Source organism: Tiliqua scincoides, chromosome 6, assembly GCF_035046505.1.
Source record: "Tiliqua scincoides isolate rTilSci1 chromosome 6, rTilSci1.hap2, whole genome shotgun sequence".
Classification (NCBI taxonomy): Eukaryota; Metazoa; Chordata; class Lepidosauria; order Squamata; family Scincidae; genus Tiliqua; species Tiliqua scincoides.
Window position 1 is genome coordinate 61,478,367 of NC_089826.1, and position 288,358 is coordinate 61,766,724.

General features: G+C 42.6%; 1 protein-coding gene across 8 annotated transcripts; it reads right to left on the minus strand.

Moving 5' to 3' along the window:
- Nucleotides 1-20,834: 20,834 nt before the first annotated feature.
- Nucleotides 20,835-165,929, minus strand: FAT1 (FAT atypical cadherin 1). 8 transcript variants are annotated; one of them, XM_066632965.1, is made up of 29 exons: nucleotides 165,589-165,914; nucleotides 150,585-153,877; nucleotides 113,084-113,398; nucleotides 97,998-98,059; nucleotides 90,631-90,960; nucleotides 88,767-88,977; nucleotides 82,478-82,617; nucleotides 72,433-72,708; nucleotides 71,440-71,650; nucleotides 63,139-67,206; nucleotides 62,072-62,268; nucleotides 59,645-59,798; nucleotides 57,381-57,614; nucleotides 54,644-55,033; nucleotides 51,350-51,564; nucleotides 50,332-50,469; nucleotides 48,452-48,595; nucleotides 42,634-42,831; nucleotides 40,035-40,836; nucleotides 39,060-39,191; nucleotides 38,786-38,949; nucleotides 37,145-37,607; nucleotides 35,120-35,273; nucleotides 34,301-34,411; nucleotides 32,447-33,075; nucleotides 30,971-31,108; nucleotides 28,170-28,229; nucleotides 24,064-24,099; nucleotides 20,835-22,319 (listed from the first exon to the last, which is right to left on the minus strand). In XM_066632965.1, the coding sequence occupies exons 1-29, from the start codon at nucleotides 165,687-165,689 to the stop codon at nucleotides 21,694-21,696; spliced, it is 13,992 nt and encodes a 4,663-aa protein (XP_066489062.1). In that variant the 5' UTR covers nucleotides 165,690-165,914; the 3' UTR covers nucleotides 20,835-21,693. The 8 variants fall into 8 exon arrangements, 7 of the variants coding, with proteins under 7 accessions (XP_066489062.1, XP_066489065.1, XP_066489064.1 ...); XM_066632968.1 differs by lacking the exon at nucleotides 165,589-165,914 and adding an exon at nucleotides 162,658-162,704; XM_066632967.1 differs by lacking the exon at nucleotides 165,589-165,914 and adding an exon at nucleotides 160,472-160,551.
- Between the last annotated feature and the right edge of the window lie 122,429 nt (nucleotides 165,930-288,358).

The following is a 288,358-nucleotide window of genomic DNA, read 5'->3' on the forward strand; positions in this document are numbered from 1 at the left end:
TACACTGATCTGACCTAAAGCCCCTTGGTTGACTGAGCTGATGTATTCCAATTGTTAATTAACTGAATATAAATTGAAGGTATGCTGAACTGTTGCCACCAAACCTTTCCAGCAAATGTGCTTCAGAATATCTAACAATAAAACCCCGCTCTCCAGTTGCATGAACTGTGGGAGAAACAGGGTGGACACGTGATAAACATCCCTGATTTTTCCCTCCTTTTTGCCTTTCCCTATCCTATTCTAACTCCTACATTCTTCTATGATGTTACAGCAGTCTAAGAGCAGCTGAGGCACCTTCCTGGATGAAGACTTGTTCTTTTCAGAATGCAGTGCCATTGCCAAAGAGCTGCATGTCAGAATGTGAATTTGCTATTTTCATATCTGAATTCCCCAGAGACACAGGATTCTGCCAGCCCTCCTGCTCAGATTGGCACATGCCCACTGATTGGATAGCCAAGCCCACCTGATTAGGTCAAAGTGGTAGTTGGGAAGCCAAGGTGGTCCTCATTCATCCAAGTGGAGGTCCCTATGACATAATCAAACCCTGGTTTTTAAGCCCCCACACCAAGATGCTCTGTTATTCTGATTTGTCAGTTGATGATCCGAGTCCATGCAAAACAAAAAAGTTCACCTTCCCCTCTTGGGGCACAAGATCTGGTCGCTGCCCTGGCCCGTGTGAGTAAGGAAGATATCCAGCCAGTTCACATTCAGGGACACATCTTGTCTCCTTGTCTTTTAAGCTCTATGTCCATTTTTTGTGTACGTGTGAATCTTCCATTTTGATCAGTCTTGTTTTATTTTGACATGTCTTTTTTTTATTCTTCTGGCTCTCTTCCCTATTTCTTTTGTTTGTTTATCCACACCTTTAATAAACTCCTTTTTCTTTTGTACTGATTATTAGTCTGGCCTCAGTTGATGAGGAAGAGCGTGTGTTAGCCACAGTGTCCCAGTACACCAGTTCTCACTGCTGTTTGTTTCAGTGTGTAAGTGGGGATTTCCCTTGATTTTGGGAAGTCATTTTCAGACCAGGGTGGGAAGTCTTCCAAAGTGGCTTCTACTCCATCTAGTTTCCTCACCTATCTCAGACCAACCAGTGGACAGAGCTGAAGAGAGAACAAGGGGAGACAGGGCCAATGCTAACCTCTAAGTATTGTACCTATTTGGCCCACTATGTCCTTTCCCACCACAGCACTATATAATGGCCTTGCTGGATCCGGCTGAAGGCCAATCTCATCCAGCGCTCTGGTTCACAGTGGACAGAAGGATCTCTCTAGAAAGCCCATAAGCAAGGCGTGAAGGCAATAGTCCTTCACTGTTTCCTCCAGCAACTGGTATTTAGTAGCAAACTGCCTCTGAAGCTGAAAGTTCTATGTAACCATCAGGTTAATATATTGATAGACCTATCCCCCATGGAACACTATGATCCCCTTTGAAAATCATCTAAACCTGTGGCTAGTAAAACTTGTAGCAGTGAATTCCACACAAATTATATGCTGTGTCAACTACTTTCCCTTTTTCTTCGGACTCTGATAAGTAGAATAATGTCTTTTATGTGAAAGAGTACCCATGGCGCCTTTCCGAAAGAGTATTTATAACTGCACTTATTGAATATGTGAGAACTACAGCATAAACGAGACTCTTTTTGTAGGTGTACTGCTTACAACGTACTAGAAATGCCTGCCTAAAGGCCCTAGAGATCATACAAACCCAACCACACCCACAGGCTTCTGTGTTGCCCGATCCAGGATCCACATGTGCTTAAAGAACTTAACCACAGCTAGGTCTAGCAGGCTGCAAAAACTACCACTGTACCCCAGCACCAGCAGGAAGAAGACTAGCAGGTGGCTCGCTTGCCTGTAAGTCTGCAGTGCCCCTCCTTCAAGCAGCAGTCCTTTGGGGTACAGCAGCAGCTCTCCAACACTCGGCAGTCTTTGTTGGATTAGTCCGTTAGTCAGTGCGCCAGTTCATGGGTCTTCTTCCAGTTCGTCAGTCAGGGTGTCAGTTAGTTGTTTGTTTGCCAGTCTGTGAATTAGTTTGCCAGAAAGTCAGTTAGCCAGAGAGTCAGTCTGATAAGTAGAGTCATGAGTCAATCCATGAGTGATCAAGCTAGTAGGTCAGTTTAGCCAAAAAGTCTCCGTTCCCGCCTCCACTCCAGCTACAACCCACACAACTCTCCCTGCATCAGGTGCTCCTTCTATTGCTGAACATTGCTTCTAGTGGCTGCAGCTGTGCAGCACACCCTCTGTTGAAAGCCTCGACTTAACCCTGTGTTACCCAGGTTCACCAGATTAAAGGACCACTGCTGACATCACATCCTACCTCCTCAACATATCTTTGGCAATTCCCATACAGGAGGCAGAAGCTTGTGAGCTTACAGATCAATTCCTTAATTGCAGTTAATGGATGGATGGCATTACATCTGCCCTAGGTCACAACCAGCACCAAAGCATCTTTCTTCTTAGTCCCCAGTTTAAGGGAACCAAATTCAAAGAAGGACTGGAATCCTGTGCTTTCAGTCACGTTTGTGTTCTATTGTGCATGGCCAATGGTGCAAAAGGCTGAAACAGAGCTACCTGCCCATCTGGTTCCTCCCCCCAGCCTGATGCAGCCTCCCTCCTCCCCTCCACCCCCCCACTTCCTGGAGGCAACCTACCCTCCTCCCACCATCTGCTGCTTGTGCTGGTGTGGGTGATGGCTTCTGGATCACCTACGGGGTCTTTCAGGATGATGCGGAAGCAGTGAAAAAAAATTGTAAGCAGGCATGTACACTAACAAAGCTGAGTTGTTGAGTCTTGGGCCCAAAAGTCTTTGTGACTTGTACATCTACGAGTTATGACTCTTTTTGGGTAAAAACCTCAAGTCGCAAGTCAGTCTCTGAGTCATCGACATGCATAACTTGAGTTCCCACAAGTTTTGAAACACTTGTGTTTTTGCAACTCGAGTTGAGTCACAAGTTCCCATCCCCATGACTCAATCCCTTCCATTTGTACAGAATTCTTCACCCTCGCTTTCCTTCTACCTAAAAATCACTGATGTTTAGGGTCTAGTTGTATGAATGATTGCTGTGTACATTGCACTCCATTTTATGTGTTGATTCCCCCTCCCAGTTATTGTGTTTTTATCCCTACAATAAAAGCTACATGTTATTACACCTGGAACCTTGCCTCCCTCTTCGTTTCAATGCCACTTAATTGTGCCGTGAGCTTCTGCACTTGGTGCCTGCACCTGGAACAGGCTCCCCCCATGCATGCATGTTATGCACATCTACAGCATGCTCCCATAACACAACTCTTCTGCGTGTCATGTCTTTACTGGCAGAAGAATGAAATTGACAGTCCCCATGTCTTGATGCTTGCTCTGAGTTACAATATATTCCTCTCTCTGAATAGTTGTAAAGTGACATAAAGTACAGCCAGGGCAGATCTGTATATAAAACTGAGAACATTTTGGGTTTGAGTATGAACAGTTCTCAGACTGGGAAGGAAGTGAAATCCTTTGAGCTTCACAAGTCGAGGCAAAACAACTCATTCAATATCTCCCTGTGGTTTTATTTCTGGCACTTATACCAGAGGGAGGGATTATAATTCACAATTATAGACTGGATTAAGGAAGAGAGCTTCAGCCCTTAACTCTGGCTTCTATGAAAATTTATAATTTTATTCACCATTGGATAAAGAATTGTTTGGAGGGTGGATGTCAAATAACAAGATGGTGATGGATAGCAGACTTTCCAAAACCGATGAGAGAAAGTGAGGCGGATTTCAAAGTGAAATGTATGGCAGATATCCTTCAACATCAAAGGCTTGTAAGAGTTATTAACGCACATCTACCTGGGGCAGCTGCTGGAAAGGAAACTTTTGTTTAGTTAAGGTTGTGACTTGAGTTATTTTAAAAGGGGGTGGAGAGATGAGGTCATGTTTCCCAGGTTATCAAGCACTATACAATTCTCAAATGTGCCCTTTTAAAAGGGGGCTTAATTTAGTTTGATAATCAGCCAGCTATTTTCTCCTCCATGTGATCATCCTCCAAGGGGTTCAGATTTGCATGAATTAGTGACGGCGCATGTGCCTGTGCTATTTACTTACATTGAGCAGGCTATGCGTGTTTTAGTTACATGATTAACGCTATATCTGAAATGATTTGAGAGCAGCAGGTCAGAAAAGATGGTTTCACTGAAGCGCAAGTCAAATCTAAATACAGTGGAATCAGAACTTATAATGAAGATGATAATAAAATGTGAATATTTCCCAGTTTGATCATGGGAAGGGGGAAATCAAGAAAATACCTAATTTGATTTCTGTGCAAGATATGAAAGAGCTGCTCTGGGGAATACAAAATAAAAGTTTTCAGCAGAAATGGTATTAAATGCAGGCTAAGTGGAAGATAGCTGACCAGTTTTCAGACACACACCATGACAAACAGAGAGATCAAAAAATTCTCCATAGCCTTATTTTCCCTCTCCTAGATGTCTCCCTTCTCTGTAGAAAAATCAAGTTGACTTCAAATTCATTTTCTTCCTTAAACCAGGGAAATAACATAACATGTGAATCAGTATCTTTTTAGATTTTAGATCTTTTTAGATTGTGAGCCCTTTTGGGACAGGGAGCCATTTAGTTATTTGATTTTTCTCTATAAACCACTTTGTGAACTCTTAGTTGAAAAGCGGTATATAAATACTGTTAATAATAATAATAATAATAATAATAATAATAATAATAATAATAATAATAATATCTTCTGCTATCTTCAAGGAAATGTAAATAAGGATTCACAGGGGTAGAATCTGGCTCTCATTTTTGACTTCTGTTTGAATTTGCACCATCTGGTGGTCAGAGTGTCAGGGGAAAAAAGATAATACAGGTTGAACATCCCTTATCTGAAATGCTTGGGACCAGAAGTGTGATGATGTGTTGTTTTTTGGGGTGGTGGGGATGGGGGGGATGTGTGTGTGTGTAATATATGCATCATGAGATATCTGGAGGGATGGGACCCAAGTTTAAACACAAAATTTATTTATATCTCACTTATACCTTATACCTAGCCTGAAGGTAACTTTATACAATATATTTAATAATTTTGTGCATGAAACAAAGTTTCTGTAGATTGAACCATCAGAAAGCAAAGATAGTACAATCTCAGCCACCAATTGTAATCCCGGTCCCTGTGTCCTCTGGGGCCAGGACTACAAAGTGCTACCCCCCCCATGCCGTCCCCACCTTTCACCATAAAGAGGAACAAAATAGTCTCAGAAATTTGGTGGGTAGATGGATAAGGATTAGGAGAGGAGGTGGGTAGTCTGAGCTCTCTTAGAATAGGTGAAGCTTGCTCAGGCGTCACCTACGTAAACTGGTCCGTACTCAGTCACCTTTGGCGCTGGACAACTTCATTATAGGCTTTGTAGAGATAAAAGAAGTTTCAGAAACACATGAAAAGCAGGGACCAAAAATAGTATTAAGATAATAAAATGGAACCAGGAACATATTTCAGAATTCAGCTAGTTGGTTCCACTCTACCCCACCCCACCTCTTTGCCTGCTATTTGACCTGGGAGAAAAGCTCCCAAAGGTGCCAACTCTCAAACGTACTATGCAAGTGCAAGGCATTGGTTTTTAGTAATTATTATTATATGGTGTTACATTCTACCAGATGTTTGGACTGGGATCTTTGGGTGCTCACCAGTTCAAACTCTATTGCTGAGTTTGAATTTAAGAACTGGTGAGTTACTGTCATATAGTGTTCAGTGTTCCTATGATGATGATGATGCACAGCCCTCCAGATGTTGGTGGCTGGATTTGGCCTGTTGAATTATTAAGCTAAGCAAAACAAAAATGGAAAGACCATTTTAGGTATGTCTCCCTCCCTTTGTTTTGCACATTATACCATGCTAATGGGTACTTTTCAGTTGGTGCTCCTCTTATATTGAGCAGAGAAAGCGTAACTGTCCCTTTTCACCCCAGCACAGTGTCTTTTCTAGTGGCTGTTTGCTGAAGTTTCTTCTGCATCATTTTAGAATGTGAGCCCTTCTGAGAGAGGAAACTGTTTTAGTTACTTGGTTTTTTTCTGCAAACTTCTTTATAAACTTGTTTGGTTGAAAACTGATATATAATTATTCTTCATAAAATAAAATATTAAAACAATAGCCTGCATGAAGAAGTGTTCTGTAGAACTAAAAAGTCTCCTACTATTTTAAGATATTGTAGGGTCAAACTAGAGGTAACCCAGAACAGGCAATTTGGCCAGGTTTTTTGTTTTTTTTAAAAATTAAATAGAGAGAAAACCAAACCAGGGGGTAGGGAGAGGAATTTGCCCTGCTAAAAGAATAATCTCAATCACGCTTTTCTACAGTGGCGTCACTAGGATTCGTGTCACCCTGTGCGGGTGGCCTGTGCGTCACTCCATGCAGTGGGCGGGGCAATGCCCCAGGTGGTGGGCGTGGTGATGTACCATCACCCTGCCCCCACTGGTTTTTTGGTTGTACCTTTTGCTAGAACACAGATATTTCAATGTAGTTTGTTTCATTGCATTCTGCATGAAATTATGCATTGATTGATATATAACATGATGGTATTATTCCTCCAAATTCTGATTTTAGTGATTTTGAAAACTTGTAGAGTCTCACACATACACCCCGTAACAACCTATTGCAGCAGTTCTCAAACTTTTAGCACTGGGACCCACTTTTTAGAATGACAATCTGTCCAAGACCCATTGGAAATGATGTCATGGCCAGAAGTGACATCATCAAGCAAATTAAAATAAATAATTATAAATAATTAAATTAAAATAAAAGAAATAATTAAATAAGGGGGAGCTAGTCCTGTTCCACCAAGTGAATCTACTGTGAAGTAAGTCCTATTGTGGTCAATGGGGCTTACTCTCAGGAAAGTGTGGGTAGGATTGCAGCCTGTGAGCCCAATCCTATGCATGTCTACTCTGAAGTAAGTCCCATAGTGGTCAATGGGGCTTACTCTCAGGAAAGTGTGGGTAGAATTGCAGCCTGTGAGCTCAAGCCTATGCATGTCTACTCAGAAGTAAGTCCCGTAGTGGTCAATGGAGCTTACTCTGTAGTCTGCCTGCAACAACAACCCCCCAAAAAGAATCAGTGAGATTTCCAGTCCTCCCCAGTGTCCAGTTTGAAGTTCTTCTGTTTCAAGCATATCAAGATAAAGACCCACCTGGCTTTGCAAGTGCAAAATAGAAAACTTTCCCCTTACCAGTTCAAGCCTCTTTTTTTTGTCCTTTTTAGTGGGGTGGGGGAAGAGGCTGCCTTCTGGAGCATTTCTTGCACTCCAGCTCCATCAGATGGGGATCGGGACCATTCTGGTGTCCTCACATTCCCCTTTGCCTGGCCTGACCACCAGCCATGGCATGTCTGCCTACTTGTGAGTAAATGCAACCATGAGGCTGCTTTGCTTTCCATAGGTCTCAATAGATTGCAATTGGGAGGGACGGACCTCCTTCTCCCTTTTGTTTTTGGGGGCTGCATTCATTGGATCAGGACCATTCCAACGTCCTTGGAGTCCTCACAGCCTGCCCTTCCCAACGGACTATGGCAAGTACACCTACTCGCGAGTAAACGCATGATACGGCTCAATTTCACTTTCCATAGGGCTCCATGCATTTTTTCTTTCCAGTTTTTTGGCCATAACTTTTGAAGGAAAGGAACAATTTCAATTCTGAGTTTTGCATTGCATTCCGCTGGATGTTCTGCATCCAATGGTGTATTGCACGATGGGGTAGCTCCTAATGCCGTGATTTTAGTGCATCTGCCCCAAGGGCAAGTCACCCCCCCATGTGTCATCCAGTGCGGTCCATGCCCCCCGCACCCCCCTAGCGACGCCACTGCTTTTCCACATAACATTTTAATTGCAAAAAATTCTGTTGAAAGCCAACTGTTGCACTAAGATGGGGGTGGGTTGGGGTGGATGATAAGGATTGGAACCACAGCAGGGTCAAGATTTTGGGCCCCCAGTGCATTATTTCATAATAAAGTCCCAAGGCCCACATGCACACGCAAGGGATGCCTTTGTGCTCCAAGGCATTATATTTTACTTTTAATGGGATTTATGATGTGCTAGATCACAGCCTTGCTCTGCTCAGAACACAGAGTTCAGGCCAAAGCTATAATGTATCTGTCCTGTAAGGGAAGATAAAGACAACATTATGGTCCATAAAATACAATTTGTGGTATGAAAACAGAGAAAACAAGTGAAGGGCTATAGCGCAATGGCCAAGCCCATGCTTTCAATGCAGAAGGTTATAGGTTCAATCTCCAGCATCTCTAATTAGGCTAAAGAAAAATTTCCACCCAAAACCTTCTGCCAGTAAGCTGTTGACAGAACTGAGCTTGATGGCCCAAGGGCCTGACTCACTGTAAAGCAGCTTCTGCATTCCTATGACCAACAAAAGAAAAGCTTGCTTCACACAGCAAATAATTAACCTCTGAAATTCACTACTTCAAGGTGTGGGGATGGACTGAGAGACTGAGCTGTGAATCAGGATTTTCCCTGTTCAAACTGTGCCTATGAATTCATTAGTACCGTGTTTTTCAGGTCATAACCTGTTTGTTGGTGGGTTTCGAAACTGAGACTGACAAGCTGATAGTTAGCAAGAAAAATGCACTGAGCCCTGCAGAAAGAGAAAATGAACTGCAATGCACAGTTACTCATGAGTAGGTGGGTGTGACTCAGTACACTGATAGCAGGCTGAGAGGAACGCAACACCACCAGAATGGTCCAAATCCGATGCATGCAGGTTCCAAAAACACTTGAGAAAAGAATCCCCCCCTCTCCAAGAAGACAAGGAAAAATATATTGACAGCCCTATGGAAATAGAAACCGGTTCACACGTGCATGTTTACTCATGAGTAGGCAAGTGTACCTTGCCTCTTATTGAAGGCCAGGCAACTGCAAGGCCACCAGAATGGTCTTGATCCGATGTATTTGGAACTCAACAATGCTCCAGAAGGGGGTTACCCCCCACCACAGTAAAAAGGATAAAAACAGAGACTTGAGTGACTGGTAAAGGAAAAATTCCATGGGTGGCAGCACCTTGCTTGCACAGCACATTTGGCCCTGACAAAAGCCACATCCTGGAGCTTCCTGTGTTGGACCAAACAAGTTGTGAACACCACAAAAACTGGGTCCCCAACCCTAACTGTCTTCGCCAACTCAAGCAAAGACCCATGCTAATGAAGCAACTGGCCTCTTGAGCTAACCGCCATAGTTACCAAAAGGGCTGTTTTGTTTAGGGGAATTATTACACTGCCCTTATTGGAACCTCAGGATCGCAGGCTGGATAACAAGACGGCGTAATGCAGAGAAATTCACTTTTGCTTAAAGAGGAGACTGAGAAAAAGATAACTTAATAAAAGATTAAAATTTTATTACAAAAGCACAAAGGTAAACATAATGCACATGGAGAAATGATAAATGTATGTTTCTTGGTCCTAATACTTGAATCTAGTGTACCTAGCTTTCACACTAGACGCTGTGCCAGAACCACCATCCAGAGCGCGATACCATAGTCTTCCGAGACTGAAGGTTGCCAACCTAGCTTTCATGGTGGTTGCGTGTGAAAGAGTATTTGGTCCATCCGAGGAAATAAGAAAAAGGAACGGTTGTAGGGAAGGATTTTAGGGGTCCCTGATCTACCAATCCCAGCTGCTAACTAAAGATGGGGAGAGAAGGGGAGAAAAAGGGGGGGGAGAAGGGAAAGAGTTCCAGTCGGAAGGTAGTTACCTGTCCTGTAGAGCAGTTGGAGGGGTGGGGGAGAGTCCTGTGAAGAGGACCCTCTGACACAACACAGGTGTGTTGGTCCTTGGAGGGAGAGCCAGAGCGCATGTGAGAGGAAGCCCTCTCTTAAAAAGGGGTTTTCAGACAGAGCTGAGCTGGATTGTAGTTTGCTTACTACCACCCAGCAGGGTGTTTGGAGTGTGTAAAACATTGAAAGGGTCAGGCTGTCCCTTATCAGCAAAATTCAATGGGGTCTAATGGCTGGCTTCCTAGATGGGGGAACTTTGGATTAGGAGACACTTTTGCATACAGTTCTTGAACAGTGATTGGGTTAAAACAATACAATGAATACAGTAATGTAGGAGACACTTAAACAATGATTTAAGATGCCAGACTTCCTCCCATAATGTGTGACCACAGGGAGGTGGAGGTTGTGTAACCATGAGCCTTGCGACTTGACTTGAGTTTTGGAAATGTGGCCTGTGTGAGGTTTAGCCTGCATGATATTTTAGTCCATAACCAGATAGAGAGAAAATCACAACTAAAAGGCAAAAGGGGATTTTCACCTAACACCATGCCCTCAGCGACAACCATAGAAAGACTGAGATAAAGCAGCTTCCGATCAAGGACCATCAAACCACAAAAGAAGGTTCCTGTTGAGCTCATCCTAAAAAGATTCCATTGAACCCCCTGGGAGAAAAAAATATAAAAAGCTGGGTCACTACACCCATGTGTCCTTTAGGTCACTAGACCTATATTTTATCCCTTGCTCATCTGCCTGTTTTGCTGTTGCTGCGTTTGTTCGTTTGACCTGCATTGTCTCCTATTCTGTCTGCAACCCAAGGGCCAGCATGCCAAGCTGACACCCAGGATCGGTGACACCCTCTGCACTCTCTTTTCCATCCCTTTCCCCTGCTTGTCCCACTGAATGCAGCTGAAGCTGCTGTATCAGAATGGGCTGGATAGCCATCTTTGTGAGACACGTTGCAAAGCATCTAATGGGACAGCAGCTCCGACTCTCTTGCCTGGCTGCATGGTGGCTTACAGTGAGATAAAACAATCAAAACATAAATCACACAGAACCACCAAATAACCACAAACACGGCACCAGACCAAACCAAACCAACCAAACTCTGCAACTGAACAGCAACAAGTTACTATCTCCATGGCCACTACCAAATATCACTTCCCTCTAACACAGTGATTTTCAGCTGGTGTGCGGTGGCACACTGGTGTGCTGCAAAAGATCCACAGGTGTTTTGGAACACAGCAGTTGAAAATTGCTGAAAAATTCTTCTAAAGCTTTGTCTGTCCCTCCCCCAGCTCAGACCAGAGGAGTCTCCCAGAAGCTGGAAGTGACATCGCAAGAGGCAAAGACCACAGAGATCAGTGTGCCATGAAAAGAAAAACCTGGAAAATTGCTGCTGTAACTGCTGAAAAGAAAAGCAAGGTCATAGTACACCTCCTGAAGGAGTGCAGGGTAGGGCTTCCATGTGGAATGTCTTCCACCTGGTCAGTCTCACCATTGAGAAGGCCTTGCTTCTAATGGATACCTGATGTGCCTCTTATAGCAAAGGCACCCACACAAAGCCTGAACGGTCTTATGTTCTCTTTCTGTTGCTTTCTTCATTGCAAACATCTGGGACAGCAGAGCTGGCTGGACAGATACCTTCCCCCAAAATGAGTGAAGTCAGTCTCCTGGGCAGGTGTAAACTGCCATTACAGACTTGATGCTAATATTTTTCCTTGTATCATGAAAGGTACTGGAGAAGGCAGGCTCATTGAGGGAAGTAGGGACTTGTGCATGTGTGCCCTTTCCTGCTCCACGCATTTCCTTTTACTGCGTATTGGGAGAAAATCAGTAGTTTTGGGAGAAAATCAGTAGTTTTATCCACTTCCACCATCCCAGGCTAAAGAGACCAGGCAGAGGGAGGGAGACCATTTGAGAAAATTCCCTTTCGAGAAAAGTGGCTGAAATAGGTCTAGGCATCTTTTTAACCCATTTCTGCCCCGGCCCACAAGTGTACACATTTGATCCCTGTTGTGTATATGCAACGATAAAAGAGGGACAAAATAAAGGTTCAAAAGATGTGGCCTCTGAATCATCTTCCTCCTGGACAATGCACTGTCCTGTTGCACCTACATTCCAACAGAAAGCACAGAACCCCAGGGATTCTTATTGAAAATCAATTTGCAGTAGCATCAGTGAGTGATCAGATGTGACAGCCCACTGGATTACACATGAACTAGGTAAGCAAAGAATCAACATGTAACTAGTTTATTAAAAATACAAGAGAGACAGAACGTGGAAGGTGATGGGGTAGAAAAAAGTCCAAGCCGCCTGATGAAAAAGGCTGAATTTGGCATGATGGATACAAGGAAATATCTTAACCAAACTGGATACAATAACTAGTAATGCCCAGCAGAGGGCGCCCAGAAGCTACTTGAAAACAAAACACACAAACCCCCCCAGTGTGCAGCCTGACTTGGAGTGAAAAGAGAAGACAAAACAAACTTAATTCTCTGAATGTGTCTAGCTAAAAACGCAGTCTTTTTGCTAGTTTACTTACTTTGTCCCAGGAATCCCAGCCCTTGCTAGAGAGTTAGTGGGTGTGTCTTCTGTAGACCAATACTATAGCAGATTTCATGGCAGACCTGGCGGAAATAGTCAGAAGCATTCCAATCCACATTCAGCACATGGTCTTCTAGCAATGCCATTTCAAACAAAAGACCAAGATTGCAGCAGGTTCATTTCTCAGCAGCTTTTAGGCTACTGAAACTGCACAGGAGCTTCTGTCAATCTAGAACAGGGGTGTCCAAACTTTTTGGCAGGAGGGCCACATCATCAATCTGGCATGAAGAGGTGCTGATGGAGATTAAGAAAGTTAAGATGGACAGAGTAACAGGAGTGCACAAATCACAAAATTTGTTGGAACAAGAAGGAGAAAATATATTCCAGTTAATTGGAAGAATGAACACACCCTATATAAGAAAGTGTGGATTTATCAGATTCTGTTATAGAGATAAATTAAAGATATTACAGGAGAAAAAATGGAAAGTAAGGAAGAAAAAGAACCCTGAGGGGTACTCTGAGGGTTAAAGAAAATTGGAGGATTTATTCAGCTAATAACAATGGTCCAAATTTATTTGAAGAAAAAAAAAAAGAATACGTATGAAATTGATAAATATGAATTAGAATGTATTAAAAATTAGCTAGAAATGTAAATGTGTGAAAGCATTGTTTTATATGTGGTTATTATGTCAAAGAAAAAAAGTATAATTAGATTGGAGAATTAGATTGGAGTTGAATTGGCTGAGGTGATAATTTTGGTAATTTGATTATTTTGTTTTAATATTAATGAGCAATTGAAGTTAGTTTACGATAGGTAGAAAGTGAATATTTAGAAAATATAGTATAGGGCATTAGGGAAAATTTATTGTATATTATATAAATAAATGGATAAATCAATAAGAGGTAGAAATAGATAAGTAGATTAGGAGATATAGTATGATTAATTAGTAATGGTATATGGTATTTAGCACTCCTAAATGTATGTTATGTTTGTGTGTGTTAATAAAAAAATAAAATAAATAAAATAAAAAGGCTATGCTGCGACATTCATCCACTTTTATTTTCATCCCTGCTCTGGTCCTTAACCAGACAAAAGTGCCAGGTATTGCTGATAGCTGCTCGCTTTTGCAGTTACCTTGAGCAATAAGTAATATATACGAGTATTAGCTGTTCAGTTAATCAAGATGACTATCTGCCAATGTTTAATACAGTGCTTCCTCTTTCTCCATGGATCCAGAACCCATGGATTTGACCCACAGTGGGTTCCGAACCCACATCTGGAGGATCTAGAGAAGACATCCCAGATGGGACCAGAGGTCACATCCGGGAGGTCTTCTGAGTCATGGGAAGGCTGTGCACAGCCTTTTAGCAGGCACTTTCAGTTTTTGAAGGGAGAAAATAAGCTCTGGCAGGCATTCTGAGGCATGGGGAGGTCACACACTACCTTGCCACAAATCAGAAAACAGGTGACTGTGGATTAGATTACATTACATGCTGATTTTGAATGGAACCCCCATGGATGCCAAGGGCTGACCTGTACTTATGATCATCTGTACCATTTACAAAGGATCTTACCTTTACTTCTACACCTTTCTTTCAGGCAAAGGTAAGTTGGATGTAAATCCTTCTCTGTTATGAGGGTGAAATTGATTCCTTAGTTGTAGTTCCCGATTGCTAATTCACAATAAAAATGTGTTTAAAGACCACAACAGAATGATCTAGAATTTTATCAGTTATGCACTCCCTGAACAAGTTGGATACCCCCAATGCACATGTCAAAACCACAGAGAATCTGTCACCTATGAGCTGCTCTAGCATGTCTCTTGATCCAGAAACCTGCTTTGGTGAAATCCACTTGTGTTTTGAGGATGCACAATGGCACCATTGGCCTCATTGGCACCATTGGCCTTTAAAATCTTGCATTGAAGCTAAAAGACAAGATGTATCTTGTACCACTACCTTTTTGTTTCCCTTTCCATTCAGTCCTTTGAAGAGGTTAGGGGATACATTGGTTAGTTCTGCACAGCAGTTTTTTGAAGACTTCCTATTTATAGCTGTGCCAGCCTTTGGGGCTGCATCCATACACTCACCTACTCTCACCAATGTACTGCTGAATAAAATCAAAAAGTAGCTGCTTAGCTTTGCTACAAGTCAAACTCGCCGCTATGTTGCCTTTGCCTGCCATTAGAAGTCACCACCTCTTGGCTTATTCTCACTATTTACCGATGTCAAACAAAAACTCCATAAGAATGCAAGACCTTGTATATAGCTGGCTTAAACAAACTTACAGGAAACAAGGCTTTAACAAGCATATGATCAGTAACTTGTCTGATTGCCTGAACAAAGAATCATATTTAAGCGACCAGACAGAGGACCTCTTGCAAGCTGGAAGTAAGACTGTCCTTTTTTCATTCCAATCTGCCAACACAGCAGGGTTAATTTCCAAATCAATACGTATAGGGCCAGGCTGCAGCACAGGTAATGTGGGGGCATGCAGATTAGTAAAAATGTTTGTAACTTAGTTTAATTATGTTAAAAAAAGAATAAAACTGTCTGCCTGTAAAACAAAACGGGCGGCTTACAATAAAATAATGTAAAATCATATCATGATATACAGTACAGAAAATGATAGCAATATTTGAACAAAAACCAGTCACAGCAACCAAAACTAAATTCTTTAAAGCACCTTATACAAACACATACACTTCCAAAGTTTTAGCATTTGGGATGTAATATGTAATTAGATTTAATAAGATGCTAATTAAAAAAAAAACTCCACTTTGCCTCTTGTAGACATTTGACACAGTGGTTCCTGACATGGGGTAAGTCAAGATACAGGTAGCAAGAGCAGCCATTTTCAACCACTGTGCCATGGCACACTGGGGTGCTGCGAATGGTCCCCCATTGTGCCGTGGGAATTTGGGAGAGGGTCATTTATTAATAGGGCCATTGGGGTATGTGAACCCCCTATTAACAGCACAGTGTGCCTTGTCAATGGTCAAAAACCTGATGGTGTGCCTTGATCATTTTAGTGCCTTGCCAGTGTGCCATGAGATGAAAAAGGTTGAAAATCGCTGAGCTAGAGTATCACACAAATGGTAGTGACCACACCCTGGCCCTCTTCTCCTTTTGAATGAATTCAGTTTTGTTCTCCAATAGTGACACAATGTGAAGACAGAGATTGAAAAGCAGAGGAGAAATTGTATCAATTCTATACTGCAAGTAAATATGAAGATTTGTATATAATGATAATACACCAAATTTGCCCATTGATTATACCTGAAATTTCTTCAAAAAACATTCAGTTCCACATATACTTTGAATTAAATATTTATTTATACAGGCATTTATCTACCGCCTTTCTTTGGTCGTCAGATTTCTCCTTGAACTTTAATCCAAGGCGGTTTACACAGGCAGGCTGTTCTAAACACTGTAGGGATTTTTACAATTGAATAGCTCTAGTCTTTCATAGAACTCCTCCTTCCAGCTGTATTCCTTCCCAGTCTGGCCTCTCTCTGGCCCTTCGCCTCCCACGCTCCACTTGATGGCAACTCCTCTCTGCCACCTAGGGTCAGCTCATCAGTATATCAGCGTGTGGTCAGTTCTTGGGAACTTCTGGTTGTTTTGAACTGGCAGCTTCAGATCTTCAGGCATATAAGGCGGCAGCTCTACCAACTGAGCCAGACCTCCTGCCCTTTTAGAAAACTTTTATTAGGTATAGTGTATGCCATGATTGATTGCAACATACAGCACAGTAACACTAAACTACTACAATTATTTCCTTAGTGGAAGTAAATTGCTGAATCCACTTGGAAGCTCTGCTTCTTCACAGGTTACAATTAAATCAGTTTATTACAAAGAGGCTTGCATGGGAAAAGTCCCCATCCAATTGTGCCCAGAGGGTTCAAGGAGAGAAAAAATGGACAGGATATATATCAATTAAAATTCTGAAAAAACAATCCTAAGTGTGATAAATATATTTAATGTAAACTTCTGATTGTCAAGGGCAATGGCGTGCACATTTGCAGAAACAATCCTCTAAGTTCACGCTACAGCATAGGGCTCATCACAATTAAGCCCATTGATTTTAATGGGCTTAAGCACACTCAATGCTGTGTTGGGATGTGGCCCGGTAATGCATTTTCAAGACGCCAAATCCGCTCATAGATTTCAACCTTGCTGAGCAGACCACCATGTCATGTCAATACTGCTGTTTCAGAAAGAGCTTGCCACGCACCATGAGGTGGGGTTGCTGTTTAAGAAACACAAGCACAAAGCTCCTTTTTTAAAATTTATTTTTTATTATTTTCCAAAATAAAAACAACAAATATAAACGAACACATAACTAACACAAACTGAATACACAACACACACACATACACCCAAAACACAAAACCACACCATTGGAGGGTGCAGGCAATCATATATCAATATATCTAATCAATCAATACATATCTTCTAATCTTCTTCTAGTTTAGCCTCTTAATATCATTTATCTATCATATCAAATCTTGTATAATATATCATGTATACAATATATTCATCTAAATGCCCTAACTTATACATCTAAAACTTCATTTTCAACCAAGCATAAAATGATCTCCCATTGCTCTATCTGTGTCGGTTTACGCTGTTGATCCAAAGTCGCTGTAAGCCTATCCATTTCCGCCACATTCATTATTTTCTCTATTAATTCATATTTCATTGGAATTTTAATAACTTTCCAGTATCTAGCATATAAAATCTTTATAGCAATTAATATCATAACTAAATACACATCATTTTCTTTATCTATATCTTTATTATATATTTCTTTATCTATAATATCTAAGATAAAATTAAACAAATAACTTTTGCAATTGAAGGAAGACTTTCTTTCGTTTTTGAAGTTAATTTAAGCCATTTATGTCTTGTTGCTATCCGTGAGAGCCTCCTTGCCCTAGTTTCTTCCTCCTCTGATTCCACAATTGTCTCTGAATCATCTGTTCTTTTCTTCCAGCTCCATTTCTACACTTTCTAGTTCTTTTCTTCTCAATTCCTCTTCCTCATTTTCTTCATTTTTGTCTCACCTTTCATCACTGTTCTCAAAAAATTTTCTGCTTTCATTGTTGAATTTATATTATATCTCTGTGACTGGAATTGAAAAAAACACCTTCTGGGAGAAGCCAACTATATGGTATTTGCTTTCCTCTTAAAAATTTTACTAGCTCTTCATATTCTTTTCTCTTCTTTCTCACTCTCCATGGGACATGTCTCAGAATTTTCACTTTGCTACCCTCCACCATCCATTCCTTTTCCTATGAGATCTTCAATATTTCATCTCTGTAAAAAGTTCTGATGAATTTCACATGGATTTCTCTTGGTAGTTCATGTTTTCTTCGATAGAAAGTGCTCACTCTTCTCACTGAATTCAGATCCATGAGTATCTCCTCTGTTGGCATGTTGATCCACTCTGATATTAAATCACCAATCAGACGTCGCATATCTTCCTTTCTGTTCTGGTACATTTTGTATTCTCAGCACTCGAGCTGCACCCTCCATCTGAATTTCCATTAAAGTTGCCTCTCCATCATATTGGTTTTGTTCTATCTCCAGTATTCTAGATTGATCTTTTGTTGTCTTTCTTTTCTAATTTTCTAATCTTTTGTGTATTCTCATCTGCTTGATCTTTAATGGCTTTCAGTTGCACACTAAGATCATTTAGTTGTGTAGTTAAAACATCCAGACTAGCTTGAACCAGCAAAAATTGATTTGTGTGCTGCTGTCCCATCATCACTAATTTTTCTATATTGTCTTGTAATGTCTGCTTCCAATCTTTCCCTTTCGGTTTCTCTTGTGTTAGTTTTCCCAAGCTTGACTCCAGGGTGGGAGAGCCCCTAACTTTCGCTCCTTTTCCTATCATCCTTTTTCTTCCTTAGCAGTGGAGAGACAAACGGGATGCAGGGGGAGGGGCAAGAGAGGGGTTTGTGGGTATCAGGAAATTGAAGACGGAGCAGTGGTGAGACAAACGGGTAGATGAGCCTCGTCAGCCTGGAGAGGCAGCTCATCTAAGAGAAGGAAAACTCTGATCCCAAACCTCCACTGCCTTGTGGCTACATCCAGTTGTGGAAAAGGCTTCAGGAGTCAACCTCGAGGCAAAATCAGGAACTGGAGTCCCTGAGGCAGTTCGTGGCTGAACACAGTCACGGTCTGGCAACTCCTGCGACGCCGCTGGAACCAACCGTATTGGCTTCTGCCTTTCCATTGGATCATTCCAGCGACGTGGAGAGGGGGGATTTGCTGCATGGGTAACAGCCTATCCTCCATACCTTCTTTACCCAGGCTTCGCGTATACCATAGTCTTTCGAGACTGAAGGTTGCCAACACACACATATCTTCTTTCCTGTAAAACTCAAATATCTGTTATCACATATATCACTATCAGTTACCCATACATCACATCACCAAAAAAAAATTCATTCACCCATAAAAACCAACACAGGGAAATTTTAAATCAAATAAACCTTTGCCTTGCAATGTTTTTTTAACGCCACTAGATATCAGTCCTGTTCTTATCCTTGCAATGTCTTTTTAAATCCACTAGATGTCCCTGATGTTCTGTTGCTATCTATCTTGGTTCTATTGCTTACATTTGTTGCTATATCAACCACATTCTGTTCCAAGAGATAGTCCAAGAGATAGGAATTCAAAACAATGAAACCGCTTTTGCAAAACAAAGAAATGCAGATCTCCAGCCCCCTCCATAGGCACTCCAAGATCTCCACAGGAAAATGAAGTTTCAAAGCAAAGTTTATATTCCAAAATGATTAATTTGTAATCCAACGAGTTTTAGATTTGTAAAGTTAGAGTTTTGCTCTCAGATTTCCATAACAAGCTCAGCAGGTCTCCTCCAAAGCTTCTTCTCACACAAGCAAACAAATGAGCGAAGAAAGCCTCCCCCCTCTTCCTCTTCCCAGAAGGGGAGAACCTGCCCCTCCTCCTCCTTCCCTCGGGCAAAAGCTTAATCAGGCAGTCAATTAATCAATCAATGCCAGACACACACAGCAGAACAACACTCACTTAGTTCTTCCAAGGTCCTTCCCTGCTTGGGGCCTTCAGCTTAGATTCAACATGAATCCTCACCAACACTGACACTGATCTCTGGGTTCCCTTGGAGAAAAAACAGCCCCTGGCTGGACCCTTCCTCTCTGAAACCGCACACCATCTGCAGGATCAAATCTCTCCTGATCACAGATCCTCGGATCTCATCAGACCCACAGGTTTTTTTGGTAGGAAATAGCAGGCTTTCCCAAGAGCTTTCAAGAGCTCAGAAAAGCATGGCCATTTAGTTGCCTCTGGCCCTGCCCGCTCCTCACAAGCACAAAGCTCCTGTGGACAAGTGGGTCAAATTGCAAGGCTCTTTCAACCTCAGCCGAAGAACCCAGCCAGAGTCAAACATAGATGAGGCAGTTGAATCTCATACCTACATAAGAACATAAGAAAGATAAGAACAGCCCCACTGGATCAGGCCATAGGCCTATCTAGTCCAGCTTCCTGTATCTCACAGCAGCCCACCAAATGCCCCAGGGAGCACACCAGATAACAAGAGACCTGCATCCTGGTGCCCTCCCTTGCATCTGACATTCTGACATAGCCCATTTCTAAAATCAGGAGGTTGCACATACACATCATGGCTTGTAACCGTAATGGATTTTTCCTCCAGAAACTTGTCCAATCCCCTTTTAAAGGCGTCCAGGCTAGACGCCATCACCACATCCTGTGGCAAGGAGTTCCACAGACCAACCACATGCTGAGTAAAGAAATATTTTCTTTTGTCTGTTCTAACTCTCCCAACACTCAATTTTAGCAGATGTCCTCTGGTTCTGGTGTTATGTGAGAGTGTAAAGAGCATCTCTCTATCCCAGCTAACACTTATCTTGTCTCTTGGGGAATATTGTCGTCTCATACTCCCAGATAATTTTATTATGAAAATAATAAATAATTTATATAGTATTTTGGGGGTGGTGGTGTTCAGTCTTGGTAAATGATTGTTCTTGGTTTTCACCCACCCCTCTTTTTTTTTTTAAAGTGAAAAAAGGATGCTGCAGTACAAAAATTTTAAAAGGAACAGGAGCAACAAACATTTGTGATGAAGCTGTGAAGATGTACAAGATGACCATAAGTCACTGGCACTAATTGAAAGGAAAGATCACAATTACAAAATAACTTTTGTGATTTCCTAAATAACTGCAGGGGTAAAATTATACTGCAAAAAAGAAAACATAAAGCAATTCATTAGAATGACACAGTCATTGTATTAAAAAAATAATAATCTGAAACATTATGCTCATTCTTAAATCTAGTGCCCATTCATCCAATTTTTGCTAGCCAGACGGCTGTGCTTGATTTTAAACAAGTAGGCTCATACCGCCACCTAGTGGCCATATGGCAGAAATATTTAAAGAACATTTGTTTTGGCAGTGCAAACACACTGTTTGCAGTGTTAAACCTGTATAACACATGTGAGAGATACAGTAAACAAAGCTAAAGTATTTTATTAATAATTTATTGTCAGTAAGAAAGACTGGCTAATGGTAGATTTCAGTAAAAACCTTTACAAGACCATTGCATCACAAATATACAGACACTATAAAAACTGTGCCAGGGTGGTTTTGGTTCTATGCAGTGGGCCCCCAACATACTTTTCAAGAAAGGAAAAAAAGGTATAGCGTTGTAAAGTACAGAAATCCATGTAAGACCTTTCCATGTTTCTTACCCAGAAAATATCACGGTATCTTTTACAACTGGAATTATGTACACTTGGAAATGCACAATTACATTAAAATCTATAAATGAAATGTCAAATTCCTGTGTGAACAAACAAAACAAAAATACAGTGAATTCCTGAATGTATTAAAACCCAGAGTGTGCTGATTTAATGGCACACTAAAACACCACTAGAGCCAGTGGAAATCAAATTTGCAAAGTATCTACAAAACTCTAGTTAAAATTATTGAAATCAAAACTGTACATAAAATTTACAAAAAGATAAGAAAAAAATGATTTGCTTTGAACTATATAAATACATTTATCATGCTAAAATGATGAAGTGGTATGTGTTTTGCTTTATTTCTTTAACATAGACAATGCAATTACAAAAAACACTTTCAGGAATGGCACAGCCAATGGGAGACCTGTGATTAGCCAGATTGCAGGAGGTCAAGAAATGGGAAATCGGTTAATATGCTGAAATGAGCTGCATGATCCAGTGCAGCCATGCCAGTCTTAGCTCACTGAAAAGCACTCAAGCACTGCTGATGAGAAAAATAAGCTCTCCAAGATTGCTCTAGTATCCTTTTTTTTGTTCATTAACATCCAGGCACTTTTTATTTTTTTTTGAGGAAGAGTGTCAGACTTCTGTGTGCTGCTGAGGATCAAGAGGAGGAATGATCACTTCTTCAAAATGTCCATAATCTCCACTCTCATAGTCACTTATCATTACCTCAGACTCCATTTCACAGCATGCCGACACATCAGAGCATGAAGCCGTGGAAGCGTACACAGACATGGACATGTTGTCTACAGGGGGTGCTTCAAAGTCTCTATTGTACCCTACAGTGTAAGGAGCATAGGGTTCTCTGAAATTACTGGAGATTCCACTGGTTGGTTTCTGAAGTTCCGACATGTCTGAAGGATAGTGATGGGGAAGGTATTGGTTAAGATTGAACCTTTGCCTGCCCCTTGTAGAGGACCCCAAGCTATCTACAGCAGACATGTCCCTGGGTTGCTGTATTGAGTCAAACTGATCACTGTATTCTGGCGGCAATGGTGGAAGATCATCAGGCACTGGGAAGTCTTCTGGTGGAGGTGGAAAGTCACTTTCAATGTCATAGCCTCCAGGGTAATAGTCTGCATCAATGGAGTTTGGATCTGCGTACAGGGGTGCTGGCTTTTCAATCACCTCGTAAGTTGGAAACTCCTGTATGCCAGGCAGCTGGACACTTGGCATCCAGTCAGAGGTATCCCAGTGATAGCCTGCAGCACACACATTAAAATAAAGAAAAGACGTTTCAAGATCTGGTCTGTAACACATCAAGAACACTGAAAAACCAATGCACTGCACTCAGGACAACACAACCACCAGCGATTAGCGCATAAGCATTCTATGGAGCAATGTGCTCTCAAGGTTAACAAAGACATTCAAGGTTACAACCACAAGTTCACAGTGTGCCATGCAGTAGAGAGTTCATTATATTATTCAAGTCTGGACTAGCTGTAATTTCAACATACCTCACCCTAAAGTGAGAGGAGCTGTGGTTCACCTAAGAAATGAGCTGATACACAATGGCAGAAATATCATTCCTTGTTTAAAATAAAAATGGCTAATAGCCTCTCTGGTCCCACTACAGCTAGTGTGTGGTAGCTGAATAACCACTTGGCCATTTTATCGGAATTCAACAACAGGCGGGCTTTTTTCTTCCCAATGGCTCCCATATTAATAAAAGCATATTTTGAGCCTATGCCGGTTCAGTCAGTTCAACTGTACCTACTCCCAAGTAGGACTGCCCAGAATTATAGGTTAACAGCCCAATCCTAACGGGCAGCCCAGTCCTGAGCTGCCCGGGGCGCCCTTGCTCCGCAGCACCATGAGGGCTACCGCCGAATCCAGTGCCTCCCGCGCTACCACGGGAGGCACCTCGGGTTCGTCCCCTTCCCCTGGGTAAGGGAGGCAGCCCTGCAATGGGGCTACTCTCTTTAGTGACCCCCAAGGGGGGCCGCTAAAGAAAAGGTGCTTGTGTAAGGCACGCAGCCTCCACGAGCGCCTAGGATCCTGCGGAGTGGAGCTCTGTGGATCCTCCTCCCGCCTGCCCCAGACCCGCCTCTGGCATGCCCCCTCCCCGCGTCATGCTGGCCTGCCCCCTCCCTGGAACGCCCCCGTCCCCACCCCATTTGCTGTTCCGCAGCCTGGCCGTTGCAGGCACCACCGAGCTGCGGAACGTGGGTGCCCGCCGGGCGGTGTTTCAGTGCCGGCCGGAGCTGAGCCACCTCTGGTGAGAGCCTGGTGGTAAGCCCCACAAACATGCCTTACGGCACCTCTGTGACTGTGGTCCGTGCCGCGGAGGCGCGGTGTGGACCATAGGATTGGGCCCTTAGTCCAACGAAGTGAACAGGATTTAAGGTATTTGTGGTTAACTTCCAACTTACATCAATGGCCTTATGCACAACTCACTTTCTCTGCATCAGGATTAATAAATTTAGGGTTTTCTAATTAGTAAAGCATCCATAACATTTACCATTTTATCATCAATGCCATTAACTAATTACTAACTACTAATTACTTCCCACTTAACAACAGTAAGTTTTATGACAGAATCCTGCAAAAAGATGGTTGAATCTTGGGGTTTTTTGTTTGTTTTAAAAAGAGACTATTAGTAAAGACATTCCAGCATTCAGATGTGAAAACAAAACCTCGGAAAGTATTAAGCTAATCATGCACAGATTGTGGAAATGCTTTATGCTGTAGAACATCAGACTGCACTGGAAACAAAAAAGAACTCTGGTTGGATGGATAGAAACATCACCACGTTACAAGCATCTTAATTTTGTGATAGCTTCAAAAAAAGGAAAATTGTACAGGACTAAAACAAGGTGTGATGTCTAGTTCGTGGAGGAAAAATAATGCATAAACACATTGAGTAAACAACCAAGGGCAAGTTAGTGTTGAGGGCAAATATTAATGGAAACATTTAAGTGAACATCAACTACATGCAGAAGTCACCTCTTGAATTGCTCAGGTCAGGAACAGCAAAAGACTCTTTAGATGGCAAAGTGAAAAGAAAAGGAAGAAAACATGTAGTTAAGAATCAGATGGTTCAAATGAACACAATGGCCAACAGCAAAACCTTATGGACTGGCAGTGGTAACGACACCCACAGGCACCTCTGCTTTTGTCCCTTTACAATGAGGAGAAACCTGACGTGAACACACCTGTGCAACTACATTCAATGAGTAATACAAATGGTGACAGGGGAGACTATTACTTTCCATGTCTATTGCATTAAAAGGCTTTATAGCTTTAAGATTAGATCCCAAGAGCTATTTTAGATATGCCCGAGAGCCTGTTTATACCCACTAAGACTTTTGACTTATTTTCTTTGAAAAGCCATTCCACAAACCACTTGGAATGTTTCCTGCATTTCAAGAGGGGTTTGTCACATGAGATAGAGGGAAGGGCAGGCACTGCTCTCTTAGGCACACTCTCTGGATCCTGTTCCAAGAAAGTGCCTGGAGGGTGAAAAAAATGGATGGAGAAACCACAGAATAACTTCTGAAGAAGTCCCACATTTAAAACGTTGGGCACAGATAAAAAAAATTAATAAAAGATGCTTGAGTGCATGGTTTGTTCATATATATCTGTATTTTATAAGATTATTACCAACCCTAGAATTACATATCTATTGCTTCGGGTTTTTTTTGCCAGAATAAAAGTATCAGTGGGCAGCCCAATCCAAATGATAACTTGGGGCTTCCCTACATTCCCAAATGATAACTTGGGGCTTCCCAAGTGTTGCAAACATGCCATACACTTTTGCGCCAATTTGGGAGTAGACCACGCCACCCTGCTGGTGGCAGATCCTATCCCTGCACCAGCCAAGGAAGGTACACTTGTGCTGGGCAACGCAGGGGGTGGGAGAGGGCATTCCAGGTATGGGGAGGGCTTTTCTGGGCAGGGGGAAGTAAGAACGGGGATGGATCAGCTCTGGAGGGGGCAGGATCAGCAGTGGCAGCACATGCTGTATCCTAACCCCTGTCCCCGGCCTAGACAGCCTTACAGAGGCTGCTCAGATTTGCGCCAGCTAAATACCTGACAGAGATCCAAGAAGCCCCATAGGGCAGGCTGGGGTATTACATGGTATAAGGGGGAAAATATCCCCTTACCCTGAGGTGACCTCCAGCAGCCTCCCAACCTGTGCTGGATACAGCACAGGCCATGCAGCCTAGTTGTGCCAGCGCAGGTTAGGACTGAGCTCTAGACAGATTATAAAAATAGTGCATTTTGGAGACAGGGTAGAATTGCTGTTCTATTGTATTAATTGTACTTCTTGTACTAATGACTTCAAAGATTAAGAGCTCAATAACATCGATTCTTTAATCAGTTATTAACAGATTTAAAGAAGACTTTTAAGTAAGTACTGAGCCCTAATTGTCAGCTCAAGTCACTGGTGCCCAAACACCTTATGGACCGATAGCTTTGTTGTAAGAGATTATATTCAATTCTTGATAGTGCTAAAATACAAATTTTCCAAAATAGATGCATGGGGACAATGCATTTAGATATTCTCACTGGGTAAACTCTTTATGAATTTAACCATTCTCTTACATCTTAGGGCCCAATCCTATCCAACTTTCCAGTGCCAGTACATCTGCAAACTTTCCCTTATGCATCTTCTTCCTTCTTTACTATACAGAATCTTGCAATACATGAAATTGCAAATATCTTGCAATACACAATATAAGATTTCAGAACTATGGTACTGGGAAATATTTATCAATTATAGCGCAGCACAGGATAACATTATGGCATACTGCAGTATCATATTATAGAACAATCTACTCATTTAAGTAATGAGTAGATAGTTAGGTATGGGCTACAACCAAGTGTAGTTGGTCTATCAGTGATCTATTGGGCTCAGTCGCATGGGAAGCGAAACAGTACCACCCTCTTGCAATCACCTACAATATCCTGAGAAATCGAGTGGTCTGAACTGTTAGCTTTCCACATGGGTGAACTGATTTTAAGCACCTAATAGCACACTTAGTAGGTGTCAGTTTCAACCCTGACATACTGTCAAATTGCTACATGCCCAGAAACTGATTCAAGGCAGTCATTTCACTGACTGGATCTTGTATTGCATAGGGAGTACATAAAGATAAATATTTAACTCTTTAACAGACACTTTCTGAAGTCTATGCATTGTATAACATAGGAAACATGGAAAGATGGATTCTATACTAAGAAGAGGTTAAATCCACTTGTCTTTTAGCAGGGGGACTAAATTTAACTGGTGAACAATTTAGCATACTTTGCAGACTGTCCATTTTATAGCACTTTTCCTGTGTGTTAAAAGTGCTTCACATACATTCAGTAATGCTTACTGATTCACTAAAGTACGCAATGCTATTATCATCACTATTGCAGGTGAAAGCTAGGAATTGAGGGAGAGTGATTTCCTACTGAATCACTGGTTGAACTAAAATAGGAGACAGGAAAACTCTTACCCGTTTCTTCACACCAGTTCTTTACCTGCATGCAATTACTTTGATACAATAGCCTTACACAAACGTATAATTTAAACAGCTAAGGGCGCAATCCTAACCCCTTATGTCAGTGCTTTCCTGCACTGACATAAGTGCAATGCAGCTCTGAGGTAAGGGAACAAACATTCCCTTACTTTGAGGAGGCCTCCATGAGTGACACTCAACTGCAGGATGCAGCATATGTCCCATTGGCACCCCTATGTCAGTGCTGGAAAGCACCGACATAAGGGGTTAGGACTGCACCCTGAGTTGCATTGGCTTACTACAACCAGCATTCTCAACTGTCCACTTTTACTTCCTGACTTACGCAGAATGAAACAGACAACATTGTTGAGATAATTGTTTTCTTTCTATCCTAGTTATGTGAGATTCTCAAGGTTCTTGTAATCTCAGTCTAAAGCTACTATCCTAAACACACCTACCTGGGATTAAGCCTCATTTCACGTCACAGGACTTATTTCTGAGTAAGCACATATGGGATTGTACTCTAAGAGGTATTAAACAAATAGTACTGTACACAGCACTTCTCAGTGTCAGTGGTGTAGCTGAGGAGAGGCCAGGGGCCACACTGCCCCCCCCCTCATGGCGGAGTGGCAGTTTCCTGCTATCACTTTTGAGATGGGGTGACCACATTTACCTTGCTCATGCAGCAAACTCCAAAATTAGCCCTGCTGCCCGCCGTAATCTTTGTACAGCTCCAAATGGAACTGTTTTCTGAGAAGAGGGCTGCGCATGGGCTGGGGAGGGGGTGACAGCGCAGGTGTGTGTGGGGTGTGCCACACTGCTCCATGATGTCACCCAGCTCCAGGAGCCATCGGGCCTGACAATGCAACTGCTCAGTGTGAAGTGTGCTTTTCAATTTTACCTTATTCATCTTCATGACATTATAGAGGATTAATTCATATTTGTGGTGAATGGTGCGGGAACTGGGTGGGGTGAGCAACCACAATTATGAATTGGACCTATAAAGTACTGTTCACTGAGTGTCACTGTGTTTACTGGTGATTACTGTTCACTTGTAAAAAAAAAAAACTGAGTACACATCTAATGCATTCCAGATGCATATCTAATCTGGAATAGCCATCAGAATCTCTCATGATCCTCTCCTGCAGTTCTAATTCTGATTGTACAATGGCTCTCATTCACAGACTTACACAGAGATGGCCTTTTTGGAAAGCAAGCCAAAACAATATGAGAATACAGTGGGCCCCTCTTTATCCACAGGTTTGGCATCTGCAGATCTGAACAACCACAGATGCCTCCCCATGCCTCAGAAGGCCTCCAGGGTGCGGGGGTGGGGGTGGGGGAGCGGAGGGCTGCAGAAATAGAATCCGTCTTTATCCACGATTTCCTGTATCTGTAGAGGTCAGGAACGATACTCCACAGATACCAGGGGATGACTATACAACTATACTCAGTATACTAAGCTATATAAACACATACACAGTAATAAAGCAAATTATGTATATACACTAATCCAATTTATTCACATTTATCTACCGTTAATAATTACATGCAATGCTCTGCCAAGACAACAAATAAATGTGAAAACATATTAATATATACCTTCTTTTCCCACCGAGTCAACAACAGCATTGACAAGGTGTATTACAGTCACTAGGGAAGCTTGTAAAAATATGGGGAGGAGCAAATTAAAAAAGAAAACCTATGATTAGCAGCAGTTTCAAACAGCATATAAAGACATGCCACAAAAAAGAACACAAGGCTTAGAAATTCTCTACAAATAACACATGCTGTAATATTAGACATGTCTACTGTTGTCTTAGTAGTCACAACCAGACTGGCACCACTGACATGCTGTTCTGACTAGATAGAAATATTCAACTTCTTTTCTCCCTCCTATGCTTATACATTTGAGCAATGATCAGGGCCCATTCACACATTGCCATTATTACCTGGAAATGGATATTCGAGCACAAAAATACATGCCACTGAGTGGCAATTGTGAATGGCTCATAACTATTTAAATAATGATTTAACAATATACATAGAAGCCCAATCATTGCTGTCCTCTTACAGAGAAAGTATCAATTTAAATGGATAAGGATATTCACAAATGATGTACTGTGTATTTACTTTTCTTAACAAAAGTTAAAGAATCAGTCATGTTGCATATTCATGACTACTGATACAAGCAATGGATTTGAAAAGATTGCAGATGGCAGTTTGAAGTACATTAAACTCTGAGGTCCCTTCTGAATAACTGAAACAAATTATGTTTTGTGAAATATTCATCTAAACAAATGTTTTCTACCACTGCTTGTCTGTGATCATCAGTCATTGGATGACCTGCTGTAAAGCAGAGAATGTTCACAAACATTTCAACTTCCAAAAGGAATAGGAGAAATAAGCATAATGCTAATGGATACTGCAGCTTGTATGAGGGAAATAAAGGTCCACTTGACTGTAGAAAACCTCACATAAGACCTAGGACAAGGAGAGGCTGCAAACTCTTGGTAGGAGAACTAGGCAGTTTTTATGGGAGGCGTGTACAGAGAGTCAGCAAGCTAAGAGGGAACAGACTCCAGAATTGAGGTTGACTGAAGGAAGGATTCAGAATAAGCAAAGAGATGCAGGGATCTAAGAGAAGGATAGAAGGGTTGGTGGGAAGAGAAACTTGAAGAAAACAAAGAGGGACAAGACTGGTTTCAGTTCAGCTTTCAAGGGGTGGAGCAGCAGCAGGGATGCCAGTCAGAAAGAATGACAGAAACACAGGAAAAGAGCAGACATGAGAAGTAGATTGAGAAACAGTGGCCTGGGGGAAAACTAGATAAGAGTAGCAGTGGTTGGGTGGGGCATGGTTCCAATGGAAGCATTTTTATTCGTGGAAACTGTGAGTGCATGCTTCATGAGGGCATGCATGTATGTGCATGATCTGGATTGTACCCATGGAGAAGGCAAAGTATTAAAGTTCCCTCCCCCCAAGTGGCCCACCACGGTTTTGCTCTAGATCACCACTATTCCACTCCAGCACACTGCTATTAAGACAAACAAAACTAAGGGGCAACTCGCACATTTATCATCATGTGTAGCTTGACCCTTAATGGAGGAAGCAGGAGGTATAAGAAAAGGGAAAACAGACGACACAGTTGGAGAGGCAGGGAGAGTGTGAGCAGGAAAGCCAAGGAGACTGGCAGAGGGAACAATTTCAGCTTGTTGGCTACAGTTCTCAAGTCATATTTCATTATTTACCTAAGCAGAGAACTGGCAAGCTACGTTTGATGTTTATAACTGAATAATTTTTCAGCTGTGACCTTCTGTTATGATATTCACCATTTGCATTCCTTTCTTATCCCATGGTATCTTAATAAGTTATTTCACACTTGTAATCAACCACAGGGAGAGGTTGCCACAACGTCAAGAGTAAACACGGTTGAAAACACTTCTACAGTTTTCTATATAAAGTATTTTTTTTTTAACCATGGATTTTCACCGTTAAAAACCACTTCACACACACACACACATACAAACTTCACTAATAGTGCTGGTGATCAGTAAAACTTACTTTTGGTTAAGTAATAAAAGGAAGTTAGTCTACAAACAAAACATCAGTAGACAGGCCTTTTGAATGACGCTGAATAAATTACTATGCATTTGGAAATTGTGGCCAATTAATCTGGATTTTAGCTGCTCCCAACACTTTATAAACACATCAGAGAAAGGGCTTTGCACTACTTTAAATGGAACAATAATCTAAGGAAGGTCAAATCGGAAAAGATAAAGAGCAAATTCGCTGAGGATTATGATAGGACAGACCCACGCCCCTCTGACTGGTTATAAAACAGGACTCTGGTTCTATGACGTGGAATGTTTTTTTTTTTCATGCACAGAGATCTGGCACGCATTTGCTCCTTATCATGGCACAAGCCAGATAGTTACAAAACTACAAGAGAAGCCCTGTTGGAGAACTTCCTTCCATTACTAATATAATCAGACTTACAAGCAAGTCCCTCATACTCTGCTTTCACTCAGTACTGCTCTGATCCATATGGGAGCTGAGGCAGCAGCAAAGGAAAAAAGGAAACAAATGAAGCTGTAAACCAATTTTAAACATGTTTAAACCTTATTGTATTCCAAACCTCCAATATTTATAACCCAGTTACTTCTATTTTACAAAGAAGTATTTTATTTGAATGCAATTAACTCCACATGAAATGTTAAAAGTTAGCAACTACTGGTTTAAATGATTTACAAAAGCAGCCTGCGTTCTCTGCAACTTAAAATGTACATTCATAGAGGAATACAACGTGATTCTTTGATATTAGCAATTCAGTGTGGGGCATCTACATGGAGACCACAGGCAGGGAGATAAGGCAATAACAAACAGAAACATGAGTTTCACCTACCATTATCATCACATGATTCTGACTGGAACGAGCTAAGAGACTGGATCTCAGACATGCTCTCTCTAGCACTGTAAGGCTGAGAGATCTTCTCTTCCAAAGGCTTCTTTGACAGGCAGGAATCAAGGTCCACAACTTTGGCTAAAGAAAGAGTTCTAAAGTTAAATTATCAATGTGATATTCAGAACAAACATTTCCTATAAAAATCATACTAGAAATAAGAATGCTAGATAAAATTTGCTTATTAGTCAAATGAAGAGCCCAATCCCATGCATGCCTACTCAGGAGTAAGTTCCATTATAGTCAGAGGAGCTTATTCCCAAGCGCACAGGACTGCAGCCTAAGAGCCCATTCCTGAACAGCGCGCGCTGGCTTACCACTGGTGTGCACTGTTGCAAATGTGCCATAAGGCACGTTTGCAAGCCTTACCGCCGGGCCAGCGCCTGTGCTAGCCCAGCGCTGGCTGGTCGCATGGACCACCGAGCCACAGCACAATAAGCGGGGGTGGGGCGGTGGGGAGGAGGCGTTCTAGGGAGGCAGGAGGCAGATGGAGGGCAGAGAGGAAGCGTGACGGAGAGACAGGGAGAGGACGGGTGGGAGGGGTGCTGGGGGGAGGCGGATCAGGCGGAGCTCTGCTCCACTGGACCCTTCGCGTTCATGTGGGGCTCGGCGCCCTACACAAATGCCTTTACCCAGGCTTTCCATGCACGCCTTTTCGTGGGACTTTACCCACGAAAGTCCCCGTCTCCCAAGGTGCCATCCGCAGTAGCCGATGGCGCACAGGATCCAGCGACAGTCGTTTTTGGTGCCACCAAAGCTGCGTGCCACGGGACCTCAGAATTGGGCTGCCCGGCTGCAATCCTAACCACACTTTCCTGGGAGTATGCCCCATTGAACAAAATAGGACTTACTTCTGAGTAGACCTGGGTAGGATTGTGCCCTAAGTGGCTTAAATTCTAGAGTTCTCTAGTTACTTGGTGTTAAGTTCTAGAGGTGTCTCTCCTGATATAGGCGCCACCCTGGATGGCACTTACCTGAAAGAGTTTTGGGGTGAGGTAATGATGTCATCACATTGCTTCCAACCTTCTGAGTTATTGTGCTGCATTAAATGTGATAGCTCACTTCTGAACCACCTCTATTCGGTGATCTTCAGACCCTGTAGCTTCACGTTCTCGTTGGCAAGCAGCGAAAACATGACTGCCGGTGGGTGCAGAAGGCGGCTGGGCCCAGAATGGGCCAGACATCACCAAAGGGTGGTGTGGTGTGTCGCTCTCCTCAGAGGATGTCACCAGGACCCGCCCATTTCCCTTGCCCCCCCTTTATGACGCCACTGGTTCTAATTCAAAATCACTAGTGATGCCACTCTTATTTCACATCTAAAAATCCACATCATCTGTTTCAATCTGAAAACAACTCAGCATTTGGTCATCAAAACATTTTTAATCCAAAACCAACAAAGAAAATAAGGTGGTTGCTTACTGTCATAATCAAAGTCCCAGCTGGGCTTCTGTATAGAATCACTGTCTGATGGAGAGTTAGATGGAGGTGGGGGAGGCAAATTTGGGGCCACACTGCACACAGCCACTGCTTTCCTATGGCCATGCACAGAATCTGGATTAAAAGTACTAAACTCTGGATGCTCTGGAATAGTGGATCCCTCAAAAGAATTCCTATCCAGATTGTTCCTTGAGTCGCTTGGAATGCTTGGAGTATACGAAATGGGACGAACAGGCACCTGGGGTGGAATGTCAGAATAAATGCTCTTATTCAGTTTTGAATCAAAGTATGGTCTTTGCAAAAATGCTGTTGTTGTTCCCAGATGTTTGTCTTCAGGGGTTGGTTGACTTTTCTTCTTCTTCCTGATTACTTGGCGACAGAAAACAAAAATCCCAACCAGCACAAAGACTCCTGCTATGAAAATGATAATTCCAATTACTTCTGCTAAACTAATGTTCCAAGAAGTTGAAACGTATTTATTAAGCACATCAGCACAATGTTTTCCTCCAAATCCACGGCTACAGTTACAGTTATATGCACCATAAGTATTTTCACACAGGGCGCCATTCTGACATGGGTTTTCCACACACTCATCCACATCGGTCATGCACCTGTAAGGAATATAAGAAATAAGAAAGACTGAGTATTGATGCCATGTCATTCAGATCATAAAATCACAAGATTGTATATACTGCTGCTTTTTGTTCTTTCATGCGTTATTTTTGGCTTTTGACATTGTTTTGATTGTTCTATTTTGCTGATATATTATTTCATTTTTCTGTTGTGAACTACCTTAGGAATCCTCTGTTCAGGCCAAAAAGTGAGACAAAAATCTGTAAATACATACAATTTCTAAATATATACAAAAATCTGGAAATACACACATACACAGGATGGCATTCATAATGTCATGAAACGAGTTTTAGCAGCTGTGTGTTGCACAATGTTGCACATCCAGAGGGTAACGTTTTAGCCTGCAGAAGTTGTGCAATGAACTTGTGGAAGAGGTTGTGCAAAAGGGAATGTACCAGTGTGTGCAATGTGTTGTGCAACATCACCCAAGAACTGGAAGAGAGGTAACTTTTCCTACTAAAGAAAGCAGAACGTCCTTCCACTCACTTAAGACTCTTTCTGCTAGTGCAAGACACTACAAAGAAGGCCCTGTCCCTTGTGTTTGCCAATTTGGAATTTTGCAAGTCTGAGAGCATCTTTTGAACCATTCCTTGGATAATACGTTTTGAATACATTTTGAAGAAGAAGAAGAAAAAAGGAAAGACAAGATAAAAAAATAGAACAGAAAGAAGCCAAATCTACAAAACACCTTCAAATAATCTGTACAAACTTTTCTTTAGGTAAAAAATCATCTAGTCAGAATTACTCCTCTGGTTCCTTTTTCAAAATGCCAGTATTTTTCTGTTTACAAATGTGCACAAAAGGATTGAAAGTTCAATGAGTTTTACATTCTTTCCCCTCAAGTACAGACTGATCAGTACAAATCCCCTACCTGATGAGAGACTTTAAAGAAGAGCTAATCCCAGTTTGTTTGTTCAACATTGTGTTCTATCCTAACAATATTTCTGAAGACTTAATATCTGGTATAGTGCAATGAAGAAAAATCCATAAACATACACACTTCCTTTGTAACTAAATGCAGGCTATATCCAAGGGAGTTAATCTGCTTAATGCAGAAGTGCTACAAAAACTGAGCATATTATATTTTTACAAGATACAGGTAGTATTCCATGCCAAACTTTTTCTCACAGACCTATTTTATTTTGTTCAAATGCTTTGATGCTAAACCGATGCTCTGATACTTTTAAACATATAGCTACCAACCTTTCTCCATGAAAACCTGCCTCACATTCACAAACAGGTCCGTCCAAGCTATCAATACACTTGCCGCTGTTTTTGCATGGGTTGTCTTTGCAATATGGACCAATCTGACACCTAAAAAAGAAAAAAAATCTTATAAATTAAGTTCTAAGTGCCAAATGGTATAAGATTGATTATGACCTTGGTTACCATCAATGTCTGGTTTACTCCAGTATTTGGAAAGATTGTCTAAAGAATGCTTAAAGGATTCCCAAGACCAGGGCTTTAAGTAGACACAGTAGCACAAAATAATTTCATATAATATACAGGGAAGAACTGGTTTGCCCGTAAAAGGTACACTCAGTTCAGAAACGTGCGGTATGAGGGGTGGCAGGTGAGGCAGAAATGCCCCATTGTATTCCGTGGAAAAGCACTACAGCTGCCCTGCCTGCTTACACCCGAGGAGGTTCTCCTTACACCTGAGAAAGCATTGTAAGGAGAGCCTCCTCAGGTGTAGGCAGGCAGGGCCGCGGTGGTTCTTTTCCATGGAGAACAGTTCAGCCTCACCTGCTACCCTTGCATCTCAAGTCCCTGACTCATCTAGATGCTACGGGTTATCCTGGTTTCCTGTGCATATGAGACACTCCTGTACCCATTCACTGTTTACATTTTCCAAGAATACACATAAAACATTTCAGCTGTACACTTTAAAAATATGTAATCTGTAAAACCGACTAAAAGAATACGTGGACAAAGGCAACCATCGCAGACAAAATAATATTTGGAAGACAAAGCATACACAAGAAATTGATGCATATCCTAACAGCAAGAAAAAAGTTATACCTTTGACCTGTGTACAGTCCTCTGCACTGACAGATGAAATCATCATTGACAGGAATGCAAGTTCCACCATAAAGGCAAGGATTAGAAGCACATGGATTGATGCTTACATCACAGTGGGTACCTATAAATAAAGCTGGACATGTGCAGTAATAACCTGCAATGAAAAACATAGGATGAAAACCATGCCACTGCCATTTTAAAGCAAAGCAGAACACTCATTTCTGTCATGCTTGGAAAGGAGAATTTGAGGTGGTTTTTTTTTGTTTTTTTTAAAAAGCCATTTCTGCCCAACATTGCATATATGAAACAGGGACCAAATGTGTACACCTGTGGGCTAGGCAGAAATGGGTTAACTAAACTTAAAGAAAGCAGAAAGTAGGTATGTTCAAGCTCCTGGTTTTAGAGGTAGGCTACCTCAGATTGCCAGATGCATGGGAGGGCAGCAGGACATAGGTTGTGTCTTGTTGTCTTATGTGCTCCCTGAAGCATTTGGTGGACCACTGTGACATATAGGAAGCTGGATTAGATGGGCCTTTGGCCTGATCCAGCAGGGTTCTTCTTATGTTCTTATAACGCATTCTTGCATTCTTCTGTTGCTTTTTTGCTTGGTTATTTTTTTTTTTTTGCTGTGTTTTTGTTTAATCAAAAGTAGCTTTTTTTGATTAAACAGGAGCTCAGCAAGAAAACAAAAGTGAACAAGGAGTATTTGGGAAAAACTTGATAAACATCTTTTGATCTTAGGAAATATAATGAGATACGTCATGGCTGTAACCAAAAAATAACATTTACAGAATCAGCTAACATAATCCAATTAATGCAATGAGTCTATCCAAAGCAAGTTAGTCATGATTAACTTGACTGTTAGTCCCGCACTCTGATCCAGTGGGACCCATGCAAAATCTACTGCATCCAGCGGAAGACTAGCGCCTGCTAGAGATCTCCTTGGGATAAGGGAACATTTGTCCTCCTCTGCCATTCATGTCTCTTGTCTGGGCCTGATTCGCCCTCCCTGCCCCATTACAGCCCCTCCCGCTCCATTCCATTCTCCCCCTGCTGACCAGTGAGCGCCTACCTGCTTTAGCAGGTGCTGGCCTCTGACCAGCATTGGCAGGTTAGTGCAGGCCTTTCTACTGGTGCCAGGGTCCTCTGCGCTGCTACAAAGGACCTTACACTATATTTTTGACAGTGCACACACCCATCCCGTCAGTGGAGGAAAGCCGGCAAAGGATTGGACAAAGGATAAAGTTGCATTTCTAAACACATTTGCTTGAGAGAAAGTCCCATTGAGACTGACTGAGCTTACACCTGAGTAAACATGCATAAGTAAACATGCTCTGTAAGTTCAACTGAAATTAATGGGACTAAAGCTAGTATAATGACTATCTTTTCTTACTGATTTCAATGATGCTGTTAGTCATGACTAGCGTTCTTATAATATAGCTCAATACATTCTGTCCAGCTTTAAAAAAAGAATCCAAGGGATTTACAGGATTTAAAACTACTACACTATGTCAAAAAAAAAATCATCATTAAACACTGTACAATTCTAATATATAAGATCAGACACCAATCAACTAAATAGTTGTTAAAATAAAGTAGCTCAGAGGTACTGACAACATCACCATCTTATAAGAAGGAGTTTAAATGAGCATGAGTTTAACCAGAGTATCCTAATTCAGCGGTTCCCAAACTTACCTAGGAAATTTCTTGATATCCAAGATGGCAGTGCCTAGGGTAACAGGTAGGAAGAACCACTGGGGACATCCCATAGTGCCCTGTAAGTATGCTGTGATGCCTTATACATCACAGCGTATATTTTGGGAACCTCTATCCTAACTTGTTTTCTTCTGTTGGTGGGAGCCAAGAATCAATCTATCTGTTATGGGTCATTAGGGAAAAAAAAGGGGGAAAGGAAAATTCTCCTTGTTTAGATCAAGCATCTTGAGATTTCAACCTGTCCAGAATTCCTTGCACTAGGCTGAACTGAGGACATAAAAGCCATTTTACCACAATCAAAAAGCTCACCTCCACTGGATAACAGATTGCAAATGCCACCATTTTGGCATGGATTGCTTGAACAATCCTCTGTAGTACTCAGTAAACATCCAGGTGATACATCCACAGACTCTTCCATGTGAGCGTAGCTCCGTGGTTTGCTGTTAAGGGGCAATTCTTGACCATTAAGTACAATGGAATCCATACAGCCTCTGAAGCCATTGCTAACCTGTGGGCTTCTCCCATGCCTTGTGCCCTGCTGCCGAATGTGACCACCAAAAAATACAAAGTTGTCTAAGTTTAGTGTCCTTAGAGTACCAGGGGCAATTCCAGATGCGGTGTGTACCCTGTCTAAGATCAGCTTGGCATAGTTTCCATCCACTTCAAGAGACACCGAATGCCACTGGCCATCATTGATTTGAATGCTCTGCACAGACACAATTCCAGGACCACTTCCACAGTCAAATTTATATTGCAGTCTCCCATGATGTATCTAAGGAGTTAAAGGACAATATGCAGAAACATTGTTGATTTTATTAGCAGTAGTGCAAGAATGTGAGGCGGTAGCTTTGTTAGCTACCACCATTGTTGCTGTATGTACAACATGCAAACGGAAACCATTTTGTCTACCTACCTGTCACCTGGTGATACCAAGTGGGTGCGTGTGTGCATGAATACCTCTTAGCGGTGGCTGGAGGGAATGAGAAAGCAGGATGCACTGCTGCACAGGCCACAATACTATATTAGCACATTATGCTATGACTAAATACCAGAAATATACAAAGCAGTGTTTCTCAAGTGTGCCAGTAGGAGCCCTGGAGCTCCCTGAGATCCCTTCAGGGGCTCAATGAGCACACCATCAATGGCCACCATCTACCTCATGCCCAGTCCCTGAAACTCCATGCATATGGCAGCAGGGCTCCCCAATACTCCTTTCTGGAGTATAAAGGGCCCTGGAGTATAAAGTTCATGAATCATTGATACAAAGCAAATCATCTATTACCCACATGTTAGTAAAAGATCCCAGTCATATTAAACCAGGCTTAGATTTTGTTGAGGGTTCCTTCATGCATTTCAAACATACCTATGGTGATAATCTTTCGGTATAAGCAAGTTTTTTAGCTTAATTATAGTGCTTTTCTTTATTTCTTCCTCCAATAAGGTAGAATAAATGATTGTGATGACCCTTAAGCACAACATTTTATAAATGCTTGAAGGTTTAGGATTTTGCCTGAATAGAAATGACTGATGCTTTAAATATACTTTTGCAATGCCCAGTTATGCCCAGGCATGCTTCCCTTCCTGTACCTTTTATTCATTTCTCCCTCTCAATTACATGGGAATCTTTTCATAGTGTTTCTTATTGTAGAGACACTAATTTAACAACAGCAGCAACAACAACAGTCCGGCTATAAACAGTCAGCCATTGCAAGGCTAAGTACAGATTTCAATTTTCTGAAAGGCAAATATTTGCTATATTTGTATGTTCACCTGCTTAATGTGCAAGATGTGTTCCTTATGTTTCAATTATAATTGCTATATAATTGACTGGAATTCAACAAGTCATTCTAAGCTTGTACTGATTTAGATGAAAACTGAATTTACTGAAAACAAAAAACTAGATATAGCTTTCTGTGCAATTAAAGATGTCGAGTATTAGCAGCTGCGTACCTCTAAAATGCTATAGTCTGTTCCTCGTGCATACATGACAACCGCATGGGTTGAATATGTTCTGAGTCTCATAGTGAGCTTCATTTCTTCCTTGTTTTCATTTTCCATGAGACGATACTTAACATAGCTGCTTCCAGTAAAAGTCATTGATGGTCCAACTGATGCTTTTAAAAAAAAAAATGAAGACAGACAAGAAAGACATGATACAAGACTGCATTTCTCTGTGAGAAGGCTACATTCTTAGCCAATGGGTATTAAGGGTTAAAAATCTCACCAGGGCACTGAGCAGAACTGCTTCCATGGCAAACACAAGTGTATTTTCCTTCTCTATGATCAGCGATACACTCAGTTCCTTCAGGACATGGGCTTCCTTCACATGCACTGTTTATGAGAGGGCATCTTCCTTCTGCAAAATACAGAGCAAGGTTTTATTTTTACTTTCTTCTTCCCAAACATGGCACTTTTTAAAGCAGGGGCATCTAAATCCTATTCTCTTCAGGAATGTAATGGAAATGACAGCTGTATCAAAGAGCGTGACAAAAAAATAGGTCAGGCAACAAGAATGGCAGAGATGGAATTTCTAAACTACTATAATACCAGCTCCTGCTAGGAGAATTGCTCACTTGATACTGTGCTCTTTTTTTTGTCCCATTATAGTACTATTATTTTATCTTACCTAGCCAAATCCACATGCACACTTTTACTGTTTTCATGTCTCTTAAGGTCAGTAATCTGACTTCTCAAGGAAATGAAACTTTCAAATGAAGCTAGAATATTACAGTATTCGCCACTAAACATCATACTGAAAATTTCTTGTGGCAGAATCGTTGGCCATGAAATCCGTCAAAAGTGTTATATTGGGAGAAAAGTAGAATTCTAAGTTGTTAAGAACCCCTTTGCTGGTGCAGCCATGCCAAAAATAAGCACTGTATCGGGGGGGGGGGGAGGAATCAGGACGCTTCAGAGGTAAAAGGCAAATCCCCTTATACCTCTGTATGCCTCCTGCTCTTCAATGGGTCTCCTCAGACCTGCCCTTGAGATTTTGCTAGCACAAGTCCAAGAAGAAAAAGGGGGCAGGGAAGCTGCAGGTTCTCCTTAACAGGACTGTATTAAGCACAGAGGGCTGTAGGATTAAGGGAAAATTGGCAACAATTCCCTTCACTGCTCGCAAATGCAAATACTTCACATTGGCAGAAGTGAAAGTTAGGATACAACCCATTTTCCACCACAATGCACACATTTTCTTTACCTTTGCAAAGACAAACCGCAGTTCTCTGGTGATGTGGGGTGACAAAACTCAATCTAGCTGTGCTGTGGGTTGACATGATATTTTTATCCACAGTCACTTTTTCTTCACAGAATTTCCATGGGCAATCCAGGCCCAAACACAGCTTGTGGAAAACGTTAAGTATCCGGACACCTAAGATCTCTTCAAGGTCAGCTACAGAGGAGTTTATCTTGTGGAGCAGGGCTCTGGTTGGATGCTGAGCATGCCCAGACCTTTCGACAAACAGGAGAACATCAAGGTTTGATGGAGAATCAGAGGGTTGCAGACTAATGATCTGTATGTCATTCCTTCTGACTCCCAAGATATTCCTTAAAGCTCTTTGGAAATTGCGCCAATAGTCTCCAATGAATTCCTCTGGGGCAAGGTTGGCAAACTGGATAGCTATACTGTGGTTCAGTAATTCCTGTGTGATTTGTCTGATATGTACTGTAATGACTGCTGAAGTAGTAAACTTTCCATCAGTAACAGTAACATTCAGGAAGTATTGCCCTATATCTAGTCTTTTGTGAGCTATTAGCTTGCCACCTGTACTAGAGACAGAGAACTGGGATTCCACGCTAGGATCCAGACTGTACGTTAAAGTGTCGTAAACATCTTGGTCAGTTGCATGCACTTTTCCAATGACACCGCCAGAATATTCTTCCCCAAAGGCTGTGATGAAGATCTCTAGGGGTAGAATTGCTGGAGGGTGGATGCTTTCCTCAATAACTCTAATGTCAACATAAGTTAAAGATGATAACTGAGGCCTCCCATTATCAGCCACCTAGTAGAAAATGATAAACAAAAAATAAATGAATTTTTGCTCAATTTCATCGGCTTTTAATTAGAGGTATTACATATCAACAATCAGAGAAGCAAAGGTCTAAGAAAAGACTTGTACATCAGAATAGAACTTGACAGAAAGATTGTAAATGAACAGAAAGAGCTGCCATTTTAAAATATTGCTACAATTTGGTTCCAGCTTCTAGAAGGCAACAACCAGCCACACATACATGTGTGGCACAATTTCCAAAGGGCTGTCGATGGCACATAAGAGCCTGGAAAGCATATAAGGCAGTTTCTGCAGCTGAAAATGGGAGAGATTCACATCAATGGATTGCAGCCCTATGTCCACTCCAAACACTGTATGAGTCTGGGGCGTATCAGATGTGGAATTCCTCTGACTGAAAAAGTTTCCTCATTCATTTCAGCGGAGCCCAACTATCACACACACTGTCCTTGTGCACTTGGATTAGTTCCCTCCACTAAAATTAATAGGACTCTACATAAACACAGGAATTTGGTACATGTAACTGGGACTACACTGTCATTAGTTTTTCAAGTCAACTGCAATTCAAATAGTTATTCTCTAAGACCATTCATTTTAATGACATTAAATTGCAATTAAACTTGAAGTAAACCATTATTAAAGAGATGCCCTTTAGAATTCTGGAACTTGACTACAATTTCAGAAGACTGTTTTGCACCTACATTTTTGTCTTGGATTCCCAGTAATTCAGAAAGTTCTGGAGTGAAATGAAAAATATCAACAGTGCAGTAACCAATTTCAAGCAGCAGATGGCACTTAGGATTACCTTTTCTTCTTCAAAATTCAAATAAAGCTATTTTTTCCCCCACAGGGCTCTTAACGAACCACATACAAAACTATACAATTAATATATCTTTTGATATACTCAAACTGTCCAGTAAAAATTTCCTACTCATTTTACTAAGCATTCTATCAAAATCTGTCATCATCTATTTTGGAATCAGACAGGAATGTTCCTCACTCCCTTCTCCACAGTTCAGCTTAAAGAGGGTGAAACGTCTGAATTTGTTTTTGTGTCTGGAATGCTTCACAGCTATGCCTTAGAGCCAATTCCCACAAATAACCGTGGGTTTTGATCAAGCAATTGCTCATGTGACTGGTGTATTTACACAAGAATGTCAGGAAAGTGGCTAGAATCTTGTGTGTAAGGTCACTGTTTCAATGTAACACTGCTTGTGACAGAAGACTATGCAAAAGTGGGCTACTTCAGAATGCCAGATGCAAGAGAGAGTATGAAGGACTCATTTTGTCTTGTGAGCTCCTTGAGGCACTTGGTGGACCACTGTGAGATACAGGAAGCTGGACTAGATAGGCCTATGGCCTGATCCAGCTGGGCTCCTCTTATGTTCTTATGTAGACTATGCCCTGAACAGTTCACATGCAAAGTGAGCTGGCTGCTGAGCATGGGTAAGTCTTCCAGGGCAATCCTATGCATTTCCACTCAGAACAAAGCCTGGCTGATTTCAATATGAGTTACTCCCAAGTGTGTATATAGGACTGAAGCCTCAGTTAATGTTTGTTTCATCATAATATTAGCCCCAAGTTGTAGCTGTGCTGGAATAATGCTAAGTTTCAGTAAGACCACCCTGTGAAGCTACTCCAAAATAGTGACTGGTTTGTGCAATATAAACTGAATCAGCACTTGAAACATGGGGCAGCATTCAAAAGAATCAGAAAGTACCGACAGCAACAACAACAAAACCCCCACGGAAATCTAAAAGATTTCTAGCACAATTACATAGTACTTTGTACCTTAACATGAAGAAAATAATGATCCTTCACTTTGCGATTTAGTTGAAGAGCAGTAGTAAGGACTCCTTGCTGGTTAATCTCAAAAGCATTATCTTCATTTCCACTTACAAAAGTGTAAAGGAAAGGTGGCCCATTGTGGGAAGAATCCTTGTCTGTAACCAGCAGCTGCTGGACATGAAACCCAATAGGCTTGTTCTCCTATAAGGATGTTGTGGAAATAGATACAGTGAAAGAAGAAAGATACTTTGTTTAGTCATAGAGTTCAAAACTGGCTGAGTGGTGAAAATCTCAAAGCATGGTGACTATTATCACTTGGAAACCTGTTCATTGCTTGTCCATATGAATGAGGCAATTTCATCCACAGTACAAAGCTTTCTTTCTCCAGTGTTGCATAAGCATCCCATGAATCTTCACTAGCACCTTCACACAATTGGTCTACCATGTAACAGAACCATACAGAACTACTGTATAACAAACTTTAATGCAGTGCTTCCCAAACTGTGGGTCGCTACCTGATTGTTGGTGCGTCATGAAACTGACAAGCTGATAGCTAAGGAAAAATGCATTGATCCCTATGGAAAGAGAAACTGAGCCACACTTGTGTACTCATGAGTAGATGATAGTGCCTCAATCTATTTTGAAGGGCAGGCTGAGAAGAATACAACAACACCAGTACAGTCCCAATCTGATGAATGCAGGCCTCCAGAAATACTAGAGAAGGAAGTTCCCCCGCACTGAACGGACTAGAAAAAAAATGTATCAAGTCCTACAGAAAGCAAAATCCAGCTGCACATGCATGTTTTCTCAAATGAGTAGGCAAATAGGCCTCAGCTCTTATTGACGGTCAAGTGAAAGGGAATGCAAGGCCACCAGGGAGGTCCAGATCTGACATATGTGAAACTCAACAAATGCTCCAGAAGGCAGTTCCCCCTACCATTGTAAAAAGGATAAAAACAGAGGACTGAGTGGCTAGAAATGTGAAACTGCTTTGTTTTTGTTTTCAAGTAAAACTAGGTGGGTCCCAATTCAGGGTCATTTTAAATAGTGGGTCCTGGTGCTAAAAAGTTTGGGATTCAGGGCTTTACTGTTTCAAGAACTAATGCTCAGACTGATACGGATTTGTTACAATTACTATCAAAAAAATTTGATTCAGAATATAACTGTTCTTAAATGAAATGACATTTTCTTAGAATGGTCATGTTTCACACAGATGCATATATATATATATATATATATATATATATATATATATATATATATATATATATATATATATATATGCCGAGGATGCGTCGGAGGCAGCGCATGTGGAAAGCGCTCAGTTTCCTCTCCTGTTGTGAGCGAAGAGTCCATGACTCGCTGCAGTACAGAAGTGTACTCAGGACGCAAGCTCTGTAGACCTGGATCTTGGTATGTTCCGTCAGCTTCTTGTTGGACCAGACTCTCTTTGTGAGTCTGGAAAACGTGGTAGCTGCTTTACCGATGCGCTTGTTTAGCTCGGTATCGAGAGAATGTGTGTCGGAGATCGTTGAGCCAAGGTACACAAAGTCATGGACAACCTCCAGTTCATGCTCAGAGATTGTAATGCAGGGAGGTGAGTCCACATCCTGAACCATGACCTGTGTTTTCTTCAGGCTGATTGTCAGTCCAAAATCTTGGCAGGCCTTGCTAAAACAATCCATGAGCTGCTGGAGATCTTTGGCAGAGTGGGTAGTGACAGCTGCATCGTCGGCAAAGAGGAAGTCACGCAGACATTTCAGCTGGACTTTGGATTTTGCTCTCAGTCTGGAGAGGTTGAAGAGCTTTCCGTCTGATCTGGTCCGGAGATAGATGCCTTCTGTTGCAGTTCCAAAGGCCTACTTCAGCAGGACAGCGAAGAAAAGTTCCAAACAACACAGTCCTGGAACGTGCTGGAATCCCTAGCATGTATGCACTGCTGAAACAGAGACGCCTGCGTTGGCTTGGTCATGTCGTGAGAATGGATGATGGCCGGATCCCAAAGGATCTCCTCTATGGAGAACTCGTGCAAGGAAAGCGCCCTACAGGTAGACCACAGCTGCGATACAAGGACATCTGCAAGAGGGATCTGAAGGCCTTAGGGATGGACCTCAACAAGTGGGAAACCCTGGCCTCTGAGCGGCCCGCTTGGAGGCAGGCTGTGCAGCATGGCCTTTCCCAGTTTGAAGAGACACTTTGCCAACAGTCTGAGGCTAAGAGGCAAAGAAGGAGGGCCCATGGCCAGGGAGACAGACCAGGGACAGACTGCACTTGCTCCCGGTGTGGAAGGGATTGTCACTCCCGGATTGGCCTTTTCAGCCACACTAGGCGCTGTGCCAGAACCACCTTTCAGAGCGCGATACCATAGTCTTTCGAGACTGAAGGTTGCCAATACAATATACAATATATATATATATTCTAACCTCAATATATTCTGAAAACTTGCACTGGAGTTTGACTAGAGACCTTTATGAATGGAGAAATGTTGCAGGGTAGGAAAATACACTGACAATACCTACTCTTTCAAAAGCTCTTATTTCAAATTCACAGTGCGTTATTTGGAATCAAGAGAACTGAAAAAGTAATTGGGGATTATGAATTGAAACTTCTCAGAGAAGTTTTTGGATCATGATCAATGCCTTTAGAACTGTTTAAAAAAAATTAAAACATTGAACAACTCTTCTCTTCCATAATAGCCTTCAAAATGGCCAGATTTTGTTTAATTGCACTGAGGATCAGGATCTGTGAAGATATAGAACAAACCTATGCATGTCTACTCAGAAGTAAATTCCACTGTGTTCAATAGGGTTCACTTTCAGAAAAGTATGCATAGAATTACAGCCTTAATTAACTCAATGAATGTTACAGAACCCCTAAAATATGCTGAGAAAAAATGGATATACACTGTTTTCAAGTCCAGACTTGTTCATTAAAAAAAAATAAAAACCTTTATACAGAAGATTATGCAAGCAAATGAATGTATGGCAAGGAGAAAACACTGTTTGCCAATATCAGCACAACACAATTAAGCGTAACATTGATTCAAACCCGGGGATTGGTTTCTTAGGCACAGGTCTTCTTCCCCAAGAATAACACTTGGTCTGTGATTTGCTACTACAAAACTCTAGCAATTGGAAGAAAGCTTAGAGAAATTACTATTTAGTATGATTTCTCTTGAGACAGCCACTGCTGAAGTAGGGTGCAGAGCTACATGGTTCACTGAGCTCACCCATTAGCACAATCCCTATGTACACAAAAGACAGATATCCAAAAGATCCAGGATTACATCCTGTCTCCGCGTCACAACCTTCTTGTGAAGTAAATCTTTTAATCTCTCTGTCATTCCACTTCCCATCTGATTAAAGAAGAACAAAGCTTACTGTCTCCCACCCTCTGCCTGGCTCATACATTTATGCTGTAACCTTAACATGCCCAACTCATTTGTCACACAAATGAAACCAACTTTGACTTGAATGCCTCTTTCTATCAATAATTTTTTGCAGTGGTGACATCAACGTTTCAGATGCCAAGCACAAAATTCAAAACAGTGACCATCAAAAAGTAAGTCAAAAAGTTAGATAAATATTGTTTGATTAAAAAGCTACAATGCCATCAAAGTAAACTAGCATCCCAAAGTCAGATTTCTGTACATAAATTAAGTTCAATCAAAGCACTTTGCATCTCTTAACTAGCTTCTGTATAATAAATACCTTCTACTTTCCCATCCCCTTTCAAGTTATCCTCTCTATTTTTAAAACAACTGTATTAAAATGACACATTTGCCAACTCAACTCTGCCATTTCAGCTCAATCTTTTTCTTAACAAAATAGATTTCAGCGGTGAGAATTTCTTCATCATTATTGCTTTCAGATGACACTATACAAAACCTACCTCTTGCCATGTCAGTTCTTGATGTGGAAGCACACACAGAGCTTTCAACAAACTCAGGGAACACTGATATTTATAGGCAGACTACAAACTGTTTTAACAAGTACTAAATCTATCTGTGCAGGCAAAACGTTGCAGAGATCCTGCAAAAAGATAACTGGTAACATCTTACCATTGTTTATTACTTGGTCAATATAGCTTTCCAGTGAACTAGTAGTACTGCTGAATCCGTTCCTAATGTAGTTCACTCAGGCCGAGGTCCTAACCAACTTTCCAGCACTGACATAAGGGCAATGGAACTCCAAGGTAAGGGAACAAATATTGCCTTACCTTGAGGAGGCCTCCATGACTGCCCCCCAACTCCAGGATGCAGCACATGCCCTAATGCCACAGCTATGCCAGTGCTGGAAAGTTGGTTAGGATTGCACCCTCAGTTAGATAAAGTTTCAGTTTCTCCATTTATCACCAGCACAGTTTGAGAGTATTCCTGGACCAGCTCAACTCTTAGGAGAGAAGAGGCAGCCATGACCCAGAGAATCTTTGCCCAACATATTTGGGTCCTCAACACACTAAAGACCACCTTCCTCCATATGAAGCTGTTGCATCAGCTGCAGCCTTTCCTAAAGAAATCAGATCTCGCCATAGTCACCAATTACTGCAATGTGCTTGATGTGGGACTGCCCTTGAAAAGTATTTGGAAACTGCAACTGGTTCAGAATGCTGCAGGTGGGAGAGATGGAGGGAGAGCATATCACTTCCATTAATGCAAGGATCACACAGATGCCTACCAGTTTCCAAGTTCAATTCAAGAGGCCAGATATTATTTTTAAGGCCCTACATAGTTTGTATCCTCAGCACACTAAGGACCACCTTCTACCATATGAATCTACTCATTTGTTACGATTATTGGGGAAGATTCTATCCCACACGTCACCACTGAATGAGGCCAGACTGGTGAGAGTGCTTTTAAGATGCACCTGTTCTGCAAGTTTTGGCATTGAGAAGCTGGGCTTCCTCATAACCGCTGTTGCTAGAATATAATATTTTAGTCAGTCTCTGATTTCTTTTAAAATTGTTGAATTTGTTTTTTTTATTGAACATTGTTTCATGCTTTTACAGTTTAAAAAAAAATCACCCTGCAACTGACCAGTGAAAGGCAGGAGAGAAATGATCAGGCAAACAATATCAACTCCTCCCAAAATAGACAAAAATTAAAATATTAATAAATGTTACCATTGTCAGCAACAATTGTACTGTCAGGTCTCATGGAGAACTGATTGAAACATTTATTGATTGTGAGCCCGATCCTGTGGTCCGCGCCGCAGACCACAGTTGCAAACGTGCCATAAGGCACGTTTGCAGGGCTTACCGCTGGGTTCCCGCCGGAGCTAGCCCAGCTCCGGCCGGTTCTGAGCCAGTGTGCAGTGGGTGCCCAGGTTCCGCGGCTCGGTGGTCCCTTGGACTGCCGGGTTGCAGAACGGGAGATGGGGGCATGAGGGAGGCGTTCTGAGGAGGGGGAGGCGTGGCTTGGGGTGTGGCTGGAAGCGTGTCAGGGGAGGAGGAGAGGCAGATCCGCGGAGTCAAGCTCCACAGGATCCAAGGCGCTCAGGCAGGGCCGCTCGCCCTACACAAGTGCCTTTACTTTAGCAGCGACCAAAAGGTTGCTGCTAAAGTGAGCAGCCCTATTGCAGGGCTGCTTCCCTTACTCGGGGGAAGGGGATGAATGTCCCCTTCTTCCAAGGAGCCTCCCACAGTACCACGGGAGGCATACGATCTCGCGGGAACCCTCTGAGGAGTCGCCAGGTCTTGGAGCTCCAGACAGTTCAGGATTGGGCTGTGAGATAGTACATTTCCAGGCTCCTGTGACCTGTATGACAGTTTGCTCATAATATTTATGCATTTATATTCTGCTACAGTGTGATATGTAAATTACCTGTATAATAATACTATAATTCCCCTTTGAGAACTGTGGTGGGTTGTCATTCACATCAGATACATCAATGTTGACTGTAGTCGTGTTGACTCTTGGCGGGTTCCCATTGTCTGATGCTTGAACTCTCAGAGTGTAACCTGAAATCTTAAGAGTAAAATATACAAATGCACAGACTTAAGAAGAGAAATAGGCAGTTTTCTTTTGAAATAAGAAAATAAATGTATAATAACCCACATATTCTGAGGCTGCTGCCTTAAAACATTTTAAATGGAGCACTCGTAAAACACAACATCTGGACACTTTTATAAAGGTTACTTTTACATAGCAAAAGTCTCTTTATACATATGCTGTTCAGACCTGACCACCTATCTATTAAAACAGTGGTTCCCAAACTTGTGACCATAGTCCAACAAGATTTGGTCACCATTCAGAGCAGAGTTTACCATTCCACTCTGCGCTGCTTGCAGTTTGAGTAGATCTGGGCTCCGGGACGCTCTGGGCAGTCGCGTCTGTTGCCCAAAGTCCCAGAAGGTTGTGCAATAGGACATCCAGGCAGACACAATTGCCCAGAGCGTTTCAGTGCTCAGATCAACTCAGACTACAAGCAGTGCAGAGGTGGAATGGTAAGCTCCGCTCACAGAGCAGAGGGCTTTCCCCAAACTCCAGATCTGACTCCCAGACTGGGGTTTGGAGGAGCCTGTATTAAAACACTCAGTATAGATGTGTTTAATTTTTATATAGTATTTAATTTTATTTATTTATTTATTTAAGAGATTTATACTCCACCTTTCCATTCTACTTAAGGGCCCTCAAGGTGGTTTACAAACAATATTTCAATACAATAGAAACAGTGCTAAAAACATTCATATAAAACAATTAAAACCATAAAAACAATAAAATATAATTGGACTGTGAATTAATAGATGTTTCATATAAAGCGCCAGCTTACAGAACATGCCACAACATTAACTCTGTTGCTTCACCCAAAAGTAATTACTCTTATTGACCCAGTTAAGACATTATAAAATTCAGGACCCAATTCTAGCTGGATTGGGCCACCCTTCTCTAAAACAACGAACCAGAGGCTTGGGAACATGCCGTGGGCCTGCATGACCTCTCCAGTCCAATTGCATATTGGTTCACCCCCACTTCCTTAGCTTGTCTAACCATTGTTTGTCAATATATGTGAATCAGCAAGCCATAGTGCAGGGACAACGCTAGGAAGAAGAGAGCAAGTTATGGTTAGTACCTTGCCTCCAAACCATGATTTGAAATAGAAGAAAGGATGTTACTGAGTCTTAAAACCATGACTGGGAAGACTAGGTTCATTATGTCTGAAATGGACCACTGTTTTTACCTACATGTCTAACAAAGCCCCTCAAACATATATGCCTACAAAAGGTCTTAGTTGCCTTCTTGATGGGGAACACTTGCTTTTGGCAGCAACAGCAGTCATGAGGCTTTCCTCTCTTTTTAATAAAACTTTGTTTATTAAAAGTTTTATAAAACTTTGTTTCATCACATGGATACTAGTACCTTCTAAAGCAGTTTAACAGCGCAATCCTAAACTTCCCAGTGTCCGGAGGAACAGCAGTGCCAAAATGGCAACTGCTATATCCTGTAGGGACTGGGAAGCCACTGTTGTAAAGGTGCAGGCCCCGCAACAGGGCTTCTCAAGCTTGCTCAGACTTGAGAAGTACTGTGTCAGGTTTTTCAGACTGACACGGAGAATAGGATCTAGTGAAAAAGGCCCCCAACAGTCCCTGCCCCTCCTGCCCTGACCCCTTCCCCGTTCCACCCTTCCCCACCCCAGAACGCCTCCCCCTTGCCCCAAACACCCACACTCATTTGTGCCACCAGGTTTAGATGGAAGATCTTACCTTTTCTCTGTCAAGAAGTTTAGCCACTTTTACTTCACCCAATGTAGGATCAATTGTGAATGGGCTTCCTTGATTACCGTCAATAATTGAGTAGCGAATGTGGTTGTTTGAAGGCCCATCAGCATCAGCTGCCATCACCTAGAGGACATCCAGTTTTCATGTAAAACAGGCTGAGTAGACACCGGTGTATTTTCAAGAAACCACATTTTAGATATAGTATATTAAAGATTTCTCAAGGTTAAAAGTCCATTGGGTTGTATCCTAAGCTCTGTGACTTTAACAGCACTCACACAAATGATCATCCCTGCCCTATGGCAGCAACTTGAGTTCAAACCATAGCATTACAGCTTCTCAAGAACAGCATGGAATACAGAACACAGGGCTGCAATAAGAGAGAGGAATTCCCAGAAACAGGCTCAAGCACTTTCTACTAGCTGAAGTCCCACTTGTTGTTTCTGGGGAAAATACCCACCCACTGCAGCCCTGTGTGCAGGATCCCATGCTGTTCCTGAGAACCTCCAGACTTCATGGGAAAGGAAACTCAGGGAGCTGCCACAAAGGTAAAGACAATCACTAGCATGAATTCTGTTGAAGTCAAAGCACTTAAGATACAACCTGGCAGTGCATCCCACTTTCTTTCCAAGGATTGTCCAACACTAGGAGCAGTTTTTCAGTGGGCTCCAGAAGCTACTCTAGCAAAGAATTGAAAAAGATCAATTGTGTGAGTCCTGTTGCACTCACACTACTGTACAACTCAATATTCAGAAGACATGAAAATCAGATAAATTGCCTTTAATCTCTCTGAAATGCATTAAAAATAGATTAGAGTTGCCATTCAGATATTTTAGTTTTCTCCGTTCTCTTGTCTACAGTTTTAGATAGTTTTTAAAAGCTACAAGCCTAGCGGAGCAAAACACATTTCCCATTATCACACCCCTTAAATATAATTTTTATTGTTTCAAAATAAAAAATACCATAAAAGAAAAAGGGGGGAAAGGGGGAACTCAGGTATACATACTGTGATAACTGACTGTTCAACATCAGCATCTTCACTGATTACTGCTGTGTAAGTGTCTTGACTGAATACTGGAGTGTTGTCATTGATATCTGTTACATTTATATTCACGGTTACAACATCACTCAGGGATGGTGTTCCTCCGTCTGTGGCTTCCACTGTCAAATAATACTCAGGGGAGCTCTCATAATCAAGGCTGCCAATAATAAAAATAGCACCTGCAAGAAAAAGAAGATTCCAAATGCTGTTCTGCTAAGGAAAACATGGTACACCATGGCAACTGGAATGTTTGCAGCTTATTTCAGGGCCAATGGTTTCATCAACACTTTCAAACATATTTTGTGCTTATCATAATACACCATTGCAATTCTTTGCTTTAGGATTTAGGTTTTCGTGCTTACAAAATAACTGAAAATTCTGCACATAATAACAGAGACATGCTTCTAAAAGCTAAATTCAGGCTCATATACTCTCCCTAAAGAATTTATGTATCTTAGCATGAAAGGAATCTAAATGTATTTGATTTTTCTTAGTGTTCTTTCTGGAGGGTTTCATTAAAAAACCTTTTACGCTGCCTTTTGTCCCACTGAAGCGACCACCAAAGTGTTTACAGCATTTCAATAAATATTAAAAATCAGCTTTTAAATCAACAGTAATCAAACTATCTATTTAAATAACTATACTCACGAAGCTCCCAGAGCAACTTAAACACAATCAAACAAGGGGAAATAATTACAGTAGAAAAGAGGGAGGAGGGCAATGCCTCACTGCTCCTCTTCCTCCTCACAGCGCAGTTGCTGATTCTGTGGTCTCTATGATCACAACAGAGCAGTGAACAAAAACACACAACAGACCAAGGAACAAGAGAACTAAAAAGAACTCAAGAAAAAGCTAGAGAAACATGAAGGTTGACTGTATTATGACTCTTAATATAGAATAAAATGACTGTTCATTCAAAACATAACACAAATGACTTCTGGCCTCTGCAAAAACCTCAAATGTTCAAGTTGGCTGTAATCCAAAAACAGATAGCTGTGTTCGTTCCACAGCAACTGAAAGGACTGGGGATGTGACTAACTTATCCTATTTGCTTAAACAGAACAAATTTGCTTAAGATCAACAATTTTCGAACTTTTTCATATCACGGCACACACTGACAAGGTGCTACAATGGTCAAGGCACACCATCAAGTTTCTGAAAAATTGCAAGGCACACAGTGCAGCTGGTAGGGGGCTCACATACGCCAATGACCTTCCACCCATACTCCCACAGCATATCTGTGGACCATTTGCAGCATACCAATGTGCCACGGCACACTAGATGAAAATCACTGCTCTAGATCAGTTTTTCTCAATATTTGTCCCCCACTGTACCACTTTGCATGGTCCAGTTATTGGAAATTGTTAGCTCTTTGCTCCGACGTAGCCAGAGCTGGTTGCAAACAATTGGTTCAGGGCAAGTTGCAAGTGGCTGAGTTAACTGGAGTGCACGAACACCTGTGCAGCCACGCCCTAATTAACTGGGCAGACTCAGATTGGGTGCTGAAGTCCACTTAAGCCTCACAATGCAGCTCCACCAGTGCAGTGGGTGAACTGTAAACCTGCTGCTGGAGACACTGTCAAACAAATACTGTATATGACCTTGAACTGACTTGACTTTGCTTAGTGGATACTGAACAAGAACAAGGTAACTCTGGACTGCTATATTCTATGCTTATGACTGTGTATGACCTGGACTACTTTGATTATTCTGTGTATGACTCCATGCTCAAAATACAACAGCAAATTCAAGACTCTGCTGTGTCTGGCAAATTTGTATGCACCCTGCTCTCAAACAGGACATACCCAGGTTCCTACCTAACAGAAATACCACCAATAGTGATGATATCATCACAAGTTACTTCCAGATTGGGAGGTCAGACATGACACAACAAAAACTGGTAACAGGCTCAAGGTGGGTGGGAGGGCTTTATCAAGTGCTCAAAAATTGCAAGCTGGAGCTCTGCCTGCCAAGCCGAACCAAACCTCCTACCACTGTTTGTGTTGCACTGTTGGTCTCACTGCAGGGGTCTGGAGATCCGAGTACCACTGGCTGAGAAACACTGCTCTAGATTAATAGTGAAATCCTATGGATGTATACTCAGAAGTAAGTTCTATTTATTACAGTAGGATTTGCTCTTAGGTAAGTGTTTATAAGTAGAGGTGTTTTTTTCTGGTGAGTAAGATAGGTTTATAGCATAAGTCTTACTGAACACAATGGGCTTACTTCTAAGTAAACAACACTTTTTCAAAAACCTCTACAGAACTGCAGTCTAAGAGCACTATGTTATGATAAACACTTCAACAGTAGTTTTTATATGTTTAACGGTCACATGACATGGCTGCTCTAAGAAAACTGCTGAAAGACTGGATACAGCAGAATCCGGGCAGGCTCTGAGAAAATAAAACAAGTCCATAAAGACTGTTTCATGCACACCGAGCCTGCCCCTAATGCAGGTATTAGGAACCTGCATTCCTTATACATGGAAATACCACAATTCAGCATAAGGCAAAGCTGAACCCAAATAAATTCACTGGAAACTATAGAATTAAAAGAGCAGTAAACATTTCAAAATCTTAGGGTCCAATCCTATGCTTCCCTAGCGCTCTGTGCTACAGCGGTGCCAAAATTGCTACCGCTGTATCCTATGGGAAGCAGCTACATGTCTCCTTAAGGTAAGAGAACAAACGTTCCATTACCCCATGTCAGCCTATCAGAGCCCTAATGGGTCTACTCAGATCTGTGCCTTCCTTTAAGCGGGCACAGAACTGAGGACATCCATGTTGATTTCCTGGTTTGGGAGGGAGCAATGGGTTCAGTGGCAGAGTCTGCTGTCACCTCCACCCCCCTCCTGGGCCTGGTCCATCCCAAGGTCTGCCCTCCCTCTGTACCCTTCCCGCCTCCCTCCTGCCCCAAATTGTTGCCATCCGGTCATCTTCACGGTGCTGAGATCCAGCACCAACTGGTGCTGGCCTCAGCGCCAGTCCCATGCTTTCACCACCTGAGTGCCTTGCGGCAATCTTTGCAACACCTGGAGTAGGCGGTGGGTATATAGCATGCGGGGGTAACTCAATAGAATCAGGTTGTCCGCTATTTTTATCATTCCAGGATTAACTGAATAAATAAAATTGAATTCTATGTAATCTAAGTATATTAAGTGAACCTGTTTTCTAAAAGTATCCCAGAGGGATGAATGCAAAAATAAAATCTAGATTTAGATTGCTAAATTCACTCATTAGTAGTTATAGTATGTTTTACCTGTTTTTGAATCAATACTGAATTTTCCATGTTCATTTCCACTGACAATAGAATAGGTAATTTCAGCATTGGCTTCAATGTCCCGGCTAGCAGCATAGACCTGAAGAACCTCCAGTCCAATCATGGTGTCCTCTGATACAGTTGCACTGTACTCTTTATACTCAAAAACAGGTGGATTATCATTTATGTCCAGAACTGAAACTACAAGAGTTCCGGTAGAGGACATTCTTCTAGGGGAACCTTCATCTTCCACTTTTAAAGTTAAAGTATATACTGCTTGTAACTCTCGATCCAAAGGCTTTTCCAGTCGAACTATTCCAGAGAATTCATCAATAGAAAACTGCCCATCTGCAGAGTCTACCAGGGAATAGTGTATCTTTTGATTTAAGCCTATGATTAAAAACGAGACGAACATAAGGTTAAAATGTATTTCTTCAACAACTATTTTGAACAGCTACATACAGGAACCATATACAGTGGATGACAAAAAAACGTATACAGATTTCTGCCAAGTTGAGAAGTGGACACATACAATACACAAAAAAGAGTAAAACCCTAAATTCTAAAAATGACTTCCCCAAAGACTTACATACAACATTTGCAGAAAGAATTGGCTCTATTTTCTTAAAAGTGCAAGATGCACACATGTTCAGGGTATACCTACTGTTCCAGAGTTAGCAGAATTTATTGCCCTGATGCACAACTCATATCACATGCCATCACTTAAAACAACTTTACCCTTAAAGTTGGTTTGCCCTCAAGGTCTCATAAGATGCATCTTCAAAGGTGCATCTTCCATTTTACTTCTAAATTCTCTCTCCTTAAAGCTGAAGCCCCCCCCCCCCACAACCTTATACCTTGAAGACTGATATAATGAGAATATTTTTTTCTGAAAACAGAATAAAGCATGATAATACATCAAACATTCATACCCACAGAGTTGACTACAAGGAATTCTGACATTCTCTGGAATACAAAAAGCAAGCCACTATTTTTCAAGAATCAGTCATGAACATAAACAGGAAATAACAAAAAATTATTGCAATATACCGTAACTATCAGAAGACTTGCACCACCTTTTTGATTTCAGGAGGAACAAATTGTCTTCCTGATACGCAACTTCCTGACATGCTAACATGGACTTTTCCTTAAATTAAGTGTTGCTAGTCATTTACCCTGAATTCCTTTTATCACAGTTATTATAGGCAACAGTTTTATGCCATATGGAAAATACCATATAGCAAATCACTCTCACCAAGGGAACACAATAATTTTTCAATTGACTATTATCATATCGTTGAGCCAAGGTACACAAAGTCATGGACAACCTCCAGTTCATGCTCAGAGATTGTAATGCAGGGAGGTGAGTCCACATCCTGAACCATGACCTGTGTTTTCTTCAGGTTGATTGTCAGTCCAAAATCTTGGCAGGCTTTGCTAAAACGATCCATGAGCTGCTGGAGATCTTTGGCAGAGTGGGTAGTGACAGCTACATCGTCGGCAAAGAGGAAGTCACGCAGACATTTCAGCTGGACTTTGGATTTTGCTCTCAACCTGGAGAGGTTGAAGAGCTTTCCGTCTGATCTGGTCCGGAGATAGATGCCTTCTGTTGCAGTTCCAAAGGCCTACTTCAGCAGGACAGCGAAGAAAATCCCAAACAAGGTTGGTGCAAGAACACAGCCCTGCTTCACTCCGCTTCGGATGTCAAAAGGCAGTTTGAAGAGACACTTTGCCAACAGTCTGAGGCAAAGAGGCAAAGAAGGAAGGCCCATAGCCAGGGAGACAGACCAGGGACAGACTGCACTTGCTCCCGGTGTGGAAGGGATTGTCACTCCCGGATTGGCCTTTTCAGCCACACTAGACGCTGTGTCAGAACCACCTTTCAGAGCGCGATACCATAGTCTTTCGAGACTGAAGGTTGCCAAGGTTGTTATTATCATATCCTACTGAAAAAAAATCTGACCTCTATGTCCTCAAATCAGAACTTAACAGCCCCTTGCCACTTTTTCCTTAAACATGAATTTGCTGAAGTCAGACATATATCAGAAACGTTTCCAGTACAGTACAATCATGTTAATGAATCTGAGCTACTTTGTAGAAGTAAGAACTGCACCAATGGGACTATTCTCACATCTGCATATCTTATGGCCCAATCCTATCAGTACATAGTGGCAGTGCTGAGCTCCTGTGCCAACACTAGATGTTGTAAACGTGCTGTAAAGTGCATTTACGGCACCATGGGAGGGGCCCAGAGCCAGAAGGACACCATCTGGTAGTAACACCACTATAGTGTAGCTGTTTGGGGTGGGGGGGGTGTTCCGGGGCAGGGGGAGGGTAGAATGAAGCAGCTGGGGCAGGAGGGGGTGGGACTGGTGGAGGCCTCCCCTGCTGGATGCTTTACTCAGAACACCATCTGAAAACAAACCATGATCCACAGTAGCAATTAAGGAACTTTTCACCAGTGAAAAGACAAGGAAGTCAAAAGGGCAAGGACACATTCTCAGCTGTATCAAAATTATGGAATTTCCTTTGCCTGAAAATGTGACACCTTTTAATTGCTGTGATTATTTTACTTGGACAGGTGTCTGATGGCTGGGATTAAGCTGTTACAGAGTTGCTCTAATTTAATATGCTTTACAATTGTGCACTTGTTAAACATATTATGAGGACAGACAGAAAAAACAACAAAGCAAATAATGTTCAGGTTGTATTACAAATGCTCCTCAATTAATTATACCTGCATCTGCATCTGTAGCCTGTACCCTTGTCAGCAGAGTCTTTGGTTCTGTGTTTTCAAACACTGTGATGGAGTATGGATCAGCTGTAAACTCTGGTGCGTTATCATTCATATCCTCTATATTCAAAATAATATTAGCCTGGCAAAATCTTCCTCCACCATCCGAAGCCTTAATCATTAGAGTGTAAGCTGATTTCTTTTCATAGTCAAGTGTTGCAAAGGTTTTTAGCTCACCTACAAACAAAATGAAACAACAAAAGCAAAGCAAACACTTGGCTTTAATAACAAGAACGGAGTGTCCCGGACAGAACTACAATTCATTTTAAAGAAAAACTTTTGAGTTCTATTTTCTTTTTGCAAAACCTAAACACATATAGCAAGCAGCAGTCTTACAGAGCAAATTTTCCCTAGTGTCATAATCAGCTATAACTGTTGTCTCTAACAGTGGTGCCACACTAAAAGGCCAATGCAAGGGAAAAAAGGTGCAAAAGAGAGCGACTAAGATGATTACGGGGCTGGGGCACCTTCCTTATGAGGAAAGGCTACGGCGTTTGGGCCTCTTCAGCCTAGAAAAGAGACGCCTGAGGGGGGACATGATTGAGACATACAAAATTATGCAGGGGATGGACAGAGTGGATAGGGAGATGCTCTTTACACTCTCACATAATACCAGAACCAGGGGAAATCCACTAAAATTGAGTGTTGGGCGGGTTAGGACAGACAAAAGAAAATATTTACTCAGCGTGTGGTCGGTCTGTGGAACTCCTTACCACAGGATGTGGTGCTGGCGTTTAGCCTGGACGCCTTTAAAAGGGGATTGGACAAGTTTCTGGAGGAAAAATCCATTACGGGGTACAAGCCATGATGTGTATGCGCAACCTCCTGATTTTAGAAATGGGATATGTCAGAATGTCAGATGCAAGGGAGGGCACCAGGATGAGGTCTCTTGTTATCTGGTGTGCTCCCTGGGGCATTTGGTGGGCCGCTGTGAGATACAGGAAGCTGGACTAGATGAGCGATGGCCTGATCCAGTGGGGCTGTTCTTATGTTCTTATGTAAATGTCAGCTGCTGCCTGTTCAGCACTTAAAGAGCAGACATAGTTGTCTAAGACACAAGTCTATGAAACATATCCAGAACAAAAGGGCCATTCTGTCAGGCTTCTCACAGAAAATTCAAGCTGACTGCTCTTGGAAATGCCTGGATCAACAGTGTAAGTAGGAATGGCTTAAGGAACTGCAGTGCATGATGACAAAACAGAGGAAATATTGAGGAATAGGAATACAGGGAAGGGTGTACAGGGAGGGAAAAGGTGTCAGATGGAAGAGGAGCTGTTAGTGGCAAGCAAAGATTCTGTAAAGTGTCTGACTACTTGAGCCCGTTCTGTGAGTTCTGACAGTGCAGCAACAATCAACTCTCTAGATGCAGTAATAATAATAATAATAATACAGGTATTTCTATACCGCCTTTCTTGGTCCTCAGATTTCTCCTCGGACTTTATTCAAGGTGGTTTACATAGGCAGGCAAATTAAATATAGCTCACTGGCAGTGCAATCCTATGCATGTTTGAAACTAAACCATTATATTCAGCAGGGCTTATTCCAGGGTAACTGTGTATAGGATTGCAGCCAAAGTGAATAGGAGCAAGACAATATCTCACAGTCAACCTAATATCATTGGGAGCTCCTTAGGGAAAGGGTAACAAATAATGGTTAAATATATAATACATCCACCAAACACATATAGTAGGGCTCTTGGTGACTGCTCCATAATGAATTTCTTTCCCCTAAAGATTCAGAAGTCTAAGTCTTTTTCCAAAAGAGTTGCAGAATCAGTCAAAAACATTAGTCAATTTTTATTATTAAATTTTATAATGATTCTATTCAAAAGGAGTTTAAAAATCAGCCAGTATGCAACTTAATAAATTGATACAGTCTGGAGGAGAAAAGTACAGCAGGCCCTCCTTATTGCAGGTTCAGCACCCATGGATTTGACTCAATGTGGGTACCAGACCCACAAGAAGGGTTTAAATTCAAGTTAACATAGTTAAACAAGAGGAACAGCATCACTTAAACCACAAGATAGTGATTACTAAAATAAAATACCTCAGGTCATCCACCCACCTAAACCCCTCCTTAAAAAGCTGCGAAGAGATAGGCAAATAGCATTTTAATTCACCGTTTTCTCTTTTAGTTGTACCTTAGAACTGATAAAACTTTCAGAAGAATAATAAGTACTATAAGCTTTGATGTTAACTGAATACTACCTGTATCTGGACTGAGTCTGAAATCTTCTGCTCCAGCACCATGCAGTGTATAAGTTATTTCTGCATTGGAACGAATATCTGCGTCTGTGGCCAAGACCTGCAAGATGAGTTTGCCAGGAGAAGAATCCTCTGGAACAGCTTCAGTGTACAATGCCTACAAGATGTTAAGAATAATATTGAAAAGAGAAAAAAAAAAACATATTAAGGAGCAGCATAAGGAACTCGGATCTGAACATAGTGAGATGGAATAAATGACATTTAAAAACATTCTGAAATGTGAGATGTGTCAAATAGGTTGTATATTTTCATGCATTGTAATGCATGAAAATATACAGCATTTTACACAGCATTTTAATGTTTCAAAATTATTATCTCAATTCAGTATACAGGTGGGACCTCGGTATCCACTGATTTGACTTACCACTGATACCGAGGTCTACCTTTATATGCCTTGTAACAAGGGAAAAAAGCACCAAAATCCAATTTCCTACCTTCGCACTGTTAAATAATTATAATTTCACTCCATTAATTTCATTATTCACCCCATCTAGTGGCTGAATGTGGTATAGTATCTATACCAATGCATTCTGGGAAGACTATGAAGGAGTAAGAAACCTGAAGTGGGTCTTCATAGCTATTTTTCCACTGATATGGTATCCACTGCAGGTTTTACACACTTTTTTTATATACTGGGGGTTCCGGAATGGAGCCCCAGTGGATAATAAGGCACAACCTGTAAACTGTTGCCAGAGCTTTGGCTCTTTTGAACTTCTAAAGCAGGGGTGCTCAAACATATTGGTAGGAGGGCCACATTATCTCTTCGACACTGTGTCGGGCGCCGGGAAGAAAAAAAAAAGAATTAATTTGCATTTTAAATTTGCATAATTTACATAAATGAATATATTAGAGGCGGAACTTATATGAATGAATGAATTTGAACCAGTTCTTAAGCACTTTCACACACAGAAAGGGGGGCATCCCCCAGCCAATTCTTAAGCACTTTCACAAACAGAAAGGGGGTGATCTTCCAGCCAGTTCTTAAGCACTTTCAAAGTCAGGTGGGGGGGCAACCCCCAGCCATTTCTTAAGGACTCTCACACACAGAAAGGGGGGGCCATCCCCCGGCCAGTTCTTAAGCACTCTCACACACACCCGCCAGCTCACCTGCCTCTTCGTCCTCTCTTCCTCCCATGTGCTTTTGCCTGGCCACTCACCAGGTCGGCTGCCTGCCCACCCTCTCTCCCTCCCTTGTGTGGCTTGTGCTGCAGCCTGGTCGGCCACCCACCCGGCTGCCTCGCCATCCTCCCTCCCACGGCTTGTGCTGCAGCCGGCCGGCTGGCTGGCTGGCCAGCCAGTCGCCCGCCTGCTCACTCGGCTGCCCCCCACCTGCTTGCTCAGGCAGCTTGTGATGCAGGTACCTGCCCGGTTGCTCACTTGGTTGCCTGCCCATCCACCCGCCCTCCCCCCTGCCCGCTTGCTCAGGCGGCTTGTGCTGCAGGCGCCTGCCCGCTCGCTTGCTCGGCTGCCTGCCTGCTCATCCAGCTGCCCCCCCACCTGCTTGCTCAGGCGGCTTGTGCTGCAGGAGCCTGCCCGCTTGCTTGCTCAGCTGCCTGCCTGCACACCCAGCTGCCCTCCCAGCCTGCCCGCTCACTCAAGTGGCTTGTGCTGTCGTTCGCCCACCCCCCCCGGCCAGCCACCTGCCTGTCCTCAAACGGCCAGGCAGGGAATGACGGACCCAGTGTGCACGCAGGGCTTTGATAGTGGGAAGTAACGTGACACTTGCAAGGCTTGAACTAATGCGAGACTTGCAAGTCTTGCGTTACATTCCCACTATAAAAGGTCCTGCGTGTGCAGTTGGCTGGTCTCTTGGGCATTCAGTACTTTGATGATTCAGGAGAGCCATGATCAAGATCTAAATAACATAATATGTACTATTTATGTTTCCATTATTCCTTCTGTTTTATGTACATTGTTTTCTTTCCCTGCCATCTTACAGATGTTTTTAACACTGACTCAATGAATAAAAAGAATTGAGCTAGACTCTATAGCATTTAATTTACACACAACATGTGGAAAGGTACAAATTAATTTGGAAAAAAAACAAAATTAATTTTCTTGAGTTCCTTTAACACATACCAGGCTATTACTGTAAGAGTCACCTGTGGTGAATTAAGGCAACCAGGCAGCAAAGCTTTTAAATGCCTAGAGGCAGTTCTTTCTTTCAGATGTTTGCATACTTCAAACAGTTAACACAGACATATATTAGCAGGGAGTTTCCTAAATGTTTGTGAGCTAGCCATTTTGGTTGACCTCAAAGATGATCTAAGAAATAATAATTATCGCTTGGTTTATTATTTTATATATGTAAGAAGACTGTATAGTTTCTCATGTTAAAAGTAAATGAATTTTCAAAATTTATGCTAGTACCTTTTCACAAACAGGGCTATTGTCATTTGAGTCAAGTACTTTAACCTCCACCACAGCTTTTGTTGCAAACATCCCATCAGTAGCTGTGATATTTAGAAGATAATTATCCTTCACTTCTCTGTCCAATGGCTTCCTGACATACACTTTCCATTCATTCTGTATATTTCCTATGGCAAATTGTCCCAATGGATCACCTCCTAAACAATTAGAAATAAAATGGTTAATAAACCAAAAAAAAAAAACATAATGTTATTAGATTGTGAAGATATGAATTCTGTAATAATATAATACCCATTTTAGGAGAGTTTAAAAATATTACTGGCTCCTTTGATAATACAAATATTTTAAAAGCTGTCACTTCAGTTTAGCAAGAATTGCATTCTCAAATGATACTCTTTGCAGGCAGAAACAGATGCCTATGGGGGAATTCGCATGCAATAGCTCAGTATGCATCAACTCTGTCAGAACCAACCAGACAGATCACATGTCTAGTGACTTGGGAATGAGAGAGTCACATACGCAACAGTAGGTGAACACTGTGTGGTGACACAAGAGCCATACTTATAGTGGGGTCTTAGAATTTTTTCATGATCATTCATTTTAAGTGGTCAGTTACTTGTAATTAAGGGAGCATCATAAGTACAATAAAATATTTAAACACTAAATAACTGGAAACGTCATTTTAAAACTTCACTGATTATTTACCACCTTTTCTCACATGGCTCGGCAAAGCCAGGGACTATGGTTTAACTCTGGTTTCCAAATCGGAGTGCCAAACCAGAGTTTGAAGTTGGCTTCACATCCTGGTCTGGAAGCCAGGATAATAAACATGGTTTCACCTGGTTGAAAGAAAACCAGAACTGAAACATCACTGTTACACAATGGAGCTAAGCAGGTGAGGGAATAAGAAAATTAATGAGTTTGAATAGTTTCCTGTTCATCTGAACTGGCCCAGCATCTCATGAATAAGTGAAGAGGAGATAATACAGAGGAATAATATTATGTAGCAGTCGTATAAAGAGTCTGGGACCAAATATACATGGCTGTGTTGTATTTTAAGCATTTACCTGTAATGAAATAGTTGACTTGTCTGTTAGTGTCTTCTGAATCAGCATCTGTTGTGCTTAAAATAGCAACTACTCCTCCAGTTGGATCATCTTCACTAACTGTTCCTTTGTAAATCTCTGCAGTGAAGCGAGGAGGGTTGTCATTCACATCAGTCACAGAAACCTGAATGGTGGCAGTAGAGGACAACAGAAATTTCTCACCACGATCAGATGCAATCACAGCAATTGTGTATTTGTCCTGTTTCTCATGGTCAAGTTCTTTCAGGGTAGTAATCCAGCCTGTTTCGGTATTTATGGCAAAGGACTCTATGATTTCAAAATCTTGTGTTGGGTCCAACTTGTAAGTAACTTGTCCATTGATTCCAGAATCCTGGTCAATTGCTTTTACTTCTATGACTTTTGTTCCAGCAGGCATGTTTTCTACAATATATGCTTCATATGGATTGGATTCTAAAATTGGTTTATTATCATTTGCATCTTTTATTTGAATGCTTACGTCTACTGAAGAAACAACTTTGTAATCTTCATTCATATAGTAAGCTAGCACTGAAAACTGGTACCACTTCGTAGTCTCATGATCAAGACTCTTCTCAAGTTTCAGCTTTCCATTCTGCTTGTCTATCACAAAATATTCATCTCTGTTGCTTTCAGGTGTATTCCCTTTAACTAACTTGTACAGCAAGTTCTGCGCATGATCTGCCTGCAGAATATCAATTTCCGTTCCAATAGGAATATCTTCAGAAAGAGTGTAAGAATAAAAGGGCTCTGAAAATTTTGGAAGAGACATGTCAGGGGGGAGTATTCGAACATAAAGAGGAACAAAGGATTCCTTTTGTGGGGATCCACCATCCAGTGCACGAACAAAGAAAGTGAGGAACTCATTTTCTAAACCAATTAAACTTTCTTTTGTGGTTATTACTCCAGTCAAATTATCAATTTCTAAGTTCTCTCGAACATTTTCATTATCTGTTTCAATAATATAAGTAATATCCGCATTGCTGCCCTCATCGGCATCGGATGCTAGAACTTTAACGATGGACATGCCTTTTGGAATATCAGATCCAATACTGACTTCATACTCAGTTGCTCGAAACAAAGGGGCATTATCATTAATGTCAGTAAGTATGACATTAACACTGCAGAAAGCCACTTTTCCTCCAGAATCTTTGGCCATTAACCTGATGAAGATTACTTTTTCAGCTTGTGTTTCACGATCAAGCTTTTCAGAGGTAAATATTTGCCCTCTCTCATTAGTATAAAACCTATCTTTTGCGAAATCATTCACAATATGGTATGTGATGTGGCCGTAGCTCCCAGCGTCTTTGTCTGTTGCTTTTACTTCTGTCACCAGGGTATGTAGCGGAGAATTCTCAGCTAATTCCACCTCGTATTCATTCTGACTGAAAATGGGGCTATGCAAATTGGCTCCGATCACAGTTACAAGAACACGAGCTGAACTTCTAAAGACTCCATCAGAAACAGACACGTTAAGACTATAAACAGGCTTCATAGTTTGTCTGAATAGGCTTGAGAGGGTGATGACTCCAGTTTTGCTGTTGATTACAAAATTCATGTGATCGTTGCCAGTTAATATGGAATACTCCAGCTTGACTGCATCTGAACTGTCTGCATCCGAGGCCTTGATACAAGTAACAAAGTGCCCACGGGGAGCCAGTTCACTAATGTTAGCTTCATAAAGCAGCTGGTTAAATACTGGTGGGTTATCATTGAGATCTGTTACATCGACAGCTACAAAAACATCACTGCTCAGTGGAGGCATTCCACTGTCTATAGCTCTTACTAGCAATATATGTTTCTGAATGCTTTCATAATCCAAACTCCTTGCTGTCAGAATAAGCCCAGTGCTACTATCTATGTGGAAATAATCAAGGTCCTCGCTGCTGTTTTCTACCAAGTGATAAGAAATCCCTCTGTTTACTCCAGAATCAGCATCTGTAGCACTGACATGTACAACAGATGTTCCAATTACAGATGCTTCAGAAAGAGTGACAGCATAAAATTGCTCTGTAAAGAGAGGAGGATTATCATTGATGTCTTCAATTACTATGTCAACGAATACCTCAGCATGGGCTCCGGTCAGAGAATCAGTTGCACGTATGCTTAATTTGTAGGCAGGGTGGACTTCAAAATCCAGAGAAGCAAAAATATTGATGACTCCTGTATTAAAGTTGATTGTAAACTGATTGAAAGGATCGCCATCTGTGATGCTATAAAACACTTTCATCCCTTCTGGGCTGTTTGCTTGTACATGGACAACAGGACTATGAACCTGGATGTTTTCTGGTATCTCTGCACTGTAGAAAGGTTTTTCAAACACTGGCATGGCTTTATTCACAACAGTAATTGGGACTGTCACTTCAGCAGATAAACTTGGTTCTCCTTCATCTTGTGCCACCACAGTGAGAAGGTACTCTTTATTCAGTGTGCCCAGTTCAAACTCCTTCTTGAGTGAGATTTCACCAGCAGCTCCTATTTGAAAGTGGTCATAATGTTCTTTGAGATAATAACGCACTTCTCCATTTCGACCAATATCTTTGTCTATAGCAGTGACACGGTGAATAACATGACCTACCTCAGTGTCTATTTTAACTGTAGCATAATATGGAAGATTGACAAAAATAGGGGCATTATCATTTATGTCTTCTACAGTGACTTTTACCACAACATAGGCAGTGAGTGATGGCTTATGCTCAGCTGTCACTTCTACCACAATATCAAAAGATTCCTGCTGTTCACGATCAAATGGTATTCCAGTGGTCGAAAGGACTCCTGAAGTGTGGCTCATTTTAAATCTACTGTCTGGGTTTAGTATATGATAAAACAAAGGCTCATTTATTTGACTTCCTACAGCAGCGATAACAGCTATTGTTTTTGCCTCTGTGGAATTCTCTTGAACTATAGCTTTGTAGGAGCTATGCATGAACTTCAGTTGACTTGCTTTGTTTTCTTTTACATTAATTTTTACAGATGTCGTACTTGCAAACCTGCCATCAGATGCTCTGACTGTCAATTCATATCTGCTTCTCAACTGAGTTGTATTTTGCATGGTTATCCACCCAGTTTGGGTATCTATTGAAAATTTTTCCCCAATGTTGCCTTCAGTGATCGAATACATCAGTTGTGAAAAAGGCCCTGAATCAGCATCCGTAGCATTTACCAAGACAACTTTTACTCCTTTATAGACTGGCACCAAAAGAGTTGCTTCATATACATCCTTAGAAAACACAGGAGGGCAATCGTTGATATCAATTACATAAATAGTAACATTAGCTGTGTATTCTGCAAATAAATGTGGCACTCCCATATCATGCACTTGCACACAAAAATGAAATATATTTGTCTCTTCATAGTCCAAGCTCATTACTGTACGGATGGCACCAGTACTAGAATCAATGGCAAAATACTTGTGGACAGATGGCTCAACAATCTGATAGACAAGCAAAGCGTTTGTTTCTTTGTCAGCATCTGTGGCTCGGATCACTAATGGGACATTCCTGTCTGTTAGAACCACACTGTTAACTGAAGCAGATTCACTGATGAGTCCTGTGTATTGGGCTTGCGTAAAAGTTGGTGAATTATCATTTTCATCTTGAAGGTGCACCAATACAGTAGTGTTAGCGGACTGACCGGCCATGTTGGTTCCCTGAACTGTTAGAGTATAAAAAGGCAACATTTCAAAATCAAGCATCTTCTGAGTGGTAATGACACCGGAATTAGGGTTGACGGTGAAGACATCACCTATATTACCATCTTTAATCTCATAAACTACAGAAGACTGGCTGTATGCAGTAACCATTCCAATGAAACTCCCAATGCTGCTGCCTTCACTGATTTCTGTAGAGTATTCTTTCATTGTGAATCTTGGTGGTGCATTATCAGAGATTGTGACTGAAATATGCACAGATGTTACTTCGCTCATTGGAGGGGTCCCCTTATCTGTTGCCTTCACCATCAAAGTGTACTCATCCTGATTGCTGCGGTCTAATTCCTTTGCAGTTGTAATGCTACCTAAGACAGGATGAATATTAAAAGAATTTCCAATGTTCCCTGTTAAAAAAACAAAACAAAAACAGAAAAGCAAGCAAAATTAATGATAAGATACAGGTATTAACAGCTATAAAACTTTTAAAATGCATGCAAGATGATAAAATATATCTATGCTTAAAATTTTGAATGAAAAAATACATTGTATCCAGCCTGCATGCAAGATGTTTTTGAAATTCTCCTTGTAGTAAATAAAATATATTTCCCCTTATTTCTCATATACCTGATATGGTATAAAGCCAAGAACACCCTATATAAGTTAAATTTTATTTGGAAATCTGATTGTTTTAACATGCTGCAGTCAGTTCTCATTTAACCGCTAGGGTTAGGTTCTAGGAAACCCTCTCAGAAGCAGAATTTACAGATAATAAACCACTGATCCTATGGAATCAATGAGATTAGGTACAAGGGGTATTGTGGGGGAGGGGTGCCTTTCTGCTCTCAGAAGAATCCAGCAAAGACCCTCAGGAAGCCAGTAGAGTGCAGCAGGAAGTGCCAAAATCTCTGAATGTGGCAGAGACTACAGGGACCTTCAAAATAGCACCCTCAAGGCAGCACAGACCCCTTTAAAATGACCGCAGAAACTTCCACTGGTCGTTTTAAAGGGTTCTGTGCTGGTTGCAGGTGCCATTCTAAATGTTCCTGCAGCATCCCAATGGTCTATGCCAGAGTTTTTCAACCGCTGTGCCGCAGCACGCTAGTGTGCCAGAAGGCAGCCTCAGGCAGGGCCAGAGGAGGCAGGCAGCGGCTGCTTTGACCCTCATGCGGCAGGCAGAAAAAGTAGCAGCCTCGGCTGAGCAAGAGGAAGGCTGCAACCCGATCCTCATTTACCTGGGAGTAAGCCCAGTAGACTATTATGGGGCTTACTTCTGAGTAGACATGCCTAGGATTGGGTATCAAATCCATTGTTTGCCCTGCATGCTGATTGGGCAGTGAGAGAAGACTGGACGTGGTCGGAGTGAGTGAGAATGAGAGAGCCAGGGGCGTGCAAGCAGGTATGAAGCCAGTGAGTCCCTTCTCCTTGCCACAGTTGCCTGCAGCTCCCCAATGCGACCCTCCCTGCCTTGCCTTTGTCTTTCAGAGGAAGGGTGCTGGGCCACAATCCTATCCACACTTTCCTGGGAGTAAGCCCCATTGACTATAATGGGACTTACTTCTGAGTAGACATGCCTGAGCTGGGCTGGGCTCTCAGGTTCCTCTCCAACTCCACTTTCCTGGGAGTAAGCCCCATTGACTATAATGGGACTTACTTTTGAGTAGACATGCCTAGGATTGGGCTTTTTTCTGAAATACAGGAGCAGGCAATGGGGGGGAGAATGTGAGGCAAGTGATTCTGGACCTTTGGAAGGTGCAGACAAATGAGGGGAGGGACAGTAGGAGAGGTGCTAACTGCAATTATGAGATGGGGGAATGTGCCTGTGGGAGGGAGTGGGGTGGGGAAGAGGAGGAGAGAAAAGTGCCAATTGCCTGCTCTTGTATTTGAGAAAAAAGAGTGCAACCAAAAGCCCAATCCTAGGCATGTCTACTTAGAAGTAAGTCCCACAGGCACATTCCCCCCCAGTCTTTGGCTCCAATCCTAACCACACTTTCCTGAGAGTAAACCCCACTGAACAAAATAGAACTTACTTCTGAGTAGACCTGGTTAGGATTGTGCCCTTTGTCATGTAATGATTTAATTACTGTATTTTTCGTTCCATAAGAGGCACCTGACCATAAGACGCACCTAGTTTTTAGAGAAGGAAAACTTACTTTTAAAGTAAGCCTGCCCTCCCCCTGTGGCGCCTGCGCAAATGAGGACCTTGCCCCCGGTGCGGACCTTGCCCCCTTTGCCGCACATACTTTTCCCCCCACTTTTTTTAGGGGGAAAAGTGTGTCTTATGGAGCGAAAAATACGGTATATTAATTAAAAATTAACTGTAATGAAGTAACTTAATGTAAGTAAAAAACTGGGAGTGTGCCTTGACAATTTTAGTGCCTTGACAGTGTGCCATGAGCTGAAAAAGATTGAAAATGGCTGGTCTATGTATATGGATAACCAGAACAGAGGCCTGGATAATGAAAGAAGGTAGCAACTCTGCCCTTTGCAGATAAGCTAGTTCACTTATAAAGATAACTGACTGTATGTACTAAATTGGCAGCCATTTGATTGAATGCTTTTAAACTTTACTGCATTGTAACCTGATTACAGAAAACTCAGAAAAACAGTTTTTCTTTTCATACTTTGTGGGCAGGAGGAGGGCTGATGGGTGGACAAGGCCTGGGAGGAGGGGGTGGGACCAGCCTCCCACACTTAGGCCAGATTCTAACCCCTTTCGCAAGCAGCCCAGGCTGCTCGAATCTGTGCCAGCGATTTAGCTGGTGCAGATCCGAGTAGACACACTGAGGTGGTTGGATAAGGCGACATAAGTCCCCTACTCCACGTTGCATTCCTTCCACCTCCTAACCTGCGTTGGATATGGCTCAGGCCTGTTGGCCTGCCTATTACTACACAGGTTAGGATTGGGCTGCCCATTTCTGAAAAACACTGCCTTAAAATGGTCTTAAGTGAATCTCAATTAAGAAGTTATGACAGTACACTTTATAATATTATTTCTAAATTAGAAATTTTTTAGTGAATTAGTTTAAAATGTTTTCCAAATTACAGTCAATTAACATGTACAGAGTATGTGCCCTGTATTAAATATCAACTGCAATTTGGCCACTTAACAAAAGGGGCCATAAACAAGCCTTTCAAAATTAAGGCAACAATGTTATTTATATTCCTTGCAATTCCCATGAAATTAGATGGTAAATTAATAGTAGCTTTATTTCCTTATATGTTAATTATAAAGCATAGCAAACATCAGTCATTGCTAAAGCAATAACTTCATCATGAAAATATTTTATTTAAAGCATTTCAGTTATGTGTTTGGGTAGGCAGTTGATATTATCTTGTTGCTTACTGAATGCCATACACAGAGTGCCATTCTTAGAATACCCCATTACTAATATTATAAGCCATTACAAGCATTTAAGGAATGTTCATTTCATATGCTTAGAACTTCAATTCTAATGCTTTAACTGTACAGAAGTTTAAATAGTAGAAAAAACAAAGCTGAGAAAGTTTTAACATTTCCTCCCACAAAGTGCTCTGACTAAAGGAGGAAGAGGGGGTTTCTCTGTGTGTGTGTTTGAGAGAGAGAGAGAGAGAGAGAGAGAGAGAATATACATGGACAAATTCTTCACTGATAAAACACAACTCCCAATAAAATGTGCACTCATTTTTCATAAGTTACACTTGTTGTTTGTTTTCAGTTGAATCCAAGCATTAAGAGCTAAGAAATATATTGCGTAGTGCTCGGACAATTCCATCTCCTATTCTCTGCTGATCTGTGAAGTTAGATAGCAGAAGAGACGTGATCTGCTCACTGAAATATACTTAGCATATTGCAGACAAGGTTGATCAACAGAGAGATGCACAAAAAGAAATACTTTTCACACTGCACATAATCAGTCTATGGAAACTGCTACCACCAAGATGGTAGTGACAGCAGCCACTAGCTTAGATGGTTTTAAAATGGGATTAGGCCCATTCACGGAAGACAAGTTACATGGCTACTAGTCGTAGTGGCCCTATGCTATCTCCAGGTTCAGGAGCACCATGCCTTTGAAAACCAGCTGAAGGGGAGTAATGACAGGAGAGGGCTACTGTCTTCATGCTCTGCTTGTGGGCTTTTCAGAGCGAACAGTGGGGAACGGGATGCTAGATGGACCACTGGCCAGACTGAACAAGGTTCTTCATATGTTCACATGTGCTCCAGTTACATTTCCAACAATTGTCACAACTTTGTACAGAACATATATATACAAAGAATGGAATATCAATCTCATGAAATTAACATGGGATTTTTTTTCAGTAACTTTTCAAATTACATCTTTGAGGAAGGATGCATTCCAAGATGGAGCACACTGATGCAAAGGACAATAAACAAACATCGACATGATTTTAAGCACGCCTAAATTGGTGTTTGATTGTGTGCGGCCTTGAGTTTTTTGCTGCAATCAAAATTTAGCGTCATGAGTGTCGTAAGCAATAGAAATATAAACACACACCAAAAGATCAGAGTAACTTTGCAGTGATTATATAGCAACTTGGGTTGGACATAACTGGTAATTAAGTTGTATGACCAAATAAACTATCTTAACCAAACATTCTTTTTTAACAGTAACATGAAACTGAAAGCTTGGGAAGCATACCTGATTCCATAGAATACACAATCTCTGCATTTCTCCCTTTGTCCTTGTCCAGTGCTGTAACTTGGAGAACTACTGATCCAATAGCTGCCGACTCATAAACTCTTCCTTCATAGGAAGAACTGGTGAACCATGGTGCGTGATCATTTGTGTCACTAACATTAACGATGACTCTAGCAAAGTTCCGTTTGACAGGAACGTCTTGATCCCGTACCTAAAATAATTAGTACATTACTCATAGCTGATGACAAACAATAACTGTAACAAAGAGTAGTAAGAACTATTGATCATTTAGAGAGAAATTCTATACTGAAAATACTCTGCATACTGTCCACATGACATCAGCAATGGAAAGAGTAACCAGCAAGAAGGCTCAAACCCTCATCTACCAGAATTAGAAGTTAGGCCGAAGAGACCAAATGGAAATAAAGAACATCTGCTTTTGAACGTACATCTGACCACTCCACAATTCCTGATTCAGCAAGTGATACCTATGTATAGATCACCTTAGTTAGGTCAGGCAGGAAAGCAGGTGGGGGGGGAGGTGAGTGAAGAAGGGAAGAAAATATTTCCTCTTTCTGCTGTATCTCTCCTCTATATCCTTGAGGGTAGAAAACAAAAAGCGGAAAAAAAAACTTCCCATAAAGCTGGAAGGAAAAGACACATACCACAAAGCTTTTGTCATTGAGCCTCCTCAATGCTAATGCTCAGCATTTATATAGCACTTTAGAAAGTTTGAAATCCTTCATGTGCATCATCTCAGTAATTCTTAAAGTCAAAGTGCACAGTATGATTATCTCCCAAACTGCAGATAAGACGCTGAGGCTGAGAGAGTGGTTTGCCTAAGTCCACCTTAAGTGGGATTGTGGCAGAAGTGAAATTTGAACATGGGTTCTTGGATCACCCCACTTAAGTAGCTTTCAAAAGTCTCTTCTTATGACTAGCACTCTGTGAATATTTTGCATAAACAAAGGATAAACAGAACACTTAATTTACCATCACTGTTAGAATGTGCTGATTCATGACTTCATGATCCAATTTTTCAGAGGTATAAAGAGAGCCAGTGGCAGGATCCAGGCGAAATTTCTTCAGGCTGATGGGATCAACACTACTCTGCATTGTATATATTAGCTTATTCTTCTCATCCCGGTCCGAGGCACTGACTTGCAAAATTTCTGTTTCTGGCTCTGTGTCTTCTGGTATAATGACTTGGTACTCTGATGTAGAAAACTCAGGCCTGTGATCATTTGTGTCTATTACCTTAATGTATACCTGCAGTGACACAAAGATATAATGTGACAGTGATAAAATAAAGACGAAAATGCAAAAGCCTAAACAGAAAGCAATGACGATATGGTTCGGCGGAATACATCCTAATACACAGGATTTTGAATGGCACCTAGAAAACAAGACAAAACATACAGAAGAAGAACAAACACACACTGAAGTTTTCATTTCTTAAAGGCTTATCAACTTTATCAATTAAAATGCGCAGAGGTCTTCAGAAAGAGAGCTGATGTTTTCTCTCATTTAGAATGCTGTGATACGGGAATATGGAGAAGGGAAAGAAAAGGGAGCTTAGAAGGGACTCTGCTATTCCTTACCTTTTGAAGAATGGCAGTGGAAACAAAACCTGGAGAGGGGATCTGTGAGGTGCCGACCCTTGGTGAGTATAAGAATGATATCAGATAACAGCTACAGCTGTTTTTTCACAATTTTAAATACATCACTACCTGCACAATCCTAACCCCGTTAGGCCAGCACAAGTCCCTTGTACTGGCCCAAGGGTGTAGAAAAAGTACTATAAGGAGTAGGGAGGTCAAATCCAGCCTCTGCTGCACCAGCAGTAGGTAAGTCCGAGCCAGTTGAGTAAGGATGACTGCTACATTACTCGGGGTAAGGGGATTCATTCCTGTTACTCTTGAGTTGTGCTGCAACATAGCTCAACCCTGCCCTGGATACAGCGCAGGCCTCTGTGGTCTGCCTGTTCCAGTGTAGGTTAGGACTGGGCTTTAAAGCTTCAATCCTACGCAATTACCTGTGTCAAGTCCCATTGAACAGAATGGGACTTACATCTGAGTAAACACTCAGTAAAAAACACTTTTTACTGAGTAAAAAGTAAGCAGTTAGTCAAAAGAAAACTAAAAAGCAAAATTTAAAAACAACACATTAGAAGACAATTTAATTGCACTCTGGATCAGCGATCATCACTTAAGATGTTTGGCCTTTATGTTTAAATGGACATAATAAATGAGATTGGGGGGGGGGGAGAGATTTCCTTTATTAATCAGGAAGTCAGATTAAGTAGTATGAATGTTCTGAACATAATGTACTATGATAGAATACAATTCAAGAAATAGGAAAAAGGCAGATATCATTTAGAAGGCTTACTGCCCAAAGTAAGCTTCCCAGGACTGGGGCGGTGCTCACTTGGATTTCAGAAAAGTGATATATGGCACTTTCCTGCCAGCGGAAAACACCCAATGCTGGCACAGAAGACAGTGTCAGTCAGCAGTGGCCTTCAGTGCCAGATGGACACCGGTGAAGAGCTTCCTGTGGTAAGTATCCCCATCAAGTAGCAGGGAGGCTTTTTGAGGTGGGGAAAGACAGCAGGAGGGAAGGGGTGGGTCACCAGGTGAATTGGGCCCAGCAGAGGGATAGTGACAGGACCTTCAGCTAAATCCTATGCCCCCCCCCCCGAGCTACACAGCCCAACACAGGTCTCCTTGGTCAGCTCAGGAGCTAGCACAGATCCAACGAGATCCATTGGGGTCAGACGAGTTCTTCACGGTGTAAGGGAACCAATGCTCCCTTACCGAGGAGACTCCAGCGACTGCTCTGGTACTGGGAAATACAGTGTCAGCCATTTAAGTGCTGCTGTATCATGGCGGTAAGATGGAAATAAGGAAAACCAGATCCAGTCAAAAAGTAAGGTAAAGAAACCTACATACCGATGAACAGAGCCCTCTCATCTTTTAATGAAGAATAAAAGTAGCAACCAAGCAGAGCTATGACAATGTAGACAGACTGTATTACATTTCTGCTTCAATTTTTCACTGAATGGTACAATATGAACTCCAGAACTATTCTTGGCAAGATCTCCAAATGAGATAAAAAAAAGCAGCACTGTAACTGAGCAAAATAATGTCAAACTAGCCAGGAAATAAATTATGAAATAAAGACAAACAAAATTATGCATCGGAAGGATAAAGTGGATAGAGAGATGCTCTGTACACTCTCACATAACACCAGAACCAGGGGACATCCACTAAAATTGAGTGTTGGGAGGATTAGGACAGACAAAAGAAAATATTTCTTTACTCAGCGTGTAGTCAGTCTGTGGAACTCATTGCTGCAGGATGTGGTGACGACATCTGGCCTGAATGCCTTTAAAAGGGGATTGGACAAGTTTCTGGAGGAAAAATCCATTATAGGTTACAAGCCATGATGTGTACGTGCAACCTCCTGATTTTAGAAATGGGTTATGTCAGAATGCCAGATGCAAGGGAGGGCACCAGGATGCAGGTCTCTTGTTATCTGGTGTGCTCCCTGGGGCATTTGGTGGGCCACTGTGAGATACAGGAAGGTGGACTAGATGGGCCTATGGCTTGATCCAGTGGGGCTGTTCTTATGATCTCCTGAAACCAAGTAAAATAATAATAAATGTGGATTCCTGGCCTCAGGATATTCTACCTGTATGGGAGGTCAGGTCTTCTCAATCTTTTAGACATGTCCGACAGGCCTTCTGAAGTGTTCCCATACCCCAGAATACCTCCTGGACGTGACTAGATGGTATTTCCTGGGGACCATCCTACATGGGCTTGGCATCCATGGATATTCAAATCCGCTGGTGCCAAGCCGGCAGATAAGGAAGTCCCAATGCACACATATTTAGGCTTTCATAAGAAATACTGCACTATAATTTAAGAGCCTGAAATTAATAATCTTATTTTGTTTGCAATAAAGGCGTATGTTTAGAATTGAGATAAAATTTGCAATATAATTAATGAACAACTTATTTTTCATCCCCATTGATTCCAAAGAGCAATGTACTGCATTATATAACATAAGTAATGCATTCATTAAATTAAGTATGTATGCATCTCAAAAGGGTAATATATGCATTTATCTTGAGTGCAAGATTCCACCATGCGAAAAAAACAACACATAAGTGGCAACAGTTTAGACTGAAATACATATTACTTCTTATTGAAAAGCTGACAACCATATCAATAACTATAACATGGATGGGGCGGTAAATTCCATAAATATCTACTAAATTACTCAAGCACTTAGTTTCATTACCCATGAATAATAATCTTCATTTAAGTTCAGAAGGAAAAAGGATTAGGACCCAATCCTATTCAACTTTCCAGCACTGATGCAGCCATAATGCAGCTCCAAGGTAAGGGAACAAATGCCTTGCCTTGCCTTGCCTTAAGAAGGCCTCATCAGCACTGGAAACTCAGATAAGATTGAGCCCTTAGTGTTTTGAATGTCTTTAATTATTTTTCCATTGCTCAGTTACCTTTAACACAGCCAAGATTACTACTGAAAGTCCCTGATGTATTTATAATTTCGGAACAGTGATTCTCACACATTTAGCACTGAGACCCACTTTTTAGAATGAGAATCTGTCAGGACCCACCAAAAGTGATGTCATGACTGGAAGTGTCATCATCAAGCAGGAAAATTTTTAACTATCCTAGGCTACAATCCTACCCACACTTACCGAGGAGTAAGTCCCATTGACTATCATTGTTAAAAGAATATACATAGTAGCCTGATAAAAGTACAGATATGTAACATTTCCCCCAATGCAGTCACATGCCTTGGTAGCATCGTCTAATATATTTTTAAAAAAACCCTAAAATGAATGGGGACCCACCTGAATTTAGCTTGCGATCCAGCTAGTGGGTCCTGACCCACAGTTTGAGAAACACTGTTTTAGAACATTTTGTGTTCAACATTGTACTTTGTTTGAGATTCTAACAGCAATCTTGCTTACTGCCTCAATACGTTTTTCAAACAAAGCTATTTAAATAATTTCACTACAGAGTCAAATGTTCCACAGATGCTCATGGCCTGCAGCCAATCACAGTCTTCTCATTTAGTAGTCATACTCAATAGGTTACTTTTTCATAATGAGGCCATATATTTAGTTTACTATTTTTATACAAACAATTTGATGTTGCTGACTAAACTGACAGAATGGAGGGAAAGGGAGAAATGGTTGTTAATCAAGGCTTGTTAAACTATTGTATTTCAACTGTTGAGTCAAGTAATTCATGACATGGACAATATAAGACAACTTGCTGTACTTAAAACAAATTTTAGCACATCCCCTGCACACAACTGTGTAATTTAGTTCATTTGTGATTATCACATTTTTCTAACAATTACTGTATCTGTTCTTACAGACATTCAACATGACTTTGATGGATAAACCAAGTCTTATTTAAAAGGCTGCTATTTGAGTAGGGTATGGTTCACTTTACATTTTGGTACTTAAAAAAACACATTTATTTCAATGGAAACTAAGGCTGCAATTCTATCCAAAGTTACCTGAGAGTAGGCCCCATTTACCATAAGGGAACTTACTTCTCAGTAGACATGTATAACATTGGACTCAAAATGTTCTCAGTGAGATGAAAACAGAAGAATTCGAGTGTAATTAGATTTTTCTTAAACTTTCTAATAGGGTGGAAATTAGGGAACTTAGGCCAGAGAGGAGACATGTCTAGATTAACATCCAAAGTGTGTCCTGTTCATGTGTCAGAAATTTTGTTGCTTGGGCTAATGGATATAGTTATATTGCAGTTAGCACAGAAATGTGAAATTCTAAGAGCCGGGCTAATCCCTCCAAGAAGGGATCAAGTTAAATCCAATTAAAAATGAGCCTTGGTGCTATCTTACAAAAGCTGCCTCTCCAGTCTCTGCCTCTTCTACAAAAAGACATGAAACAAGAGAAGGCACAGAAAACCAGTCTGTCAATTCTGAAACTGAGAAAACAAAGGTGGATAAATCCATGCTGACTGCCCCTAAAAAGGAATGTAAACTCACCTTAATTTGGGAAATGCAGATTTAAATATCCATTCTGATATTAACAAAAAGCATTTTTTTTCCAATTTCTAGGCAACATACAGACTATTTCATAAACATCCCCAGTGATACAATTTGGTTTGAAGTTAACAGTCTTGAGAAAGAAGTTAACTTCTGGGCTAGTTCACATGGTCAACAAATCATGATTTTTTTGGGAACAGTGAATGAAGTTTCTAATCCTCCTGAACCTGTGTCACCCTCCTCCCCCTTACAGCTTAAGCTCTAGCACAGAACTCTAATAAGGACATCATAGTTCACTGAGCCACAATTCCATTGCTCATCTGACTCTGGAGCCACTGTTGCTAAACTTCAATTTACAAATTAAACCAGAGTTGAATCTTCATTTCACATGCTGGTTTAATTGTGGTTTGTAAACCACAGTTAAACAACAGCTTAGAGCGTAGTTGTTTAACAAATCATAATTCTCCCAGTGCCCAAGCAAAAGCGGTGAGGTAAGGGAAAGAGTGCCTGGATTTGTAAGGGTTAGAAGTCATGTTCTAATACCTGAACCAGAGCATTGTCAACTTATTCTCCAATTCAGATCTCAACCCTCAAAATTTGTAATACAATGCTTAAACATTGGGTGAAAAGAGCCATAAAATAAACAGTTGGCTATTTCGACTTCTCTATGATATTTGGGAAGGTAGGGCTGCCTTTCCATAGTGGGGGCAGTGGAAGATTCTATGAAAAGAAATATACAATGGCAATAAGAAAGAAAGAAAGAAAGAAAGAAAGAAAGAAAGAAAGAAAGAAAGAAAGAAAGAAAGAAAGAAAGAAAGAAAGAAAGAAAGAAAGAAAGAAAGAAAGAAAGAAAGAAAGAAAGAAAGAAAGAAAGAAAGAAAGAAAGAAAGAAAGAAGAGATATATAGCTTCAAAACTTCAAATGCATCAGTGTATGCAGATGTAGGACAGATACCTCTGTCTGAACTGACTTTCTCAAGAACTGGATTCTAAAGAACCTAGTCAACCAGATGCAACAAGAGATGAGGTTCTAAAAGTATTGACAAATAAAATATGTAAATTGGCATTTCAATCAGTCTTTGTGACACTGGAATGTAACACTGTTAAGGTAACACTGGTAGTTAGAAAAGGATCCAGGAAATTACAGTTTGATCTGCTTAAGTTCTCCTCTGGGTAAACTGGTGAAAAGCATAATGAAAGATATAATGACTAAGCAGATCATCTGCTACAGTTCTTGAAGCATCAACAGGGATGTGGATTGAGGTGATCCACTTCATACTGTATTCTTGGACTTTCAAAAACCATTTGACAAATACCATCACTAAAGGTTATTAAGTAAATTGGAGCCATGGAATAAAGGCCCAATCCTATCCAATCTTCCAGTGCCAGTGCATCCGTGCCAATGAGACGTGCACAGCATCCTGTGTTGAGGAGGCACTCACGGAGGTCTCCTCAAGGAATGCGAACATTTGTTCCCTTACCTCCGGGCTGCATTGCAGCTGTACCGGAGCTGGAGAGTTGGATAGGATTGGGTCCTAAGAAGGTTAGTCCTTTTATAGATTGGTAACCAATAAAAAACAGGAATTAGAAAATATATGGGCAATTTTCACAGTGGAGAGAAGAAAGAAGTGGAGTCCCTCAAGAGCTGTATTGGGACTGGTGCTTTCTAATTTGTTAGTTGGTGGTAAAAACTGAAACAGATTGTGAAGTGCTCTAAAATGGACTTCTCCAACCTAGGTGAATGCATAACCAAAAGGCAAATGCAGTTCACTGTCAATAAGTACTTACTTATTGTAAGTAATGGACATTGAGGCAAAAAAAATTCTAACTTGATTCTGAGCTGCTGTGTGATAAACCAGGAAAGAGATCTTGGGGACATCTTGGCTCAATGAAAACATGTGTGGTGTGTTGTAGCTGTGAAGAAAACAATACTCTGTAGAAGTCTGCTCCACCACAAGAAGGGTATCACAGAGCTGGAAAAAGTGCAAGAGGATCCCCAAACTTATCAGAGGGCTTGCACATTACTATAACCAAAACTGATCAACAGGAGATTTAGAATAGGAAAAAGGATGAACTTCTTCACATAGTACATATCGCTAATTAGTATGTAGAATTCATAGCCACAACTGTGATGATGGCCATTACTTTCAAGCCACTGTATGGCTTTAAAGAAGATTTAATGCATTCATGGAGGTCTATTAATGGCTCAAGATGCTAGACCAGTAATTTTAAATCGGCATGCTATGGCATATTTGTGTGCCACAAATGGTCTGAAGGAATTTGGTATTTATTAGTAGCCATTTATTAGTAGCCATTGGAGGATGTTACCTCACTGGCATAATGGAGTCTTGCCAAATAGGTGAGTGTGTGCCCTGAAAATTTTAGTGCCTTGTCAGTGTGCCACCAGGTGAAAAGGGTTGGAAATTGTTGTGGTACACTCTAGGAACCTTTGGTCTGATCCTGCAGGGCTTTTATTATGTAGTTAAGGCATTATGTGCTTTCTCAACCATTCATGCAAAAAAAAACAAAAAACCCAGCAGGAATAGTTTCCTACTTTGATCGTATTACTCAGTTAAAGCTGCAAATGGTAGGAAATTATACATGCATTCATGTTCATTCTGGAAGAGCACACCAGCCTAGAGAGTATAACCTCACTGTAGGAGCAAACTGTGCCATTACAGTAACTCATGTCTTCAAGAACAAGAGATACTATTAAAATGCTCTCATGACTCCTCAAACCCCACACAAACTTCAACATCCTCCTCCCTGAAAGGATACAGCACACGAAGTTTTTCAATGTGACAATCACAAGAAGCTTAGAGGGTTGGTCTACATGTTAAAATCCCCATATAGAAACCATCTGAAGCTACAGAATGGCTCACCAAGGAGTTTACTATTATTCCACAGGGCTCTCCAAACAGTGGAGGCTGTTTCAAGTGGTTTCCATGCGGTAGATGTAAAATACATAAGAACATAAGAACAGCCCCACTGGATCAGGCCATAGGCCCATCTAGTTCAGCTTCCTGTATCTCACAGCAGCTCACCAAATGCCCCAGGAATCACACCAGATAACAAGAAACCTGTATCCTGGTGCCCTCCCTTGCACTGACATTCTGACATAGCCCATTTCTAAAATCAGGAGGTTGCACATACACATCATGGCTTGTAACCCGTAATTGATTTTTCCTCCAGAAACTTGTCCAATCCCCTTTTTAAAGACACCCAGGACAGATGCCGTTACCACATCCTGTGGCAGAGTTCCACAGACCAACCACACGCTGAGTAAAGAAATATTTTCTTTTGTCTGTCCTAACTCTCCCAACACTCAATTTTAGTGGTTGTCCCCTGGCCCTGGTGTCATGTGAAAGTGTAAAGAGCATCTCACTATCCACTTTATACTTCTCATGCATAATTTTGTATGTCTAAATCATGTCCCCCCTCAGGCATCTCTTTTCTAGGCTAAAGAGGCCCAAACACTGTAGCCTTTTCTCATGAGGAAGGTGCCCCAGCCCAGTAATCATCTTAGTCTTTGCACCTTTTCCATTTCCACTACGTCCTTTTTGAGATGTGGTGACCAGAACTGGACACAATACTCCAGGTGTGGCCTTACCATCGATTTGTACAATGGCATTATAATATTAGCCATTTTATTCTCAATAACTTTTCTAATGACCCCAAGCATAGAATTGGCCTTCTTTACTGCCACCGCACGTTGGGTCGACACTTTCATCGACCTGTCTACCACCACCCCAAGATCTCTCTCCTGATCTATCACAGACAGCTCAGAACCCATTAACCTATATGTGAAGTTTTGATTTTTTGCCCCAATGTGCATGACTTTACACTTACTGACATTGAAACGCATCTGCCATTTTGCTGCCCATTCTGCCAGTTTGGAGAGATCCTTCTGGAGCTCCTCACAATCACTTCTGGTCTTCACCACTTGGAAAAGTTTGGTGTCGTCTACAAACTTAGCCACCTCACTGCTCACCCCTGTCTCCAGGTCATTTAAGAAGAGGTTGAAGAGCACGGGTCCTAGGACAGATCCTTGGGGCACACCGCTTTTCACCTCTCTCCACTGTGAAAATTGCCCATTGACACCCACTCTCTGTTTCCTGGTCTTCAACCAGTTCTCAATACAGATCAAGTATTTTTTTTTTTAACCAAAAAGACACTCTTAGGGGTCATTCTATCACATGGGATTCAAAGACCAAATTACACTATGGTAAAAAAGCCAATTTGAATTTACCCCAAGGTTCATCCTAGACTAGCTAGAAGCTGACTGATTTCTGTGAATGTTGATATCACTAACCCAATACACTCAAAATATCAAAGGAAAGGTTCAAATTACACTTAAAACACCAAGTACCAATGGGCAAATACGTATGCTAACACCTGCATCCTACTGGTAAGTCAGTGAGAGTGAAGTGATTGACTACAGCTCAGTGCTGGACAAACACTTGGAGGTAAACCCAGCTGTGCTGCTACATAAGGCCACATTACTGTTTTCAAGAACAATTCTGCATTCTTTTAAGTGAGACAGCATCACTAAACCAATTTTAAAAGTCTGAACAAAAACCAATTTCATTCGTTCATCATGGCCAGGGTGTTGATGGTGGGGTTTTATTATTATTATTATTATTTTTAATTATTTTTTAAAATTTAATTAATCCTTTTCTTTCTATGTGAAATGCAATTTGCAAAGGCTGGCTTCCATTTCTCATTTACTCTACTAACACCAGAACATGATATGACTTTAAAGCTGTCAATTCAAAGCACACTTATCTACTTACACAAAACCTTTCCCCTTTGGCCATTTAACATTAGGACCATTGTACTTTCTGGGTATTGGAAACCACTTCTTTTTCAAATAAAGTCCTTCTAATTTATACATGATGTAATTCTGCCAAGGGGAGAAAAAATAAAGAAACGGTTTCAAATTCCTCTTTCAATAAACACTTCATTAGAAATTCCATTACCTGAGTGCCAATAGTTCTAGTTCCATCTGTTGCTTCTACTGTCAAGTTGTAATTTGATTTTTGTTCTGCATCAAGAGGTCTAGCGACAACAATGGTTCCAGTGCCCTTGTCCACATCAAAGCGACTGTCATAGTTGCCACCTGTCCAAGAAATTATCCAAGAGAGAAGTTCATAAAATAATGCTCTGCATTTTCATGCAGAATATATTTTTTCTTGATGCTTAACACAAGCTTAAAACAAAATAATCTCTAAAATAGTTGGAGTGTTATGCTGGAGCTGTAGTCTAGTGGCAGGAAATAATCAAACAGCCAGTAGGGACAAAAAATTTCCTCTCTCTCAATATTTATTTAGCTCTGCTCAGAATTAACTTGAGTGCATAAGGAACTCACGTGATGGGAGAAGGGAGAGCATGCCAGCAAGACCCACCCCACGTTGGTTTGTTCCCAGAGCCCTACCCACCCTTCCGCCATCATGTTAGCATTTGTTCCTGCAAACTGAACATTTGGGAGTAGGGCTTGCTGGTGCTCCATCCCTGCCTCCCCAACCATGTGTTCCTTATACACATGACTCAACTTCTCAATCTGGCAAAGCGAAGACATAGGGCTGCTCTCTAAGAATGTCTTCTGTATGAAAGAAGTTCCATTTACACAAAGAGAGCGATTTTTACACACACCCCCTTTGCCTCTTCATTTCCTTGCGCCTCTCAAAACCTGCTCCTGAGGAGTCCTTCAGGAGATAATTGGGGGAGGGGGAGACGGTTGCAAGGGGAATTGTGAAAATTGTTCTTCCCCCTTTGCATAAATGGAAGAAGTTCTTAGAAAAAAAAGACGCCAGTGTCTTGCACATTTTGATATATTTTGTTTTAAAAGCTGATTGTCCTTCTCAAACAGCCTTGCATGTAATTACATAAATGTTACTAACCCACACAATTTTTATCAGCATATTAGCCCACACATGCCTGATGGTCATCTATGCCTCAAAACTTTTTTCTTTTTTTTTTGTAATGAAGAGCTAAGTTTTGAAAGGCTTCCTTGCATGGTCACCTGGAGGATATTCCTTCTTACTACAGGGGACCAGACATGGAACTACTTATTAGTTTGTTCCAAACATGTTCAAAACAGAAGAACCTATTAATTCACTTAAGAGAAGGGTCACTGATGTTGCTCTATGACATCTTTATTATGGTGCTTTCTTGCTTAAATCAAAGCACTTTGGTTGAATATCAAAATATTAGGCATGCTTACCATGGGTGCAATCCACTGAGCACTGCTGCCACTGAAGTGCTATTGAACTTATGTGGCTTTCACAAGAGCAGTGCTTGGTGGATTGTGCCCCCAAAGACCGGCATGTTCTGGGGCACTGGGAGAGAAGCTTTAGGAAAAGACTGAATTAAAGGCTGAAAGAGAAAAGGAAAAAGAGCGCGAAGGCTTAAAAAGACTAAATACTTATGTGATGAATTTATTTTTTTCCTTTACAAAACTTCTAAATGTCCTTTGATATATAGTTCAATAATGAAACTCAAATAATAGTTCAATAAAACACAGCCAATCACCTAAGCATTTAACTGATCACACTAATAATACTTGCAACATTCTGAACAGATTTCCCAAACAGCACAATAGCCATTAAAACCAAATGTTATTAGCCATGATAAATACTGCTATTGGTTCTGACTTTTAGACAAACTATTTGAAAACGAAGAAATTAGTTTCCATTATTGTCAACCCCACACTATGGCAAAGCCATTTGTCCTAATTATGTAGTTCATATGCCCTGTTCTGTTCCTTTAGAAGTATGCCCAAAGCGCAAAGTCATTGTTTGATGAATTAAAAATGCTTATCCTTTCTTAATGACACACTGCAATTATTTTTTTGTCTTGAATCATATGCTTGACACAATAAAACCATACATAGCCTCTAATCATAAATGTTTTACTCGGAATTGGAAGTCTCAAAATGTTTAGAGTTATATCTTATTCTAACACATCAGAAAACATCGTTTAGAGGTTGTTTCTGCCTTTCAGACAAATCAGTCTGGACTGATGGGCTGGATGCTGCCTCACTGCATGCTTTTCAGCACTGTCGAGTTTCTGGCACTGATTGCAGGAATTCTTCAACGGTCCCAGAGGATGCTTCCCTAACATGAAACAACTCCACACATCTTATCTGCATTGCTTGTGCAACACATTTTATTTGGAATGCTTCCACAACAAACAATACCACCCACTGGCATTTACCTAGAATCCTAGACTACCTAGAATCTTTAGGCTGCATCTACTGTAGACGTCAGCTTCCCCACAGCTGATTTAGTGGCATGGTGGCAACACGAAGGGGAGATGTCAAGTAGCACTGGAGCTGAGTTCTAGAGTCTCTGTGCCACAACGGATCCTTAGAACACAAAAAGAGCCCCACTGGATCAGGCCAAAGGCCCGTCTAGTCCGGCTTCCTGTATCTGATAACAGCCCACCAGATGCCTCAGGGGGCACACATGACAACAAGAGACCTGCATACTGGTGCCCTCCCTCACATCAGGGATTCTGAGGTAGCCTGCTTTTAAAATCAGGAGGTTGCACATACACATCATGGCTTGAAACCTGTGATGGACTTTTCCTCCAGAAATTTGTGCAGTTCCCTTTTAAAGGCATCCAGGCCAGGTGCCATCATCATGTCCTGTGGCAAGGAGTTCCACAGACTAATCACAAACTGGGTAAAGAAATATTTTCTTTTGTCTGTTCTAACTCTCCCAATACTCAATTTTAGTGGGTGTCCCCTGCGTTTGGGGTTGTGTGAGAGGAAAAAGAACAACCCTCTATCCACTATTCATTCCCTGTATAATTTTGTAAGTCTCAATCAAGGACCTTTTTTCTAGATTGAAGTGCCCCCAATGCTGTAGCCTTTCCTCATAAGGGAGGTGCTCCAGTCCAGTAATAATTCTAGTTGCTCTCTTCTGTACCTTTTCCATTTTCACTAGAGGCTGAGACTAATTCGCGTGGGTTTCGTTCCAAGTGCTCATGTGGATGGCAAAAAACGCACTATAGCAAATCAATTTAAAAAACAAAGTTTCTTTGCTCCAGTGATTTAAAAACAGCCTTGCTATCGTTTTGACTCTAAGATAAGAGTAATTAAGAAGACAATCCATCAATCAGTCCTCCTCCAACTGCTTCACTCAGCCCTTCCCTTCACCAATGCAAATGTGCTCAGGGGGAAGGGAGGGGCGGCTGGAGAGAGAAGTGTTGATGGATTGTCAGCCAGCTGTCCCCCCCCCCCTCATTAAGGAGGCTATTGTTAAAGGATTGTTCAGTTTTTTTAACTGATTTTAAAGGGGTGCATTTTCCCCTTCTCCAGGGATCAGAACATTCCTTCTCATTTGCAGGGACCATTCGTGCTGAGTCAAATCCGTGTATAAAAAATCCAATAGGCTGGACCTGTATATCCTTTTTGAGATGTGGCGACCAGAACTGGACGCAATACTCTAGGTGTGGCCTTACCATCAATTTGTACAATGGCATTATAATATTAGCAGTTTTATTCTTGATACCTTTTAACTGTTTCTGTTAACAGTCCTGTTAAAAAGTTTCCAATCTGGACTAACAGTGACTATACAGGGATCTTCACAGGAATGGCTTGCACCATGCCAAATCAGCACACTGACACTTGATTATCCATTCATCTAAACGTGCCTCAAGAATCTGGTATCACCAAAATATTTTTTGCAATAACAGTTCTGAAGGTAGCATACAAAAGCTAATCAGTCTGAGTGAACTGAAAGGCCAGAAGAAACCATTTTGAACCAACCCAAGAACAGCATTTCTAAGTGGTGCTTTGGTTCAAATGTATGATAAGCAACAGTAACAAAAAGCAAATAGCTACAGGAAAGAAAGAAAAAGTTCTGACGAGAAACAAAACAAAATCTATTTTTAAAGAGTTATTAGAATATTCTAGAAGTTTCGGTTTAGATCTCATAATTAATTATGTGATCTCAGCAGATACCTTCTGCTGTACAGTTCAGGTCACAAGCCATCTGAAAGATGTAAAAAACGTCACTAGCAAGCTTGTCTCCTGGCACAGCCAAAAAGAAAGACAGCATGAAAAGCAAGCACAGAAGAAAGAAAGGGAGTCAATCAAATTGATTCATGCTATTAGTAACAGTAAAAAGGTGCAGTAAGATAAGTTAAAACAGCAGTAATATGGTTAACTTGATGTATTATCATTTATAGAGGTGTGCATATGTTCACAAGCATTTCCCTGAGAAAACACTAACATTCATGCCTCAAAGGGATTTTTAACTATTCCTTACAGCATTTGTCAATCAGTCTCCCAATGGAATTGTCCCTTAAGTGGAATTTACCACCCATTTTTAGCTGCCACCCAAGTCTGAGAGAGATTGAGGTTTTGAGTCTTTGGACATCTACTGGTCTCACAACATTCGCAGGCTGTTCCTTGATCAGGAGGCCCTGGACCACCAAAGATAGAAAAGTTGGGGGTTGCTGTGGATTCCAGACCCACCACAATGTTTCCCCACCTAAAATGCACAATACAATCAGGGTGCCCTGAGGAAAGTACACCCAGGTTGACATATTGGAAGGAAGTGGGAAGACACCCCGTTGCAGAACCTCCTATGCCACAGTGGACAGAGGTGGGTAAAAGCAGTTACATTTTTTCATGGATTGGTGCTTTCCAAAGTTAGAAATGCAGAAAGAGGTATAATTGTGTTTTTATTCCAAAGGCTGCATATAGAGGTGCATAGAGAAGGGTCTTAGTTTTTGCAGATTTGTGCATTTATTTATTTATTTTTCTACAAAAATAAGAAGCGCAGAAAGAGGTGTTATGTGTTTTTGTTTTGTTATCACTTTAAAGACCCACCTCTAGTAATGGGCAGAACATGTTAGGAAATGGTCAGCCAGTTTTAGAGCCCGATCCTATGGTTGAGCAGCGCTGGAGCTAGGTATTGTAAAAGCACCATAAAGCATTTTTGGACACCCGATGAGTAAGTGGTGCTGGTGGAAAGGCATGTGTCATCCTGTGAGTGAGGCATCCCCCCAACAGCCACTGGGACAGGTAAGTATGATGCCGGGCAGAGAGAAGGGAAGCAGGCGGAGGTTCTGGAGGTAGGAAGGGGTTGTTTTCGGGCAGGGATGGCAGAGCAAGCCTCTACTGCATCCTAACCCCTCCCTAGCCTGAAAGCCTTACATGAAACTAAACAGTTCTGTACCAGTTAAATAGCAGGCGCAGATCTGAGTAGTCCCATTGAACAAGTGGAAGTGCTACACAGGGTAAGGGAACAAACATGGGGAACAAGTGTGGACCTCCCAGCCCCGCTACAGCAGTGTTGGATAGGATTGGGCTATTATTAGTAATTTGTCAATGGTACTTTTTTTTTTTTTTTTAAAGAAATACAAGTCAGCCCTTTGTATCTGCAGATTTGGGACCCATGGATTTCATGATGCATGGCTTGTGAACCTGCAGGGTCATCTGGACCTGGACCATCCAGCAGTGACCAGCACTATGCTCTGCTAGCTTCCAGAGGGTGTTCTGAGACCTGTGCACAGCCTCTATGGGTATCAGAAGATTTTCTAAGGAAGCCTTAGATGGTCATTTAGATCACTTTGACACTTTACTGTTAAAATTGGACATTTAAAGGCCTTTGGAGGGCTAAGGAGGGCTAACTTGGCCCTTCAAAGGTCTTTTAATGCCTTTAGATGTCACTTCCAGTTGACCTTCTAAGATCTGCTGAAGGTCTTAAAAGAACTTCTGAAGGCTAGAGGATGTTCTGAAGGCTGGGAAGGCTACGCACGGCTTTCCCAGCCTTCAGAACATCCTCTGAAGCTGAAGGAAGCACAACTCCCACTGCATCCAGAGGGGCCAAGACCCGCTAATTCCATTATCCATGGCTTTTGGTATCTGTGTGTGGGGGGGAGGTTTTCTGGAACAGATTCCCCACGGATACTGAGTACATGCACTGTACTCTTTATGACATATAGGAGATGTTCTTAATTAATGGAATTGCCCCTAAAAGTTGCTTTCATCAACTTTTATAAAGAAAATGATGGTCAGACATTCCTTACAGTTACAAAAGACTTGGAACAATTATGCAAAATTATTTATAAATTCCTCAATAATTGGGAGAGGACTAAAATTTTACAGCCCAATCCTATGCATGTCTACTCAGAAGTAAGTCCCATTAGAGTCAATGGGGCTTACTCCCAGAAAAGTGTAGATAGGATTGGGCTGTGAGTCTGTAACAGCAGCCCGGATAATCAACACATAATTCCCAGTGAACATATTCTTACCAGTAATATCAAACCAGAGTGGAATGCCAAGTGGCTCAACAGCAATTACACCAATCATGTGAGATACTGGATCACTCTCCATAACGGTAAAAGAAAAAAATGATTCCTCAAAACTAAATGGTTCAGGAGATGGATTGGGTTTGGGAATCCACTCTATATGAAGTCGAGTTGTTGATGATTTTTGTGGGCGACCATTATCCACAGCTTTGATCTGAGAAATGTAGCATAAGATATTTAATAAATTTTTAATTATGTCAATAATAGCACAGGCCATACAAAATGTACACATACTGAAATTTAAGTTGACAGCACGCACACAACAGATATCAGAAGACTATATCACTATCAACAGCGGTTCAAATACCATGACACTCGTTCTATAAACTCAAGAGAGCTTTACATTCATTTCTGGCAAAAGACAACTCTCCATGCAACATAGCAAACTCCTTTTCAAACTCTTAAAAACAAAAAAAGGAAAAATTTCACAGTGCTAGCAAAAGCACTTGCAAGAAGTTCTGTGAATTTTGGCCAATGTTTGCTCATTTTTAATTTCTGAATAACATTTACAAAGATCATTATCATACTATGGATAGTATTGCATTTATTTATTATACAGTTATTTAGAAAGATCTACGAGATCGTATAACACAATCACAATCAACCTTTATTAGGCATAAAACTTAACAGTTGAGCGGCTTACAAGAGAAGTTGCATTCAAGCAGGTCATCAGAACAGAAATAGGTGTAGATTAAATAGGATTTCCCTCCATTTTACGTTTGGTTAAAATCTCATATAAAAAATCCGCCATTGGTTTTACCATTTTTCCATTTGTACATAGTATATGTAGTTTCAAATCAACATGACAGTCGGAATGATTGGCAAAAAAACAGGTCCAAATGCATAGATCTGGACTTCTTGTAAAGCAGGCAATAGAGTACTGTGTGGGTCAGAGACTCCCTGTATCCCAGCTCACAGGGACAAGTCAATCGCTGTTGCGTGGTTTTATTAAATTTCAGATCCAGTTCCCGAGAAGGGAACATATTACAAGAAAGATCTATATAGGAATTAAGCTTATTAATTCATATTTTCACCAGATGAGGAACACCTGCATTCTTTTTTTCTTTCTTTTCTTAAAAGAAGGCCATTTGTTTATATTGCCATCTCTGTACTTGATGCTTTACACTGAATGAAAAAACCATGTCCCTGCCTGGAAAGTTGACAATCCACAAAAGGCAGAGAGTTCAGAAAGGGAAAGAAAGAGAATGAAGGAAAGACTGGGGGAAAATATGCAATTATTTATAATTTACACTTACCACTTGTGTAGATAAGGGGGGGTCACAGGACCCGGGGCAGCACTCTATGGGGGGCAGCAATGCCGCCCTTGCCATGGTCCTGCCCCCCTCACTTGCAGCGGTGCAGTCGGCTTGAAGTCAGAAGGAGTGACTGTGCTAAGCATGGCTGAGGTGGTAGCAGCCAGTCTCAGCATGGGTGAGCACATCTTTTGGAGCAAGGTTGCCGACCTCAAGAAGTGGGTGGCATCAGTTCAGCTATGAGCCAGTGTGCTGAGACTGGCTGTGGTGGCCGCAGCCAGTCTTGTCATGGTTGCTCAGAACGATGTGCCTGCTTTAGAAAAGGCAGCATTGCTCTGACTGTGCTGAAAGTAACTGATGTGACATCATCATAACCACTTCCAAGTCGGGGGAGCGGAGGGGGCAGCAGCATAGTATGGAGTTATTTAACTCAATATCAGCTTGATGTTTATTAACTTACAAGTATTCCAAGACTTAAATATCACATCTTAAATTTAAAATGAGTGTTCAATAGATGTTTTAAAAAACTGATGTACAATGAAATCTAGACTTACTGTAAGAATGTCATATTCTCCAGCTCCAGAATACTTCCTAGAAGAGACTACTCCAGTTTTGGGTTCAATAAAGAAAAGGCCTTGCTCATCTCTATCTTCAATGCTGTAAGAGATTTCCGCATTGGGCCCTTCATCTTTATCAGCAGCCACAACACGGTAGACAGGCTCCCTTCTGGCATTCCTCTCCCTTTCTGGTCTTCCACGTTCTGGCAATTTGATTTGATAGAACTTTTGCAAGAATTGAGGTCTATTGTCATTTTCATCTAAGATCTTCACAATGACCCGGGCAAGGGTTGATTTTGGTGGCATTCCACTGTCGGTAACCATTACCTTTAGATAGTAATTAAAAGTTTACAAAAATGTTACTATTTGATTCGAGTGCTGCCCTTTCAAGACTTTCATCCCAATAATAGTTCACCCCCATTTCCCCAATTATAATATTTATTCATTACATAGCACTTAACATTTTACAAACTATAAAATATGAGAGGGAGGGTCATCAAGATGTGTCTCAGTAATGACACATTAACCATAGCAGGCAACTATTAAAGCCACTATTATAGAACTCCTGTTGAGTTTCTTCAATCTTGGAAGATCCTAGAAGTTTAAAGCATTTCATTTTAAGTACAGCCAGTTCTCTTTGTATGCAAATTTGCTATATGCGAGTTTGCTTATCTGCAAGGGGCAGAACTGCTATTTTCTTTCATTATCTATGCCTCTGTTCTCATTATCTGCTATGAAAGAGACCTTCAGGAGGCTACAGGAACCTTCAGAATGCACCTGTGACCAGTGCAGACCCCTTGAAAATGGCCAGCGGAAGCTTCCATCAGTCATTTTAAAGGGGTCTGAGCTGGAAGTAGGAGCCATTCTGAAGATCCCTGCAGCCTTTGGAAGGTTTCTACAGCATTCAGAGACTTCCTTCTGCACTCTGCTGGCTTCCAAAGGGTTTTTGCAGGGTTTTTCTGATGTCAGGGAGGGTACCCCTTCCCCTCTGGGTACCTTTGTACCTAATCCGATTGATCACATAGGATTATCCGTTCGTTATCTGCAATTTGCTATCTGCTAGAGTTTTGAGGAGGAACCTAACCCTAGTGGATAATGAGAACTAACTGTATACTGGCAATAGTTATATTTCCCCTAAACATGGTTATATGCTTTTGTTTCTCAAAAGATATAACCCATCCAAGGCCAAGACTAGTTCAGATTTTCAAATTTGACAGGGTTATACATTAAAGCAAATGCATTTTAAGAATATCATTAATGCAAAACAGAAAACAAAAACCAGTTATGTGACACTTTAAATTATTTTTGATGTTTAAATATGAAAGAACTGCAAGTCTTCACTCAGCAAAAACCCATTTTGGCACACCTTTGTTAAAAGTTGCTTTTGAAACTCAGAAGAATTACCAATCCTAGCAGAAACTGTTTCATTTTTGGAGCAGAAACCTGCATGTGTGGTTGATGCAGATTGATTTTTTCAGGAGCCTGAACAGGGCCAGCATTTCTCAAACTGTTGGTAAGGACACACTAAGTGGGTCACAAGCCAATTTCAGGTGGGTCACATGGCACCTAGCTCAACTACTATTGAAAATAAAGACCTGAAAATACAGGGTACAGAGCTACTGGGCTGGGAGGGCTCCCAGTGGGAGAGAGGCATGGTGCTTTGCCACGAATAGGTGGAAAGAGGGGAGGACTGGAAAGGGGGGAGGGGTGTGTGGTTGGAAAAGAATCAGTGTTCTGCTCTGACTTTTGAGCTGGAATGTTTCAATTCTAAGTTACACAAAATAACACAAGAATACTGTGTAATGGAACCTTTGGCTAATCGTAGCTTAGCTCTGAAGCCTAAATTGATTATGTCACTTCTGGCCTGATATCACTACCAGGTTACTGACATCACTTCCAGTGTATTTCAACAAACTGACATTCTAAAAAGAGGGTCCCAGTGCTAAAAAATTTGTGAATCATTAGTATAGGCCAGAGTTCTCCAAACCCCGGCCTGGGGGCCAGATGCGGCCCACAGCGAGCCTCTATCCAGCCCTCAGCCAGCCTCTGATCCCCTGAGAGCCTCTGGCCCAGCTGACCAAACACAACCAGAGTTGCACTTGTGGGGTGGGGGAATGGGAGTCCATTTAAGTGTGTGCTTTATTTTTGGGGCTGTGTTCGTGCCTGGAGAAGTCCTGGACATTTGAGCCCATTCATTTATTCATTCATCTAAGTTCCATCTCCACTGTATCAACAGGCCTTACTCAACTTCTAACCTTGTGCAAATAAGCACGCTCACACTTTACTAAGTCTAAAAAACCCATCACATATAACTATTTGCATTCTCAAGCCCTGCATGTAGATAGCATTACATGTTGAATCAATTCAAGCCCCCTTGGTGATTGGTGTTTGCCTTATCCTTAGAAAGGAAAGTTGAATTGCCACTATTCTGAGAACATGCTTGGTCCCACCTAGGCAATTCCAGGGCAAAAGTGGCTTACAGTGGTATTACCTACTATTCCTTGCCTTCATGGCAGACGCTTATAAAAGGTACCACTGCTGATCTAATCCTATTCATTCTAGGGAGATCTCAGACTGAATAGTATAGCAGGACTGGTCTCTCTCTGTGTGACATGCAACCAGTACATGGCAAAACCTGTTGGTAAAGGAACAGGAGTGGAAGTGACAAAGAGAAGAACTGCATTTCCTCCCTCTTTCTGACCTCCTACATTGACCCAGCAAAAATTTAAACAGCTTTCTGCTTACTTTTCCTGCTCGCTGTTGCTTGCCTGCCTCCCTGCGCCTCTCTCTCTCTCTCTCTCTCTCTCTCTCTCTCTCTCTCAAGTGTTCAGACATTATTTTTATCCTCCATTTCATTCCCTTTCTCTTATGATTTTGCTTTCTAATGTGCTTTCTTTGTCAATCTGTGAAACTGCAGTAAAATAGCTGACAAGTCATTATTGCTTGTCCTGCTGCAATCAGAGTGAGTGGATAGAAGAAGAGCCATTCAGCTATTTTAAAGAAATATTTTGCCCAACCTACTAGGAGAATTCAAACAAACAGTCCAATCAACTAGCAATGGACACTGCTGAAATGTTCTCAAAACACAAAGTGCTTAATTTTCTATGTGACATTGGCAATGAGATAGTATGCAAGCAAAAGAGAATGTCTTTGGCAGAAATTCCTAATGGGAGGGTTACTGCTGTTTTAAAAAAAATATTTTTCTAGGGCAAGTAATTCCTGAGACATTTCCATTAATAATACACACCCTAAATATTTGAGCCTGTGTATTTTGCTGTAAGACTAAGGGCGCAGTCCTAACATGGAGTTAGGCCATCCCAAGACCCTTGGGTCAGCCTGGGTCAGTAAGGCATGTTTGCGCCTCTTCGGAAGGAAGCCAGGCCAGCGCTCCCAGAAGTGCCGGCCTATGGAGGCTGATGGAAGCCTCTGCACTGGCTTCCGTTGCCTTGCGTCAGTCCAATAAAGGGGGGTCCCCCTTAAACAAAGGCCCAGAAGGTGAAGTTATGGAACTTGCTGCACCCCATGGTTATGGTCCTTGAAAAGATCTCTCCCCGTGCCCCCCCATAAGAATGTTCAGGATTGTGCTGGTAGCTTCTGAAATTATGACTAATAAGCTTATATTAAATTGTTCTGAAAAAAAATTCAATCTGATATTGTTTTTCATACTTAAGGGGGAAAACCTGATAAGAAATAAGTGTCCTACATGAATAAGATGCAAATAAAATGTATTTAAAGCCACGACTTCATTTAACAGTTTCATATAAAACCAAAGTAAATGTTAGCATGACAAAGAATCGCACATATTTATGTTTGTTACCATGCAAACAAGAGTGAAATGCAGGATTAATTTTAATAGCAAACAAAGAACAAACTTGCCAGTCCATCTGGTCAACACTTTAATGCTCAATTACACAGATACACAGCATTTTGGCTCACACTGCTTATAGTATTGCCACAATTTTGTGAATTTTTTGGATTAGATCCCAACACCTTTTTTTTTTAATTTATAAATATCAAACAATGGGGAAGGGAGATGTTTGAAACATTTCATAATCTCTCTCTCTCTCTCTCTCTCATACACACACACACACACACACACACACTATTTTCCCTGTTTAATACACTGCAGTGCCCGATTCTCAAGTTAATAAAGAAAAAAGAAGCAAAGGGAGGAGAGGAGAAGGGGACAGCAGCAGAACACTGGTCAATATACAGGTGTAGCCTATTTATCCATGGATTTTTTATCTGCCAATTTGTCTCAACCTGAATGGGGTTTGGGTACTGAAAGTTACACACACCTTTGCCTCCTTTGCCCTGCACCTCATCTCATCTCCACCTGCCCTGCACCTGCATCTCACTCCATTTCCAGGCAGCCCAAAACACTGCAAAAAGGCTCCGCCTCGCCCAGGCAGGGAAATAGCCCTGGAGCCATGGAAGAGGCTCCCCTTGCAAAGGAACAGTAACATTCCTGGAGCCCCTGAGCCAGCCAACGCTGAAGAGGGGAAGGGGGGCCCAAAAACCTCTGTAGCCAGAACAATGTAGCTGCCAAGGTTGAGCTCTCTCTCTCTCTCTCACTCACACACACACGGACAGGTGCAGTAGCAACAGAGGGGATTGATTTAAAAAACCCAGGAGCGTTTGCCAAATTCCTCCTCCCCCCCCCCAGATGGTGCAGGCTCTCCTGCTCCAGCAAACCTTCCCAAGCAAGCCTTGGGAAGCCTTGGAAAGACAGGTGAGGGTGAGCAGAGAGCCGGACTACAAGTCCCAGAATGCTCCGGGGCAGAGGAGCTTCCAGGATGGCGGTGGCCAGGGAGGGCTGCAGGGGTGGCAGCAGCGAAGAGGAGGAGGAGAACCTGCAGTGCTGGAGGCTGCCTGGGACACAGAAGACAAAGCTTCCCAAGCAAGCTCAGCATTCCACCTATGAAAGGGGAAGGAGGGGGAGGGGATTGATAACAGCTGCCTTAGTTTCCTTCCATCCGGAAGTGTCAGGCTGCAGTGTATTTATGTAACTCTATGGGATTTAGCACAACGCGTTTTTTGTTAATTGCGCCAAGTCACGGAACAGAACTCACGTGCATAAATAGGCTCCACCTGTAAATCACTTGTTCTTCTCTCCATTTGCATGTTGCTTGACTAGAAATGAATATAATATCTTCTTATCCAAAAAAAAAGAAAGGATACCTACCATTCAATCTACAATCTACTTCAAGATTCAGTGGTAACATTTGTTTTTATTCGTTTGTTTTGGTTATTTTGTTTTTGCTCATATGCCTTGTCAGGAACATAATATGTAGGTCATATTACATAAAACACCTCATATGAAATCTCATTATGTGGTGTCCAGAAAATCCACTTTTGGATGCACTGCGCCGAAGTATGTTGGTGAGCTTAAGAGTCATCTAAGTAAATAGCCGCAGTGGAGCGGCACAGAGTCCCCTGCAGCTGTGATGGTACAACTAATCATATAGCTACAGGACAATTTGCACGGCTAGGCTTGGTTCTCACAAGTTCCTCTATTTGTTGGCTGGATTACGTCAATGTAGCTGGGTTATCCCAAAAGATGGTGGTGGAATATGCTTGCACCAAATCCTTCTAGAAAAAGCTTCAAAGGAGGAAAAATAATATCTTGGGAAAACTGTATCACTGAGAACCCTTCAAAAGAGCTCATTTGTCTGCTTATCCTGTAAGACTTAGGGCGCAATCCTAACCCTTTATGTCATTGCTTTCCAGAATTGGCATAGCGGTGCCAATGGAACATGTGCTGCATCCTGCAGTTGGGTGTCACTCATGGAAGCCTCCTTAAAGTAAGGGAATGTTTGTTCCCTTACCTCAGAGCTGCATTGCCCTTATGTCAGTGCTGGAAAGCACTGACATAAGGGGTTAGGATCGAGTCCTTAGAGAAATAGAATTACAAACTTAAATTCTTTCTTAAGACCACCCTGGGCTGAGTGGACATACCTTTTTAGGGCTATGGCCTGGATGACTTCAGATCCAGCTCATAGGCCGTAGGTTGCCTACCCTGAAATCAGAGGATAGGATAGTGGATTTCCACACCTACCCATCAAGAAAGAGTTGAAAGTTTAGACATCCATCCATTTGAAGTTGGTACATTTAATACAGATGTAGTACTGTAGACAGTATTTTCTCTAAGGGATTGATAATTAAATGTGCTGGGACTTTGTGTAATTCACAAGTGGGTGGAGGTTATCTGCGGGGAACATAGTGGGGACGAAGGGAGGCTCAGTCCCCTTCCCCTTCAAATTGATTGGAGGGGAGGTTGTATTTTTGAACATAGCTGTGAAGCTTCTAGCAGAGTCACAAGACTGAAAAAAACTTTTTTGGGGAGGGGGGGTCCAGATGGCAATCAAGCTCTATGTAGTCACCTGAAGTATATGTACCAGATACCTTGTGCACAATGTTGTATCATCCATTCCCTTTTTTTAATATAAAAGAGTAAAAAAATGTATATAAGGAGAGTATTTGGCAACCATTCTCTTTTTCCTGCCTGCCTTTTGTCTCCTGAAATGCTGATTTTCTGTCTCTGCACTGCAGGATATAGGCCTAGAAGAAGGAGCATGTATTTTCTGAACTCTGCATTGATTTAGCCTACAAAGCTCACTGTAAAAGTCCTGTTAGCAGTTAAGTAGATAGTCAGAACATTTATTTTTATTGCTATGTGATATGTCATTTTGAGAGCATTCGTTATCCTTATGTTCTCCCCTGTTATTCTAAATAAACTGTTTTAAAATGAGATTTGATTTGTTAGGGTGAATCTAAAAATACAGTAAGCTACAATCCTTATACAATTCAATAGGACTCAACTAATTTGGGAAACAAAAGTAATTACAGCATATATGAATGATATAGGGTTTGAGAGAAATCTGCAGGAGACAGTTCTGAAATAGAGTTTCTGAGATCCAGCAAACTGGGCTACTGTACTGTTAGTGCTAAAGCTGGGAGTACTGTAGTAGCTTTGTCTCTGCTCCTAAATTTGGTTTATCTGAAAATAAGAGAGGCTGTCCCAACACAGTTACCACAACACCTAATGAGATTATTGTAAGGAAGTTTTTTTTTTTTTTGCACAGGTCAACCCATCATGTGCAATTCTTCCCACCTTCTATCACTCTGAAGGGAAAGCTCAGGCCAGCCTCTTTTTGCCCTTGAGATGCCTGTTGTGGGAAGTGATTTGTGACTGCAAATATTGAATGAGGAACAACATGCTGAATTACAAGTGCCAGTTATAGAAAGTATGCCATCCATAGGCAGGCACAGTTTTTGGAGATACGAGTTCCTCCTACTATAGAGATGACAAAGACATAAAGAAGACTAACATCCAAATGCAGAAATTCAACTGCAACATGTACCTCTAGTATGTGCTCTGCTTGCTGTTCTCTGTCAAGTTTTCTTGATGTTGTTGTAATAAGACCTGCAAATGTAAACAAGTTATTAGTCAGTATTTGGGCTGGAGGAGGGGAAGGAATATATTAGGTGGTTCAATGTGACTGAATAACCAGTGACAAAAGGCTTTGGTGGCAATACTCAAATTCAAAAACCTTTATTGGCAATAGCAATAAAACCAGGATGTTCAACAGAAATTTAAACACTCCAATTACATTTACATTACATTACTTTTCTAATCTACTGTGGATAGATTACCATCTACCATCCTGGAATTTATAGAGGAGTCTATAGACCAGAGTTAGGCAGAAGGCAGTTTAGAATCTACTGGAAGACTTCTGGATGATTTGCAATAGATCTGCAAGAGTTTCTAACTCTCATTACATACAATGGGTAGCCAGACTGAACCATTAAAAAAAAAAGATAGCTTTATTAAGATCAACTAAAATAATCACAAAGTACTAAGCAAGTTCTTAGTTCTCCAGAATTCCCCCGCTGGCTATATGTCGAGCAAAACAAAGGCAGGAGGAGAGAAATTTGGGCTCAAATGTCTCAACATTTGCAACAACAAAACATGGTTTTTCCTCCTGCTGAAAAATTAAATTTTCCTCCTGCTGAAAATGTCTATAACTTGTAATGCAAGTTATAGACATTACAACTTAGTAGTAGCCTTTTTTGTGGCCAAATACAGTAAAACTGTTTTCAGTTGGTTATAATTGGGCACAATAGTACAACTGATGAACTGAACACAAAACTTTTGACCAGCTTGACCAATCCATTCATTTTCAAACACATCTACATACTGCAAAATAGGCATCACGCATGACAATGTATATTTGCATCCTGCAATTTTCCTTCTATATCCATGTGAGAAGAGATAAGAGACTAGACCTCAAAAAAGATACTGCTAAGTTCTGCTTGTGTCATACAACTATTTTACTCTGCTAAATGCCATTTCAGAAGATTAGGCAGAGTAGCATGTCAAGCAATGAAGGAGGGGTACAACAGAAGGAGAAACTGGCAACTCTCTCTCTCTCTCTCTCTCTCTCTCTCTCTCTCTCTCTCTCTCACTCACTCACTCACACACAGACACAGACACAGACACAGAGAGAGAGAGAGAGAGAGAGAGAGAGAGAGAGAGAGATGCTTTCTATGCACTAGTGCACTTTCTATGCACTATCTAGATACTGGCCAATGTGTGAAGTAGTCCTTAGAATAATTGCATCAATTGGTTAGCTACCCTAAATTACTGAATACCTGAAACCAATGCTGTACTCTTATATTTTGGTCCTTCTGCTTTGGACAATAATAATTTACAAATTATTTAAAGATGGTCATTGCACTGCAACAGCAGACTATGAAATAAGAATGCTGGTTCCAAAACAAACAAACAAACAAACACTTAACATATTCACCCTAAACAATCACAACCGGGGGGAAATGCTTTCAGTTGCTGACTTTCATGGAGTCTGGAAAAATGAGATATACTTTCAATCCATCTCTTTTCATCTCTAATCTTCTAGTGCAGTGGTTCTCAAACCTTTTAGCACTGGGACCCACTTTTTAGAATGTTGGGACTCACTGGAAGTGATGTCATTAACCTGGAAGTGATATCATGGCCAGAGTGACATAATCAATTTAGACTTCAAACCTAAGGTTTGATCAGCCAAAGATTCCATTACGCAGCATGCTCATGCTGTTATTAGGCATAGCTCGGAATTGAAACTTATATTCCAGCTCAGAAGCCAAAGCAGAAGGCAGACTGGGATCCTTCTCCAAACACACAGCCCTCCCCACTTCCAGTGCCCCATATTATCACTTAATTAGGGCAAAGCACCATACCTCTCTCCCACAAAGAAACTACCCTGCCCAGTAGTTCTGTAACCTATATTTTCAGCTCTGTATTTTCAATGACAGCTGAGCTAGATGCTGTGTGACCCACTTATTGAGTCCCAACCCACAGTTTGAGAAACACTGTTAGTAGGTTTTCAACAGATCAAAGACCCACATATGTTTTGTCCTTTGTGCCAGCATGCATACGAACACATATCCTTCAAGGCTTTCTGTCCTAAAAGACTTCCAAGGGCATGCATGTTAGGACCCTCCAGAGAAGGGATGTCAAACTCATTTCAAACAGAGGGCTGAAGTTAGCATTCATGGTGCCTGCTAAAGGCTGAAAGTGATGTCATTAAGCAGGAAGTGACATCATTAAGCAAATGATGGCCAGAAATAAGTACTTTGTTCTCACATAGAAACTAATTAGCTGCAAATGACCAAAGAGAAAATGTGCAAATCCTGTTCATATTTTTAAGATATGAGAGAGCCCAATGATTATGCTGGGAGAGCCCGATTATAACAAGAGTCAGATAAATTGCTTCTGGGGGCCGCATTTGGCCCACAGGCATTATGTTTGACACCCCTGATCCAGAGCATCTCACCTGCACATCTTCACCTTTGATTCCTGTGGTTGCCATTCAACAGAGATGAATCACTCATGAAAAGGGTACAACTGTGGCAACAGTAAAAGCAGCCTGATCTTACTTATGTGCTCTCTAAAACTGTGATACTTCCATCAAACACATGCACAAAACACAAAAGGTGCCATTTTAGAAAATCTGTCTTGCTCTGGAATTCACATGCATGTTCCAAGACCAGTTTGGGGATTCCATTCATCATGTCTCAGTCATCAATGCATTGACAGATATCTTCATTCGGTAAAATGTTATTGAATGTTTTTCATTTTAAGCACGAAAGGATCTGTTGGAGTGTTGGTTTAACTGGGACTTAAGTTCTTTTGTAGCACTCTTATCCACTAAGATCCATAAAGAGAATTATTATGATCATTAGGTCAAGTCAATGCTGTTGGGATTGGGATGCCTTTCTCTTTAGTATTAGCCTTCTAGGTAATTTATTCTTCAAAAGAATTTGTATTCATATGAACAGAAGTAGTGATAACAGGCAATACCTGAGCATATAAGTAACAATATAACACTTGGCAAGCTATCAAAGTACACAGTTGCATCATTGTATGAGTACCCTGTTTATGTGTGTTGCTAAGGAAGACTGTAGGATTTAATGTACTGGATCAAATGCATGGATCAAAGGTTATTACTTTATCTCATACCTGATACTTCACAGGAACACTCACTGCGTTATCAGCAGCCAGGAAATAACAAGTTTCAATAAAACTACTGCAAGCATGAGACTGTATGAACTTGCAAGTCAGACTGTTCCCTCACCCTTCTAAACAGTATTGAGAAGCAAAGGTCAAGAATCCGCAAAAACTAGTCTCTGAAGAGGCAGAATCTGGGGTGTGCAGAAAGATGGCCAGAACTAACAGCATATATAGGTTAGAAAAGTGCACTGAGAGACTCAAGTCACCAACAGAGCAATCCTATGCATGCTTACTTAGAAATATGTTTCATGGGTTCAGCTTCTATTTTAAAATACCTCAGGGATCAGTTTATAGATTATACCTGCCACACCGATACAATTTCACACAGTAGCTGGTCTATGTAAGTGGAGAAACAGAAGGGAATGCAGAATAACCATCAATGCAACACATTTCTGGAACTGTGAATTACTAAAGTTAAATGATCCAACAGCTAAAGCATATATTCACTTTCTGTGAGCAAATTTCATCAGGTGGAATCCAGCCTGTAGCAGAGTGTCGTCTCATCACGTGGAGTTTCTTCCACAAAGATCTTTGGACATGGCATGTTGCTCTCCCAAAGAACTGGATGCCACCCATCAAAAATATTTTTCCTATAAGGGTGCAATCCTAACCAATTTTCCTGCACTGACTGCATTTCCACAATGCAGCCCCAAGGTAAGGTAACAAACATGCCAATACCTTGAGGAGACCCCCTTGACTGCCTCCCCACTGCAGGAGGCAGTGCTCACCACATTGGTAAAGCGATGTAAGTGCTGGAAAGTTGGTTAGACTTGCGCCCTAAGTATGTTTAGAATTGTTGATCCTAACTGCAAAACATTCTTGCAGTCCAATCCTATACTTCAGAAACACTCTACTGAGCCATAGAATATGGTGTATGTCCTCAAATGCTGGTGCCCCAGATATCGGAACCACTGTGCCTGCATATCCTCACTGCCAGCGAAACTCCAGGAAGCACAAGTTCTAAAATGAATGGAGACATGAGTAAGACAGAGAGGAGTCAGTAGCCACTATTTCCTAAAAACTCTAGTCTAGAGTCCAGTGTTTCCCACCAGTGAGTCACGACCTGATTGTTGGTAGGTCACGTTAGCAGCTAACAAGGAAAATGTATTCAGCCCTACGGAAAGTGAAACTGAGCCACATGTGTGTGTTTACTCAAAAGTAGGTGAACATGCCTCAGTCCACTTTGAAGAACAGTCTGACAGGAAAGTAACAGCACCAGAATGGTTCCAATCTGATGAACATGGACCCCAAAAAACAGTGGGGAGTATGTTATTGACAGTGTGTGTCTGGGTGACTCAAACCCTGGGTGCCGGGAATCCTGGTTGCTCTTTGTATTTGCCCCACTGTTATTGTGCTACAGTAGTTCCTGTAATAGTAAAAAGCATAGCATCCTTATATGAGGCAGACTGTATGTGTGGATTGTGCTGCTGTCAGTGGTAGTGGCCTCCAGTAGCTCCTCCAATTGAGGGGCACCAACCCAACAATGGCCACTCACTGAACCTGCATCTGCCACTGCCCCAGTTGGTTCACCTTGGTTTCACTTCTCCAGCTGCCAGCTTAGAGTTCCGTGGGTTGTGGTGAATGGTTCTTTGAATAACTGACCAACTTGGGGCCATTGCCAGGCTACTACCCTGTAAGTGATAGGACGAATTAGTGTTTCCATGGTTGCGGGCAGAGTTACTGGGAGGGCAGCACCTGCATGGAGTTGTTCAAGGCCCTGGTCTTCCCCACTCCCTTAGTGTTTGACAAGTTCAGGATATAACAGACATTGCTCAAACGTGCTGCCAACATACTAGGGATGCCAGCACCACATAGGATGCCACATTTATTTTTGTACCCCAACTAATAAGCAAGTATGTCCAATGATGAGTGAGTGAAATTAACTGCGAATGTACTCTTAGACGTTCTAATCTTAAAGAAATATCACTCACCTAAAATGAACTCTCTTAAAAAATCAGGTTGATAGTTTCATAAAGGTTTCTGAATAGTACCTAGCAATCTACTGGCAACCAAGCAATAAGAACTAAGATAAATGTGTACCACACAGAGGCTCACAGGAATTAAAGCCAGAAGTAATCCCAAACGTTTGAGCATTTAAATCCTATTATCTCCTTTAAGACTCATTAAACTCCTTATTAAGACTGTCTCAAATATATATCACTTGTTATGCTATCTAAAAACACCAAAACAATCAAACAGGGAATATTAATTCTGAATTATTTAAAAAATGTTTCCTAAATGTTTTCTAATATTTAGCTTTTTAACATCAAATATGTATACTTCTTGCTCATATCTTTCATAATTGTAACAAGACAATTCCAAGCTGCCATCAAACACTGTAATAGCTACTAAAAACTGCTACTGTGATACATTTTTGCTCTGCCTATGAAAATGCCAGCTAAGGTACAGCTGATGGAAAATAAAACTTAGAATTAGACCACTTCTAGTTTGCAAACACAACCAGAAGGTGGTTTGCGCTCACTGTTTCTAAACATTCTGAGCATCCAGGAGCCCTGAGGAGGGCTCCCCGCACCACCTGCTGCTTGCAGAAGTCTTAAGTACAAGCATCCCTCCTTTGCCTTCCTTAGCGACGTGATCCTGGGGATCACTTCGCTGTCCTCGCCCCCTCCCCTGCAAAGATTTACCTCAGGAGTAAATCTCTCAAAATGCTTGAGAACCACTGTTCTATAACATTCTGCACTACCATGAAATTTAAGGACAAGTTCCACAAATTTTGCAATCTTTACATGCAAGACAGCATCATGTACTGTTCTGTATGTCTTGATAAGAACTTGAACAACCAAAGTTTCACTTCTAATATACTATAACAGTGGTTCTCAAACTTTTTAGTACCGGGACCCACTTTTTAGAATGACAATCAGTTGATAGCCACCAGAAGTGATGTAATTAACCTGAAAGTGACATCATGCCAAAGTGACATCAATTTAGGTTTCAAACCTAAGCCACAATCAGTCAAAGATCCCATTACACAGTGGGACTAGAGCTGTTATTTTGCATAGCTTAGAATTCAAACATTCCAGCGCAGAAGTCAAAGCACAACATAGACTTGGATCCTTCTCCAACCACACAGTCATCCCCCCTTTCCAGTATCCCATCTTCCCACCTATTCAGGGTAAAGCATCATGCTGTCTCCCAGCAGAAGCCCGCCCTGCCCAACAGCTCTGTACCCTGTATTTTCAGCTCTGTATTTTCAATGGTGGCTGAATTATGTGCTATGCAACACACCTGAAACTGGCTCGTGACCCACAGTGTGAGAAACGCTGTGCTATAATTCTGTGCATGAAGTAGCTGTGACAAATGCACACACTATAAGGGGAACCTGAGTTACAGCTACAGTGGCATCCTAGATTAGGTGTGTCAAGCAGATTTGTTCTGTGATTCTATATGTCAGGAGAAATCACAGTCTGCTACTACCACATGGCAGGCTTTTACAGAAACACAGTAGACTCAGTAGTAGCCAGAAGACCTTTATATTGGCATGTAAGTGAGTCATCCTTTCCTCCCTGCGTCATGTTATCACCTATACTTTTAGCTCAGCAAAGGCACTGTAGCTGGTAAATAGCTTTAAACTGCTGCTGTTTCAGTGTAATGATCTGTTGTAATGCCATCTTGCGAGCACAGAAGACTTTGCAGCCAGTCCAAAAACTTGACTGCAGTGGTTCTCAAACTGGTGGGTCGCAACCCACCAGCCCAAGAAACACAGGGCCTTGGTTTTTTTTCCTGAATCTGTGCTGGCCTTGGAAGGGTGCAGGGATTCCCGCAGGCCCTGCACCTCAGAAAACTGAAAATACATATAATAAACTTCCAGGCCCCAACAAAGACTTATCTCAATTATCAAACTCCCTATGAGTATTAGAACCGCTTGCTACCTTATTTAACAGTTCCCATATGATCAGGTCATCAAGTAACCCAGCAGAGAAAATTAGGGGCCTGTAAATTTTTTTATAAGACAAATTAAATTGTGGCCCATTTTGCAATTGAACGGCTCTAAAAGCAAGCAAAGAAAATACGTCAGATTATAAAACTTTGTACCTTTGGACAGGCACCCAATAGCAGGTCTGGAAGGGCTGTACCAGTACTGCAGGAGCTGCATTATACAGGGTTTGTTTATTTTTTAATGTGCTATTCCACTACTCCACTCCATTATATTTAAAGTAAACATGAGAAGGGGACACGAAAGCACAATGATAACGATCAGAATGCAGTTTGACAGCTAAATTACCAGTTCTGATGGCTTCTATTGTTTTACATTAGGTTCACTAGACTGGTTTTCTTTTTCCCTAGAAAAGCTAATATTTGAACAAAATGTGTCTACAGGTCTCCGTGAGAAAGCTTTTCTAGATGTCTTTCTTTCACTGACAACAGCAGCTTTCAAACAGGTTCAAAAAATGCTAATTTTGAAAAACAAGAACAAGAACAACAACAAGAAGAAAAGAGTACAGCAAAAAAACAAACTAAAAAGGCAGTTTTTTATGCCTCTTCTTTTTATAACAAAAGGCTTTATTTTATTTCCAGATGTGCAGTCTGACCACATTCCTCTTTACTCAGAAGAAACTCCCACTGTAATCAGTGGGGCTCAATCACAGATAAGCACTGCAGCCAAAGTTTTAATTACTAGACACATCAAGAAAAAAAATTGTATTATTTTGCCTTCTTAGCATGTGGCAAGCACTGACTCCACAAGCCCAGGGCTACGCAGAAGCTAAGCAGGACTAGGTATGATAAGTGACTACACAGGGAACCATGAAACCAAAACTGGATATCAAATTATATATTTATGAGGGTGAGGAGCTACAGATTTTGAAACTAATTTCAAATAATTCTTGAGTGAAACAATGCAAAACCTTCCAACAAGAGAACTTTCAAAACCAGAGAAGTAGATGCTACAATATCACCTGTAGGCAACCTTCAGTCTCAGTTATTTTGAAGTGGTTCATTGATTACTCTGTTAGAAGCCTCATTTAGCTCTCTTCTTTCTTGCTTATATTGAGAATCATGAACAAAAAGAACAACAATAAAAAGCAGTACTTCTCCCCCTCTGTGCAAACAAGCAGATTTATAAAGCACAGCTCTGACTATCTTGATAGTTTTTCTGACAACAAATGCTTTTTGTAATTGTATGTGTACATGAACATACACTTGAAATACTTACCATTCACTGGCATTTAAAATGACAGCACAACCTTTTGTGCTCTATTATCAAATACTACTAAGAAATTAGATGACTACTGACATAAAGCTTCACCAGATGTTCACTGCCTTTACGACAGAGTGATAATATAAATGATGTACCTGAGAATGGTACAGGAAATCTATTCCTAGCACAGAGTGAATCACTGAAAACAGCAGACAAATGAAAATTCAGGTTTTCCTGCTGATTTAGTATGTGACTTAGCAAAACTCACTGCAGGAAATATAAAACCTCAAGTCGTTAAACAATGGAGGCTTCCTCTATGATAGCCTATTGTGCAACCACGGGTCATTTATTTCCTCACTAAGTAGTTTTCCAATGTTATCGGAAGTCCTTGGAAGTTATTTGCAGCTGTAGCCATTTCCTATTTTGCTTTACTCAATCTTCAAATTACTCACAATAATTGCTCTGAAGGGTCAAAAAGGTTGTAAGTTTATAGCAGAAGTAATATGGACTTTATGCCCTTGATTCTCTTCATTTTATGATTTTATAGTGCTTAAAGGATAGACACTAGTAAATTGGGGTGAAATTCTTCTACTTTCATAACAATTCAACTCCTCTATCTAAAATATACTGAACTCATTCAGTTGTACTCAGTACAACTGAATTAAGTATTGAATACACTTTTGATAATACAAGTAGATTACCCCTTATCCAGATATCCAAACCTGAACTATTCCAAAATCCAGACATTTTTGTTTAAGATTTTTCAAAAACTTCCTGTAGTGTGAACACTAGTGCTCATTTACACATACAGTGCAGACTCAGACTGTACGTTCTCTGCTCTGTGGTGCATACCTGTACAGACAATGTTGAAAAATGTCAAAGAGGCCAACAGACAAACACCTATAAAGGTGACAGAGAAAGAAGCAAGAGGAAAAATTTCTCATTATATTTATTCTGAAATCCAGACACCTTCCCATTCCAAGCAATTCAGATAAGGGATACTCAATCTATATTATTAGCAAGAATAAAGAGATCAGAAAATTTCCTTCTGAATAAAAAGACAACCCTACTTGACAGGATCACACACAATTCTGAAATTAAGTTCACATCTAAAGTTTTTGAAATTGCATAGATGGAAAAAAAAAAGCAAATAGATATTGTAGAAATGCAGTTACAGATATAATTCAGACTTACTAAACATTAATTCTGCACATGTTCCCACAAAGGTATCATGCCTCTGAGCAGCATTCAAAGGTGCCTTCCACAAGCAAAACTGCTCTTGCACAAGCAGAAGGACTTTATGTAAGATTATTACACTGAGAAAGTTATCTCTGTCCCATAGCACATCTTCTGATAGCAGAAAAATGTTTCACAACAAGTTGCAGTACCTCTTCCCCACACTCGTTCTACTACCTCTTCCACAAGTTCCCTACACAATCTCCACCACAATCCACAGCTCTTCGCTTACTAGTGTTTGTGCAACATATTGGAGAACTACCACAGCTAAAAATTCTTCCACAAGCATCAGTGTGGATTCCACCCTAGATTTTTGGATTTTTCAACGAAGGCTTGCAATCTCAAGCAAGCACATATTTTGACTTTTCACTGAAAATCATAAATCTCATCACAGGTGTGTGCCACTTAACGACAGGGATATGTTCTCCAATCCCTGTTGTAATGTGATTAGGTCATTAAGTGAACATTCAGTCCAATCTATTGCCTTTGTTGTGTAAACAGACACTCCCTGCTAGACACTAGCTGGCTGCACAGGCTACTGGAGATAGATTGCCTCCTCTTTGCATTAAGAGCCTCACTGTTGTGCTGTAAGCTATGGGAGACGTGATTGCCTGATTAAGAGCATCTTTATTGTGCTTTGACACCGTCATCTATGTGGTGTCCATTGTTAAACAAATAAGAGGTGCATGCCTATACCTAGAAAGAAGAAACTATACTGACCAACTCTCTAATAACCAACAGCACAGGAAGGAAGCTTGTTGTCAATTACCAAGCTAACTAGAAGCCTTACCTTCATCATGGGTTAACAGCACAATTCTATGCTCAGGAGTAAATCTCACTGAATTCAGTGGAATTTACTCCCAGGAAAGTGTAAACAAGGTTGGATTGTGACCTAAGTGAATTTCACCTGCTTGCTCCACTTCCTTGCCTTAAAGTTCTCAGTAGGAGTTGCTACCTAGCAGCACTGCCAAAATTCTACAGCAGGGAAGATCAATAAAAAGGCAGCATGAATTATAAATATGAATAACAACTTTAGCACCATGTGGACGTTGTGTTATTTCTGACCCTACCTTACTGTGCTTTTTTAAAAGGAAAATATTTGTAAAACACCATGAGAGCTTCTGGAGGTGATATAAAGTGGGATATAAGGATTTTGAATGTATTACATCCATTTTATTTTTTTATTTCTAGTTAATTTTTTTTTCCATTTCGGTCCTAACTTTTGCCCATGGCAGTCTACAAAGGCTGCAACTTACAAAGGTACACCCGCTTCCTGAGAGTAAGCCCCACTGAATATAAAGGGACATTTCTGAGTAACCATGTATAGGACTGCACTGAAACCAGGTTTAAACATGACTGAGACACAATAAAACAACATATTACACAAATAAATGAACCCTATTTGCATCTTCACTACACAGAAAATTGGCACTTAAAATTCAGTTTGACGCTTGCCAACCAGGCTGAGTAGTTAATACAGGCTATCATGTCAACTTAACTGAGCCTGTGTTCTGAGCCTGTGTTCTGCTTGTGTTCTGATAGGCAGCCCAAATGCCTATTTAAGAGACATCAACTATTTCATGTGGGCTACCACTGCTAAAATCACACCTTTCATAGAGCAGCTAGTTCCTATGTATGATAGGCTCCTTTCTAAACACCTCTTTCCAACACAGTTTAGGTCCAAGTCTCTCTCTTTTATTGTAGTTTCACATAAGTAACCTTTAAGTAGTGCTGGGTTAACTTATCTACATTTAAAGCAGATTCAGAGCCAGCTCTGCAGTGAGCCTATCAACCCTTTTGCTTGTGAGTTGCAATTGAATGGGTACAGTCCCCAGGTAATTAACAGGGCTCTCCTTCTCTCCACTTGAATTCAAGTGGCTCATGTGGCTGAGCCACTACTATTTAGTAGGCTTAAATCACAGTCATTGTCCTCAAATTTCATGTGGTGCTTTCATTCAAACAATAAAATAAAGTTGAATGCTTTCCTTCTTCAAAGCGTAAGGAGACAGAGAGGTGCAATTTGTTCAAAATACAAAAGCCACTCTGCCCAAAGGGACTCACAGAAACAACTTCATAAAAATTGACAGCTAGTGGGAGACAACCACATCCAAAAAGAAAGGATCAAAATACTGCAAACAGTAGTAAATTTTTCTTGTGTTTGTAAGCTTCATATTATTATTATTAACTATATTTATATTCCATTTTTAAACTAAAAGTTCACAAAGCAGTTTACAGAGAAAAATCAAATAACTAATGGCATATTCTCATTTATAAATTATGTACTGTACTAGATGCCATCATTCTGTTTGCAGCCCTACCCACAACTCATTTAATTCTATTTAAATTCCTCTCTTGACTTCTGGGGATTCCCCTCTCCCTCTGCAACCCACTTTATGTTAGATATACCTATGCTAAAGGTGCCCCAACCCTTGCTAGCAGCTTTTTAGAGGGCTTGGGAATACAGATAGGGGGAGGGGCGAAACTTAGTTTGAGTTGAGTAGGGTAGGGTAGTCTGGATGCTACCCACTGATAAGTAAATTGGAAAAAGATCAGAGAGGCTGCCTTACTGTTGATGTGCATCCTGATTTTTGTTAATGAAATGCTTAGATCTTTGTTACTCAGACTAAGCAATCTCAAAACTAGCTTGTAACCCAAATAATAGAGGGTGGAAACCAGCAGGAATGTTTAGTGCATATGGCTCAAGACTTTTGAAAGATTTATTCCCCTTGCTACCAATGCTATTAAAAGGAAGATTTAGACAACAAATATACTCCAAGGGGAGAGGCAGGAAGAATGTACAGGGATGGAAGAGAGCTGTGATTGAGGTACCAACATTAACTGAACAGATTGTGTGCACTGAGAGAGATCAAAGACACAAAATTCATAGCATATTTAGCCTTAATCCACTGCTTCAATAAAGAAGGGCAGAGAGGTGAAGGAAAATGTCTGAAAAGCTAATGAATGAGATAAATCGTCCTTTCAGACAGATGGATCCAAGGATCAAAACTATGAATATACAAATAGCTAGCTACTTTTGAGACTAGATAACCACTGAAGTTTTGTAGTCAATCTCAGCTTGAGTTTCCCCCATACCCTGTACACTACAGTTTTACTCGCCATTGACAAGATTAAATCCAGGATGGAAAAAATGTAGGTCCATATTAATGAAACAGTACATGTTGCTAAACAGGCACAGATTAGTATGGTCTGTGTGTTGCTGCTTGGAAACACTGGCATGATTGTCAACATCTGGCCTTATGTAATTTTCATATCAATACAAACTTCACATGCAAGATACTACAGCGGTTCTTGGTGAAACAAGTTTATAGCAGTGGTTCCCAAACTGTGAGTCATGGCTCCCTGGGAAGCTGCTGAAAGCAGCCAGGGGAGCCACAGAATCTTTCCTTGAACCCCCCCCCCCCCTTTCCACAAAGCCAGCATTCTCAGATAGAGCCAAAGAAAGGCAGAGCCCTCAGCATTGCGGTCTCCTTCATGACTGGCTGCTCTGCCTGATCCTGGCTGGGTTTTACACTCCTGTTATTTTATATTCACCTTTTTGGTGCAATGGTTAGCAATAAAGGTGTTCTCACAATGGTGAATCACAGAAAAGAAGTGGGGAGGAAGATGACAGATTGACACTCTGAATGGCTTCCCTGACCTCTCTTCCAGGAGGTGAGAGCAAGGGGAGAATAACCATCCCTCTTAACCCCAGTACAGTGTCTCAAACCAATCAGGGGCACACTTTTTCTTTATTTACTTCATTAAATTTAATTTTGTCTGAGGGGTGGGCTACAAATCATCTTTGCCCCCCAGGTAGCAGATAGATGCCAAGCAGCCCAATCCTGAGCTGCCTGGGGCGCGTGGCTGCAGTGGCGCTGAGAATGGCTGCTGCTGCATCCTGCACGCCTCAGCCTGCCACGGGTGTTGCCTTGGGAGAAGGGGACTTTGGTAGCCTTGCAATGGGGCTACTCACTTTACCGCCGACCTTTTGGTCACTAAGCCCTGCACGAACGGACAGAATCTGCTTGGCTCCACTGGACCCGCCTCCTACTTCCCTGTTCCCTCGGCCGGCACGCCTCCAGCCCGCCCCCTCTCTGCCTCCCGCCTCCCAGTTACGCCTCCTGTCCACCCTCTCTCCGCCCTACCCACGCTTCTCCCTGGAACACCTCCTCCCCACCCCTGCTTACCGTGCCGCGGCTCGGCGGTCCATGAGACCATCGAGCAGTGAAGGACAGGCGCCTGCCCGGTGCCAGCCAGCGCTGGGCTAGCACAGGCACTGGCCCGGCAGTAAGCCTCACAGATGTGCATTATGGCATGTTTGCGACAGTGCACTCTGGCGGAAAGCCGGAGCGCCGAGCCCAGGATTGGGAGCTATGCCACTGACTGGGGGAGGCAGCAGAGCAAGTGGGTGGTAAGCTGCTGGGAGGAGGAAGTGGGTTCCTCCTAAGTTTCATTTTTTAAAAGCCCGGGCATTATGTCACTTCTGGTTATAACATTTTAAGCTTGGCACCAGGCTACACGATCATTAGCTATGCCACTGCTGTGCAGTCCTCTTTGAACACATCTCTTGAGAAGTGCCACCTATCTAAATGTGAACTATCTTTAAAAAGCTCCCACAAAACATTAGAATGCCAGGAAAAAGTGGTTGTAGCCCTGTCATAATTTTCAACTTTCAGGATTATATGAGGAGAGCATTTAGACAAGATACTTCACTAAAACAGTTGGGACCTTGGTATCCACAGGACTTCCATTCCAGAACCCCACCCCCACCCTTCACATGCAAATACCAGGATCCCAGTTTAAATGTCCTTTTAAATACTTCTGGGCCTCCCAACTTTGTGCCAGAATGCATCCATACAGCTATAGCACACTCAGGGCCCAATCTTATCCAATTTTCCAATGTAGGAGCAGCTGTGCCAGTGGGGTGTGTGCTGCACCCGGTAGTGGAGAGGCTACACTGGTGTTGGGAAGTTGAATAGGATTGGGCCCTCAGTCACTAAATGGGGCTGAATGGAATTATTCCATCTCATTTAGCCCATCCAGAGGCTAAATGTGATATAGCTCGATACCTTTGCATTCTAAGGTGACATCAGGAGACCAGAAGAAGGTCTTTGGAGTTATTTTTAACCCATGAGGCTTAGATAAGGTGCAGTGTTGCAACGCGAAGGTAGAAAACTTGATTTCCACAAACTTTTTTTGTATTTGAAAGGGCATTTACACTGGGACCCCAGCATCTGGTGAGTCAAATTCACAGATGCCAGAGTCCCACTGTATTGCAAAGTAGTATAGTCCAGGACAACTGTACCAATGTATAGATAGGCTCTTAACAACCACCACATTGATGACATTCCGGTTTCTTATGCATGCACAAAATCACAGGTGGTTTTTCACCCCAATTTTGTCTCCTCATTTCTATTTAAAAATTGGAAAATCAATTCATTAGTGCAAACTTTCTGCCCAAAAAAGTGTCTGGTTTTACTTACCAGTTTTTGGATTCATGAAAAAAAATCCCTGTGGGTTTCCACTAGTAATCTTGTAGCTCAGCTTATCGTTACCACTCAAGTCTGCATCAAATGCCTCAATCTGAATAACTGACACATCCTTGGGTGAATTTTCCATGATTTCAGGATAGTAAACAGGTTGAGTAGGCTGCGGAGCATTGTCGTTAACATCCCCAACTTGTATGTAGATTTCAGTGAAGGAAGACAGAGGTACCACTCCCTGGTCCGTTGCATAAACTGTTAGCCAGTAATGGGAAGTAGTTTCACGGTCAAGAGAATCCACTGTCTCTATGGTACCTGTTTAAACATAGAAGGAGAAGACACATTAGATCTACATAATTAGTTATATCAAACAATGAAGCTTAAAAAAAAAAACACATTGCTACAAATCACAAAAAAGTATTACTACTTCATAAGCTTCTAATCCAGTGTTTCCCAAACTGTGTGTCAGGACCCCCCCCCCCCAGTGGGTCAAGAGCCAATTCTTGGTGGGTTGAGAAAAGTTTTTGAAACATTAAAAAAAAAAAAAAACTTTGCAAGTACTCTTGTCCAATTTGTGGAAGAAAACTGTTATCTGGTACGAGGTAATCTTCATAACCCCGAATTAAAATGTCACATTTTCCCATGTTTCCTAGTAACTGGTGCACTATAGATCACGTGCAAATCCAGTTTCAGCCTTTTGTCTGTCCTGGATGTCCCTAACTGCACATCTTGCTCCCCAGTTCAACTTTCTGTGTACCCTGGAATGACTGTAAAGGTTTGGGGGAAACAGTCCTTACACTTCATTTCTAGAGAGAGTCTAGCAAACATCTACACACACGATATATAGGGTCTCCAGCAGCCCACCAATTATTTAATTATTAAATATTATTAATTAATAAAATATTTCTTCCTTATTATTATTTATAGAATTTATATGCTGCCTTTCTATCTCAATAAAGGGTACTCAAGGTGGCTCGCAGATAAAACCATAGCAAAAATATCAAAATATGTATATATGCATAAAAATAGGACATTTAAAAAAAACAAGTTATTTTAAAGATATCATTAAAGATACATTTAAGATCATTTTTTTCCTAGTGGTTCATGACAGATTGCCATTTTTAAAAGTGGGTCCCAGTACTAAAATATTTGGGAAGCACTGTTTTAATATGTTCAAATCAAATTAAGCATCCTACATAGTGCAAGCTTCAATACAGGCATTTAAGTAAACACAAATTATAATTAAAATAGAGGATGATGCAAGGGAAAGCAGTAGTCTGCTCAATTCATCATTTTGGCACAGGAAGTTTAGAAGAGGGAGGAAAAGAAACAACATTCCAGTTGCAATCCTAAACACTTACTTGGGAGTAAGCTAAACCAAACCCAATGAAACTTACTTCAGAGTCAAAATATGTATGATTGCACTGTAAAATATATCCAAGTGCTAAACAGTCGCAATGTCTGTTCACATACAAGTTTGCACTTAGTAACCTGCAGAAAGTAAGAATGCAAAGGGTGAACTCAGAGATCCCCCCCCCGACTTACGTCAATGTAGGAGCTCCCTTCCCCATGAGACAGAGCATGCCCAAAGAACATCATCTTGATGGGAAACACCCACATACTCATGGAACTAAGCTCCAAAGTGATCACTGGTTTATCTGAGCACTTTCAAAGCCGCTTTGTAAAATTTACATTAATTCATAAAGGGTACTCAACCCCTTAGATCAGTTATTTTCAACCTTTTTCATCTCGCGGCGCACTGGCAAGGTGACCAGAATGGTCAAGGCAAACCTTCAGCCTTTTGATAACTGACAAGGCACACCAGGCTGTCAGTGGGGGCTGACATCCACCAATGGTCCTATTGATAAAAGACCCTCTCCCAAATTCCCACGGCACACCTGGGGACCATTCGCAGCACACCAGTGTTCAGCAGCACACCATTCGCAGCAACCACGGCACAGTGATTGAAAATGGCTGCCTTCGATTGTAAGTGACCAAGGAACATGGATAGTTTCTGAGTGGAGAATAGGCACACTAACCAGGTGATGTGATAAATAATTGATAATCAGATGTTCTGCACATTTGGAGATTCTGCCCACTGACTGAGCAAAATCCTCTGTCAGTGAAAGTTCTTAGTGTGTATTTTCTACAATGTTTCTCAAACTATGGGTCAGTGGGCCGTGGGCCTATTTCAAGGGGGTCTCATTATTTTCCATTTGTATTTTATGTTTAAAATATTAGACTTGATGCTACCATGGGATGCTTGAGGATTTTTTTTAAACAGATCAGCAACTGCTTGGGAGGATTAGGAGGGTTCTTTATTTTAAATAATTTTTTAAACTTATATCTATTGCAAACTTATACTTACTTACTTGATTTGATTTGGTCATACGGGGGTGTTAAAAAAATTTCCTGCTTGATTTTCTGCAGCTGAGCAGTCCAATTTTATCCAACACTGGCACAGCAGAGTCACTAGGTCCTCAGGGTATCCAGTGTTGAATTAGAGCAGGACAGAGGTCTCCATGGGGTAAGGGAACATTTGCTGGCGCTGAATCGAGTAACTTTATTTAGGGCTTTCAGGCCTAGGACAGGTTAGGATGTGTTGGAGGTCATTTTTAAATGTAGCCATTCCAACAATTGTTCCCTATACCTACTTAAAGCCTATCTTACATGCAGCTTCAAATATACAGGTAAATGAAATTTCTGACTACCACTAGATGTCACTGCAGAAGCTCTAGCAAAGCTGAGATAATATGATTTGAAAGGAGAAATTCATATCCTGAAAACATTCCCATCCAACCACATCACCTGCCCCTCAAACAAAAAATGGTTGTGCAGTTCTGTTTTGTTGCACAGAATCAAATAATGTCTATAAAGCACAACAAACCATGTTATTATATTTAAAACAAATTGTTATTTTATACTTTCCAACCTCTTCAACTCATTAGCTATACATTATTCCACTGCAATTTTCTATATACACACCTACTGTAATCGCATACCATTACTGTATCACAGATATTGTGCAGCTGGATTTTATTTCTGCTTTTAGTGCTAGTGTAGAAACACAATAATTATACACTTATTGTAAAAGAGTAAAACTAAGAGTTCTCAGGACTCTGTCAAAAACCAGCAGGTTTTGACTAAAAAGAAATATCAAAAAGCTATGTTAAAGCTGTGACTTCCTGCAGACCCTAAGAGGCTGCAGTGATAGTTTTCTAATATAGTAGGGAAGTCAGTCTATGCTATTGCTGCCATTTCTTTAAGCCACAGACACTTTCCAGACAGTCAACTTATAATTCAATCAATATACAGTACATTTGCTACTAATTTATTAAAGGAGATAAAGACATCTTCAAGGTTACAAGTCTGTCATAGAAACCAGGATTTTGACTAAAAAAATGTATGTTTCCCACAGACAGTGCATCATGTGACCCTGTGTGCTATGTAGACTGATTACATAAGTGTCAGTGGTATCTACTGAACGTGCCTAGGATACTAATGTTAACACAATTCTGTTCCTCCAACCCATCCCTATTTTGCCTATGCCATGTTGTAACCCACTATTCAGTCAACCCAGAGGGTTCTTGCACAGGAAACGAAGCCGACTCGTCTCAAGTAGTCTGGAAAAGCCCTTTGGGAAATTTACACCACCCATGATGTTATCTCATGTGATCAGCCCAAATGTTTGCAGCATTCATACACATACCACAGCTGGGTGGGATAGTACCACACATAAGGTGCTCCCAAGTGGTTTTGGGTGTGCGAGAACTATTGTGTATGGCTGGATGCTTTCACTGGTAAAACTGAGTAAGATCTTTCCCACACACTGCATTTAGACATCATATCCCCAGTTCTCCAAACCATTACCTGGAAAGCTGGGAACAAGACCTGTGCTTGTGCGTTCTGTCCTTCCTTCCCATTCCCTAACAGCAGTGGTTCTCCAACTGTGAGCCACGGCTCCCTTAGAAGCCTTGGGAAACCAGCCAGGAGAGCTGCAGAATCCTCACAAAAAACCTATCGCCCTAAACAATGTATAGGATTGTAGCTCTAATGGCGACCTGCAGCCAATGGCCCAGTAGGTCAAGGGAAACACCAGTCAAAAACGATTGGGAACCACTGCCCTACAGCCAAAATAGTGCATGTCCCCAAACAAGGATTTCAGGACTTCTGGTTAACTGTCATTTATTTACCTTACCATTTCAATCCCATCTTTCGGCTTTAAAAAGTCAATGAATATGACTGCCCCACTCACAGTAGCTCCTTGCTCCTTTTCTTATGGCTGCTTCTACCAATTTTACATGGTAAACAGAAATTACAATATAATATGCCAAAGATCAGCACCGCACTTGAAGTTCTGAACTGATTTTGCTGCACAAAAAATTTCATTTTCTGTTTAAGGCAAATGAGGTATTTGGGTAAGTTTACCACAAGCAAAGAACACCAAATAAAGCCACCACTGTGAGAAGGATGGTTGTTTGAATTTGTCCTCAGGAACAATTATCCTATCACACCTCTTCCACATTCAAACAAATGGTCATCTCAAAAATGTTAAATGGTTCAAATTTTCCAGGCCTTTTTGGTGGGTAATTAAAATCTTTTCCTGTTACATTTTACAATATTCCATTACTGCAGTTAAAGGGGGGATGCTGGAATCTGTTAAAACAATATCTTAGTGAAAAGGAAAGTGTGGGGCTTCCGCTAACTTTTTATACTTGGCCGAGTCAGCAAAACTTACACATAAACGTCGGGTCATCACCCTACATTGCTTGAGACATCACCCTACACTAATGAGAATGCAATCCTATATACACTTTCCTGGGAGTAAACACTAATGAACACAATGGGACTTACTTCTGAGTAGACATGCACAGGGTTGCACTGTGAAAAGCCTAGATGAAAAATTGTGAAAAGCCTAAATGAAAAACAAACATTCAGGTAGCAACACAAAATCAAATGAAGGCCCTGATTTCTTGAGAAATATGTGATGTTCTGAAAAGATTTAACATATTTACATGTTCCATTTACAATAAAGACCAGACCCAAGACAGAAGTACAGACAGCCTTTCAAAATAGTAAAACCTGTAAAAAGGTAAGTTGCAGTCCATGGCTACAAACATATTCAATCCCTAAAGACTACTCCTAATTAGCATCAATATTTGTTGCAAAAGGGTGACCTTCAGGGACAGCCTCAGAAAATGTGAGGCCCAATGCAAAACATTTTTACGGAGGAGGCACCCCACATACACACCCCCACTTACCAGGATAAGCAGCCACGGTGAGGCACCCAGCAGTGCATCACCACCAGTCGCTTCGGGGGGGGGCAATTTCAAGCTATCAGACCCAGGGGCAGGAGGAAGGGCCGCCCAGGGGCAATGCTCAGCTCACTGTGCTCTGCTGGTAATGCCTCAGAAGATTCCATGCTGGAGCATTAGCTACAGAGAGCAACTGTTACCCTGCACATGCCGGATCTCATCTGATCTTGGAAGCAAAGCAGGGTCAGGCCTGGTTAGTACTTGGATGGGAGACTGCTTGGGAATACCGGGTGCTGTAGGCTTATACCATAGTCTTTCGAGACTGAAGGTTGCCAACCAAAAGCTACAGAGCGAAGAGCTAGCTGGGGCTGCAGGCTGCGATGACTGCCTCAGTGCAGGACCCCTCTAGGCGTGGAGCTCAATTTGGCCAAATTGGCCTAAAGCTGGCCCTGGTGGCCTTGGACCAGGTTTCAGGCACAGCGTTCCCTCTAATTCCTCCCTGAGGTACACAGACACCTACCATGGCTGCACAAGGGTGGCTGTGATGTGCTCAGCGATGACATCATTTTCATGGTCAAACTCCAAAGTGCCAAGAGGGAAGCTGCACAGGACTTCCACTATAGGTACATGGTTTGTGCAGCTTAGAAGGAAAGCTAGCTACGTGGTGGCAATTTTAAACCAAACACCATGAAAGTTCCAACCATATGACAACTCTAATTTTCAACAAGCTACTACCACACATCCTATAAAATAAGAGCATATAGCAAAAAGTAGGAATCTTGCAAGGAAGTACTGCTTAATGGATGACAGTCCAAGTAGAGCAGGATGGACTGGCTGGCTAGGGTTGCAGGTGTTGTCAACACACAGTCAAGTTGCCTTGATCTTTAAGGGTTGGGCATGACAGGTATGTTCTGAGTCTGACAAAACGTATCCTGGAGCCAGGTGATAAGCCCATATATGCAATAAACATTTCAGGGGAAGTAGACGGCTAGAGCTGTTTCCCCCATCTTAGATATCCGTGCGCTTGCAGGTTGTGGGTTAATACAGTGGCCCATTATATCCCAAGCCTGTGTCCTGTGTGCTCATTTGCAGGTTTGGGGGTAAATGACTTTTATGCTTAGACTTGGGCCCATCCCCAAGCTATCTCATTAGGTTTATGCAAGTTTTCCAAAATACGGAAAAATCCAATATGCAAGACGCTTCTGGTCCTAAGCACTTTGGATAAGGGATGCCTAAGCTGTATACAGATTTCACACTCTGTCCCCCCAAACCACCTAAGCATAGTCCTGAATGAAGTTCTTTATTCTCATAATTGCCTTACTTATTTTTGAATTGTTTCATTATTTAATTTGGGAATTACTAAATATGTCGTCAATTTACAGTCACTTTTATGAACCTCATCTTCCCTTCTGCAAACAACTCTTTGCGCTGCTGTGTTCTCCTGCCTTTTCACCTAATGATACCCTTCCAACCTCCTTTTTAACTAAGTTCAACACAACTTCCTTGACCCTCTTCTTTTAAGTAGAAAAATAAACGGTTTTATTTTTTCACAGATTTCAGTGTTTTCCAGTGTTAGAAGTCCAGAAAGCAGTGTTATGTGTTTTTATTTCAAGGGTGCAATTTTATACTCATAATTATAATCACTTTAGAAGTGTACTAGGTAGGTGATATAGGTGATATATAGTGTCAGCAGATGCAGCCACATGCATGTGAAAGTGTTAGAGAATACTAGAGACTTTAGTGAATGGTTGTATTTGTTTTTTTGCAGATTCCAGGTATGGTTGATCTTGCAAAAATGAGAAGTGCAGAAAGCAGTGCTATGTGTTTTTATTTCATTGTCAGTGAAAAAACCCACCTCTACTCTTAGAGCAGGTGCACCATTCCTGTGATCATGCTTTTTGCGCTTTGCACTTGTTCCAGCTTGACTGCATTAATTGACTGACTATTACATTAATGATTACCATGAAGAAGCCTGAACTGGCTAGCTAAGCTTTAACAAACTGAAATGATTCATTTGTCCATTGTCACACTCACACACACAAAAAAAATCACAAAATGTTAAGCAAATATTTCTTTTGTGCATGATGCTGTTTAGAAATCTGATTTGGAATCAGTCAAGCCACTGAGGATCATCATGTAACAGAACGTTTTAGTCATAATAATTTTTATAGTCTTCAATTACTTCAAAAGAGCCATATAAAACAAATGCATTCACCAAATGGAGACTAAAATTATTTTGTCCAATTTAAAACAAACATTGCAGGGGGAATTTTAATCAAGAAAACCTCTTGGGGGGAAAAATTAACCTTCCACTATGGTCCCAATTCAAATCCCCCAATTGGGGGATTAATAGCCCCCAAGGCTATTTATCCTTTCAAAGCAGCAGATTATATCCATGAATTTGTTGTGTCACATCTACTTTGGCCCAAATGCAAGGGGAAATTTGAAGCGGACTTAATCCTCCCCTAGCTCCATTTGCAAGGAGGAATAAATGGTCTCAGGAAGTATTAAACACTCTTCTTTTTCATTCATCTTCCCCTGTAAGTGGGAAATCCAAAGCACTGAATTCAATTTTTAAAATATTGTTGGTATTCAATAGTTATATCTCTTTTCTAACAAAACAGGCCTCCAGGCTAACCATGGCAAAAGAAAGTGGTAAAAGTCATATCTTGATCTTGAAGCTTGTGTACTTACTTGCTCTCATTCTAGATCAGGGTTTCCCAAACCAGTGGCGAGTCAATTTTTGATGGGTTACAAAGTTTCAGAAGCTTTAAAAAATTTTTTTGAAAGCACTTTCCCCAGTATGCCCAAAAAAATTGTTAGCTGATATGAGGTACCCCCAAATTAAAATGTCAATTTTCTGATTTTCTCTACTAATTGGCATGTTGCAAATCGTGCGTGAACCCAGTTTCAGCCTTTTGTCTGGTCTGGAATTCCCTAACTGCATATTTTGCTCTCCAGTTCAGCCTCCTGGGTACCCTGGAATGACCGGACCCTGGAGTTCTTGAACTCTATTTCTAAAGAAAGTCTAGCAAATGTCTATGCATGCGTAAGTTCTATAGCAGCTTTGAGAGAATAGGACTCTGATTATTATTAATTAATGATTAATAAAGTTCTCTCTCTCTGGTCTAGTGGGTCGCAATGGATTGTCATTTTTAAAAGTGGGTCCCGGAGCGAAAAAGTAATGAAGAGGAGATCTACAAATTTAAAGTTTGTGATGCAATTAATAAAAGACAGGGTATGACAACCATAGGCAAAATCATCCATAACAATCTATGTCTATGGTTTGCAAAATATGAAAGCTGTTTGGTTTGTCAAGAAGTTAGCAAGAATTGACTCATCTCCTCCCATTTCAGGAAGAAGAATATTAAAATCAGAGCTACCATAAGGACAATAATTTATAGTCCAACTGCAGTATGACAGAATGAACCTAACAGTCTTCATTCAAGAACCTGAAAAATGTTTGTTATGCATGACAGAATCAAAGAACGTATTTCAGTTCTACTCAGATAGAGCATATGAGCTTGTATATATACACAATGAATAAATTAATGAAAGGCTCAAATTCTCTCTTAACATGCACTTGTGATTAGGGTAGGAACATGGATGTTTTATGAAAGGTACCAAAAGCATGAGCCTTTAATATACAGCAACATTTCAGAAAGAGATTAATTAGTCCAGAATACTGCAGTTTATTGAAGACAAATTATACTTCCCTTTACAATATGACAAATCAATACTGACCAAAAAAATGAATTGTTACAGTAGGAAGAGGGTTGATTCACCTAAGTTAAGTATACCATTCAAAAGTAATTATTAAAACAAAAAATAGGTTTATTAATTTGCTAAAAGCTGACACAGCTTTTTGTATGCCAATTTTATCCCATTAACAAACTGTAATACTCCCAATTCCCATGGATTATCCTCCTTAATTGTGCTTCTCAATGAGAACTCTCATTAACTGTATTAATGACTCTGTTAAGGAAATCAAAACCTGCAATCATTTTTCAGCAATGCATGGGAATGCAGTTTAGCAAAGCATGTCCTGTGAGTGACATATGAAATAAAGCAAAACAGTATTCAGATCTGGAACATGGATGCTCAAAATTTGATTTCAATTCTAATTAATCTGAATGCTAAGAAGCTAGGTAATTGAAGAAAGAATAAAAGTACAGCCATCTTCAGTCACTCTTTGCACTGTTACTGCAATGTAGCATATTATACCAAAGAATGAATAAAGGTATTTTATTCAAACATAAAGGTATTTCACTCCTGAACACAGGTGTGTGTTGCTCAACAACAGGGATGCATTCCCACACTCCCATCATCAAATGACGCCGGACGATAAATAATGCAATCTATTTTAAGTCTCCGAAGCCAAGGGGAGCTGTACTCCCCTCACTTCTGGAGACTTAATGATGTTCCGACTAGCGACAGGTCACATATGCAACGGTCCATGTGGCCTGTTGCTGATCACTGACCCCTGCCCCCAAGCCTCCAGAACAGGAGCGCTGTCCAGGGCGCTTTCCCAGGCCTCAGAATGCCTTATAAGGCGAAACCACGTCACTTCCAGTTTCCACTTCTGGCTTTTTGGCCAAAAAGGCAAATCTGAGTCTTGCGCAGTGCTCGGACATGTGCTGCCTCTGTGGGGCTCAGAAAAGCTCCTGGAGGCGAGCAGAGGTCCCCTCAGCTCCAGAGGCTTGGGGGGGGCAGTAATCGGCGACGGGCCATATGGATCATCGCACATGTGGCTCATCGCTGGTCAGAAAAAAAATGTCAGAAAGAAACATTCACCTGTATATTTTAAAAGATTGATTTACAGTGTGCAAAACTGAAGGTTTCATTTTTCCCCCTTCACTTTGTCTTAGAAATTATGTGAAGAAATGTGAGTAAACAGAAATGGCAGCCAGGATCAGCTCTTGCATCTCTGGCCCAATGAAGGAGAAGCTGTGTCCCCTGCAACTGACAACTGCTGACGTTTTTTCCTGGGGAGTTATTTACATTAGGCCTGCCTCAGAAGTCAGCAGCCATCAGAACATCTTGGGTAAAAGCTGCTGCATCTTGTCCAAACTTTTTCTACAGTTTAGCTACTGTATGATGAAGAAGAGGTGGCAGCCTGAAGTCACTCTAACATCTACAGCATCCATTTTCAACCACCGGGCCGTGGCACATTGATGTGCCACAGGAATTTGAGGGAAGTTCATTTATTAGTAGGGCCAAAGGGGGATGTGAGCCTCCACTGGCAGCGTGGTGTGCCTTGTCAATTGTCAAAAACCTGTCGCCTTTAATGACTTGTCAATGTGCCGTGAGATGAAAAAGGTTGAAAATCACTTGATCTACAGCCTTCAATAAGAGAAATTCTGATTTTTTTTTTCTATTGTATGTAAACCACTTTGAAAAGCTTTGGTCTGAGTACGAATAAATCAATATGCAGTCCCTTGCCAGGAGCTTCTAATTTGTAGGCCTGTGCACTCTTGATACCAAGCAACATCCAAGCAGCCTGAAAACCAACATTAGGCAGCACAGATAGGGTTTTCTGTACATGTAGTCAGTTATATGCGAACTTGCTATCTGCAAATGAGGAGATAGGGAGCATGAATTGCTACCTCTCTCTCATTATCTGCACCTCTGTTTTCGCTATCCACTATGCAGAGATCTTCCAGAGGCTGCAGGGACCTTCAAAATGGCACTTGTGACCAGCACTGACCGATTTTAAATGGCTGGCAGAAGTTTCTGCTAGCCATTTTAAAGGGGTCCACAGTGGTCAGGGGTGCCATTCAGAGATTTTTGGCACTTCCTGCTGTACCCTGCTAGCTTCCTGCGGGTTCCAGTTGGGTTCTTATGATGGCAGGTAAGGCACCCCTTCCCTCCTAGGATACATCTTGCACCTAACCCCATGAATCACATAGAATCAATGGTTCATTATCTATGAATTCACTATCCACTAGTGTTTCCAGGACCCTAAGTCTACCAGATAACGAGAACTGCCTGTATTTATGTAACAAAACCTGTCTACACCATGAGCAGGATTTGTTACCAAAGGTAACAGAGGGACTACAAATAAGGAACTCCTAGGCCAGAAGGATATATGGAACAAGGAAGAAGAACCAACTAATTCATAGGGCACATTTTCGCTCAAGGCAAGTTGGTCTTGTGAGGGCTGTCTATTTGTTGCCCTGATTATACTCCCACTCAGAAAAAGCTCCCAGTACCAGTAAATTTAAGAAATGTTAAAGAAATTTCCCCATCACCTACATCTGTTCAGAGCTACTGAATCACATTAACTCAATTAAGATACAATTAAGATATGTGAGGTGAGCTTACATACTCTCCTGTCTCCCCCTTCTCAGTTTGTTCTAACCACACAGTTGGCTACAATATCAGAATCAAGCAACTATGGTTGGGATCAATCTCCAAACCATGGTTTACAAACTCACTTCAAAACCCAGTTTCAAATGATTGCTTGGAAGTTGATGCTACTCATAGTTCCTCTGATTTGACAAACCATGGTCAAAATAAATAAGACAACAGAGGATGGAATTGGCATGTAAAAGAAGAGGATGTTACATGCCTGTGGCACATTCCTGGCCCTTTGAACTGTAGCTTACAGCATCAGAACATGATCAGTACATGAACCAGGCCAATGAATTCACTCTGTTAGCATGTGCATGTTAACTCAAGCTCTAAAAACTCGTCTTTTGAACTACCAATTCAATTTCATTAGAAAGCTTCTGCCTTCAAGATCTAAGAAGCAATTAATATTTTAAGTACAGAGACAAACAGAATTGCCATAGGCACCTAAAGCTCCAGGCTGCAAAGCATAAACTGAAATGGCAAGCTGCAATACAGTCTCAGAAGCAAAATAACGAATTGCTCCCCGTGCCATAAATTTATTTTTAACAAAGAAGAGACAGTACAGTGCAGAGGTGTCATTGAAAGCATGAGCTAAGAGCTGAATGCAAGCTCATAGCCTTATGCAAGCTACAATATTTCAGTTTCTGCCCACTACTTCTGCCCATTAAACACAGTGGGATTTTCTTCCAAGTAAACATATATAGGAATGGGGATGTAAGTCAGCTAGCATGATTAGTACAGTCTGACTTGGATCAAGGAGACCTTGACATCTGAGTTCAAGTTCCCACATCCAGTGTGAAAGCCACAGGTTGACCTTGGGCCACCAGTTACTCTCCCACACCCAAACTTCCCCAGAGAGGTATGTTGCAAGGATAAAATATACTAACACCACAACCACCCTCCTATGCCCTCAGGAGCTCATGGGAGGAAAAACACAGAAATGAATGACTAACAACAGATAAACTAGGTGCAGGATTACAACCTTGAGCCATTTGTTCTTTTATAGTCCAGTTCATGCAGAAACACAATGGACAGATTCTCCTTACTCTAAGAGAAAACCATTTTGACTATAAAAGTGCATTTCCAGAAAGAGAAGTGTTACACAGATTTTGGAAACAGAGGTCTAAAAGCCATCATAAATACAGTAAGGTTTCTCTATGTGTCTATTGGGCCAGTTTATGCTTAGCTTTTCCAGCAGCGAATTACAGAAAGTAAGCAACTCCAAGTCACAGCTAGTTACTTAAAGAACTGTTGCTGCAACAGTGCTGCTTTTAGTAGGCAAAACCTCAGAACTATTTCAACCTGTAGAATTCCCAAGGGCAAAATTCCTCCCTTCTCTCATTCTGAAACAGCCAGATTTTGCATACCTTCTCAGTCTAGGCCCCTGAGAGCACAACCAAGGCCTTTGTTTGCAGTTTTGCTAACAGTATCCAATCGTGATATCAACAAAACAGAATATTACTGAGCTGCCTCTATTAAAAATGCTAACCAAACAGCACTGTGTGGCTTTACTGGTTTTTCAAGTAAGCAAAATAAGTTGCCCCTAAGCATACAAGCTGTAGAGTGCATCCTGTTATGGAGACAAGGAACTATTCAGCACTTAAAATGTCCATTGAGAAAACCAAATTTCAATCCAGTAAAAAAAATAAAAAATAAAAAAATAAAATAAAATAATAAATAAAAACCCTGAAGGTGAAATGAGCCTCTTGGGGAAAAAAAAAATCCAAACTGGAATGTCAGCATATACACCGTATAAATAGACCAGTATATCAAGTGCAAAACTACAATAAAATGATTTTAAGTTGGAAAACCTGTTGTAAACAATGGGATGCATCTTAAGCAGCACACACTGCTTAAATAAGGTGGCATTTTGCTCTGTTCCATATGTGGTTGTGGAAACACACGCGGAAAAAAAAATGCTCAACTATGCTATACTAACAACTGTATGCATGTCATCTTGTGCAATGTTTTGCACAAAGTCATCAGGATTCCATGCAGATTTCTGTGCAGAACAACCCTATGATAACACTTTCATATGAACTTAGCACAACTGGAAGGATAATTTAGGATACAACCTACTGTAATTTTATTTTCAAAGTCGTTAGGGGTGGCTTTTCTTTTTAACTGAGTAAAACATTGTTCTTATTCTCATTTACTTAGTGGACACTTCTGTTCAGGAAGAAATGAAAAGTTTACTTGTATTTGCTCAGGAACAAAGTGCAGTGAGGCAGCATTATTTGCATATTACTGTGACGTTTTAAGTGTGCGTCACTGAGAAGACTGGCTTACCCAAGTAACTTGCTCATTTATTGACACAAATTAACCAACAGAGTTAAATTGCTATCTTATTATAACTTTGCCATTTTTTATACAGGAGAAAATGGATCTACAAGATTTGAATTAACTGCTAATGGATTTTCTAAATTTAATATTATTCACTGCCTTCTTTCAGCTGAAATTTCTAAACTGATGGAAACGTGGGTTGAAAAACTGCCCAGTTTGATGCATGTAATCTCCTAGATTTCAACAGTACAAAACGCATGGAACCGGGAACAGTAATGCACCACTAGTAACCAAGCAACAACATTATTCCCTTCTGTGTTAATGATACATGTTCAAAACAACCATTTATTCATTTACCTGAAGAAAAATACTAAGAAAGGACTTGGTTTTGTTAAGTTTTTTTAAAAGCTCATACAGGGGGGCCCCATATCCATGGATCCCATAACTGCGGTTTCAGTTAACCATGGATTGGATTCATGGGGCCCTCCTGTGACCCCGCACATGCCCCTTCCATTTGGGCCCCAAAAAAGTGACTTCCATTGCCCTTATAAGGCAAGACATTCTAAGGCCCGGGGTCATTCTTATAAGGTGGAAGCATGTGGTCTCTGCAGGCCTCAGAAAACCCTCTGGACCTACTGAAGCTATGGTCGGGTTTGGAGGGCTGGGGGGGGAGAGTCCCCAGGTATCTGCAGTTTCAGTTAACTGCAGATCCTGGGGCATGCCTGCACTTATCAAGTACAATGGAAGCTGTGCTCTACTGAGTCAGATAAGCAGCTCTATCAAGCTGTTCTCATCATTAATTGGCAGCTGCTCTCCCCATTTTCAGGCAGGGGTTGCACCTACCCCAGCCTGAAGAAGTCAGGGACTGAACTAAGACCTTCTGCATGCAAAGCCACCACTACAAAACAGCCCCTTCCCTAGGCCTCCCACTTTATCAGAGCACAATGGGACCTCAATATTCACTGATTTCACATCCACTGATCTGACTCACAACTGATACTGAGCTCCAACTTTAAATGCCCTGTAACAAGGGAAAAAGCACCAAAATCCAATTCACTACCTTCGCACTGTTTAATAATTATAATTTCACTCCATTGGATTCCATTATTCATCCCATCTAGGGGCTGAATGCGGTATAGCCTCTATACCAATGCATTCTGGGGTGACAATGGAGGAGCAAGAAACCTGAGAGTGGGTCTTCAAAGCTATTTTTCCATTGATTTGGTATCCACTGATTTTTTTTTTTTAATCCACTGGGGGTTTAGGAACAACCTTAACTGGATAATGAGGCACAGCCCGTATTGCTGTTTAATATCATCCATAAAAACAAACCTTTATTAGAAGTAAATGAACACCAAACAAAACGGCATCAGCCTTTTAAGATTTATTTTTCCCATTTTTATATCACCCTTCCTCCAAGGAGCTCGGAGTGGTTTACACAGTCCCTCTTCTCTTTCTGTTCTCACAACAACCTTGTGAGGTAGGTGAGGCTGAGAGATAGTGACCAAGCTGAGGTCACCAAGGAAGCTTTATGGCTGAGCAGGGATTACGAACCTGGATCTTCCAAGTCTTAAGTCCAAATCCCAAACCACTACACCACCCCTGGCTCCTTCAAGATTTTAATAGTCATGCTCAGGTCTACCTTCACCAATGCCTAAATCACGAGTCTCCAAACCCCAGCCCAGGGGCCAGCTGAGGCCCACGTCAAGCCTCAATCCGGCCCACAGCCAGCCTCTTGTCCCCTGAAAGCCTCTGGCCGACTTGGCCAAACATGACTGGAACTGTGCTCTGGTTGCATCTGGAGGGTGTTCTAAGGGCCAGAGAGTTTGAATGAATGAGCCCATTTATTCACTCATCTAAGTTCCATCTCTAATTTATTTATATAAATTTTATATTTAAATTTTTTTCCAGCCCTCAACACCATGCCAGATATTTGATGCAGCCCTCTGGCCAAAATGTTTGGAGACCCCTGGCCCATATGATCTCATTTTAACTGGATAGAATTAGCAAATGAGGATACACCTAATGGTTCCAATTGCCCTTGAGTATCTTAAGCATTCTCTGTCACATAATTCTTCTTTCATTCCAAAGAATGTGAGAAATTCTTCCCTGGCACTTTCTAACAGCTGACACAAATATGCTACACATTTCTTTGCAGACAAATAACACTTATCTGCAAAGGTTTCACAGCATTCTTAGTCTGAAAACAAAATGCCCTTTCCAAGTGGAAAAGCTGATTAAGCTGCATTGGTGTTAGTACAGTACATAAGCAATGTGTTTGGGTGCAATACACAGTCTCTCTACTACATGTCCTAGAGCCAAAAATAGCTCTGAATTCTTTTTTAAAAACATATACCTGCTGGCTGAAGAACAGGGTTGGTTGTTCCTTTGCAGGTATGCACTCAAAAAAGATTAAGGCCCAAATCCTAACCAACTTGCCAGCACTGGTAGTTGTGCCAATGGGATGCGTGCTGCATCTTACAGTTGGGAGGCACTCAAGGGGTCTCCTCAAAGTAAGGGAATATTTGTTTCCTTCCCCCAAAGCTGCATTGCCCTTACCTCGGTGCCGGAAAGTGGGTTTGGATTGCACCCTAAGTGCTCTACTCACTTGGTAGTCTTTGGGTAATACAAGATTAGCCAATTGAAAGACAACACAAAAGAACAAAAGAAAAGCACACTTTGGAACCTTTGAAGTGTTAATAAATGATATGGCCTTCTCCACATATACAGGTCCAGCCTATTTATAGAAGGACTTTTTATACAGGTCTTTGACTCAGTATGAATGTTCCCTGCAAATGAGAAAGAATGTGCTGATCCCTGGAGAAGGGAAAAAATGCACCCCTTTAAAACCAGTTTAAAAAACTGAACAGTCCTTTAACAATAGCCTCCTTAATGAGAGAGAGAGAGGGTAGCTGGCTGACAATCCATCAATCCTTCTCTATCCAGGTGACCCCTCCCTTCCCCCTGAGCACATGAAAGAAAGGTGATTACTTTGCATTGGTGAAGGGAGGGGCTGAGGGAAGCAGACAACTGATTGATGGATTGTCTTCTTAATGACTCTTATCTTGCATCACAAAGGTCAGCAAGGCTGTTTTTAAATCACCTGAGCAAAGAAATTGTTTTTTAAATTGATTTGCTATTGTGCGTTTTTTTGCCATCCACGTGAGTGCTTGGAACTCACTCTAAAAATGAGACTCAACCTGTATATGTTCATGCCTTCATGACCCAAACATCAAGCAGTGACTTGTTTGTGTAAATGAGCCATCACAGATCATCTGATGCATACCGAAACTTTAAGTTTTGGTATTAATTAAACTCTTTGGTGGATTCACAGTTCATAGGTTCAGTTGACATTTATCAGGTGATGAGTAAACAAGCAGAGCTGAATCAAGTGAAACACACAGATAGGTGAGCCAGACTGCCAGATTTCCAGCATGCCTGTATCTAAAGAACAGGTCTAGTGGTAGGCTGAATACATAAGGACTAATGACATACACACAAATCACAGTGATGACTGTGGCAGTCTTGATAATGTCTATTGTCCTTATATGTCTCATCAAACTGATGGCCATGTTGTCAACAATTTATTTATTCTGTGCTAGAGCCTTTACTAATAACTGCATCTTATTTCCCAATGTAATGAACAAGACAAGAAACACCACATGTCATTTCAGTTATATTAGAAAGAACCAATTTGACTCAGAGCGCAATACAATACTTACTTTACACTGGTGCAGCAGGTTTCAAGTGTTGCAAATGTACCATAAAGCAGATTTGCAGTGACTTGGGAGCAGGTCATGCTGACAGAAGTGTGCCAGCCTGCTCCTGCCATATCCTGTCCCTGTTCCTTGAACAAGGTAGGTTTGCGCTCGCCCAGGGAAGCCAGCATAGAGGTGGGAGAGGGTAACAGGAGGGTAGAATGGGGGCGTTTGGGGGCAGGAGGAGGGCATGCTAGTGGGTAGACAGGATTGGGGGTAGGAGTAGCCTCCAGCACTTAGGTTGGATCCTAGCCCTCCTTCCTCCTAGCTAAATCTGCGCCAGCAATTTAGTTGGTGCAGTCCAAGTAGCCCTTTTGAGGTTGCTGCCTCGTGACACAGGGCAAGGAGAAATAAATCCCTTTACTCTGAGTTGGGCAGGTAACCTTCTACCCTGTGCTGGATACAGTGCAGGTTAGCCAGCCAACCTGTTCCAACACAGGATAGGACTGGACGACTCAGCACTTAGATTAAGGAATTTATGCAACAAAAGCATTACCATTCACACCTACCTAACTTTTGCATTGCAAACAGATGACAGACAAGGCGAGTTGAGTTCAAATGGAAGGCCACTATGGACTTTGGCCATGCAGCTGCTGTTTGTTTTTTACCAGTCTTGTACATTTGCTTTAACAAGTGTTTCGTGCATCAACAGGAGAAATTTTTCCAATAATTTCTCTCCCATTACAGAAATAACTTAAATTGCTTAATTTTTGAGTCAGGGTGCTGCTAAAGGCTTAGGAGTAGGACCAGTAAAAAGAGGAAAGACAGTTCTGCAACAAATCTGCAGCACCCTGGTACACGGGAGAACATTTCACATCAAACAATGGCAACAACAACAAACATAGACTAATCCATATATTTGTTCTTTTTAACAAACCAACCAAGTATTGTTTACAAGAATCAGAGAGCTTTAAGAAAATCAGAATTTTTAAGTGACTTTTTATATCTTTGACAAAAAGGGAAGCTTTACATATGCAAAATTTGGGGACCAAATAAACCAACCTTACAAGAACACACTTCAATATTAATTGCAGGTAGCATTTGAATTACACCATATTGCTTTGTGAAGCAAATATTTTCATAAAAATAAATCTGACAGAATTCAATGTTTGCAGTTTGCTCAGCAAAATACATTCAGAAAAGAATATTTTCAAAACTAAATTGTTAGGGCATTCTACGGAAAAGTAATTCAGATTCAATACAAGGGGGAAGTAAGGGCAGTTAGGAAAAGTCTGTTCAATCACAAAGTGAAAGCACACTTCAAGACAATGAACAAAAACAAGGAAGCAATTACAGCCCCTGATGAGGCTGCCTTCGAACTCAACATATTACTTCCAGTTCAGGAAATCTATTGGAACCAAAGCAGACAGCACCTATTGTTATCTCAGTTATTGTACCACCCTTGGCTTTTATTTTTTCCAATCAACTAGACTGCTTGTACATCAAATTTTGAGACTACTAATACATTTGTTATATACAGAAACAGTTCTATGTTTATCAACCTTTGATGGAGGATAACAAGGAAAGTTTCATGAGGAAAACTTCACAGAGAAATCAAGAGTTAACTATTCTGTTGCCAGGAAAGTTTTCCTGAAGTGCAAACAAAAGTGCAACCATCATTTCTTAAAGGCAGCACAAATAAAAATGTATATCAAGGGTGATATGGAATAATCAACCAGAGCTTGGATGAAAACCGTAGAACATAGTTTAGATTCATGTACCACAACAGAATTAGAAGGCTTTTTAAAAAGTTAAATTTTTAGTAAAAATATACAACCACCACCAAACTCCAAGAGCAGTGAAAAACATCCCTTATTTAACAAAATAAATAATATTAGAAATATATCTTGCCATTAACACCACATTCAGATTCCGATACAAAATCAGCTAGCAAAATACATGCTAGCAAAGCCATATTTTTACAAAATTCATTTTTGAACATTTATTCAGTAAATCATTAATGAAACTAGCATTAGTTAAAACATCACAGTAAATTACCAAACCTTGCTTACATAATTACCCATTCTTTTCACAAAGCAATCAACATTCCTAACCCAAGTGGCATGGCATTTGTTGATCATTAACTGTCCAAGTCATTATAAAAAGTGCATTACCTCCCCATCCCCATCCCTATTCCTTCCATCTGACAATGAACTTTAATTTCATGACAGCTGAGAAAGTAGTAATGCATAAGGAGAATGACTTCCATTTACCAGGGAACAATCTGGAAGTAATGCTCTTCTTCCAAGGAGCTCAAGGTGACATACAAGGTACTTGCCAATATCATTCACATTGGGGATGGGGCAGGTTAGGCTGAGAGACAGTTCAAGGTCGCCCAGTCATTGATGACTGGGAATTGAGCCTGGTTTTTTTCATTCCCAGTCTGACACACTAACCGTTGCACTACGATGGTTAAGCCCTTGCGCTACAAAGCTAGAGTGACAATGAAAATGACATGCTTCTGATAGATACAAGAGATGAGAAGTGATCCATTGCCATTACTAATCTTTTGCGCAAGTACAGTATAGTATAAAGATACAGCTGTTGTACCAACAAATTGTAAAGGCATAATCACTGCATGCATTCCACTCTTATCAACTATCACTTTGATGCAGTATCTCTCTCTCTCTCTCTCTCTCTCTCTCTCTCTCTTCTTTTTACAACATATGACAGGCACTACAAGGACACTGCTACTGGATCAAGCAGAAAACTCCAAACAGAATTTTTCACATTCCATCAAATTGGCAACAAAAGGAGGAAAGAAAGCAAACTGAAATTCATGAACACTGTTTAGTCTGCATTGCTAAAGCAGGTTGGGAAAATGAGATAGAGTGGGCCCTCAGCATCCACTGGGGATCTGTTCCAGGACCCTTTCTCCCACGGATATTGAAACCTGTGGATGATGAAATCATGGGTCTTGGGCCCTCTAATCCTCCAAAGTCATCTGTGCTCCTGTCACCTCCAAAGAACATTCTAAGGACCAGGGAGACCACACACGGCGTCCCCAGCCCTCACAAGGCCTTAGAAAGTAACTTTTGGTTTATTCTAAAATTGGAAAGTGACATTTAAAGGTCTTAAAAGGCCTTTGGAGGGCCAGAGACAGTTTTTGTTTTTTGTTTTTTTACAATAAACCAGTTTTTACAATAACTGGAAGTTAACTTCTTAGGTTTCCTGAAGGCCTCATAATACCTCCAGAGGTGACTGGAGCACAACTCCGGTTGCCTCTGGAGGGTCTATGTCAGGACGACCCCATGGGTTCAGAACCCGAAGATTGTGATCTGTGAGTCCCAAATCCACAAATACAGCAGGCCCACTATATATACAAAGATCTTTCAACACCAAATTATAGTTGCCTGATCACCTCTTTCTGTATGCTGGAAAAGACTGCACAGTTCTGGTGACATCCTGCAACCCAGAATTTGCTTTCAAAAAAAGCGACTGAAACAAGAATGGCTTTAGATTTACAAATCCAACAATCACAAACACCAACATAAAAATCTAGTAGAAAAAACAATCCACTGAAAACTACAGACATTCATCAGATGTAATGCCAAACCATGGTTTTAAATAATGCCTGAACCCACACTGTCTGCCAAACCAGTTTGCAAGTGCAAATTGATTTATTTCATGGTTTGAAGCTAGTTTGCAAACCACAAACTGTGATTTAATGTAACATCAGAACCAACAAATTGTGACTGAAATACTGCTGCATTGTCAGAGATCACTGTTTGGAATATCATCCTAGGATTTTCAAGAAAGAGAAACACTGCACAAAATGATTTGCCTGTATAACTGGAACACATAACTGTTTGGGGTCTAAACTGTGTTTAGTGCAACCTATGGTTTGGTACCATGTTTTAACAAATGTAGTATGCAATTTCAGCCAAGTCACGCATGACTAAACTACACATTACACTGTTTCTTAACTTCTTTGTCTTCACAACTCTCCACCATAAACTTCCTGCTGTAATCTCTAGCATAAGTTACCACATGCCTTCTCCCTATTTAATGAAGAGCTTTTACACCAGAAATAGATGCTTTCCTTGGGTCTGAGGCTGGTGGAAAGGAAACCTTCCACGAGGTTGTGACTAGTCAGGTAGTCACCCACTAAATTATATAGATGGGTGTGGATAACACATAACAGGAAACTATCTTATAATGAGTCACTGGTCCATCTTAGTTCAATATTGTCTATACTTGATTCTGGAGTTGTAGATGGGAGTCTTGTCTGAAGAAAGCAATGCTGGTAATGCTAGACACGGAACCCAAGATCTCCCGTATGGAAGCAGGTATTCTACCACTAAGCTGTGGCCCCTTCCTCTCCCCCATATATCAGGCCCAAGACAGAAGAAACTGTGAAGCTGTACAGAGTGGTTCAAGTATAAGAATTTCACAACTGAATGCTGAACATCAGGCAATATCTATTCTTCTGTGCTGCGTGTTAAGCCTATTTCTCACAAAAAACAGATGAATAAACCTATTTCTAGCTGTACCACCTTACATCACAAGGGGTGTGCAGGAAATGGGTTGTGGGACCATTTGGATGTTCTATAGGATGCATGAGGGTCTTTGGAAAGTAACTTAGGCTACAATCCTAACCTCACTTTCCTGGGAGTAAGTCCCATTGAACACACTAGAACTTACTTCTGAGTAAACCTGGTCAGGATTGTGCCCTTAAATATCTAGTGCCTTGAAGTAGAAAGAATTCTATATGCTTGGAAAGCGAAATGCTGGGTCTGGAACAAATGTTAATGTGGAAATGTGAAAACTTTGAGTCTTTGCAGGACTGGAGCCCTATAAACTGAGAGAATAAAACTGTCATTTAATTGAGAGAGATTTTGGACACCTGGAGGAGGAGTAAAAAGAATAAAGTGGGCCAGGTGTGCTCAGGAAGGGAGGCCCTGAGCTACAGTACAGCTGGGAGGTCTCTGCTTCCAGTTCATCTGGTAGGTTCTGCTGACTGGAATAGGAATTTTACTCTATTACTATGCAAACCTTGTAAGTTTAAGTTTGTAGTTAAATAGTCAACATTATTATTTTCCTTGTTGCCTTCAAATTTGTCTATTTTTTGGACTTCTTCCTATTCTGGCACAGTTCAGGTGAAAGAAATCTCTTGTTTTACTACTAACATGTTTTAAATAAAGCTCTCTATTTTCACATGTTTCATTACTCAGCTAGAAGTGCACCTACAAAGAACTTGAAGGAATTGAGTGGAGAAGTGAGTTACTCTTCTCCTCCTTTCCTGGCATCCACCTCCTGAGGAATTCTGCCTACACTGGAGAATTTGTGAAGATGGTGGAGGGGAGTACTTGGTGGTTTGTTGGGCAGACAACAGGTTTAGGGAAAAACAGGGATTTGTGCGTTTTGGGAGTTGGGAAATTGCACCTCTCATATTGCCAGTACCCCAAACCCTTAGGTAGAAGGGCCAAGCTTGTTGGGGGGGAGGGGGTCACACAATTGAATTTTTAAAAAATCCCTACACACATTAAACTAGGTATCGGAGACAGTCTTTCCTATCCTGTATGTACATGTTGGATCTTGTCATCCACAGATTTGACTCAAGACGGGTCCCCTGATCACATTAAGGCCTGAACTGTATGCTCGAAAAGCAACTGACGCTGTATGTTTGGAGGGTGTTCTGATACCTGGGGAGTCCACAGGCGGTTTCTGCAGTCCTAAGAAGGTCCTTTAAGGGTTCCTGAAGGCCTTAGAATGGTGCTTCATTTTTAAACAACATAAGGCTACAATCATATGTGCACTTTCCTGGGAGTAAGTTCTATCAAATATTATAGGACTTACTTCTGAGTAGACATGTATAGAATGGTGCCTCAAACCACTTAATCCTAACCCCTATGTCAGTACTTTCTAGCACTGACTTAAGGGCAATGCAGCTCCAATATAAGGGAACAAACATTCCCTTACTTTGAGGAGGCCTCTGTGACACTCAACTGCAGGATGCAGCACACGTTCCATTGGCACCCCTATGCCAGTGCTGGAAAGCATTGACATAAGGGGTTAGGATTGTGCCCTTAGTGAACTACTCTTGGTGATAAGCGCTCAATACTTAACAGGCCTGGAGCAGACATGGAGTTAGGGCTACCACCAGCCTTCTACCATCTGTGCTTCTTTATATATACAGTCAAAGATGGCATCTAAACAATGACTATAAAGAGCATACTTTCAATAAGAGCAGTCTTGATTAGTATGCAGCCACCACTAAATGAGGGTTTGGTTTAAACTTCTTAAGCTTAGGTTTGAGACTTGGGCTTTATTCTTTATTCACATGACGCAAATCCCTATTACTGTAGTCACTCATTTCCAAGTTCTTCCTCCCACCATTGTGGCCAGAATCAAATGTGCAAATTCATTTCAACCCCAGGACTTTGGATCTATAGTATTTAATACGCAATTTCAACAAGCTTCAGATGTAAGTGTGATAACCACATTCACATTTTCTTTGCAGTGCTCAAGTTGAAGGAAAGGGTGAAGAGGTGAGTAAGAAAAAAAAAAAGTTTCAAATTCCTCACCACCTCAGCAAGCTGAAGAAATGGTCCCCAAGGCTATGAACATGCCCAATTAGTTAAACTGTTGCTAAATTCCTGTCTGCAACAGTAAGTTTGACAAAGCATGCCAATTTCAATGTCTAAAAGAAAATTGGAAGCAAGGCAGGCAAAAGTCCTGAATGGAAATGCCTGCTATTGTAGCATTTGGAAAGTGATTTCACCAAAGATAAAGGATTCTGCTTCTTTGAAAAGAAACTTTTCTTGTCTTCATAAAGCAATGTTGACCAATATTTGATCCTAGGGTTTAAATCCTATCCTTTGTGGGAATTATTGCCCACTTTGTAACTTTCATTGCCCCTTAATATAGAATACAGTGGTGCCTGCATAACGAAATTAATTCGTTCCATTAACATCGTTAATTAACGAGTCCTTTCCTTATGCAAATTTTTTTGTTTTGCGAAGGTGTTTTCCCATAGGAATGCATTGAAATTTAATTAATGCGTTCCTATGGGCAAGAAAAGTCAGAACAAAGTCAAATTTGGTTTACAAAGTGTTAAGTGCTCTTTAAAGGCATACATACTGTACTGAGGATTTCAAAAACGGGGGGGGATGCTGAGTGGGGAGCTTGAAGGCTGTAATCCTGTGCACACTTTCCTGGGAGCAAGCACAATGGGACTTACTTCTGAGGAGACAGGCACAGGATTGTGCTCTAAGCTGGGGAGGACAGAGCAGCTGCACTCAATTGCTTGCTTTTGCAATTGATCATGCAGGGAAACGTGAAGGAAATGGGGCAGTGAGAGGGTGAATGAGCGATGGGGGGGATGCTGAGTGGGGAGTTTGAAGGCTGTAATCCTGTGCACATTTTCCTGGGAGCAAGCACAATGGGACTTACATAAACTGACATGAAGATCCCCCCTTATTAGGGTGAATGGGATCAGGCTTGGGGGGTTGGGAGGCTGCGATGGCAGGTTGCTGGGGAGGGCTTACATTCAGATGCTGGATGAGGTGAGTGAAGGCACCCCTCCCCTGCTGTGTGTGTAAGAGAAGGGGGCAGCCTGTGTGTGTGAGAGAGGGGGAAAAGTGTTTGTGTTGCAGAGAAGTTGTGATGCTCCAGGCTTGGGGTGGGGGGAAAGAGAGGCTGGGATGCTCCAGGCTTGCTGGGGGGGGCACAAAAACGGGCAACCCCTGACAGGCACACAGGAGCCTGGCCCTGTGAGTGAGTGAGTGAGGGGTGGTGAAGAGAGCGTAAGTGTGTGTGTGAGAGGGAGGGAGGGATGCTGAGTGACCCGCTGCTGCGCGAAGAAACCCCAAGGACTCATCATCCTTCCTTAGGGTGAATGTGAGCATAAACTGGCATGAAGATCCCCCCCTTAAAACAAACCAAAACAAAATTCATCTTGCGAAGCACGGGTCATAAAAATTTGTTGTGCGAGTCACCAAAAATCGCAAAACGCTTTCGTTCTGTGAGTTTTTTGGTGCGCGAGGCATTCTTTATGCGAGGCACCACTGTACTTCTGTGTAGGAAAAACCATGCACACTATCGCTTGTGTAATATGGTAGAACTTTTTATGTAAATACCATATATGAGCTATGTAGATACACAGAGCAGGAAGCTGCTCCCAAACTATATACCTCTAGTAAAATAGACATCCATCCATTTAATTGACACTGCTCACAAGTTGATGTTACTTCCTACTTATGAGCCTGTACACCTCTTTAAAAATGTGTTCCCTCAATACATGAAGGGAGTGCAGGGTTGCACTCCCTTGGGTTTTGCCTTCAACAGCTACCTATTCAGTTGAAGGTATGAGCAGTGCTCTATGCCCATACAATTGCACATGCAAAGGTTATGTTCCCACAACATGCTTCTCCAACAATTCAGACCCTAACAGTACACGTAATGAGTTCTTCAAAACGCAAGCATGTTGGCAATACTTCAAACATTTGCAGTAATAGTCTCATGAATACATGGCTAATGACCTGCGAGATCAGGAGCACCTGGGAGCCGGACACTGGGTTCAGATGAACCTGTCTGCCCAGTGAGTGGATCTTACCATTCTGCTGGGTTGCTATGTGTAGTCCTCCTTGATCAGGGGACAGGGACACACTGGGCAGTTGCATCTACCCAGATGTCCTGTTGCGCAGCCTTCTGGGATGCCGCGCAGCAGATGCAACTGCCCAGAGTGTCCCTGTCCCCAATTGAGGACTACACAGGGCAACCTGGTGGAACAGGAGGTGAGTTTGGCGACTGCTGCGCTAGATCTTACATTACAATCAAATTCACAAATGTTAGTAGCAGCCAGGAGCACAGAGAGAACCTAACTCAGACTATGACCAGGCATCTTCTTCCTCATGCACTGGGAACCTCTGGCTTCAATTACTGTCTTGCACTTAACATCTGGCTTCCTCAAAAAATGGTTTGGAAGCTTCCATTGGTGCAAATGTACGTTATCTATTGCCCAGAATCTGAAATCATATAAAGTCCAGTTTTTTATTACAGAGCTTCCTCCTGCATCCAGACTCAATTTAAAAAGGTGTTGGTTCTTACCTTTAAAGCCCTCACTTTGATGCTGCTTAACTTCCAGATGTCTCACTGCTCATTGAAGCAATCTAGAAATGCCTTGCTCAATATTTACTAGTGTATACTCTCTGCACTCCGAAGTGCAGACCTCAGAAAGGGTGTGTTCTCTTGCTGCACCCGTCCTAAGGAACTTTTTTACTTATATAGCTTCTAATATCAAGTGGAAACATTTTTATTTGCAAAACATGCCTAGCAAATTCTGTTAATATGCAAGGGTAATTTATGATTTTACTGGTATGTTTCTGCTTTGCTTTTTAAGAGGTTTTTAGTAAGGTTGTTGTCAGAAGCACCATATAGAAAGGAATCCAAGAAATATTAATAGCAAAAAGTCTCCAGTGCTTCTCCATTAAGGAAATCAAAGTTTATTCCTGTTCTTCTCTTATTCAAAAACATTCTCTATCAGAGTCTTTTTGCCTAACTGTTCAACTGAGCAGTAAACAACCTCTGCACACGTACGCCGACCACATATTTGAATGAAATATCATTCCTTTGAATGAATAATTCATCTGCTGTTTCTTTCCAGAAGTTACTGCTGCCACTGTGATAGTAATGAACTTTATTTGTACATGAATGCATTTGACAAGACCTCAGATACTAGACTATTAACTGTCAATAACACAGATTGAATTATACATTCAATACACAGGACTACATAAAAATTAATTTCAAAATCTAGCTGCCGTAACCAGCTATACAGGCATTCCCCTATATTTGCAGATTCAGTTATCTGTGGATCAGAGGGGAGGGGAGGGAATGTAGGGACATGCAGTGGCGTAGCTAATGATCGTGCAGCCAAGTGCCAAGCTCAAAATGTTGCCCCGGAAGTGACGTCACAACCAGAAGTGACATCACACCCTGGCTTTTTAAAAAATGAAAACTGAGAGGAACCCACCTCCTCACCCTAGCTGCTCACCACCCACTTGGTCCGCTGCCTTACCCCAGTCAGTGGCATAGCTAATGCATCTATCTGCTACCTGGGTTCAAAGAAGATTTTTCAGGCCCCTCCCCCGCATGATAAAATCTAATTTAATTGAGGAAATAAACAAAAAGTTATTGGTTCCATGCTGTATCATAATAACATCTCATTGGCACTCAGAACAATCAGTCTCATAGATCAGTTTGGAGTTAAGCAAATCCACTTTTTGTTCCACAAGGCAGTCGTGTTTTCATTTTCTGGTTAATTGGCCATAACTTTTGATAGAAATATTCCAGTGCCGAATATCCACAGATATTCCAGTGCCGTTTGTTGCATAGCTTTCTGCATTAAATTACCTTTCCAATGATATATAGCATGATGGTATTATTCATACAAACCAAGGTTTTCACAATTTTGGTCACTAGTGTGGAGCTCAGCTTGTTGCCCCCTCCCTAAAGCTGGATGCCAGGTGCAACTGCTACCCCTGAGCTACACCACTGGGGATATGCCCATTATAGTACCCTCATTTTTCGTTAGTAGTAAGAATAGTAGGAACTGTCCTGCTTCCTGTTAACATTCTGTTGGTCTCATCCCTGTAGCATGAAGGTTGGTTGCCTGCATATCACATTCTTCAGTTAACCCACTTTTGCCCAACCCACGGGTGTACACATTTGGTCCCCGTTATGTATATCCTTGGATAGAAATGGCTTAAGCAAGAATGTTCCTTGTTAAGCACCAGTGCTTCAATCACTACTAACAAAAAAACAAAGATAATGGGCATGGGGGACCACAGGAATGCTAATTATACATGGTTCCCCCATATCCATGGGGGGCGGTACAGTACCTCTGCAAATATGGGGGGACTCCTGTATAAAGCACAAGTGTGCCAAGTATCTTATCCCTTTTCAAAAGGCTTCCAAATGGTACATGATTAGCTTCAAGAGAAAGCACACATTATAGCATGTCTACCTATACTTGCTGACCTTAATATATTCTTCAGAAGCTAAGTAGATGCTTCAGTAGGAAATTAATCTGAAATATGACAGCAGTATCAGCAGCAACGAGAACGTCTATAGCTTTAGACAATTATTTCATTTCTTTGCTTGTCAAAAGGTTTTCTAGAGGGAAGAAAAGGCCTGGAAAAACATTAATTCACCTCCATGTGTATTATACTGGATCAATCGATTCCTACTTATAAGAAATTCTCATTCCAAATGGGATTGTTTGTTTCAAGTTCAGCAAGTCTCAGTAATTCTCTGGGCAAGTCTGCTTTCATCAGAGACAACACAAGTCATTGCACAACAATGCTTACTTCCAACAGGAGAAAAAGGGAAAGAAAGAAAACCTAAAACTTTCATGTTGAGCCCCCACTTACCAATCACTATGAAGTTCTATCCAGCTAACTATTTAAAGGAAGAGCTTCCCATGATCAGCAGACGCTCTCTGCACAATGTTTATTTAAGAGCAGCTTCCTCTGAAGTAGTGGTTCCCAACCTTAAGAGTCCACAAACCACTGAGAGAAAAATTGGAATTGTCGTGGACCACGTGTAACCCCCCCCCCAACACCTGCATACAAAAAATGCAATCTATTATTTATAGAGAGGATTTGTGGATTGCTGCTTTGGTTGCAGGCCGTGGGTGGCCCTCTCTGTAGGTCCATAGGGGAGCACTCCTCCAGTAAGATGGTGGAAATTATCAAAAGCAACCTTTTTTTTTGTCCTGAGACCTTGTGGATCACTTCTCCAGGTCTCACAAAGCAGGGGCTGGGAACCATGGGCTCTAAAGGTATCCTTTCAGAATTTAAACACACACACACACACAAAGAATTTTGTAGTCTTGCAAATTTTTTAGACTATCAACTGCTTAGTTTTAGGGTTTTAAAAAAATGTTTCTTTGCAGTACTATATTAAAACATGCTTAACACATACCCTGCATCCAATATAATAATTCTAGGTCAGTAGGCCAGAACAACATTTGGAGCCTTTGTCTATTAATATAACTAACTTTATTGCAAGCTTGGAGATAATTCACAGCTGATGCTAGAAATACTTTTCTCCATGGGCCATTTCAGATATGCCCAAATACTGTTAATGTAGGACAATTTTAAAAGTTCTAGTAAATGTAAATCTTTACATTCAAACCTAGATTATCTAAACCTATGGAATCTCCAGCCCAGACAACAGTATCTTGTTTCATCTGCTGCATTTCATTATCCAGCTGAATCTTTTCTTTCTTTTTAAACAGTCACTGAAACTGCCTGCAGTGTAATAGGCTTGTTTTGTTGGGTGAAGTTGATTTTTGGAGATTCAGTTATATGGTGACTTTGAGGAATACAGGATACAGGAGAGATATAGGAAGCTGGACTAGATGGGCCTTTGGCCTGATCCAGCAGGGCTCTTCTTATGAATACCCCCTGCTAATTGGGTAAGAGGCACTTTTTCAAGTGGGTGCTCCTTTTTTTAACAGGGGGAGAGTAACTGGCCCACCTCACCCCAGCGCTGTCTGTTCTAGTGGCTGTCTGCTGGTATTCATTTGCATCTTTTTAGATTGTGAGCCCTTTTGGGACAGGGAGCCATTTAGTTATTTGATTTTCTCTGTAAACTGCTTTGTGAACTTTTAGTTGAAAAGCGGTATATAAATACTGTTAATAATTAATAATAATGCAGTTTGGTTTTTACATTCCAAATGCTTTATTCCATTTTGATTGCACTGCTTTGGGCTATTTTTTTCTGTACAGGCATGCCCCAGTATCCACGAGGGTTCTGTTCCAAAACACCACACAGATACTTTAAACCGCAGATACCAGAGACACCCTCCTTGCCTCTGGAAGCTAATCTGAGCCCTGCAGTGGCCATGTGCCCCACACTGTACTCGGGACAGCCCTGGGGAGGGGCCCTTGTAGTACCACAAGTTTATAACGTGCATGGAACCAAATTATGTACTCTTCTAGATTATGACTGTGAGCTCTTTCCTTAAATGCGAATAATGGGGTTCACAAACAGAAAAAAATGTTGGAAAAATGTGCTGACTAGCTTTCGTATTCCATGGTTATCTCCTTGCATTGCCTCTCCAATTTCCAATAACTATTCTTCCAACATCTGTAAGCATCAGTGAGCTTTATGACCAAGTTCATGCTATGAGTCCAGGTCTCCAGAGTCTGAACCACTATCCACTATACTACCCTGTCATTAAGATTATAGAAGAGAGTGAAGTGATTCTGCTTCAGTTAGGTTTGGGGGCTCCTTTTTAGTCATTTCTAATACATCACTATCTCATCTGTTTTTCTAGTGGCCCATGGGGGGAAAAAATGAGTACTAGGTCATAATAGACATCACCACAATACACTATTTCAAAAGCAAGAGAAACAAGGTTAGTCATACACTATCAACATTACAATAGCCCTTCGGTCAAATAATTGTTACTATACATAATGCACTTCTGGGAACACATTCTAGGGTAAATGTTTATTTTCATTGGCTATGAGGAGACAGCAGTGGAGTACAGCAGTCATTCCCAAACCTTTCAGTTTGGTGATTGGGCAGCAGTGCAACCCCATACAGCAAGTTGTTTAACCTCTGATGCACATAGCCTACCTGATGTACATAGTCAGTTTTGCAATCCACCAAAATTGGGTCATGATCCACTGGTGGGTCCTGGACCCACAGTTTGGAAATTGCTGGAGTTTAATCCCCCTCTTCTCTTTGACACATGCACAAATCAATTACTGCATGATATGGACACATTAGTAAGTCTTTAATGAACTAACAACTATTTCAGCAAGTTACACAGTGAGGGCACCTGATTAAGATACATAGCGATAAAGTTTTTTTTTTAAAATGAAAACGTTAAGGATCTGTTTTAAGTTTTCTACAAAAGTGTACAATACATGCAGGTTTCTCCCTTCCCAAAACAAAAATTAGGATATATGAAGTTTTCCAGTCAAGCCTTGAGCTGTTAAATTTTATAGTACTATCTGATATATAAATGTAACCAACAAAATTAGAGATACAAAAACTGACTTTTCAACTAAGGGCACAGCTGCAATGCAGCCTCAAGTTAAGGTAACAAACATGCCCTTACCTTGAGGAGGCCTCTTTGACTACCTTCCCACCGCACGTTGCAGTGCATGACACATTGACACAGCTATGTCAGTGCTCGAAAGTTGGTTAGGATTGCGCCCTAAGTTACACAAAGCTTCTAGGTCATCCCCGGAAAGCAGGGATGGAGAATGACAGGGACACATTTTTCCCCCCATGTTGGGCAAGGCAAAAAAGTACAGGGAGGTTCCTCCTGCCATCATACCACTGTTGTGGAACATTTGAAGCATTTCTTTAATCTTAAATTAATCTTAAGGAATGAGCCTCTCCCATATTCTTTACTAGAAAAAAATCTTAAGATTTCCTAAGATCTCCAGATTTTTTAAATAGCTTTGTGCCTTTTATCTGTGCTTCTGAACAGACCATAAACCATGTTGCAGACCTATGCAGCAATGGAAAAAGATTATATGTGAGTCTCCTTCTTAAAAGAATTACAACTAGGTATTCTTTTGGGGCAGGGGATCCTGCATTTGACATGACTCCATCAAACAGGAGCGCAGGTAAAACTAAAACTTTGGTTCATATTCAGTCCCAGGAGAGGAAGCGTCCCCACTTCTTGCAAACACAAAGTTTTTGGTCCTTTGTAGTCAACTGGTAGCTGGCTCCAGGAAGCATGTTATCCAAGCATATTCTAACTAGATTATGGCAACGTGCTTGGTCAGCTGAAAAAGAAGCTTCTTTAGAACAAAGAATTAAGAAGCTGTTTCGTTTTGAATAAAAAGGCAAATTTATAGTAATTTCTACAATAGATCAGAAACAGCACAGACGTATGCTGCACGCTCAAATAGCATTAAGATCCTTGCAAATCTCATGCTTGATTCACAATGAGTGAGAGTCCATAAATTCTACTACATTAGTTGGAGGCTTTTGTCTGACAAGCTTTTGTCAGAGTCCTTGTGACAAGCCCACTGAAAAAGTTCATCCCTTTCCAAACACACAAGATTAATTTTTTCCTACTTTCCTTCAGCACCATGTAAGGCCAGGTAGCCCTTCAAAGTAGAGGGACCAACACAGTTGTCTGATAAACAGACCTCCCACTTAACACACTCAACAGGTGAAGCTACATTATATTTTAATTCAAAATTGGCCCGTGAGCCAATTTTCTTCCCCCTCTCAAAATTTCTACAGTAATGTTTCTCAAACAGTGGGTCGAGATCCACAAGGTAGGTTGTGAGCCAATTTCAGGTGGGTCCCCATTCAATTCAATGAGTATTTTGTTTTTAATGTATTAGACTTGAGGCTACTATGGTTTATGACTCTATTTGGGGAAATGTTACAGATCTGTACTTTGAACGGGCTATAATGTATATGTTTTTAGCAATCATAGTCAATAGGGCTTACTCTGCGGTAAGTGTGGAAAGGACTGCAGCCTTTGGGATGTTTGGGGATTCTTTAAAAAGAGATCAGCAAGTGGTGGAGAGGATTAGGAGAGTTCCTCTTTATTTTATGGGCAGGAGGTCTGGTCTAGAGGGTTGAGCCTCCATTTGCCTGAAGATAACATCCAAAGGTCGACAGTTCGAGGCCACCGGCACCGTGCGGCCTCGAAGCAGCTGACAAGCTGAGGCGAGCTATTCCATCTGCTCTGTGCGTGGGAGGATGGAGGCCAGAATGTGCGACCAGATCAAGAAAGAAACATCTGAATGTTGTGGTTTCTTGAAAGATAGAAACCTTCTTTCAAATTGTAAAAATCCCTACGGGGATTTAAATTGCCTGCCTATGTAAACCGCCTTGAATAAAGTCTAAGGAGAAATCTGAGGACCAAGAAAGGCGGTACAGAAATACCTGTACTATTATAAAGTAAATGTTTAAACTTATACTTATTGTAAACTTTAAATTTACTTACTTCATTAATTGATTTGATTCTCGGCACAATCCAAACCCCTTATGTCAGTGCTTTCCAGCATTGATATAAGGGCAATGCAGCTCTGAAGTGGAACAAACATTCCCTTACTTTGGGGAGGCCTCTGTGAGTGACCCCCAACTGCAGGATGCAGCACATGTCCCACTGGCACCGCTATGCCAGTGCTGGAAAGCACTGATATGAAGGGTTAGGATTGCGCCCTTAGTGAACTACTCTTGGTGATAAGCGCTCATTACTTAACAGGCCTGGAGCAGACATGGAGTTAGGGCTACCACCAGCCTCCTACCATCTGTGCTTCTTTACATATACAGTCAAAGATGGCATCTAAACAATGACTTACATAAGAAAGTCATTACATAAGAACTTACATAAGGGGTTATGATTGTGCCCTTTGTTGTATTGGGGGGGGTGCTAAAAAATTTTCTGCTTGATGATGTCACTTCTGGCCATGACAAGACTTCCGGTGGGCCCCGACAGATTGTCATTCTAAAAAGTGGGTCCCAGTGCTAAAAGGTTTGAGAAGCACAGTCCTAAAGAAACCATGTTGTGCATAGTGTTCTTGCAGTGCAATCCTATGAATGTTTATTGTGAAGTCCCACTGCTTTCCATGATGCTTACTCCCAAATAAGCATGCAGAGGATTTTCAGGCTTGCAGCATAATCCTATACATTTTCAGAAACATTACTGGTAGGTACATGTAGAACCACAGACTTCATCTTGCAACAATGTTCATTCCGCTCTTCAGAAGGGTTGCTAAGTTAGCTTTTCACAGCAAACACGAAGAGTCTTGTGACACTTTGAAGACTAACAAATTTAATGTGGCATAAAATTTGTGGACTATACTCCAATTCAGACACCTGCAATTAGTAAAAATTATCCCCGGCAGACTAGGCAGGCCAAAGTTAGTCACTCCCTCCTGCACACCACAAATGATGAATATAAGCATGAGACAGGTGCCTCTGTCGAAATTGTAGAATTTTGTAGGGTTTTGTCATTTTGTCAAAATGACATTTTGTCATTTTGGGACTTAAATTGGGACTTAAAATTGGCTGGCAGTCTTTCCTAGAATACGTACAATTCATGGAACGATGTGACCAATATTGTTTTGATGTTTTATTACTATTATTATTCCTTCCCCACAAAAAAAAGTCCTAAAACTCAGAGTTCCAAAATCAATCTGACACAATACCCTAAAGGCAAGGAAAAGCTGCTGGTTAATGATAATGCTTACACCCTGTAAGGCTTGCAAAAAAAAAAACCAAAAACAGACCCCTAGATATGGCTAAAGCAGGTCTTTGGATTGCAAAATATGAAAGCATAGCATAAATGATAATTCCATGCAAGAATACACAAATGGAGCTCATTCTAGAAGCAGAATCCTGAACCAAGAAAAAAACACCAGTAATGGTTACAGTTAAAGAAGGATTAATTTTAAATATGCACTGCATGCTTTGTTTTCCTAACCCACATTGACACTTGCAGTTTTAGTATAGATATATTCACATTCACTTAGGAACAGGATGAATGCTGCAAATTATACATGATCTGACACCACGACAATTTACTTGTGAAATAATGTATTGAATGTACTTCATTAAGTATTTTTTTCCTGCTTTGTAGTCCAACAAGCACACTTTGTAAGATGTGCTTTATATAATTTGAATAGTAGAAGCTGAAAGGTTTAATTGCAACTCTTGGGACTGTTTTTAAAAAGAGCATAAACTATTTTGTATAATAATACATTTGCAAGAACAATGCCAATACCACAAGTGGCATTTTGTTCTTTCAAATCTCAAATTCCAAGTATATCTTTTCAACAAAGCTAATAAGTACCCACACGACACCTCACGAAGAGCATACAATACCTAATGAATGTAAAATTAGATGATTCAGAAATTACTGTCATTCTTTAATTCTAGGTATGATTTATTAACTGTGAGACAAATTAAGACAATAGTCAAAAGTTTCAACTGGTTCTAATCCAAACTTAGCATAAATATAGCAATAGATATTCTGGCCAAGATTTTCACTTCCTCAGTATCACAAACTAATTACACCACCATAATCACCAATTCTTAACTACAAAAACTTGTCTTGTGTAACCAGGGTTTGGTAATACAAACATCAGGACCCGTGTCTACTCCACAGTTTCCAGTTTGTACTTACTACATCATCAGTCACATTTTGTGGGTTGACATGAGGATAGGGTATGAGGGGGAGACATGGAACCGCAAAGATCTGTAAAGTCAATGTTTTAGTGTCTAATTTCTCTAATAGAAAATGTATATTCAAGGTTTTGCTGAACTCTCAGCCAGTTAACTATATCCTTTGCACAACACATTTCCTGGAGAAGTTGGCATTGCATACAATGTCAATAAGCATAATTTGATGTTCTGAACAGCTATTCATGGAGTGGTCCATCAGCACACTTCACAAACGCACACACTCACAGGGCATAGTATTGAAATGGAATCTAAACACAAATCCTATGCATTTTATGCATTTAGGCCCCATAGAAATATCATGATGAGATTGTAATACAGTGAGCCCACCCTATCTGTGGGCTTCACGTCCATGAATTTATTAACTGTGTATTGAAAAATACTGTATTGAAAAAATTATTCCTCCAATTCCACTAACTCTAGTTTTACTTTCCCTTTACAGAGCTGGAAAAATAATTTAAAAAAAAAAAGTTTTTGTTTTTTTTAAACCGGGGTAGTGCCCCAGCAAGACTTAGGGCACAATCCTAACCAGGTCTACTCAGAATTAAGTCCTATTTTGTTCAATGGGGCTTACTCTCAGGAAAGTGGGGTTAAGATTGCAGCCTTACTGGCTTCCAGCTGAAACAGAGTGGCCACCACCATCCTGAGGAGAAGGAAATGGCCAGTCAGTCAGGTGGGCAGGAAGGTAGAGGGCACCAGTGTGAGTTCCACTCGTGCAGCCACTGGTCTCTGCCTGCTCTTTGCTTTCCCTTTATGGAGGGAAGCAGCTGCAGAAGTAGAGGGAGTGCTGCCACCCCCTCTGACAGCAGGCAGCTCCACATTTGTCTGGGTTGAACCACAGCACCTCCTTATTCACTGGGGTGGCAGCACCACCTCCACTCCTGCAGCTGCTGCCCTCCATAAAGAAAAAGCAAAGAGCAGGCAGAAAGTTGCTGCTCCTGCAAGAGTGGAGCCCTTCACTTCGCACTGATGCCCTCTGCCTGCCTGCCAGACCTTCTCCTCTTCAGGATGGTGGTGGCTGCCCAAACAAGCTGGAAGCCAGTAAGTCTCATCAGGGCGCTGACAAGGACAAGGCTGACATGCCTCATGTAATCTGCCTCTCCTCTTCCTGACTTCCCTTGTAGTTGACCCTTTGCATACAGTATACTGTACACTGTACAAAGGATTTGAGTACCCATGGATTTTGACATCCATACAGAATCCCAGAACCAAACCTCTGCAGATACAAAGGGACCTCTGTATTTACTTCTGCTGGTACCGTGACCGTCTACTCACCAGCAGAGGCAAGAGTCAAACATGCCTAGAAGCAAGCTCCAATTCTGTTTCCATATTGTACACTTCACACCTTCCTAGTTGTGCTCTCCAAGGTATGTGGACTTAGGGGAAGGGTTTCAAATTTGGCTTAGGCCATCTTGGATTCCATGACAACATGCTTTGGACATAGGAGGTTTCTCTTATTAAGAGAAGATATAAATTATTTTACTCATATAAATGGTTTTATAGGTACAGATACAGATATACATCTTTTCTAGCAAGAATTTTATGAACACTGTGTTGCAGGATATCTAAAATGAATGATTTGAAATATGTTTAAAAGCAAGAATCATATCCTTTTGATAGCAGTTCTATATTATGCAGTCTAAAAAACAGAATAACTGAACAAATTCTTACCTTTTCCTTCATCTATTCTGAAAATTCCAACACCAGATCCATCCCTTATTGAGTATCTAATCTCACCATCTCTTCCTGCATCCTCATCAAAAGCAGATACAGTCATCACTGAAGTACCAATAGGAACATCTTCACTTACAAAACCTTTATCCACAAAGTTGGAAAAATGTGGAGCGTGCAGATTTTCATTTACATCAACAACTTCGATCTCAACATAGCAGGTAGAAGACAATGAAATTGGTTTTCCTTTGTCCTTGGCTCGTACAGTTAGATTATAAACTTGTTTCCTCTCAAAATCCAGTCTTTGTATAATACGAATTGCACCACTAAGCTTATCCACATCAAAGCTTCCATTTCCGCCATCTAAAAGGCTATATCGTACTTGGCTTGATTGGCCTAAGTCAGGATCGTAGGCTTCTAGCCACATGATAATTGTGCCTTCTGGGAGGTCCTCTCGAATTTTTACATGATAATTTGATGGAATAAATTTGGGAGGATTGTCGTTGACATCTTCCAAAGTTATCTTCAGTAGTACAGTTGAAGACAACTGAGCTTCTTCTTCAGCTTGGTCCCTAGCTTCTATTTTCAAGAAATGCACAGGTTGAATTTCACGATCCAGAGGTCCTACAACTTTCACAACACCAGTCACACTGTCAATAGAAAACTTATTTGTATCTGTGAGAAATGAATATCGCACTTCCCCATTAGACCCCAAATCGCTATCAAAGGCTTCTATTTGAATGATTTCTGCGTTTAGGTCCGTGTTTTCACTTACATGAACAAAATAACTTTCCTGCAAAAATTCTGGACAGTTGTCATTGGCATCTAACACAGTGATATCTAAAAGGCGCCAGTCAGATTTCTGTGGTATTCCAAGGTCATAAACAGTAATGTTCAATGTATATTTATATTTTACTTCTCTGTCAAGGGGGGAGAAAATTTTTAACATTCCTGTTTCCATACCAATGATAAACTTGCTATCATTATTACCTTCCGAGATAGCATAGACAAGTTTTCCATTGAAACCAGTGTCAAGATCAGTAGCGTTAAGATGCACAATGTTGGAACCCACAAAGCGATCTTCTTTCACTTCAACACGACTGGGAAGATTATTTCTAAACCGAGGCGCATGCAGGTTCACAGAGTGAGTGTCAAAAAAAACATCCTCGGCCTCATTACGACCATGCAGTTTATTTGCCTGCAGGAGTTTCTCTGCCAGCATTTTGGCCACACCAGTCTCTTCACATTGTAAGTTTACAGGTTTGCGGCTGGCAACTACAGTAATGTTAATATACAAAGGTGTTGCAAAGTTTTCCCCATCTGTAGCCATTATTCTCAAGCTGTGAAAAGATGCTTTTGCACCTAACCCATCTAGTAATGACTGCTTCAGAGAAAGCACCCCAGAGTTTGGATTTAAACTAAATAAATCTAATTCATTTCCAGATGCAATTTGATACTGCACCAACTGGAGTTCATCAGCATCGATCGCTGATACAGTCGTTATTTGTTCTCTAATACTGAGTTCCCTAGGAATAGTTCCCTCACAATTTATTTTCTCAAACAGTGGTGTATTATCATTCAAATTGTTTAATACAATAGTAACAGGAACTTCAACTTCTCTGCGATATGGTGTGCCCCAGTCAGAAGCTCGAATCCTTAGTTTGTAGACTCTTGGCATCAATTCATAATCCATGTTTTCAGAGGTGCTGATAAGCCCAGTGAAGTGGTTTATCACAAAAGGAACAGGGCTTAAGTTTGCAATGCTGTATGTCACATAGCCATTTTCACCTTCATCAAGATCTTTTGCACTGACAGTCATGACACTTGAACCTATAGGAACATTCTCATCAAATGAAGCTTTATATGATGTCTGGGCAAATTCAGGGGAATGAGTATTCATATCTATGACTTTAATCAATACTTTTGTAGATGCCTTTCTGTCACTTGTCATGATGTCAAATTCAATATGGGATGCACGCTGTGCTTCAATGGGATCTAAAGTAGCAATAAGGCCAGTATGTGGATTCAAACTGAATCTGATTTTTCTGGGTGCATCTTTAAATACATATTTTATGTGAGGGTAAGTAGGTACCATTTTCAACATAACCACAGGAGTGTTTGGTGGAGCAAATTCACTTATTTCTGCTCTATAAACTTCTTTTTCAAATCTGACTGGTCCAGATCTAAGCTGGGGGGATGCCACATGGATTACTTTTACAGAAGAAAACTTTGGGGGGCTTCCTTTATCTTTAGCCTGCAGGGTAAGATTATAGCCAAACGGTTGGTTCTCCCAATCAATACTGCCAAAAGCTTTGATTTTATATTCTTTCCCTCCTGGAAAAGTCCTCACAGCTTTGAACTGCTGGAGTGGGTCACCTGCCACAATGCTTAGAGATGCTACCTCCCCATTTAAGCCCTGATCTCCGTCTTCAACTGTTACAACTGCATATGCTGGATCCTTGTCCAGCTCTGAAGGAGCCAAAGTGAGAGCCGTGATAACTGGTGCGTGCTCATTAGCCTGCTCTATGTGAACAGTCAACCTTGCCATGCTACTGATGCCACTGCTGCCATACAATTTCATTCCACGGTCCACAGCAAGGATTTCCATCTCATACACTTTTGTTTCCGAATAGTCGAGTCTGCCAGTTAGAACAACTATGCCACTGGTTGGATGTATAGCAAACATATCTGTCCTTTCTTTAAAACTGTAATAAAACTCTCCATTAGTTCCAATATCTGCATCTGTTGCACTGACTCTTGCGATGCTGGTCCTTATTGCTGTATTCTCAGGCAACAAAACACTGTACGAAGTTGGGGAAAACAAAGGCCTTAAGTCATTTGTATCCAGTACCTGCACTCTGACTTTTGTGCGGGATTCTGCATTTGTATTCTTCTCTATTGCTTTGACAGTTAATATGTAATGGTCTTTTACTTCTCTGTTAAGGATGGCTGCGTTACCTCCCTTGGTCCGTATTCTCAAAAAGCAAAAGTCTCCCAAAATGTGCTCTTCGGCTTTGAACAAGTTCTCATTGTCCCCAGAAATTATTTTGTACTTTATATCCCACAGCACGTCTGTGATATAAATGCCCATTTTTACTGGATGACCAACATAGGTCTTGGCTGCAGAGTTTTCATACACTGTGGCATTGTAATGAGCTTGAGTGAACTGCATTGGCAATGGGAGATACGGCCTTGGATTTCCTTCACAGTTTCCAAAATGCTGCCCAAGCAGCAACAGAAGCAACAGCAGCAACATGGTCAAATGGCTCTCCATGGAGGCAATTCCCAAAATCCTGAAACAAAAAAAAGGATATTAAAAATCTGCACACTATTTTGTACTTTCGGAGTTTTTTCTTACAAATTTTAAATAGTATACTCATTGTACAGGCATAGGTTTGTTGTCACCCCCCCCCTACCCAATGCATAAATACAGAAAAAGTGGTTACAGGGATGCCTGGATGAATAGTAGCTCCTGAATGCCTATTACAGGAACTCCTGTTAGTCACCCTCTAGAATGCAGGCTGGTCACCTGAACATTCAGCTCTTTAGTTAAGCAAGACTGTTTTAAGAAAAACCTACGCTGCAAGTGTTTCTTCAGTAAAACTCAGGTAATGTAATGGGCATGCAGGGGAGCGAATCCTCAGGTAACTGAATCCATGGATATGGGGCCCCACCTGTGTAACAACAATATCACAGTTCATTACAGCATATAATTCTGAGATGTCCCAATGAAATTAAACAGCAGATGGAAAAACCAAACAACCATGCCATTGTCACTTCTGTGCAAAATACTACTACACACAATCTCTTATTTTTTTTAATCATTAGGACAGCTCAAGATGAACTGGAACAGGGATTCCCTACACAAGACACTAATATGACAGCAGTTCAACCAAGCAAGGAAGTTTTGAAAGAGTGATGAACAGAAGTCAAACATTTTGTTTCTGCTCTAGCTAGCTCAAGTGGGGTGGAGAGAGAGGCAGTGCTTCATTCTGTTCTCCTAACAGCTGTGAACAGCTATAGCCAGAGGGATGGGGAACAGAGGCTCTAGGAAATTCCTAGTTACAGACATTCAATGACTCAAACAACAAGTATGACTTGAAATTGATGGCCCTCACAAGTAGAAATTCTATCTAATATGACAAACTGGAGTTTTGTGCTGAATTCATTGGCAAGCATGTTACATTCCAAGTTAGTCTTAAACATGGCACACAACTTATTACAAAGCCATTGCAGCCCATTTAATTTACCTGGTTAAATATATTAACTTATTTACTTCTACCAAAAGTATTTCTATCCCCAAAGAAAACTCCAAGTGATACAAGTCTTTTACATCACGGCCCTACTATGGGACATTTTAGTGACTCACTGAGACCAATTTGCAAGGTACTTTCAAATATAATCTCTCCTCTCTAGTATGGTTTGGATTTCACATCAGCAGTTCTGGTTGAGGTGCCTTTAGCTGTAGGATTCTTTCAGCTTAAATAAAATGAGAATGTAGACTGCATCCTTAGAAGCAAGTCGCTCATCTTGCTGAAAGAAACAAATTTTCTGGAACCATTTCAATTTCAGTTTAGACCTAGTTTTGGGACTAAAACAGCTTTGGTCACTCTAGTGGATGATTTACACCAGGAACTGGACAGAAGGAGGTCAAGTTCCTGTTGGTTCTGCTGAACCTCACAGCTGTATTTTATACCACCAGTCACTGTACCCTCCTGGTTACCTTGCTGGGATGGGTACTGGGATTAACGACCCTGGTTGTTAATGGAATGTAGGTTCTAGAATGTAGTGTTGTCAATCCTGTGCAAAGCCATGGCTACTAGATTGTGGTATCCCACAAGACTTCCTTCTGTCCCCCATGCAGATTAACATCTCCCTTAGTGAAGTCACTAAGGTGGTATGCTCTCTGCCATCCCCAGCGGGAGAAACTATGGATATCTTGAACCATCCATCAGTAAAGAGCTAGATGTGGACAAGAACAAGATCAAATAAAATCTAGACAAATCAGAAGTCTTCCTAGTCAGGAGATCTACTAATTGAGTAATGGAATCTTTGCTTGTTTTAGATGAAATTGCATCATTCTTCAAAGTTCAGGTTCACAGCCAGGGATGCTCCTGAACCCAGTCCCACACATGCATGCCCAAGTGTTGGTCACAATCTAGGGGGCCTTTACCCAGCTTCAGCTGACATACCAGTTGAGCCCAAATCAATCAGAGCTGGTTTTGGTTGCCCATGCCTTAATCACCTCTTATCTGGATTATAGTACAGGTGTGCCACCTTATCCCCTTTATTGCACTCCAGAACCCCTCATAGATAGCTGAAACTGTGGATACGGGTGAGTGCCCATGGTCCTGGGGAACTGCCCCCCCCACTCCAGAGGTGAGACAGGCTCTGCTGCCCTCACCTCTGGAGGGTTCTCTGAGCTCAGCAGAAGCCAAGGACAGCCATCCCCAGCATCTGCCAAGCTCAGACTAAGCTCTGAGGCAAAAAAAACAAAACCACAACTACTGAAACAAACAACTTTCAGAAACCAGAAGTGATATTTTCAATGCCTTACAAGACTTTAGGAAGCCGGGGAAAGCCTCCCAAGGGCCTCCCTCCCCAATGCCTCCCAAGGCTTCCCTCCCTGGAACTCCCAAGACCTTATAAGGCATTAAAAACGTCACTTCTGGTTTCTCCATGTAACCAGAAGTTGTGTGTGAGTGTGTGTGTGTTTGGACCTCTGATCTCAGTCTGAGCTCAACAGAGGCCTAAGTTGGACAGCCTGTGCTGAGCTCAGAGGCCCCTCTGGAGGCGATCCCAATCCCCTCTGGATTGCGCACTAGGTCAGATAGCAACTGCCTCGTAGCTATCTTCCCTAGTGCTCTTTGCTAACCTGGACAAAATTCATCAATCTGTTCCAAAGTATCTCCTGCCTCTTCTAGTACTTTGAGTATTCAGAAGGGAAAGCATGTGAAGTTGCAATAGCACACAGCACTTCTGGGCAAAAAGGAATGTTAGAACAAGGCCCGTTCCCTGGGTAGGGCAACTGGGGCAGCTGCCCTGGGTACTAAGTTTGGCAGAGCCTGCAGAGCACTGCACCTTACTCTTCTGAACATCATTAAAATGCCATCCTCCCATTCTTCATTTCCTTTAAGGATAACGTGGACACCTTTTTTGAATGTGTCTGCCGTCTATTCTGTTTTAACTATAAGGATTTGAACTATGTTTTAACTATGGCAGGTTCACTGCAGCTGCTATCTTTGATCAGAAACTAGGCAACAGAGAAGGGGGCCTTAGTCATAGAACTGAAACTCCCACAAGGTCATCTAGTCAGCCTCATGCCTGAAGCAAGAAATCTTCCTAGAGTACCTTCAGCAGGTGCCTATTGAACTTCTGCTTGAAGATATCCAGTAAAGAAAAATTTACCACCTCCCTTGGCAATACTACTGAACCACACTTACTGTCAAGGATTTCCTACTGACATCCAACTAGAGTCTCATATCTTGCAGTTTGATCTATTTGATCCACTGCTACTCTCAGAGGCAGCTAAGAACAAATTTGTTCCTCCTTCCACATGACAGCCCTTCAAATATTTGAAGAGTGTTATCTATCAGCCTTTTCCAGGTTAAACATACCAAGTTCCCTCAACCTTTCCTCATAGGGCTTGTTCTCCAGTCCTCTGACCAGCATAGGGCGCAATCCTAAAGGTGCCTCAGGCTGGCCCAAGTCTCTTGGGCCAGCATAGTAGGGCCGCAAATGTGCCGTAAAGCACGTTTGCGCCTCCTTGAGGGGGAGCCGCGTCGGCACATTTAGATGCACCGATGCGCGGAAGCAGGCAGAAGCCTCCACAGCGGCTCCTGCGCTGCCGCTTGTGCCAGTGTGCTCGCGCCGACATAAGTGGCAAAGGTAGGTGTGGGGGGCAGGGAGGGGGCGGGAGGGGGTGGTTCTGGGCAGGGGGAGGATGGGCAATGGGTGGCCCTAGGGGAGGGTGTGCAGGGAGCCAGGGGCAAGGCTGGGACCTGGCAGTTATGCCAGATCCCAACCCTTGTCCCTGGAGGGAACCAAGCGGCTTCCAGCCACTCCGCTCTCCTCGGGCTCGCACCACCTCCAGAGGTGGCGCAAGTCCGAGAAGACCCATTGGAGCGCGCAGCCTTTACCCAGGGGTAAGGGGAAGAGCTTCCCCTTGCCCTCTGGTTGAGCCGCTGCAGCCAACGAACCTGCACTGGATGCAGCGCAAGCCTCCTTATAAGTTACCAGCTTGACAGTTTCACCACCCACCAAAAATCTGGTCGTGACCCAGTTTGGGAACTACTGCTTTAATGCCTATGATTCTAGCAGTGCAATCTTAGGCATGTCTACTCAGAAGCAATTCCCCTCCTGTGCAATGAGGATTACTTCCAGGAAACACTGCATAGGACTGCAGCCGAAACCAACAAAGACATATCAATCATATTCAAAACTGCTTAACATTTTTATAGGGCAGAAATAAGACAAATCAAGTCTTGTTATAACAATTTAAACATTACCAAAGACTGAGTTCACAAGTTCACAATCATAATACAGGTTTAGCATCCCTTATTCAAAGTACTCTAGACCAGAAGTATATTGGATATCAGATTTTTCCATATTTCAGAATACTTGCATATACATAATTAGCAATCTTGGGGAAGGAGTCAAAAACACAAAATTTATTTATGTTTCATATACCCCTTATACACATAGCCTAAAGATAATTTTTTACAATATTTTTAATAATTTTATAGCTATTTTTATAACTATAACTATTTACACAAGAGAGGCAGATCAAGGAAATAAATATACAGTACTAAGTCTGCAATCCTATGCACATTTACAAGGAAATAAGTCCTATGGAACATATTTACAAGTAGACATGCAAAGGAGTATGCTGTAAAGCATCTACTCTAGAGACTTTCTTCCTCTCTGAACTCTGGTCTTTAGCCTTCCAAAGGTTTTGAACCAAGCTATTGCAGAAACTGACAACAAAAAAGAAAATAAAACAAGGATCAAGGGCATAATTCTGCTAAAAAGAAGCACTCTGAAGTCCCATTGGAAGTGCAACAGAATCTGACTGGTCACTGCTGACATCAAATCAGATGAACCTTTGGACTGTTTCAATAAGTTTCTTAATGGTGGGAGTTTTAAGCATGGCCTTCCCTTCTGGAAGCAACAAAAATTCAAAGTGCATAAGTAGGACTAGACCTCAAGATATGCCTTTAATTCAAATTAATGTAGCTGCTGGCTTGTGGTTATTAAGTTTACACTTTGTCAAAACACAGATCATTCATGCACACCCACAGGATATGTGCACCCTCCCTTCAGGCCATTATATTTACTTCTCATGCTCTTTCTCAATGCAACCTTAGCAGAGTGACAAAGGAAAAAGAAAAAAAAAAGCTTGTTCAGAGAAACTTTCCCCTCTTGCTCAACTCTTAAGGCAAGAAATAATTGCCAAGTAACAGCAATCATTATCAATTTGCTTCCAATGTGTTTCAGAAAAGATGGGAGGGTGATTTCTAGTATGATATTTACTATCCATCAGTGGTCTTCAACCTTCTTCCTGCCATAACCCCAAAAAAACAAAGAAACAAAGAATGAGACTGGGGACCCACCATCAATCCCACCCACCCCACCCCCCAGGACCCTATCTGCTCACTCCCTACCCATCACCACCTGCACTCTGTGCCCGTTATGCCCTCCCAGCACAGTCCACTGTAACCAAATATTCTTATTAGACAGAACAGAAAGCCTGGCACTAGTGAAAGCTATTTAGCACAATTGCTGAGTAGGACTGGAACACCATTCCCTGGTACCAGAAGGGGTACATGGGATGCATCCCCCTTTACCTGGTGGTGCTCTAGTCCAGTGGTCTTCAATGTTTTTCATTTGCATAAGTTGTGCGACCCCACAACTGAGGCTTTGCAACTCCACTGGGGTCCTGACCCCAAGGTTGAAGAATGTAGTTATACTATACATTAAGTATATATATAAGTATATATATTAAGTATAGTATGTATATACTATACATTATTACTATACATACTGTGCGCTTGATGATGATGGTAATCATCAGAGACAAAACAGAGACAAAAATTTGAAAAGATCCTTCAGATAATTTTTGTTAATGGAGCAGCTGTACAGGGGGGCCACTTTCTGAGAAGTACTTTATAGCAAGAGCACAGCTGCCCAGGAAAAACACAGCACATCAATTCACAGTTAAAGGGTTGCCCCCAAAAGACCCCTGCCTGAAGGGACCCCCATAAAACCTCTGCCTGAAGGAGCTAGCACCCCTGTCTGAGGGATGCCCCCAAAAGAGCCCACCCTGGAGCTAGCACCCCTGCCTGAGGGGTCCCCCCAAAAGACCTCAGCTTGAAGGAGCTAGCACCCCAGCCTAAGGGGTCCCCCCAAAAGACCCCCTAAGGGGCTAGCATGCCTGCCTGAGGGGTTCCCCCCAAAAGACCTCTGCCTGAAGGAGCTGGAGCCTCTCCAAGAGTTCGCAGACAGCCCACCTCTCTCGAAGCCGGTTCTCTTTCCCAATATGGCCTGGCTTTGTGCAGCTCTCGTGGCAGCAGGCAGGACAATACCCCGGCGCAGCCACAGCCCCCCCCCCTCCGGTGTGCCCCCTTTGCTATTCCCCTCACGTTCTCCCGCTTTGGCAAGAAAGCGAGGGAAGCAGGAAGAACTTGTGCTACAACCAGAAGGCAAGAAACCCCCTCCCCCCTCCGGGCAAGGGACGGGAACTGCCCACCCTGGAAAGTTTGCTCCAAGCGGGCGCCTGCGGTATTCCCCTCCCCCCCGAGCAGCAGCCGGTCCTGCGCCCTGCACAACTTTCTTGCCACGAAGTTTCCTTGCCTGCCCGCCGCTGCGACACCCCGCACGGGCCTCACCTTCTCCGGCTCGCTCTCAGCGCCTCCCGCAAGGAGGTTTCCGAGCAGGGGAAAGAGCCCCGCGCCCCACAGCCCGCATGGTGTCCGGCCCCCGCGCCTTCTCTGCGCAGCCCCGCTTGGCTCTTCTCCCCGGATTCCTCCGCCAAAGCAGAGGCTGCTCCTGCTGCCGCCGCAAACCGCCTCCGGAACTCATTTCTCCGGCATGAGAACCTCCTTCCACCGCTCTTTCGGCTGGCAACCATCTGGCCACGGAGTGATCCGAGGCAGCGCGCCCCTCGCGTCCTTGCCAGGGAAGTGGGAGGGGGGAAGAAGGTCCCAGCCACACTGCAAGCCCTATCTACACCCCACTTGCAGCCCAAGCCTGTGCCTGGCTGCTCAGAAGTAGGACCCATTATAGTCAATGGAGCTGACTCCCAGGTAACTGGGGATAGAATGGCAGTCTTACTTCGTTGCTACTAGACTTACATCCACATTAACCATCCGATTCTGAGCGTGTCTACTCCGAGGTAAAGTTCCAGTGAGTTCAAGTGGCATTTACTACCCATTAAAAAAAAAAAACCTGACATTTCCCCCACTGTGCACTGAGGCTGCAATCGTATTCACACTTACTTGGGAGTAAGTTTCACTGAATGTAATGGAGCTTACTTCTGAGTAGTCATGCATAGGCTTGGGCTGTGAGAGCCCAACTGAGTCTACTCAGAAGTAAGTCCCATTCTAGTCAATGAAGCTTACTCCCAGGAAAGCGTGGATAAGATGGCAGCCTCAGACGCTTACTCAGCAGTTAAACCGGGTGAACTAAGGGCACGATTCTATGCATGTCTATTCAGAAGTAAGTTCCATTGTGCTCTCGATGGGACCTCTTACTCCCAGGAAAGCATGACTCGGAGCCTGAGATCGGACAGCCAGCGCAGTCACAGCGCACTCCTGCATGTTTACTCAGAAGTAGTCTCACTATGTTCAATGGTCTTTACTCCCAGATAAAAGTGCTCAGGATTGGGTGTCTGTGCGTTGTGCTCTAGAAAACCCCTATCAAAATAGTTGACTTTAATTCTTGAGGTTGGTGTTGCAATCAACCAAGAAAGAGAAAACAAGGAATCCTTTATTGCTTTTTTTAAAACTTGGTTCTCAAAGTGTGTTCCCACCCCTCGGGTTTCCGCAGAGAGTAGCTGCGATCTGCCTTTGAAGACATCTCATCCCATTTCCCAGTCTATAATTGCTTTATAATTCGCTGATTATGCTACAAGCCCTTAAAAGGAAGCCTCCGCGAACCGAATCTTTGCCTCCTCCGAGGCTTTAACACTCCCTCGCCCAAACCTCCCAGCGAGACACACGATCGGAAAGCGCAACAAATAGTCGCTGGGTTAACGCCAACTTTGCAAGGTAGGCTGCACGCGAAGCCCTACCTCTCCGGTGTCACCGTCATCCAGCCAGAAATTAAAGGCGGAACCCAAACCAACTAAAGAGGCAGCTTTGAATGCAAGGATGTATTTGAATTCAAAGGGGTTCTTTCTAACTTCAAAGAGGGGAGTAAAATTACTCCGGGTAGTAATGGGGACATCTGTACATCTCTCAGAGAGGATCTAGAATCATCCTGCCCTCCCCCATTAAAGTTCGTCCAGCACAATCTCGAGGCCCCAATGGGACTTACTTCTGAGTAGACATGCCTAGGATTGAACTATGTGTCCACATGGCAGGCTTGGATCAGTACTTGGATTGAAGCCGACCGCCGATTTAAATCGATGGCAGTGCTTAAAAAATAGACGTTATGGCTGCTTACTCGCGAGTAGGCCCGATGGATTGCTGTAGGGCTCCCTGTTCCCTTCTGGGCACTGCTGATGGCAGTTCATCCTGCTATCAGCCCAAGCCTATGCGTGCCTATTCAGAAGTCCCATTATAGTCAATAGGGCTTGCTCGCAGGTAGGTATGGATAAGATTGATTTAGGCTACAATGGACCTAGGGTGCTTCTCACCCTATGGTAGATCGGCCTTGTTGGCTTACCGGAAGCTCTCACAGGGTTGCAGCATCAACTGAGTTACAGATTATAGACTACAGGCCACAGTCCCTTTCTAAAGGGAAACTCAATGGAGAAAGACATTCGATTCATCTACATCAGTCCCTTTTAACTCCAGATCCCATTGGAGAAAGGGGGGCGTTTTCAGGAAGTTTTCAAAGCTTAGCTACTTACTCTTAGGAGTAGTGAGTTCCACGCAGAGACCCAAACGCATGACTGCCTTATTTCTGAGAGACTGAACACCAGATGGGATTTTCCAATAGGAACAGAGAGAGACTTTTTTTTTCCTGGGGGCGGAGAGGGAAACTCAGAGAAATGGAGAGAGTATCAGATTCCATTTCAGGGTTGCAGTATTTTGAAAGTGTGCCAGCCCTGGCAATGGAAGTGTTAACATTCTCAGGGTCTCTCCAAACTGGGGGAAAGGGGTGTTTTACCACTGACAAACACAACGGAGTAAGAGCCGAATCTTATGCATGTCTACTCAGAAGTAAGTCCCATTAGAGTCAATGGGGTTTACTCCCAGGAAAGTGTGGAAAGGATTGGGCTGTAAAACTGCAATCCTATGCATGCTTTCCTGGGAGTAAGCCTCATTGAACTCAGTGGGGCTTACTTCTGAGTAGGCACACATAGGATTGGGTTGTAAAATAAGCAGCCCTAATGAATGGATTCTCCCTCCCCCCACTTTCTTTTGGGGGATCATCAGTAACCTGCACGCGCTGGCCATAGTAATTAATAACTGTCAGTCCTATTAGATTCAATGGGGCTTACTGCCAGGAAAGTGTGGATAGGATTGGGCTGTAAATTATTTAATCCCAGTGTGTTTACTTAGAAGGCGGAGAAGCTGCCAGCCCTACAAGCGCAGGACATTTACCCAAAAGTAAGCCCCATTGAACAACACCGGACTTACTTCCAAGCAAACTTGCACAGTCTATACACAAACAGGGGCTGACAGGGATTCTCCAGCCACCTACTCTGTTAGTAAAAGCGGCGCTGCCTGTGGGTCTACTCTAGAGTAATGAGAAAGCCAGGTTAACTTGCGAGTTTTGTTGGCCAAATGATCAGATTCCAGTCCAACTAGGTGACGGTTTCTACTCTCTACTGAATCTCACCCGATTCACAGCCTACTGGGGTTGAAACGTGCGGGGCGGGGGGTTTGTGTCTGCCCCTGTGGTCCGCTTCCCCTCAGGGATACTCCGATCTGCAATCCTATACGTGCTCACTCGGGAGTAGGTGCCATTGAACGCAACAGGACTTACTTCCGAGTAAACCTGCCTAGGCTTGCGCGTGGGGCTTGCACAGAGTGACCCTGGGCTTACATCCGAGTAGAGAGAGTCGGGCTCAGTCAGGACCCAGCCCCGGGGGAAAGGTCCGCGATGGCCAACTTGGAACAAACCCCGCCGGAACCCGTGTTGTCCTTTATGAATCAGTCGCATGAAAGTCAACGCTGCCGGCTCAAAAGACCTTGAAGAAATCCACCCTCGTGCATCGTTTAATAACGATCAGGCGCTCGTTGGGCTGGTACAGTTCCGATTTCCACCCCCACTGCCTCCCCAGTAACTCGCAAAGCAATCCTATGCCTGTCTACTCAGAAGTAAGTCCCATCATAATCGGTGGGGCTTACTCCCAGGAAAGCACGTATAGGATTTCAGCCTTAGAGCCCAATCCTATGCACTTCTACTCAGAAGTTCCATTATAGTCGGTGGGGTTTACTCCTAAGTAAAGCGTGGAAAGGACTGCGGCCTTAGGCACACTTTTTTGGAATAAAGAAGTAAGTCCCATTGTAGTCAATGGCGCTGAGTAGACAGGCATAGTATTGAGCTCTAGCCACACTTTCCTGGGAGTAAGTCCCACTGACTATAATGGGACTTACTTCTGAGTAGACATGCATAGACTTAATCTCTTGGAAGGAAGCTGGAGTTCTTTTTTGCCACCGCAAAAAAAGAGCTGGAGCAGAATGGTCTGCCCAGATTAACTTCACACTGGGCTCTCCTTTGCTTTCCCCCCTTGCAATAAGTGGTAAAGACGAAACATTCTTGTTGCATCTTAACACAGCGATCCAGGGAGCATAAACTGCTCACTGTAGAAAGCACATCTCTTTCCCCACCCCCACCCCCACCCCCACCCCATTGCTTGGTATGTGTAATGAATGAGAATCAACTGTTTGCCTCGGAGCTCAGCTCACCTGAAGAGTTTGGGACCGTCTAAGAAACCGGACCCCTCCCCCCAAAGCCCAGCAACTGAGAGGACAATGAGGCAGGAGTCCTCGTGCTCCTCTCCCGCGTGTCTCCGGACAATGCCGGATTTCACTGGCTTGTGAGTGGGGCCGGCCAGTGGCGATGAAGGAGAACGGGATTCGGCTGGGCTCGATTCGGCAGCTAGAGGGCGCTGCGCCACAATAAATCCTCGCGGATAGTGCCCGGTTCTCCAGCCCAGAGGCCCCCACATCTCAAACATGTTGCACTCTGCCATGAATGCAACACCCGGTAGCACATCTTTGCAACGCAAGGCTCCAGAATCGCAGTTCTGGAGACTGCAGATCAAGATAGCTCTCTCTCCCCCCTTAGAAAGAGGTGCTGGGTTGTTTTATTAATAATATGTATTATTTTATTATATAATAATAATAAATAATAGTGGCAATCATGCAATTTCAAGGGACAAATCAATGTGCAATCTCTTGCGATGAACTAAAGTGGAGGGGAAGCGCGGCAGTGCATTCAAGTGGCCACATACTGACTATTCCTGGTTCCTGCAAACGGCGAGGTGACTCGGAGCCCAAGCCTATGCATGTCTACTCAGAAGTCCCATTATAGTCAATGGGGCCGACTCCCAGGAAAGTGTGGATAGGATGGCAGCCTTAGAGCCCAATCCTATGCACGTATACTCAAAAGTAAGTCCCATTCTAGTCAATGGGGCTGACTCCCAGGAAAGTATGGATAGGATGGCAGCCTTAGAGCCCAATCCTATGCATTATAGTCAATGGGGCTGACTCCCAGGAAAGCGTGGAAAGGATGGCAGCCCCAGAGGCAACGCGCAAATAAATCGGAATGTGCAGAAATAAAATCAGATTTGGGGGAGGGGGAAGGGGAGAAATGAAAGGAGACTCACCCACCAGGCCAGCCGGGTGCGACGCCGGCTCCCTTCCCCTCCAGCCAGGCCCCCTGGGGTCTCAGTCCCCGCCAGCACACTCGGGTCCCAAAGAGATGCATATGAAATCGGAAGCCAACTTTGCCCAGCCTATTCCATCGGGCGCGCCTCTCCAGAGCCCGACCCGGAGTGAAGCCATCCGCTGCCGCTTCCACTGGAGCTTCGCTGAGGAGGAGGAGGGAGAAGATCCAAGTTCTCAGGACATGTCCAGGCAAAGAGTGTGCCGAGAGTTGACTCGCAGCGCCGGGCAGAGCGAGGCGAGGGCTCCTGCCTGCCTCCCTCCCGCTTGAAACTCGCAGGCTGGAGCGCCGCCCACTCCCTTTTCCCACCGCTGGACGGGCAGGGATTCTCCAGGCAGCCGCCGGGGCTGGGGCTGCTCGCCTGGCTTCAGTCGGTCTCCACGGCGAGGGCGGAGCTCCCTCTCCCCGCCCGCCCGCGGAGTTGCCTGAAGTCGGCTGCGCGCCGCTTGAGTGACTGCAGGCAGGTGAGAGATGAGCCTCTCCGGCTGCGGACAGGTGCCCGGGCAAGTCCCACCCCTGGAGAAAACCACGGGTTCTGGGCAGATCCTCAGGGTTCCTACATCATCATCAGTAGTTTGCACACAGTCATGTTGTTTTTGACTGGATTTTGTATATAGCCACCTATCAAGTCCTAGTATTTATTTATTTATTTATAGAATTTATATCCCGCCTTTCGATCCCAACAAAGGGCACTCAAGGAGGCTTACAAATAAAACCATACTATATATATAGTATAAAAATATATGTTTTATATATTTATTTATATGTTTTATATATTTATTTATATATGTTATATATACATATAAGTATATGTTTTATATATTTATTTTATATACATATGTTATATATTCACTTTCACTTGGCAACCTTCAGTCTCGAAAGACTCTGGTATCGCGCTCTGAAAGGTGGTTCTAGAACAGTGTCTAGTGTGGCTGAAAAGGCTGATTTGGGAGTGACAATCCCTTCCACACTGGGAGCAAGTGCAGTCTGTCCCTGGTCTGTCTCCCTGGCTATTCCTTCTTTGCCTCTTTGCCGCAGACTGTTGGCCAAGTGTCTCTTCAAACTGGGAAAGGCCATGCTGCACAGCCTGCCTCCAAGCAGGCCGCTCAGAGGCCAGGGTTTCCCACTTGTTGATGTGTATATACATACACAAAGATATTTAAAAACTATTATTATTATTATTATTATTATTATTATTATTATTATTATTATTATTATTATTATTATTATTATTATTATCCCACCTTTCTATCCCAACAAAGGGTACTCAATGCAGCTTACAAATAAAACCATACTAAAAACATATATATTAATATAATATATATTAATATAATTAATAATAATATTAAACGTGACTTTTCCAAAGTTCGGCTGTGTGTCTGTCATGGTCACATCCACACACAGAGACACTGGGCCAAATCCTAACCAACTTTCCAGGCCTTGTGTAGCCATGCCAGTGGGGTGTGCGTTGCATCCTGCGGTGGGAGGGTAATTAGGGAGGCCGCCACAAGGTAAGGGAACATTTGGTCCCTCACCTAGGGGCTGCATTGCAGCTGCACCGGTGCTGGAAAGTTGGAGAGGATTGGGCCCACTGTCTTTCCCCTTTCTAGAGGTGAAAATGCTGAATTTCTCTGTGCATGGATGCTGATGATTTTTTGCAGACCCAGAGCTCATAAGGATGCATTTTATTTGTCAGCACTTACACTGGAGGGGGGGGAAGAACAGTAATCCCTTGCAACAGCTAGGCGTGTTGCAGGAGCAAAGAAAACCGAAACAGAACAACCTGAGTTTGAACCATGAATGTGAATCATTTTCTTCATTTGGGTATTGCAGGTATCCAGTTTCAATGAAAAAAGAAAGAAAAGAGGAAGGAAATGGGCAGAGTGGGAGGGGGGCGGGGTGATCATTTTTGCCTACTCCGCTTGCCTTTCCCTATAAACATACAACAGGATGCACAGAATTATGCAACTGGACCAACATGAGTTCAGATGATAGGTTTAGGTTACAAAACTTTGCCAGGAGCCAGCCAAAGCCACACAGCTTCAGACTCTCTCTTTGCCTCTCTCAAAAATTGACTGTGATGTGTCATTCTTGGGATTCCTGTGGTGCCATGGATAATGAATGTCCAGTGCTTGTTTAGACAGTTGACTTGGGGAAACAGTATGAAAATCATCTTCAGGATCCAGCTGGAGCCATGTCCTTCTCTGGGAAGTCTTGGGGTAGTGGTTAGGCTGTTGGACTCCTGCTGGGGAAAGCCCAGTTGGAATTGCCACTCAGTCAAAAAATCTACTGGGTGAACTTTGGCCAGTCACTCTCTCTCAGCCAAACCTACTTCACAGGGTTGTTGTCAGGATATAACGGGGCTAACCTGAGGGTCACCCTGAGATCAACAGCAGGAGTGTTTCCCCTGAGAGGAAAGGAGGGCTACAAGTGTGAAAAGCAAATAAATACATCTGAACTCTCAAGATCAGTAATTCCCAGATTTTATTCCAAAGCACAGTAGTGCAAAGTTGAAGGGCTTGATATTTCCTGTGAATCCAAAGTGTTCCTGCTCCAAGGAAGCTTCATGCTATATCTCTGCACGATTTGCCATTCTGGCCTGACCTCCTTCCAGTCAACCTCTGAAAGAAGTGGCTCAGCATGGTGTTAATGACTCCTGATGTCTGTCTGTAATGCAGACACAGCAGAATTAACCACCCCCAGTGGAAGCTGCCTGCTACAGGACTATATGAGTCATGATTCTGGGTTTACCTCCTTCTCTTCAGGAATAATGCCCAGATTGGTGATTCATGGGAGATGCTCTTTATAGCATTCTTACTCCTACACACTCTAAAAGTGCTTCTTTTGGGTTGTCATGTGAGTTGTGTAGTGTAATGTCCGATTTAAAGTCGGAGAAAGAATATACCACATTAATTATATCTGGGAAATATTTTCCCTAGTTATGTAACACATGGTTAGGTTTGAAGGGGTAGACTATGCAGTCTAGACTTGCAGTGATTTTCAACCTTTTTTGTTTTTTGGCACACGGACAAGGTACTAAAATTGTCAGGGCACACCATCAGTTTTTGGACAATTGACAAGGCACACCTTGCTGTTGGTGGGCGGCTCATATCCCCAATGTCCTATTGATAAATTACCCTCCACCAAACTCCCGCGGCACACTTAAGGACCATTGGCAGCACACCAGTGTGCCATGGCACAGTGGTTGAAAAATGGCTGGTCTAGAGGGAGAGTGGAAGGGCCCATCCAAGCTGTGGCCAGAATGGGGCACGGATCAGTTTCCCATCAAAGTGAATCCTGCCAACAGGGGAGGAGGCGAGCTAGGGTGGCTTGCTAGCCCCTTCCCCTGGGCACTGAGGCTAGGCCACCCCTCACCACCAGTATGGCACTACCTCAATACTGTGGCCACCCCATGGGGTCCCAGGCAAGACAGACTGGAACCTTGGTTGTCAAGCCCCCCTTCTGCTTGCTGTCCTGGGGCAGTGCACTGCACACCTGATCTATTTTATTAGCAGGTGAGACCCTACTGAAGTTTCCTCAATTTGTGAAGTAAAATGAGAGGATGAGATTAGGGCTTGCATGGTCTCTTGAGTACTAGCTTTCTGGTATTTCTGTGTCCAGTTCTGGTCGCCGCATCTCAAAAAAGACATAGTGGAAATGGAAAAGGTGCAAAAGAGAGCGACTAAGATGATTACGGGGCTGGGGCACCTTCCTTATGAGGAAAGGCTACGGCGTTTGGGCCTCTTCAGCCTAGAAAAGAGACGCCTGAGGGGGGACATGATTGAGACATACAAAATTATGCAGGGGATGGACAGAGTGGATAGGGAGATGCTCTTTACACTCTCACATAACACCAGAACCAGGGGACATCCACTATAATTGAGTGTTGGGAGAGTTAGAACAGACAAAAGAAAATATTTCTTTACCCAGCGTGTGGTTGGTCTGTGGAACTCCTTGCCACAGGATGTGGTGATGGCAACTGGCCTGGACGCCTTTAAAAGGGGATTGGACAAGTTTCTGGAGGAAAAATCCATTACAGGGTACAAGCCATGATGTGTATGCGCAACCTCCTGATTTTAGAAATGGGTTATGTCAGAATGCCAGATGCAAGGGAGGGCACCAGGATGAGGTCTCTTGTTATCTGGTGTGCTCCCTGGGGCATTTGGTGGACCGCTGTGAGATGCAGGAAGCTGGACTAGATGGGCCTATGGTCTGATCCAGTGGGGCTGTTCTTATGTTCTTATGTATTCAGAAGGCAATTAAAGACTTCTTAAAGAAAATTAAGCAAACATTTGGAAATATGGTAGAGGTAATATAGAAGTGTGTATATCCACATATTAATATTTATATTCTGTTAGTGGTTTTGGATATAGTTTGGAAAAGGAACAGTTGCAATAAACCTGAACATATTTAAAAATAATCATGGGTATAGGGGTATAAGCAGAATGTTTGGTTTAAGATAATAACTTTTCAGTGGTGAATCCTTTGGGACAGACATATGTCTTTTCACTCTTTGTAAAGCACCATGCATTCGGATGGGTTTTATTCTGATAATGATAATGGTACAGTTTGGTTTGCAGTGCTCTGATTCAGGTATAACGAAGGTTGAACCCACTTTTTGATTCAGGCTCTGATTCAGTTTGCTGAAACTGACCAAAATAAAATGAAAGAAGCAAAGCAAATATTAATTTGTCTTTAAACAGGATTTGACACCAAGATATGCTGAATTAATGTTTTTTTTCTTTTCTCTGCCCTACAAAGGCAGGTGGTAGGTATGTGGTGCTTTTGAGGAAAGCTTTTGGAATCTGGTAGGATCATTTCTGCTGGAGCTCCTGATTTTTGGTAGTCTTTGATCAAGGACAGTAGACAGATGTGTGTGTATAGTGTGGTGTAGTGGACATGAGATGATGGATTTGGAGGGTCTAAATGAAAATGATCTGGCAGGATCTGGCATGTCCTTCTGTGTGTGCTTTTTCACTGATGCACCAGATTCATTACTGCTGTGTTGTGATGAAAAATGACAGATGTGACAGTAATGTGACCCTAGATGATGGATTTGGGCAATGGTGAAGCTAGTTAGAAAAAAAAATGATTCTGTACAGCAAACATAATGATTTTCACGACTGTATTGACAGTATGCATCTGATTCATGTATAGTAAGCTCAGATCTGATGTGCAAGCATCTTGTTTCTTACTAGGTGGTGATCATGGAGTTTCAAGATCTGATGGAACAGAACAAATCAACAACTGATCAGATGGAAACCAACAAATCAACAACAAATCAACAAATCACCCCAGACTAGCAAGGGAGGGATAGTGTGTTCAGTAGGCTTCATGTTTTAAAAATTGGTCACTCGTATTTAATAAAGTGGCCCAAGTTAAACCCAAGTGCAGTCTGGTGCAGTGGCATAGCTAAGGGAGCACAGGAAGTAGCAGGTGCACCAGGCAACAAGCTTTAGGGGGGCGACAAGCTGAGCTTGACACCAGTGGCCAAAATTGTGAAAAAATTTGATATGTATGAATAATACCATCATGTTATATGTTATTGGAAAGGTAATTTAAAGCGGAATGCAATGAAACAAACCCAATTTGAATATCTGTATTCTATCAAAAGTTATGGCCAAATAACCAGAAACCGAAAGTGCAACTACCTTATGGAACAAAAAGTGGATTTTCTTAACTCAAACTGACCCATGAGACTGATTGTTCTGAGAGCCAATGAGATGTTGTTATGATACAGCATGGAACCACTAAGGTGTTAAAATGAGTCAGCTCTCATTTCCATGTACTGTGTTCCATGTACACAGCTACTCCTGCTAACTGGTAAAGAGGCACTTTTTCAAGTGGTACTCCTCTTATATTTAGCAGAGGGAGAATAACCATTCCTCTTCACCCCAACATAGTGTATCTAACCAATAAAGGGCACACTTTTTATTTATTTACTTAATTAAATTTGATTTTGTCATGGAGGGGGACTACAAAATCTTCTTTGATCCCAGGTAGCATATTGATGTTTTAGCTATGCCACTGGCTGGGGAGAGGTGGCAGATCAAGTGTGTGGTGAACTGCTGGGGGGGGGGAGGCAGGTTTCACCTCAATTTGCACTTTTTAAAAAGCCTGAGTGTGATGTCACTTCTGGTTGTGACATAACTTCCAGGGCATCATTTTGAGCTCTGCACCGGGCTACATGTTCATTAACTATGCCACTGGTCTGGTGTCTTCATTGGGGGGTGCAAGGATAAATAGAATGCCAGATGCAGGGGAATGGCATCAAGATGCAAGTGATCTTGTGGTCTTGAGTGCTCCCTTAGGCATTTGGTGGGCTGCTGTGAGATACAGGAAGCTGGACTAGATGGGCCTATGGCCTGATCCAGCAGGGTTCTTCTTATGTTCTTAACAACCCTGTAGCCTGTACTTTTTTTTTTTTGCCATTTTATCATCTTCATCTAAATTGTCTTACACAGTGTTTCTCAAACTGTGGGTTGGGACCCATCAGGTGGGTCATGAGCCAATTTCAGGTGGGTCACCATTCTTTCAATATTGTATTTTTAATATATTAGACTTAATGTTACCAAGGTATGTGACTGTATTTGGGGAAATGTCACAGATCTGTACTTTTAATAGGCTACTATGAAGATGCTTTTAACAATGATAGTAAATGGAACTTACTCCTGGGTAAGTGTGGGTAGGATTGCAGCCTAGGATTGTTGAAAATGCTCCTGCTTGATGATGTCACTTCTGAGCATGACATCACTTCTGGGGGGTCCTGACAGATTCTCATTCTAAAAAGTGGGTCCAGGTGCTAAAGGATTGAGAACCACTGGTCTTACATGCACAGTTTAGAGAAGTCTCCAACAAGCAGGTCAGGACCCAGAAGTCGGTCACAACCTGACCTCAAGTGGGTCATAGCAGTGCTCTTGCCACCGTTTTGTTTTGAGGCTCAAGTCTACACAGTCTGAACAGTAGGCATTGTAATCTTCAATGAGCCCCCTTGGTCTCCCCCTTTGCCACCTGCTTTTTCCTGCTGTGACACTCCTTGTGCTGTGCCTTGCCCTGCCTCAGTTCTTATGTCTCTCCTTCCATCTTTCAAAATTGAGTGCGCACTGTTGCCATGCTACTCTCTGCCACACCTCTCCTTCTAACTGTAAACTGAAATGCAAAGCACTTAGATTTGAAACAAAAAAGGAGAAATGTAGTCAGAAAGATTGCATCTTGAGTTCAGAAATGGACAAAGTTACCTGTAAAACACATACGTACTTATAATTACATGTCAATATCTGAACTTTTTTGTAATTTCGTTTAATTTTGCAGGAAATCAGAGCTATCAGAACACTGGCTTCAGGTTATTGAAATGTCAAGTGATCTGCTGAAACAAAATGTTTCATTCCCGCCCCCCATGCCAAGTCTCAAGCAGGTCCTCCCCAATTGTCAGTTTGCTTTGCTTACTCAATGGCCATCTTCCATATTCAGTGGTTCTGGAATGCCCCTGAGGATCCTGGTGCTTTTTTCCTTTCCTTTAAGATTTAAGAATTGTTTTTCTTTATTATTGCATTAATAATTCTACATACTTAAAGTATATAGAAACCTTTGTCTTATTGTTGGATGGCTCCATTTTATTTCCAGAGTTTCCACAGAACCACTTGGGTTCACAATTAGCATATGCCATTTTCTCTCCTGCTATTGATTGAGATATGATGTCATGGAATATTTGCAGGCATTCTAACTTCTCAGGAGTAGTAGTAGTAGTAGTAGTAGTAGTAGTAGTAATACAGGTATTTATATACCGCCTTTCTTGGTCTTTATTCAAGGCTTTATTCAAGGCGGTTTACATAGGCAGGCTTATTTAAATCCCCATAGGGATTTTTTACAATTGAAAGAAGGTTCTTTCTTTCAAGAACCACAACATTCAGGTGTTTCATTCTGATCTGGTTTCACATTCTGGCCTCCATCCTCCCATGCTCAGAGCAGATGGAATAGCTCGGCTTCAGCTTGTCAGCTGCTTCAAGGTCGCACGGTGCCAGTGGCCTCGAACTGGAGACCTTGTGGATGTTATCTTCAGGCAAATGGAGGCTCTGCCCTCTAGATCAGACCTCCTGCCTGAGTAGATGCACAATTGCCTGAGTAGACGCACAATTGAGTCAGAGGGAGCAGAAAGAGAGTGGACTGGACTTCTGTGTGTCCTCTCTTCCTTACAGCTGTTTGCATCAAATCCTGGTGACCTTAATTATTCTGGGGAAGCCAGAAAATTTTTTCAGGACAGTACCACAGTATATAAAGATGTACTAATGGTGGAAAGGTGAATGGGATAATCCAAATGGAACAAATCTTTCAGTGAATTTCCATGGGCTCATATATAAGTAATGCTAAACTTCAGCATGTTCTGGGCTGCAGGGAATATTTTGTGCTGGGCACAGTATGCACAGTATACCATGTACCTCTCAGAATCAAGTGATCCCAGTTACTCTGGATTGCATTTTGAATGAATCTGTCCAGAGAATTTAACATCAAGATTCCTGTTCTTATATGTTTCTCGCAAAAGGCACAGATGACTAACTTAGTACCTTAAGGCCTTCTATAGACATTGCTATGTTTCTGGGGATAAGTGTTTGAGAACCAACTGTATTGTGCATATTTGACTGCCTCTCACAGCTCGTTGAAAAATAGGGGGGGGGGAATAGACTTACATGACTGAAAGTGATGGGTAAGCAAGGAAGAATCACCCATAGACTTATTAATATGCTCTTAACAGCTATCACATGACATAGACTAGTCATATTCTGCCCTACAGTGTGATGCTCTGAACAGGCAGTGTGGAGTTGAAGAGTTAACAGCTACACAGTTCCTTCTTTAGCCCTTCTGAAATACAGAATTAAATTAAGTATACATGTAAATCTTTCATTGATGGGAATTTTTACAGGCAACAGATGCATGTTTCACAGATGGGGTGGATTTTTCAGTTGTTGTGAAACTATGATGGCTGCAAAACACACACACACACACACACACACACACACACACACACACACACACACACACACAGAGCGCCCTAGCCACTGAACTAAATAATGTTTCCCTGCAAACAAATAATTCCCAGGGTGAGTTTATACTAACTGTAGTGCTTTAGTAACTGAACTTTTTCTGACCACAGAGTTTAAATCTGAGATCTATCTGGCATTTTTTTGTGTGGGTATTGCTTGAAATGATAAGAACATAAGAACAGCCCAACTGGATCAGGCCATAGGCACATCTAGTCCAGCTTCCCGTATCTCACAGCGGCCCACCAAATGCCCCAGGGAGCACACCAGATAACAAGAGACCTCATCCTGGTGCCCTCCCTTGCATCGGGCATTCTGACATAGCCCATTTCTAAAATCAAGAGGTTGCACATACACATCATGGCTTGTAACCCATAATGGATGCCCTATACTCCTGAAGCCTCAGGATAAGATCCAGCCAACACCAAACTCTTCTAGGTCTCATTTAATTTTATTTATTTATTTCATACTTAAGCAGGCATTTAATTCTCCCATTGAAACTAGTGAAATTTTAGGAAGTTCTTAACAGCTCAATTGTATTGCTGTCTGTTTAGAAGTAAGTTCCCCTGAGTTCAATGAGCCTTACTACCAGGTAACAATTTATAGAACTGCAGCTTAATTTTAATTGGATGGTACCCTCATCATTTATGAAAACATGGGTATATGACATCATTTCTATCCTTTTCTGTTTCAAAACTTAAAAAATAACATAAAACAAAACTCCAAAACTCCACATCAGCAACTATTGGGGCACATCCTGATTCCCACTAAGCTACCTTAGCTTGGCCACCTCCACTAAAAAAAAGGGGAAAAGCAGGGGATCATTTTCTCAAATATGCTTTACTTGATTTTAAAATTAAAAAATTAAACACAAAATGTTGGTAGCCATTTTTGGTAAATGTCGTTGGTAAGCCATTTTCTTTTCCAGGGTCAGTTCAGATGATAGTCCAACCAGCCCTTAGTGTGAAGGATGATACTCTGACCTGCCCTTTTAAATGGATGAAGGGGGAATGCTGGTGTCATCGGTGATGACTTATCACCTACTCAGGCTGGGGGAGGGGGCACTTAATGACATCTCAGTGTGTACATCAAATACTACCAGGCTAGAAGTTCTTCCACAACATGCTAGTCTGCTTGCCCCATCCTCACCAAAGCTGAGAATTGCCAGCTAATAAGATAAGCACCACAGGTTGTGAACTCTCCTGAAGATTGTTAATCATGATTTGTTTGTCAACCTCTGACATTTGCTTTAGGTTCTCTGGAAGCCTGATCCTGTACATCTGACCTGAGTTTGGATCTTTATCTGGTATGCAAATGTTAGTCTTGGAATGATTTTTTTTTTAACTGGTTGTTGCATAACATTTGATATTTAATATTTTAACCTTGTTATTTTAGAGTCAGGCCTGTGCCTTAAATGTGCAATTTTTGGCAGGCAGCTCCTTCTGTCCTGATAAAACCCAGGGCAATCACAGTATCTGACTAGTTCATCATGCGAACATTTTCTTCCCTATTGCATTCTCATTGAAATCCTAGTGTTGGGAAGAAAAAAAAGTTCCCAGTCAAAGATGGGAAGGGACCACCTCCCCAGCTTTTAGGCATATAATTCTCTTTGCAAATGCCTCAAGCAAGCAAATGCCTGGACAACCTTTCACTGCATCTCAAATGATAACAAACTAGCACCCTGTCAGATAAACTAGGAAAGTGATTTATGAGGAAAACAAAGACTGAAGGCAAGGTTCTTTTCCAGCAAATACCATGGCAGCAACCCCTAGACAGTTAAATCTAGAAAGGACTATCTCAGACATTCTGCTGATAGTGTAGCTGCCATACATAGCAGGCATGCAAGAAAGGGAAGCCTGAGGCTGGCACCTAAACCACACAAAGCTTTTCCAGTATTGGATCTACACTTTGACTAACTTTCAATTTGATAATGGCAAAGAGAAGCCTGACAAGACCACTCTACAGTGGTGTTACTGTAGTAGCATAGTGGTAAAGAGACTGAGATGTGAATTCTGAGCTCTGCCATGAAACATCACTCTGTACCCTTAGGCAAGCCACACTCTATCAGTCTTCCCCATCTGCAATATAATTGTCCTACTTATCCTATTGGATGATTTTGGCCAAAGGGCCACATCAAATATCTGGCACAATGTCAAGGGCCAGAAAAAAATTAAGTATAAAATTTAAATAATACATTAGAGATGGAACTTGAATGAATGAATGAATGAATGAATTCAGATGTCCAGGATTTCTCCAAGCACCAATACAGCCCAGGACTAGATCAGTGTAATTCAACCTAGGGGTTGAGACTCCAATGAAAAATCAGAAGTGGCCTTCTAAGGGGGCCTTTTGGAGGCCTTAGAAGACCTTCTGATAACAGTTTGATGATGAAGATGGTGATCATCCTCATCGATATAACATTTTTCAACAGAAAGTAGTTCATAATGCAGTTTACACAGCAAAAAAAATCAATAATAATGAATAAAAAAAGTGGTAGTGCAGTGGAGTAAGTTTCTCATTGCTGAATAGCCATAGATTTCACCCCAGTATGTAGGAAAAAAAGAAATACTAAATGCCTCCTTGGGCAGCTCCCAATGGGGAAGGAAAATGTGGGATATAAATCAATACATTATATTTTGGGAGCAGTGCTTTCGTAGTAGGATATGGACTCTAGGTGGGCTTGAGTCCCAGAACCTCTTTTCCCCCCAAATGAAAACTCAACCCAACCTAAAAAAACCCCAACCTGTCATACTTTAGCACCTTCTATTTAGAACTGGGGTCTTTAAACTTTTTGGCCAAAGGGCGCAATCAAATATCTGGCACAGTGTCAAGGGCCAGAAAAAAATTAAATATAAAATTTAAATAAATACGTTAGAGATGGAACTTAGATGACCGAATGAATGAATGAATGAATTCAGATGCCCAGGATTTTTCCAAGCACCAATACAGCCCAATAAATAAAGCACACATTTAAGTGGACTCTCATTCCCCCACCCCACAAGCACAACTCTGGTTGTTGGTCAACAAAACCAGAGGCTCTCAGAGAATCAGAGGCTGGCTGTGGACTGGATAAAGGCTCTCCATGGGCCACGTCTTGCCCCCGGGCCGGGGTTTGGAGACCCCTGATTTAGAAGAAAGAAGCTCTTAGAATATTGATACGTGCACCCAGGGATGGTCCCAATGGCTCTGCTGCCTGGAATTAATACAATTCTGCTGCCGTCTGCTAGCATGTGCAAATTATCCCAGTAACTCCTCAACCCTTTTTTTAAATACATGTGCATTGCTGCCTCCTCCTCCTCTTGCACCTGATTGTTTAAGGAAGCATTGGGATAGGCAGGGAAAGAGAAGCAGAGTGCAGTGCAGCCAAGTGACCTGGACCCCCTTCTTCTTCCTCTTACTGTCAGTTCCATCTATTCATCATGCATGGACAGATCTAAAGGTAAAAGAAAGGAGGAGCTGCAGGATTTCACTTCTCCTTCTTGCCCACTGGGTCTTCTTGCTGTGTGGTCAAGGAGGAGGCAGGTCAATCCTCTTTCTATCACGCATAGAAGTGAGTGATCAGAACAGCTTCATTCTGTTCCTTCTTTTTGCCACACTGCTGCCATAATTGCTTGGTGCAGAACTGCTGTGGGGAAAGGTGGGCTGCCTGACACTGTCCCAGTGTAGCAACATCACGGAAGATATCACTGAGGTGATAGGGTGTGGTGTCCACAGTGCCCCTTGCTCTAAGTAAATGCAGGGTTAAAGCCCAGGTGGTAGCTGGAGGTGTGCTGCACAGCTGCAGTCACTAGAGGCTAAAGTGAACCTAGAAGTATATAAACAGCACTTGGAGGAACTAGGGCCGTGTGGGTTGTAGAAGGAGTGTAGGTTGGAGGGGATGGGACTCTGGTTTGGTAACTCTAACTGATTGGAGTGACTTACTTGGAATCTGTGGACTGGGACTTGACTCTGACTTTTGCTTGCTGCACTTGTGAGTTTAACAAGGGAAACTAATCAGCTTTAAGAGGTCCAGTGGGGAGGAGCTGTGGCAAGACACCCAGTCATCTTCTCACTTGTTCTCAGTGAGCAAGAAGAGAATCAGAGCATTGATTGAAATGGCTGGGTGGACAGCAGGTTGGATGGGGGAAGGGTGATGGGCACCTCTTCTCAGTTGCCACCCCCATTCAGCCCACCACTAAAAGTAGCTGCTTCAGCCAACCTCAAGGTTGGGCTGGCCCTGCGCACCTCCCTCTCTTCTCCAAGAAGCAAGATGTTCTAGGTGCAGTGCTGTATGACCTTGCTTCTTTTGAGGAAAGAGCATTGGATGCTTATGGTGCCTCTGGGATAGTCTATTTACAAATGCACTAGTGATCAGATGGAGGTAGATAACAGAGCAGCCCTTATGAGCAACAACAGGTTGCCTCCATTTTCCAGAAAAGGTATTTCTGCCTCCTACAGGTGCTACTAGCTTCCAGCTCCTTCTCTTTGCTTCTTTTTCTGGTCTCCCTCAACCAGGCCTTGCTAGCAATACATCCTTTGTTACTCTGACCAAACAAAAAAAGGGGGGGGGATGTGTAACCTTTCACCTCAGCCCCTCTCATCAGTTGGAGACACATAATTTTTTTCCTGCTTTCATGGAGCTCCCATTAAAGAAATATCATGGACCAGTGTTTCTGAAACTGTGGGTTGGGACCCACCTGGTGGGTCACGAGCCAATTTCAGGTGGGTCGCCATTCATTTCAATATTTTATTTTTAATATATTAGACCTGATGCTACCATGGTATGTGACTGCATTTGGGGAAATGTGACAGACTTGTACTTTTAACAAGCTACTGTGTATATTTTAGCAATGATAGTAAATGGGACGTACTCATGGGAAAGCGTGGGTAGGACTGCAACCTAGGATTGTGAAAAATTTTCCTGCTTGAGTATGTCACTTCTGGTTGGTCCTGTCAGATTCTTATTCTAATAAGTGGGTCCTGGTGTTAAATGTGTGAGAACCACTGTCCTGAACCATTCAGGGTTGGTCAGAAACAGTGGCTTCAATAGGATTTGCATCACTTGGAAGGCCACAGCGTCACCCCCGTACTGGACCTCCTCCCATGCAGTGGGTGGGGCAACACTCTAGCGGATGGCATGGTGATGCTCCTTTGCCCCCCCTGCTGGTGTTTTGCCTATAACATTTGATAGAATAGAGATATTTAAACACTTTCCTCCCATTGCATTCTGCATGAAAATACGCATCGAATGATATATAACATGATGGTATTATTTGGAAAATAGCAAGATTTTAAAAATTTTGGCCAGTAGTGATGTCATCCCCCTATACCCATCCCCGTATGGCCCATACCCCCTGCACCCCTCCAGTGACACAACTGTTCAGAAACATCACTAGTCCTCTTAAATCATTAGCCTAATAAAGCAATTGTCAGTCAATATTCATGATTGCAATCTCATTACAATATGATCGTAATGCTGAGCACCCCTCCCTGCATGGGGAGTTTCAAGGGTGCTCCATGGTCCTGAAAATTAGACTAATGTGGTGAAGGTTTCCCTCTCTATCTCTCTGAATGTGTACCCCTCTCTCTCTCTCTCTCTCTCTCTCTCTCTCTCTCAGCTTTAGCATTAATCATTCTTTTTTTTGCCTTGCTAAATGATGGATTCATATTACTTCATAGCTTAACAATTGCACTGTGAAATGCACTTTTTATAGAGGAAAAAGCATGAAATTATGCTCTTAATGAAACTGATTCTCCAGTTTTATTGCATTCAAGAGATTCTGTCAACATATATGCATGATGAAACAAAGGCAAAAATAAGGGGAATTAATGTAAAAGATGTAAATGTACTCTTTCCTGAGCTCTGACTTTTATGTTACAAAAACCAGGTCTGTCTCCCAACGAGAAGATTCTGGGTAGGTTTGGCAGGCACACCATTTAGATCAGGTGTGGCCAACATGCAATACATGCGCCACTAGTTGTACGCTGATACTTTCTAAGTGGCATGCGCAAAGTTCCCATATATTTTTGAAAAACATTTAAACAATAACAAAGTACTGCAGCAGTTTACAGTGTGTGTGATTTGTTTGCTGCTCCTTACACAGCACGCCCCAAGTTTGTAACGCTGCAGTTGTCGCACTCAGAGTGGTTACAGCTACGCTGTTTGATTTGCTCTGGTTGGAAAACAGGGAGAAAGGCAGGAGAAGAATGATGGATAGGAAAGAAAGCCAATAGCATGGATGGTAGTGAACTGCATGTTACTAACTGGCAGATCACTCACTTACCGGAGAAGGTCTGATTGGTGGAGCACTGAAGGGGTGAGGGACTGGCAATAGAAGGCATCAGTGGCCCAAGTGGGACAGCACAAAGATGGATGATGAGATCAGCAAAGCCCAGGAAGAGGTGGTACTAGGCTACCAGAATGCTCCTGATCTGATAAACTTCTTGTAAAGCTGGGTGGGTCCCGGTGCTAAAAGGTTTGGGAACCACTGCTATAACTCCACTTTCCCTGGTACCTCTTTCTGTGATTGAGATGCCTTGATGAAATTGTTCACCAAGTTTATCATGGACGGTGTCAAGATTCACAGGGAAGAAATCCATATTAATCCCATTTCTTTGAATGAATGTGATGGACAGTATGTGGCAAGGAGTTCCGGAAGCTATCTGGATGATTTAAACCAGCGTCTGCCAAACTATGGCCTGTGGGCCTCATCCGGCGCAACATTAAAGCCCTCCCCAATGTGAGCAGTGCTTACCATTCCAGCGTGCTGCCCACAGGCAGCCCACCAGATTGCTGCAGAACGACCCTCTGCACAGTCGTGTCTGCTCATAAATCTGGGTGCAAAGCTTGCTGGAGCAGTGGGCTACAGATGTGACTGCCCAAAGCATTGCTCTGCAGCAATCGGGTGGCCTGCTTTTGAGTGTCACACCAGAACAGTAAGCACTGGTGCAAACAGGGACTACTTTTTTAGTGCACAGTTTGCAAGTTTGGCAACTGCTGATTTAAACAGTTCCTTGGCATGACGCAGTATCACCCTCAACACAGTTTCATAGTAATCTAATCACTACTAGACAAAAGAGAACTTAAATTCTCTTAGTGCGTTCACAGTGAATGTCAGCTCACAACTCGCATAGTTGCTGAGACTAGTGATATATTTATTTTGGGTCATCATAAATCCAAAATTCATCTGTCTGCCACCTGCCTGCTTTCCAGTCAGCCTGCCACCTGCCTGTATATACAGTACTAAAAAAACTAGCAAAAAAAATCTGGTGGAAAATTACATAACCCATTGTGACAAAATAGACCAAATCTTTCAATATATTTAGTAAGAAAAAAGCTTCTATTTGCCACAGAAAAACTGTGGGTGATAGAAAAATTCTGACTGCATATTTGAATTCGGCACATAAAGTTATATTAGAAAGACCTTCATCGCTCCATGTGCCAAAAATCACATTGACCAGTGTTAACATTTTAACAGACTTGTATATTTATTATTATTATTATTATTAACAGTATTTATATACCGCTTTTCAACTAAAAGTTCACAAAGCGGTTTACAGAGAAAAATCAAATAACTAAATGGCTCCCTGTCCCAAAAGGGCTCACAATCTAAAAAGATGCAAAGGAATACCAGCAGACAGCCACTAGAACAGACAGTGCTGGGGTGAGGTGGGCCAGTTACTCTCCCCCTGCTAAAAAAGGAGCACCCACTTGAAAAAGTGCCTCTTACCCAATTAGCAGGGGTTATATATAGCTCACAGTAATGCTGTCCTCCGTCTTATTTTGTATTATTATTATTATTATTATTATTATTATTAATTTATCACATTTTTATACCACCCTTCCTCCGAAGGGCTCAGGGCGGTGTACACAGCTGCTCCCCTTTTTTTCCTCACAACAACCCTGTGAGGTAGGTGAGGCTGAGCGAAAGTGACTGGCCCAAAATCACCCAGGAAGCTTCGTGGTGATTTGAACCTGGATCTTCCAGGTCTGAGTTCACCTCCCAAACCACTACACCACTCTGGCTCTTAATCTTTAGCATGTTATAGTACCTCAGATAATGCTATTAACATGTAAATTAGATTGATAAGGAAGACTGCTGAAATGCTCATTTAGACCAATATATATATATTAATTAATATATATATTAAACAGAATGTGCTGAAGTTCCTCCGCTAAATGAGATCATGCAAAGGTCAATGACTGTAAAATAAAAGCACAATACCCAAGAAGCGTCTAAGTAAAAATCAATACCAATCTGCTTTATTTTCACAGCACTGAATGTACATAAACATGTCAGTCACAAGAAATATGACACGTCCTTTTCTGTTGTGAGTGAACCATCAGTTTGTTTACCTACTTTTTATGCCTTTTGGCTCAAGATAACCTTTAAGCGACGTGCAAAATATAGTATCATTTCAAATGTTCAGGACTTATACTTTAGCATTTCAAAAACCAAACTGAACTTATTCTTAGCATTTTGGTTGACATAAACAGGCCAACCATTCAATCCATTGAGACTTTAATTCAGACTGGGTGCGGAGTCTGAATTAGTAACAGGATTTTGGTTGAGAATAGAACAAAATGGAATGGAATAGAACTGTGAAATCTATCTTTAGTTAGACTATAAAGAACTACACACCCAGGTAAATTTTGGTGGGTTGCTTCCAGGGTGACATTGTCCCTTGCCACATGGTAAACTTTTGAAACTGAAAGGATTACAGAAATCAGACTGCGATGTCACATAAGAATTGGCTGTTCAAAGAAAAAAAGTTTAAGAAAATTCCTAGGGATCTTAGGATTTTCAGCTTTGTCTCTTCCTTTTGTGACACCTTGTAGACCTTTTCTCCATGTAAATGTGTTTAGGTCAGGCTGTTAATCTAATTCCTGTGCACTATCCTAGATGTACAACAGAGTTCATTGTTCCACTTGCTAAAACAAAATGCTATGAATAGCAATGTCTTTAATTACAATGCCTACAATATCGTTATCCTTTTGTTTCAGATGGGGAGTTGTGTTAGGGCCCAGTCTTAAAGAGAGTGCCACTGCTAGGTGCAGTGGCCCCAAAGCAGCTACTGCTGCATCCTGTGGCACCACGGCAGCCATTGGAGGTCTCCTCAGGGGGAGGAGACTTTCCTCCCCTTCCCCTGAGGAGAGCCCCAAGCCCCACAATGGGGCTCCTCAAGTCTGCACCAGCTATTTTGCTGGCACAGAGTTGAGAGACTTTAAGTTGAGCCAGATGGCCCAACACAAAGTTCTGGATCTGGTGGAGCAGAGCTCCGCTGATCCCACTGCCTCCTGCCCCATTTCCTCCCCCGCCCCATCCTCCCCTACCCTCCCCTGGAATGCCGCCTCCTGCCCTGACGAACCTTACCGCCACCTGGAGCTCTTTCCTTGCTCTAGGCTGTGTGCAGCTGGTACTGGGCTCAGCGCCGACTGGCGCTGGACTAGAGCCAGCGCTGACTCAGTGGAAGGTGTCACAAGCATGCCTTACAGCACGTTTGCAACAACCAGCACCTCTGGTAAGCCCGTATCGCCAACACTGACGAGCTCAGGATTGGGCTCTTGGTCTCTTGCATCAGAAATGACAAGAGCTGTGGCATTTCTAAAAGGCTAACAAGTTCAATATAGTACCAATGACTGTTTGATGTGGAAAATTGACCCCATCCAGACTACTTTCTAAAAAAATGAGGAGTAAAATTGCTGAACGCAGTTACCACAACTGCCCCTCGCCCCCATCGGCTATATACTGTATAGCAGCCATTTTCAACCACTGTGTCATGGCAGCTGGTGTGCCACAGGAATTTGGGGGAAGGTCATTTATTAGTAGGGCCAATGGGTGATGCGAGCCCTCCACTGGCAGCATGGTATGCCTTGGCAATTGTCAAAAAGCTGCTGGTGTGCCATGACAATTTTAGTGCCTTGTCACTGTGCCGTGTTATGAAAAAGATTGAAAATTGCTGCTGTATAGGCATCTGTTCTTCTCCGCCTTGCACTTCACCCTCTTCTGTTCATGAGGACACCGCTATCTCTTCTTCTCCTCCTGCAACCACTCTCACCCTTACCCACCTGCCTGTTCCTAGCTGTGCCGAGCCCCCTAACCCTGAGTGCACCAGCACAGTATTCAAAGATAACAAGAACAGAGGCACAGAAGATGAGAGGTAGGTGGTAATTCTGCCCCTCACAGATAAGCGAATTTGTGGATAGAGAATTCACATATAATTGTGAATAGACAGAAACTATCTATAGAAATAGAAACTGACTTTAGATCTATATGCTAGCCTTGCTTTCAGCTAGACAGCATTTGTGTGTCTTGCAGAAAACAAATTTACCTCAGCGGCAATGGCCAAAAACGCAGCACGTACCCATTACACTCAGGAGTCCATAATGCCTTCTTTATAAAGGATATTTCTGGCATTTGCAGTGATAAAATGCAAGTCTCCAGGCTGAACCTGTGAGAGATGTAACAATGGAGTTAATGGAGTGTAGCAAAATAAAATATTGGCTATTAAAGAAGGCTATCTGGAGAAGGAAGAGCTATAGATGACATACTGAATGGGATCCTGACATCAAGGAGGGAGGGTAGATAAAAAATGACTGTGTTGAGCCCAAAGGAACCCGGTTGCTGATACAAATATGTTTTATGCACGAGCTGAATAAAAATTTAGAGCTGACTCCTTGCATCATGATCTATAGTGCAATCCAATCAGTATATCTGGTGTATATCTTATCAGGTATCTGGTGAGTCACTGTGAGATTCAGGAAGGTGGACTTCATGGGCCTTTGGCCTGATCTAGCAGAACTCTTATGATCTTATGTATATTCAGAACTTCCTGTCAAGTGTGCATAGGACTGCAGCCCAAATGTGTCACATGGTATGGCTTACATACTGTAGCACTATAAAATCTAATCAGCCTGCCACCCAAGGGCAAGGTACCAAAGACAGGGAAAGAAAAGCAAGGGAAGTAGACATGAAAGAACAAGGAATAAAGCCCCATTTATAGGAAGGTTTGCTAAAGGTTAGTATCGACTTCTTTGATTATGCTTAAGAAGTCCAATTCATTCTCACATTCTTATTTTGTTTTGCTACCAGCATGCATGTATGAAACAATCTTGACATTGAGAAGGAATTCTCAGGCTGAGTAGGTCTTTTGAGACGAAGATTTGCTGGGCTGAGCATCTACGCTGTGTGATAGCAGAAAACATGATGTTTTACAACCCTGTTTCTTTTCCTTCTTGATTTTTTCCCCCTTCACCATGTATTTTGAAGCACACATTATGGTGGTTTGATAATACCCATAGGACAAATGTGAAGATAATTTTGGAATAACCTGAGAAAAAGAATCTAATAACTAGCAGTCGTGTGGGTGGTTGATTAATGTTTTATGAGCACTGGCGTCAATAAGAATTTACTCCACTCTGAAGCCAGTTTATACGAACTAAAATATTTTTGTCATCGTTTACGTGATAGATTTCGTTTTATTTGATTTGTATCACAGAAGATATGTTGCTATCACCTTGAAAAATGCCGTATTATAACAGAAATTATGGCCTTATTGGTATTTTCTGGAAGTAGAAACCCATGGCTTTTAACTGTGGCAAAGACAGGGATTCCTTTTTGCCTGCCTTCGAGTGAGGAATTTTCCCAGTGTTCAGAGTAGAGGGTACACAAGTAATGTCAACTTGACTGATGGCAGCTGATGTAGAGAAGTGCATGCAGAGTTGCAGAGCATTTTATTGTGGATATATAACATAACCTCACAGGGTTTTTGTGAGGACAAAAGGAGGGAGAGAACTATGTAGACCACCCTGAGCTCCTTGGAGGAATGGCTGTATAAAAATTTGAAAAATAAATATATAGATTTCCTTTTCTCTTGACATGTATGAGGAATGAGAAGAGGCAAAACCTATTGTGTGAACATCGAGAAAAGGACAATGCACATGCTCAAGCAGGAGTAATGAAACAGGGACATCCACCCTGGGCAATGTGAGCACAAACAGACGAATGCCTGTTATCTGCCTGCAAAGACAAAGCAAGTTTTGGAGAATCGTTTAAGGCACTGACCAGGGTTGTAGATAAAATGAATGAACTATCAATATGAAGCACAGCATGGGTCAATTTGCAATTTGCTGGATTTGAAATCGAACTAGATGATATGCCTCTAGTGTGGTTGGGCCCTGCGTTTTTAAAATGTAGTTGTGTGGGGCCCTGATCTGGATCGGGACTGCAGTAAGGGGAGGGGATCTTTAAACTTTTGTCCCCATAATGATCAGCATCTAGGCTGGAACCTCCAATCTAGTGGCATAGCTATGGGTTGGGGGGGGTTGGCGTGGTAAGTACTGCAGGTACTGTAATGTGCTGTGAAAATAGTCCCTCCCACTTGTTGTCAGAGCCATTCCGGGCGGCAGCTACAATGTGCAAATGCTTGCCACCAGAATGGCTCCCATGATGAGTGGGAGAGGCTGCTTACACAGCATGTTGCAGTGCCTGCAGTACTTAGGGCACCACCCTTCCTGCAGCTATGCCACTGCTCCAATCTACTATTGGAGGAAATTTCATTTTGACCAATTTTTTTTCCCTTTTTCCCCTAATCAAGTAGCAGCATGGGGTGGGTATGGAATCCAGGTCTGGACTCTAGCAGTAGCAAAAACTTAAATCCCCTCTACTTACCTGTGACCCTATACCTGATCAGACCCCTGCATGTGTGGTGTTTACTTTTTAAAAGAGAAGTATGGAAGCCCCTATCATTCAGCAGAGCTGCAATCCTATACACACCTTCTTGGGAGTAAGCCCCACTGAACACAATGGGACTTACATCTGAGTAGAGATGCATAGACTTGTGCTGTGGGTGTATATCTAATTTTGCCCTGAGAGTAAAGGTAATAGAACCAAAGCATGGACTCTTAATGTTCATGCAAGGGGTGCAGCTTGGTATCAACCAGGGGTCACCAGGGCATGCCTGTGTTGTATAAGGGCTTGCACAACTGTGTCAAGTGAGTCAACAGCCAAACAGCAGTAGGCTGCATTTTGTGGGTTGTTGTCTGAGCAGCATGCATTGCTGTTTGTTACTAGTAAGGGATTGTGTGGTACAAAGCAGGAAAAAGATGATTTTCCTAACATCACTTGCCAAGTCCATGATACTATTTTAGTGGTGCCACAATAAGGAAAGCGCACATGTGGAATTGGACTATTAGATATTACTCTTAGATACCCACCAAAGCTGTGGTAATATGACACACATCTAGGGTAGCTAGCAGAGATTATCTTACATCAGATATATGATTTCCTTTCTTCTTTTCCATCTGTCTGGCAATATTTTATGTACAACAAATATTTTTTGGGGTCCATTTTTCTTCACTTGTATTGTATTTATTTATTTTTCACATTTTTATATCACACTTCCTCCAAGGAACTCAGGGTGGTGTACATAGCTCCTACCCTCCATTTGTCCTTGCAACAACCCTGTGAAGTAGGTGAGATAGTGACTGACGCAAGGTCACCCAGGAAGCTTCATGGCTGAACAGGAATTTGAACCTGAATCTTGCAATTGGAGCTCACTGCTGCAAAGGGCAGGCTTGTGGCAGGGAGCTGCAAGCCTCCAGGACCCTCTGGGAGACTTCTCGACACCTTCAGGAATGTCCCTGCAGCACCACGATCACTGTGGCTCTGTTGGGGCACCCCCCCATCCAAATCCCCACTCCTGCGAAAACTTACCAGAGGTTCTCAGACTCCCATAAAGTTTGAGAACCACTGGACTGAGGATATCTGTTTTCACCTGCAATCCTATAATGTTTTCCTTGGAGTAAGACCCACTGAACACAGTAGGACTTACTTCTGAATAGATATGCATAGGACTGTGCTGTCACTTTCAGGGCTTATTCCTCTCTTTAAGGGGAGTTACATTTTGTCGTCCCATGGACTGGGAATCTGAGAAGGGGTAACATGATATTCAAGCCTGCTGAAATCACAAGAGCTGAGGATCCAAACTTATTTCACCCCTCGCAAGGCATTACAAGATCTAGTATGCCCTTTGCAAAGACATCATATGATCTCCACTTCTTTACTGTTTATGTGGGAAAGCAGTTGTACGAGTGTTCTGTAATGGGATAAATGGGAAGGAAGTGCTGGAAATGTATTGCTCCGTCTCTACCCCAACCCTAGATCTCAAATGGTGGGGAGGCACTGCATCTTTGATAGATTGCCTCCTTACCATCACTGCCAGCTGTCTTTCTTACACTTCATTGCCACACTCTGAATTTTCACATCCAGGGCCTGTCAAGAGAGAAAATGTTGAGAATTGGCTTCTATAGATACTCCTTTTAAAAAATGATTTACAGTATCAACATGTTTAACTACCAGGCGTTGGTAGAGCATGTCAAATGACACAGCTGTCACCTGCACTTTGACCAGGCAAGGTCACCTGTTAAGGACTGACAACCACCAGCTTTTCAGCACTGCTAGTGCCTTAACAAGTGATCTACATAGCTGGCACTGAATTCTCCAGCCATGCTGGTATCAGTTAAACACATTTTCAGATTGAGCCCATGCTTGTTTTCTTAGGAGTAAACACTATTTTATTCAATGGGGCTTCCTCCCATGCAAGCACCATAATCTAGTAATTTAAACAACCCTGTTATCTGGCCTGGCTTGAGTTGTGCTGAATTTTTTATCTTCCATGCTGATTTAAGATCCTCTTTTAGCAACCCATTTTCTGTTTCAGGATCCCATGCAGGGTAAGAACTGAAGCTTGACAATAACAGTAATACTGGCAAAAAATTGAATTTGAGTTGGATATTGTAATGAAATGCAGTTCAGAAAATGTTTGGTATACTTTCTTAGCCAGAAGTTTCACTGTGGTTGTATACACTGAAAAGCATGTTATAGTCTCATATAGCATTCTTGCTGCATTTTCACAATAAAACTAGAATGGCTAGCATTTTTGTGACATTTATGTACCGGAGGTTGCTTCCGTCTCCTATCATCTTTCCATATTCTGTGACTCAAGGTAGGACTTAGAGCAAAACAGGCATATAAATGGATAATATGTTTACTCAGCCTTAAGGCTACAAGCCCTATGATGCTTTGCAACTGCAAAATCATGTGCATTTGAAAAATCATGTGCAAAACCATCCTGGGCCTTTAAATTTGTGACAGCAATTGACAGTACCAGAGTGTGCCTGTGCAAATAGAACCAGGTAATGTTCAGATAGACAATTGTCCTGCAGAATTCTGCAGCTTAGGATTCAGAAAAATGGACCTGAAAAAGGGGGCAACCTTTCCTTCTGCACCACCTATTACAACTTCCACATAGCACCGCGCTGCCTTTGACACATGACTGAGCTTATTGGAATGGAACATGCAGGAATTATTTACCTAGCAACTGGTCTAAAAAGCACTGACATTAAAAGGAATTTGCCCCCCTAACCAACATAATAGTGCCACATGCAGGTGATCGATTCATTCTGGCGGGATTGAGATAAGTACATGGTATCTTGAATCCACTTGAACAGTATGTTTTGGGTTTTATGACTTTTTGTCCAGAACTGCCCCATGCAATTAAGGTTGTATGTGCTCATGAAGAATGCACAGCTCCTCTACTTCCTTTCAGGTGAATTTTCTCCATTGTATATGAGGGAAGGCAGTTTGTCTGAATTCCCCTCTGCAGAGTGATTGGGGAAATTGGCACAGACATGGGCAGAGGGGTCGGGTGTATATGTGTGTCATGAGTCAACACATCCTTAATCATGTGGAGCCAGTCCTGGATGAAAAATATTATCCAAGATGGCCCAGAGTCCTCTTTGACTCTCAGGTATAGGTTTGTTCTATGATTGTTCTTAGATACAGGTAATTGAGTCAAGACTTCCACAGTAGTGCTTAAACTGGTGCCTGGAATGATAGCAAACCGGAAGTGGTTCACAATAGTTATTTTTAGACTTGCAGAGGCATTGGAAGCCCTGCGGAGGGGTCCGCAGGGCCCCCTGCACCCCCCCAAGAGACCTGCACTGTGTTAGGTAAGTTCAACCCCTCCCCCATCCCCAGCAGTGGCATGATCCTGGTGATCGTGTTGCTGCCTTTCCCCTCTCCTGCAAGCACTTACCTTGGTTCCCAAAGTCCCCGCAAGTTTGGGAACTGCTGTACATACACGCTTACCTGAGGCTAAACCCCACTGAATATAGTGGAGTTACTTCTGAGTAAACATGTATAAGATTGTGCTGTAAGGCAATCTGCAGAGAGAAGCATAATTAGCAAGACATTGTTCTTTTTAACTGTACTCCCTTAGGTTATAATCTTGAAGTATTTTTAAGAACAAGTGCATCTAAACTATCTGATGCTAAGCTAAACTGTCATGGTGTAATTATGTGCCTGAACATTCTACGACAAAGGAAGTGCTATGTTTTAGCAAGGTGACCTTACAGTTATCAAGTAGATGCCATGCTGCATGGGTTCAAAGCCAATACATTAGCATTTAAGCCATGACTAGCTGCAAACTATTATGATTTTAGTTCATCTCGACACCTCTTTCAGACCTTCCACAAAGTCTGTGCCAAGGAAATGCAGATGATGATGACAAATTATGAAAATGTGTGCACTCTTATTCAATTTTTCTCATTTATTTCATGCTAGCTTTAATTTACTCTTGTTGTTGACCTTCTTTTTGGATAATGGAAAGCATTATTTCTTCTTGGATACCACACTGAAAAGCATGTGAACAAATCATTTTCCACAACTCAACGCTCCACTTTATGGGTAGAATCCAGTACTCGGTCAAAGAAAGAAGAGGTCCAGGACCTCTCCTAGAGCAGAAGTGCTGATGTTGTCAGGAGGAGTACTCAGATGATGCCTTTGGAACTTTTCCACAGGACCTTAGCTGAAAAGAAACATCAGGCTCAGCAAGAGGCAAACTGAGAAATTTGCCTATTGCCATATGTTAATATATCAGCCATTTACTTTACCAAGGGCTACCTGAGAGCTCCTGTTTTCAGAGCTCATGTTCTGTAATGGAGCTCATGTTAACATTAGGGCTGCAATACTGTACACACTTCCATAGCAGTAAGTCCCACTGAGTTGAGTAGGGTGTACTTTGAAGTAGATTGCAGTGCAAGGGTACAATTCCTATGCTAATTTGCATATTGGATGCAATGGGTAGTCAATGAACATGACAACCACTCTACTATGTTTCAAAGTATGAATAAATAATGGGAAAAGAAAACAATCTAATGAAGAAATTTAAAGTTTATTACACTGGCCAATAGCATAGCATTACCCTGCATATGTCTGATCTCCTCTGATCTCGGAAGCTAAGCAGAGTCAGGCCTGGTTGGTACTTGGATGGGAGACTGCCTGGGAATACCGGGTGCTGTAGGCTTATACCATAGTCTTTTGAGACTGAAGGTTGCCAACCAACACAGGCCAACACACATTTTGCTGTCTTAAAACTCAAACCTATTCCTGGATATATTTGAGGTGCCGATTCAAAAAATGGCATCAGTTTTTCCCTATCCTGTCTAGTTTTGGAGATAAGGCATAACCTCATTAGTGAATGGTTCAAGCAACTTTCTTGTATATAAAACAAAAATAAATTTTGAGAGAAAAAACGTTTTCTCACCCTTAGGGCGCAATCCTAACTCCTTATGTCAGTGCTTTCCAACACTGCCATAGCAGTGCCAATGGGACATGTGCTGCATCCTGCAGTTGGGTGTCACTCATGGAAGCCTTCTCAAAGTAAGGAAATGTTTGTTTCCTTACCTCTGAACTGCATTGCCCTTATGTCAGTGCTGGAAAGCACTGACATAAAAGGTTAGGATTGTGCCCTTAATTTCATAGGTCTGTGTTATTTGCTGTCTTAATGGAGTGGCTATGAGGGCATGTCATGAATGAAGAAAATTAAAAGGAACACAAATTCTGGCAAAAGAAATGTAAAAAGATTATATGGGAAGCCAAGGAAAAACTTCAAGGAGTGTATGGCCAGCAACATTAAAGGACATACATAATAGAAGCTTCTTGTTAGAAGCTGGAAACCTGCCAGAGAAACAGTTGGCTCACTGGACAGTGAGGGAAGGAAAGGGATAATAAAAGGGGACTTGGACATTGTGGAGCAGTGTTTCCCAAACTATAGGTCAGGTCCTGCCAGTGGGTCTTGAGCTGGTTTTTGGAGGGTCACAAAATTGTTTTGAAATATTAAAAAAATAAAACAACTTTTCAAGCACTCTTGCCGCATTTGCATAAAAAAAATGTTAGTGGGAATCCTAACCTGTGGCAATATTCATACCCCCAAATTACCATGTCAACAGTTTCCAATTTTCTCTAGTATTTGGCATGCCGTAGATCACATGTAAACTCAGTTTCAGTCTTGTGTCTGGCCTGGAATAAACACACACATACATACTATACCCTAACTGCACTTATTGCTCTCCAGTTCAGCCTTGAGGGTACCCTGGAATGACTGTAGTGGATTGGGAGAACAATTTGAACTCCATTTCTAGGAAGAGTCTAGCAAATGTCTAAACACATGTATACTATACGTAGGTTCTCTGGCAGCCTTGGGAGCATAGGACCTCAATTACTATTCATCATTAATTTATTAATTATTATTAATAATAGCAAAATTATTTCTTTATGTGGCAGTGAAGGAAGGGCCAGCCTTGCTTTGTGCAAGGCCTTTTATAGACCTTGAGCTATTGCAAGACCTTCATTCATTCATATAAGTTCCATCCTTAATATATTCACTTATGTAAATTTATTCAAATTTTAAATGTAAATTAATTCTTTTTTTTCCCTGGCCCCCAACACAGTGTCAGGGCAATGATGTGGCCCTCCTGCCTGGACACCCCTGCTTTATTCCATTTTTCCTAGTGGATAGACTGCTGTTTTAAAAAGTGAGTTCTAGTGCTAAAAAGTTTGGGAAACACTGTTGTAGAGTAACTAAATGAGTTCTTTGCATCTTGGGAAGTTCTGCTGCCCAAACAGCCTCTCCTGACTAAAGAAGGAACACTGCAATCTTAACTCGCCTAGAGCTAGCAGAATGAGCTCACATACTGTTGCAAACATGCTGGAAATTCAGTGGCAACCGTGTAGATGCTACTGGCACTGGTGCTCAGGTCTGTGCTGGTCTGCTGGCACCAGGTCCAAGTGGAGCACCTGACAGAGCAGGTATGCTCCCACCAGGTGGCAGGGCAGGGGGAGGGCAGAACAGAGCCAACGAGGGGAGTGATGGGGCAGGGAGAGGTGGATCAGAGAAGTCTGCTTCTGTGAGATTCCTTCAACTTGTGCTCCTGAGGATAAAACCCTTGGTCATCTGTGGCTCAGAGAGAGGGGGGGAATTTCAGCTTCCCTGCTTTGTTATCCAGAGGTTAAGGGCCTGCCCAAGACCTCCTAGCACCCGAGGAGACATGCCAAATGCTGCTTCTCTTACCTGGTGATGTGCAGGCCTCTGTTCCTCTGACATTTGCCCACCAATCTCCTCTCCTTCACACTCCTGCTTTGTCCCCCTCTACTTTTCCAATCCAGGGTGTGGGAGGAAGATCATTGGAAGTAAGCAGGTGGGCTTACCCTGCTAGTCTTCTGCCTGAGGAAACTGCTTCAGTTGGCCTCATGGATGGGCTGGTTTTGCAGGTAGCTATGCCTGCTATGCTATGCCTAGCTATGCAGGTAGCTAGGTAGTTATAGAAAAGTCTCATATAATGTGGACAGTGGGATGGAAGAATTAAGTGTATACTGCATGTAGATTATGGTCCCTCTTTTCCATTGGCTGCTATCTCATCAGTGTCTGGACCTCTAATCCGGTCTTCACAACTTCAGTCCAATTGCTAAAGTAATAGCATCTATCTAGAAAGGAGACGCCTGAGGGGGGACATGAGTTAGGACAGACAAAAGAAAATATTTCTTTACTTGGCGTGTGGTTGGCCTGTGGAACTCCTTGCCACAGGATGTGGTGGCGGCATCTGGCCTGGATGCCTTTAAAAGGGGATTGGACAAGTTTCTGGAGGAAAAATCCATTACGGGTTACAAGCCATGATGTGTATGTGCAACCTCCTGATTTTAGAAATGGGCTATGTATCAGAATGCCAGATGCAAGGGAGGGCACCAGGATGAGGTCTCTTGTTATCTGGGGTGCTCCCTGGGGCATTTGGTGGGCTGCTGTGAGATACAGGAAGCTGGACTAGATGGGCCTATGGCCTGATCCAGTGGGGCTGTTCTTATGTTTTTATGACATTACATAAGCCGCTAATTTCAATCCCAACTGATAGAAAAAGGTCATGCACTTAAAATACGTTTTAAATACAATACAATAAAAAGAACGAGCAACTTTGATCCTAGTTATAATTGACTGCACATGGGAAACATTTTAGTTCATACAAATGTTGAGTGCAGTAGTCAGTTTTCTGTAAGCAAATGATTAATTGCAACACATGAGTGAATGTTTTTCCTTGGAAGCAGAAGAAAAAGAGACCCCTGTAGCCATCTAGGTGGGGCAAATGCCAATGTATTGTCTAACAGCCAAATCCTGAGCTGCCCAGGGCTGCAGTGGTGCTGAAAATGGCTGCCCCCCATCCTGTGCTCTTTGTACAGCTGCTGGTGTCTCCTTGGGAGAAGGGGACTTTCGTAGCTCCGCAATGAAAAGGTCGGCGGTGAATCAGGTGCCTCCATGCAAGGCGGTGATCCGGTGGAACATCAATACACCAGTCCCCCCTCCCTCCCTCCCTCCCTCCCTTGGCATGCCTCCCTCCGCCCTCCCCCTGCCTCCCTCCCACCTCCCTGTAATGCCTACTCCCCACCTTCTCCCCACCCTCCACCTGCCTCCCCCCTCCCCAGAACCGTCCTCCCCACCTTCCCCCATGCCCTCACTTACCTCTCTGCTGCTCAGGTGCCCGCCCGGTGGTAGCCCAGCGCCAGCCAGTGCTGGGCTACCACTGGTGCTTGCTTGGCGGTAGGGCCCGCAAATATGCCTTACGGCACATTTGCAACAGTGCACACTGGCGGTGAGTCAGCGCACCAAGCCCAGGACTGGGCTCTGAGTCAGAGTTTCTCAAATTGTGGGTCGGGACCCTGTACGTGGGCCACGAGCCAATTTCAGATGGGTCCCCATTCATTTCAATATTTTATTTTTAATATATTAGGCTTGATTTTCCCATGGTATGTGACTGCATTTAGGGAAATGTGACAGATCTGTACTTTTAACAAGCTACAATGTATATGCTTTTAACAATGATAGTAAGTGGGACTTACTCTTGGGTAAGTGCAGGTAGAATTGCAGCCTATGATTGTTAAAAATTTCCCTGCTTGATGATGTCACTTCCAGTCATGACAACACTTCCAGTGGGTCCTGACAGATTCTGATTCTAAAAAGTGGGTCCCAGAACGAAATGTGTGAGAACCACTGGTCTAAGTAATGTTGTAGTTGTGGTTACATCTCTGATGGCAGGTCGCTGAGGCTGTATCATTGGCCTGTTATCTGGTGAGAGTGGGGCCATCTGCAACCTGTGAGCCTGGGGGTGGTTGCTGCATCAGGTATTTATCACGTTTGCTGGCTGGGCTTGACCCAATGGGCCCAACAGTGACTGTGTTGCTGTTCTAGGGGGGATGCTGCGCCTGGGATGCCCAGCGACGGGCTCAGTCAGGTCGTGGCAAAGACCAGCAACTGTCAGGGGCTCCAGCCTGTGAGGATGACCGTGGAGGTTCCTAAAATCTACAATGGTATCTAAGCCAACCTTCCAAGAGTACAGAGGGGGCAATTTCCCATCTAGATTCTGGCCGGCAGACCAGACTATATGTAATAGGAAGAGAGGTGGAAATGAAGGCTGCCATAAATCATTTTGAAGTGGTTTAGGAAATAGGCTATCGCGGCACAATCCTATGCATGCCTACTCAGAAATAAGCTCTATTGAGTCCAATATAACATATTCCCAGGCAAGTTTGCAGAAGATTTCAGCCTCGGTAGAATTAAATGATGATGACTGAAACTTTTACATCACCTTTCCTCTAAGGCAGGGGTCTCTAAACTTTTCTGCCAAAGGGCCACATCAAATATTGGGCACGGTGTCATGGGCCGGAATAAAGAACTTAAATACACAATTTAAATAAATACATTAGAGATGGAACTTAGATGAATGACTGAAATGAATGAATGAATGAATGGACTCAAATGTCCAGGATTTCTCCAACCACAAACACAGCCCAAGAAATAAAGCACACACACTTAAATGAACCCCCATTCGCCCACCACACAAGCACAATTCTGGTTGTGTTTGGTCAATTAGGCCAGAGGCTCTCAGGGGATCAGAGGCTGAACGCAGGCCAGATAGAGGGTCTCCGTGGGCCGCATCTGGCCCCTGGGCCAGGGTTTGGAGACCTCTGCTCTAAGTAGCTCAGGGCCCAATCCTATCCAACTTTCCAATTCTGATGTAGCCATAATGCAGTTCTGTGGTATGGGAACATGTTACCATTCCTTGAGAGGGCCCCAATGACTGCCCCAACACCACAGGATGCAGCACACACCCCACTGGCACAACCACACCAGCACTGGAAAATTGAATATGATTAGGCCCTCAGGCAGCACATATAGACCCCCTATTTTATCTTTGTAAAATAGATTAGGCTGAAAGGTAGTGACTGGCCCAGGGTCATCTAGTGGGCATCATAGCTGAGTTGTTATTTGACCCTGGGTCTCCCAAGGCCTAGCCCAACAGTCCAACTACTATGCAACATTGTTTCTCTTTTAGTTCTGGTGGGTGGGGTGAAAAGCCGCCCCCCCCCAAGTGACCATAGTCATGATTTATTTTCAGAGTTAGTGCACTTCTCATCTTTGCAAGGAAGTCAAGGGCTTTTGGCTAGCCTGGCTCACAGGGGACTTCTCTGTAGGCTGTTTCACAAGTCAAGCAAAAGATCAAGGCTTTACCTTCAGTCCCTGCTGCCATTCACACAATTGGCTTCTCTGAGCTGCCTTGCTTCAGCCATGAAAGAATATTCATGTGTAATGATACTTGCCTTTTGTACTTGATATTTATCGTTTGTTTTTCATTGTTCTTGTTTCCAGAAGTTTCGCCCAATCAATGAAGGACCAGAAACATGTGTCGTAGGAGGCAACAATGAGTAACAAACTTTAAACTGTCAGAATTATTAGTTACACAGAGGGTGTAGGCTGAAAATTGCTTAGAGAATATATTTGGCAAATCAAGCCACCGATACAATATTTTTAAACACAGAATCTATTTCTACAAAATGGGACTGATTCCCACATAACTTGGAAACAGAAAAAAGATGGAAATGTAATGGATAATTAATTTGCAACGAGCCATTTCACCAGCATTTTAAATTATTAAAAGCTTACACAGTGCTTTGAAGATATATCGCACTATATAATTGCCATGTATTACCTTGATTTTTATTATGCCTGCCTTAGTCCTTTCTTTTCCCTCAAGGAATCATGCAAAGACTTTACCTTCCAAACAGGAAGTATATATGGTTTCTTTAAGTAGTAAAATACTGTAATTGCTTTATAATTCAGAAAGTGGAGCTACATAATTATAAAAGACAATCCGCAGCTAGGCAGAAAGAGAAAAGGGCTCAGTTAAATTAATACATGGCTTGGAAAGAAAAATAGTTCAAGCAATAACTTGGAGAGGGTGATGCATTGTTATTCAAATCTGTGTTGTAGATTAGGAAAAGAGAAAAAAAGATTCCTTTTTTTATTTTACTGATCTCTAAATGTAGCATAGAAAATAGGAAGGGCCAAAATGTATATGGAAACAGAATAAAATCAGCTCTAGCAAAGAATTTTGTAGCTCTTTGGGAATCACCCCCACCAAATGATGAATTTGTGAACATATTTCTATGTTTTAGGTGATCATGTCTAGTCAAACACAATTCTGGTCATCAAACCCTTTTTCAGATAGGCAATGCCATAGAAAGCAACATTTTTTGTATGAGATCTAATTTGGTGCTGAAGGCTGGGATGTAGGAAACAGGGTGAAGAGTATGGGGTTGTCTGGGGAAAATCGTTTACTCAGTTCAGACATAATAATAAAGCATGGGCTTGCATGTTCTTCATTCCCTTCCCTCATCCTTCCTGTGCAAGGAAAGGAAATAGAAAACTCCTGTTCCATTGGTAACAAGCCACAGTTTCTGTTTCTTCAGATAGCTCCAGGAAAATGCCATTTGCAGAAAGAAACCATCGTTTGTTAAGAAACCAAGATTAGATCTTCTGTCTCTCAGCCTAACCCAGGGCTTTTCAAACTGGGGCATTGCAATGCCCCAGCCTGCGGGCCCTGGCCCCTGCCCCTTTAAGGGGCGGGGACAACCTGGAGGCAGGGGGTACACGTACCCAAGCCCCTGCAGCCTCCCGGGGGTGCGGGGAGCCCAGCGCAACCTGCAGTAGGGCTCCCTGCAACAGTGAAAGTAGATGCGGAAGTAGAGTGCGATCGCTCCGCATCTACTTTTCACTGCTGGGGGGAGCCCTGCTGAAGGTTGCGCTGGGCTCCTCACACCCCCGGGAGGCTGCAGGGGCTTGGGTACGTGTACCCAAACCCCTGCAGCCCCCCTGAGCAGCGCGATCCTAGGGATCGCGCCGCTGCCTTCCCCCACCCCTACTACCTCCCCCTCCCCCACGCAAGAACTTAGTGGCTCTCAAACTCTCCCAGAGAGTTTGAGAACCACTGGCCTAACCTTATCTCACCAGTTTATTATGATGATCAAACAAGGCTCTAAATTTCATAGCAGCAGGGTAGAATAGAAACATTAGACATAAATAACATCCTTGATCGATTGACTTTCTGCCTAATGCAATACAATTTCTCTAGCCCACTATCTAACCCAATTCATTTCTCTGTAGGGATCTATGCATAGTTTTCAACCCTGGAAACCCAGTAGGGTATACATTTCCAATTTCCAGTATACATACCTTTGGATATCTTTATTGGAGATATCAAAGTTATCTATAACTGTTTCCAAGGAGGACTTAATAAAGGGTCTTCTGAATCATGACAAAATACTGTAATGCATTAAAAATGCAATGCAATGTAATGCTACTTAAAGCTCAAAAATAATAAAAAGATATATAACTTCCTGTACAACTTCCCTTTAAATAAAACTTAATTCCTCAATAGCCTACATCTTTCTTCTGTACTGTACTGGCAGAAGCTGAGGAACAAGGATCTGAACTTCTGGTGCACTGAATGTACTGGATTAACATGGAGTTTATTTCAGTGGCAGTGTTTGCATGTGCGGATAGAGTGCGTGGTGAGTGCATGGAGTGCACAGTGCACACTGAATGTTCATTCTGTCAGAAGAATAGCGTGAAACAGGAGGGCAAGTACCAAAACACATGAAGTGACAAAAATAAATTTTTTTTTTAACATAATCCTGTATGTATCTAGCACCTCAGCATACAGGATTTGCAAGCAAGATAAAACATAACACAGATAAACCGGTATAAATTGTCCATATGATCTCTGTTAAACACCTGCATCCCCAGAAAATATGAACATTTTCTTTGTTATGATAAAGATGATAAAATATTTTGACATGGTTCAAGTAAAAACCTATTACTTTTTTTTTTTAAACTTGTGTCAGTCTTATTATCCACAATGATTTCTTCAAATAGCCACATGTTTCAGATTCAGTGTAGGGAAATTCCATGGAAATTATTTACTGTGCTTTTGCATTGTGGTCACTAGGTAAAGGCAATTTTTAAACTGTCATATTAACTAGAATATCTTTTTTCATCCGCAGGTGTGATACACATTCTTTTAAAAGGATAGAATTTCAATTTTCTCCAGAAACCACATTTTAATGCTGTTCTTGCCTGCTGCAACTATCATTTTCGTGCATTAGAAGAATAAATCGGTCAATCGTTCAAATGCATAGTTTTGGAATTCCCATGAAAGGTTGTGGCAAAACTCATACTGACTTCAATGAGATCAGAATCTTCCTATCAACATCCCTTTCTTTCTTCCTTTCTCCATGAGTCTGCATTGTCTGGTTTTAAAATAAATGTTTCCTGGGGATTGCAATAATAGAATCTTGCCTCTACTGCCAGAATCTTTAACGGTCATATTTACATGCCTTTACTGGCATGCCTTTGCTGAGTGTCTCTCATCAGTAAAGAATGTGCACATAAACATTCCATTCTTCCCTGGAGTTTCTATATAAAATGGAGCACCCAAAACCTAAAATAACAGCTGTCCAATCTTCACAATTTTAATGGAATTCATTAATTTGCTTCTCCCATTTTCTTCCTTCCCTGCTTTCAGCATTATGTAGATTGACCTTGAGGAAGGTAGCTGGTTGATTGGCATTCGCAGAAGAATGTTAGATATAATTCTGCCTAGTAGACACTTGGGTGGAGAAGGTAAAGGTGGAATGGCTCATTCTTTCCTAACTGTTCTTCATTTATCTAACCTGTTAGGAATGTGGGAGGGGGAACAGATTTAATAATTTCCTTTTTTCATCTTTCCAACAGCTGCCTTCATCAAAGAGGAGGCATCCATCATCTGGTTTGATGTTCTTATTGACCAAAATTCAAACTATTAGCTTAATGAACCTGGCTAAAATCATTCCTTGTTACTTTAAAGTGCCTGTTGAATTGCTTGTATGGAAGGAATAATGAACTAAGCGAGAAAGGATTTTTTAAATCTGCAACATCAATACAATTTATGACAACGTCTAAGCTATTTTACAGAAGCACAAAGAATGTCTGTCTTTCTAAATACCATTTTTTCAGATGTGATAAAGCTGTTATTTGAATAGGATCTATGCAATTTACTTGGGAAATATTATATTGTCGCCACTCCCCACCCATCTGTGTTTAAATGAAACAAAAGTCTTGAAGAAGTAATTCACCCAGATGCATGAATATGCCACATCAACTATAACTACAAGTGAATTATTCAGGTATCAGAGACAATTTGGCTTGTGGGTTATTACATATGAATGTAACATAAAATCAACAAAATTTAAATTATGCAGAATGAGACAAAAATAGAGCTATCCCTGCTATTATTTTATATGCAAAATTTGTTCCCTACATTCTCTCCTAACCATCTATAACAAAGCTTGTCGAAAACCTCATTGTAATAAGAAATTGTTTATCAGTACTAGGTTTGCATAGCCATTATAACATAAGAACAGCCCTGCTGGATCAGGCCATCGCTCATCTAGTCCAGCTTCCTGTATCTCACAGAGGCCCACCAAACGCCCCAGGGAGCACACCAGATAACAAGAGGCCTGCATCCTGGTGCCCTCCCTTGCATCTGGCATTCTGACATAGCCCATTTCTAAAATACACATACACATCACATACACATACTCATCATAGCTTGTAACCCGTAATGGATTTTTCCTCCAGAATCTTGTCCAATCCCCTTTTAAAGGCATCTAGGCCATCCTGTGGCAAGGAGTTCCACAGACCAACCACACACTGAGTAAAGAAGTATTTTCTTTTGTCGATCCTAACTCTCCCAACACTCAATTTTAGTGGATGTTCCCTGGTTCTGGTGTTATGTGAGAGTGTAAAGAGCATCTCTCTATCCATTCTATCCTTCCCATGCATAATCTTATATGTCTCAATCATGTCCCCCCTCAGGCACCTGTTTTCTAGGCTGAAGAGGCCCAAGCGCCGTAACCTCATAAGGAAGTTGTCCCAATCCAGTAATCATTTTAGGGCGTAATCCTAACCAACTTTCCAGCACTGGTATAGCTGTGCCTGTGGGGCATGGGCTGCATCTTGCAGTTGGGAGGCAATCATGGAGGCCTCCTTAAGGTAATGTTTGTTCCCTTACCTCAGAGCTGCATTATGTCAGAGCTGGAAAATGGATTAGGATTGTGCCCTTAGTTACTCTCTTTTGCACCTTTTCAATTTCCACTTTGTCCTTTATGAGATGTGGTGACCAGAACTGGATGCAATACTCCAGCCCTTATAAGATTAAAAAAATAATAATAGTAAGATACCGTTGTTCCCACTGATCCTCCTGTAGACCTGCTGTTCACAGGTATTTTGTGCAACCCTATTTGCCATTAATGTCCATGTAGGTATAGAGTCATTCTGTTCTTTACATAAGAACATAAGAACATAAGAACAGCCCCACTGGATCAGGCCATAGGCCCATCTAGTCCAGCTTCCTGTATCTCACAGCGGCCCACCAAATGCCCCAGGGAGCACACCAGATAACAAGAGACCTCATCCTGGTGCTCTCCCCTACATCTGGCATTCTGACTTAACCCATTCCTAAAATCAGGAGGTTGCGCATACACATCATGGCTTGTACCCCATAATGGATTTTTCCTCCAGAAACTCGTCCAATCCCCTTTTAAAGGCGTCTAGGCTAGACGCCAGCACCACATCCTGTGGCAAGGAGTTCCACAGACCGACCACGCGCTGAGTAAAGAAATATTTTCTTTTGTCTGTCCTAACCCGCCCAACACTCAATTTTAGTGGATGTCCCCTGGTTCTGGTATTATGTGAGAGTGTAAAGAGCATCTCCCTATCCACTCTGTCCATCCCCTGCATAATTTTGTATGTCTCAATCATGTCCCCCCTCAAGCGTCTCTTTTCTAAGCTGAAGAGGCCCAAACGCCGTAGCCTTTCCTCATAAGGAAGGTGCCCCAGCCCCGTAATCATCTTAGTCGCTCTCTTTTGCACCTTTTCCATTTCCACTATGTCTTTTTTGAGATGCGGCGACCAGAACTGGACACAATACTCCAGGTGTGGCCTTACCATCGATTTGTACAACGGCATTATAATACTAACCGTTTTGTTCTCAATACCCTTCCTAATGATCCCAAGCATAGAATTGGCCTTCTTCACTGCCGCCGCACATTGGGTCGACACTTTCATCGACCTGTCCACCACCACCCCAAGATCTCTCTCCTGATCTGTCACAGACAGCTCAGAACCCATCAGCCTATATCTAAAGTTTTGATTTTTTGCCCCAATGTGCATGACTTTACACTTACTGACATTGAAGCGCATCTGCCATTTTGCTGCCCATTCTGCCAGTCTGGAGAGATCCTTCTGGAGCTCCTCACAATCACTTCTGGTCTTTACCACTCGGAAAAGTTTGGTGTCATCTGCAAACTTAGCCACTTCACTGCTCAACCCTGTCTCCAGGTCATTTATGAAGAGGTTGAAAAGCACCGGTCCCAGGACAGATCCTTGGGGCACACCGCTTTTCACCTCTCTCCATTGTGAAAATTGCCCATTGACACCCACTCTCTGCTTCCTGGCCTCCAACCAGTTCTCAATCCACGAGAGGACCTGTCCTCTAATTCCCTGACTGTGGAGTTTTTTCAGTAGCCTTTGGTGAGGGACCGTGTCAAACGCCTTCTGAAAGTCCAGATATATAATGTCCACGGGTTCTCCCGCATCCACATGCCTGTTGACCTTTTCAAAGAATTCTATAAGGTTTGTGAGGCAAGACTTACCCTTATAGAAGCCATGCTGACTCTCCCTCAGCAAGGCCTGTTCGTCTATGTGTTTTGAGATCCTATCTTTGATGAGGCATTCCACCATCTTACCCGGTATAGATGTTAGGCTGACCGGCCTATAGTTTCCCGGGTCCCCCCTCTTTCCCTTTTTAAAAATAGGCGTGACATTTGCTATCCTCCAATCTTCTGGTACCGTGGCCGTTTTGAGGGACAAGTTGCATACCTTAGTCAAGAGATCTGCAACTTCATTCTTCAATTCCTTAATAACCCTTGGGTGGATGCCATCAGGGCCCGGTGACTTATTGATCTTTAATTTATCAATGAGGTCTGAAACATCTTCTCTTTTAACCTCTATCTGACTTAACTCCTCGGTCAGGAGGGGCCGTTCGGGCAGCGGTATCTGCCCGAGGTCTTCTGCCGTGAAGACAGATGCAAAGAACTCATTTAATTTCTCTGCCATCTCTAAGTCTCCTTTTATCTCCCCTTTCCCTCCCTCACCATCCAGAGGGCCAACCGCTTCTCTGGAGGGTTTCCTGCTTCTAACATATTTGAAGAAGCTTTTATTATTCCCCTTAATGTTGCTGGCCATGCGTTCCTCATAGTCTCGCTTGGCCTCCCCTATCACCTTCTTACATTTCTTTTGCCACAGTTTATGTTCCTTTTTATTCTCTTCATTAGGGCAAGACTTCCATTTACGGAAGGAAGCTTCCTTGCCCTTCACAGCCTCTCTAACTTGGCTGGTTAGCCATGCGGGCACTCTCCTGGATTTAGTGGAACCCTTCTTTCTTTGCGGTATACACCTTTAAAAGGGGGCAGGGTCTTTATAGGGACAGTTGATCTCCTAATAATATATATGAGAATTGCTGCTTTAAAAAGTGCCTTCTTGCTTGGTTACCAGGATTTTGGTTTGTTCTAGGAGCTCTTTCTAGTTCAGCATGTATTTGCTAAGGAATTCTTGCATGTTGGATATAGAAGCCCTATGTGGCTGCAGGGGATGCTTGGTTATGTTGGTCAGCTGCTCCCACACTATTGCCAGGTCTATTGGACTTGATCATTGTTTCCTGTGAACAGAGGCATAAGACACTGTCCTAGTGCCTGGGGCAGTGACATCACATGAAATGTCATGTGACATCACTTCCAGGTTCTCCCTGGAGTAGAGGTGCTCATTGCAGTGGCTTCGCATCCCATTTTCCTTCTCCTGTGGAGGGGAGAGGAGCCTCCATAGGAGAAGGAATAGGGGGGCATGAAGCCGCTAGTACCTCCTGCATAACTGAGATGGAGCCAGGGTGACAGTCAGGTGCCCCTCTTGGCTTAGCGCCCAAAGCAGGTGCCTCTCAGGCTCCATCATAGTTACACCTCTGCCTGTGAACTTGGTTGCCTTCTGGAACACACCTTTCACACACATTTCAGAAGCGTATTGCAGGGGAACAACACCAGTGGTGGACAAACGGTCTTTCTGGGGAGCATGTCTGCCATCACTGATCATGCTGAAAATTTTTGGGAAGCTTCCAAAGTTTTACTGGATGGCAGCTGAGCTATACTGTCAACTGAGTTACTGCATTTTTTTGTTGTTGTTGCTATGAATGTGTTTTTATCTTGTTTATAAATCATGTTTTTAATTATGCTCCTTTTCAATTGTTGTTGTAAGCTGCCTTGGGATCCTCCGGGGAGAAAGGCGGGGTATAAATGAAGTAAATAAATAAAAAAATAATGGGCAATAACCTCATGTCAACCATTTCTGTGTTGGCAATATTTTCTGTCTTCTTGATTTCCCCAAATTAGATGCTTCATGGCTTGTTTCCTTAACAAAAATGGATCCAGAGGTATCCTAGTGGTTGCTATTGTTCTTCTAACGTGTACATGCTGTTTCTAATTTCTGTTTGTTTTGCTTGAGCGTTCTAACCAATGTCATTATCATCATAACATTTAATTATTGAACATGATTTATCGGGCCAAACTCAGTTTGCTTCATGTACGCCAATAGTTCAAAATGGCTTGATTGAGCCCCATGATTTAGGACAGCAAAAAATATCTGGTTTGGATGGATTGCTTCACTAAGCTGTGGAATTCAGTACTGATGAAGCAAACCATGTTTCCTCTGCATCTGAGGTTTGATTGGGACCACTTGAAACTGCTTGTTAAAATATTAACAGATGCAATAACAGATATATAGCTCCAGTTTCTGAACCATGGACTCATTTCAAAGAATACTTTCCCACCTCTAAAATCCAGTAGACATTCAAAACTCATTATCACATTTGCATTTCCTTATTTATATTCAGATTTGCATTGGGATTTCTGCTTACAAGGTTTAAATAAAAGAGCTATTTGTGTGCTTTCAGATTCTTAGTTGATCGTTGACAGTATTCAGTGGTTTGTGGATATGTATATTCTTTTGAGTTACCTACCTATTTTATGGAAGCTGTTTGAAGGATAATAAAAAGGAACTCTTTGTGCCCTTTTTGTTGCCAAAAGACTTATATGGAAAATTTGGAAAGACAAGTGCCATGGATTTCTCCATTGATGGAGGACCTTTTAACTCTTTTTGTATTCAAATCTGTAGCTTACAGAAAACAATTTTATATGAATAAATTTTTAGGATATTTGGAAGCCATTTTTAGACATCTGTGTATAGATTTTCACTAGTGATATCTATTCCAGTGGCGTCATTAGGGTTTGTGTTACCCGGTGTGAGAGCTCATTGTGTCACCCCCATGATGGACCTCCTCTCGTACCAGACCATACAGAAAAAATTACAATTATTATATACCTATGCACAACTTAAATGTTATCACCCTCACTAACTTTAAAAAAAAATATATACAACAGTACAGGTCACCAAACAAATTAGTAACCAGCAAAAAAACAACAACAAATGTTTAACTTGATGGCACTCACACAACTAGATAAGAGTTCTAGTACTAACTCTGATACATGGAAATGAGAGCTGACTCACAGCCCAATCCTGAGCTTCCCAGCGTCCTGGGCTGCAGCAGCGCCAAAATGGCGACCGCTACATCACAAGTGACTGGGAAGCACTGCTGAGACTACTCTCCATGTAAACCCCTGGTGCTCCAATGGGTCTCCTTGGATCTGCACCTGCTATTGAGCAGGCGCAGATTCGAAGAGACCTGTGTCTGGTGTCCCAGACTGGGAGGGATGTTAGGATATGGCGACAGGGCCTGCCGCTATCTCTGCCCCTTCCTACCCTGCCCCCTCTCTGCCATGCCTTCCCTGCCCTCCCCCACCCTGGAATGCCCCCCCCAACCTAGACTTACCTTTCCGCTACCCGGCACTTGCCCAGAGCTCCGGATGGCGGTCTGCCATCCTCCACCTGGCGCTGGCTCAGCGTGAGCTCGCCTCTGTTCTGCTCCCACTGCCTGGAATGTCTCTAAAGGAGAGGGGGAGGGGCTGTTTGCACGCTGCAATGAGGTTCCCCGCAAAGTGCTTTGCACCCCCTCTAGCTACGCCACTGCTCCCGGTAATGTTTAGTAAATCAAATTCAGTATTAGGGAGTAGAGAAATAGAGATGGGGACTGTTAGAAATTAGAGAAAAGATGAGGACATGGAAACACTTCTTTTAGTGGTAACTGAGCTGCATATCAGTCACAATTTATAGTTCCAGCCCCTGCTGGCAAGAAAGCAGTAGGGCATGGATAGCGTTTGACTGCATGGTGCGAGTGGAGGCGGGGAGACAAGCTATGTCATTCCATATGAATTGTATATGTTAGTATTTAAATATGGAAAAAAACCCAAACAAACCATAAGCCCTTTTGAAGAACACGAGGAAAGGATATGATTAGGTCTTGCGTGCCTGTGAATTTGGAATCTCTTCACAAAGAAAATCTGCTTGAAAGCCATTCAGTATAAATCACATCATTTGACTTCAAAGAGCCAGCGTGTGATGCAAACAAATGTATGAAGTCCACAGACAAGCAAGTTCGGGATGCTAACTTAGGGCCCAATCCTATCCAATTTCCAGTGCCGGTGCAGCTGTGCCAATGGGGCATGCACTGCATCTTGTGGTGGGGCAGCAGTTACAGAGGCCTTCTTAAGGTATGGGAATATTTGTTCCCTTACCTTGGGGCTGCATTGAGGCTGCACCAGTGCTGAAAAATTGGATAGGATTGGGCCATTAGCTGTGCTTATACTTGCATTCTCACTCCCTAGTGGAAAGTGTGAAGTCAGTGAAATCCATTCTATAGACCAGGGGTGTCCAAAGTTTTTGGCAGGACGGCCACATCATCTCTCTGACACTGTGTCAGGGGCCGGGGGGGGGGGAATAATTAATTTACATTTTAAATTTGAATAAATTTACATAAGTTTACATAAATGAATATATTAAAGATGATCTTATATGAATGAATGAAGGTCTTGCAATAGCTCAAGGTCTATAAAAGGCCTTGCACAAAGCAAGGCTGGCCTTTCCTTTGCTGCTGCTACTGCATCACAGACATGAAACAGCAAGCAGTGGAGGGAGCTCTCATCCCACAGCTCATGCGAGAGCTGTGAGAGGTCAAACAGTCGCTCTCATACTGAGAGCAGTTGTGTTGAGCCAGTGTGGGCTCCAACAAATCTCTGGGGGGCCAGAGGCTCATTGGAAACTGGGGGCTCCCTGAGGGCCGCATTGAGACACCTTGAGGGCCGCAAGTTGCCCCAGGGCTGGGGTTTAGCCCTGCTATAGACTGTGCCAATGTCTTTGAGTTCTTGTTGAAGGGACTGGAGTTGGGAAACGAAAAAAACAAACAGATTTCTTCACAAAAGGAAACATTTGACAACACATCCCCAGCCCCAGTTCGAATAAGATATATTTCACAGACTTCACATGCCAGTGAAATATATGTAAATATGCCAAGAATGTATGCTTGCTTCTTAAATCTGCTCCTGATCTTACAAATGGAAGATAGATTACTGTATTTTACAGGAGGCTAATGCACACATAGACACAGGCACAGGCACGACACAGACGAGAGAGAGAGAGAGAGAGAGAGAGCACAACTTAGACCACAGATTCCTTTATCCAGAAAATAGTGTATCAAAGGCATATGCCTATACACACACATTTAAGGATGAAAAAACTAAACTCTCCGGAAAAACCAGATGCAATCATGCAAAATGCAAACCATTACACTGCCATTAGTGCACTCATGGGTGCAGCAACTCTGTCACCCTTCAACTATGAATCTGATCCGGAGCTGATCAGTTAGCAAACTCATTTTTCCAACTACCACAGTATAAGGTGAGCATATGGAGGAGTATGGAGGGTGAGATGCTGGTAAACATTCTGGTAAGTGTTCTTCTGATTGTGATTTGTAAGACCTCATTAATGGAAGACATACGAAAAAACATCAGGCTTTGCCTTGTAACAACAGTGAGGCTCTGCCTTTATCCCACTAAGACTATGGAAAATGTTTCCATTTCAATAGAAATAGGATCAGGCCAAGGCCATATAGCTTACATAAGTCTTTATTAGAACAGATTTACTTTTAAAATGGATTTTTTTTTATCATAGGCTGCAGACATTTCCAGAATCAATAACCTTCACCTTTGAAATGTGAACTGGTTGCATCTGGAGGGTGTTCTGAGGCTTTAAATGTTACTTCTGGTTTTGCCACGGCCTCCCTGGGCCTCAGGACACCCTCTGGACACAACCAGAGCACAGCTCCAACTGCATTTGGAGAGGGGGTGGAGGTGGCCCAGCTCAGGGGACAGCTCTGGCAGGTGTTCCCTGGGGTGTTACACCTTCCAGCTATGCTGCTGTTTCTCCCCTCCATCCGCTCCCACCTGGCCTGTTGTTTTTGCTGCTGTCATGCAGGCACAGGGGAACTTGAGGTTCCTGGTGTGGGCAAAGCTCTTAGGATGTAGGGAAGCCCTTGTTCTAGGGTCTCTTGGCTGGCAGGCCCTTGCTCTGGTTTGGTGTTGGGGCCTAAGTTTGCCTCCAGTGTTGTCTCTCCTTGAAACTGGATCTGAAGGGCTCAGGGTGCAGATCATTTTTTTTGCAGAAGTTCTTCAGCTCCAAACGTGAATTGAGATTCTGTGCATTCAAGGCTGGGGAATCCAGCCATTCAAGTTCCCAGCTACTGTGCAAGTGGGAACAACTTCTTTAAAGTTAACTCTTGGTTCTGGATAAAGGTCATTGATTGCCATGATCTGTGTGGCCGTTTATGTTAAGGAAGGGATAGAATCCAGCAAAGTAGAGAGTGAAGGTGGGTCCAACTCCACCGTAGAATCTCTGTGGGTTAAATTACCAGGCTTGTGCAGCGATGTAATACTGGGGACGTGCTATCGTCCTCCAGACCAGAAATCGGATGGGGACCTTGAAATGAGGAAACAGATCAGGGAGGTGACAAGGAGGGACAGGGTTGTAATCATGGGGGACTTCAATTATCCTCATATTGACTGGGTCAATTTGTGTTCTGGTCACGATAAGGAAACCGGATTTCTTGACGTGCTAAATGACTGTGGCTTAGAGCAGCTAGTCATGGAGCCCACCAGAGGACAGGTGACTCTGGATTTAATATTGTGCGGTATGCAGGACCTGGTTAGAGATGTAAACGTTACTGAGCCACTGGGGAACAGTGATCATGCTGCGATCCATTTTGACATGCACGTTAGGGGGAGAATACCAGGCAAATCTCTAACAAAAACCCTTGACTTCTGACGGGCAGACTTCCCCCAAATGAGGAGGCTGGTTAGAAGGAGGTTGAAAGGGAGGGTAAAAAGAGTCCAATCTCTCCAGAGTGTATGGAGGCTGCTTAAAACAACAGTAATAGAGGCCCAGCAGAGGTGTATACCACAAAGAAAGAAGGGTTCCACTAAATCCAGGAGGGTGCCCGCATGGCTAACCAGCCAAGTTAGAGAGGCTGTAAAGGGCAAGGAAGCTTCCTTCTGTAAATGGAAGTCTTGCCCTAATGAGGAGAATAAAAAGGAACATAAACTGTGGCAAAAGAAATGTAAGAAGGTGATACGGGAGGCCAAGTGAGACTATGAGGAACGCATGGCCAGCAACATTAAGGGGAATAATAAAAGCTTCTTCAAATATGTTAGAAGCAGGAAACCTGCCAGAGAAGCGGTTGCCCCTCTGGATGGTGAGGGAAGGAAAGGGGAGATAAAAGGAGACTTAGAGATGGCAGAGAAATTAAATGAGTTCCTTGCATCTGTCTTCACTGCAGAAGACCTCGGGCAGATACTGCTGCCCGAACGGCCCCTCCTGACCGAGGAGTTAAGTCAGATAGAGGTTAAAAGAGAAGATGTTTCAGACCTCATTGATAAATTAAAGATCAATAAGTCACCGGGCCCTGATGGCATCCACCCAAGAGTTATTAAGGAATTGAAGAATGAAGTTGCAGATCTCTTGACTAAGATATGCAACTTGTCCCTCAAAACGGCCACGTGCCAGAAGATTGGAGGATAGCAAATGTCACACCTATTTTTAAAAAGGGAAAGAGGGGGGACCCGGAAAACTATAGGCCGGTCAGCCTAACATCCATACCGGGTAAGATGGTGGAATGCCTCATCAAAGATAGGATCTCAAAACACATAGATGAACAGGCCTTGCTGAGGGAGAGTCAGCATGGCTTCTGTAAGGGTAAGTCTTGCCTCACGAACCTTATAGAATTCTTTGAAAAGGTCAACAGGCATGTGGATGCGGGAGAACCCGTGGACATTATATATCTGGACTTTCAGAAGGCGTTTGACACGGTCCCTCTCCAAAGGCTACTGAAAAAACTCCACAGTCAGGGAATTAGAGGACAGGTCCTCTCATGGATTGAGAACTGGTTGGAGGCCAGGAAGCAGAGAGTGGGTGTCAATGGGCAATTTTCACAATGGAGAGAGGTGAAAAGCGGTGTGCCCCAAGGATCTGTCCTGGGACCGGTGCTTTTCAACCTCTTCATAAATGACCTGGAGACAGGGTTGAGCAGTGAAGTGGCTAAGTTTGCAGACGACACCAAACTTTTCCGAGTGGTGAAGACCAGAAGTGATTGTGAGGAGCTCCAGAAGGATCTCTCCAGACTGGCAGAATGGGCAGCAAAATGGCAGATGCGCTTCAATGTCAGTAAGTGTAAAGTCATGCACATTGGGGCAAAAAATCAAAACTTTAGATATAGGCTGATGGGTTCTGAGCTGTCTGTGACAGATCAGGAGAGAGATCTTGGGGTGGTGGTGGACAGGTCGATGAAAGTGTCGACCCAATGTGCGGCGGCAGTGAAGAAGGCCAATTCTATGCTTGGGATCATTAGGAAGGGTATTGAGAACAAAACGGTTAGTATTATAATGCCGTTGTACAAATCGATGGTAAGGCCACACCTGGAGTATTGTGTCCAGTTCTGGTCGCCGCATCTCAAAAAAGACATAGTGAAAATGGAAAAGGTGCAAAAGAGAGCGACTAAGATGATTACTGGGCTGGGGCACCTTCCTTATGAGAAAAGGCTACGGCGTTTGGGCCTCTTCAGCCTAGAAAAGAGACGCCTGAGGGGGGACATGATTGAGACATACAAAATTATGCAGGGGATGGACAGAGTGGATAGGGAGATGCTCTTTACACTCTCACATAATACCAGAACCAGGGGACATCCACTAAAATTGAGTGTTGGGCAGGTTAGGACAGACAAAAGAAAATATTTCTTTACTCAGCGTGTGGTCGGTCTGTGGAACTCCTTGCCACAGGATGTGGTGCTGGCGTCTATCCTAGATGCCTTTAAAAGGGGATTGGACAAGTTTCTGGAGGAAAAATCCATTATGGGGTACAAGCCATGATGTGTATGCGCAACCTCCTGATTTTAGAAATGGGTTATGTCAGAATGCCAGATGCAAGGGAGGGCACCAGGATGAGGTCTCTTGTTATCTGGTGTGCTCCCTGGGGCATTTGGTGGGCCGCTGTGAGATACAGGAAGCTGGACTAGATGGGCCTATGGCCTGATCCAGTGGGGCTGTTCTTATGTTCTTATGTTCTTAAACCATGCGCCCAAACAACCTGTTGCGTGGTGCATACACTCTCTGAGTCAACTGTCACCACGGTTTCTTGCAAACATTTTATTTGGTTGTTGTCCCCCATCCACATCCAAAATCACCCCTTGTTTTAGGGGTGGGAGGGGCAGCTGATTTCCAAGTAACTCTCCACACCGCTGGTGCTGTGGGATAGGTAAAACAAAGCTGCACATCTTGGAGGGCACTATTATAATGCATTTGTGTGCAGAACCACATTGGACCAATATGAAAAGCAGAGAGGAAAATTAAAAAGGTTCCCCCCCCCCCAAATGCTTACCAGGCAAGCTCATAAATACCCAACTAATTCTGAAATGAGCTGAAGGAAGTTTGTCCATTACTAGTCATCTCCTGTTGTCACTGCAGCAGTCCCCATTGTCAAAGACTTTTTAAAAAATGAACAGTGGCTTGTCTTGACAGTGGAAACTGCTGCAGAGAAAACAAGAAAATCTCTGGCTATGCCTGTGGTTTCCCCTCCCACACACATACCACATCTTCGGATTCTGACTATTATGAAATCTGAATACATATAACGTGAACCAAAAGCATGACGGCCAGAGCTAACAAATGGCCCCGGGGCAGCAGCTCACAGGATACAGCAGGAGAGATATCGTGAAACTCATGCAAGGACAGTGCATGTCCCCTTGTGCTGGTGCAGGACTCTTTTTGCACTGCTGCATGACATTCCCTTCTTATTCCTGCCCAGCTGATCTGTGCCTATCTCAGGACAAGGAGAAAGCAGTGCAGGGTAAGAGAAGGAGCCTCGACCCTGGACTACATCCAGTGGCGTCACTAGGATTCGCATCACCCAGTGCAGGAGGCCTGCACGTCACCCCAAGTAGTGGACGGGTCAACGCCCCAGGTGGGCGTGGTGATGTACCATCACCCTGCCCCCACCAGTTTTTTGGCTGTACCTTTTGTTAGAACACAGGTATTTCAATGTGGTTTGTTTCATTGCATTCTACATGAAATTACGCATTGATTGATATATAACATGCTGGTCTTATTCCTCCAAATTCCGATTTTAGTGATTGTTTAGTGATTGTTTAGTTTAGTGAACCCCGCGATGTTAGCATGTCCTCCCCCAGGGTGCGTCACCCCCCTGGCGCATCACCTGGTGTGGCCAGCACCCCTGCACCCTCCTAGCGACGCCAGTGACTACATCACCAACTCCCTGGGACTAGGCACTAGAGGATGCCACAGAGCAATGGAAAGACGGCTTCTGTGGGCTGGTACCTTTGATTTCACCCAGCTCTTGAGTTCATCTGCAACTTAACTCCCATAAACACTCCATCCTAACATACTTTACATTATTATTATTATTATTATTATTATTATTATTATTATTATTATTATTATTATATTTGAATTCATATTATTGTTTAACGTGCAAGTTACTTTGACAGCCTGTACTGGCTAAAAGGCAGTCGCTTTTCATACAGTGGCGTCGCTAGGGAGGTGCGAGGGGTGCAGGCTGCACCAGGTGACGCACAAAGGGGGGTGACGCACACTGGGAGGATGACGTGCTAATATTGCGGTGGTTAGGAGTAACACCATCATGTTATATACCGTTGGATGTGGAATTTCCAGCTGAATGCAATGCAAAAAACAGGAGTGAAATATCTCCTTTCTATCAAAAGTTATTGGCAAAAAACCAGAAAACAAAAAATGCATGGAGCCCAATGGAAAGTGAAACTGAGCTGTATCGTGCGTTTACTCGCGAGTAGACAAATCTGCCTTAGTCCATCTGAAAGGGCAGGCTGAGAGGAATCCAACACCAGAATGGTCCTGATCCAATGAATGTAGCCCCCCAAAAACATCCGAGACGGAGGTCCCTCCCTCCAAGCTGGCGAATATATTGAGCCCTATGGAAAGCGTAACTAAGCTACATGGTTGCGTTTACTCGCAAGTAAGCAAACCTGCCTTGGCTCCTGGGCAGTTCAGACAAAGGGAAATATGAGGCCACCAGAATGGTCCTGATTTGATGCAAATGGAGCTCAACAAATGCTCCAGAAGGCAGACCCCCTCCTAAAAAGAATGAAACAGAGGCTTGACAGGATAAGGTGAATCTTTTTGTTTTAGGCTGCAATCCTATCCACACTTTCCTGGGAGTAAGTCCCACTGACTATAATGGGACTTACTTCTGAGTAGAGAGGCATAGGATTGGGTTCTCAGACTTGTAAAGCCAGGTGGGTCCTGATAGTGATATGCTTGAAATATAAGAACTTAAATTGAACTGGATACTGGGTAGAGGTGAAAATCTTACTGATTCTTTTTTTTTTTTTGGGGGGGGGGGGTGTTATTGCAGGCAGCCTACAGAGAAAATTCACTTGGTGGAACAGGGCTGGCTTTCCCTTATTTATTGATTTTACTTTAATTTATTTATAATTATTTATTTTAATTTGCTTTATGATGGGTCCTGGACAGATTGTCATTCTAAAAAGTGGGTCCCAGTGCTAAAAGTTTGAGAACTGCTCCAATAAGGTGTTAGTAAGTTGACACCCTGGGGGGAGGTGACACCACTAGTGACCAAAATCACAGTTTGCAAAAATAATACCATCATGTGATATATTAATCAATGTGTAATTTCATGCAGAATGCGATGAAACAAACTGCGTTGAAATATCTTTATTCTATCAAAAGGTACAGCCAAAAAAACCAGTGGGGGCGGGGCGATGGTAGATCACCATGCCCACCATCTGGGGTGTTGCCCCGCCCACTGCATGGGGGTGATGCACTGGCCTCCCGCACCGGGTGACGCGAACCCTAGTGACGCCACTGTACAGTTATACAATTTATACAACCTTAATACAATTAAGGGCACAATCCTAACCAACTTTCCAGCACCTAGCAGCAATGCAGTCCCAAGGTAAGGTAACAAACATGCCCTTACCTTGAGGAAGCCCCCTTGACTGCCCCCACTCCGCTGCAGGATGCCGTGTACGCCACATTGGCACAGCTATGTCACTGCTGAAAAGTTGGTTAGGATTGTGCCCTAAGAAAATCAAACAAGGAAGCCATCAGTTGCCCTCTTGAACCACTGAAAGGGTCTCATTAGCAATTTGTAGTAGTCAGACGAAGAAAAGGGTGTTCCTCCTGTATGAATGGCAAATGGGAATCAATTGGTCAGTCCACTTACTGGGTTATGGAATTTGTTACCCACCTTCCCCTAAGGAACTCAGCACAGCATGATGGGGCAATTCCATTTATCCATTCTGAAACCTACCTTTCAGGTTGACTAACAGTACCCCAGTGAGCACTTGGCTCACTCTCTTATCCAGTGAGCACCATGGTTGAGTGAGGATATGAGCTGCAGTTCCCTAGCCTGTGTCCAGTGCTCTACACAGGCTTTCTTTCTAAAGTCTTTCCCCAATTAAGAACATAAGAACAGCCCCACTGGATCAGGCCATAGGCCCATCTAGTCCAGCTTCCTGTATTTCACAGCGGCCCTCCAAATGCCCCAGGGAGCACACCAGATAACAAGAGACCTCATCCTGGTGCCCTCCCTTGCATCTGGCATTCTGACATACCCCATTTCTAAAATCAGGAGGTTGCGCATACACATCATGGCTTGTACCCCGTAATGGATTTTTCCTCCAGAAACTTGTCCAATCCCCTTTTAAAGGCGTCCAGGCTAAACGCCAGCACCACATCCTGTGGCAAGGAGTTCCACAGACCGACCGCACACTGAGTAAAGAAATATTTTCTTTTGTCTGTCCTAACCCGCCCAACACTCAATTTTAGTGGATGTCCCCTGGTTCTGGTATTATGTGAGAGTGTAAAGAGCATCTCCCTATCCACTCTGTCCATTCCCTGCACAATTGCTTGGCATAAGGTAAAGCAGTGTCACAGTCGGCCTCCATTTGCTCCGGCAACTGAAGCAACCTCTTTGGATCGGGGAACAATAACCAGGCAAAGTGCAACCAAAAGGTGCTTCCAAATGATAGCTTGGCACAGTGTATTCTGCTTTGAACTGTCCTTGTTTGCCAGCTCATTAGATCATTAAACAGCTTGCGTCGTATTGATAGCTGAATGTTGGCATCCTTCAGTCTCGGAAGACTATGGTATCGCACTCTGAATAGTGGTTCTGGAACAGAGTGCCCTCTCTAGTGCGCGAAGCCTGGGTAAAGTAGATACGGAGGAAAGATTGTTTCTCATGCAGCAAATCCCCCCTCTCCACGTCACTGAAATGGTCCAAAGGAAAGGCAGAAGCCAATACGGTTGGTTCCAGCGGCGTTGCAGGAGTTGCCAGAATGTGACTGTTCAGCCATGAACTGCCTCAGGGACTCCGGCTCCTGATTTTGCCTCAAGGTTGACTCCTGAAGCCTTTTCCTTAACTGGATGTAGCCACAAGGCAGTGGAGGTTTGCGATCAGAGTTTTCCTTCTCTCAGATGAGCTGCCTTCCCAGGCTAACGAGTCCCATCTACCGGTGGTAGCTGAATATGCCAGATCTTTAAAAAAAAAAGCACCATACAACAAAAGGTTTTGCGCACACAGAAAAAAAATGTATCTGCAGAACTACCCATACCAAAGTTCCAAAGATCAAACTTGGGAACATCTTGCACGTTCTGAAGTTTTCAAATGTTCCCAAGATTATCTGGATAAAGGAGGTGGTACCACAAGCCAAAACACAATTAAACATCCTTAAACCATTCAATTTCAATGGACTTAAGAATGTTCCACTCCGCATTTGAGTGCAGACTTGTACTTGAAAATATATTATTATTTCCCAATTATTCCTTGTCAATCTCTTTCTAAAACAGTCCGGGAATAAGATATGGCTTTTTTTTTTAGAACGTTAATTTTAAAATGAGCAAATACAGAATCAGTCCAAGAAAACTCATTGTGAATGGGTGAATCATTTGAAAGCTTCCATAAGGCTATGCACAGACCCAGTAGCACACCACCTGTTTTCTTTACATTCTTTAGCCATATGTGGTTGCTTTAAGCCTACAATGAACAAAATCAAGCTCCAACATTATTCTCATTTTGAGATGAAATGTTTTCATAGCTGCCACAGATTGTCCTTCTAAACAGGATCATGATGGAAAGTTTTGAGTGAGTGTCAAAAATTATCACATGTCAGCAAGTTCATGCAAGGTACGAAATTCAGTTGACAGATTCTGTCCCAAGCTGAATATTAAGGGGTCTTTGAACAGGGCTGGAAGGAAGTGCAGATGGACACAGGTGTTGCACAGTGTCCCGTGGATCAGGACTGAGAAAAGCATGCTGGGTGCAAAAAAATTATATTTCAAAATGGAAGTGGATGGACAGCAGAGCAAGTCAGAAGCACTATGATCAGGAACTGGGTACAAGGACAGAAATCAGGAAGGACAGTTGAATAGGCAGAAAAAAGAAGTACGAAAGTGGGAGATCAAGGGCCAGTTTGGACAATACTTGCCTAACCAGCCCCTTTTAGTGCCCAACCAGCCCCTTGCCCAACCATGTTCCACTTCTTCTGAACCACATACACCTTTCTCCTTTTCTAAGGTGAGGGGGAGTCACAGAGTCCAACCCTAAGGACTCAAGTGCCAGTAGTATGCTTGTACCACCAGCCTTGGGTGTTGCAAATGTGCTGTAAAGCATGTTTATGACACCCAGAGAGTAGGTAGCACTGGTGCCAGGCAGCGACAGTTGATGCTGGGCCTCAGTGTTGGAGGAGGGTGAAAAGGAGCTGCTGGTAGTAGGTAGCACCACCAGGCAGTGGTGTGGCTTTTGGGGTCAAAGCGATGTGTTCCGGGGTGGAGGGAGGGCAAGATGGAGAAAGGCCTGGGCTGGGAGGAGTGGAACCAGCGAGCCTCACAGGGCTTTTCTCGTCTGTGCTGGAAAAATGGCTGGCACAGTCACGAGGAGCCACATTGTGAGGCCTGGGGCTTTCCTCGGGGGGAGGAGACAAAAGTCCCCTTCCCCTGTAGAGACCTCCAGTGGCCTCCCTGTCCCCTCTGGATGTAGCGCTAGCCATTTTAGTGCCATTGCACCCGGCGTGCCAGGAAGCTTAGGACTGGGCTGACAACTGATTTATAACTTCCAAGTAATATATGGATCCTGTGTAAAGGGTCTGCCCCCTACTTGCTGCAACTGTGTAAATCTGAAAGTGACTACATAAGGCAATCAAGTAACCTGGTATCCATAATACCTGATAGTTATGACCACACGTATCACATCCTTATTATCTATACTAGAAATAGAAAATCATAGCACACAATTATGCATTCAGCATTTTCAATTTCCCTTCTTTAATTTACATTCCCACATCAGCCTCATTTTTATTATTATTTTTTAAAGGATAAATTGTAGAAGCAGAAAGATGGAGGAGGCAGAGCCATGGGAGGGAAATACAAGCACATCTGAAGTAGCAAACTAAATGAAGTAACAAAACATTTCAACAGCTAATTGACAAGAGCCATACTTTTAAGCCAAATTCCATAAAACAACCTGCACTGATGGGAAAAAAAAAAGTGTGTGATTGAACAGGTGCAAAGAAAAATAATTACATGCCAAGCTGTATTTCTCCAGCTGAAGGGTATCACTGACTTCTAGTCACGTGTTGAAAACAAAATACAAATAAAATGACTTGATGGGAAGAATTAGAAATGACTATTTCAACATCACATTCCGACTAGAGATCTGCCCCCCCCCCCAAAAAAAAAATTGGCGTAGGAAGTAGCTAATTTTGGTGGAGTTAAAATGTTTCAGATATTTGCCTTCTAAACATCTTGTTGGTGTCTCTGTTGGTGTCCATTAGTTGTATTTTCTTGGCACCTTGCTCCCCTTGGCTGCATGGGCAATTGTATTATGAACCAATCCTATTCCTCACCAGCAGGCTTGATGCGGGGTCACCAGCATCTACTGCACCCTGCATAAAGATTGGGGACCAGGCTGGTTGGGAGAGGTCAGAGAAGAAAAAGTCATCTTCCTGTCCAACACTGGTCTCCGATGGGACCCCTCAGATCTATACCAGGGAGCTTGGGATACAAAGGACTCCAGTGCTGCCGAGATCCACCACATCCCACCCCAAATTTTCCTCAGTGCTTCCAATTCACCCCAATTCCTGGACCTTCACAACAGAACCTGTGGGTGGCCAATTTGCACTGCGCTACTGGCAGTGCATGACTTTTTGGCCCTTGCACTGACTGCAGCACTGTGCAGATGTTGCGGAGTAGCAGCTGTGACAGTGAACTTTGCAGGATGGACTTGGACTATTAATGAGACTATTGGTCCATCTAGCTCAGTATTATCTATTATTTTCTGCAATGACTTTCCAGAGTTGGGCAGCACAATCCAATGCTTCCCAGAGCCCAGGGCAGCAGCAGTGCTGAAATGGTTTACGCTCCCTTACCCCATGTAAGATCTGGGTGGCACCAAAGGGTCTCCTCAGATCTGCACCTGCTACTGAGTGGGTGCAGAACTGAGGAGACCTGTGTCAGGTCTCCGGGCTAAGAGGGGGAGTCAGGATATGGCAGCAGGGTCTGCTGAAATCTCCACCCTCTCCTGCCCTGCTCCCACCCACACACCCCCTTCCTCCCGCCCTTCCCCACCCCAGAATGCCTTCCCCCACCTCCACTCATCATTCTGTCACCCAGTGCCCACCCAAAGCTGGCCTGCAACTCTGACTGTTTGCTACTGCCAGGCAGGTTTGGTCCAGTAAAGCCCTACTTCACTTACAAACAGTTTGTAAGTTACAAACCGTGACACTTACCGCTTGACCGGTACCAGCTCAGTGCAAGCCCAAACTGAACCAGTTCTGGGCGGCACTTTTGCAACCCTCCTGGGCCGGCGCAAGGGACTTGCACAAATGAAGGGCAGGATTGTGCCCTAAAAAAAAAAAAAAGAGTCATCTTCCCAGCTCAGCTTTTATCATTTTTACAGTACAATGGTGGGGGCGGGGGGGGGGTATGTGCCTTGTGGAGCATTTGTTGAGCTCCATGTTCATTGGACAGGACCATTCTGGTAGCCTTGCATTCCCCTTCACCTGGCCTTCAATAGGAGCCAAGACGTGTTTGCTTACTCACAAATAAACACAAACTTGTAGCTCAGATTAGCTTTCCATAGGACTTAATACATTTGTCAGCTTGGAGGAGCGGAGCACTACCTTCCTGTTTCTTTTGCTTTTTGCCTGCATTCATTGGATTGGGACCATTCCTGTAGCATTGTGTTCTTCTCAGCTTGGCCCTTCAAAGTCAACCGAGTCATGCTCACATGAGTAAATGTGCACTGCAGCTCAGTTTCACTTTTTCATAGGGCTTAATTCATTTTCCTAGTCAACTATCAGCTTGTCAGTTTCAGTTTCACAGCCCACCAGCAATCATGTTGTGACCCACTAAGTGGTTGGTGATCCACAGTTTGATAAACCCTGGGCTAATTTTTTTTTTAAGCTGTTGGTTTTTTCTTTTCTATCCCCCCCACTCTTGTTTACAGCATCCGGTACTGCTCTCCCTTATGCAGAATTATCTCTAATACTACCTCTTACTAGCCTGCCAATTTACACATAAGTCTGCTGTGTTCTACTTGCCCGTTAGGACATTCCTTATAAATTAATGAACTTGTGCACAATTGTCATGAAGGACTGTTTCAGTGCACAGTCTATCTCTTCCCTGTTGTCTGCCTTTGTCAGCCCCGCAAAAAATAGTTTGCATTTGCCTGAGTCTGCCATGAATAATGCTTGTGAGATCGGAGGCTCTGACCTTACTTAGAAAATGATCAGGTGTAACATGGGGGGGGGGGGAGGAACAAATTAAAAAATGCATTTAAAAAGATTAATGCATCTCCTGTAATTAATATAAATCCCCATGTTTAATTTGGTACAGTTGATGGGAAACTGCTTCATTTGGCTAAGGAAAAATATACAGTGTTGATAAGAGCTAAATAGCCAAGGAATATTAGAGCTCTCCTAATGAAAAATATTAATTTTCTGATAACTTTTTTCTATAGTTGCACGTGCAGATGGCAGAATGTAACTTGTCCATAGAAATCCTCCGTTTCCTAATTTATCAAGCTGCTTTGTGACTTGTATATAGTAAGGCCACATTGCAAGGCATAAATAGAGTTGGTGGTGAGGTTTGCCATGCTCAGCACCAGATATGAGTTTGGAGGGTCATGAGTTCACACTGAAAAAGGAAGAGAATACTTTGAGGTCCTTGAATTCTTTTCCAGTTTGGATTAAGAGCTGAGCCAGAGATGAATTCCTAGATCGTGCTCATCCATTTGTTAACATCAGAAATCCCTCCTTTCCCCAGTGATGAAATGTATGAGCACCACAAGCAACTCATGTTCACCCAGTCTCAATGTGGGAAGATGTGGAGCCTCTCTCTTTGGAAACATGAAAAGGCAAAGGCACTTGTACATGCACTCAGAGGCTTCTGTATAATATCTGAAATCACTGCCAAGCATGTCTTGGTTGGACCAGGGATAATCTACCTTTCAGTGCTTCCAGGTAATTAATAAATGACTAGCAGCCAACACCTATGCAGGTCTACTCAGACGTAAGTCCTATTATACTCCATGGGGCTTACCCCCAGGTAAGCATGCATAGGATTGCAGCCTTAAAAAGCAACTCTCTGTTTTCTCTATTTTTCATCAATTTTTTTGGCTTCTTTGAGATTCTTCCGCCCAGCATTCCATCATCCTGGCCTTTCCCTTTTCATTTGATTTGCTTACTTCCTGAGCCATACACAAGACCAACAGCTGTCTGGCATAATGTAATTGACCTTTGTTAATCCCAAAAGGCTCAGCAAGTTGATGGAGCCTCTCCAATATCTTGAATCTCTGTCCTAGCCCAACCAACTGCACTGATGAAGGGACCCCGTCGTTGGCTCCCGCTATGTTGTAGAGCAGGAAATTTTATCTCAAAAGACAACTTGAGCTTACAGATTGGAGCCAGTCCAGCTTGTACACTTGGAGCAACTTGAAGGATCAGCACAGCTGATACATGATACACTTGTGTCACCCACAAACACGGTCAAGAGAACATCCATATCTGATAGGACACTTTTGCATCTTTTGTGAAGATTTGTCTCTCATTTCAGTGCAGACTATTTTACACAAATGAAGGCCAGTGATTGGAAGGAAGCCATGAATGCCTAAGTAACCAGAGAATTGAGAATGGAATTTGAAATGTGCATATTTTTCCATCTGGCTTTGGAGGAAACAAGTATCCCTTTAGTATCTTCCTTCTTAAAAATAAGAGAATAAAAGTGCCTGAGCTCCTGTAGTTCTTTGTTTTCCAAATTTTACAGTATTCTGTCAGTCTATAGCAACTGGAGATCTACAGCTCCTTATGTCTTCTATATTTGTGACTCTAAATCCTCAAGGAATGCTTAGCTCTGACCAGATGGGATTAGCAAATACAATAAAGCCATTTATGTCCAAATGTGCAGAAAAGCCAACATTTGTTGAAAGCATATTCCTAACATCCAGCGGATAGCATCTGTTGCCAACAAGAGGTACATCTTCCTGTTGGTGTCTTAAGGAATTACCTAAAAATGGGTGCAATCCAGCTAGGGCTAAATACTAAATAAATAAGGTTACAATCCTCAACACACTTCCTAGAGAATAAACCCCACTGAACACAGTGGGACGTACTTCTGGGTCTGCATGTCTGGCAGCCCAATACTATGCTGTCCTGGCCCAGCTGCTGTATCCCGCAGGGACAGAGCAGACACTGGAAAACTCCTTGGGAAAGGGAGCCTCATCCCCTTACCCATGAAGAAGCTGCTGGCCCCTATGGGTCTCTTTGGATCAGCCTCAGCTGCTGGGGCTCTGTGGCTGGAAAGGGGGCAATAGGATTGGGCTCGGCTTCCATCACCATCTTTGCCCTAGCTTGCCTCCTGGGCCCAATTCTCCCTCCAGCCTGCCCTCCTCCTGCCCAGTTTCACCCTTCTTCACCTTCACATCCCACCATCCCTCTGCCCCCAAATGCCTCCCCACTAAGTAGTGGGGACACTTTCCACTGGCCCCAGCAGCTACTATGGGTCTACTCAGATCTGAACCAGTTCAGTTGCTGGTGCAAATCTGAGCTGACCTATGTAGGGCTTTCAGGCATGGGAGGGCCAATAGGATGTGGCAGCGGCAGAAGCTGCTATCCCCACCCTCTCCCAGGCCTGAACTGCCCTCCTCCCCAACCGCCCCCCACCCAGTTTCTGCCGATCCCTGCCTTCCCCTGCCCTCCCCCTGCCTTGGAATGCTCCTCTGCCATTTGGTTTCCAGGTTCCTCTGACTGGCATGAAGTCCCAGCGCCCACCCACTCTGGCCTCCAGGCTGGTGCCTCCATTGTTCTGGGTGCTGCAAAGTGTCCTGTGGCACTTCTGCAACAGCCATCTCCTGAACAGCAGGCATGAGACTGGCACTGGCCCAGGTTTGGATCAAGCTCTTAACTTTAAAAAAATTTAAAGTTTTTCCATTGAAATCAATGTGATTTAAAAGAGTTCAATTTTGGCTAAATTGTGCCTGATTTTTGAATTTAAGAATGGCTGATTGTTGATCCTGGGGTGAACTTGTGACCCCAACGGTTTCTGAGAGATCTCAGAGTTGAATTTATGAATAAATTATTCACTTGTAGTTGACGAACACAAAGTTCAGGATATGTCCTCTAAAAGGAAATGTTTGATGTTGGATCTGCTGTGATATTGGCATCGTCCAGTTTTGTAACTGTTTTTTAAGTTCCTAAACCAAAGAGTAAAATCATTAGTACACAGTTTTGACCCAGATATTCTCACATAAAAGCGAGCTCCTTCAGACAACAAAAATCTGCCAGCCTGATGTTTTGATAGAAACGAAAGGGAAAAGAAGAGGAAGTCTCCCAGGCATTCATTAAGATGTATTTTTATTTTTTTAAGTGGAAAGGCAAAATGAAGCATGGATCTTCAAGTTCTTGACATTAAAGAAGGAGATTACTGGAGTAAGTGGCAAAAACAGGATTTCCCCATCATGGTTCATTAACATTTGTATGTTTCTTTTCCATTTCAGGATTAACAAAAAAATGATGACCACACACTGCACTGAAGCTCTATTGGAATGTAGCAATGCATAATATAATGAAGGACATTAAGGTCTTTAGTTGCATTTTATGCAATTTAGAAAAACCGATATGCTGCTGTATCTATTTCCAGATCCAAATTTGTCCTTAGCTATCTAACCATGTACAATATCCCTATACGGTTTTATAACATATGAAACATTTATCTGTTCAAAAGTATCAAATGACATTTTTGTAGATAGTCTTTTGAAAACATTTTCTTATTTTTTTTTTTTTTTTTGCAGACTGGAATGTTTTTTCTTCTTAACACATTTATTGGGAAGTGAAGGCTGCTTAACCTGTTCCTTTCTGATATGGATATTAATCTCTATTTTGGAACATGGTTAGTTTAGGTTCTTCAGTTTATATCCACATTAACAGATGTGTTATAGTCAGTAACTTTTGCACAAGTACATCCCTATCCTATGCACATTTACCTGGAAATAATCTACACTTTGTTAGTGAGGTAACTGGAACAGGTAAGTTATTCCCATTTTATGGATAGGCAAGTAAAGTGAAAACAGGCCAAGATCACAAACTAAGCCTGTAGCTGCAAAGGATGTGAAGGGAGTATGTTTTCTGTCAATAGTTGAAATATTGCCCCACTCATTCCACAGTTTCACTATTCAGCTATTCAGTACTACCCTGAGAATCTTGGGGAAGTTTGTGGTATGGTACAGGAACCTGGTGTTCCATGGAAAATAATTAGGAATTCCACTTGGTGTGCAGCAGCTTAAACACATGCTGTCTGGTTTGTGGACCAATGACATCATGCTATTCACCGGACCACACCAGTTGTTTAGGTATAATGTTATATTGGACAAATAAATCAAGGAAAATGCAGATGTGCAAAGCAGTTAGAAAACAATGAGTGAGATGAGTTATATGTAAACAACTGTTTCTCAGTTCACAAAATTATTTAATAAGTAGCTGATCTGGAACTTGGAGCTTTCATACGCATGGGCTGTTGACCCACATTAGAGAATAATGCACCTAAAAATCCATTTTGATGTTGCCTGATTTTCCATATATTAGCAGTGTCTGCAATTTCTGTATCTAAAGAGCACATACTAACCAAAGGAATTTGACACATAGACCACACTACAGCCAAGAATGAAAGAAAATCCTGAAAAGGGCATTCTCTCATTTAAACAAGTAGTATGTTCTGATGGAGATATGTTCTACATAATTACTGAAGGAACAAAACCCTTGGACAAAAATGTCTATTAATAATAGAGCTAAAAAGTACAGCCAGATCTTGGAATCTATGGAGATTTGTTCCTGGACTCCCCACAGATACCAACACCCATGGATAAACAAATCTGTTGGTCTATTCCATAGGACCTTCAGCAACCAGAAATGTTCTCTGGTTGTCGTCTGGAGGTGTTCTGAGACTGGTAGAGACCTCTATCAGTCTCAGAAAGGCCTCCAGGGGTACCAAAAAGACACTTCTGATTTGGGGGAAATCCAGATGTGTCTTTCTGGCACCTCCAGAGTCCTTTCTGAGGCTCATAGAAGCTTCTATGGACCTCAGAAAGGCATTTAGGTGTGCTTGAAGAGCACTTCTGCAGTTTGGAAAAATGGGAAATACTTTTCTAGCACCTCCGAAGGCCTTTCTGAGGCCTGCAGAGGCCTCTGCCAGCTTAAAAAAAGTCTCAGATGCGACCAGAGAACATCTTCTTGTCAGCAATCTCCCTCAAGGAAGAAAATGCATCTGGGATGGAGTTACAGGAAGGGGAGGTAGAGTTATAGGAATAGTTAGGGCAACTGCAAGTGTTAGGTTATACAATTTCAATCCCATCTTCTTGTCCTGTGCTTTATTGGGGAGGTATGTTAGAATTTGCTGTGTGCAATGGCCCCTCGAGCGTAGACCCTGCTAATACTGCCATAGTGTTGCCACAGGTTCTCAAGGAAAATTGCAGCTTAAATACCCAGTTTGATCGCTATGATACTTATTCTAATATTCCTAGAGCATCTTAAAGATGATCACTTTTACTGATGCTCTGAAAAAATACAATTGATGAACCATTTGATGACACCTTTCTGTTTCTTTCTAGTCATATTGTTGGACAGAGAATAACAAATGAGCACTCAGCAGAGATCTAGTTGTTTATTGAATGTCCATTTCTAATCATTTCAAAATGCAATAGAAAATGATAGATCATATCGCTGATGATATTTATCTATAAGCCAGATTTCCAATTAAGTATCTAATGATGCCTTAACTACAGAAATTAATACACGATGCACACCATATCCTATCCCCATTCCCAGGCCAGATTCACCAACATGGATCCACTCAGACTTGTGCTAGCAATTTAGCAGGTGCAGATCTGAGTAGACCCATTGTTACAGCTGAGGCTTTCCCCAGGGCAAGCGGACAAATTGTCCCCTTATCATGAGGAGACGTCTAGATTGCTTTCTGCCTTGAAGTGGGATAGCAGATACTATAGGTGGCTGGACTTGGAATCAAGCCTTTTCCCTAAGTATAGTGACTCTCTGCTACTCAAAATGGGTTCACCCATTGAACCAAAATGGCTTCAAAATGGAGTTCAGAACAAAATGGATCTTGAGCTTTCTTGGCAGTTAGTTAACATTTGGTAAATGCTCATCTGTAATTGTTGCAATATATGTTTATGTAAGTCTAGCAGAATATGTGGGGTCAAACTGGATTTAACATAATCCTTTCCCAGGTCACCAAAAATGGTAACTGTGCATCTTGCTCCCCAATGCACTTCGTAGCATTTATTACAACTTCAAGTTATAACGTCATCAATTCTATATTTTTCTTGCCCTGTCCAAAAATGGCCAATGATGTAGAAGCAGGGTGGGGAAATCCAGAATGTTGGGGGTTATGATGTAAAATCTACTAGCTGTTCTGGACAAGATATCATGATAGGGAAGGAGCTAGATGCATTATTGCCATTGAAACAGCTGTCATGACTGCCATCGTGTCTAGGTTGACCCTTAATTAGGTCCAATCTCCATCTATGGCTATGGCTACAAAGCCTCATAGAATCCGGTTCATACATTCTTGACCAAAAGAAAATTCAGATTGCATTTCTGTACAGTACACACAAAGGCATACACACACATAGGATTGCACTGTTAGACTGCATTCCTCCATGTTCCTTACTTCAGAGTAAGTCCCACTGAACTCAATGCAAATAACTTCAGAGTCAACATGCATGGTTGTGCATTGTAAGTAAATAATGGAGGCTTTTACCCTACCCCACAGAGACAATTTCAGTTTTAATTAAGTGATCTTAGTTTAATAAACATATTTAAGAAATATTACTGCTGACACATCATGAAATAATCTCTTGAATCTGGGGATTCAGAACTTTTGAAATGAAAAGTGCTACCTATGGTGGAAAAAATGATACAATACTCAAATATTCCAACTGCTCAGAGCCTCTCAGCAGAAGCTTATACATTTCTACTCAGAAGTAAACCCCACTGAGCTCAATGGAACTTAGGGTCCAATCCTGTAGGCCAGCAACGCTGACGCTAGAGTGTAGTGCTGGTGCTAGGTGTTGTAAACATGCCATAAAACATCTTTGCAGCACCAGGGAAGTCGGGAGAGCCAGTGCCAGGCCAATGGCAGTGAGTGCTGGACCTCAGCAGTGGCGGGAAGATTACATGTGGCTGCCAGGGGTAAGTAACACTATTGGGCAGCAATGTGGATTTTTCAGGGCAGGGGGGAGGCATTCTGCAGCAGGGGGGAGAGGGAGAGGGAGGAACACAGGTGGGATTGTCCTGGGAGGGGGCAGGACTGGTAGAGGTCTCCTCTGCCAGATTCTATTCTCCATATTGGACTGAAAAGCCTGACATGGAGCTTTTCCTGTCTGCACCGGCAAAACAGCCAGTGCAGACTCAAGTAGCCCCATTGTGGGGCCTGCACCCTTACTCAGGGGAGACTTCCAGCGGCTGCTGGGGAATGGGGCCCCTGGAAGCAGCAGTAAGGAAAGGCAGATACTGATTTTCCTTTGAGCAACCTTAATATTGATTTCCTTTATTGAATACTTTTGTGACATTAAAAGACAGAAACAAGTAAGAAAGGAAGCAACAATCCAAGTTCACATTTCTGTTGTAAATCAAGTCACCAAAGCCGGTCTGGATCTTGTCCAGGGGAGGAGTAATTGTTAATCAAAGGAAGTGAAAGAATTGTCGCACTTCAGTCATTGTAATTAGAAATGCACAGGTAATGAATGTGATACATGCACAAACAGCCCATGAAGAATTCAAATGAGTTGTTTTAACGATGCCTGCATCGTTAAAATGATTAAATGGAACAAAAACTAGATTTTTCTTAGCTTTAAAATAAACAGGCCAAAGGGGATACAAGGATTCTGCATCATCTGAAGCCCTGAAGGCAACACCATAATTTCCAAATGTGTCTGTGAAACTGACAGTTGATTCTAGTCAGGGGAGGACGGGCGGTGGGTGGCCCTGGGGGCATGTGGGTGGGGAGCGGGATACAGGGCTGGGATCCAGCACTTATGCTGGATCCCAGCCCCCGTTCCTGGGGAGTTTGGAGTGGCTTCAAGCCTCTCCGCTCTCTTTGGACTTGTGCCACCTAAGGAGGTGGCGCAAGGCTGAGGAGACCCATAGGGGCAAAGGCGCCTTACTTGGAGTTATGGGAAAAAGTTTCCCCTTACCTCTGGCTGAGCCACTTCTGGCCCCTATCTTGCGCTGGAAACAGCACAAGCCTCTTGGCTTGCCTGTTACAGCACAGGTTAGGATTGCGCCCAAAATAAAATAAAGTTAATGGAGGTGACACCAACCCTAGTGATGTCACTGCATTTAAGCTGTGTGTATGATATTGTAATTTATTTTGTGTGGTCTGGTATGGGAGGAGGTTTATCCTGAAGGTGACGAAATGAGCTCTTGCACAGGGTGATGCAAAACCTAGTAATGCCTCTGAATACAGTATATGTGCTATAAGCAGCAAGCGATACCTTTCGCACTTTTTACTTGAAAGCTGAAACTGTTTTCTAAAATAGGTTAATTAGTTTAGGATTGCATTAAGTGAAGGATGTGGGAGACTTTTGCTTCCTACTCTTCATCTGCAAACTGATTTACTGTATAAAGGGAAAGGCATATATACAAGAGCTTAGCAGGCACAGAAACCCAAGCAAATTTTTCAATTAAAAATTGTCTGCAAACAGCTTGTGATTGATTTTGTTGAAAAGAAATTAATTAGTACACTGTGTTCTTGACAAGTAATAGATTAGGAGAACAATAGGAGCGAGGTGGAGGAGGGAAAAATAAAAATGGGATGAGCAAGAACATTTCAAAAGAGCCAGTAGACCCACTGATAAGCTCAAATAGCAACTTAGGCACAGGAAAATATGCAAGAAGGGCAGGCACCAACTCACAGATAGGAAATCTTGCTTGCATGCGTAGTTCACTTTAAGGAAACTGCGTAAACACTTTTTGCAGGGATTCTGATAACAAAGACTTTTAATAACACCACACCAGGTTTCTTCTTTGCTTGCTTCATGTCTCATTCCCCAGCCTCATTTAAGGCCCAATCCTATTCAACTTTCCGGAACCTATGCAGCCTCAATGCAGCCTCAAGGTATGGGGAAAAAAGTGACAGTCCCCCTGCAGGAGCAGTTCCAGTGTTTGTGTTGGGGGGGGGGGTGCATGACCACTACCAACTCCAGAGCCCAGGTCAACCAGATGTGTAGACCCGGGCTCTGGATTGAACTTGATGGCCTCCATGACCAAGATTTGCTGGGCGGGTAGACCTGGTCTCCTGGCCTGACCTTGTAGCCCAGATGTACCAGCTGAGTAGACCTGGGCTCCTGCCTGGCCTTGGTGCCCAGGTCTACCAGTTGGGTACACCTGGGCTCCCATTCCAGCCAATCATGCTGGCACCCACCCTGTGGGTGTTCCCCTGCTGCCCAATTTTGCTCTCCAGTCTGGCAGGTGCCCTTGCCTGCTGGCAGACAGTTTGCTGGCATACTGCTGGCATGGCCACACACTCATGGCCCCCCCCCTTGGACCCTTCCCTGGCCACCTATCCCATTGCAGGATGCAACACACACCCCAATGGTGTGACTGCATCAGTGCTGGAAAGTTGGATAGGATTGGGCCCATAACAATAAATAACCTGGAGTTACACAGTTGTAGGTTGATTTGCTATTTCTCCTACACCACCACTACCTCTTTTTGGGGGGCTTTTCCAGGACTTTCCCTCTGACAGATGTCAGCAGGCTTTGCAAGTGATATCTTTAGACCTCTTATAGATCCATCACAGAGGTATCCTTGCCTCCCTGCTGCTCTGTTTTTCCTCTGTCCTTTAGAGTTTTCTTCTTCACCCTGTGGATGGAAGTCACAGGGGGCAGCTGAACAAGACACTTGAGGAGAGCATACTAGAGACTTGCAGTATTTTTGTACTATCCAATAATTTCCAAATAAAAGGTTGAATAGGAGGTCGAATGGGTTCAGCAGACACATGGGATGATACTGCTAGTTCTCTAGTAAGAACAGCTACCCCTCAAAAACACACTCTTGCAGCCTCCCAGGGCTGTTCCTTGCCAGCCACTACCCAAAAAATGCAAACTCTTTACTCAGATTAAAAATGGCTTCAATATTAGCAAAATCAGAGGCGGAAATGTTGGGATTGTTACACTATCATCTCCTTCGAACACCACAGTCACAAAACTCATTTTCACTCAAACCTCCCAAACAAAATCCAACACATACATAGAATTGTCATGACCCTGCTTGCTGCTTCACTACTATTTTTCCATCATTTAATACAGTACTGATTTTGTACTACTGACAAGAAGGGGGAAGATAACTGATTTTGTCAGTTCTGATTTTTTTTCAGCAAGATAAAGTCCAGCCTTCTGAACATAAAGGCTTGTTCCATTCAAAGGAACAGAAGCTGAATCACACCTGGGCAGCCCAGTCCTACCTGACTGCTTGCACAGCGGCACTAACGTATCCTGCAGGGGAGTTTTGGCATGCTGGCACCTCCTCAGGGCAAGGGAACATTTGTTCTCTTAGCCTGGAGTGAACCACTGCCATGGGTCACCTTGGACGTGTGCCAGTGATATCATTGGCGCAAGTCTGCATTGACCATTGAAGGCCATCAGGCCTAGGAAGGGGATTATAATTTGGTGGGTACAGCTACCACCAGAGCCACCCCCTACCTGGGCCCAATCTGTCCTCCTCTCTTCCCATCGCCTTCCAGTTCCACCCACCCTTTGCCTCAGGGAGCCCTCCTGACCTCCCTCCCAATCCCTATATGGTCTTACTGTCTGTGAGTTTCTGGTGTCCATTTCTGCACCAAGAGAGAGTGAAGTACCAAGACTCTCTTCACTTGTGGCAATGACCAGACCACGCTCACTGACATTGTCTTCTATGCGATAGCTGTACAGCTGTTTATGCCTCCAGAATGCTAGTTCTGGTGGCATAAACAGCCTATAGGATTAGGCTGATAGTCTTTACTCATTCCAGTGCCTCTTGTATTGCAGATTCAATACATCCTTCTTGCTATTTCTCATAGCATGTCAGCAGTTGGTATTTTGGTGCCTCCCGCTAATAACATTTAGTATTTTGGCAGCAAGAAGCACATTACCGCCATGGCTCAACCCATCAGTACTACTTTGGGATCCAGAGGAAATTTGTAGCTCATAATTTTATATGTAAGCCACAATTTTTCCCCCAATATATTCAGAAATTATTAATAAAAGATGGACAAAGTCTGGAAACTGCTTATTTCAGTCCCAAATACTCTGATATGTGTTTCCTGCTATCCCTGTCTGTCTGGATTGTGGTATGATGATGGCAGTTTACTTATAATCTGTAAACCCCAGTTACTATAATCTGGTTCCTTTATTGATTTCACAGCCAGGTTAGATCTTAGTGTGAGAAAGTAATGGATCATCTGGGCCAGCAACACTGATCTATAACAAGAATCAAACAACTTCATCAAATAAGACTTTCATAGAAAGATCATAAATTGAGTTTAGAAGAAATACAGTGTTGCAGATGAAAATGCTAGTGATTAGACCAGTACTTTCCAAACTTTTTAGCTTTGGGACCCACTTTCAAAATGACAATCTATTGTGACCGCACGAGATATAAAAAAAAAAAGAGATTTATAGCCCAATAGTATTCTGTGCTGGAACAGGCAGGCCAGCTGGTCTGTGTTGTTTCCAGTGCAGGGTTGGGGCTGGCTGAGTCGCAATCCAGGGCAGGGGGAATCTATTCTCTTTAGCCCGGGTAATGTGGCAGTGGCCCAAACGGGCTACACCTAAAGAGGTGGCACAGACCCAAGCAGCCTAGCACTAGGCCGGGCCACCTGGGAGAGGGTTAAGATCCAGCCTAAGTGCCAAATTCTGGCTCCACCCCCTCCCAGGCCCGGTTTGCCCAAGGGCCCTCCCATCGCCTGCCCTCCCCACACTCCGAAATGCCCCCAGACTGCCCTCCCCCCACACTCCCTGGATCCCTGCATCTATGGTAAGTTGAAAAATTGGGTAGGATTGAACCCTGAATCTACCTATGGTATTGTTTTCCTAATTGTTTTGAAAAGAAAGCCTGTTTTGCCCCCCTAAAGAATACATTGTAGGACAATAATTCAGTATTAGTGACACAGGTATGCTTTGTTTAGTGATCTGCTGAAAAATGAGCAATATACAACAGTAGTAAACACTATGAAGTAGCAAGTCATTATCGTTATAATTCACATTTAATGTTTACAGAGCTTCAGCTTATGCAGCAGTCAGGAATGGTAAGTGGGAAGAGAAAGGGGCATTGTTTCTGGGTTATTTTCCATTGCTGTGTCAGGGCTTGCTTCTAGAGAAGTTACCTCTGCACCACAAAGGCTCTTGTGCTTTCCATATGTGTGGAATGTACAGTAATTATAGCCATTTATCATTTTGAGTGGGTTTCTCAAAATTTTGGATAATGGAAGTTGAGCAACCGTTTGCTTTACCATCTTGGGCCATTCATTGCCTCACTTTAACGATGCCATTGTAGTACAGGAGGCTTTTTACATAACACCTTATATTAGTAGGATCCATCATGACATTTTACAGAACGATAATATTTTAGCCATTTTTAGCGGTTTTAAACTATTTTTAGCTAGTTTAGCTATTGTGTACTGCATTCATACAAAATAATTCCTTTTTTTAAAAAAAGTACTGAAAGAACATATAAAATATATGAAACATATAAAATATATGAAACATATAAAACATATGAAATATATGAAACATATAAAATATATGAAACATATAAAATAACTGGAGGAAAACGGGATACATTACAACCAAGGAAAAAGTCACATAACTTACGAATGATGTTTCCATCATTACCAGCACAATCCTAAGGCTCTGCTGAGCAGGCACAATAATCTCCACAGTGGATTGGAGTGTTGCAAACATGCCGTAAGGCACGTATGCAGATATTAAAGAGCTGGCCGGACCAGCATGAAGGCCCACACCAGCATGGTAGTGCCACATCCCATCCCTGCACCATCTGGCACAGGTAGGACTGCCTGCTGTGCAAAGTCATATGATGTGATTGGCTTTGAACACCTGAACATTTCCTTCTGTTCTTTTTGCTGCTTTCATTTACTAGCACCACTTTTGTATTGCTTACTCGTTAGTATCACCACAAAGGAGTTAAAATTAGGTGATTGCAGCCCTCCTGTTGCTGACTCCAGTGTCAGGTTGTCTGCTTCCTGGAAGCAGAAAATGGTAACTGGAAGTTTCTGGTGTCCATTTCTGCATGTACCCGTAAAACAACATAATGCTAAGTTCTATGAACTCCATTATAAGTGCTGGTTGTTTTACTTTACTAAACAGTAAGTATGCACTTGTGTAACTGTTATACAGTCATATATGTCACATGTTTAAGCAACTGAACCTGGATAGTAAAATCAAGGATTCAAGAGCGAGTATGTTTGGCACTCCCATCAATGCATCCCCGAATTTTGGATTTGTGCTTACACATTGTTTTGGGTAGATTGAGGGGCAGGAATAAGCCTGCATGGATTGGAACTTTCAGTAGTGTAGCCATGCTGGAGTTGGAGCATAACTTCCTCCAAACTTAGAGCAACTCCAAGTTTAAAGGGAAAAAAGGGAGGCAAGAGAGACAGAGGCCCCAGGAGTCTAAGAGAGGGGACATTACACAAGCACCCATCTCTATTTTCTGAGCTGCACAGAGTGTGTTTGCAGCTTCACCAGACTGGCTAGAGGGAATTAGCCTGTAAGCTTAAGCAGCATCAGGGTTGGTTGCAGCTACACCAGCCTGGGTAGGTTCAAGGGAGGGAATAACCCTTTATTGAATGGCACTTCCAGTGGCAAAGCCCTGCTGGAGTTGCCTCCACAGAGGCAATAACCTCCTTCAAACGCAACTTATCTACAAGTCACAGGAAATGTCTGGATTTTTGGCTCCAAACGCCCTCGACTTATCTATGAGGTTGACTTATACCTGGGTGTATATGGTAGAATTAATGGTAATTTGGGGGGGGCAGGAGGCTAAAGCCCCCCAAGATTGTGATGTACACTGGGCTTCCTAGATTTCCATCAGCAATATAGCTGGCACAGATGCAAGGAACCCTATATGGTGACTGGGGCTTTACCAGGGGTGAGAGGAAATATATCACCTCAAGAAGACCTCCAGCCACCTCCTGAGCTGCACTGGATGCAGCATAGGTTATGCAGCCTGGCTACACCAGTGCAGCTTAGGATTGGGTTACCTAGCACCTATGCAATCTCTCTCTGATATATGCACACATTTTTTTTTACATTTTTATACCACCCTTCCTCCAAGGAACTCAGGGTGGTGCACACAGTTTCTCACCTCCTTTTGTCTTCATAACAAGCCTGTAAGTTAGTTGAGAGTGAGAGGAAGCTTCATGGCTGAGCGGGAATTTGAACTTGAATCTTCCAGGTCTAAGTCCAACTCTAGAACCACTACACCATACTCTCCTACATGCACAATCTTTCCTCAGGCCAAAGTCCAAACCAGTTTCACCTCCCATCCTGGCTTGTGGGTGCAACATCCCTAGCTGGTTTTGATTTCTGATTAATGGCCAGTTGAAAATGCTTGACAAACTCTTCCAAAGATTTTGAACAGCAGGGCAGCATGATCCATCACACCATTCTAGTTGAGAAGGAAATATCTCTTCATTCTCCCACCTGCAACAGAGGTGAATAACTGGGATAAGCAACTCTGGAACTGCCACATCAAACTCTGAGTGTGTGTGTGCAAGTGTGAAGGACCATTTTACAACACTGTACCAAAGGCTACAGTGAAGGCTACTCTTCACAGGAGACTAAGCAAAGTTACAGAATCTTCTACAAGGTGTTCTTACCCATGGGGCAGTAGGCACATGGGTACACTTGCAGGGGTGGCAAATTTGGGAGGATTCTTAGATTTGGCCCTGCGTTGGTGCTTGCATGCCTGAAGTACTTTGTCCTGAGGTGTCTCCTTGTTCCACACACATTTAGGCACCCTCCACTTCCCAATGCACATCAGAGAGGGGAGCACAGGACTGAGCTGGCACTCACTTCTTCTTCCTCTATGCCAGCTTTATCTTCCCCACAAAGAGAGCAAGGTTGTCATCTATATGCCCTTTCCCTCAGCTCCCTCTTTTTCCCCTTTGCACACAGCAGAGCACACTTCCAGGCTCTGTCAGGAATCTGGGAAGACTTCTATAGGCATGGCCCACCTTATAGCTCTCTGGCAGTACTGTCAGAGAGCATGTTGTGGCATGAACGCCACAGGGGCCAATCATTGCCAGGGAGCGTCTCCATTTTTCCCCAGATAGGGGCTGAAAGGCTGCTTGCTAGAGGGTGAGTCATCCAGAGTGCTGTTGGGGCAGATGTGGGGGAGCAATCCTGGATACTGTATTACCATAAAGTTACAGATTTTAGTATCTTTCCTAGATACAGTATTTTAGCTTAGAAGTTCAAATTAAATTCATTTCCTATGATCCTGAGGTACAATTTCTTACACTAAGGATGTGTGTCATGAATCAGACGGAGGAATCTCTTTGTAAAAACTGTTCCCTGCTCTGATGAAAACTCTTTTAAAAATCAGACCTAATTAAATATCCAATCAGCTCATCTTCCTTGATTTCTATACCCAATTTTTAACTTCTTGGTCCTTTCAAAAACTCTTGCTATTCTGAACACGGCACTGAGTTCTTACAGCTCTTCTAAATGTAATATTTTAAAATAATGTAAACATTTTACATGGCGCAAGGATGGATAGGAGAAAGCAGTGGTGTAGCCATTGGGGGGCAGCACGGTGAGTATTGCAGGTACTGCAACCCAATATGTACTTGGCCCCCACTACTTGCCATCAGAGCCATTCCAGGTGTGCAGGTGCTTGCTGAACAAAATGGGATGGGCTGCTTACTGGCGCATTGCAGTGCTTGCAGTACTTACCATGTAGCTGCACCACTGGGAGAAAGAGAAATGGGGGATATTGGGAATGAGAAAGAGTCATTGGAAGGCAGAAGCCTCCTTGGTATGAAATCCTCCAATTTGGGAAAGGCAGTGAGGCAGAGTGATTCTCAGCCAGCACTCAATTTGCTGGCTACTTGTTCTTCCTGCCAATGGCCATGTGGTTGGCTTTCAAGAACAAGGAGTTATTGCAGTGGTTCCCAAATCTTTTAACACCAGGACCCACTTTTTAAAATGACTGCTGGGACCTACCTAACTCTATAAGTCTAAAATATTAAAAAGTTTCACTTTACCGGTTGCTCAAGCCTCTGTTTTTATCTGTTTACTATGGTGGGGGGCCCACCTTCTGGAACTCCACATTCATCAGATCAGGACCATTCTAGTGACCTTGACTGGCCTTCGATAAGAGCAGAGGTAAGGACACCTACTCATGAGTAAACACACACGTGTGGGTCACTTACACCTTCGATAGGGATCAATTGAGCTTTCCATAGGATTCAATACTTTTTCCTTGTCCGCTCTCAGTTTGTCGGTTTCGTGACCCACGCAAAATTAGGACCCACTGGTGGGTTTTGACCCACAGTTCAAGAACTGCTGAGCTACTGGAAAATAGGTGTAACATTGCCTGCAGGTGATTTATTGTCCAGGAGGCAGAGGCTGTCTGTCTCAACCCTTTACTTTGTCCCTCTTTGACCTGTGGGGCTGTGTCAGACCTGGCTTCCTCTGTCCCCCTCTTCCCTCTCTCTCTCTCTCTCTCTCTCTCCCTCCTGCTCTTTTAAGCATGCAGGACCTCTCTCCAGTAGCTCTGACCAGCCACATGGAGCCCACCATGCCATCAAATGTCACAAATCTAAGAAGGTTTTGAGGTTTTGTGCTCAAGGTTTTGTGTTCCAAATCTACAACCTGTAAAGCTAACAGAATTGTACATGTTTACAAATTGTAAGTTTTTTAAAAAAGTGTTTTTGGTAACTTTTTTTTTACTGCTATATGATTATGATTATGTTCAAATTAGACCCCTTTTTTCCAGCAGGAACCATAGAAACCTGCAGCAACCCTGGAGGATGACCAGATCTTTAGTAAAGACAGGAGAAGATGATGAGAGAGAACAGCAGATTGGTGCGGTGGAAAGGGGAGAAAGAAAGAGACAGGGTGATATTGGCAGGGGACAGAAAGAGGATCAGGGAAGAGAGGATAGGACACCTGGAATGAAAGGGGTCTAGTAAATTGGTGGAATGGAAAGAGACAGGACAAAAGACTGAAGCTCTCCTTTGACCTCTGCCTCCCCTCTTCCGCATGACATTTCACAGGTCTCTCACTAATAAATAAAGTCCTTCTTTCCACAAGGACACAATGGACAAAAAAAAATGACTCTGTAACTGTCTCAAGATTAATTCTTAAATGTTTGCATTATGGTCAACTCTTTATCAAAATCAAGCTTAGGTATAAAAAGGGATGAGCTGCAAAGGAAACTTCATGGGCATTAATAATGGCAATACCCCTTTTTGTGGATAGTGGTCAAGCACCTTTTCCCTTACTATAACACTCCCATTGAAACAGAAGTCCCCATCCTGAACGTGTAGAGGAACGTGCACAAAGAGCTTTCACTCTCCTTCAAGGCATTAGTAGTTGTCACCGTATTGCTTGAGACTTATGAATGGCAATATTGTTGCCAACGGCTGTAGCACGAAGTCATTTAAACTAGACATTACTGCCTGTGGCGTCCAGTGATCAAAATGTTTCAAAACATCAAAATGACAATGTATAGAAGTAAAATAAGAAACCTGCAGCCTGCATAGCATATTTAGACCTTTTTACCTTTGATGGGCTGGTTCTGAAGTAATATCGTTTTGTCGACCGTGTGTTTAACCCCAACAGCTCAGCACAAGATGAGAACGGCATGGGAGGAAGGTTGTTTTCATCTTACAAGCAATAGTCTAATAACTTTTGAATCAGGAAGATAAAATGCAGTGGCAATTATAGCACGCTCTTGGGATAGTAATTACGGTTCCTCTGCTGGCTCCGGTAAAATTAATTGTCTTACACATGCCGACAGTGAAATGTACGGAGAAAGCTCAGCATGCTGCTAATTATTAATGCATTTCAAAATATCTGCTTATGTAGATTCCAGATTATAAAATGATTTCTTCAGTATGTTTTGGGATCTGGCACTACCAAAATACAGCAGAACACTAGCGCCGAGGAGCAGCAGAGTCATTGCCAAAAAAAAAAAGCCATTCTCCTTGTTCATCCAGCAGCTGCTTCCCTGCATATTCTGGTTTTCAGGACTCCATACATGATCTTCAGCAGGGTATGCCTGAACAGCACTGTTCTCACTTGCGTTTCATTTCATTGGTGCCAAAACTGTAAATACCAGAGGCAGGCCCTTCAAGTGGTTCAAAGGAGGTCCCTTTGTTTCTTGCATTGCAAACTGCGTAGCCCGTGGTGACCCCAACAATCATTCTGGCTACTGTGTGCATGAGTGGGGACAGTGAGGCGCCCTGTGTGTGCTGAAACTGCAGATTGCCAGGGGTCAGTAATGTGTTGGCTTATCTATTAATGATACTTATATCGTGATTTCAGAAAAGGGCTTATTGTAGGACTTTCAGTGATTTTCATCCAGGTAGCTGACAATGCAAGACCTGTTTCATTTTAACAGTATAACTACACGATGCTACAATCTTTAGACTATTCTCTGGACCAGTCTCTATTCATATATCTGACACATTCCTTCACAGATGGTGCAGAGACACATATTTCATTAAAAGTTTATCCATTGATACCAATGCAACTCCGAACTAATTCACATACATAAGGACACTAACCAGGATTTAACGCTGTGATGGTCTGCAGCTGAACCTGTAAGCTGCTTATTCTCTTTGAGGTGACATGATATCTCTCTCTCTCCCCCCCCCCTTCTCATTCATTATGGCTGAAAATGTATGTGTGGACTTCCCCTCCTTTCAGCCACATGTACAATGCAGGGAAAGCTAGGCCTATCAGATTCTGTTGAAATCAATTAAAGGGTGGAACCACACATTAGGTGTAGTTCCATGAGACTGTCCATGAACCTTCTCTGCCTGTGGGCCCCCCCCCCCCAGCTTTCTTTTATCAGACAGTACAATTGTGGGTGGCTTCCAACTGAATGGAAAATCAACGTAAGGGGCTCTCCTGTCTGGTGATCTGTGCACTCAGAATTGTTCCTCCAAATTGCCTTTCAAAGATTAGAAAATATATGAGGAAGAGTCATAGATGCTCTTAATTTTCATAAGCACTTGCTGATTTTCACGTTACATTTTTAAGATCCAGTATTCACTTCCACATTTCCGCATGCTCAAACATTGTATGCAAATGAGTAATACAACAACTGGCTCCAGAACAGATCCATGAGAGTGTGCATGGTAATGTGTCTGTCTAGCAGCTAACTGTGTGTACATAGATGCACAGACATTACTTATACTGCTCATTGTTAAGAAATGGAATGGCTATGATGCATAATTTGAGACTCAATGATACCAAGGGAGACAGAAGTCATTTCAGTGATTACTTCTATTCAGTCCTGCAAAACTACTAAACGCCTAAAAGAATATCAGATTATAAGGAAAGTTCTGAATCACAAAGCACTGAGCCTCTAAAATATTTCCTGGAGCATGTTCTTTTATTCCAAAATGGATTTCCATTTGCAAAATCCATTCAGACAGTGTAATTATAGCAAAGTTGTCTGATGGGTAGGATGTTCTATGGCTGTCTCCATCAATTTTCGAGCAAATCCACAGGGGATCAACTTGATATTCCTGGCTCCAGTATCTACTTTGTGACTACCCCCCCTTCCTGCTTACCTACTGCAAGCAGCCATGACTGTAGCAGCCATATAGTATGTCTGACCAATCCCAGGCAGTTGATGATCACTGTTGCTTAACCCTTCCCTGTCTAGAAGGAAATCAGACAATTTTTGGCTTCTTTCTGGTGGTTCTACAAATGAGTGGAGACATGGTATAAGTTTTGTCCCCACTACACATTTTGATCTATTTACATTGCATCTAAACTATGAGCAGCCCAATCCTATCCCCAACCAGTTTATGTGATGCATAAACTTATAGCATCTGCATCTTATACACACACTGTATCTTATAGTGAAGCAACCAGGCAGCCCAGGAGAAGTAAGTAAAAATGAGGGTTTTTTTTAACTTACCCACCTGGCTGCCAAAGGGTCTTCTCAGACGTCTGTCAGATATTTAACTGGCATAACTCCAAGGAGCTTTGGAAACATCAGACCTGGAAAAGGAATTTTACATGTGTGGCTGCAGCTGAGTTCAACCCCCTCCTGCTCTCAAACCATCCCTTGCTTGCCCTGCCCGACCCCAAATCCCCCTGTGCACCACCCCTGTTGCCATCTTACAGTGCAAGCATGAGCAGGGTGAGCTATGGCGCATGTGTGGAGCTTCCAGAAGTTTGTGCTGGTGGTCCTGAAGTGCTAAACAGTGCTGCGTTCTTTGCTGCAGAGGACCAGGACTTATGGTAGTGGATTGCAAGATCCATCATCGTAAGCCCCAGGATTGGGGGGGGGGGGGTGAAAGACATATCTGATGGAACCTAAGGAACCATTAAATCCCCTATGGACACAAAAATACCCTATTAATACCACCTAAGGACCCCTTAATACCTGAACCTATGATGCAGATACCAATATTAACATTGGTTAAGGGGCCAATCCTGTGCATGTCTACTCAGAAGTAAAACCCACCCTGGTTAAAGGGTTACTCCATGACCTATTCCCAGGTAAGTGTGGATAGAATTGCAGCCTAACCCACTCATATGAAAGTCATCCTGGGCTACTTACAGTAAGCCCCTTCATGTAAATCTGAACTTGTGCAGGTAAGACTGTAAGAATGTTGGGGCAGGGACCCGTCTCTTCATTCAATGTGAGGATTCATCTGAGGCGGCACTGTGCAAATAAATAACACGTGCATAGTTGAGTTCCTTTCTGACCATTTTGGAATACCATAGAACAAAGCACACTTTCTTCCAGCAGGACAATTTGACAGGCTTAGGCTTCATACTTCTCTGCCTTGCTCTGGGTAGAGGATGAGAATTTTTTTTTAAACTAGCCCTGCGCCTGTGTCATGTACTTCCAGGATTGAACTAGAAGCTCCACAGTGGTTCCTTGCATAATCATCAGGGCTGTTGGCCAGAGAAGAGAATTCGAGGCAGCTCCAGGCAGGCAATATACCTGCATCCATGATTCTTCTGGCCTAGGAAGCCTGGTGACAGTAGAGGGCAGGTCTGCTGTCCCCAGCTGATGAAAAACTTTCATATCTTCTGCCTATCTTTAGTGTGGGCAATTGTATTTATTTATTGGATTGTAAAGTTCTCAAAGTAAATGACATGGCAAAGGAGCAGGAAGATGATTCTTTTTGCCAAAGGGGCTCACAAGCTTTAAAAAAAAAAACGCACAAGAGAGGCAGCAGCAAATAGCTACAAGGAAGACCACTGTGCTGTGATGCGCAGGGACAGCTGCACTTCCACCTGCTGAATAGAAGAAAACCATGACTTTAAAAGGTGCATGTTCCCTCCCTCCCCAGGTAGCAAGGCTTGCTCAGTCTTCCAGTGTGTTGCGGAGGAAGAATACGACCTTCCTCCATTAGGCCTGTACTTATAACAGCTGCTTGAAATACAGAATTGCATTACAGTACTTCCATCAGATTCTCTCTCTTTATCAATCAAATATGCATTAACCTATGGTAGTCTGTCTTCCTTCTTTTTCTTGATAGTGTGGCTTTTGTGATCCATCAGGCCACCTTTAATCTCTACAGCCCAGCTTGAACAAAATAAGCCTGGCTATTTCCACCCCTGCTTGTGACATCAGTTATTTGCTGACCTTCACCAGAGGCCTCTGAGATCTTTCATTGTTTCTTTTGAAACTTTTTTCTTATTGGCTTCTTTGACCTCAGCTGCTTGCATATCATTTTGTATATGAGTATTAGTACATAAGCAGTTTGTCTTTTTTATTTCATGTTTCTCAGTTTTGTTGTGATAAATCCTCTCATCTGTGAACTTTGAAGCTAAAGGCTCTGCAGATTTCCCTCCAAATGCCCAGGTGATTACTGAAATATTTAGGAGCTACACATTGGACTGGAAATATCAATGTTAGGTTCAGAGACAGCTTTACTATTGGTTGCACTCAACAATAAAAACTATGCAGTCAAAACTTGGCTATGATCCAGAGAGTTACTTTCGGCGTGCCTAAGAGCTTGGATATGTCTGGTGGGATTTTAGACTTTTTTCCTTTGAAAATGGGTCAGGTGACTTGGGAGGAGGTGTGCTTCAGGAAAGACCAGGTCAAAATTGCCTTGTGCACATATAGTAGAGTAACTCGCACAATTGTATCCTGGCTTTTTGGTTAAATGTTGTGCAGGATCTACCTCACTTCACCTCCAGGAAAGTGCGAGAACTAGTCCATGAAGAGGGAAGGTCACCACTCCAAAAAGGAGGGTACTTCATTGAGCAATAAATCTACAAAGTAACACAGACTTAGGATTGTATCCAGAGAATGTGAATCTTCCTGTGAAGTGAAGTGAAGCTTCTGACTAAGCACTATTGCAGTTATTGGAGAGAAATTAGTTGTGACTACCCTAATCCTAACCTGCACTGGAACAGGCCGGCCAGTCGGCCTGCACTGTATCCAGCACAGGTTTGAAGAAGGAGGGAATGCAGAGTAAGGAGACATGTCCCTTTACGCCAAGTAATGCCCCAGCCACTTCAATGGAACTACTGAGATCTGTGCCAGGAAAATCGCTGACACAGATTCAAGCAGCCCAGTGCAGCACCAGGCTGTTGGGGGGGGGGGTTAGAATCTGGCCTAAGTGCTGGAGGCCAGTCCCACCCCCTCCTGGGTCTGTCTGCCCACAGATCTGCCCTCTCCCTGCCTTCCCCTACCCCAAAATTCCCGTTCCACTCCCCAAACGCCTCCCCCAGCCTCTCCAGGCCAGCGCAAACTTAACTTGTGCCAGTTCAGACCTGGCAGGAGCAGGCCAGTGCACATTCTTCCACTGGCGCAGCCAAGTCATTGTAGAACAGCACTTCTGCGACACTCGGAGGCTTGTGTAAGTGATTTGTGCTGGCTGAGCACAAGCTTAGGATTGTGCTCTAAGTTCATTAATTTCAATGGAACCTGGGGCCCAATCTTATTCAATGTTCCAGTGCTGATGCAGCTGTGGTTCACCCAAATCCCTCCCTTCTGTGAGCAGCTCTTGCCATTCATCTGCTCTGCGGCTTCATTCCTTAGCCGTGTGAGTGTAGGGATGCTCTAGGCAGTCATCAGCAGTCATCTGGGCCTGGCATCTCAGTAGGCCTTGCACCAGACATGACCACCTAAGCAGGGGTGTCAAACATAAGGCCTCGGGGCCAGATGCGGCCCGCAGAAGCTTTTTATCCGGCCCTCAGGCTGGTGGTGAAGTGTTACTGCTAAAAGGGCAGCCCCCACAAAAATTGGGCTCTCCCATACCTTGAAATATGACAAAGATTAGCATGATTTCTCTTCTGTCATTTGTAGTTAATGAATTCGTAAGTGAGAAAAAGTGTTTTTTAATGAGTTGTTTAATGACATCACTTCCTGCCTAACGACATCACTTCCGGCCCTCAGCAGGCATCATGAATGCCATTCGGCCCTCGGTATGAAACAAGTTTGATACCCCTGGCCTAGAACATCTCTATGCCCACATGACTGAAGAGTGGTGCAGCAGAGCAGTGGAACGGTGTTTGGGACAGGGAGGAGATTTTGTTACCCAGCGGTATCCAGTTTGGAGACAGTTGGACTAGATAATCAACCCATTGCTGAGCATGCCACTACAAGGAGAGGCAAATTAAACCATCACCAGAAGAATACTAATTCAAGTGGCAATTTATGGGTATCATGTTTCAACTTTGCAAAACCAGCCTTTCTGGCTAATTTCTGCTTGGGAGGGTGGGAAAGAAATGGTGAACCTTACAGACCTCAGGATCTTGAATCTGCATTAAGAAAATGATAAGTATTACAAATACACATTGATTTGTTGCAAGGAAGAACCAGTAAAAGAAGAGACCCCAGTACTCCTTTTGTAGACTAACAGGGTAAACTACAAGCGTCATCGATCTCAGCACACTGGTAAGTAATGCAGTGCAAATACAAACTGTTATTTTACAGCAGCTTTCACACAACTTGTCCCAAGGTGCTTTCCTCCTTGTCAATAAAAGAAACAACAAAGCTGGTATTGAACTGGATAAGCCAGAGAAAACAGATATTGCTTAAACAGTCTTAAATACAGCCAGTCAGATCCTTGGGTCCAGCTAAGCACAGTTCAAGAGCAATGGGCAGGTTCATTAAAATAACTTTTAGTCTCTCTGTTATGGAGCAGTCTGGAGTAGTTAAGTCCAGGTGTGTCTTGGGTGGTCATTTGCTGACGCTGGTGACCTTGTCAAAATTCACAGTAAATCTCAGGAAAGGAAGTGGAATTTGCTGAGGTAGGGCTATTGTATGGATATATCAGAGCTTTTCTACGACTTGATGAGAGGATGTATATTTTTGATATGTATTTGATGTGGTGTTTTATATGGGTGTTCAATATTTATAACTCTGCTATTTCTCAATGGCATGACTAGGCTTTGCATCACCTTCTGCAGAAGCAAGCAAGTCACCCCGATGATGAATCTTCTCCCATGGAATAGGCAGGTGGTGGGTGTGGTGACATATCATCGCCTTGCCTCTGCTGATTTTTTGGCTATATTTTTTGATACAATAGATATATTTCAACGCAGTTTGTTTCATTGCATTCTGCACGCAATTCCACACTGTATGATATATAACATGATGGTATTATTAAAAAAAAAAATTAAAACACTTGACCAGTAGTGGTGTCACCCCCCCCCCATGCATCACCCAGTGTGGTCCGCACTCCCCTAGCAATGCTACTGCTGTTTGTAACAGTCATGCTACTGTCCTCATTCTTCCCCTTATTCTTTTCGAGCATACCTACATGATTTAGGGAGCAGCTGTAGTTCAGTAGCGTGCTTTGCATGCTGAAAATCCCAAGATGGTATAGTCTTTGCCATCTCCAAATAGGGTGGAACAAGCCTCTTGGGAGAACTGCTGCTAGCCTGTGTTAACACAGAGCAATGGTCCAACTCAGTATCATGTAGTTTCCTATTTCTCTTCTCTCCCTCCCCTGCACATCCCTCTTCAAAGCCCAGCTTTTGTGTGATGTCTTTGGCCCAATTGCTTAATTCTTCAAGCCATGATCCAGCACACCCCTGAGAGCTGAGATAAACCATAGGAAAGGATCTACTCTCAGAGAGTAAATTCTCTGAGAGTAAATTCTCCATTTAGAAAAGTTCTCTTTGCAAAAACTTATGCTTTGATGGAGATTAATCATAAAACCAAGTGCAGAACAAAACAAATGTAAAGGCAATGGAAACAAGACATGTATACTGGTACAGAAACAGTACAAGGGGCTAGCAACCACCGCTACCCTATAAATAAATGAACAGGCCCAGTCTGAGACATTTCTGTTAATGTTGTATTATATAAATGCAGGTTAGACCATTTTGTTCAATACAAAGTGTTTTATGTAGGGACAGTGCATCTTACTACTGGTAACAGAGCCAGGGGACAGAGCTGTAAGTGCTGCACAGCTTCAAAACTCGCCTTATAAGCTGCCCCTCCCTCTCATTCTCGGAGCCTGCCTTGAGGAGATACCTCCGTTTTGCTTTTGCTCTTCAGAACGGCCTCAAGTGCGAGGGGGAGTCTCTCGGCTACAGTCTCTTCAGGCAATAGGTGGCTGCAACTCTCCCAACCCAAACAGCACGGCACTGGTGAAGTGTGTGGTCCTCAGTCCAGGTGGGAGCCCGCTACTCTTCATTGCTCTCCAGCCCTTGGCGCTTTGCTGCACATTGGGCCATTCCTTGCTTGGTGCCCCCATTTGCTCTACCTCCCCAGTAAGGCTACTGGAGCAGCCATGGCTTCATGCCCAACTCCTTCCTGGCTTCCTGGTTGTAACGCTGCAGCTACAGCTTTTCTGCCTTCCAAAACGAAATCAAAGCAGCTTGTCGCAAACAAGGTGGGCATCTGCTGCCATCACTGCCGCCGCCACCACCCACACTTGTCTGATTAATTCACCAAAACAAATGGGAGAGTGGTAGCACTTCTACTCCTCCTCCTCCGTGCGCAGTCGTAGTTCATTTGCCTCCCAACAGACATTACAAAGTCTGCCTGACCCTTGGCACTACATTTTTCAGCAAGCCACTGAGATTGGGGCACACAAAGCATCATGGGGCTCATAGCCCACCCACTGTCACAAAGTGTCTTGGCCTTGCAAGACATGAGTGCCAGGACTTCAGCTTCCAGAGGACAACATGATGGCAGCACTGGCAACTGCTCAGAGGGTGAAACAGAGCAAGTGATTAGTCAAGGAAAGGAAGATGCCAGGCAGCCGACTTTCCTTCCTCACTTCTTTGGGCAGTGATTTGCTGGAGGTCGGAAAAGTGGCATGGGAAATTGGCTGTTGGGAGTTGGGGGGTGCAGAGGACAGTCCTTTGAAGAGTCTTCTTCTCCTGGACAGGTTGCAATCGTGCATGGTGGAGGCACAACTATTTTAAATTACTTTTAAAGGGACTGCCTTGGCTTGTCACCCCCTGCAGTAATGGTACCCGAGGCAATTGACCCCACCAGCCCTGCCTTAGCCATGCCACTAGGTAGGAGGCAGGCTTTCACTTCTGGTTGCTTTTAGTGAGGGGGAGTGGATTGGAAGGGCACTGCCCACAGGGAGGTGGCAGCAGCTTTGGGGTGAAAAGCACCCTGTCCTTTTGCCACAGCTTGTAGCTCCCTGCTCACTGTGAGCTGGAACCGTTGCCTCACCCTTGGGAAACCTCTGAATGAGGAATGACTACTCAGTTCAACCCAGTATAGTCAGTTTATTTTGCATTTTGCACACACCTCAGAGGCAAATCCTTGTTTATTTCATTGTTCAGAAACAGAAAGAAGTTCAGGCAGGCACACCAAATATTTGGATGCTTCTCTATCACTCCAGCTTCCCCCTTAAACCAGCCCAGCCAGCTGTGCCTTTGATAATTGTTTAGGAATGGCACATATAAATCACAATCAGGTGACAGTGGCTACATCGTTCAAGCTGTTGTTATTTAAAAGAAAGAGAAAAATTCTTTCCCTATTAGTTGAGCGAGTTACACCATGTGTTACTGGGGACTCCATATGTTCAAGAGCACTTTCCCTTTTAGACCTCAGGAAAGTATAACATCATGCGTATTGGACTTGGTGAATGCACAGTTTTTAAAAATCTGATTTTATCTTTCTCCTGTTTGACTCGAACACAGGATAATTTTCGATAAACTCACATCTGAAGGGCTATCTTTCCAATCTTGTGCATCTTCATCTTGAATTTCAATGCTGCTGACTTTCCCTCTGTTCTGAACTGGTTTTCATTCCTCAGCATCTTTCTGGAACCAGCTGTAATATTTTTGCCAGCTTTAAATGCATTTATCTCACTTTCAAAGTAATAATCTTCAAAATCTTAAGACTGAAAGTAAAATTTAAAGTAAAAAGGGTTGTTGTTTTTTAAACCACAGTAGCATTCTAATGGCATGTATCATAAATTTAAACACATCATTATGATACATATTTAAATTATTTGCTGGAGGCCAGGACGATGCAGAATAATTTTTAAAAGACTTGTCTGAACAAGAACTCTGTGCCTCTATAAAATACCTGGAAGTATGTTATATAGATACCATCTATTGAGCATTCTCTCTCTCTCTCTCTCTCTCTCTCTCTCTCTCTCTCTCTCTCTCCTTAGCTTTGATAATATTAATATTAACTTGTGCCAGATCCTAACCCTGGTCCCAGGCAGCCTGGAGCAGTTCCAGGCTGCTCAGATTTACACCACCTCTTGAGGTGGCAAAGATTCAAGTAGCCCCATTGGGGCTGCTGCAGCTTTAACCCAGGGTAAGGAATTCCCCTTGCCCCTGGCTAAGCTGCAACTGGCCCCAGTTTCACTCTTGATGCAGTGCAGGCCAGCCAGCTTCCCGCTTGAAGCGGGATAGGATTGGGCTGCCCATCAAATGCCAACTATGTATAGGGTTGTGCTGTAAAATGGTTTAAATCCAGATTTCGAATCTTGGATTTTTAGATTTTCACAAATTCCAAATAAATTCTGAGTTAGAAGAAAAGTGTATATTATTATCAAGAATATTTATATACCACTTTTCAACAACAGTTGCCAAATGCTTTACTTAGCAAATAAATACGTTCATAGCAAATACGAATTTCATAGCAAATAAATAAATGATTCAGCAAATAAATAAATGATTTAAAGAGCTTCTAAACTGAAAAGATGTTCAAAAGAACACCAGCAAACTACCATTAGAAAAGTATTTGGATAGGATAAGAATCCTGACAGCAACCTTCTTGCTTGCCCTGTTCATAGGATGGGTCTGAAACAGGAAAAATAAGGCACCCCATTGGTGCCTTTTGACAGGAGATAGAGTCTAGCCAGCTGTTGTTGGGGTCTGGAAAATCTTCCCTCAGTCTGGCTCCAGAGCACAACTGGATGAGGCCCCAATCAGATTATTACAGTGTCACATCACAAACCTGATGAACCTGATGAATTTGATATCAAATATATGATGAACCTGAAAGTGTTTTAAAGCATTTAAAAATGCAAATACTACTAACGAATTCAGAGCACCTTTGTTTCAGATCAGTATGGAGTGAAATGTTTGTTTCAGCACAGGAGAATAATGCTACCCGAAATTAGACTTGTTTATCATTTGCATTTTGTGTAGGAAAAATGAATATTTATAAGGTCACTTTCAGTCCCTCCACAGAAATGAGCAACAAGGCAACTCTCTTTTTATTGTTCTGTTCCGTGGCTTTTAAAACAGTGTACATGAAGAACTTCATAAATGAAGGGGAGCAACACGAAAAATGGTTGTGGCAACTATTTTCTTTCCCAGGTTGTTTTCATAAACAATGAAATTCAAAAGATATGCAGTGGATGATTGATTGGAGAGGAGGGAAGAGTAAAGAACACCTTTTATCCCTGAGTGAAGCTATGTGCTTATTGGAAATATTCCATTGTGAGACATGCAAAATATACCATTCTTCAATGGCATCATCTCTTATTTATTTTTTGCTCCAAATGTAAATCCACAGTATCCAAGAGAGATATCGATTGTGAGTATATCTCACAAGACTTCATATGTCAGAGCTTCAGAGGATTCATCCCCTTATGTTGAAGCTGGCAGTAATTTAAAAAATGAAGTATCCAAGCTCATGGAAGCCTGAGTATGCTCTCTTTTTTCACTCTTAAATGAAATTTTAATCTTGCAAAACCAAAAATGAAAAGGGGTATTTGGTGTTGTGAAGAAAGATCATTACGAATGGGATGGACAGATTTATATGTTCTTTTTCATCAGTTTTTTCTTTTATGTTGAATATACACATGTGTACCATAAAATGCTTTCCCAAGGAACCAATATCTGTACTTAAGGAATACTGGGCTATATGATTTAGTCTAAAAAGACTCTAAAAACATAAACACATTTGACAGCATGCAAAGAAATCCCACCATGTAAATACAACTTCAGCAATGAACTCAGTTCCCTGCCCCCCTGTTGCCAGACCACCCATAATGGTACAAATGATCACAGGAAGGGAAATGTTTTCTTTGAAGTTTAGTCCATCTTAAATTGTCGATTTCTTTTGGCCATATACCACATCTCTGGATGCACCAAGAAGTCAACCAGGTGTCTCGGTTTAGCTCTAAATATATGTTTACATGTTTGAGTTGCATACTTGCCATGATTCTTCTGGGGGAACTGGCAATTTTCAGATGTCCGTTTAAATACTGGTGTTGAAAGGTGGTACAACGGACAAATAATTCCACCAGAAACAACAGAAATGGGAAAGAATGTTGCTGGCCCTACTCAAAACTCCAGGTTCTCTTGCATCTTATCACATGGTCACATTCCACATAGACCGAAAGCATTAAATAGTCATTTATGGTCCAACCACTAGTTTCCCATGAAATAACCCCTCAATCATTTTTAACTGCAAAGCTTGACACTATGCTACATTCATTTCTTTTAACATGTACCTGCCTGCCAATTGTATGAGGTGTAGCCTCGGGCAGTGCAAATTATGAAGAAAAATAGAACAGCAGTAGGAAAACTGAGAAACAATTTAAATTCATTTTTCCCTTATTCACTAAGTGACACTATTTAGAGCAGTGGTTCCCAACCATTTTTGAGATGCTGCCCTCTTAACCCATTTTTGCCCAGCCCACAGGTATATACACATTTGGTCTCTGTTGCATATATGCAACATTGGGCAGAAATGGCTTAAGGAGGGTAGCAACCTGACAGGGGACCTGTCGTGCATTAGTACTATACTTCTGGGTTTTGCTACCACAGCCACCAAACACAGATAAGTAAAATTTTAAAAGGCACCTGTTATTTTTTACGTATTTACCCATGTTTGATAGTGTGGCATCAGCAGCGAAACTTGGAATGTTGTACTAAGGGCACTACAGGTCCCTAGCTGGATCCCTATCCTCCTTAAGGGGGAAGCATCTGAAACAAGAATGTACATGCCTGACCTTGGGGGTGTGTGTGCACGATCCCCAGGTTGGAAACATTGATTTAGAGCAGGGGTGCTCACACTTTTTTGGCTCGAGAGCTACTTTGAAACCCAGCAAGGCCCAGAGATCTACCAGAGTTTTTTTACAATGTTTGCGCCATCATAACATATAACATTTATGTGTACAATGTATGTTGGTGTACCTTGCATGAGCCAATATTGCACAACACAACATAATTAACTATAAACATTTTTTGTAATTACTTGAGTTTACTTTGATGACTTGCACTGAAGTGAATCAGCCAAGGATGCATAGTCGGACAGTAGCTGCTGACAGCCAGCCTCAAGCACACTTCCAAATGTTCATCAGTCATGGTGGAACGGTACTTGGACTTAATGATCTTTGTGTAGGAAAAGGCTGACTCACATAAATAAGTGGAGCCCTTCCTGCCTCAGGTGCTCTTATATCCCTGAGGGCCCTATTGCCTTCAAGTGGCTGCAGCTGTGCAGCACACTCTGCTGGATGCCCAGGCCTTACCCTTAAAGGGGCCACTGCTGACACCACATCTACCTCCTCACCAGATCTTCCTTGATTCCAATACAAGTGGGGGGGGGGAGCAGATCTCTATACAGACCAGTGCAAAAACAGGGGAAAGGTGTGGGGGAGGGAAGATCTCTATATAGACATCACAGCAAGACCAGTGCAAAACCCCTTGCACACAGAACCAACAGATGGAAGTTGGGGGGGGCAGATCTCCATACATACCAGTGCAAAAACAGGGGAAAGGTAAGTCAGCCCCAGTAGAGTCAATGGGGCTCACTCCCAGGGATGCGTGGACGGGAGAGAAGCCTGCCAGCAGCTCTTCTCCCAAGGAGGAGCCTGCCAGGTGCTCACTCCCTGGGCTCCCTGGGCTCACTCCCTAGGCTCACTGGACTCGCTCCCTTGGCTCGCTCCCTGGGCTCCCTGGACTCGCTCCCTGGGCTCACTTCCTGGGCTCACAAGCCTGCCAGGGGCTCACTCTCAGGAATGTGTCACTCCAGGGAGCCTCACTCCCAGGGCGGGGCTCACTCCCAGGAATGCTTGGACGGGAGAGAAGCCTGCGATCGACTCATTTCACCTCGAGATCGACTGGTAGCTCGTGATCGACATATTGGGCACCCCTGATTTAGAGCATTTGGAAATGGAAGTTTGGGCCACATCCCACTTATTCAAAGTCCCCTCTTACTTGCCCCTCTGTGCAGCTCAGTGGAAACACCACACACTCAGCACCATGCTGAATAAAAGTCACAGCAAGATACACTTAAGAGTTCAGTCTTGGGCTTGGCGCGCCGGCTCACTGCTGGTGCACAGTGTCGCAAACATGCCATAAGGCACGTTTGCGGGCTCTAACGCTGGGCAAATGCTGGTGGTAGCCCAGTCAGTGGCGTCGCTAGGGGGCGGGGGGTGTGGGCTGCACCGGGTGACGCGCACAGGTGGGTGACGTGCACTGGGGGGTGACATGCTAAAATCGTGGTGGTTAGGAGTAACACCATCATATTATATACCGTCAGATGTGGAATTTCAAGCAGAATGCAAAGCAAAAAACCAGAGTGAAATATCTCCTTTCTAACAAAAGTTATAGCCAAAAAACTGGAGAACAAAAAATGCATGGATCCCTATGGAAAGTGAAACTGAGCTGTATCGCATGTTTACTCGCAAGTAGGTGAACTTGCCTTAGGCCATTGGAAAGGGCAGGCTGAGAGGAATCCAACGACACTGGAATGGTCCTGATTCAATGAATGCAGCCCCCAAAAACATCTGGGAAGGAAGTCCCTCCCTCCAAGCAGGTGAATGTATTGAGCCCTGTGGAAAGCGAAACTAAGCCTCATGGTCACGTTTACTCATGAGTAAGCAACCATGCCTTGGCTAGTGTGGAAGATCAGGTGAAGGAGAGTGCAAGGCTACCAGAATGGTCCTGATCTTATGCACCTGCAGCTGAACAAGTGCTCCAGAAGGCAGCCTCCCCCCCACTAAAAAGGATCAAAACAGAGGCTTCAGCTGATAAGGCGAACTTTTTTGAGAACTTGCAAAGCCAGGAATAGATAGCATGTGTTCTAGGGATAGAATGTGTTCTATCTTGTTCTATCAAAAGGTACTGCCAAAAAACCAGTGGGGGCGGAACACACCCACCACCTGGGGTGTTGCCCTGCCCACTGCATGGGGGATGACGCGCTGGCATCCCACACCGGGTGACGCGAACCCGAATGACGCCACTGAGCCCAGTGCGGTCTGGTGCCAGGCTAACACCGGGCAGGCAACCGACCAGTGGAGAGGAAAGCGGGGGCATGGGGGGAGGTGGGGAGAAGGCATTCTAGGGAGGGGGGAGGCAGGGAGAAGGCGGGGGGAGGTGTGCTGGTGGGAGAGAGTGGGGAGGGAGAGAGGCGGGACCAGTGGAGTGACATTCCACTGGATCCAAAGCCTCCGTGTTCGGCTAACCGCCAGACACAGAGGCACTTGATTCACAGCCAACCTTTTTGTTGGCAGTGAACCGAATAGCCCCATTGCGGGGCTACTGTGCTTGCCCAGGGAAAGCAGATGAAAGTCCCCTTCTCCCGAGGTGCTGCCTTTGGCTGCTTGAAGTGTGTAGGATACGGCAGCAGCCATTTTCGGCACTGCCGCAGCCCCGCACCCTTGGCAGCTCAGGATTGGGCTGCCTGTGAATTACAAAAGCTTGTTCAGCACACCAAAGGGCAATTACAACAATATTTCTCATGGACATGCCAATAAACCCTGAGTGGAAATTCCTTTTTGACAATAAATTTTGGCATTCAAATTTCACAAGAATCTTCTCAACTTTGTTTCATGAAAAGAGAAGGTGGCTGTTATTTCCAGTGATAAATAACTGTAAAAGCGATGCTGTATTGTGCTAATGAATCTTAGTGCTACAGCTGCCCAGTCCAGTTCATGTCTTTCACCTTCAAACACATGGCTAATTATGTGCGCAGAGATGTAACTTTATTATATAAACAAATATGGATACAATTAAGGATCTGTGTCTCAGGAGCATTTTTTTTTCCTTTTGTAGAATGCTGGATCCATAACAGAAACTTTCTTCAGGGAAGTAACTTCTTTTCATGTATCCAGGCCCCTAACACAGGGCACATGAGAGGGAGTTAAGGGAGTAATTTGTACCCAAGCCCACAGTCAAAAAGGGGGCCCAGGAGCCAAAGAAGGGAGCTCAGAAATTTCCTGGAATCTTATATTTTCCTATCTCACCTGGACCTGCTGCACTTGTGCGATGCTGGGTGTACTGCTGCTACCAAAAGCCATATGTGCTGGGCCAAGGAATGCATACATGGCACTCCTTAACACAGTGTCAAATCTGGGAGGAAACTGGCCCGCAACAGTAGCTCTTTGGTGTGTAAATCTGCTTGCCATGAAGGACTGTATGTTAGCTCAGGGATACAGCTACGGGGCTATAGTTGCTGCAGAAGAATGTTTTCGTGCAACCAGGACACTTTCCATTCTAGTGTGAGCTTAAGTACGATGACGGTAATTTTCTGCAACGATTTTCTATATTTAAAAGATTTTAGAGAGACTTAGGATTGCATTTGGTTATCCATGATATTGTATCTAACTGTAGACACTGCAAGGACAGGTAGACCTGGGCTCTGTATTGGGAAGCCCAGTAGACCTGGGCTCCAAAGTTTTTTCCAGCTGTTGCCACCCTCCCCATGCCCTGTTTTGCCCCCTCCCCACCTTTGTTCTGCCCACCCTTGTCATCACCTTCTCCTGCTCTGTTTCATCCCCTCCCCTCCCCTTTGGGAAGGGGCCCAAAAGAAACTTTGCACACCCTAATAAAATTCCCATCAGAACCCCTATCCTAACATCACCAACAAGGTGCAACTGTTAAAACGTTTTTTACAAAGCAAAACATCAATCGCAAGTCCACCCATGTCATGCATGTTATTGAATGCAAGCATCCTGGATGTCACATTCAATATGTTGGCAAAACAAGAACACACTTTGGCACATTTCCAGAATCATGAATCAACAAGAAAAACAAAGAAGCTCAAGCAGCCTTTTGCTAAACACAAAAGATCACAGAGACAATTCCTGTTAAGCAAGCATGACACCCTGGGGTATTGCGAGTAAGTGAAAATGTCTGGATGCACAAGCTAGAGACCCTAACACCTCATTAGTTGGACCAGCAATTTTCAACCAGGGTGCTGTGGCACACTGGTGTGCCATGAATGGTCTGCAGGTATGCCATGGGAATTTGGGTGAGGGTCATTAGGGCCATTAGGAAATGTTAGTCCCCCACCAGCAGCATGGTGTGCCTTGTCAATTATCAAAAAGCTGATGGTGTGCCTTGTCAATTTTAGCAACTTGTTGGTGTGCCCTGAGATGAAAAAGGTTGCAAATCACTGAGTTAGACCCTTACACATGGTTTGTGGATATCTCTTTAATTCTCCGCTCTGGTGAAAATTTGGCCACCTCCAGCATTCTCTGGCCTGTCCATGAACACTTTTGCTTGCATTTAGAATCATAACTGTATTACTGATGAAAGTGGAAGTTGAAATATGTAATTGAAATGTTACATGTTGTTAGGTCAACTATGTCCATGCACACATACGCATGTGTTTGTGTGTACGTGCATGCATTAGATCTACTTTTTTGAATGTAGACAATGCAAATATTGGGCCATAGCTTGGTTGCTCTGCAGGGCATGATGTGTGCAGCCAGCATTAATTAAGTTAAGCATTAAGATCACCTTTATCCTGTTTATATGAGCAGCTATGCTGTTTTCTGGGGAAGAGAAGGATAGGATAAGCATAGGATGGTCCCATGCAAATTCACTCTCGGGAGCAAGAATTATGGAGCATGTTTTTCAGGAGCAAGGTACTCATTCAGCCTATACTTATTCATCCCACTTCCTTCACTGCAATTAGAAAGATGAAGCAATTGGCACTCATTATCCAACTTTTAGCTCCTTTTGCCAACCCTTCCCTCTCCATTTCCCAGTTTCCACCCCCAGATCTGTCCACTTACCATATCGCTCTGAATGAATGATTCAAGCAGAGTTGGAATGCGCTTATGAGCTCTTAAAAAGCAAATCAACAATGCGGTGGTACGATAAAGGCCAGAACTGCTGAATATGGATGGGGCAAAACTCTTTTCTTCTGAATGTCTAATATATATAACTGACTGAAAAGGGAAAATGGACATCACTGTTTCATAGAGACTCTCAGATAACAAGCCCTTGTAAAAACTTGCCTTTGTTAAAAATGCCATGATTGCCCATACACTGTGTATTTCTAAAAAAGCAAAGAATACTCAGAAACTAATGACCTTTCAATGAACAATGAACAATTAACTCTCTTCTGTGACATTAGGCTGTTTTTGTTTGATGTTCCACCGTAGAGCACAGGAATATTCATCTGTTGGAAATGCTGTATGTCCCTTCAAGAAGGCCAAGAAAGTTCAGAAGCTTGGAAAGAAATTGAAAATGACAATTGTGAAATCATAGCTCCTGGAAGAGACCAACAAGATGTGTTCTATTTCAGTCTTTGGTCAGAGTCATGGCCTACCACCACACACTGCCTCACTGGCTCCCACAGGTAAGCTTACCCTATCAACTTTACACCTAATCGTGAATGCACACTGTCAGTGTCCTTTCATTGAAACACGTCACCAGGGCTGGCCCTAGGAGCTGTGGGGCCCAATTGGAAACATTTTGGCAAGGCCCCAGATTCACAGCCAAGCTCTGTAGAATCTTAGAGATATAAAGAGCATTTATTATAGAGTTTATAACTATGGTAGAATGGAAAGCAGTCAAAATGTACACTTAAAAAGTGCATGTGAGCTAATGGACCAAATGGATCTATGGCACATAGATAAAATGGCACATTTTAATATAAAATTGCATACATGTAAGCCTACCTTACTCTACCAATGGGGCACCGGGTCCCAGAAGGCACACTCGCAGCTCATTGAAAAGGTAGATTATCTTTGAAAAGTACAGTTACAAAATCACCTGTTTTAGTGACTGTGAAATGATTTAGAAACAAATATCTATTTTTTTGTTTAGAAAAAAATCAAAATGTCTGTTGCAACTTGTTGTTGTGTATATTTGACTACAGTAGATTACCCTAGTGTGGGGCCTCTTTAGGTGTGGGGCACAGTTGGAAGCAATTGGCTCAAAGCCGGCCCTGCACATGGAAACATCCATACAATTTGGCTGCTATTGTTCCATGCATCCCTTTTTAATTTTGTTAAATGGTTTGTTGTTTTTGTCATTACTTATAATTAAAAGGCTTTACAGTTGAGTTGAGTTAAATATCATAGAAATTAAGGCTGCAGTCCTTACCACTCTTTCCTTAGAGTATGCCCCATTGAACAAAATAGGACTTACTTATGAGTAGACCTGGTTAGGATTGTGCCCCAAGTCATTTGTGAATTGATGATCCCTACTGAGAAATAGGTAGCACCAGTGTGTGTGTGTGTGTGTGTGTGTGTGTGTGTGTGTGTGTAGATTCAGGTCTAAGAGCACAGGCCTATCCTTGTCTACTCATATGTAGACAAAGGGGTTTACTCTCAGGAAAGTCTGGATAGGATTGTAGCGCAGTAGAGGATTGTTTTTCTTAACTTTCGTTAAGAGGAGCAGAACCATTCCAGTTATTTGGGAGGGGGTTAGACAAGAATAAAAATGTTTCTACTGAATGCCTTGGATTTATTTCTTTTTACTGTTTTGTTGTGTGTTACCCATAATCACATGAAATGAAACTTCTTTGCAGGAACGGATACCACTGGAATGTAGAAATTATCTATGGTTATACTGAGTACAAAATGGCTGGCAAATGCTATATTTGGGTTGAATGTGCAGTATACAGTCTCATTTTCCCCTCTGCCTTCAAAAGGAAATTCAACGTTTTAAGAAAAGGAAATATGTCATTAACCGTCTGTAGTTCTGTTTATAAGCTAAACTGTGTACTGTAATTTAGGGGGAAAAAAATAGAAAATTACTTCAGATGTAAAGGTTTAGAATTTACCCACAATTTTCTCAAAAACAAAATGAAACACAAAAACCCACAAAGTTGGTTGATAGGGAAGCACAACTTGAGAATTAGCTTCACTCTCTGAAATCCTATACACACTTAGGAGTAGGTCCCAATGAAATCAATGGGACTTTCTTCTGAGTATACATGCCTAAAGGGGAAAAAGGAAAGGAAAACTAAGCTTAAATGCAGTTACTGTGAGTGGAGACAACCACCAATATTTTTCCCAATGTAGATTTACTTCTGCTGTTACAAATTGGTAGGAATCTAGTAGAACAGTGGTTCTCAAAATGGTGGGTCATGACCCACCAGCACTTCCCTTTAAGAGGTGGAGGCAGGGGGAAGGCAGCAACATGATCCTCAGGATTGCACTGCTGCAGGGGAAGAGAGGACTTTTTAAATCCTCTCCACTAAAGGAGGACATCCACTAAAATTGAGTGTTGGGAGAGTTAGAACAGACAAAAGAAAATATTTCTTTACTCAGCGTGTGGTTGGTCTGTGGAACTCCTTGCCACAGGATGTGGTGATGGCGTCTAGCCTGGATGTCTTTAAAAGGGGATTGGACAGGTTTCTGAAGGAAAAATCCATTATGGGGTACAAGCCATGATGTGTATGTGCAACCTCCTGATTTTAGAAATGGGTTAAGTCAGAATGCCAGATGCAAGGGAGGGCACCAGGATGAAGTCTCTTGTTATCTGGTGTGCTCCCTGGGGCATTTGGTGAGCCGCTGTGAGATACAGGAAGCTGGACTAGATGGGCCTATGGCCTGATCCAGTGGGGCTGTTCTTATGTTCTTATAAATGGAATTTTCCTGCTGTTAGGATCTGGGGGTGCAGGGAGCCCTGAAGGGCTCTCTGCGGCTTGTACAAAGTTAAAAAAAAAGATCTATTTTAGGTTTTGCGATCACAACCCAAAAGTGGCTTACAATAACTTTTTTTTTTTACTTTCTACAAGCTGCAGGGACGCCTGCAGAGGGCTCTGCGGGGCTCTCATACCCCCTAGACCCCAACACAGGTACACTATGTTTAAAAAGTGAACTCCCCCCCCCCACAGTGGCACAATCCTGAGGATTGCGTTGCTGCCATTCTCCCCGCCCTTGCAAAACTTTCCTTTGGGCCCAAACTCCGAGTGAGTTTGAGAACCAATGTAGTAGATCAGTGTTTCTCAAACTGTGGGTTGGGACCCACTGTTGGAGGAAATTAAAAATAGTTTCCTCTTTGGGGGGGGGAAGCAGAGTAGCTTAAGCAGCAGGCCCCCCCCTTTTGGGTATCACCCCAGGGAATCTCCCTCACCAGGTTGACTGCTAATCAATAAAAAGACAAAGAGGCAATGGCTTGTTAAAATTGCAAAGAAGTTATTTACTTACAGTTTCACTGAGTACATATTTACAGCTTCTGATTAGGATCAGAGGTTCAGCGAATACTTAGGGATAGCAAGGCCCTAGAGCTGCCTCATTCTGCATGCCTTGTGCTCAAGATGGCGTGGGCGTTAAAGCCCTGGTGTGCACATCTTAACAAGTCAGTGATCAGAGGGCATAGAGGAGGTGCTCAGAGGAGAAGGGTAAAGGTTTAGGGCCACACCCCACAAGGATCACAGAGAGAACAGATAGAAAGGTCAGGGTCACTGTACCATAGTTTCACCTCTTTTTAGACAGCATCCTGCCCCCTCTGGACAGCAGACGGAGTTGCACCAACACCCACTAGGTGGGTCGTGAGTCAATTTCAGGTGAGTCCCCATTCATTTCAATATTTTATTTTTATTATGTTAGACCAGGGGTGCCCAAATTCCAGCCTTGGGCCACCTGCAGCCCTCAAGGACTCCCAATCCGGCCCTCAGGGAGACTCCAGTCTCCAATGAGCGTCTGGGTCTCTGGAGACTTGCTGGAACCCGCGCTGGCCTGATGCAACAACTGCTCTCAGCATGACAGCCAACTGTTCAACCTCTCGTGTGAGCTGTGGGACAAGGGCTCCCTCCACTGCTTGCTGTTTCACATCTGTGATGCAGCAGCAAAGGAAAGGTTGGCCTTGCTTTGTGCAAGACCTTTTATAGGCCTTGAGCTATTGAGCTATGAGCTATGAACTTCATTCATTCATATAAGTTCCATCTTTAATATATTCATTTATGTAAATTTATTCAAATTTGAAATGTAAATTAATTCTTTTTTTTCCCCAGTTCCGGACACAGTGTAGAGAGATGATGTGGCCCTCGTGCCAAAAAGTTTGGACACCTCTGTGTTAGATAATGCTACCATGGTATGTGACTGCATTTGGGGAAATGTCACACACCTGTACTTTTAACCGCTACTATGTATATTCTTTTAACAATGACAGTCAATGGGACTTACTCCTGGGTAAGTGTGGGTAGTATTGCAGCCTAGGATTGTGAAAACTTTTCCTGTTTAATGATGTCACTTCCGGTCATGACATCACTTCCAGTGGGTCCTGACAGATTCTCATTCTAAAAAGTGGGTCCTGTGCTAAATGTGTGCGAACCACTGTAGTAGATCATCAGAAGGAATCTAACATGGAAGAGACCATGTGTTGAAAGAACTGGTCACTGGTTTATCAGTAAGCTAAGTGACACTGGACAAGTTGTGCAAAGCTAACGTGTGCAGTGGGTGGTGGCAGTGGATGACATGTCTCCATGATCTCCACAGATCTCTAGTAAAGTCTGACAACTAGGTGACTGCCAAAGCTAATCCTTTTTGGAAAAATGAAAACTGATGGGCTCAATGAACTTGTACTATATATATATTTTTAACATTTTGCTTTCCTGAGTGACACTTTTAACTCGGAGAATTGATCGGTATTCTCCAGGTGAACAATTCAGCATCTTGTGCTATATTGTTCTGAGCTTTCCTGTTTATGTAGAAAGTGTTTTTATTGTGGTTTGTTGAAATTGGAAAGCTGAATTATCTGCTCCTCTCTTACTGTACTTTCTGTTACTTGATTCTTTCCTCATCTACATCTTGATTCTGTCTGTCTGTCTGAAACCTTTATTGGCATATCAACACAACACAATTAAGACATACTTTATAATTGTCGCAACAACTTGCATACCGACCCAACAACTTAAAAACAAGATACCAGAATTATTTAAATTCTGACAACGTTATTTTAAGAATCTCAGATAAATAACCAGCAACAGCTGCGGTTAAAGAGTCACAAACATCACTCATGAACCTAGAGAGGGTAATATCAGAAGGGGTTAGGTCAGGAGAAATCCAAGAATTTAAATAATGATTACGAACGTCAAGATGAACTGGACAAAAAAAGAGTATATGAAACAAAAAATCAGGTGACTCATGACAAAAGAGACAGAGCCTTTTCTCCCGTGGAATGTTAAAAAAACGGCCAGAATGAACTGCCGAGGGGAAGATGTTAAAACGAGCTAACATAAAGGCTCGCCTATGTAATGGGTTGATTAATGTATAAAAATAATTTGATACATGATTAAAGGATGGGGCCAAGCCAAAAGAAAGAGGGGAACAAATAGGGTTAAGATTAATACTTAAATAATTAAATTCAAATGCTAAAAGCTTGTCTTTTATCAATGAGTATGCTCTTGTAAGACTCAAATCTGCCAAGGATTCTAAAGAGAGATAAAGAGAAACAAGTTTATTTTCTATCAACCGAAACCAAGGAGAAGAATAAGAATCACTTAACAAATATATAAAAAAGAACCTGAATGAGAATTTAAAAACAATTTAAGCCAATATTTAAAGGTGAGTAACCAGGCTGTAGTTGATGGTAAATGAATACCTAATTCTAGGATAATTGTGGATACCCGAATTAAATTTGGGATCCCTAGAATTCTGCGAAAAAAAGATGTTGCAATCTGGTCAATATCCTTGTTAATTGCTTTAATCCAAATTGGAACACCATAAAACAAATGGGAGAGAATTTTGGACTGAAAGATCTGGATAGCAGCTGGAACATATTGATTACCTTCATTGTAAAAGAAATTTAATATTGCTTTAAGTTGAGGGGAAAGAGATGAAATGATAGCTTTCTTATGAAGAGACCAAGAAAGTTTGTAATGAAAAATAATACCTAAATATTTATACGACTGGACTTGTTTATATATGTTTAGACCTATCGTCCATGTTATAGGGGACCAAGAACGGGAAAACACCATAATTTGAGTTTTGTTCGAATTAATTGTTAGGTCATTTAGTTTGCAGTACTCCTGAAATGTAGCCAAGATGCAGCGAAGTCCCGATTTAGTTAAGGATAATAGTACTGCATCATCTGCATCTAAAAGAGTAAAGACAGGGACCCCATTTAAAACCGGAGTAGAATGAATAGAAGAAGAAAGAAAAGAAGGTAAATCGGATAAAAATAAATTAAATAATAAAGGAGCAAGAATACAACCCTGGCGAACACCATTGTGAATAGGGAATCTGTCAGAGAGAGTATTAGAATTTGGAATTCGAACCTGACAAAAATTCTGGGAATGTAATTGGCGTAACAAAAATAATAAGCGCAGATCTATTCCCCATTTGAGTAGTTTGGACCATAAAAGGTCTCGGTTCACGGAATCAAAAGCACCTTGGAGATCAACAAAGGCAACAAAAAGGTTAGCTTTATTATAAATGAAATACTTCTCAGCTAAATGAGTCAATGTAGAAATATGGTCAAGGGTAGAAGCTCCTGCCCGAAAACCAATCTGTTCCTTTCCAGGGAGGTTTTTAGAGGTTGTCCAGGAAGAGAGTTTTGTTAAAATGTACTTTGAATACAATTTCCCAATATTAGATAATAAACTTATTGGGCGAAAATTTGAAGGTAATGAAGGATCACCTTTTTTATAAACTGGAATAAGGATGGATGACAACCAGGCATCGGGAAAACAACCAGTGGAATTAACCAAAGTAAAAAAAAGATGCAAGTGGTTCAGCCCACCATTTGGGATTATTAGTCAAAGTCTCATTCAAAATGTTATCGGGCCCAGGAGCTTTACCGGGTTTTAAAGAAAGAATTAACTCATGTATTTCATCGGGGGAAACTGGAGGCCATTCCAAAAGATCCTGAGGAACATTATTAGAGAAATAAATTGGAGGCAGAGATGAAAATTTTTTTGAAAAAAAATCAACCCAAGTAGCTGCAGAAATAGATGGAAACAAATTTGAGATTGAGCGGGTTGATCTGGAGACTAAAGACCAGAAGGCCTTATGATTATGAGAAATAATTGCAGAATATAATTGATCCCACTTATTGTTGTCCATTTCTTCTGTAGGGTCAAATGATCCTTGCTCCAGTCAGCCTCCTTTAATACCTATTATGTCGAATTTAGAAATCCCTTCTGATGTTATGGTTTTAAATGATGTTTTATCTCCTCCAGCTGTTTCCCCTAATCCTAATCCTATACCCCTTCCACATACATCCCTTTTTCCTGTATTATTAAGAAAACTTCTTTAACTGATTCTTTTCGTTTAATTGATGCAACTGCCCAATATCCCCCACCTCTAAATTTCGATTTTACTGGATCTAGTCTGTTAAATAATACTATGAGTAACAATTTTACATCTGGACTTTCTTTAGATATCCAGAACACCTCCCCTATTCCAACCATAAACCAGCTAGAGGTTTCTTATGATCCTCAAGCTTCTCCTAAAAGTTATATCGTTCCTTCTTCTAATTGTTGACTAACTGATTGTTGTTCTTCTTCTTTGCATAATGTTATGACTATTACTTTAATCTCCTGGAACATTTCGGGGTGGTCCAGAAAAGCTTCAGATAAAGATTTCATCTGTTATCTGAAAACTTTTGATATAATTTTATTTCAAGAGACATGGTCTTTGTCTTCTCTGACCATCCCTGGTTATGTTCCCTATCACTTACCTGCTTTCAAAACCAACATCTTGGGACATCCACGTGTTGGACTCTGCTGTTTTGTAAAGTTATCATTACCTTTTTCCTTTTCTCATATTCCAACTCAATCTGTGTATTTTCAAATTTTTCTTTTACAGATTAATCTTTTTAAGATTTTGTTGTTCAATGTGTATACCCCCCCTGCTGCTATTACTCCTTCTAATCTATGGGAATCTCTTGAAAAACTTATAGAAGATAATTTAAAAGCTTTTCCTTCTGCTCTGTTGATAATAATAGGAGACCTTAATACTAGAATAGGCCCCAGTAATACTGCGCTCGCTCAACACATGAATTGGTATCGGATAACCAAATCCCCCCTTGGTTTCATTTTCCAAGGGTTTCCAAAGATTTATCTTTTAATAGTTATGCTGCTTCCTTTATTGATCTATGTGCTTCTGCTAATGTAGTTACATTAAATGGTTCTAGAGGTAATGATTCCTCAGGAGAGTTTACCCATTTTTCAGTGAGAGGCCCGAGTGTTATTGATTATGCCCTTGTTTCCCCTGATCTCTTACCTTTTCTTTCTGACTTCACAGTGGGCCATCGTTCTGAGGGAGATCATCTTCCACTTATATTAACATCTTCTTTTCCCTATGATGTCCCTTATTCTTCTTCACTTTCTGTTAACACCAGTCGTTCTTATAAATGGTCTTCTATTTCACAACAAGCTTTTTCTCAGTGGACTCGTCTCCCGGAGACTACTGTTCTTATTAGTAATCTTTTTTCCCTTTCTTCCCCATCCTCAGCTATAAGAGATTATAATGCTTTAATTGATTCTCTAGTTAATTTTCTTAGTTCCTCTAGTCCCTCTCAGTCATCCAGAGCTCCTTCTAACCATAATTCTTGGTTTGATGCTGACTGTTGGCAATTAAAGAAACAAATACGTTCCCTTTTTTTTTTCATTCGCTCCCATCCAATCCCATCATTTTTAAGAGATTATTTTTATTTGCACAGATCATGCTATGATTTATTTGATGAGAAGAGACATCAGTATGCCCTACATCTTGATTTATACACAGTGTTCCAGTGTGAGATGCAAGACATCTTTCCAAGCAAATGGTTAGCCAATTCTGCTCTTTAGCGATCATACGTACAGTATCATGTCAGAAACTTCCTTAGAGTCAAGATGATGGTCAAGCTAACCATCTAACCAAGTTAACCATACTTAATATGGTTTTTAATTATTTATTATTTTATTATACATTTGATTTAAAAATGAGAATCAGAAAAATGGTATTGCTAAGAAGACCAGCCAGAATTGTTTTTGCATCAGTTTCTATATTCCAGATGATCATACAAATACCTGCAACTATGGCAAAATTGATCATTTTGCATGTATGTGGTGGTAAAAACCTTTTTTTTTTTTTACAACACTGTATGCTTGACAGAAAAGAACAGCCAATCTCAGCTGTCTGTTGGCCACTTGACCTGCGCAATGTATGTAGCTGTAAAACTCGCTTGTTGCATTATTCATGCACCCCCCCCCTCCAATAAGCTTATGACACAGAGGCTTGAGTTAACTGGGCCACTTTAAGCCATTTCTGCCCCACATGGGATATACTCAACAGGGACCAAATGTGTACATTTGTGTACATGGGTGGGCCAAGAAAAAATGGATTAACCTGACTCAAAGCTACCCACCTATATACAGTGAAGCAAGAGTCACTGTCAACCTTTACTTTCTCTGGCAGTGTCATTTTGATGTTGTAGGGTGGAGATTGGGGGGGGGGAGGAAGAGATTTCAATCTTGAGTCAAGGAAAAAGATTCTTCACAAGATTCAGAAGAAGAGGCTTGCTCTTGGATAAATCAAGATTAAGTTGCTTTTAAAAAAACAAAACCCAGCAGGTATGTTGTGATTAATTTTTATACTTCTGGATAACCAGAATTATAGATTCTCCTGGGAGAATGTGTGTGTGCATGTGTGTGTGTGAGAGAGAGAGCTCCCTGAGCTCCCCTAAGTGTTGCTATTGCACTAATCCATTTCTTCCTGTAGTTTTGATGGCCAGGGTTCCTCTTTTGGATTCTTTTTTGAGTCTGGGCACTTCTTCTCATCTCTATTATAGTCGCTAAAGCATTATAGTCACTAAAGGTTTTTATAAGCCATATCACAGTGCATATTCTATTCAGATCTATTTCAGGTTTCAAACGTTTATAAGTATGGAAAAAGGACAAGTCACAATTCCATCCTGAGCTTTTGGATGTAATGATGCTTTTAGGGTAATCTGAATAATGACTAAGAGATAAGAAAAAATGCATCATGGTAAGAAAAAAAGCACCATGGAAACTTCAGGGGCATTCTTCCATTAGTTTTCTTAAAAAAAGTTTTTCATTTAATATTTTGAGGGTGAGGGGAGTCAGGTGGGATTTTGAAATGTCTCATGCAATGTCCCAAACCAGTGGTGTTGCTAGAGAAGTGTGATGAACACAGGGGGGAGGTGATACCACTACTGGCCAAAATTTTTAAAATCTTGATATTTTTGAATAACACTGTCATGTTATATATCATTTGATGCACAATTTCATGAAGAATACAATGAAAAAAACTGCACTGAAATATTTCTCTTATATCAAAAGCTATAGCCAAAAACCAATAGGACAGGGCAATGGTGTGTCACCATGCCCGCTGCTCAGGGCATTGCCCCTCCCACTGTATTGGAAGAAGTTCATTATGAGGGTGACATGCCAGCTTCCTGCACCGGGTGACATAAACCCTGGTGACGTCACTGTCCCAGACAGCAGTCTGGCATGCCTCTGCTTTCCGATGTAAGTATGCTGAGGCTTCTTTTAAAGGCTCTGTTGGAGGTCACCAATGCCAAACACCTTCAAAATGCGTGATAATAAATTCTCAGATTTAGTTAACCATCTGAGTAAAGAAAACATAGCAAAGCATACAGGGCACAAAGACGTGGTCTCTGGGAATTTTCCCCATGATTTGTTTATATCCACAATTGTCAAAGTGGATCTCTAAAGCTGAGACGATCTTTTCATTCTTCCGTTCAAAGAGGGAGCGGGGGTGGGGGGGTGGACTACTCATGTAAGCATTCACATTTACTGTAAACATATTTATAATTTCTTATATTCCCAGCTACCTTCTGGTGAGTACAGTTTCCACAATATTCTGGTTCTCTGTTCCACTTTTTATTGGTGTCTTGGTTGCTTGGACTATCCTATAATTTTATATTCTGAGTCATTCCGCATTCCTCCGAGAAAAGAAAAGAAAAATCTCCTTCTTTTTACACACATGATTATATATTGCAAGAATGGATATGCTAATTTCTCAACCCCGATTTTCTATGGTGGCTGTCTGGCCATGGCTTTAACAATACACCCATAGCAACAGAACTTGGTAAGCAAACTACAACTAAGTCATTAACTTGGCCTACAATGTTAGACAGAAAACAGGAAAAATGTCCAACACAACTGTGGCTGAGAAGAGGAAAATGGAATCCTGGTGGGTGAATGTGCAAATCTATCAAGTTCCTGGACTAGTTCAACTTTCCCCCCTCCAAATGTCTTTTACATTTTTTTAGAAGTAATTTCATTGCCTTTTCCATTATGAGGCTCAAGAAGAGCAAATATTTGCTCATATTTTAACATTTTGCTCTGCAATGTGCAAATGCTTTCTCAGGAAAGGATTATTGTTGTATACCAACATTCACTCCAAAGGCAATGTCCCCTCATAAAAAATGAGCTCAGAATATAGCTCTACGATGTGTTATTCATGAGTCAAGAATTCTCCTGTCTGAATACGACTTGAGTTGATTGTGAAAGCCTAGACTTGACTGTTAATGCGGACTCTCTTTCTTTCAGCACAAGACAAGTTCCCCCTGCGGATACCAAATTCTGCAGATAATTATTAAATCCGCAGAGAGGCCTGGCCAGAAAAACCGGAAGTGCCTTTCAGAAGGCTCTGGCAGGTCTTGTGAGGTGTGCTGTGCCTCAGGAAGACCTCCTGCAAGCAACTGGAAGGCACTTCTGGTCACGTTTGGAGGTCCTGTAAGGCCCTCCACCTGTCGGGTTAGCACCCGTGGACCACAGATACAGAGCCCACATCCTAATAAGAAACACCCTGTGCATATGTGAGCAAATTCTTTTCAAGTGTACCAAGTCCAGCATCTATGATGTGTACATGGAGGCCCTTACGCACATAAGGCTCAAAATGACTACAGACCATTGGTGTACCTGGGGGAGAATGAGGGAGTAAATGCCCCAGGTGTCACCCTGCAGGAGGCAGTGCCGCAACCCTTCCTTGTCTCCATTTTTTCTTTTTTTGTGCCCATTTTGTGCCCTTTTTTGGGGCCTTAGACAACCTAGAGGGGTAGAGTCTGCAAGCCTGCCTGCCTGCCTAATTGGTCTCCTCTCTCCCCAGGTATTTAGATCTGCTGGGCTTGCCAGAGGCGCGAGCCTTTGGCAAGAGCCGAAGGGCAAGAGCCAAAGGGGCTCTTGGCCCGTGGCTCTTAGCCTGGGGCTCGTGCCCGGAAGATCGGGTGCCCTTTTGAACAGTGGACCAATTCAACAGTGGTCAGATTTCCTCCCCTTCTGTTGCGGCAGGGGAGAGAGGAGCAACAGCTGTCTTATAGCAGAGGATCTGCCTGCAGGCCAGTCTCAGAAGGTGGGCCTCACCACATGTCTCTTTTCTCGGGAGGGAGCTCAGGGGAAGGGAAGGGTGTCACTATCAAGAGTGTGATGGGCCAGGGGAGATATGGTGGGGGGGGGTCGGACAGGCCATTATAGGAGAAGGAGAGTTCATCGCAGACAGATCATCTCCCCTTCTGGTCCTTCCCCCAATTCTCGGATACCTGGTGGTCCTGGCGGTGAGTCCCTGGATCTGAAGCTGCTGCTTTTGAATGCCAGGTCGGTGAATAATAAGACCTGTATCATACGGGATGTGATCCTGGATGAGAAAGCCGACCTGGTATGCATTACGGAGACCTGGTTGGACATGGAGGGAGGCGTTAGTCTCTCTGAACTTTGTCTGCCAGGTTTCCAGGTGTTGCAACAGCCAAGATTGCAGGGACGGGGAGGGGGAGTTGCAGTGGTCCATCGTGAGTCCATCTCCCTTACCAGGTGCCCTGTCCAGCAGTCTGCTGGGTTCGAGTGCCTGCATGTTGTGTTGAGAGGGCCGGACAGGATTGGGATTCTGTTGGTGTACCGCCCGCCCTGTTGCCCAACAGTCTCCCTGCCTGAGCTGACTGGGGTGATCTTGGGGGTGGCATTGAAGGCCCCCCGCCTGTTAGTGCTGGGGCACTTCAATATTCATGCCGAGGCCACTGCAGCAGGTGCAGCTCAGGATTTCATGGCTGCCATGACAACCATGGGCCTGTCCCAGAAGATCTGGACCCCAACACATACAGCAGGACACGTATTGGACCTGGTGTTCACAGCTGGGCACGGGGGCAGCAATCTGGATGTAGAGGAGATCAAGATCACTCCATTGTCATGGACAGATCACTTCCTGGTAGGGTTTAGGCTTGTTGCGACTTCCTTTCTCCGCAGAGGTGGGGGGCCGTTTTCTATGGTCCACCCCTGGAGGCTAATGGATCCTGAAGGTTTCCTGAGGGCCCTGGGGGATTTTCCCACTGCCAAGACTGGCGCCTCATCTGTGGCCCTGGTTGACCTCTGGAACGCGGAAATGACCAGTGCAGTGGATGAGATTGCTCCGGAGCGACCTCTGCCACGTCGCAGACTTGGAGCGGCTCCTTGGTTCACTGAGGAGCTGCGAATGATGAAGCGGCAGGGCAGGCGTCTAGAGCGATGGTGGCAGAAAACTCACGATGAATCCGATCGAACACGGAGTAGAGCTCATTATAGAGCCTACTCCGTGGCGGTGGTAGCAGCGAAGAGATCGTTCTTCTCTGCTACCATTGCGTCTTCTGATAGCCATCCGGCAGAGCTGTTCGTGTGGTGCGGGGCCTCCTTCATCAGGCCCCTCCGGTTGTCCAGGAGGAATACACGGTCAGCAGCTGCGATGTGTTTGCCCAACACTTTGCAGATAAAATCGATCGTATTCGTCGCAACTTGGATGCCACATTGACAATGTCTGATGATGTCCCCTTGGCAACTGCTTGTCCAGTGTTGTGGGATTCTTTTCAGCTTGTGCAGCCTGAGGATGTGGACAGACTCCTTTGGAGTGTGAGGCCGTCTGCCTGTTTGACCCTTGCCCAGCTTGGCTGATTAGAGCGGCCCGGGGGGGACTGGCTGAGTGGACGGGGAGGGTGGTCAATTCTTCCTTGGTGGAGGGGACGTTGCCGCTCGCCTTGAAGCGGGCGGTGGTTCGCCCCCTCCTGAAAAAGCCCTCCCTGGATTCCACTGTGTTGAATAACTACTGGCCAGTCTCCAACATCCCGTTTCTGGGCAAGGTAATTGAGCGGGTGGTGGCGACCCAACTCCAGAGGGTCTTGGATGAAGCGGATTATCTGGATCCTTTTCAATCTGGTTTCAGGCTGGGCTTCGGAACGGAAACTGCCTTGGTCGCCTTGGTGGATGACCTACGCCGGGGACTGGACAGGGGGAGTGCGTCCCTGTTGGTCCTGCTGGACCTCTTGGCGGCTTTCGATACCATCGACCATGGTATCCTTCTGGGCCGACTGGCCAAGTTGGGAGTTGGAGGCACTGTTTTGCGGTGGTTCCGCTCCAACTTGGAGGGTCGGTCCCAGATGGTGGTGCTGGGGGATGCCTGTTCAACACCCTGGCCTTTGAGGTGCGGGGTGCCGCAGGGTTCAATTCTGTCCCCCATGCTATTTAATATCTACATGAAACCGCTGGGAGAGGTCATCCGGGGGTTTGGAGTGAGGTGCCATCAATATGCTGATGACACCCAGCTCTATCTCTCCTTTCCTCCAGATTCCAGGGTGGCGGCTGAGGGCCTGGAGCGCTGTCTGGAAGCAGTAAGGATCTGGATGGGGGCTAACAAGCTGAAATTAAATCCGGATAAGACAGAGGCTCTCCTGGTTTGGAAATCCTCGATGCAGGTGCTGGATTATTGGCTTGCTCTGAATGGGGTTGCACTCCCTCTGAAGGAGCAGGTTCGCAGTTTGGGGGTCCTCCTGGACTCGCAGCTGCTCCTGAATTCCCAGGTGGCGGCTGTGGCTAGGGGGGCCTTCGCTCAGCTTCGGCTGGTGCGCCAGCTGCGGCCGTACTTGGATCGTGCAGACCTGGCCACAGTGATCCATGCCACGGTGACATCGAGGTTAGATTATTGTAACGCGCTCTATGTGGGGCTGCCCCTGAAGACGGTTCGGAAACTGCAATTAGTGCAGAATGCGGCGGCCCATATGGTCACCGGAGCTAGGCGGTTTGACTCTATCAGTCCGCTTCTCCGGGGGCTTCATTGGCTGCCCATTCATTTCCGGGCCCAATTCAAGGTGCTGGTTTTGACCTTTAAAGCCCTATACTGCTCTGGGCCAGGATATCTTAGAGACCGCCTACTCCCGTACAATCTGGCTCGCCCTCTCAGGTCATCAGAGAAGGCCTTTTTACAAGTGCCGCCACTCAAGGAGGTCCGGGGGGCGGCTGCAAGAAATAGGGCCTTCTTGGTAGTGGCAGCAACATTATGGAACTCCCTTCCCCTTGACTTGAGAATGGCTCCCTCTCTTGAGAGTTTCCGGCGAGGCCTGAAGACACTGCTGTTTACACAAGCCTTCTGATTCTTTGGCCTTTTTAACATTTTTTATACATTTTGTAGTTTTTACAGGCCTGATTCCTCTGTGACTTGCTCTTTTGTACTCTTTTTATTCTGTCTTTTAATCTGACTACTGTTTTTTAAGGTCTCTGTTAATGTGTTTTTAATGTTTTTATCTGCTATTTGTTTTAATTTATGTTTTTAAATGTGTTTTTTATATGTTGTTAGCTGCCCTGGGTCCCTTTAGGGAGAAGGGCGGGATATAAATAAAGTTTATTTATTTTATTTATTTATTTAGAGCCAGGGAGGCTGTCCATGGCCTTCCCAGCCCCCAGAACCTTCTGGGGCTTTCAAAATGCCAAAAACAGCACTTCTGGTGTTCCGAAGTGACATTTTTCAGGCGGGGTAGCATTTTGCAGTCCTGTACCCCTGGGTGGCACCAAATCCAGGTTCGCAATTGCCAGGAATTGCACCAGCATCAGGGTATGCACACACAAAAAGTCATTACTCAAGTTGATTCATGTCATGACTCATTTCTGAATTACTGGTCCTGAGTCACACACTGATGTCCGAGACTCGAGTTAACACAAGTCACAAAAACAGCATTTTCATGACTCTAGTGCCCATCCCTTGTAACAGCCCAGTCCTAACTAAACCCCTCTGCTGATGCAGTTGTGCAGAGTGTGAGCAGGTGCAGTTGTGGCTATCTCCTCAAGAAAAAGAACTTTTGTTCTCCTTGAACCTACGCAAGCTATTTTGCTGGCACAGAACTGAGGATTGTACAGGAGAGTGAAGAGGAGAGGGAATGGGGAAAGAATCTTAGTTCACACTGGTACCATTGAGATCTAACCCTCCCCCATTCCACTTCTCGCCTGCCCTCTCCCTGCTCAGAAAGTCCCTTGTTCCTCCATTCCTCCCCCTCTCTACCCTTTTCCTCCCACTGCCCGCCACCCTTGCCAGCTTACCTGCACTCCCATGGGTAGCAGCAGCTGTTGCAGCAGCAGTTCCAAAATGGTGACTGGTGGCACAAACAGTGTGGTTGAATGATGGGTCAGCCCACGCCTGTCCATTCACTAGCCAACATTAGTAAGAGAAGGCTAACTTAAACTGGACTGTGACCCCCTCCTCACAGTGGCTGTATTAATACAAACAGCCTTGGGAGACGGAGGAGTAAAGGGAGACAGCAGGCCAAAATCTTCCATCACTACTTCTATTGTTGCTTCCTCCTTAAGAATGGACTTTTAAAAATAAGATTGTTTGCCCCTTGAGGGCAAGGCAACTAATATATAGTTAACCTTCACCCAGTCACCTCCACTGGAGCTTGCACTTGAAGAGGTCTTCCTTTTGCTGCTGATCTCAGTTTTCAAAAAACATGAGAAGGCAGAAAATGGAGTACCAGCCCCTCTAGATCTGTAAGAAAGAAACAGCAGCGTGTGGCTGGCTGTTAATTTCATTTTTTTTCTCGGCCGTAAGAAATCCCTTGTTATTTCTCGAATGCTGGGAAAGCACAGCAGTTTTCCACTGGTCTTATTTTAAAGGGGTGTGCATGTATTTTACAATTCTACTTGGTCTTGCTGTTCCCACGGTGAGTAATAGATGAAATATGGAAGTGGTGTAGAATCTCTCATTAATCACTCAGCCTACAAAAACAACAAGCAAGTGAACAAACAAACTCACCAAGAACACATGTTTACAAGAGCCCAGCCTTGCAATAAGATTCATCTTTACAAAAGCTCATGTCTGGATAGAAAGTTAAGAGCTTTGTTTTAGATTCTCACATACACGCAAAAAGCAGAACTGAAAAACTTTTCTTGTGATATATTTTACCAGCAGTGCTTTCTAAAATACACATGATATGAGCGCATTGGGGGGGGGGGAACAATTGGGTGCAGGCGCCCAGCATGATAGCTAATAGCACAGTGTCTGGTGGCACAATTCAGTGATGAAAGGAAAATGGGAATGAGAGTGAAGGTGCACAAAAATATATTATATTGCTCAAAAATAAAGGGGGGGGGGTTTCCAACTGGGCCTAGCTGAATCAGCTCACAGACACTTAGCCTATACAAGGGGAATTATACAGCTAGCTAGCTCTGGAGTGGAGCCTTGGGGAATGTGGTTTGTAGAAGGTATGAGGAGATGGGAGGAGAGAGGAACTCCTCAGGAGGGCAGGCAGAGTGCTACGTAGTGTGTGATGCCTGAGGTGAGGTTGGTAAAAGTTTTGGCAGCATTCGAAGTCTGGAAAGGGGCAGGGCAGGGCTGTTCCCACTTAGGGCAATCTAATCATTGCCCAAGAGCAGCCTAAATAAAGGCAGTGACTCCTTTGCAGCAAAGTTGGGCCTTTGATGCCCACTCCGACTGCTTCCAGAATTCCTGATCCTTATGATAATTGTATAGGAAGGTCGCCGCTACTTTTGCTATGCAATGGGCTTAAGGTTTCTCATGCCTGCACATCTCTCTTAGTGTCATTTTCTTGCTTCAGATCTTCTATGAATTTAGATCGGAGATGGAAGATGTGTGAATTTTGTCGCTCCCTCCTTTTTCTTCCTGTACTGGTAGCATGCTTTAACATTTGCAAGGAGAAATGAAATCTACGCATTCCTTTCAACAATTTTGCATATTAGGTGGAAGAGAAAGGACCTTGGGAGTCTTTACTCTGAGGTGGTATCTGAAAGCAGTTTTGCTAGCTCCCGCTGCCTCTTTCCTTTCACCCTTACTCCCACTTCATTTTGTAAATAATTCAGAGAGAGAGAGAGAGAGAGAGAGAGAGAGAGAGAGATGAAATCAAACCAAATCAGCAACAGCACCCCAAGCTCTTGTATTGGCTCAATACAAGTTCCTCTTTCCTCCCCTCTCTTCATTGCTCCTTGGGCTCCACTGTTGTACATCTCTTAGCCATGGAGTCCCCCTGTCTAGATCATATTCATATATGTATGATATGTATGAGCATATTCAGTTACACCTAGATTGGATCCCTCTTTTTAGTTTTTGAGTATTTTTTTTAGTAAAGTTAGTGCACTTTCACCTTGTCTCCATTTTTCTTTCACGGCTAAATTATAAAGTTGCAGAATTGGTCATTGCACTGAGTTCTTGCACACAATCATTTTTCTCCTGTGAGTGCATGTTACATGTGTTCTAAACGACACTGGTGGTAACGAGAAAGAGGGCTGTAAACCAAACTCTTAGCATTAAACTTGAGGCAGTAGCATGAAGAGAGGAGGTGACGGGAGCTGAGCTGCCTCAGAGAAGCATGGCAGTAATACTGAGTAGAGTGTACTTCTGAGGATGCTTTTGATGTACATAAAACAACTCAACAATGTACCATCTTGTACAAGCTGCCATTTTGTGACTGTCTCCTCATGCCACCATGTTGTGCAACACAAACAATTTCTCCTCTAAGCCACCCTATTGCACTGGTATCTTCCAAAACCTTGGCAAAAGAAAAATAGCTCCTGGAGCTTAAAGCCTGCCCAGCCCGATCTAGAATCTGTTTTTCTACATATTTTTTTAAAAAATTCACTTTTGTTGTCTCTGAAACATCTTACACTTTTCCATCACTTATATTTCTTGCAGCAGTTTGAAGTTGGGGGGGGGGGCCTTGATACTGATCTCATTTGTACCAAGGAAAATGTCACAGACGCTACAATTTGCAGTTATCGTGACACTTGCTAAACACAAACTCCTGTCACCTACTCTAATTTATATTTACGCCCCTTTTGCTGATCAGATTGCACCTCGTGTGAGTGATGAACACATCTGATGAATTTTACAGCAGTTTATGAGTGTTTCAAAACTAGCTGTAATGTTTCTAAACAGAAAAAGGAAGCCATCGTGATTTAAGCATGGTATTGGTGGAAGTGTATATGGTTGTATAAACTGGATATGTGACCAGTTTTTTGACATGAGGCTGTGCACATGATGGAATGAACATGAACTTGCTATATCCCCCCACCTTTCCTGGTTTTTAGTCCTACTCCTAAACTGTTTAGTCATGTGTTGTCACCAGAGTAGGATTCCCTCCACTCCTAGATTGCCCCTGTCCATTATGGAAAGAAGGATTGTTGCTCTAAAAACAGAACAGCACATGATTTTGATATATGATTTCTGGCACAATCCAATAAATGTCTACTCAGATGTGAGCCTCATTTTGTCTAATAGTGCTTACTCCCAGGAAAGCATATATAGAATTTCAGCCTTCACTGAACACAGTTCTCCTTATGAGGGAAAACTGGGGCATCGCTGGGATACAAAGAGTATGTGAACAGAGCAATAATAAGATGCACCTTTATGAATAACCACATTGGGAGTACCTAAACCTTGTTTGCCTTTGTTTATGTGGACTCAGTGCTGGTCTGAATTCTAGGAGTGGTGTAAAAACCAGAAAAGGATTAATGGTACATCTGGAGTTGAAGAGGGAACATAGCTGGAACTAGGAGCTGAAGAACAAGATATTGAAGCAGACTATAGAGATGTGGGATAGGGATGTGGAAATGTATATCCAGGCATGAACAGAAATGGAAAATGGAGGAAGGGACATTATGGTTTAACCAGGTCAGTGGCAAAAGCCTGAGGAACACAACTTGGGGAGGCACCAAGTTGGACCTTCAGTGTGCTGCAAAATGCGCTAACTCTAAAAAAGTGGTAAAAGGGTAATAACTTTTATTTTACCGGAAGAATTTTTAATTATTGTATTGCTCAACTGTGTTATAAATTCAAGTTTCAAATAACAGCACTAGAGGCAATTATGAAATTAAGGCTGCAGTCTTATGCACACTTTCTTGGGAAAAAGCCCATTGAACACAATGGAACAGCTGGATAGACTTGCATAGAATTGTGCTATTTGAAATGTAGTTGGAATGTCTTTCTTTTGATTTCTTTTGTAACTTACAGACACTTACATAAGAACATAAGAACATAAGAACATGCGGCCCACCAAATGCCCCAGGGAGCACACCAGATAACAAGAGACCTCATCCTGGTGCCCTCCCTTGCATCTGGCATTCTGACATAACCCATTTCTAAAATCAGGAGGTTGAGCATACACATCATGGCTTGTACCCCGTAATGGATTTTTCCTCCAGAAACTTGTCCAATCCCCTTTTAAAGGCGTCTAATCTAGATGCCAGCACCACATCCTGTGGCAAGGAGTTCCACAGACCGACCACACGCTGAGTAAAGAAATATTTTCTTTTGTCTGTTCTAACTCTCCCAACACTCGATTTTAGTGGATGTCCCCTGGTTCTGGTATTATGTGAGAGTGTAAAGAGCATCTCCCTATCCACTCTGTCCATCCCCTGCATAATTTTGTATGTCTCAATCATGTCCCCCCTCAAGCGTCTCTTTTCTAGGCTGAAGAGGCCCAAATGCTGTAGCCTTTCCTCATAAGGAAGGTGCCCCAGCCCAGTAATCATCTTAGTCGCTCTCTTTTGCACCTTTTCCATTTCCACTATGTCTTTTTTGAGATGCGGCGACCAGAACTGGACACAATACTCCAGGTGTGGCCTTACCATAGATTTGTACAACGGCATTATAATACTAGCCGTTTTGTTCTCAATACCCTTCCTAATGATCCCAAGCATAGAATTGGCCTTCTTCATTGCCGCCGCGCATTGGGTCGACACTTTCATTGACCTGTCCACCACCATCCCAAGATCTCTCTCCTGCTCTGTCACAGACAGCTCAGAACCCATCAGCCTATATCTAAAGTTTTGATTTTTTGCCCCAATGTGCATGACTTTACACTTACTGACATTGAAGCGCATCTGCCATTTTGCTGCCCATTCTGCCAGTCTGGAGAGATCCTTCTGGAGCTCCTCACAATCACTTCTGGTCTTCACCACTCGGAAAAGTTTGGTGTCGTCTGCAAACTTTGCAACCTCACTGCTCAACCCTGTCTCCAGGTCATTTATGAAGAGGTTGAAAAGCACCGGTCCCAGGACAGATCCTTAGATCCTTCACTTTAGATTGAAGGGATGTTGATAGGTTGTGGTTTGGGCAGGCTAGCATTTTAGCCCTGACATTTAATGTGCACACATTTAGAAGGAAGTTCCTTTGAAGTCGGGGGGGGGGGGCTTACTTGTGAATAAACAACTAGCTGTCTTAGAGCAACTCTTGTAATAGGAGAACATGGACAAGACTCCTCTGATGAAGACATTTGGTAATTTGCAAGATGGAATTTGAATCAAATGCATATCCCTTTAGGCACCAGTATGTGGTTTAACTTTCTCTGGCACTGAGAACTGCCATCACGTATGCAAACTTATTGGTGAATAAGGGCCCAATCCTATCCAACTTTCCAGTGCCAATTCACCTTCAGTGCAGCTTTGAAGTAAGGAAACAAACATTCCATTTTCTTGAGGAAGCCTCCATGATTGCCCCCTCCCAGCAGGGTGCAGTGCACACTCTGTTGTCATAGCACAACGGTGCTGGAAAGTTGGCTAGGATTTGGCCCTAAGTGTCTTTGAATTTAGTGGATTTTACTTTAGGATAAACATGCTCACTGATTGGCTGAGATCTTTAATTTCTCCTATATGCAGCATTTATACTCCTACAAAGACAGGCTCCTGGGAATGCTTGCTCCAGGGAACAGCATGTGAAAAAGGAAGCATCTTGAAAGTAATTGAGAAACAGAGCATGCCTGTTATAGCAAGTGAGCAAGAAAGACATGTGCAGCACATTGAGAGGCAAGATTACAACAGGTCAAAGGATGGATTGTCAGCCTTATGCTGTGCTGTTAATCAGTGTGTCATTATTCTTAATGGGCCAACTGCTCCTTTAGCAAATGAAGGCAAGCCTGCACCTGCAGTTGCCAGGCCAAGGGTGCAGATGTCCACAAGGCTGAACATGAAGGTGCCCTAATCTGCATGGCTGTATTTTAGACAAACAAGTGAATGCAGTGTGGACAAAATAATGCACTTCTATTTTAAAGGAGTAACAGCTGAGGCTGAGGTTTAATAGTCATAAGCAGAGTGTTAGAAAGGTTGTGTTTTATGTATTTTAGATACATTTTTCTTGATGCCCTTGATCCTTAGATGATATACAGGCATAAAAGCAGACGGCTGCGCAAGCAGCTGCAGCTGGATGGAGAATGGGCAGCGCAACTGGGTGCTGTGTGTGAGATTCCCAGCTGAACTGGCAGCCAGAACCGAATTGACCAGATCCTGTTCAGGGGATTGAACTGAGAATTGAATTTGGTCTCAAACAGCTTTTGAAAAAGGAACCACACACATACAACCTGCACTGCTCTATGCAAACTCCATTGATGTGGGACTGATCTATTTAATACAGTGGTTCTCAAAGTCCTACTCAACTTTGGGAACTCTGTAAGTATTTGCGGGGAAGGGGAGGGGGTAGCAACACAATCAGAACTATCATGCTGCTGCCAGGGAGGCAAGGGTTTTTTAAAACTTATCTGGGGGTTGCTATGGCTCTCTGGAGGGTCTGGAGAGCCTGTGATTCCCACTCACTCACCCCCTGCTCTGTAGCCCTCCACAAGCCTCCAAACTGATTTGGAAAAAAAAAATAGAAACACTTCCTGTTTTTGTCACACAAGAAGTGGGTTTTGTTTTTGGTTATGTTTTTTAGCAGCAGATAGGAGTGCCGGGAGAGCTGCAGAGGGTGTCACAGGCTCCCCAGACCTCCGGAGAGCCATAGCGACCCCAGGTAAGTTTAAAAAAATCTTCCCTCCCTGGCATCAGCACGATCATGTTGCTACCAATTTCTGGTTCCCCTGGTGGGTTGTGACTCACCAGTTTGGAAACCTCTGATTTAAGATGTTAAGCTTACCTTGGAGCTGTATTGGCACTGCATTGGTTCTGGAAAGTTGGATAGAATTGAGCTCTTATGTATTTATATTTTTATGCTGTGCTTTTTGGTATCATAAGGAATCTCCAACTTGGATCACACGCTATCAATTAGATCCACAAAATAAAAAAGCAAAAAAGAGAGAGAGTCAAATCTACAGATCAGAGCCAAACCCATGAAATCAACACAAAGGGACAAGGGATTGACTAAAGACACAGCAGAATAAGGTTTTAACAGTTCCAAAAATGCCATTAATGATTTGTGGCTGTGGCTTGTATATCTAGGGTAGTGCATTTCTGGCATTTCATGGTAAGGCAGTGGTGTATGTTTCCCCTGGGGGCTGGGGATAAGAATAGGCCCTCAGTTTGGCTGTACTTGTCGTAAGAGGCGACTAAACAGCCACCGGGTAGATGGGACTCGTCAGCCTGGGAAGGCAGCTCATCTGAGAGAAGGAAAACTTTGACCCCAAACCTCCACTGCCTTGTGGCTACATCCAGTTATGGAAAAGGCTTCAGGAGTCAACCTCAAGGCAAAATCCAGAGCCGGAGTCCCTGAGGCAGTTCATGGCTGAACACAGTCACGTTCTGGCAACTCCTGCGACGCCGCTGGAACCAACCGTATTGGCCTCTGCCTTTCCATTGGACCATTTCAGCGACGTGGAGAGGGGGGATTTGCTGCATGGGTAACAGCCTATCCTCCATACCTACTTTACCCAGGCTTCGCGCACTGGAGAGAACACTCTGTTCCAGAACCACCATTCATAGCGCGATACCATAGTCTTCCGAGACTGAAGGATGCCAACAACAATGGCCTTGTAGATTATTCTGCATGATTGTGAAGCCCTGCTTCTACCACTGCTAGAGGGATCAAGCAGTCCTGCTCTGTCTGGTTCAGTCTTAGATGGAAGTGGAGGTGGCTCCAGGATGCAGTAGTAACTGCAGGTAAGATTATGCTGTGAGCCACCCAGTCTTTCACAAAGCAGCCAGTAGAATCAGCAAAAAATGAAAAGTGATACTTACCTTAGATACTACCTGAAATTTTTGCCAAGTAATCAAGCTCCAATTATCACTTTGCCTTATTTCCGGGTCCATCAGAGGGCAGAGCCTTTCCATTCTGAACAGTTTTGTTCAGAGCTCAGCTCAGCTCAGCAAAGCTCAGGCAGGCACCTCCTTAGTTGCTATAGTTGCTTTCCAGGGACATTCCAGCCAAAGTTGATCTTTTATTCTCCTTCCTTCTGCTGCAACCTGATTCTGCTTTGCAAATGCTTGCAAAATGCATTGTGCACCAAATACTTGCAAAGCAGGTCTGTTTTTTGAAACACCAGGATGGGACCCTCCTTCCCAGGCTACAAATCAGTGCACCATTACTTAAGAAGAACACCCATGGAAAGCAGTGGGTCTACTTCTGAGTAAAAAGGGTTGCAAATATCTCATCTCTCTGCTGTGAATTGAATTGCACACTCTCAGTTATGTGTTATGGGTTGTATGTTGTATGTAGAGCTTCTGGCTTAACACACCAGACACCTTAAAGGTGTCTTTGATTCATGGTTCTCCTCATGTCCACCTTAAAGGTAGATTTGATTCATAGATCTCCTGCAGTGGTTCTCAACCTTTTTCACTTGCATATCCCTTGGCAGCCCATTTCCATAAATTGTACCCTTCATATTAGCAAAATGTCTGTAATAATACAAGCTCTCATTTCCTATATATGAAAGCCCAGACTTCATGTATTTCACAGTGTTTTCTCTTTTTATCTGTTTGAGGAACAGAAAACTCAGCCTTTGCAAGGTTTTGCACCAGAAGTGTGCTGAGAAATTCTGGGTGATTGATCACTTTCCATATTATATTTCAGCTTTTTTACTGTGCGGGTTTTCAATCACTGGTTCATAGATGAATTGATGACCAAAAACTAGCTATTGGTGGGGCTTTCACAGCCAACTAGCTACCTCCCTTCCTGCCTTGCTGGTCCTTGCAAGGCATTCTGGAGCATGGCCTGCCTTTTTCTGCCATTCTGCCATTCTTTTTCAAGTACCCCTACAGTTCCTGTTGAGTGTCCCTGGGAGTACATGAATATCAGGTTGGAAACCACTGTTTTACTGGTATGTAGTTTACAGTGCACTTACTCTAATATCGTTTACAAAAAGGTGGTGAAGACCAGAATTTAAAAAAGAATAAAAATGTATCTTATGATCTTTTAGTATGTTTTTAATAAATTAGAGACTACAGTTCTTAGGTAACAATTAGTGGTAGGTTATTTTTCAGGATCTGGCCTCGGGTAAAAGACAAAACTATAGTCAGACACCCCCCTAAGTTTAACCCCTGACTTATCTGAGGGTCATAGAAAATTCCATGATTGTTGGCTCAAAACCTGCCCTCGACTTGTCTGTGGGGTCGACTTATAGAAGAGTGTCTGCTGTGAATGAAGAAAGAAAACAAGAGTCCTGAATGAAAGATTGGGCTCAAGTAGAGGCCAGTCAGTATTTCAAATACAGGCAAGTTGTACATAATGCATGTTATGTTTGTGCAAATTCAAGTATACATGCTCAGCAACAACAAAAGGAAAGAAAAGCAACAGATTAGCTTCCATTGTCCAAGTTTGTGCCCCAGAGTGAGCATGAGATGGGAGAATGAAGCTGCTGTTCCATCAGTTGTCTCAGTTCCCACATGTCTCTCAAAGTGGGATTTTAGTTCTTAAAGTGACAGCATGTATTTTTTGTGCTTAAGATAGTTTTGACCGTATGCGATTTTTCCTTTATGTGCTGACTCCAGAACCTAACCCTTGCATGCAGTGGTGCTAACATAGTGATGTCATGAGATGTTGCCACATCACTACGTCACCTCTAAGGAAAGGAGGATGTGTCAGCCTCCTAATGTCTCAGCATGGCTTCCTCATTGGGATGGGGTATGGTGGGTGATCCCTGGAAAATACCAGATACATTTGGATTCCATAAGAAAAAAAAATTAATATATACAGGGGAATCCCCATATTCATGGATCCTTTGCTGAGCTCAGACTGAGCCCTAGAAGTGAAAAACATCATTTACATATTTTTACATCATTTACATATTACATAAAACCAGAAGTGGTGTTTTAATGCCTTATAAGACACTAGGAAGCCTAGGGGAGCCATATAAACATTAACTGTGATGTTATGGATGTTTTGAAAATTTTTATAAGCTGCCCTGAAGCCCTTCTTAAGGCCATGTGGTAGTATATAAATGAATGGGTAAAGAAATAAAAATGGATATGACTAAAGCCAGTTCACTTGAATGGACACAATAGAATGCAATGCATGGCCAAGACAAATGGAAGCATTTGTGGAAATGCCCCAGCTCGATGTTCTTTCAGTGTCTTAGAAGGCAAAAGATTAATAGTCCTGTTAACTTCCCTGTGGAGAAGATACAGTGTCCATTATGAAAAATCAGAAAGGTGTAAAGAAATAAGCTTGGCTTTCAACTGTTTATCACATATAATTTAGCCAGCTAAAATGCTCATGGAAAACTTTCGTTTTATGTTTTATTCATGAGCTGAATTTTATAAATAGGTTGTTCTCATAATGTAGCTCCACCCCTTTTTGTTTCCTATAATTTTGTTAATGAAATAAAATATTAAAATGCAAATCTGGGGAGCGATACAGATAGGATGATGAGAAGTTCCACTCCAGTAGTCTCTTCACTTCGCCTTTCAGTTCAATTTCTCCCTATTACAATAGTTTTGAGCAGTGGGCTGCACCTATCTTCACCATCCTTCGCATTTTGGGAGAAGAATGCAGCTAGCTCTAATGTTGCCTTCTTCATTTTGGCTTCTTAATTACCAGTGAGGTTTTGCATCTCTAATTCTCTACAGTTATGAAAGAGATAAATCTGAAATCTGATTAACCTTTATATTGGGGATGTCCAGATTTGGGCCGCAATCCATCTTTTTCACATATGCATCTTTATGTTCTGCTAAAATCCATGAAATTTCAACAGCTGATTGCAAGACAAGGCATGTCTTTCATCACATCACTTATCACTATGTTGGTGGACCTGTTCTTTTTTTCCCCTTGTGAACAGCGTCCATGGGGTCCGGTACTGGATTGGGACTTCAGCAGAGGGTAGGATGAAAGGCCCTGTCCCTTCCACAGTCCCATTTGGGTTCCAGTATATATACTTGTTTACAGAGGGGAAAAATACTAGTGCTCTTGGGGCAATGAATGAGACTGCATAAAGTTGCATCATGTTTGACTCTAAGCTTTGGTTTCTTTTTATATCCCACATCCTAGTGTATACAATATCCTTTTCACAGTGAATTTCTATTTGAAGCAAATTGCATATCTGAAAAGGTTTATTAATGGCAGTTTAATTCAGGAAAATTGTGTGATATTTACTCAGTCCAACGGGAGAATAATTAGAATGCGAAGTCACTTGGAACTAATTTGGTTGCAAGGCTGGTCTCATGAGAACGGGCAGAAGAGAGGTGGAATGGAATGGCAGCTCTACCGCACCTCCATGGACATGCAGATAAGCTAGGCATGACATGATGTCACATGTACCTTCCCCCCAGTTTTCTTTAAAGTGAAGAGCAGCCTGTGGTGGCTGAAAGTTCAAGGGGGGAAACTGCAAGGGAGGCACTTTGTAACCTTTTCTTATCTCCTGTTCTGCTCTGAAACATGAGCAACTACTTCCCACCCCCCCACCCCCCGGAACAAAACATATGGATATCCATATCTTCCCCCTGGGAGGAGGGGGTAACTGTTTTTTAAAGTGGAAAATGTTGGAAGGGAAACAATTAACAGCTTATTTTTCTGTTGCTCTTTTGCTTAAATTTTCTATGTCCTGAGATGACTTTTGTTTCTTGTTTTAAAGCAGGCTAAAGATACATGTGACTGCATGTTGCATCTAATTTGAACTGTGAACAAAGCAGCCTTGGCAGTGGTGGGTCCCCCTTTTCTCTGTTAGCTGGCATAGCCTTCATGTGATTAATAAATTATGTGTAATAAATTATATGTAATATAGTTTTCAATTTAATAATAAGTAATACAATGTTTAAATTAACCACATGAACTCAATACACAAGTGTTTTTAGCTTTTATTTTGTCATGTCCTACATTTTTCCTGGATGTCCTACATTTTGGGGTGCCTGATCCTCTCATGCGGTTATGACGTCTGGTCACCCTGTCTGACTAGCTTCAAGAGTTCGTCATGGAAGGGTCAGTTAAGGCAGATAAAGAGCATAACAGAGTGGTGTTAACCATAAATGACAAGCCAGATGTTTGCAATCTACTTTAGTGTGGAGAAAAGCAGAACAAGTTAATGTAGCACTATGGTATCAAGATCATCTACACTGCGCAACATATGGAAACGGAAAGATGAACTTCTGAAATTATTTTCTGCCACTGGATTTACCAAGGCCATTTCTCAATGACATAGGCTGCAATCCTGACCACACTTTCCTGAGAGTAAGTACCATTGAACAAAATAAGACTTACTTCTGAGTAGACCTGGTTAGGATTGTGCCCATAGTATACAGACATTAAAGCTGGAGAACTTGACTTTCAGCCCAATCCTATCCAGGGTTTATGGTGGCAGATCTTGCAATCCATCATCAATACGGACATCTAGCTCTATCTCTCCTTTCCACCAGTTTCCAAGGGAGCATTGTCTGGAAGCAGTTGGGGCCTGGATGAAGGCTAATATGCTGAAATTAAATCTGGATAAGATAGAGGTCCTCCTGATCTGGACGGTGGCTATGCAGGTGCTAGACCCATTGGCTGATTTGCGGGTGAGGTAGCACTCCCTCTGAAAGAACATATTAGCAGCCTGGGAGTCCTCTTGGACCCACAGCTGTCCCTGGATGTTCAGGTGGCTTCTGTGGCCGGGGAAGCTCTTGTCCATCTTTGGCTGATGTGCCGGCTGAGGCTATACATGAATAAATCAGACCTGACAATGGTGGTCCATGCCCTAGTGATATCTCATTTAGACTACTGTAATGCATGCTACATGAGGCTACCCTTGAAAATGGTTCAGAAGTTGCAGTTAGTGCAGAATGAGGAGAAATGGTTGGTCACCAGTGCTCGATGTGGTGAATTGGCTATGTCATTGCTCCAATGGCTACACAGACTGCCCATTCCTTTCTGAGCAAGGTGTTGGTGATGACCATTAAAGCCCTATACAGCATACGGCCAGGACACCTCAAGGATCGTCTTCCTCCATAGAATCCTGCATGTTCCCTGTTACCATCAGAGAGGTTACCTACTCAGGGTACCACCACTGTCTGAGGCCACTGGGATGGCTGCAAGGTGTAGGACTTAGTTCATTGTGGCACCATGACTCTGGAAACAGCGACCACAAGACCTGAGGATAGTTCCCTCATTACATGATTTCAGGCAGGGTTTGAAGACCCATCTGTTCCACTTGGCCTTTGAGGAGGGAGATATTTCCTAGTGATCCTAATTTCCCTAATCAATTTGATGCACTGGAGAGGCACAGTTTGAAAACCAGAGCCAGGGTGGTGTAGTGGTTTGGAAGGTGGACTTAGACCTGGAAGATCCAGGTTCAAATCCCCTCTTAGCCATTAAGCTTCCTGGGTGACCTTGGGCCAGTCACTTTCTCTCAGCCTCACCTACCTCACAGGGTTGTTGTGAGGACAAAAGGAGGGGAGCAGCTGTGCACACCGCCTTGAGCTCTTTGGAGGAAGGGCAGTATAAAAATGTGAAAAAAAATAAAATAAAACCACTGTCATCAGGCATCACTTGGCATGAAGTATGAATGTATCAAAATCAATACCAAGAATGTCAGATCCCAACTTTCACTTGCCTGTACAGTGAATAGCAACTACACTGTGTCGAATGAGTAACATGACACAAACTCTGAATATTCTTTTATAGTAACTGTGCATGAAAGGCAGAAAAGGTTTATTCTAAGACTATTCTAAAACTTTCTACTTAGCTCTTTCAATGTGAACTGCATTGAAAGCATAATTTTTGAATGAACATTAACTGGCAAAAGGGTTTTTTGTTTTGTTTTTTAAGCTGCACAGTCCCTCTTTTGTTCTCTGAATTCATTATCTTAGCTGGCTGAAGTTCAAGCAACTTCTTCAGCACTTAGTACTGCTAAATATCCTGTCTTTGCAGGTAAGAACAATTGAATCCTGGTCTTCTGCCAAACAGCCTGAGCAAAGGTAGGAGGAAGCAAATCAGACCAAGAACAAACTTACCAATTATCCTATTTCTGATTTGAATGACAGGCTAGTACTCCAACACTAAGCTGAATATTTGTGCATGAACATTTCAGCCGTATTTTGGTTTACTGGTGCAAGGAATGTATTTTGTGACAAAAACCATTAAGGAAAGTGTCAGTATTAATTACTCTCTTAGAGAATTCCAAGAGAATGGTTGACACCTGGTTAGAGCTGTTGCTGGGGACAACTGATTAATAGCCCAATCCTGAGCTGCCCAGTGTGAAAGGCAGCAGTGGTGCCAGAAATAGCTGCCACAGCATCCTGAGCATGCCAGGCAGCCTCCAGCAGCTCCTCAGGGCATTCATAAGGGAAGTAGCCATCAATGGGAACTTCCCCTGAAATGCCCCCTTCCCATCTCTGGTCCACCCCCCCTCCCCAGCCCCTGTGCTGCTTGGCACTTTTCTTACCTCCACCAGCATCAGTGACCTACTGCAGAACAGGAGGCTTATGGAAAAGTAAGGGGAAATAAATCCCCTTCCCACTCCCAATCTACTCCTCTCCCACTGGATTCAGCATGTGCCATTTTGGGTGGATGCACCAGTGGGGGAGAAAGGATAGGATTGGGCTCCCAGACATATAAAATTCAATGCACAGTCCTTTCTCCCATTATATGCCTCCTTCTCCTTATAAGGATTTCATTCTCTTTCCTCTTTCTCTTACCTTTTCTC

Bases quoted from the DNA above. Each gene is read 5' to 3' on its own strand.
- FAT1 (XM_066632965.1), bottom strand. From the start codon at position 165,689: ATGCATCTCTTTGGGACCCGAGTGTGCTGGCGGGGACTGAGACCCCAG. The intron at 38,950-39,059 runs GTGAGATTTTTA...TTTTTTTAAAAG, and splicing joins CAGTTCTGCTCAGTGCCCTG to CATCAGTTGGACCATCAATG. The intron at 28,230-30,970 runs GTAGGTGAAACT...TATTTTTACAAG, and splicing joins AGAATCATGTGATGATAATG to CTTCCCTAGTGACTGTAATA.